This window comes from Ornithorhynchus anatinus, chromosome 1 (genome assembly GCF_004115215.2).
Source record: "Ornithorhynchus anatinus isolate Pmale09 chromosome 1, mOrnAna1.pri.v4, whole genome shotgun sequence".
Classification (NCBI taxonomy): domain Eukaryota; kingdom Metazoa; phylum Chordata; class Mammalia; order Monotremata; family Ornithorhynchidae; genus Ornithorhynchus; species Ornithorhynchus anatinus.
In genome coordinates this window covers 661995-946389 of record NC_041728.1, presented here as the reverse complement: position 1 = coordinate 946389, position 284395 = coordinate 661995, and the positions used below count along the sequence as shown (strand labels likewise).

At 54.8% G+C, this 284395-nt stretch overlaps 3 protein-coding genes, 1 long non-coding RNA gene and 1 other non-coding gene across 12 annotated transcripts; 1 reads left to right on the top strand and 4 right to left on the bottom strand.

Annotated features, from left to right (window-relative positions):
* Nucleotides 1-48582: 48582 nt before the first annotated feature.
* On the bottom strand, nucleotides 48583-191446 carry IPO11 (importin 11). 4 transcript variants are annotated; one of them, XM_029058977.2, is made up of 30 exons: nucleotides 191430-191446; nucleotides 184511-184654; nucleotides 181530-181630; nucleotides 175946-176018; nucleotides 174755-174958; nucleotides 165953-166085; nucleotides 164275-164333; nucleotides 160107-160155; nucleotides 158182-158252; nucleotides 154930-155122; nucleotides 153863-154015; nucleotides 152037-152080; nucleotides 149578-149668; nucleotides 148421-148468; nucleotides 146658-146763; nucleotides 143564-143690; nucleotides 140127-140160; nucleotides 139370-139410; nucleotides 134990-135106; nucleotides 134438-134551; nucleotides 126319-126434; nucleotides 113112-113188; nucleotides 104446-104525; nucleotides 102967-103047; nucleotides 98452-98547; nucleotides 97433-97546; nucleotides 90352-90473; nucleotides 68324-68419; nucleotides 65782-65872; nucleotides 48583-50109 (listed from the first exon to the last, which is right to left on the bottom strand). In XM_029058977.2, the coding sequence occupies exons 2-30, from the start codon at nucleotides 184646-184648 to the stop codon at nucleotides 49945-49947; spliced, it is 2934 nt and encodes a 977-aa protein (XP_028914810.1). In that variant the 5' UTR covers nucleotides 184649-184654; nucleotides 191430-191446; the 3' UTR covers nucleotides 48583-49944. The 4 variants fall into 4 exon arrangements, with proteins under 4 accessions (XP_028914810.1, XP_039766273.1, XP_028914814.1 ...); XM_039910339.1 differs by lacking the exon at nucleotides 191430-191446 and adding an exon at nucleotides 186426-186546; XM_029058981.2 differs by lacking the exons at nucleotides 97433-97546; nucleotides 191430-191446 and adding an exon at nucleotides 186426-186546.
* On the bottom strand, nucleotides 76215-76291 carry MIR1385 (microRNA mir-1385). Its single transcript, NR_034835.1, has one exon. It is a non-coding gene; the product is annotated as a microRNA mir-1385 (primary transcript).
* A 3196-nt stretch (nucleotides 191447-194642) lies between the features above and the next one.
* On the bottom strand, nucleotides 194643-196333 carry LOC114814539. The gene is made up of 2 exons (XR_003762329.1): nucleotides 196295-196333; nucleotides 194643-195033 (listed from the first exon to the last, which is right to left on the bottom strand). It is a non-coding gene; the product is annotated as an uncharacterized LOC114814539 (long non-coding RNA).
* Nucleotides 196334-200383: 4050 nt separating this feature from the next.
* On the top strand, nucleotides 200384-212927 carry DIMT1 (DIMT1 rRNA methyltransferase and ribosome maturation factor). The gene is made up of 12 exons (XM_029075976.2): nucleotides 200384-200508; nucleotides 204438-204511; nucleotides 205909-205995; nucleotides 206465-206526; nucleotides 206617-206710; nucleotides 206807-206856; nucleotides 208040-208163; nucleotides 208279-208371; nucleotides 208821-208885; nucleotides 210627-210690; nucleotides 211508-211614; nucleotides 212656-212927. Exons 1-12 carry the CDS (start codon nucleotides 200448-200450, stop codon nucleotides 212696-212698), a joined length of 924 nt encoding a protein of 307 aa, XP_028931809.1. The 5' UTR covers nucleotides 200384-200447; the 3' UTR covers nucleotides 212699-212927.
* Nucleotides 212928-213798: 871 nt separating this feature from the next.
* Nucleotides 213799-274851, bottom strand: KIF2A (kinesin family member 2A). Of its 5 annotated transcripts, none has more exons than XM_029064260.1 (21): nucleotides 274703-274851; nucleotides 242761-242855; nucleotides 241353-241472; nucleotides 238893-238947; nucleotides 236927-237049; nucleotides 235619-235719; nucleotides 233607-233702; nucleotides 232629-232683; nucleotides 231358-231520; nucleotides 229670-229760; nucleotides 229521-229584; nucleotides 228948-229039; nucleotides 228600-228742; nucleotides 226953-227157; nucleotides 224783-224893; nucleotides 223278-223345; nucleotides 221845-221958; nucleotides 220634-220784; nucleotides 216194-216295; nucleotides 215513-215648; nucleotides 213799-214306 (listed from the first exon to the last, which is right to left on the bottom strand). In XM_029064260.1, exons 1-21 carry the CDS (start codon nucleotides 274767-274769, stop codon nucleotides 214221-214223), a joined length of 2238 nt encoding a protein of 745 aa, XP_028920093.1. In that variant the 5' UTR covers nucleotides 274770-274851; the 3' UTR covers nucleotides 213799-214220. The 5 variants fall into 5 exon arrangements, with proteins under 5 accessions (XP_028920093.1, XP_028920095.1, XP_028920094.1 ...); XM_029064262.1 differs by having other exon boundaries at nucleotides 236984-237049; XM_029064261.1 differs by lacking the exon at nucleotides 274703-274851 and adding an exon at nucleotides 246797-246882.
* Between the last annotated feature and the right edge of the window lie 9544 nt (nucleotides 274852-284395).

Here is a 284395-nt window from a genome sequence, read left to right as displayed (position 1 = left end):
GGGCAGATTCAAGCTAATCAGGTTGGACACAATCCATATCTCACGTGGGACTCACAGTCTTAATCTCCCTTTTACGGATGAGGTAACTGAGGCCCAGAGACGTGAGTGGCTTTCCCAAGGTCACACAGCAGACAAATGACGGAGTCAAGATTAGAACCCAGCCCCATCTGACTCCCAGGCCCCTGCTCTATCCATTAGGCCGTGCTGCTTCTTGTTAAGTGCTTACTATGTATCAAGCACAGTTTTAAGCACTGTGGTAGGTACAAGTTAATCTGGTAGGATAGAGTCCCAGTCCCACATAGGGTTCGTAGTTTAAGCAGGAGGATGGACAGGTGGTGAATCCCCTTTTTACAGTTGAGGAAACTGAGGCACAGAGAAGTTAAGTGACTTGCCCAAGGTCACACAGCAATCAAATGGCAGAGCTGGGTTTAAAACCAGGTCCTCTGATTCCCAGGCCTGGCCTCTTTCCACTAGGCCATGCTGCTTCCGGGAATAAGATGAAGATGAGATCACTTGCCTCTCCCCCTCTTACGCTCTGAGCTCCAGGTAGGACAGGGACTGTGTCCAATCAGAGTACCTTTACCTGTCGGTGATCTTAACACACAGTACATGCTTAATAAATGCTGTTATTATTGCTACTAGCCACACAACCCCAATGCCTCCTTTATTGATTCTTGGAAGTACTCCCAAAACTATCTCTGGCTTTGAAGCTGTCTCTTACAATCCCCTCTAGAATGTAAGCGCATTGTGGGCAGGGAACGTGTCTGTTGTGTTGTTATATTGTACTCTCCCAAGGGCTTAGTACAGTGCTTTGCACACAGTAAGCACTCAATAAGTATGATTGCCTGACTGACTCTTTCCCAGGGAGCAGACCTTGGATGGCAGTGTTAGGAACTCTGGAAAAAGTGGCCAGACCAAAATGAAACCAAGCAGGCCACTAAGTTTAAGGAAATGCAAAAATTAAACACCCAGCACAAAGAGCCCACCGTTCTGTTTGGAACATTCTCCTACTTCTGATATATTATTAGTCTTTCCTTAATCCAGATACTATGACTATTATTTTCTCTGAGGAGTTAGAGAGGTTGGTGCATACTGTCTCATTAATTATCGCCGCACCCACCTTCTTCCCGGTTACACATCCTCACCTCCTTTTTCCCGGGGGACCCTCCGGCCTCCAGCCCTGGCAACTCTCCCCCTACCTTATCCAAAGCCTGGGCACAGAGGCCAGGCCTCCCAGTCCCCAGCAGCAGGAATGTCAGCGGGACTGTCCGGGCGTAAGAAGCGCATCTTGGCCCAGCTTGTGCCACCTCTCATGCCACTGTGCATGACGGGCTGGAGTAGGTGCTGGCCCAAGGGTCCCGGTAGAACAATTCTCACCAGTCAGTTGGCTTCCCCATCCCCACCTGGTTCAGTCGTCTCCAGTCAGCCTCCAGATGAGAGTTTGTCAGGGAGGGAACCACATACTCCTCCTGCTTCTTGAGTGGTTCTGCTCCCTCAGAAATCGCTAGTGTTTGGTTTATTGCACAATCCTGAAGCCCAAAAGGACTATTGACAACCCTCACCCCATGCCAATCCTTCCCATACATCACATACTCTGTTTTCCTCCCTAGTTTACCCACTTTTTCCTGCCCTCTGATGTGCTCCACTCTGGCCGTGGTCTTGGAGATGTAGTTTTTGGGGTGGGGGAAACCTGCATGATTTCAGAGAGGCAGCCAAAATCCAGGAGAAAATGGAAGGGTTAACCTGGAAGGTGTTCAGCCCTGCAATACAGGAAGGAGGGCCTGGGGCTGCTGATTACTGCGGGAGCTCAAAAGGAGAGATCCCCGAGGAAAAGGCCACGATACCTCAAGACTAGGTAAGTCTTCCCCTGCAGACTGTAAGCTTCTTGGGGGCAGGCCCGATCTTCCCAACTCTACTGTATCGTACTTTCCCACATGCTTAGTATTGAGCACTGTGAGTGCTCAATAAGTTGACTGACTGACACAGCAGTAGCTCAGTGGCAGAACTCTAAATAGGACCTAGGTCTCTTGACTGCCAGGTTAAGCTTTTATCTCTCGGCCATGAATTGACATGACTGCACTTTGGGAAATGAAAAAGCATCCCCTCGCACAGAGCACACTCACTTCGGTCCGGATCCAGCGCCCTGCGGTGACACAAGGCACCGTGATGTGCAGGGCCTTGGCGTCAGACCTGGAGTGAGTGCTGTAACACGAGTCTTTCTAACATGCAGGTCTGCTGGAACACAGCCCCTGTGCTCTTGAGGAACTAGGGATGACAGAGTGGCAAACCCAGGGCTCTCCTTTACCCCCTCAAAATATATTTCCCACCCGTGGTCTTTGTCCAGTTTACTCTGGGTTTGAAGGCACAGTCCAGAAGGAACAGGACCGGCCAGGAACAGACCAGGGATAAAGCCTTGGCTCGGGGAGAGGTTCCAACAGGAAGCCGTTGCACAGCCTGAAAATGATACCTTCTCGATGCAAGAAGCCGCCATCAGTTACGGCCTGGGGGTCCGCTGCTCTGTTCACTTTTCATTTTTCAATCATTTGGGGCTTTAAACACCTCCTCTTCACCTAGTCAAGATGTTTACTAGTTCCCTGGCGGAGTCTATTAGCTCTAGGGCTGGGGAAGGAGGAATCTTCAATATGTTTGGCTCTGAGATGCTAGAGGGAGCTGCATTTTATACCAAAGCTTGATCTTCTCAAGGGTTGACTGACATCCAACTTCCCAAGAGTCTGTGGCTAACTCTCGTCCCATAGACCCCTGTTGGCCCAGGAGATATCTGTGTTGGTGAGTTCTCCCATGATTCTGTGCATACTTTCTTGGAAAAAATAGGGACATTTTGGCCACGGGACTAAAGAAACGCCAACAAGAGAAGTGGGCAATCTCCCCCGGCTCTTCTTTTGCAAACGTCCCCGTCCCTGATTCGCACTCTTCAAGTCTAAAGTAGCCTTTAGGTGGTGTAGGGGGAAGGAAGGTCAAAGATGAATGGGTACATTTCCTGGGGCTCCATTCCAGCAGCACGGAACTCAGGGGGCTAAGTGTGTTCTATTCTCAGCAAGCTCCATCAGGACAGGGGCCTGGCTGTGACATCTACTCTTAGCATGTGGGCCCAGGGTGGCACTCAGTACTCTGTGGGCACCGATTCTATTCTGATGGTGCTGGATGGTCCATCCTTAACTCCGAGGGCACGTGTCCAGAGAGGCATCCCTCAGTCTGTTCCTCTAGGTTGTAGAGAGGGAGCCCTGGGCTGGGGGTGTTGGGAAGAAGCCCCGGAATGTGATCCGGGAAATCTCACCACCTATGGACTTCAATTCTCCAAGAAGGAGACTTGTCTTATGCCGTGGAGTCTTTTCCAACCTGTGGCGACGTCACAGACACATCTCTCCCAGAACGCCCCTCTCTCCATCTGCAATTGTTCTGGTAGTGAATCCATAGAATTTGCTTGGTAAAAATCCGTAAGTGGTTTACCATTGCCGCCTTCCACGCAGTAAACTCGAGGCTCTGGCCTCATCTCTCTCTCAAGCCGCTACTGCCCAGCAAGGATGAGTCTTGACTTGTAGCAGATTACCTTCCACTCGCTAGCCACTGGCTAAGCTAGGAATGGAATGGGTATGCCACTGCTTGACTCTCCCTCCCGTAGAGTACTGGAAACTCTCCAGGTGCAACCCTGAGAAGGGTAAGAAGGAGACAAGAGGAGCCCTATCCTGTTGGGTGCTGAATCTTGGCTGGGATCACTAGGTCCAGCTGAAATTCAAATCCATGTTGGATTCCATCCCTGCAAGCTTTCCAAAATGAAGAAACGGACCTTTTGGAAGTTGGGGAAGTTGAGATGCAACATGGAAGAAGAGGGGATTTCTCCCACAGATGACCTCTGGAAAATACTTCTCCCGGGCAGGTGGTCTCTGGACTCAGTTTCAGCTGCCCCTCATCTTCCCCCTCCATCAGGTGTAGGTCAGGCTTCTTTCTCTTCCTTGGGGCCTCTCTCTAACAAGCACAATGAGCACCCTCAGCATCGGCCTCACTCTTCGTCGTTGATGACTGGACATACTCTACAATGCTTAGAAGCCTTCTGGTGTAACCATGACAACTTTTTTTCTCTTTTTGATGAAGCTCAGCTGAGCAAGAGGGTGGTTTGAGCTGAACTGCAGAGGGTGACTCCAATAATAATAATAATGTTGGTATTCGTTAAGCGCTTACTATGTGCAGAGCACTATTCTAAGCGCTGGGGGAGATACAGGGTAATCAGGTTGTCCCACGTGAGGCTCACAGTTAATCCCCATTTTACAGATGAGGGAACTGAGGCACAGAGAATTTAAGTGACTTGCCCACAGTCACACAGCTGACAAGTGGCAGAGCCGGGATTCGAACCCATGACCTCTGACTCCCAAGCCCGGGCTCTTTCCACTGAGCCACGCTAACCTCCTGGGTTCGTTGATCTGACGTCCGGAAGGACCTAACCCCATCGGTTTTGCTGCTGACATCTGGGTCTCAGGTTCCCTGTCACAAAAAGGAATTCTTTAAAAACATTAGGAAAGTGGCGTGCACGGCCTAGTGGAAAGATGGCAGGATAGGGAAGCGCGAGACACAGATCCCAGTTCCAGTGCTGCCCCTGGCCTGTTGAGTGACCTCGGATAAGACTCATAACTTCTCTGGGCCTCACTTTCCTCCTCTGTATAATGGGAGAAGGTACCTGCTTTCCCTCCTTAGACTTTGAGGCCCATGTAGGATAGAGACTCTATCTAATCTGAGTGGGGAACCAACATTATTAGAGTCCATGGGGTCATTGGCGGAGGCCTGAGGCCTGACCTTCCCACTGCTTCCCCTTTGCCTTTCTCCTCAGCTGTCCCTCTGAGGAACCATGAGAGGTCACCAGCCCGGCAGGGGTCGGAGAGAGTTGTGGGGTAAGAGTGGGAAAAGTGCGTATAGCAGCCTTTGCTCCTGGATTGATGGGACAGGACAACAGTCATGCCTCAGAATTCCAGGCTTGGGGGTTTTCACGTCTTTGTTTGGCAATTAGCATTTTCTTCCAAATTCTCATGACCTCAAAGCCTATAATTTAGGGTGTGTGTATTACTGTTGTAAAATTATTATTATTATATACCACATGCGTGTTCCTGTTGTCACCCTGTAATAAATACTCTGACCTCCCAACCTCCTGCCTCTCCCCACTTCAGTCCACACTTCACTCCGCTGCCTGGATTATCTTTCTACAGAGACGCTCAGAGCACGTCACTCCCCTCCTCAAAAATCTCCAGTGGTTTCCTAACAGCCTTCTTATCGAACAAAAACTCCTCACTATTGGTTTTAAAGCTCTCCATCACCTTGCCCCTTCTTACCTCACCTCCCTTCTCTCCTTCTACATCCCAGCCCACACACTCCACTCCTCTGGTGCTAACCTTCTCACTGTGCCTCCATCTCGTCTCTCTCGCCGCCGACCCCTGCCCCACGTCCTACCTGTGGCCTGTAATGCCAAACCCTTCTCAAATCTGCCAAACAATCACTTTTCCCCTCTTCGAAGTCCTACTGAAGGCTCACCTCTTCCAAGAGGTCTTCCCAGAGTAAGCCCCCTTTCCTCAGCTCCCCCTCCCTTCTGTGTCACCTTGACTCGCTCCCTCTGCTCTTTTCCCCCTTTTCCCCCCACCTCGGAAGTTATGTATATACGTATATATCTATAATTCTATTTATGCAAGTTTATTTGTTTTGATATCTGGCTCCCCCACTCTTGACCGTAAGCCCGTTGTGGGCAGGGATTGTCTCCCTTTTATTGTTGTATTGTACTTTCCACGTGCTTAATACAGTGCTCCGCAGACGGTAAGCGCTCAATAAATACGATCGAATGAATAAAGTGGATAAGGGGCACGGACCCCAGGGCATAGGTGACGTAGAAGGGAGGGCCAATTAGGGGAGAAACGAAAGGTTGATCAGTAAAGGGTTTTTAGAGGTGATATGATCTGAATAGGGCTTTGAAGATGGGAGAATGTGATCTGTCAGATATGAAGGGGGAGGTTATTCCAGGCCAGAGTGAGGTTATAAGCAAGATATCAACAGAGAGGGAGACCAGATTGAGGTACGGTAAGCAAGCTGGTGTTAGAGAAGCGAAGAGCGCGGGCTGGATTGCATTTAAAGATGAGTGAATTTAGGTAGGAGAAGGAGAGCCTGATTGAGTGCCTTATAGCTGATGGTAAAGACGTTCCGTTTAAAGAGAGCCTGATTGAGCACCTTATAGCTGATGGTAAAGAGTTTCCATTTAAAGTAAAGATGGATAAGCAATCATTGGAGATATTTGAGGAGTGGGGAAATGTGGGCAGAGAGATTTTTTTAGAAGAATGATACAGGCAATATGGACTGGAGAGAGGAGAGACTGGAGACAAGGAGGTCAACAAGGAAGTTGATTCAGTAATCCAGGAGGGATATGATAAGTGCTTGGACCCGCAAGGTAGTAGTTTGGATAGAGAGGAGGGGGCAGATTCTAGACATGTCTGAGAAGCAGCGTGGCTCAGTGGAAAAGAGCCTGGGCTTCGGAGCCAGAGGTCATGAGTTCGACTCCCGGCTCTGCCACTTGTCAGCTGTGTGACTGTGGGCGAGTCGCTCAACTTCTCTGTGCCTCAGTTACCTCATCTGTAAAATGGGGATTAACTGTGAGCCTCACGTGGGACGACCTGATTCCCCTGTATCTACCCCAGCGCTTATAACAGTGCTCTGCACATAGTAAGCGCCTAACAAATACCAACATTATTATTAAGTACCATGGCCTAGCGGAGACAGCACAGGGCTGGAAGCCTGAGGACCTGGATTCTAATTCTGGCTTTGTCACTAGTTTGCTGTGTGACCTTGGGCAAGTCACTAAACTTCTCTGTGCCTCAGTTTCCTCATCTGTAAAAAGGGGATTAAATCCTATTACCTCCTACCTAGGTTGTGAGCCTTAAGTGAAAGAGGAACTGTGTCCGACCTGATTATCTTGGATATATTCCAGTACTTCGTTCAGTGCTTGGCACACAGTGAAAATTTAACAAATGTAATTATAATAATTATTATTAGTTTTCCCCTGGTGTTAACAACATCATCAAGATAAATAGAATCATAGAGATATACACGTTATTTTGTTAATCATGTCTATATCTCTATGATTCTATTTATCTTGATGATGTTGTTTTGTTTTGTTTTGTTCTGGTTTGCTTTGCTGTCTTCCCCCGTTTAGATTGTGACCCCTTTACTGGGCAGGGATTGTCTCTATCTGTTGCCAAATTGTACATTCCAAGCACTTAGTACAGTGCTCTGCACATAGTAAGCACTCAATAAATACTATTGAATGAATGAATGAATGAGGGCATTTTTCCATGCTTCCTTTGGACTCCTTTCCTATTATTTTTGGGGGAGTCCTTTAGTCATCCACCTGACTGAAGACTCCTGCATCTGAGCAGGATGGGGTACAGCGAAAGCAGGAGTACTCCTACCTATTGTGGGGTGAGATGAAACACGGTTGGGAAGGAAGGGAGTGGGCAGAGGTGAGAGTGTCTTCTCTGCAGAAAAAGAAGCAGCATGGCTCAGTGGAAAGAGCACGGGCTTGGGAGTCAGAGGTCATGGGTTCGAAGCCTGGCTCTACCACTTGTCAGCTGTGTGACTTTGGGCAAGTCACTTAACTTCTCTGTGCCTCAGTTACCTCATCTGTAAAATGGGGATTAAGACTGTGAGGCTCACATGGGACAATCTGATGACCCTGTATCTACCCCAGCGCTTAGAACAGTGCTCTGCACATAGTAAGAGCTTAACAAATACCAACATTATTATTATTATTATTATTAGAAAAGCAGGCCAATGTTGGCATGATCCTCTGTGAAAGACCACTCACTTTTTAACTCAGTGGCCAACTTCCTTTCGGAGGGCTTATGCCTCCAAAGTGGGAAGTGGGCTGTTATCTGACAGGTGCTCTGTTGACTGAGTTGCCCAGTGGGCTTTGCTCCAGGCTCAACTCTTCAATGTATTGTATTCATTCAATCATATTTATTGAGTGCTTACTCTGTGCAGAGCGCTGTTCTAAGAACTCACACTTTCTAGATACTATACTATGTTTGCATTTTCAACCTAATCATCTTAGAACAGTGTCTGGCAAATAGTAAGTGCTTAATAAAATCATTATTATTGTTATTATTTACCCAACACAGTTCTCTGCAAAAAGTAGCTACCCAAGAGATGATGCTGCTGCTGCTGCTGATGATGTAGACAGAATGTCCATCCCAAACCAATCAGCAGTGTTAATTGAGCATGCACTGTGGGTGGAGCACTGTATTAAGCCCTTGGGAGGATCCAGAAGGGGTAGAAGGCATGTTCCTTGCCCACGAGAAGTTTATAAAATCAACAGGGGAGTCAGGCACACAATTTACAGATAGGAAGATGAAGAGGGGTGTCCAGGAGGCTGAAGAGAATTTCATCCTCTTATTTATAAATTATTTCAGTTTCAGTCTTCCCCAGTAGATCACAAGTTCTTTGAGGCCAGGGATCCTGCCTACTAATTCTACTGTTCTCTCCCAATTGCTTAGTACAGTGCTCTGTACCCAGTACGTGCTCAATAAGTACATGGATGATGATACCGGGCCAGAGGGCTGTGAGACTGGATCAATAACAGGATTTACATTTTTATGGCCGCCTGGTTATTCTCCCCATCGATGTTGCAAGAAACGATCTGACTCTAAGGTCTCCAGCCTGGAGGACTTAGTAAACTAAAGTGGTCCCTTGGTCCACCTCTCCTGCCCTCTGTAAGAATGTGAAATGAACTTGCTGGCTGATGACGGGCGTCCTGATTTAGCAGGGAGAAAACCGGGTTCTGCCTGCCCCCTTCCCCCTCCGCTCGGGAATCAATGAAGACAACTTAGTGCTTGACCTCAGTGGGTCTCCACTGGAGGGAGGGGCTCAACTCCCCCCAACCGTGGAGACTGGCGGCTCTTTTCACCTGATCCAGTCCCCGCTCTTCCTAATGACTTCAAATGGCATGTCTGAAAAGCTATCAGTCTTCATTCTGTGGATCACCAGCCATTCCCAGGAGGCCGAAGGAACAATGTGCCGTAAAATTGAAAATGGTCCCGTCTGTTTCTGGAAAAATCAGTTTCAGATGCCTGCCAATGGTGTGGATGGGACCACCAACCCCACATTGGACTTATCAGTCACATTAATGCCCACAGACGTAATCTTATAATCGTGACTTGGTCTTTGACCCAAAAGACGGTGACGTATATCTGGGTGCATGGATGTGAGACTGAAAAATCCACTGTGGGACCTCTAGTCTCGGGTTCATTGTGTGTTTAGATTATCGAGATTGAAAAGATGGCAGCTCAAAGAGCGCAGTGCCCCTGTTGAGGATTTCAGACCGGCAGCAAACTTTATACCTGAGGACCAGTGGCAGAGAAGTGTTTTTGACAAAAGAGTGGCTCCTTGTCTTGCACAGTTTTCACTGTAAGCACTCATTGTCAACCCGCCGGCTTTGTATAAACCACGTCTGAAGAGCTTTTAACTTGTTACCGTTTTGGGTGCCAGCTTCCCTTGGTGGTTGATGGATGTGGACAGATTAGCCAGAAGAAGTTAAAGTCATGGGTGAGGAGAAAGGGCCCCTTGAGATCAGCCTGGATTCAGGGGCTGCAGGGGGTAGGAGGGGGTGAGGGGCGGGGGGAGTGAGAGGGAAGGAGAGAGAAGGAATTTGCCATTTCTGAAGTTGTCCAAGAGAATTACTGTCATGATCTTCTGAAAGAGCTGCAGGGTTCACCTCTCCTGGCTTAGCGATTCTAGAAACGGTCCCTGGAAAACAATGTTGGCTTTCAGCATTCAATCATTCAGAACCTGAGGATGATCTAAAGTCTTTGATTCAACCTCCCTTCTGGGGAATGACTAATGTCTTTATCCATGTCCACTACGCCAAAGTGCAAACGAGTTCCTGGGAAGCTATGCGCTCTCAATTATCTATGCTGAGGAAGGGGAGCTTCATGTAGATCGATCAGTCGGTGATATTGACTGAGCACTACCTTGTCGCAGAGCACTTTACTAAGCACTTGGGAGAGGTCAATACAACAGTAAAGAGAGACAGTCCTTGCCCTGGGCTTACAGTCTAGAAGGGGGGAGGCAGACATCAAAACAGGTACACAGGCGTAAATATAAATAAATAGAATTATAGATATTTACATATATACATAAGTGCTGTGGGGTAGGGAGGGGTGGAAGAGCAAAGGGAGCTAGTCGAGGTGACGTGGCAGGAAGGGGGAGCCAAGAAAAAAGGGGTTCGGTCTGGGAAGGCCTCTTGGAGGAGGTGAGCCTTCAGCTGGGCTTTGAAGTGGGGGGAGTGTGTTAGTTTGGTGGATGTGAGGAGGGAGGGCGTTCCAGGCCAGAGGTAGGACGTGGGCTGGGGTCGACGGCGGAGCAGGGGAGATCGAGGCACAGTGAGAAGGCTAGCACTAGAGGAGTGGAGTGTGCAGGCTGGGATGGAGGAGAGAAGGGAGGAGAGGTAAGACGGGGCAGGGGATGGAGAGCTTTGAAGCCAATAGTGAGGAGTTTTTGTTTGATATGGAGGTTGGTAGGCAACCATTGGAGATTTTTGAGGAGGTGGGGAGACACTCCCAGAATGTTTCTGTAGAAAGATAATCTTGGCAGCAGAGTGAAGTATGGACTGAAGTGGGGAGAGGCAAGAGGTTGGGAGGTCAGAAAGGAGGCTGATACGTAGATAGGTGCTGAGGAGCTGAAGGTGAGGTGAATATCAACTGCTTAAAGGGTGCCCTTCCTCCTTCAAGATTCTGACAGATCTTACTCTTCCCAGAAATTCATTTTGAATCCAGACTCTTTTGAGAATTTAAGCTGCTGGTTATCTTGTATTGCCTTTGGCTTCATGAATTCTGTGATATCGTAAGTAACCTCACCTAACCAGTCGAACTATGGGCAGCAATTGTAAATTTTGGCTTCTGTGGCTTTATTATCATTTCTGCAGTTGGAATTCACCCAGGAACCTTGAGGTCATTTTCAAATGTGTCTTTAAAATTTAATTTCCTTTCCTTTTAATTGTGCCATAAAAGCAAGACACCCAAAGGAAGATAAAGAAAGTGTGCATCGTGTCCCTGTGTTTTCTTCTTTCTCAAGTCGTCCTGGGTTGCTCTGAGACTCCCCGAAATGAGGGTGCCTGCCTAAGATCCTGTGAACTTAGTTATTCAAAGCCCCTCCGACCCCTATCAGAAGCTCTTTGAGAGGAGGGATTTTACTGCTTTAATAATATCAAAAAAATTGTGGTTTTTTTCTAAGCGTTTATCATTTACTAAGCAGTGAGATGATACGATTCCATCAGATCGGACACAGAGGCATCATGCTTATGCTTCTGGTGATCTCTCCCTAGGGGTCGTTCAGTTCACTGCTCTGCCCACAATAGGAACTCAATAAAGTCCACTGATGGATCAACTGCCAGTTGCTGTCACCCAGAAAGAGCTTAGAAAACAGGGCAAAGGGTATAGTTTTGCATCCCTGTTTGGCCACACCTGGAACGCTGTCCAGCTGTCTTCACCTTGTCTCAGGATGAACAGGGTAGAGCTAGAAAAAGGACAGGATTCTCCAGGGGGTGATTGAGGGGATTTCTCACTCTCCCTGTGCTAACTCTCTGGCTCACACCCTCCCCTCTTCCTGCAACTCCCTGTTCCCTCTTCATATCTGGCAGACTGCTGCTCTCCCCATCTTCAAAGCTCTTCTGAAATATTCCCTCCCCAAATAATCTCTCCTCCCTCCATAACTGCCCCTTCAGCACTTCAGCATCCCTCCTTGGAGTCTCACACCTGCCCTGTACCCTGTACGCATTTTTAGACTCTTACTGTTATTTTAGTGTTTACTGCCGTCATTCAATTGCAAGTTCCTTGAGGGCAAGAATTCTATCTTGGGCCAACATGTCTACCATGTCTGTTACGTTGTAATAGTAGTCATTTTATTATTGTGGTATTTGTTATAAGCTTATTATGTATCAAACGCTATTCTAGGCACTGGGTTAGATACAAGATAATCAGTTCTGACCACAGTCCCTGTCCCTCTTAGGGCTCACAATCTAAGTAGTATTGTATTACCTCACTAATTTGATTGTAAATAGTATTGAACTCTACCAAGAGCTTCATAGAGTGATTGATTCTACTTCTATCATCTCTCTCAAGTGCTCGGTTTTCTGTATATAGTAGGTACTCAATAAATAACACTATTTTTGGGGACGGTAGGTGTCCGCCACTAAGCTAAGGTGCCATCCCTGTTGAGGAAAGTTTTCTCTAAAGAAAATAGGAAAGCAACGAATCTCCCCTATTTTTTCTGGTAGCTGTCAGTGTATTTTCTCCTAGCCTTTGTCCAATCCTCTTCTCTCCTCCTCCCATCCCTCTTCTTCCCTCTCCCCCGGTCCAGCAAAGGAAGCAATAGAGTTTGCAAATGATTTCAGCCAGAGTGAAGAATGAGTGGTACAATAAAGAGAAAATTGTGTTAGAGCTGGAGGGTGAAAAGCTTCCTGAAAGCTGCTGTGAAGGAACCGAGAGTAACAGCTTTAATAAACCCACTCCAGTTTGAATTTTAAATCTGAATTCAAGCGGCGACTCTGCTCGGGCCGGGCCGAGGTCTTCCAGAAAAGTGGTGTTTCTACCCATTTGGCAGGTGGGGGTGTCGGAGTCTGTTTTGGGGGTGAGTGGAGAGCAGCCCCGGGTCCCTGGACTCCCTACACCCTCACGAGAGGCTTGCAGCCGCAGCCCACGTGCTTGTCCGGTTTCAGGCCTGCTCTGTCCTGGATCTGTCTGGAATGACCCGATTGGAGCCCAGAACTTGGCACCTGTGGGTCAGCGTTCCTGTTCTCAGAAACTCCCTAGACCAGGAGGGGACCCAACGTATCAAACATAATCCACTGGACATAGATTAGTTGTATTTCTTTGAGAAATTGGGGGACCTTTTGGATGAAGCATAGACCTGGGAGTCAGAAGATCATGGGTTCCAATTCCAGATCCACTACTTGTCTGCCGCGTGACTTCACTTCTCTGTGCCTCAGTTCCCTCATCTGTAAAATGGGGATTAAGACTGTGAGCCCTATGTGGAACAGGAACTATGTCCAGCCCTGTTTGCTTGTATTCGCCCCGACCCCTCAGCCCCCAAAGCAAACGCTTAGCAAGAGAAGGAGCATGGCACAGTGAATAGAGCATGGGTCTTGGAGTAAGGAGGTTGTGGGTTCTAATCCTGGTTCTGCCATTTGTCTGCTGTGTGACTTTGGGCAAGTCACTTAACTTCTCTGTTACTTCATCTGTAAAATGCAGATTGAGACTGTGAGGCCCCACATGGCACAGGGACTGTGTCCAGCTGGATTTGCCTGCATCCACCCCAGCACTTAGTTCAGTGCCTAGCACATAGTAAGCATTCAACAAATGCCACAATTATCATTGTTACTATTATAACTAATACCACGATTGTTATTAATAGTAATAATACTAATAACAAAGACCACAATTATTATTATTATTACTTTCCAGAAATTGGATTGTAAACCCCTCAAGGCCCGGTACCACAGCTTTTACTTTAGGCGGGTTTCCAAAATGCCATTCTGAAGTCCGACGAGGCGTCCGCCGACTCAACAGTCCCCCTCGACACTGTCTGACGGGGGCAAGGTGCCGGGGGTTACCTCCCACCCAGCCCCCTGCAGCTAGGCAGAATATTGGACTGACTGACCCCTGGTCCCTCCCCAGCCCAAGCACACAGTGGGTGGACAGAGCTCTGACCAGGTTTGAAAGGGCAACAACCTGTCTGAGAAATCGGACCTCGCAAACCAAAGTGGTCAAAACCCCAAGTGGTTACAACATTGGTTTCCGTGGCCTCTCCGCCGTGGCTGTCAGCGAGGCAGTGAGCAGAGAGAAGCTGTGGATGTTGAGAGCAGCATGGCATAGTAGATAGGGCATAGGCCTGGGAGTCAGAAAGACCTGGGTTCCAATCCCGGCTCAGCCACTCGTCTGCTGTGAGACCTTGGGCAAGTCACTTAACTTCTCTGTGCCCCAGTTACCTCATCCGTAATGTGGGGATTAACACTGTGAGCCCCATGTGCGACAGGGGTGGTTTCCAACCTGATTAGCTAGTATCTACCCCAGCGCTTAGAACAGTGCTTGACACATAGTGAGCGTTTAACGAGTACCATTATTATTATTCATTCATTCATTCAATAGTATTTATTGAGCGCTTACTAAGTGCACAACACTGTACTGGAATGGACAATTCGGCAACAGATAGAGACAATCCCTGCCCATTGACGGGCTTACAGTCTAATCGGGGGAGACAGACGGACAAAAACAAGACAACTTAATCAAGATAAATAGAATCAAGGGGATGTACATCTCATTAACCAAATAAATAGGGTAATAAAAATATATACAAATGAGCACAGTGCTGAGGGGAGGGGAAGAGAGAGGGGGAGGAGCAGAGAGAAAGGGGGAAAAGGGGGCTTAGCTGAGGGGAGGTGAAGGGGGGCAGAGAAGGAGCAGCGGGAACAGAGGGTAAAGGGGAAGCTCAGTCTGGGAAGGCCTCTTGGAGGAGGTGAGCTCTCAGAGGCAGCAACCAAGGAGCAGCAGGGGCACTGGCTAGCAGGGCTGGGATGAGAGGCGTTTCACCTCGACTGATGGTCAACATAGAGGTGCAGGGCCTGGCACTTGTCTGAACAAAGTCCCGCTTATTTGAGTAAAAGCGAAGAAAGAGACTGTGAACCCCATGTGGGACAGGGACTGTGTTCAACCTAATTAACTTGTATCTAGCCCAGCGCTTAGCAGAAAATTTGACTCAGAGTAAGTGCTTAACAAATACCATTTAAGAAAGGGTTCATCACCAGTCTGAGCTGCGATTCGTGGAATACAGGTTCGTTGCTTTCTACCTCTCCTTGGGCCCTAGGCCCTTGGGGGTGGAAAGTAAGCGAAAGTGGGGTAGAAGCGGGCCTTCGAGTGAGGAAGCGTAAGCTCCAATAAGCCAATGGGCCAGAAAGCCATTGTTGTGGATCCTTTCGGCTCAAGTGGAAAAGCCCGGGACTCGTCCGAGAGCTGGGATGGGCGAGGCTGGCAGAGCAGCACCCGCAGTCACTGGGGCTGTAGTCCCTTCACCCCCGTTGTGTAGCTGGGGCCTGGGGGGGGGGGTGGGTAGAACCTGCCCGATGGCTCCAGGAGAACCCCCTCAGAGGGGCAGAGAGAAGTACTCGATTGTAGCCTGGCCAGGAGGTGGAGGGTGGCACGGTCTCTCGGGAGGAGAAATGTTGACTGATTTTCTAGATGCGTTTGGGCCACCAAATCCTTCCCTGCAGGACTGGGCTACCCATGAGAATCCTGGAACAAGGGGTCCAACGGCTGAGCTCCGCTGACCGCGGCCAGGCCCATCGGGGGCTGGAGCGGGGTCCACTCGAGATGGAGTGAGGCTTACAATAATACAATAATTTATATTATTTGCACCTTATTTTTTACTTATACCTTTCATATTTATTGAGCTCTGGGAGTAGCTCAGAGAGGGCTAGGGAGGCTGTGTGACCTGGTAGAAAGAGCACTGGGCCAGGAATCAGGAGATGTTGATGATGATGATTTTAATGGTCGTCGTTAAGTACTTACTGTGTGTCAAGCTCTGTTCTAAGAGTCGGGGTAGAAACAAGTTAATCAGGTCAGACAGAGTCTAGGCGGGAGAATTCTGGTCCCAGCTCTGCCCCGGCCTGCTGATGGGTATGGGAGACTTCAGGCAAGTCATGCCTCCTTTTTGGGCCTCTATTTCTTCATCTGCACAATGGGGATAAGGAGTCAGGGCTCATGAGTTCGAATCCCAGCTCTGCCACTTGTCAGCTGTGTGACTGTGGGCAAGTCACTTAACTTCTCTGTGCCTCAGTTCCCTCATCTGTAAAATGGGGACTAAGACTGTGAGCCCCACGTGGGACAACCTGATTCCCCTGTGTCTACCCCAGCGCTTAGAACAGTGCTCGGCACATAGTAAGCGCTTAACAAATACCAACATTTTATATATACTTCCATTCCCTCCTCGACAGTAAGTCCCATATGATTATCTGATTCTCTTGGATCTACCGCAGGGCTTAGCACAGTGCTTGGCACCAAGTACATGCATAGCAAATACCATAACTAACTGGAGTTGGAGCCCCCTGGAGTCTTCCCCTCTCTATGGTGAGCAGCAAGAGGCAGGCAGTACACAGCATAGGGAAGGCACAAGGGACAACATCCCATAAAAACCATAATATTAATAATAATAAGTCTGATATTTAAGTACTTATTCTGTGCCAACCACAGTACTAAGCACTGGGGTATATCCAACTAATAAAGTCAAATTCAGATAATAATAATAGTAATAACAATAGCATTTGTTAAACACTACTATGTGCCAAGCACTGTACTCAATGTTAGGGTAGATATAAGTAATCAGGTTTGACATGGTCCTTAATAATAATAACTGTAATAATATTCATTGTGGTATTTATTAAGCACTATTATGTGCTAAGCACTGCAATAGATGCAAGTAATCAGGTCAGACTCAGTCCCTAATGATTATTATTATCATATTATAGACCATGAGCTTGTTGTGGGCAGGGATTGTCTCTCTTTATTGCTGTAGTGTACTTTCCCAAGCGCTAAGTACAGTGCTGTGCACACAGTAAGCGCTCAATAAATATGATTGAATGAATATAATAATAATTGTGGATTTTGTTAAGCTCTATGGGCCAATTGCTGTACTACGGGCTGGGGAAGATACAAGATAAGTAGATTAGATTCAGCTCCTGGGTCACCTGGGGCTCACAGTCTAAGTAGGAGGGAAAACAATATAGAAGTCCTATTTTACAGATGAGGCAGATGAGGCACTGAGAAGTTAACTGACTTGCCCCAGGTCACACAGCAGACAGGGCTCATCGCTAATCCAAGACCACATCCTTTCTCTCTCTTGCCGTCTCCCCCGCATCCTCCCGCACTGTCAGCTGGCCCTGGGCCCAGCTCCCCTCCGCTCAGTAGTTATGGCCCCGTGAGGTCGTCAGGCAAGTATGGAAATGGAGAAGGGAAATAAGGACAGAGAGGGGAGAGCCGTGGAGTGACTCACCCAGGGGGCCGGGGGCGAGAGCATTAAGAGAAAGACAGGTGGAGGAGAGGAAAATGGAGAGGAAGTGAGAACGAAGAGGTGGTGTCGGGCCGGGCCCGGGAAAGATTGAGCCGTGATGCCGGCATCTTGGTATCGCACTGTAGTCCGTGCCTGACGGAGCCCTGGGATTCACAGCAGATTGCGGCTTGGAGACAGAGTCCGGCTCTCCGTCCCTTGGGTGTGTGGCGGAATGGAATAGATGGTGTTAAATCAATGAGGCAGTCAACCAGCAGTACGTCTTTTAAGTGCCTACTTTTTGCCAAATGTTGCGCCCTCAGAGGTGTCAGTGGCCACAGAATACTTGGCCAGATGGGGCGTTTGGGAGAATAACATAAAAGTGAAGGATATGGCCCCTGCCCTTGGGGAATTTTCAATCCCCTTAATTCCTCTTCACACTTTGCTGCCCCCAGAGTAAAATGGGATTTTTTTGGTGTTGTTTTTTTTCCCCTCAAACTACAAAGGACTGGGGCAAGGGCCTGTTTGCCACTGTCTCCGTCTCTTGTCCCTCTCTTGCTCGGCTCCACCCTCCATTTTGGTTATTTTGGGGGAATTGTGGAGGCATCTGTGGATGCTCCTCATCTTTCCACCCAAACCCTGTCCTCTCCCTGACTTTCCCATCGCTATAGACGGCACCACCATCCTTCCTGTCTCACAAGCCCGTAACCTTGGACTTATCTTTTACTCCTCTTTCTCATTTGACCCACATATTCAATTCATCACTAAAACCCGTCGATCCCATCTTCACAACATCTCTAAAATCCACCCTTTCCTCCCCATCCAAACTGCTACCATGTTAATGCAGTCACTCATCCTGACCCACATAGATACTGCATCAGCCTCCTTGCTGACCTCCCAACCTCAGTCTCGCCCCACTCCAGTCCATACTTCACTCTGCTGCCCGGATGATTTTTCGACAAAACTTTCAGGACATGTCACCCCCACTCCTCAAGAAACTCCAGTGGCTGCCCATCTACCTCCACATCGAACAAAAACTCCTCACCTTTGGCTTTAAACCACTCCACCACCTTGCCCCCTCACCACTCACCACTCTCCTTTTACAACCCAGCCCTCCACGCTCCGCTCCTCTGCTGCTCACCTTCTCACCGTGCCTCCCTCTCACTTGTCTGGCTTCCAACCCCAACCCACGTCCTGCCTCTGGCCCGGAACGCCCTCCCTCTTCTGATCCGACAGGCAATTCCTCTGCCCTCTTCAAAGTCTTATTGAAAGAGTGAGTGAAAGAGGCAGAGGAGGGAATTTGGTAGGGAAAGAAACAGCTGCCATCTGGGGGAAGGGAGCCAGATTTCTAAAGGGGTTGAAGGGCAGGAGGGCTGGCAAGGGGGGAGCGGAGAGGAGGAGAAGCCCAAATGCCAGCTGGGCACAGGTGGCCTGGTGACAGCCACAGCTTGGGCTAGGCCCCCAGGGGCTGTTCCAGCCAGAGGCCGAGGCCAGCGCTGTTGCGACCCAAGCGTGGACGTTCAGTCAATTCTATTTATTCATTTATTCAATCGTATTTATTGAGCGCTTACTGTGTGCAGAGCACTGTACTAAGCGCTTGGGGGAATACAGTACCACAATAAACAGATACTTTCCCTGCCCACGACGAGCTTACTGTCCAGGCAGTCGACTGGACAAGACAAGAGGGAGCAGCGTGGCCTAGTGGAAAGAGCACAGACCTGGAAGTCAGAGAATGTGAGATCTAACCCCTGCACTGCCACTTGTCTGCTGTGTGACCTTGGGCAAGTCATTTCACTTCTCTGGACCTCAGTTACCTCATCTGTAAAATGGGGATTAAGACCGTGAGCCCCACATGATCAAGGACTGTGTCTAACCTGATTATCTTGTATCTACTCCCAGAGCTTAGAACAGCACTTGACACATAGTAAGCACTTACTGTTGCCAGGCTCTGCCCTAGTGCCTGTTCCCGCTTCTTGCTTAATTCCTTAGTCCTCGCATTACCCATCCCCAGTAATTTGCCCAAAATAACCAAATAGGGCAGTGGGGCCCAGAAAGACAAGGTCCCAGACACAGAGACAGGGGCAAATAGGCCCTGTCCCGGTCTTTTGCAGTTTGGGGAAAAAAACCACTCATTCTGGGAGGAGCAAAGTGTGGGGAGGAATTAAGGGGACTGAAAACTCCCCAAGGGCAGGGACCATATCTTTCAAATACCACAATTGTTATTACTACTATTAATTATTAAAAGAGGTTTAAAAATGATGGAGCTAAGGCTGCTGGCAGCATCATTAACTACCCTCGGGCTGAGAAGTTGACATTAGGCTTCCTGTGTTGGCGAACCTGGGCGATATCTAGAAGACTGAGGGCTGCTGGCCGCGACGATGTCAGGGAAGAGGGATGAGAGCCGGTTCCGGGGTGCCCTCGCCACCCCCCTGCCTCCCCTCTTCCCTTCGTGAAGATCGATGCTGTGGCCATGGACGGCACAGTCTGCGGTGACATTTATCGTGGCCAGATGGGTGAGTTCGCCAGCAGCCCAGCTCCGCCAACGTCATCGTCAGGCACGCCCAGAAGTCATAAAGACACCCACAGATCGGCCCCGGTTAGGCTTGTTTTATTTTCATTTTCTTCTCTGACGGGAATTTATTATTCTGCTCTTCTAAGAAGCAGGTGAAAAAAGGGTCCAGCATTTTAGATCTGCGGCAGCGCTGTTCTCGGCTTGGAAAGTTTGTTCAGGGGCTGAGGTGGTCAAACGGGGCTCCATGGGGCCCTTGCAGGAACTTGTACAGGGTCAGCCATTAAGGCGGACATTGGGGATGGGTAATGGGAAGACTAAAGATTTCAGCAAGAAGCAGGGACAGGCACTAGGGCAGAGCCTTGCCCCGGGTTTTGAATCACCCAGGGGAAGTAGCATGGCCTAATGGAAAGAGCACGAGCCTGAGAGTCAGAGGACCTGGGTTCTAATTCCGGCCCCACCACTTGCCTGCTGTGTGACCTTGGACATCTCTGTGCCTCAGTTTCCTCATCTGGAAATAGGGGTCCAATACCTGATCCGTCTCCTATCGAGACTGTGAGCTCCTTGTGGATCAGGGACTATGTCCTACCTGATTAGCCCCAGTGCTTAGGACAGTGCTTGATACATAGTAAGCACTTTAGCAGATACCATCATTATTATTACACAGGACCTGGTTTTTGGACATCTGCTTTTGAACAGTTGTTGCTCTTCTCTGATTCAGCAGAAGGATGATCCTGCTTGAGTCAGTGAGTGTGTGTGTGACTGTGGGGGTGTCTTTGTGGAAAGGGGCTGAGTGCGAAGTGGCGGGGGGAGCTCTGGGTGAGATAGGAAGGGGGGCAGGAAAGATTTCAGGGGAAATCTTGAGATTACAGGGTGCATTTTCTAAGATAGGTGGGAAGACCTGTTCCACAGTATTGGGAGGGAAGAAAAGGGAAGCCTATGTGCCCCAGCAGTGGGTCTTCCCCCTATCCCCCCTCCCTCAAGGGGCGCAAAGCCCTGAGCGGTTCCTGCCAGCTAGCGCTCAGACAGGCAATGGGTGCCGCACCCAAGGGTCCTGGCTTTTCCATCCCAGTTCTGCCGTTCACGGGGCAGCCCAATCAAGTAGAAACTCCCTGAGGGCAGGGATCATGTCCCCTAAGCTCTGTACCCTCCCAAGCCCTTAATAATAATAATAATAATGTTGGTATTTGTTAAGCGCTTACTATGTGCCGAGCACCGTTCTAAGCGCTGGGGTAGACACAGGGGAATCAGGTTGTCCCACGTGGGGCTCACAGTCTTAATCCTCATTTTACAGATGAGGTAACCGAGGCACCGAGAAGTTAAGTGACTTGCCCAAAGCCACACAGCTGACAAGTGGCCGAGCCGGGATTCGAACCCATGATCTCTGACTCCAAAGCCCGTGCTCTTTCCACTGAGCCACGCTGCTTCTTAATACAGTGGGGGTGATCAATGAATACCCTTCCTTGCTCGACCTGTATATGGACAGTTAGTCTAGTGGAGGTGGGTGGAGGAGTGCGTACACGGAGCAGTTCTTCCAGCAACTATGGTTCCATCTCTCTCACCGCCCGGCACGAGGGGGAAGGCTGGGAGACAGAGCCACAAGTCCCGGCGTATGTCCAGACCTTAAATGTCAGTCCGAACCCCAGGGCCGTGCCCTATCCACTAAGCTACCCTGCTTAGAGGCTGAGAGCCACGTCCAGGCGATGAGAAGGCCGTCACTGGTCCTGACCTTCACTGCCTTGCCAAAGTGCCCGATATCGTTTTCTCAGCTGCTCCGAGGTTGCTGCGTGGAGCCAAGTTAAACGTGGCTCCCTCATTAATAATGGAGGAAATAAACCCAGTTCCAGGTATAGTAATTTCTGCTCCTCCCAACCGCACGGGGAGGTTGTTAGGATGAAGTTAGATAACAGATATGTCAGTGTTTTAATGATAATAATAACAATGGTATTTGTTAAGCGCTTACTGTGTGCCAGGCACTACACTAAGCACTGGGGTGGATATAAGCTAATTGGGTTGGACACAGTCCCTGTCCCACTGGGGACTCACAGTCTCGATCCCCATTTTACAGATGAGGTAAATGAGGCACAGAGAAGTGAAGTGACTTGTCCAAGGTCACACAGCAGACAAATGGCAGAGTTGGGATTAGAACCCATGATTTTCTGACTCCCAGGCCCATGCTCTATCCTCTACACTATGTTTTAGAGAAATGGAAGTTCTATGCCACCTCAAAATATTCTTATTCCTACTTTTCTCCAAGAAGTTGATTTAATGCTCATTGAACACAGCCAACACTCAATAAATACTGCTGATTGACTGATTTTTCCGATTTCTCTACACTGTGAGCTTATTGTGGGCAGGGACTGTGTCTCTTGTTATATTGTACTCTCCGGAGTGCTTGGCACAGTGCTTAACACACAGTAAGTGCTCAATAAATGGAAGGAAGGAAGGAAGGAAGGAAGGAAGGAAGGAAGGAAGGAAGGAAGGAAGGAAGGAAGGAAGGAAGGAAGGAAGGAAGGAAGGAAGGAAGGAAGGAAGGAAGGGAGGGAGGGAGGGAGGGAGGGAGGGAGGGAGGGAGGGAGGGAGGGAGGGAGGGAGGGAGGGAGGGAGGGAGGGAGGGAGGGAGGGAGGGAGGGAGGAAAGATTGTGAGCCTCAAGTGGGACAACCTGATTACCCTGTATCTACCCCAGTGCTTAGAACAGTGCTCTGCACATAGTAAGTGCTTAACAAATACCAACATTATTATTATTATTATGATACAACCTGGAGGGTAAATGGGATCCCTGTCCACAAGGAGTCTACAGGCTAAAGGGGGAGACATGTTGAAACATATTAAGGACAGGGGAAATAGAATATAAAGCACATAGTAGGGCCTCAAATACAATTGCTTAGTTGTTGGAAGGATCGTTTTCTAGTAACCTTTGACTCATTGGGAATGAACGGAGCCCGAGGCAGACGATTTGAAAGAATGACAATTCTAGTATTACCGTCCTGCCACCACTGGCATATCCCTCCTCATATCTGACAGACAATAACTCTCCCCTACTTCGAAGCCTCATCGAAGGCCCATCTCCTCCAAGAGGCCTTCCCTGACTAAGCCTTCCGTTCCTCTTCTCCCACTGCCTCTTCTCACACTCCCTTCTGTGTCGCCCTGACTCGCTCCCTTTATTCATCCCCCCTCCCAGTCCCACAGCATTTCACATTTATTACATATCAATCGTATGCACATATCAGTAATTTATTCATTTATATTCATGTCTGTCTCCCCCTCTAGACTGTAAACTCATTGTGGACAGGGAATGTGCCTGTTTATTATTATATCGTGTGCTCCCAAGTGCCTGGTATAGTGCTCTGCACACAGTAAGCACTCAGTTAATACCACTGACTGACTAACTAGTAGAATGTTTTGCACCTAGTCCCTGTGGCAATTTTACTGGATTAACCATGGAACAGCAGAAGCTAGCTGAGACGAGGGCTAGAAAGCATAACAGCAACGACTCCCACCACCCCAGCTCACGACGGTGTCGTTCTACAGCAAGTCTACTTGCGCCAGTGTGGGGATCGTGTACTACCAGGACAGGCTTGTGCTGCTGCGGGGGAAGATATTGCATTCTAGTCACAATGAATCCTGAAAACTGAGTGTATTTTCCATCCATCTCTCCAGAAACAAGTAAATAATTCAGCTCCTTCCTGGGAAGAAACTGCCCATCGTATCCAGACCTTCAGGGAAGGCTGCAGCGGACAGGTGAGGAGCGAGGTGATAAACGCACACTTTTCTGCACGGTGAGTACTGCACACTTGTCCCTCAAACCCAGTGCCCTCCGGCTGGTGGGATAAATTGTTTTCAGGCACTGACTTTATGCCAGGCCACAGGAGAGCCATGGGCAACAATAATTAACCAGACCCGATGGCAGACTAATTCCTCCATGGCGACCTCAATTAATGGCCAAACGGAACATCCCTGCCAGGGTGGCCGGATTGCAATTTCCCAGACACAATTTCCTCTCTCTCACAGTTAAAGGGCAGTGGAGTATCTCTTGCTCCATGCCAAGTGGGCTGCGACCCACGATGGGAACCTCTTGGGAAGCAGCATGATTGGAATGGGCTTTGCACGGCAAGGAATGGGTGCTCCAACTGTAGGGACCACCAGAATGGGCTGAAGGTCAAAAATCGCTTCTGGACGTAATGATACTAATTATGGTATTCAGAAATTTCTCGGGGTCAAGCATGGTGCTAAGCACTGAGGCAGATAGAAGATAGCCCAATCAGACCCAGTGTCTGTCCCCCCGGGGGCTCACGGACAGAGGAGGGAAAGGAGGTGTCTTGTCCTTGCCTTACAGATGAGGAAACTGAGGCCTAAGATCACCCAGTAGGCCAGTGGCAGAGCAGGACTAGAACCTGGATCTTCTGACTCTCAATCTCGTGTCTTCCCACGAGACCACACAAACCCCACCCCCGATTTGTGGTCTAATTCAGGTTTCAGACTGGGAAGCCGGACGACAGAATCGACGGGAGCGCTGGTGGTTTCTGCAGCATCACTTGCACTTTCTAGTCCCTGCCAGTTGTGTTTCCTCTGGGTCACGGTGCAGCACGGAAGTAGGCGGCACACGGCGAAGGGCACACAGATGTTTTTGACATGCAGGACCCCTGGCCGGCCCAAGTGACCGCAGCACAATGTGGGAGTGGTGACGTAGTGCCATGATACGGCAGACGATTTCCGTGGCAGCCTCTTCAGCCCCCCATTTTAGCCAGTTATCTTTCAGGAGTCCCAACGGGGCCGCCCCCCTCCCTGAATGCTCCCGGTGGTTCTTCCACCAGAAACCGTCTCAACTGATAGCGCGGTCCTGGCAGGATTCTTGATTGCTCAACGTTTTCACTGTCAGCTTTAAAGCACTCAATCAGTTCACTTCTTCCTACCTTACTTCTCTGATCTCCTACTCCAGCCCAGTCCGCACACTTCACTCCTCTAGTGCCAACTTGCTCACTGTGCCCCGATCTTGTCTAACTTGCCACCGACCCCTAAACAGTGTGGTCTAATGGATAGAACTCGGGCTTGGGAGACAGAAGAACCTGGATTCTAAATCCAGCTTGCCACATGTCTCTTGGTCACTTCTCTGCTGGTCACTTCCCTTCTCTGAGCCTCAGTTCCCTCATCTGTAAAATGGGGATTAACACAATGAACCTCATGTGGACAGGAACTGTGTCCAAACTAATTTGCTTGTATCTCCCCAAGTGCTAATACAGTGCCTAGCACACAATAAACATTTAATAACATTATTATTATTATTATTATCTCCCTTTGACCTGGAACTCCCTCTGCTTCCATATATGCCAAACCACTACTCTGCCCACCTTCAAAGCCTTATTAAAGTCACTTCTCCTCCAAGTAGGCCTTCCCCGATTAAACTCTCTTTTCCCCATCTCCCTCTCCCTTCCGCATCACCTATGCACTTGGATCTCTACCCTTTAGGTACTTGATATTCACCCCACCCTCCATCCCACAGCACTTTTTCCCACTCTAGACTGCTAGGTCCCCGGGGACAGGAACTGTTTCTATCAACTCAGTTGTATTGTACTCTCCCAAGTGCTTGGAACAGTGCTCTGTACACAGTAAGTGCTCAGTAAATACCGTTGCTTGATTGATTCCCAATGCCAGACTCTCTCCATTAAACCCAACAGCATGGCACTCATCTGGATGCCAACTGTGAGCAGAGCAGAAGGCAGTTTCTAGTCTCTCTCTTCTTGTTGCACAATCACTTCCTCTTCTCCCCACGCTTGATGCTAGTTCATGTTTTGTTTATCTTTAGTACATTTCCTGAGAAATACGTCTATCTGGACTAAGGCATTGAAACTGCAGTTTGGTTATTAATTGGAAAAACGTGTCCTCTAGATTTCAAGCCAGGAATTCTGCCAGGTACATAGATAGGTGTTAATTGCTTCATCCTAATTGGCGATTAGACAAATTATGGGTGACAATTCCAGTTGTCTTCCTTGAATTTGGCACAAGGCAGGGCTTCGTGAATCATCCGAATCACTGTACTTTCCCAAGTGCTTTGTACTCTCCCAAGCACTTAATACAGTGCTTTGTACCCAGTAAGGGCTCAATAAATATGGTTTAATGAATGAATGGATTGTTTCTGTGTTAATTTAGTGCTAAGCATTATACATCACGAAGAGGGTCACAGACACATTTCCAGGAGGGGATTGAGTGAAGCCCGGCCGTGGGCCACCCTCCCTGTGGTGCTGTGGGGTTCGCTAAGTTCCCTCCCCGGATTCCCCTGGACCATCGTCCGGTCATGAAGACATTTCCCACCCACGCATGCACGCTCTCATTCATTCAATCGTATTTATTGAGCGCTTACTATGTGCAGAGCACTGTACTAAGCGCTTGGAATGTACAATTCGGCAACAGAGACAATTCCTGCCCACTGATGGGCTTACAGACTAATCGTTTTCTCCTGTCCGATAGATGGTGGACTGCGCTTATCATGGTGAACTAGGATGGGTGAAGAGAGGGTGAACCAGATTTAGACAGGCTGAAAGAGCCTGTTTATCTCATCTGAAAACTTTTGTTGTTCTCTGCTCTTGGCTAGGGACCCGATGCAACTGAATTATAAAGAATGAATCAATCAGTAATAATAATAATGTTGGTATTTGTTAAGCGCTTACTATGTGCAGAGCACTGTTCTAAGCGCTGGGGTAGACACAGGGGAATCAGGTTGTCCCACGTGGGGCTCACAGTCTTAATCCCCATTTTACAGATGAGGGAACTGAGGCACAGAGGAGTTAAGTGACTTGCCCACAGTCACACAGCTGACAAGTGGCAGATCCGGGATTCGAACCCATGACCTCTGACTCAAAAGCCCATGCTCTTTCCACTGAGCCACGCTGCTTCTCATAGTAGATTTAAAAATAAAAAATAAATCAGTAGATTTATTGAGCATGTACTGTGTGATAAGCACTATAGTAGGCGCTTGGGAGAGTACAATTTAGTGGGGGAGATAGCAGCGTGGCTGAGTGGAAAGAGCGCGGGCTTGGGAGTCAGAGGTCGTGGGTTCTAATCCCGGTTCCATCACTTGTCTGCTGTGTGACCTTGGGCAAGTCACTTCACTTCTCTGTGCCTCAGTTACCTCATCTGTAAAATGGTGTTAAAGACTGTGAGTCTCGGGTGGGACAGGGATTATGTCCAAGCCCGATTAACTTGTATTTATCCCAGTTCTTAGAACAGTGCTTGGCACATAGTAAGTGCCAAAATGATTAATAAATGCTTAATAAATATCAATGATGATTGTTTGATCAATACAACTCTTCTATGTTCCCAGTGTGATGTTGATTGATATGGACCCAGGAAAACCTGAGCAAGTAACAAAGAATGCATTCCTCCTTGCAATACGATTTTTTTTGAGTTCTTACTGAGGGCAGAGCACTGACCTGTTACCTACTATTTGCAGAGTGCCTTTCTGGGCATCGACCGTGTGCCGTGCACTGTGTCTGCTGTGGCCTCAGGACTGAACTAGATGCCTGCCTGCAGGTGAAGAGCACTATACTGGCCAATTGGGAGCATGTAGGCCTAGTCCGTATCTATAAGCAGGTCATTTCACTGGTCTCGAACCGGCGAGAGCAAGACCATAAAGACGGCTGTTTCTCTAAGAGCTGATCCACAAAAAGCAGCTCTGTGCCCTCGGATGGCAGCCAATGCTACTCTGGCCTGCCGATAGCCGGGGTGCCTCCCGCCAATTTCTGTAATCAGGGTTCGCGCCTTCATTAGCATTTTTTGCCATTATCGTTATTGTTATGAGGCCAATTAACACTTGTGCTCCTCGAGGCTGGAAGGGGCACTTCGGTACCCTAATTAAACAGCTCTAATGGCCAAGACGGCGATCAGAGCAAAATCTCATCAAATGTGCCTGACCTGGGCCTCACGGAATGATTCAGAGCAGGACGCGGCCGTCCCAAGCTTGAGGGATGTGAGGTGTAAAGGCACGAGGCGGTAGTATCTGTGGAACCTCTTCCTTGGGCAGGGTGCGGTGCCAGGCACACGCCGTGGGAAGGGCACCGTGCTGATCATCTACTGGGGGGCAGATTTGCATGTAGGCCCTTGGAAAAGCACAGTAGAAGTCACGGTCTCTTGTCCCAAGGATGTTACGTTCTAATTCCAGAGACAAGCAGATGCCAATCGTTTATGTTGTGTGGGAACAAGAGAAACATTTTTGTGAGAACTATTAAGAGGAAAAATCGCTAATGGAATGAGTGAACGGACGAATCCGTACATCCTAAGGGTGGCCAATGGGGCTACTGGTCTGGGGCGGTGGATATTCATGAGAAACGCCGGGGGATTAGTGGGTGACCTGTGATAATAACGAAGAAGGTCGAGGTCAGGGCCAGTTACGGAGCCTGGAGACTCTGGAGTCAAAGGCGAGTGGGAATCAATTTGCTTTCTGAAATCTGTTTGATCTGTGGCGTCTTCTGTCTTTCACGCCATCTGTCCAATGGGTGTTGAACCCCGGGTGTTTGCAAGAGGGCAAAAATATCCCATGTCAGAGGCCCAGAGCAGCACCGCTCGGCAAATCTCAAAGGAGCCGGCAGTATGCAATTCACGATGCTAAGGGTTCGACCTTGGAGCTTCCAGGGATAAAACAGACAGATGAGTGGCTGGCGGTTTCCACCTTAGATTTCTCTGCTGATGTGTCTGTCCCCAGTTGTCTCCCGCTTTAGACCCTGAACCCACCCCGTGGGCCCAGTAGTTTGTCTGGTTCAATAGACATTATAAGATCGATTCTGCACTTCCTATTAGCCATGCACTGAGCTGATGGCTGGAGTAGATCCACGTTAATCAGATTGGATACAATCCCCGAAAAACAGGGGGCTCACAGTCTAAGAGGAAGGGAGACCAGGTATCTGCTCTCCCGTTTTACAGATTAGGAAACGGGGGCCTCGAGAGGTGAAATCACTCGCCCAAAGTCACACGGCAGGTCGGTAACAGAACCAGGACTGGAACTCGGATCTACTGCCTTCCAGCCCTGGGTTTTTTCCCCAGCAGCCATGCCGATTCCTGACATTCATATTCTTTCCCCCCAGTACTCAGAGATAAGGGCTTGGCAAATGTAATTTATTTAAATGGCATCTGTTAAGCACTTACTCTGTGCCAGGCACTGTTCTAAAGTACTGGGGGTAGATACAAAGTAATCATGTCGAACACCGTCTAGATCCCACATGGGGCTCAAAATCTCAATTTCCCAATTTACAGATGAGGAAACTGAGGCACAGAGAAGTCAAGTAGGTTGTGCCCATGATCACGGAGCAGACAACCAGTGGAGCTGGGATTAGAAGGCAGGTCCTTCTAACTTCCATGCCCGTGCTCTATCCATTAGGCCATGCTGCTTCTCGTAATAAATAGAGGTAATGATGCTGCTAGTGATATTTTACCCCTGTGGCCAATTCCATCCCCGCATGGGCTAAAGCCCTTGGAGGTCCCTGCTCTGGAAATCTGGGGTTTTCTCTCCTCCGCTTCAATTTCACTCTTGACACTTTCCTTAGCAAATTTTATTTTGAAATCGTACCGTGTCCTCTTAAAGCCGTTTTCCAAGGGGAACAGTCACGTGGTCTAGAGCAAAGGGCAAGGAGCTGGAGTCGAGCCGCTGGCCTGCTGGGCGACTATGGACACGTCCCTTAACCTCTCTTGGGAGTCAGAGGTCGTGGGTTCGAATCCCGGCTCTGCCACTTGTCAGCTGGGTGGCTGTGGGCAAGTCACTTCACTTCTCTGTGCTTCATTTCCCTCATCTGTAAAATGGGGATTAAGACTGTGAGCTTCACGTGGGACAACCTGATTACCCTGTATCTCCCTCAGGGTTTAGAACAGTGCTCTGCACATAGTAAGCGCTTAACAAATACCAACATTATTATTATTATTCTCTCCTACTCCAGCCCAGCTTGCCCACTCTCTTCTCTCAAGCCAACTTCCTCACCGGGCCTCCTCTCACCTGCTTCCGACCACTGAGACTCAGGCTCGCTCGCGCTGTCTCTCTCTCTCCTGTCCCAGCCAACCGCAGCTCTCCCCGTCTGCAGTTCCCTTCTGAAGTCACATCTCATCCGAGAGGCCTTCCCTGATTAATCTCTAATCTTCCCACCTCACATCACCAGTGCCGCTTCGGCACTCGGCCATGTGCTTCCCCCGGGCCGCCGAGCACTTACCTAGCTATCTTTACATTCTATTATTTCCTCCTATCTGTAATGTATTTTGGTTTGTGTCTCCCCGGCTTAGATGGTAAACTTCTCGAGGGCAGCAATCAACGCCTACCGATGATACGGTCCTCTCCCGAGCACTTAGTTCGGTGATCTGCACACAGAAGGCCTTCAAAAAAATACTATCGTCTGGAAGTAGAGATTCCTTCCTATTCCCTAATCACCGGGTTGTTGCTGGGGCCCGATGAGATAAATGGAGTGAAAGGCCTCTGGGGAAATGAATACGCTCTGTGAATTCAAGATATTATTATTCTTATTTTATTCTGTCCCTGGAATGTCAAATGACGACTTCGGCTCCGCACGCTCCGGCCACGTGAACTGTTTAATGAGTTTACACCGGTCGCCGATGGACTGATAACGAGCAGGTCAATGGCTGTAACACTTAATTTAAATCAGTGCTGCAGAGCCACTGCTAGGAATGATTGAAAGATGCGGTGGGAGATAAGGGCTCCCAGAGTCCTTCGCGTTGTTGGCGGCCCAAGGAGGGAATGCATATTAGTAAAGCCGTAGATCATGAGGCCACTGCCTTCCAGACAGGAGAGGCTCCACGAGCGTCATGAGACGAAAAGCAAAGACCATAGCGGTGCCAGGCGCTAATAGCAAACGTGAGATTCAACGCGAAACAGTCTTTGGGTGGGCAGAACGCAGGGGGAACCGTGATCTTTCCGGACACGAACGCACACCCCTCAGAGGGGATCTTGACCTCTCGTGGTGCCTTCAAACATAGGAGACGCTACCACAGCCTAAGCCCAGCCTGCACATTTCACTCCTCTAACACCAGCTTACTCACTTTACCCCAATCTCTATCATCTCGCCGCCGACCCCTTTCCCACATCCTCTCCCTAGCCTTGACTCCCTCCACTCCACACACACGAAATCACCACTCTCCCCACCTTCAACGCCTTATTAAGGTCAAATCTCCTTCAAGAGGCCTTGGCCACTTAAGCCCTCTTTCCCCCCCGCGGCTCCCTCTCCCTTCTCTATCATCTTTTCACTTGGATCGGTGACCTTTGGGCATTTGATGGTCAACTTCCAGACTGTAGGCTCGTGTGGGCAGGGAACGTGACTGCACAACTCTGTTGTACTCTCCCAAGTGCTTAGTACATTGGTCTGCGCAGAGTAAGCCCAGAAGCAGCTTGGCTCAGTGGAAAGAGGGCGGGCTTAGGAGTCATGGGTTCTGATCCCGGCTCCGTCACCTGTCAGCTGTGTGACTTTGGGCAAGTCACTTACCTTCTCGGTGCCTCAGTTACCTCATCCATAAAACGGGGATTAAGACTGTGAGCCTCACGTGGGACGATCTGATTACCCTGTATCTACTGTGAGCCTCACGTGGAACAACCTGATCACCCTGTTTCTACCCCAGCGCTTAGAACGGTGCTCTGCACATAGTAAGCGCTTAACAAATACCAACATTAATTATTATTATTATTATTACGCCAGTGCTCAGAACAGTGCTTGGCACATGGTGAGTGCTTTACAAACATCATTATTATTAATTCATACCAGTAATGGACTGATAGATGTGTCCATTTTGTAGAAGAGTTCAAAATGTCATAGTGGGTGAATTGGCTGCTCTTTGAATGTTTTAAATCAACCTGCATTAGTAAGTTCATCAATGGATAGTATTTATTGAGTACTTACTGTATGCAGAGCACTCTATTAAGCACTTGGAACAGCATCCAGTGTTCACATGTAGAGGATATATGGACCTTTACTATAGTGTAAGCTCTCTGTGGGCCGGAGACATGTCTTTTGCTTTTGTTATGCTCTCCCAAGTGCTTAGTGCAGTGTGGCACCCTCACTGGATACTCACTATATACTATTTCTGCTGTTTCCACCTGTTCTTGGGTTCAGTGGGAATTTTATTAAGACCGCCTTGAGGGCTAACAGTGCTTGGCACATAGTAAGCGCTTAACAAATACCGTTATTATTAGTCTTTCTTACGCACTTATCTTTTCCCAGGGCTTAGTTTGGTGCTTTGCACAAAGAAGGTGCTTAATAACTACCGTGTCCAGTTCTATTCTATTCTATTCAGTCGCCACTGTTTTTACGAGATGTTCTTCCCCTTGCCTCTATTTATCGCCATCGTTCTCGTCTGTCCGTCTCCCCCGATTAGACCGTGAGCCCGTCGAACGGCAGGGACCGTCTCTATCTGTTGCCGACTCGTTCATTCCAAGCGCTTAGTACAGTGCTCTGCACATAGTAAGCGCTCAATAAATACTATTGAATGAATGACTAATACTTACAGGTGTCTATCTCTGGGCCGATGGCAGAACAGAGATGGAAACCAAGTGCCCGCGTCTCCCTAATAACCCATTCACAATGTAAATGGGAGGAGGGCCTCAAGACCCATCTCGCTGACTTGACTGGTCCTAGAAAGGGCAGCGTTAGTTATCCTTGCAGGCCTGGGGCATTCCCAGTTGAAGCCATGGGAGCTTCAGGGAATGTCTACCAACCCTGTGTGTTGTACCCTCCCAACCATTTAGTACAGTGCTCCACACTCATTAAGCGCTCAATAAATGCCACTGATGGATTCACCTGAAAGATGAGGAGAAGATCTCTGCTCTCCCATCCTCTTGTACCCAGAGCCCCAGGAGGATCGGGGACTTTGGCCAATCCGATGATCCTCTACTCTTCCCTCCCCTCGCAGGAAATTGACCCTTTCTTAGCACTCAATGCCAGCATTTTTATTAAGCAATAGTGGCCGATTCAAGCTGCTATAGTCAGAATGCCAGATCCCGGGTTTAACCAGAGTGGATGGAAGAAGAAAGGTTTAAGGATAATGAATTCATTGCGGGGACTCGGGGACTCCTACCTTGCATGGGGTGTCGGCAGATTGGGAAAGGAAGGGAATGGCATCATGCAACTCCCCTCCCCCGGACTCCCTTCCCCTTGCCTTCCCCCACCTCCCCATCTCCCACCCAGTCTTCCTTAGCCCGGCTTGGAGGGAGGAATCACTGGCAAAAAGACTCCAGAATATTTAATCAAGTGGGTAATGACGGCTCCAACTTGCTTTGTCTACAATCACTCTTGATTTTGCCTACACAAACAAATTAGCTTTAATAGCGCGTGTGCCCGATCCCCACGGGGTTTCTAATTTGCAGGCTCTGCGGTGGCTCATTAATCAAGGCGGCCCAGAAAGGGGCCCTCCACCTGGTCACCCATCCCATTGCCCATAGGAAACAGCGTGCCTTAGCGGAAAGAGCCCGGGCTTCGGAGTCAGGGGTTGTGCGTCCTGATCTCCCTTCTGCCACTTGTCAACTGTGTGACTTTGGGTAAGTCGCTTAACTTCTCTGTGCCTCAGTTACCTCATCTGTAAAACGGGGATTAAGACTAGGAGCCCCAAGTGGGACAACCTTATTACCTTGTATCTACCCCAGCACTTAGAACAGTACTTGACACATAGTAAGCGCTAAACAAATACTATAATTATTATTCTCTGTGCCTCAGTTACCTCATCTGTCAAATGGGGATTAACACTGTAAGCCCCACGTGGGACAACCTGATTACCTTGCATCTACCCCAGCACTTAGAACAGTGCTTGCCACATAGTAAGCGCTTAATAAATACCATTATTTTTATTATCCGATCGTCCATTCTCCTCTGGCTCCCCCCAGGCTGCCCAAGGCTTCCCTATCTCCCCCCCACCCCCGCTCCACCCCTGGCTGGAGAGCAGCTGCTTTTGCAGTCAAGTCATCAATAGTCTTTACTGAGCACCAGCTGTGGCCAGAGCACTGTGCTAACCACTCGAAGAGTATGGTAGAGTTAGTTGACACCATCCCTCCCTCAAGGAGCTTACAGTCCCTCAGGGGAGACAGACACCATTTGCAGAGAAACAGAAAGAGAAGTGGTTATGTAGGGCAAGGGTTCCAATCCCGGCTCTGCCACGCATCTGCTGTGTGACCCTGGGCAAGTCACTTCACTTCTCTGTGCCCCAGTTACCTCATCTGTAAAATGGGGATTGAGAATGTGAGGCCCATGTGGGACAGGGACTGTGTCCAACCTGATTTCCTTGTATCCACCCCAGTGCTTAGTACAGGCACATAGTAAGCATTTAAGAAATTCCACAATTACTATTATTATTATTATTATTACATGAGTTCAGATACATAAACCCAAGGTAGCCTAACCTGGTGGGAAGAGACCCAGGGCCAGGCTCAGGAAACCTGGGTTCTGATCTGACCTAACACAGACCTTCAATCCACATCATCATCCATCAGTGGTATTAGTTGAGAACGCAGGCGCTCAATAAATACCATTAATTGATAGAGGCCTGCTGTGGGATTTGGGGCAAATCCCTAGACATTTCCGGGCCTCGGCCTTCCCCTTTCTTTAAGGGAAAGAATGATCTCTTCCTCACCCTGCCTCCGGGATGTTGTGAGAGTAAGTGACAGTAATTGATGGTAAAGCACTTTGGGAAAATAAAGTTTGCACCCAAGCAATTCAAGCTCTTATTGTGGTGTTCAGTTCATTCATTCATTCACTCAGTAGTATTTATTGAGCGCTTACTAAGTGCAGAGCACTGTACTAAGTGCTTGGAATGTACAAATCGGTAACAGATACAGTCCCTGGCCTTTGACAGGCTTACAGTCTAATCGGGGAAGACGGACAGATAAGAACAATGGCAATAAATAGAATCAAGGGGAAGAACATCTCATTAAAACAGTAGCAAATAGCAAATAAATAGAATCAAGGTTCAATCTGGAAAGTTCCCCCAGAGGAAGAGGAATTCCAGAGAATCAAGCATGTCAACTCACCGCCTCAGCATCTCTTGCTCTCCACTCTACGACACCCTGGTCACTCCCCTCCTCCTGGCCGGGTCTGTCCTCTCTCCCCTTCCTTAAAGCCCTCTGAAAACCCACCCCCTCCAGGAAGTTGTCCCTGATTGATTCTCAACACCTGAGTCATATTGACCCAAGAGCTCCCTGCTAGAGCACCAATGAATATACACTCATCTTCAGCACACATATGTACTATATTTATTTGCATAATTGCCTTTGTTTCATCATTTTTGGACCCCCCCCCCCCCAATAGGGGAGGGGCTATGATGTGGGGTCATGTAAAAATTAAGCCTACCCGAAGGAAAAAAGAAGAAACAAAAGAGGAGGAAAGGAAGGGAGAAGGGAGAGAAAGGGGAGAGGACGCTTGGCTTGGCTCATGTATCACAGTGGGTTCACATTTTATTACCTAGACATTAGACTGCCCGAGGTAAGGAATAGTAATCATAATTGTGGTATTTATTAACAATAATAATAATGCTGGTATTGGTTAAGCACTTACTATGTGCTGAACACTGTTCTAAGCGCTGGGGTAGATACAGGCTAATCAGATTGTCCCATGTGGGGCTCACATTTCTTAATCCCCATTTTTACAGATGAGGTAACTGAGGCACAGAGAAGTGAAGTGACTTGCCCAAGGTCACACAGCAGACAAGTGGCGGAGACGGGATTAGAACCCACGACCTCTGACTCCCAAGCCCGGGCTCTTTCCACTAAGCCAGGGTATTTGTTAAGCACTCACTATGTGCCAAGCCCTGTACTAAGTTCTGGGGGTAGACCCAAGATTATCAGGTCCCACATGGGGCTCACAGTCAGGAGACGAGGTATTGAATCCTTATTTTTGCAGGTGAGGAAACTGAGGTGTCGAAAAGGGAAGCGACTTGTCCAAGGTCACAGAGCAGGGAGGTGGAAGACCCGGGATTAGAACACAGATCCTCTGATTCCCAAGCCACATTGCTTCCCTAAAGTCAGAGTGGAAGGGAATTATTCAGAGGAGGCATATATGTGAGTCGATAGGGTATAGACAGATATAGATGCATATCCAGTTGTTCAATTTTTTAGATTTCTTTATTCTGATAGTTTTGGTTCTATTCCCTAGATGAACTCTTTTCCTCCTACTGCTCCCACTGGTTGTGAATATTCCTTCTGCCTCGTGTAAGTTTCCTGTGAGCAGAGAATGTGGCTCTTTGTATCTCCCCCGCACTCGGTTCAGTGAGTTACCTTCAGAGAGGGCTCAGGTCAAAGCCCTCAGTGCTCCAAACCCAGAGGGGTCAGGTGTGGGTTCCAGAAGGGCGATCCACATCCCCGGCCTGATCTGAACCAAGACCCCTTGGCCGGGAAAAAGTGCAAAGGGCTGAGGGCGGACGGCCAGTGGGCTGGGTGCCAACTGTGTCCAGCTATGTGCCAAGCACTGTACTAAGTGCTGGGGCAGACACAAGATGATCAGGTCCAACACTGGGGAGGGAGGACATTCGGCGGAAGTAAAAGGGGAGTTCTTGTCCATGAGACAGCCTGCAGACTAACACATGTACTTTGTGCTTTAATAATAATAATGGTATTTGTCAAGCGCCAGACACCGTACTAAGCGCTGGGATGGATACAAGTACAAGCAAATGAGGTTGGACACGGTCCCTGTCCCTCATGGGGCTCATGGTCTCAATCCCCATTTTCCAGATGAGGGAACTGAGCCACAGAGAAGTGAAGTGCCTTGGCCAAGGTCACAGGGCAGGCAAGTGGCAGAGCTGGGATTAGAACCCATGACCTTCTGACTCCCAGGCCAGAGTTCTCTCCATTATGCCACTCTGCTTTTAATAATAATAATGTTGGTATTTGTTAAGCGCTTACTATGTGCCGAGCACTGTTCTAAGCGCTGGGGTAGATACAGAGTAATCGGGTCCCATGCGGGGCTCACGGTCTTAATCCCCATTTTCCAGATGAGGTAACTGAGGCACAGAGAAGTTAAGCGACTTGCCCAAAGTCACACAGCTGACAAGCGGCAGAGCCGGGAATAGAACCCATGACCTCTGACTCCTAAGCCACGCTGCTTCTCTGCTTTTCCCATCACCTCATGAGAGAGGAGCCCTGTTTTGCCCTGGATGGCTCCCTTCCAACCTTGGCCTGGTCTAGGGACCATCTCCTATAAACCAATCCAGCAGTGGTATCGACTGAGTGCTTGCTCTGTGCAGAACACTTATAATGTTGGTATTTATTAAGCGCTTACTATGCGCGGAACACCGCACTAAGCCCTCGGGACAGTTCACGGACTTGACCCCTCGCCTCCAGGAACCTACCCCGTGGCCGGGGGAGACAGTGATAAAAAAAAATTAATGTCGGGGAGGGGGAGCAATAGCTGAGGAGGGGAAGGAAGAGAGGTGAGCGTTGGATCAGGGAAAGCCTCCGGGAGAAGCTGTGATTTCCAAAGGGCCTTGGAGACGGAGGGGGCCACAGCACCGGCCCAGGCGGGGCTGCCTCTCTCCCTCCGTGTCCTCCGCTGGCAATCATTTCCAAACGATGAATAAAACATTTGAAATCACACTAATTTAAGTGTTACCAATCAAAGCTTAAACTGCTTTCTGTACAATCAGAATCTATGAAGGGTGAATTTCTCTCGCAAACACGGGAGAGCGTTAGGAGATAAGGTCACATTTAAATGCTAATAAAATTTTAGCTTTTCATATAGCAGATCTTTCAGGAGTTAACTTTATTCTGGAGTAATTTATACCCAAATAATGTCCTGGGTTTTCCATAAGCTTCAACTTCTGCATTTTTAAAAGATTAGAACAGTCTGCATTTCCTCCAGAGTACCATAATTTGATACTAGATCAGTTAATAAAAAGCAGGTTTTATCTAATTCTCACAAGTTCCACTCGCATCCTTTCTATGGGATAATCATTTACTCCTGGCAATATCTTTTATCTCTGGTTTTCTTAATCTACGCTGTAAGGAGATGGGAAGAAATGGAGAAAAATATGTTCTCCCTGAAGGAAGAAGAGATTTTTTTGATAAACTGACAGAATCCACCAATTCGTTCACATTAATTTTCCTCCGATCCATTTGTATCCATAGATTTCTCATTCCTTCGGTGGTATCTATCGAACATCTACCGTCTCTGGGGTAGTGTGATGAGTGTAGACTCATGTCCGGGGCCCTGTACTGGGTGCCTTTGGTGTGTCAGGAGCAGACTGGATGTAGGGCTCTGCACTGGTTGACTTGCATACATTAGACGTCCTGCTGCAAATGGTAGGTGCCCAGTACAGCTCTCTGCACACAGTTGTGAGGCGACTCTGTTAAGCGCCTACTATGTGCCGAGCACTGTTCTAAGCACTGGGGTGGATACAACTTCTCTGCGCCTCAGTTCCCTCATCTGTAAAATGGGGATTAAGATTGTGAGCCCCACGTGGGACAACCTGATTCCCCTATGTCTACCCCAGCGCTTAGAACAGTGCTCGGCACATAGTAAGCGCTTAACAAATACTAACATTATTATTATTATTATTACAGGGTCATCAGGTTGTCCCACGTGAGGCTCACAGTCTTAATCCCCATTTTACAGATGAAGTAACTGAGTCACAGAGAAGTGAAGTGACTTGCCCACAGTCACACAGCTGACAAGTGGCAGAGCCAGGATTCGAACCCATGACCTCTGACTCCCAAGCCCGGGCTCTTTCCATGGGGCTTGAAGTCTACGTGGGAGGCAGACCAACTATTAATCCCCATGTTACAGATGAGAAAACTGAGGCTCAGAGAAGTTCAGTGATTTGTTCTTCTTCAGAGGAGCCATGAGTGCACAATCTAGACCATTTAATGTTTTTAGAGATGTGCAGGGACCCAGTGAGCCTTGTTCCGGGGCGTTCAGAACACACTTTGCAGACATCACAGATTGATAACTCAGGCCCCAAACTGGGGGAAGGAAGCAGAGTCAGCTGGATTATCCCGCTTCCTCCATTATCCCGGTAAGGGCTCAGTTCTCCACTCGGTATGACCACGCTGACTTGGCTCGGAAGTTTGCTGGTCACCCGATGCTTCGTCACCGACGCGCTCAGCTGTTTGCCTTTTCGAAGGCTTCTCGTCTTTCCATAATATGAACTTGAACTTCAAAACAACAATTCATCAGTTAGAGGAAGCTCACTGGATGAATTCATAAACATCGAAGGGTGAAATACATATTGTACCTCGCCATCAATTTCCTCCTGACTTGGTGGTTCATCTGCTTCGAAGTCCAAATTTCCTCTTTCAAGCCTAATCTTTTGTCACATCATATTATATGGAGGAGGCGAAGGGGAAACGGATGGTCCAGGTGGACCAGATGTTCATTTTTTCCCTTCTCCCTCGTCGAGATCTTCCCCGCCTGCCTCTGCCAGACCTCACGGTTCCCACCGTCTGCCGGCGATTCCGCCCGGCTGCGACGCGGGCGGCATCGAGGCCAACCGGTGACGCCGTGGCCGAGTGCCGCCTCTAGAGCCGGAACAACGGGCCGGGAGCCGTTTGGAGCCAGGTGGCACCTAGTGAGTCCTCCAGGCTGGCTGTTTGAAGATCTCGCTGGCACTATGGCACCGGCTTCCTGGCACCGCCCCGTCCCCCATCCCTTCAAAAACCAGAAAGGAATCCTCTGGGAAGCAAAGAAAGCTAGCAACAAGGCCCCGGCCCGCTGGTTCCTTCTTCTTTCCTGTTTCTTTTCCCTCAACTCCCCACCTGGCACTCTTCCCTCCTCCCAACCCCTCTCTTGGCTCCCTACCTGCCGACCCATCGCACGTGCTCTCCCGCTGCCAAGGGAAGAGCCAACGGGGACCAGTCTTACGCCAAGTTCTCCGCTCCAGCAGCTCCGTTGTGGTGTGCAGAGCTCGGGGAGAGAGTGCAGCTGGGGAGGGACTGCTTATTGTTTTATTGTAGCCTCCCAAGCGCTTAGTACAATACTCTGCACACACAGTAAGCGCTCAGTAAGTACGATCGAATGAATGAACGACTTGCCGGGGCTGCTCCAGCATTCTCCCTTCCAGCCCTGGCTGGAACCCAGCTGGGGTGGAAAGAGAGCACAGGGGTTGGTAGAAGGGACTGTCAGGTTCCCGCCCCTTACGTAGGTGAGCGCTTGGAGTTCCCAGTGGTGCCAGCCAACCTAGGCGAGATACCCAGCCCACCTCCAGAACAGACGCACCGCTCTCGTGATGGACAGGGATCGTGGCCCTTCTTCCATCTAACCCTCTCTGGGCCTCCACGGGTCCCCCGCCCCACGACAGACTCCGGCGCAGGTAGACACTCCCGGTTACAAAGATGATCGTGACGCTTGTGCCAAGCACTGTTCTAAGCTCTGGGGTAGATAGAAATGAATCAAGATGGACGCAGTCCCCGTCCCACACGGGGCTCACACTCTTAATCCACATTTTAAAGATGAGGTAACGGAGACCCAGAGAAATAAGGTGGCTTGCCCAAGGTCACACAGCAGACAGGTGGTGGAACCTTCTGACTCCAAGGCCCACGCTTTATCCACTAAGCCATGCTTAGTGCCACGCATGCCACGCATGCTGTTGGTGCCAGTTGTACAGAACAATGGCGAGCCCAATAGACTGCTAAACCAGCAAGCTGTTCCGAGGAGCCCCGCCAAGTTGTCCCTTACCACTTCCGATGATTCTCGGCCTCAAAAAGGTGGCGGGGCCCAGGGGAAAGAGCACGGGACTGGAGGGAGGAGACCCGGGTCCTACCTAGTCTCAGCTTCACCAAAAGACTGCTCTGTGACTTTGGGAAAGTCACGCAGTCTCTCTGAGCCTCAGTTTCCTCATCTGTACAATGGGGTTGAAAGGCCAGTACTGCCTCCCTCTTTAGACTGGGAGCTCAAGGTGGGCCTTCATGGACAGTATCTGATAGAGAGGCAGCGTGGCGCAGTGGAAAGATCACGGGTTTAAGAGTCAAAGGTCATGGGTTCTAATCCTGGCTCCGCCGCCTGTCCTCTGTGTGACTTAGGGCCAGCCGCTTAACTTCTCGGTGCCTCAGTTCCCTCATCTGTAAAATAGGGATTAAGATTGTGAGCCTCACGTGGGACAACCTGATTATCTAGTATCTACCACAGCATTTAGAACGCTGCTCGGCACATAGTAAGTGCTTAACAAATACCAACATTATTATTATTATTATCTGATTACCTCATATCTACCCCGGCATTTTGCTCATACTTTTTTTAATGGTATTTATTAAGCGCTTACTATGTGCCAAGCACCGTTCTAAGTGCTAAAGTAGATACAAGGTAATAAGGCTGGACGCAGTAATAATAATGTTGGTATTTGTTAAGCGCTTACTATGTGCCGAGCACTGTTCTAAGCGCTGGGGTAGACATAGGGGAATCAGGTTGTCCCACATGGGGCTCACAGTCTTAATCCCCATTTTACAGATGAGGTAACTGAGGCCCAGAGAAGTTAAGTGACTTGCCCACAGACACACGGCTGACAAGTGGCTGAGCCGGGATTCGAACTCATGACCTCTGACTCCAAAGCCCGTGCTCTTTCCACTGAGCCACGCTGCTTCTCTTAAGTACCTGTCCCTGTCCCGCATGGGGCTCGGTCTTAATCCCCATTTTGCAGATAAGGTAACTGAGGCACAGAGAGGTTGTGTCTTGCCCGAGGTCACAGAGCAGACAAGTGGCATTCATTCACTCATTCAATAGTATTTATTGAGGGCTTACTATGTGCAGAGCACTGTACTAAGCGCTTGGATTGTGCAAATCGGTAACAGATAGTCCCTGCCCTTTGACGGGTTTACAGTCTAATTGGGGGAGATGGACAGACAAGAACAGTGGCAATAAATAGAATCAAGAAGGGATTAGAACCCATGTCCTTCTGACTCCCAGGCCCGTGCTCTAATAAATGCCATCATCAACAAAAGGTCTGGGGGCAATTAAAATATGCATTTTTTTGGACAAAAGAGCAATTTGCATTTCTGAAACATTCATAGCCTTTCGTGCCTCTATTTGAATGAACCTGCCCCAGTGGGAGGGTTCTCGCCGGCTCCGTCCAAAATCCCGGGTTGGATTTGAATTCCTTCTGTAGCTGGAGCAAACGCGCAGAGTTTCCTCGCTAGCTCCGGTTCCTGAACTCTGACCCTCGGGCGGTTCCACGTACAGCTCGGCTTGTGGTCTCCGAGAAACTCCTGATGTCCTTGCTGTGGCTCCACTGGTCCGGGCCAGAGCCTGCTAGGCTGGACTTGTCCCCTGGGGGGACTCAAAGTCTAAGGAGGAGGGAGAACGGATATCTAAACCCATTTTACAGATGAGGAAAACCGAGGGATAAAGAAGGTAAGTGATTTGCCCAACGTCACACACCCGTTAAGTGGTAGAGATGGGATTAGAAACCAGCTCTCCGGCTCCCAGTGCTGCGCCCTCTCCACTAGGCCACGGTGTTTCCCTCTTATCAACGCTTAGTCCTGCGCTCAAATGCTCCTGTGAGATTTCCAGAACCAGCAGAGAGGTTCTGGTGTCGAGTCCTGGTGGGGGTGGTCTGGTGGATGGCCACTCGGTGGTGTTCCAGAGAGGAAAACGTGCGCAGTGGGGTCTTCTCCTGCAGACTGGCTCCGGGAAGCTCTTGGACAGTTGGAGGTGTTGGTCTACTCCATTTCCGGAGGGTTTCGATACCCGCCGCCCTCTCTCTGCGCTCTGGCTCCGACCCATCCCATTCGTCCAGGCGGCCGGCCGTAGGAGGGGCCCGTGCGGCTCCGGTGTTCTCTCCATTTAACACTCCTCCTGCAGCCTTCATTCCTCCTGGGCCAGGGGAGACCATCAATATGGAGAGACATAATGGGTTTCTGCTTCGCGCTTCACTCCCTGAGAAATCACTGCCGGAACAGGAGCGACTCATCTCTTGCGGCTGGCTCGCAACTCCCGACAGTGAGTGAAAGGGCTGGGGCGGCCTGACCTTGGAGTTACCGGAGAGCCCAGATCCGGAGATGAAGGAGGAGGAGGAGGAGGAGGAGGAGGAGAAGAAGGAGGAGGAGGAGGAAGAGCTGAGGGAGGGAGGGCTTGTTCTCTGGATCAGAGAGAAGCAGAAATTCACTGGGGAAGAAGGAAGAGGCTCAGATTTCAACGGGGTAGGAATGGAGAAGGGAGAGTCGGGGAGGTTGGATGGACCATGCTGGGTCACCGGAGGAGAATCAGGGACGGAGAGGGGAGAGTCAGAGGAGTCCGGATGGGCCGTGCTGGGTCACTGTGGGGTGAGTAGGGGATGGAGAGGGGAGAGTGAGGGGTGTTGGATTGCCCGGGCTGGGTACCAGAGGAGGAATCGGGAGAGAGGAGAGTTAGAAGTGTTGGATGGTCAGCATGGGAGAGAACAGGAATGACGAGGCCAGAATCGTTGTTGATTCTGGCCCAGCTCTGTTGTGGATTATTCATCATGGTGGGATATTTAGTCTCTGTTTGCCCCTCTCTGGCTCCTACCTGGAGGTAAGATAGGAAGCCTTGCTGTCACGACACGAGAGTTCCATGCTGGGACGTGTCGGACCGGGAGCAAAAACGAAAAGAACACTGAGTGATCAATGAGTGCTCAAATGCCCCGAGAACATGTGACACTGGAAACGTTCTATTTGAGGAGATCGGTTAATGTTGCTGTAAGAGCATTATCCTTAATTAATTAGGTATAAAGTGAATTCTCAGAATAGATGCTTTCCCTTCTAAATTAGTATTGGGGAAATGAGCTTCGAATGCTACTCTGGGATGAAAAGCAGAGGATTTAAAAGATTTTGAAGCTGTGGTAGAGTGAGGAGACATACAATAAAGTTGTCTTTCTTAAATGTTGAGCCACAGTCCCAGAGTACCCGTTCCTAGCAAAGTTGATGTTTCCAAATCATTATCCTTGATTCCTCTCTCTCATTCAATAGAGAAGCAGTGTGGAATAGCGGATAGAGCACGGGCAAAGGAGTCGGGGTCATGGGTTCTAATCCCGGCTCTGCCCCTTGTCTGCTACGTGATCTTGGGCGAGTCACTTCACTTCTCTGTGCCTCAGTTCCCTCATCTGTAAAATGGGGATTTAAACTGTGAGCCTCATGCAAGACAGGGACTGTGTCCAACCTGATTAGCTTGTATCTACCCCAGCGCTTAGAACAGCGCTTGACACATAGTAAGAGTTCAACAAACACCATCATTATTATTCGACCCACATATTCGAGCCCTTAGTAAATCCGTCAGTTCTACCTTCACAACACTGCTCAAATCCACCCCTTCCTCCCCATCCAAACCGCTAGCGCATTAAGGCAAGCGCTTATCCTCTCCCGCCTCGATTACTGTATCAGCCTCCTTGCCGACCTCCCTGCCTCCTGTCTCTCCTCACTCTGCTCCATACTCCCACTCTGCTGCTCAGATCGTTTTTCTTCAAAAATGCTCAGACCATGTTGCCCCACTCCTCAAGAAACTCCAGTGCTTGCCCATCCACCTCTTCATCAAATGAAAACTATCACCATAACCTTTCATGCAATGACCTTGCCCCCTCCTACCTCACCTCACTACTCTCCTACTCCGTCCCAGCCAACACGCTTTGTTCCTCTAATACAAACCTTCTCACTGTCCCTTGACCTCACCTATCTCGCCACCAACCTCCTGCCCACATCCTACCTCCAGCCTGGAACATCCTTCCTCCTCATAACAGGCAGATAATTACTCTCCCCCCCTTCAAAGCCTTATTGAAAGCACATCTCCCCCTGAAGGGGGAGGGAGTTCCAGGCCAGAGAGAGGATGTTGGCAAGGGGTAGGCGGTGAGACAGTTGAGAATGAGGTACGGTGAGTAGATTGGTGTTAGAGGAGTGAACTGTGCAGGTTGGGTTGTAGTGAAGATCAACAAGGTTAAGTTGGAAGGAGAGAGCTGACTTAGTGCCTCAAAGCCCTGTGCTACTCGAAGAACACAGGTCTGATTCCGGCTCCGCCGCTTGTCTGCTCGTGACCTTGGGTAAGTCACTTAACTTCTCCGTGCCTCGGTTACCTCCTCTGTAAAATGGGGATTGAGACTGCGAATCCCATGTGGGACAGGCACCGTGTCCAACCTGACTACCTTATATCTACCACAGCGCCTCGTGCAGATCCTGGCACATAGTGAGCATTTAACAAACACCATTTAAAAAGTGGTAAGGAGTTTCATTTTGAGACGGAGGTTTTCGAAGGGGTGGCTAGATAGGGAATGAACATTTTTCCAGAAAAATGATTTAGGCGGCAGAATGCAGTAAGGGCCGGAGTGAGGACGCACAGGCCAGGGCGGTCAGCACGGAGGCCGGTGCCGTAGTCAAGACAGGATATGATAAATGTTTGCATCAGTTTGCTAACAGTCTGGATGGAGAGGAAGGGGCAGATTCTAGAGATATGAAGGTAGAACCGAATAGGATTTGGTGCCAGATTGAGTACGTGGGTTGAATGAGAGATGAGTCAAAGAGAACGCCAAGGTTATGGGCTCGTGAGCCAGGGAAGACGGTGGTGCCGTCTACAGTAATGGGAGTCAGGGGAGGACAGGGTTTGGGTGGGGAGATGAGAAGTTCTGTTTTGGAAATGTTAAGCTTGAGACGTCAGTGGGATATGCGAGTAGAGATGTCCCGAAGGCAGGAGGAAAGGAGAGACTGCAGAGAGGGAGAGAGATCGGGGCCGGAGAGGTAGATTTGGAAATCATCCGTGTAGAGATGGTAGCTGAAGTTGTCGATGAGTTTTCCAAGGGAGTGGGTGTAGCTAGAAAACAGAAGGGGACCCAGGATTGAGCTCTGAGGGACTCCCGCAGTTAGAGGGTGGGAGGCAGAGGAGGAGCCTGAAAAGAGGCTGAGAATGAGTGGGCAGAGAGAGATAAGAGAATCAGGAGAGGACAGTGTTGGTGAAGCCAAGATTAGATATTGCTTCTAGAGGGGGCTGGTCTACAGGGTCAAAGGCAGCTGAGCAGTCCAGGAAGATCAGGATGAAGTAGTGGCCACCGGATTTGGTAAACGGAGGTCGTCGGTGACCTTAAAGAGGGTCGTTTCATTGGAGTGGAGGAGGTGGAAGTCAGATTGGAGGGGGTCGAAGAGAAAATTGGAGAGGAAGTGGAGGTAATGGGTGTAGAAAACTTGCTCAAAGAATTTGGAGAGGAATTGTAGAATGGAGTTGGGGGCGATAATTGGAAGGAGCAAGGGAGGTTGGGCTTTTTCGGACAGGGGTGGCAAGGGCGTTCTTGAAAGCAGTGGGGAAGGAGTTGTCGGAAAGTGAACGGTTAAAGACGGCGGTCGGGGAGGGAGGGAGGGGGAAATTGCTTTGACGAGCTAAGGGTTGGGATCGGAGGCTCCGGTGGAGGGGGGGTAGATTTTGAGAGGAGGTGGGAGATCTCTATCTGAGATAATGCCGAGAAGGATGGAAAAGTAGAAGGGGGCCGGATGGAGGGAGGGACTGGAGAGGCGTCGGAGAGATTTTACCGAGGAAGTACGTGGCCAGGTCATTAGGGGCAAGAGATGCAAGGGGTGGGGTCGGGGGGCAGGGGATTTGTGGAGGGAGTTAAAAGCCTGAAGTATATTGCCGGGCAGAGGAGGGCAGAGGTAGTACAGGTGAGGATCATTTGAGATAGACGAAGTCGGCCTGATATACGGATTCCCATCAGTAGCGCTTCACAGCTCGTACGCAAGAGTAGAGGAAGTAGACCGTGGAGGTGATCCAGGGGTGTAGTTTGGTGGTCCGAGATCGGAGGAGGCCCAGGGGAGTGAGGAGATTGAGTTAAATTGAGGGGGGCAGTGGTAAGGGTGTGGATTTGTGTGTCCAGAGAAGGTAGGTTGGGTATGACTTCAGAAAATTGGAGGGGGTCAGAAGCTCAGAGGTCTGGGTTGGGGAACAGGGTAGATTTGTGAGGAAACGGCGTATAGGAGAGAAGACGAGGTCAGGGGGTTGTGGTTGGAGATTGGGATTTCAGAGTTGCTGAGATAGGAGATTGCGAGCGAGCGGCCGAGCCGGTGAGCGTCTGAGGAGAGGTGGAGCAGATCGGTGGCGTTGTGAGAGGGAGCGGGCAGCGGAATGGTCGTTGGGAACATTCGTGTGGACGTTGGAAGTCCCCGAGGAACAGAGTAGGGATGGAGAAAGGGAGAAGGAATGAGGGAGATCCGTGGGAGCATCTTAGTTCTCTGAGGGAGTGCGGCGAGTGAGAACCGGGGACTCAGAACAGGGCCTTGCAGAACACCCACCCCGTTCACACCTGTCCCGCCCTCGACCTCTGGCCCACGTCTTCCCGCCGTCCCGGAACGCCCTCCCTCCTCACCTCCGCCAAACTCTCTTCCCCTCGTCAAAGCCCTACTGAGAGCTCACCTCCTCCAAGAGGCCTTCCCACACTGAGCTTTCCCTTTTCCCTCTCCTCCTTCTCTGCTCCCCCACCGCCCTCTGCTCCCTCCCCTTTCCCCCCTTCACCTCCCCTCAGCTAAGCCCCCTTTCCCTCTGCTCCTCCACCTCTCCCTTCCCCTCAGTGTTCATTTGTATATATTTTTATTATCCTTTTTTTTAATGAGGTGTCCATCCCCTTGTTTCCATTTATCGTGATTATGTTGTCTTGTTTTTGTCGGTCTCCCCCACTCAGACTGTGATCCCATTATTGGGCAGGGATGGTCTCTATCTGTTGCCTGATTGTCCATTCCGAGCACTTAGTACAGTGCTCTGCACATAGTAAGCGCTCAGTAAATACTATGGAATGAATGAATGAATAAGTGGATGAGAGGCAGAAGAGCAGCGTGGCACAGTGAACAGAGCACAGGCCTGGGAATCGGGTTACGGGTTCTAATCCCGGCTCCGCCACTTGTCTACTGCGTGACCTTCGACAAGTCACAACTTCTCTGTGCCTCAGTTCCCTCATCTGTAAAATGGGGACTGAGACCGTGAGCACCACGTGGGACAGGGAGTGTGTCCAACCCGCTTTGCTTGTATCCACCCCAGAGCTCAGTACAGTGCTTGGCACATAGTAAGCGCTCATCAAATACTGCAATTATTATTACCAGAAGAGGAGCTGACGAATGAGAGTGAGAAGGAGCGGACAGAGAAGAGGGGAACAGGGTTCACGGGGTGTCGGCAAAACCAATAGGGTTTTGAAGAGGAGGGAACGGTCCACGGTGTCAAAGGCACCTGAGCGTTGGAGGGCTTCTCAGTTCGAGCAGAGCCCTTTGGATTTGGCTAGAAGGAGGCTCCTGATGACCACAAAAAGCACAGCCCTGATGGAGTAATAATAATGTTGGTATTTGTTAAGCGCTTACTATGTGCAGAGCACCGTTCTAAGAGCTGGGGTAGATTTACAGGGTAGTCGGGCTGTCCCACGTGAGGCTCAGTCTTCATCCCCATTTTACAGATGAGGTAACTGAGGCTCACCCAGCTGACAAGCGGCAGAGCCGGGATTCAAACCCATGACCTCCTACTCCCAAGCCCGGGCTCTTTCCACTGAGCCACGCTGCTTCAGGGAAGAAGCTGAAAACCAGTCGGTGTAGATGTGGAGGCAGCAGGTATAGATGACCCCGTTCCAGAATTTTAGGTAGGAATGGGAAGAGAGAGTTGGGGTGGGAGTTGGTGTGAGTTGGGCGGGGGAAGGTGCGGGGAGGGGAGGATGGGCGAAGGAGGGGTGTGGGAGTGAGACGAGCCCTGCCTACAGGAAGCGCCCTGTCTGTCACTTTGGCGGTGATGAGGAGGTTATAGTCTTCACCTCTGTACCAATCTAAAAGACTGAAACCTGGATCTTTCTCCAAAACCTCAACAAAAACGTTTCTCAGGCATCCTCCACAGCGTCAACTCCTCGGAGGCAGCGACTGTGTTTGATGCGTCCGTTGTGCGTCGCACGCCGAAGGGGCTCAGGTCACGCCGTTCCAAATGCCACCACCTTCCTAGAAACCAGTACGCTTGGCTCCAAATGACTCCAGGACCGTTGCCCGCTAAGGCTAGATCAGGGAAACCGAGCTCTAAGACCAAAGTCCGTCTCCGAACTATTACAGACTCACAGTACGTATATTTGGGAACGGCTGACCCCGGTGGAAGGAATAACTCACAACCATTCCTTTGAAAATTTAATTGAAATTTTAAATATTCCACTTGGATGAGTGAACGCGTTGGGAGATGGAGGAGACTCTCAGGTACGAAGCTCTCAGTCTTTCAGTGAGCGGAGAAGGTGATGGCGCGACTCCGATTTCTAAGTGGTGACGCCTGTCAGCCAACTGAGGAAGGAGGAAATGCACACCTCTGCTCCGCTCTCAACCTGGGCGTGGGAACTGCGAGGGGCCGTCGACCGGTCGGCCCGGCCCCGCTGTGCTGGATTCCAGGAAAGTTTCCCAGAGGCCGGCAAGCTCTATCCTCACAGACCCCCCTGGGCTTCAGAGCACCACACCGCACCACACTTTTCTAAGAAAATGCCGACAACATGACTCTCGTTTCCTGAAGAGTTTCTAAAAGCTCCCGAGGACCAGGGATGGGGGCGGGGGGGGAGAAGGCTGGAGGGGGACATAAGGCTTGTCCTTGGTTTTTGGTATCTCGTGTCTATCTCGCCGAGGGGCCAGGGGGGAAGGCGTCTCCCAGGCAGAGCCTGAGGCCCGACCAGCGCCCTCCCGCCCCGGCATTGGTCCGCCCACCCGGCTCGGAGGCTGACAGGCTGCCAGAGCTGCTGGGCGGACGGTCCCGAGAGTCCACGGGGCCCCCGTGCTGGGCGACTTACCCCCCCTCTCGGCCTCCGTGCTGGCCATCTAAAGATTAAGCATGTTTCCTGAAAATGAAATGAGAAGTTTCCCTCCTTTCCTGACCTGGCTTACACTCTGCATCTGGCCGAGGACCCCAGCAGTAAGAGTGTCTGGCACGGAACGGAGGGAAACGCTCCCCTCCCACCCCCGGAGCTCGGCACCAACCAGAACGCAAGCGTCCCGATTTGGGACGTTCCGCTGTTGCGACTCACTGGTTGTTTATCCGCTTAAGGGAGGGTGGGTGGGGGTGGAGGGGGAAGGGAAGCAGCCAAAATTGGCATCTTGTGACTGCAGAAACACATGCCAGACCATAACCATCGTGAATCTGGGATAATAAACTCATCATCGCATGAATTCTCACTCTCTCTTCTTAACAGAAAACTAAGTCCACCTCCACCAAACTCGGACCCCCCGGGGCCCCCGCCTCCTCCCTCGACTCTGAAATTACACTCTCGTGGGGAACAGCTGTGAAAATTCGCTCCCTATGGGGGCATTTTACATTGACCGCTTCGACTTTGCTTTGGAAAAAAACTAACCGGGTGGTCTCCTCATCCCGGTCTCCCTGACAGCGCGAGGTTTCTCTGGCTCCGCCGCCGGCTCCCGCAAACCGAGGAAGGGGCCGGGCCGGGGGGGGGGGGGGGGGGGGGGGCCGGGCCCGGGAGGGACGGCAGCGGGAGCCTCGGCCCTCAGAAGCCCTGCAGAAACTCTTGCAGCTGGGTGACGATCTCCGTGTCCACGGTCTCCATGAGGGCCTGGAAGCCCAGCTCCCCCAGTAGCTCCTGCTGGGCTTTGAGCTTCTCGTAGACGAACTGCTGCAGCGACACGGTGTGGACCGGGTCCTTCAGGGCCAACTGTGGGAGACAGAGAACACACAGAGTCCAGGTACGTGAGTGACGAAGACACAGCACCCGCTGCTGAGCCTGGGACCACCCGGACCCCGCGGCGGGGGGCGGCCGGAAACCCAGGCTCCCGGAGGGAAGCCCTTCCCCTTCCCGGGGGACCCCCGAGTGCAGGCCCCGCTGCCGGCACCTCCACACCCGCTTGGCGGATCCGGGCTTTCCCAGCCGGCCCTGACCGTGATGCCCAGGTGAGTCGAACCTCGGGCCAAGCCTGGAACCCTTCGAGGGTGAGGGCATCGCTTGGCACGGACCAGCCTCCGGCCGAGAGTGTGCGAGCAGCCGACTCGGTGGGGAGGACAGAGCTGTGGCTGAATCCCGAGGAAGCAAACAGCGTCCAGAAAGGCCGGGAGTGTACCCTTTCCTGCATCTTCGAGTGTAGGACCCCTACTTCACCCTGGCAGAGTGAGGTCCCGGGCCCAGCTTTCTCCCAGAAGGCGGCTATCAGCCGTGCTGGGCCTGTGCAAAATGGGGCAAATCTTGATATGCTGATATGCCGCCATCTCCAGACAGCAGAGCCTCCGCGGTAACGGCCTACTAGACCTGACAGTTATGGGAGAAAACACATGGAAGATTAACCCATCTAGGACCACGATGCACCCGCCTTCAGCGATCGACCCCACTCTCCGTATTTACCAACTCTAACTCGAGTTGGACTTTGCAAGAAAATGCATCAAATCCTGAGCGTGGGACGGTTGCCAGGTAGCTCCGCCCTTTCCTCTCCACCCAAACGGCTATCTCACTGATACAGGCTCTCCTAATATCCCGGCTGGATTATCGTGTCAGCCTTCTCTCTGATCTCCCTTCCTCCTGTCTCTCCCCGCTCCGGTCTATTCTTCATTCCGCTGTCCGGCTCATCTTCCTGCAGAAACTCTCTGGGCCTGTCACTCCCCTTCTTAAACACCTCCAGTGGTTGCCTATCAACCTCCTCACGAAACAAAAACCTCTCACTCGAGGCTTCACGGCTCTCCATCACCTTGCCCCCTCCCACCTCTCCTCCCTCCTCTTTCTACCGCCCATCCCGTAGGCTCCACTCCTCTGCCGCCCACCTCCTCACCGTCCCCCACTCTCGCCTATCCCGCCGTCGACCCCTGGGCCACGTCCTCCCGCCGTCCCGGAACGCCCTCCCTCCTCACCTCCGCCAAAGTAACTCTCTGCCCCTCTTCAAAGCCCTACTGAGAGCTCACCTCCTCCGAGAGGCCTTCCCAGACTGAGCTTCCCCTTTTCCCGCTGCTCCCTCTCTGCCCCCCGCTTCACCTCCCCTCAGCTAAGCCCCCTTTTCCCCCCTTCCCTCTGCTCCTCCCCCCCCTCCCTTCCCCTCAGCACTGTGCTCTTCTGCTCATTCGTATATATTTTTATTACCCCATTTATTCTGTTAATGAGATGTACATCCCCTTAATTCTATTTACTGCTGTTGTTTCTGTCTGTCTCGCCCGATTAGACCGTGAGCCCGTCAGTGGGCAGGGATTGTCTCTATCTGGTGCCGAACTGTACATTCCAAGTGCTTAGTACAGTGCTCTGCACATAGTAAGCGCTCAATAAAAACTACTGAATGAATGAATGAAACAAGCCTGATCCTTTACAGAAATCGGGGCGGCTACGTTGGGGCCTAAATTTTGTATAATTATGAGTGTAGAGCTACACATTTCTGGCCCGACCACTGCTAGGCCGGGTGATTTAGATGCTTTTCTCTCCTCCCTGTGCCCTCTCCCTTCTTCTCCAATCCTGGGTTATTTCAGCGTCCGTGTCGATGAGCTTGCCGCTCCCCGGCCACCTGCTTCCTTCGGCTCCTTGCCTCAGCTGACCTTTCGCCCGCTTCGGCTAACCACCGCCCCATCTCTCAGTTTTCCCCAACTTGGATTTACCCCTTTCGGACCAAGCCCTTCGGACCCGACCCGCCGCCATCTCCCAGCCCATCATCTTCACCCCCGGCCACGACTTTGGCAACCCTCGTCTGACGCCTCCTGGAGTGCCTGCTGGCTCGATTCCACCATCCACCCCCCTCACCCTTCTTATTTCCTTCTTGGTGCTCTGGCCCCACCAACCCCCACCCCTGGATCACCGTCACAGTCTGCTTCCCCAACCTGAAGTGAATCCACCTCCGCTGCAGAAATTCATCGGGTCTAGCTAAAGTCCGGCTCTCGATAGCTCTTTCGGACCTCCCTTCGCCTCCCACACCCACAGACCCCACCGACTTTTCTACATCTTTAACTCTTTCCTGTAGACCCCTCTTCTCCCACCACCTCCCTCCCTTGCTGATAGCCTTCTTGGAAAAATCAGATGCAAACTTCCCACGTCCCCCGAATGTCCGTTCTCCTAGTCCCTCCTGCTTGTCTTCCTCTTACTTCCCAGTGTTTTCTCAGGAATAGGTAGGCCGCTCTAAATCCACTCCACCTGTGCTTCTAAATCTATACGCCGTCACCTCTCCTCCTCCTTCCTCTCCTCTCTGCTCTTCTCCACCTCTCACCCAACTCTCCGCCAGGCCTTTCTCCCTCCACGCCTCCTCCGGGACTACCACCCCACCTTCCTGCTCCCTTTCCTAACCCGACCCATCAGCTCCTCGTGGGCCGGGACCGTGTCCGCCAGGGGCTCGGCACGGGGCCCGGCACTCAGTCGGCGATCGGGAAACACCATCCGTCGATCGATCGAGCTCCTGGAACGGGGTCGCCTACGGCCGCTACCTTCATTTCGTCTCCGCCAACTCGCCGCCATCGGCTGCCGTGGGGCCGTCGCCCCCTCGGCCCCAGTGAGATGGCACCCTCTGTGGCCAGCGCTGACGCCCTTGTAGCCGAGTCCCAAGGGTTTTCTCCATTCTCACCTTCCTCCACCTCTCGTCTACCTTGGACATTGGAGATTTCCTTCCTCCCGGAAACGCTATCAAGTCACGGTTCTACCGACGCGGAACTAACCCGGCCTCTCCTTGCTTCGGTCCTCTTGCCCGCTTCCTCCCTCCGTCCCTCTCCCTTGACAACTGGCATCCCACTCCTCTTCCCAACTTCTCCAGGAGGCCTTCCCTGATTGAATCTCCCTTCTCTCTACCTTATCCACCCCGCCCCCACCCATCCATCTCAACGGTAATTATGCTACACTCAGAATTTGGGAAAAGTACAATACGACAGTTAGCAGACATGACCGGGCCACGTACTTTACCTGAAACCATCCGCCGTGACCTCCCTAAAATCTCCCCTGTTCCTCTCCGGTCCCTCCCTCCTCCTGCCCCTTGCCTCGCCCAGCATTCTCAGCAGTTTCGCAGGAAGAGATCTCCCTCCTCCTCTCAAAATCCACCCCCTACACCTTTGCTTGTGGGCAGGGAATGTGTCTTAACCATTCGGTTACTCTCCCAAGTGCTTAGTGAAGTGCTCTGCACACAGTAAGATCTATCGATTGATGGATTATCAGCTTCCTTGCTAATCACCTACCTCCGGCCTCTCCCACCTCCCACCTATGCTCCACGGGGCACCTTTCTGACGCATCGCTCAGACGGGAGGAAGAAGGATAAGGTGATAAGTTTGTGAGGCAGTGCTTTTGTCCGCATCCTACATACCTCATTAACTGCTTAGATGGTGCCCAAGTGCGGAAGTCGTAATTGCCCTCACACAAATCATCTTTTTGAAACGCTGCTCGGCCCACAGTTCTCCGCTCTTCCCAACCCAAACGGCAGGGACTGTCTCTATCTGTTGCTGACTTGTTCATCCCAAGCGCTTAGTACAGTGCTCTGCACATAGTAAGCGCTCAATAAATACTATTGAATGAATGAATTAACCCTCCACTGGCTTCCCGTCTCCCTTCGCATCAGGCATAAACTCCTCACGATGGGCGGCAAGTGCTCCCTTTGCCAACTTGCCCCTCTATTTAGAGAAGCGGGGCACGGCAGAGTGGATAGAGCCCGGGCTTGGGAGTCAGGAGGTCGTGGGTTCTAATCCCGGCTCCGCCACTTGTCTGCTGTGTGACTTCGGGCAAGTCACTTTACACCTCTCTGCCTCAGTTTCCTCATCTGTAAAATGGGGATTGAGACTGTGAGCCCCATCTGGGACAAGGAGACTGTGTCCAACCCGATTTCTTGTATCCACCCCGGCATTTCGCTCCACAAATACTATGCATTCATTCATCCATTCAATAGTATTTATTGAGCGCTTACTATGTGCAGAGCTACCGCTTGGAATGAACAAGTCGGCAACAGATAGAGACGGGTCCCTGCCGTTTGACGGGCTCACGGTCTAATCGGGGGAGACGGACGGACGAGAACGATGGCGATAAACGGAGTCAAAGGGAAGAACATCTCGTAAACACAATGGCAACTAAATAGAATCGAGGCGATGTACATTTATTGAATGAATGAATTTATTACTGTGCCTGGCACAGAGTAAATGCTAAACAAACACCAAAATTATCAGTATTATCTACCTGCTCCCTTCCCCGGCCGCCCCCAATTCTGACAGACCTTCCCGAAGGCCCACCCTCCTCCATCAAACCTTCCCCGGGCCACATCGGCCCAGGTCCAGGGCTAAGGTGCTTTCATTTATTCAACTGACTATTCAGTGATGCATCCTGATTACTCTGTAAATGCTTTGGGGTTTCTCCCATTAGCCTGTAAGTTCCTTGTGGGCAGGGAACCTATTCTGCATGCTGTGCTGCCCAAGTGCTTAGCGTGATGCATAGCACCTAGTGGTCAGCATTGCTAGTGCTCGTTCCATTCTGCATTACCCTGATTCGCTCCCTTTACTCATCCCCCCTCTCAGCCCCACAGCACTTACGTACATGTCCTTAATTGTATTTATCTATATTAGTAACCGTCTCCCTCTCTAGACTGTAAGCTCGTTGCGGCAGGGAATGTGTCCATTATACGGTTACATTATACTCTCTTAGGCGCTCAGTACAGTGCTCTGCAAACCGTAAGCGCTCAATAAACACAGCTGACTGACTGCTGCTGGCTCCCCCACCCAGCCATTATCAGTGGGGTGGTTTCTGGTGTTCATTCATTCATCGATAACACGTGGGAAGATGGGAGTACTGAATGCTAGGCGAGTACGACAGAGTTAGGAGACACGATCCCCGGCCACGGGGAACTTAGAGTCCGGTGGCCCCGCAGGTCCAGGCGACACTCTAGTTGTTGCCCCAAGACAGGCAGGGGACACCGGTACGTGCCCTCCTCGCCCCACCCCGGTGGTCCCGGCTTCAGCCGGACGCTAAGCGTGGGAAAAGCTCAGGACGCTCCCCCTAACTTCACTCCCGAGGCAATACCGCTTTCCCCGGCACAATCCAGGCATTCCGGGATGTATTCCCCGGAAACCGTCACGGGTCCGGAGATGAGCGGGCTCTGGGCAGAGGGGACGGGGCCAGTTGCCGCTAGCCTCCCGTGGTGGGTGCCCAGTGCATACTAAGGGAGTGGGTGAACCCAGAGTTTCTGAATTGGCCCCACGTCGTGGCCCACCCTCCCCCCGCTCCCCAAGACGACACACCCTCATCCAGAGAGCTCAGGGTCTCCGGGGCGGAGTCCCCCGGGCATAGCTGGGAGAGGGTTCAAACTCTCCCGGGAAGGCTCAGGCCCGAGGCCACTGTGCAGGTGTGCACTGATATCTATGCCTTCACACTGGGCCACGACTCACTGCTCAGGTGCCTTTGCCTTTTTCAGGAAAACTAATTCTTTGTGGTTTCGGGGACACGGCCCCGCTCCCGTGCTCCGTCGACCGGGGAGGAAAGGACCGTCGGCGACGGACAGCTGTGCTCCCTGCCCGGCCGGGAGGACCCGCCGAGAGCCTCTGGCATCCTCTGCCACTTCATTTCACGGACCACTGGTTTCCCGACGAGCCGCCGGGCCCTCCCGACGCGGTGTCCCAGTGCCGGCGACCGTTCCGCCCATCCGGCAGAGCCCGCGGCGGTTTTCACCGCGGCCTTTCCCGTCTTCGCCTGAGTTGTCTCGGCGCTGTCGCTGCCGGCCCAGATCGGACCCGCCGCTGGCGGAGACTTGGAGACGCTTACAGACAGAAGCCTTCCTCCTGCCTCCCTGCAGCTTCCCAAAAGCAAGCTCTCTCAACCCGCTCTCTCAACCCGCCCCCCTCACCTCTAAAAACAACTCGTTCCGCTCCTCCGTCCTCAATCTCACCGGCCTTTCTCTGCTTCAACCCCCGACGGCTCCCTCCCCTCCCCGTGCCTTCGAACACGTTCAAGTCTCCCCCGGCCCGAAAGAGGCTTCTGTTGATCTCACGGTCCCCTCCGGTTACTGCACTCTCTCCCCGCCGAAGTCTTGGCAGCGCACGGTTGAGGTCCGCTCACGGCCTTCGTTCCTCGCTCCCTCGCAGTCAGGCTTTCGATCTTCTCGCTCACCCGAGAGCAGATTCTCGGAGGCCAAAAACGACCCGCTAAGAGCCGAGTCCAAGGTCCGGATCCTCCTCAGCCTCTCGGCCGCCTCCGAAAGCCAAGGTGTGCCCCCTGCTCCGAGAGACACCCTTGGCTCTCCCCCTAGTCGAGTTCCTTCCCGCACCCCGGCTCCCCCGAAGACCCCTCCTCCTCCGGCAAGGCTCACGTGTGAATTCTCAGCACCCCAAATCCCGCAAACCCCATCGGTCAACTCTAGTGCTAAAGCTCTCGCTTAACCCCCTTCTCCCTCTGCACTTAGGGAGAGATGTTATTTGGTTGTACAATGGACCGGTCTGTGAAGATATTTATGCCCGCCTCTCCCAATAATACCAATGATTGATCGACTGATTCAGAGGGTCAGCCAGGAGCGTGTCACTTCTTTGTGTGGCATTTCCCCAGTGCTTAGTACAATGCGATGCCCCCAGGAGGGGCTCCTTTAAGTGCTGCTGCTGCTGCCTATTAGTACTGTTCCCACTAAATGAGCGTTACCAGTATATTCCGTTTCCGCCGGCGTTCCTCTGATCTACAGCCACTGCTAAACCCTGGGACAGCTACAGGACGATCTAATAATGTTGGCATTTGTTAAGCGCTTACTATGTGCCGAGCACTGTTCTAAGCGCTGGGGTAGACATAGGGGAATCGGGTTGTCCCACGTGGGGCTCACAGTCTTAATCCCCATTTTACAGATGAGGGAACTGAGGCCCAGAGAAGTGAAGTGACTCGCCCACAGTCACACAGCCGACAAGTGGCAGAGCCGGGATTCGAACTCATGAGCCCTGACTCCAAAGCCCGTGCTCTTTCCACTGAGCCACGCCGCTTCTCAATCTGATCTGATCGGCCACACGTGAAAGCAAGAGGTCCCTGCGATTTCTGGATTCTCGGTTCACAGAATAGTCGCCTCAAAAGATTCTGAAGGGTTTTCATGACCCGAGTCCTCAGAGATACAGTCTAAGAGTAATAGGAGAGAATGGGTGGCTAATAGGCTAAGCGCCCTGCCTTTAACATCCATTCCACCCTGGCCGATCTGGAAGATTAAGATCCTTAACCAAGGATGATTTCCACTTGTCACCTCCTCCCGGCCATTTGTGAATTAGGAGCCCCACGCAAACAGCTCTGTGAAGTCTGTGTTAAAGACCCCACATTTGGACGACGCCTTGCGTGCTTAAATTCCGGCCCGGTACCGGTACCAACGAGCCGACCGGAAAGGGAAACCGGGCCGAGCCTGCAGCCCGCCTGCCGACGATACGACCGGGTCCCGGGACCTTTATCTGGAGGCCTACTAAGTGCCCCGGGGCAGCTGAAACCTAGGCGCTGCCACTGGGCTTTTCAGCACGGGCTCGGACCCGGAACCGGACCTTCCAGAGGACACCAAACAGCCTCGGCGCGCTCCGTTAACCCCCGCCCTCTCCCCATCCCCCCTACAACACTCTGGGCTACCCAGCCTAGGCCTGGGCAGGAGGGGGAGGGTGAACAGCTGTAACCAGGGCCTCGCTGCAGTCTGCCCTGGGCTAAAAGCGCAGGGGCGGGTGGGGGCCACCGGATCACTGGCATCAGATGCGCCAGCGGGGAAAGTAAAATCAACGCCAGAGTAGATTCCGTATTGCGAAACCAATGCGATCCGGTCGCTTGGCGGGACCTCGAGCTCGTCTGGTAACCCCCTGCCTCCAAGCGGGCAAACGACGGGCATCCACGACAGGAAGGAGGGGTTGTTCCCTGTGAGCTCTCGGCTGCAGCAGGGCGCTGTCTTCCATCCAACACACGCTCTCCTCCTCAACAGGGGGCCAGCTCCTCCTGGTCTACCAGGAGGGGATGGGGAAGGCAGCTGCTCGGCCTCCCTCCCAGCGGCAGCAGTCCAGGGGAAAGGGCACGGATGGCGCCGGCCCAAAAAGCCGGGGTCTAACCCCAGCTCGGCCACTGGCCTGGTGGGTGACTTCGGGGGAGTCACTTAGCCTCTCTGGGCCTCCGTTTCCCCATCCGTTCAATTGGGGACACTATTCCTTGCTTCTCCCTTCCTCCCAAAATGAGCAAGTGACGTGAAAGTGCTTCGGGAAAAACTAAAGTACTAAATGCACTCAGAGTGTGACGGATCGGCCGTCTCGTCCAACCCTCGCGATGGGGGCTCCGCCGCTGTGCCCAACCTGGGGGTACAGGTGAGACAATCATCTCAGACACTGGGGGGAGGAGGCTGAGGAGGAGGGAGGGAGGGAGGACAGGGATCCCATTCCCGTCTCCCAGAGCAGGCAACCGAAGCCCAGAGAGGTTAAGAAACCCTCCCCAAGGTCACCCAGCAGGCCGGGGGCAGAGTCGGAACTAGCAGCCGGGTCCCCCCATTCCCTGTCAATCGGATCGACCCATCAATCGATCCGTATCCGCTAGGCTGCACTGTCTCTGGCGCGGTTCTGACACCGCCTCTCCCCTGCCACAGTGGATCCTCGCCAGTTCAATTACCACTATGATGGCAGCTTCCTTCACAAAGGCACAACAACTCAGGCAATATCGATGGACACGGAAAGCGCGCGCCGCCTTATCGCTTAATAAAATCCGGCGGGGAGCTTTCTACGTCGCTGGATTAAAGAGAGGTTCGTCTGCCGCCGAAGAGGACCGCCGCCATACTTCGTCCCGGGGCATTCCACCTGCCCGGAGTCGCTTCCTCATTAAAGGGGAGCGCCGTCAGAACGCTCACGGACGAGCCGAGAGCGAGGGGCGGGGGAACGCCAACTCTCCTCTCTCCGGGGAAGCGGTCAGGGAGGGCTGGGTTTCCAAAAAGCCCATCGCCGGGGAGCCGCGGGGAACTTACTCATTTCACGTTTCCCTCCTCTCCGCTGTGCCGGGTGGCCCCCGACACCCCGAGTCCTCTATTTCCCTTACGGAAAGGAAATCGCACCCCTCTTGGCCTGAGAGAGGTGGCATAAGCCGACCTTCCCCAGGAGCCACCTGGCAGCCCGAGGCTCCCTCGGCGAGGTGGGCCGGGGGAGCGGGGAGGCTGTCTCTCTGCCAAGCTGATGCACGGTAGGAAAAGCTCATCCCGAAATGACGTTTGGGCCTTGGCGGTAACGCCCTGTCCCACGGACTCGTGTCCCCCAAGCCGCCGCCCTTCTAGGGCACCAGGGCCAGTGGTCCAGACACAGAGACCCCAAGCTGTGTCCGACGAAGACTTCTTTTCCTTCAGAGAGCAAAAATACAGTATAGAATTTTCTTTCCACAACAAAGGTTAGCGGTATTGCACCGAGGGTAGCTTTTGACTATTGGAAGGTCCGAAACGGAAAAATTCCAAAGATGGGAATCGCGGTCTCTTTCATGTTGGTATTTGTTAAGCGCTTAGTATGTGCACAGCACTGTTCTAAGCGCTGGGGTAGATACAGGGTAATCAGGTTGTCCCACGTGAGGCTCACATCAATCCCCATTTTACAAATGAGGGAACTGAGGCACAGAGAAGTTAACCGACTTGCCCACGGTCACACAGCTGACAGGTTTCCTCTGCTTGGTCTGAGTTACGACTGGAGGGGGATTGCGGCCGGCCTCTGACGGGGGCCTCGGGGAGAAAGGGGATCGGGGATGGGCAGCCTGGACACGTGGGGGCAGCAGGAGGGGAGGGTTGGGAGCAGTGGGGGTGTGGGGCAGGCAGGGGAAGGAAAAGAAGCAGGAGGGAACGTGGGGAGAGGGATGGGAACTACAGGGGAGCTGTGAGGGAGGGGAGTAACGGGGCGCAGGCGTGGGACGGAAAGGAAGGGGCCCTGGCCGATCCGACCAGAGGAGCCAGGACGCTCAGCCCATCTCCGCCGGGCCCTGCCATAGCACCATCCCAGGAGCTCATTTTTTCCTTCCCAAATAATAATAATAATAATAATAATAATGTTGGTATTTGTTTAGCGCTATGTGCCAAGCACTGTTCTAAGAGCTGGGGTAGATACAGGGTGACCAGGTTGTCCCACTTGAGGCTCACAGTCTTAATCCCCAATTTACAGATGAGGTAACTGAGGCACCGAGAAGTCAAGTGACTGGCCCAAAGTCACACAGCTGCCAAGTGGCGGAGCCGGGATTAGAACCCATGACCTCTGACTCCTAAGCCCGTGCTCTTTCCACTGAGCCACGCCGCAAATGCTCAGTACGTACCCTTAGCATTACTTCCACCGCTCCACGAAGAGACGGGAAGCCACCGGGGCAGCCTCCCCGCCCCCTGGCCGGCTTCTGGAGCTGCAGCGACCCCCCTCCGGCGTCCCAACGGCACCCGTGTGTCCCGAGGGCTCGGCTCCCACCCAAGCACCGGCGGCTGGACAACTCCTCTCTCCCCACCTTCCCTCGCCTTCCCAGGGCTCAGATGCCAGCGGGAGCTGAAATCTGCGGCATGGGGAGCTTCCGCCCCATCCCCTTCCCAGACGGGGGGACCAATGCCGGCCGGCCGCTACCGTGGCCACCGTTCCGGCCCTCGGGGCCCCGCACCCACTCTTGGGGGGTGCCTCCCTGTGGGCAGAGGGGCAGCTAGGCGATAAAGCGGTGGCTGCCCCCTCTCCTTTCGTGTAAGCCCAGCGGCGTGGGGCGGGGCGGGGGAGGCCCTGTGTCCCGGAGGAGCGGAGTGGAGCCGGGGCCCCGGCTCCGGGCGCCTCAGAGCCCGGGCCACGCGGCAGGCTCGGGGCCGCTGACACCCAGAGTCCCGGGACCAGTCCCCGCCACCCGCCACCGATCCCACCTGCCGGCGGGCCCGGGGGCATCTCGGTGGGGTGGCCGCCCCGGCTCAACCACGGCCAGCTTCGAACCGTGCTCACCCAGTCGACTCGCAAAACCATCCAGAGACGGCCTTTCGTGCTCTCTCCGCCGCTGTGTCTCCCTGCCGTGATTTTCGCAAGGGGGGAAACCCGCGATGGCCTCCTTATCCTACAGGAGAGTCTTTTCTGGCTAATTAGTTTTTAAAAGCGTGAGTGGCACGGCGCAATGGCTTTGGCTGCACATTTTAAGGCCAAAATGACAGCCGGCGGGCTGATTCCGCATTCTGCTAAATCTCTCGGCACTCTCTTCACCTCCTTTTTAATTGAATAGGTGCAAAAACTCCTTGCGGAGCGGATGCTCTGTTTTAAAGAGTAATTTATGACTTCCCGCTACGCGGGGCTGCTGCCGTTTTATTTTTACTTTGAAATGACAGCGAAAGGCACCTTTGGGAAGATTGGAAAAAAATGCTTCTATTACTGAACGTGTCACCTGGGAAGAGTGACACCGTGGATAGAATTACCGCTCGAATCACTACAATATTCTTATTGAAAGAACCGTACATAATGTACACACGCCTCCTCAAGGAGACGAACACGACGCAGCTCGTTTATGCCTTTCAACCTATATAAAGGGGCCAGCCATCCGTCTGTCTCCGTCCGTCCACCTAGCCGGCCTCAATCAAATCCACTCAGGCCACTGAGGCCCAGAGCCCGGAACCCAATTCCATCCTGAACTGCGGCTGGGGGGCTGGTGGGGGGGGGGGGGGGGGGGGGGGGAGAGGGAACCGACGTCCTCCGCGGGTCACGGCCCCAAACCGTGAGCAAGAATAATTTGAAGAAAAGCGTAACCCTTTGCCCTAGAGGGTGGATTCATTCATTCCATCACATTGATTAAGCGCTTACTGTGTGCAGAGCACCGTTCTAAGCTCCCGGGAAAGAACGATACAACACTAAGCAGTGACGGTCCCTGCCCACAGTGAGCTCACGGTCTGGGGCGGGGAGAAAGACATCAATACAAATAAATAAAATCTCAGATATATATACGTAAGCGGCGTGGGGCCGGGCAGGCCGGGGGGAGAGCAAAGGGAGCCGACTAGGGTGACGCAGAAGGGAGCGGGAGACGAGGAAAAGTGGGGCTCAGTCTGAGAAGGCCTCTTGGAGGAGACGGGCCTTCAAAAAGGCCCCGGGATCAAGGAAGCAGCTTTGAGCCCCCGAGCCGGCAGCCCTCCGCGGGGGAAGGGGCCGCGTCCACTCCGTCCCCGCCTTTCGACGGCGGGGGTGCCGTCGGGACCCACCCCCCCGGGGCCGTGCGAACGCCCGGGGGAGCCCCCCGACGGACTAAGTGGCGGCGGACGTGGTCGGGATGTAGCAGGCGCCCATTTCGTACACGGAACCGGGCGACCGCTCGGCAGGACGCCCGAGTAAAGCGAGCGAGGCGGCCACCCTGTCGGGTCAGGAGGCGACCCGGCACGGGTCGGCCGCGGAACCCGGCCTCGGCGCCCCTCCTCGGTGTTGTCGGGGAGCGGAACGGCCTGAGTGTCCCGGTCCCGCCGTCCCTGAACAGGCCAGAACGGTTGAGTCCGTACAGAGCCAGGGCCCCTAGCGTAGGCTCCGCCGCCGACCCGCCACGTGACCGTGGCCCAGCCCCCGCACCTCTCGGGCCCGTCGGCCTCTCCCGGGAGGATGCCGCGAGACCGACCGGAGATGTGTGACGGGGGAGGGCGGAGTGAGGGAGGGGGCGGGCTGCCGCCGTTCTGCACCATCTACCCGCCGCACTGGGAGCAGAACCAAATGCTAGGCGCCGGGCCGAACGGAAGCCGGGGGCCCGCCGGGCAGCTCCCCGGGGAGGCTCAGGCGCCCTCGGCTGGACGGGTCCGCGCCGCCGACAGTCGAGTCCCCGGGCTGAGGAAACGGAGGAGCGTCTGAGGAAGCCGGGGGCGGGACGGGGCAGAACGGCCAGGGTTCACGATTCTTCACCGGGGCCACCGCTTACTGGGACTCCTGCCCCGCTTACTCGCGGCTGCAAAGATCCAAGCAGCCGTTGGACCCGGATCCCGGGAGAAGTCACCGGGGCTGAGGGGCAGGAGAAAGCAGGCGGCCGGACCGGATCCGACCGGATCCGACGGATGGCGATTTTATTTCCAAACAAGGGCGATCATGTCCGCGCAAGCCACGTCAACGGTAGCGGGGCTGTTGAGCTGGATAGGTAGCCGCTGGGCGGCGCTGGGCTCTGGGGAATCATTTAGGAGAGTTGGGGGCAGAAGGGGCTTGGCCGGGGGGTAGGAAGGACACGACGGGGGCTAAGGGGGTGCAATGGGGGAGATGCGGCGCAATCAGAAAGACAGATGGGGTGGCAGTTGGATTTCCTCGGTCTAAGACCAGGGCCCGGATCCGGGCGACTCTGACCCGACTGAGCCAGATCTGATGCCTTAAAAACAGCTTGAATCTGGCCGGGATTTTCATTCTGCCAAAGCGCCTTCCCGTCAATCATCTCATTTTGTCCTCACAACCTCGCTGGGAGGGTACTGGCATCCTCGCTTTACACATTTATTTATTTATTATTTATTTATTTATTGCCATTGTTTTTGTCTGTCCGTCTCCCCCCATCAGACCGTGCGCCCGTCAAACGGCAGGGACCGTCTCTATCTGTTGCCGGCTTGTCCATTCCAAGCGCTTAGTACAGTGTTCTGCACATAGTAAGCGCTCAATAAATACTATTGAATGAATGAATGAATATGAAACCGAGGCCCTGGGAGGTTAAGTAGCTTGCCTGAGGTCACACAGCAAGCCGATGGCCTAGAACTAGACCTAGAACCTGGGGCTTCTGATCCCCGGCCCTCCGTCCTTTCCGTTATACGATGCTCCCTGCCCTACCTTCCTACCCCCCCGAATCATGTTTAAAAATCAGGATTAAACCCCCCCCCCAAATGAAATGAGACTGTGTTCTTTTTTTTTTTTTTTTTTTTTTAACATCTTAATGGCCACAGAGGGTTCGGGTTGATCTGCAAATCGCCCCCGCTCCGGCCGTGGCCGACGAGTGGGTTCCGTGGATCCGCGTGACGGAGCGCCAACCTCTCCACTTCCATCACCGGGGTGGCCGGGGTCGCAAGCGGGGGACGCTGGGACGGTACGGTCACAGTAGACCGTAAGCTCCTTGCGGGCAGGGATCGCGTCTACCAATTCTCCCGTGTTGTGCTTTGCTGAGCTCTCAGTACGGCGCTCTGCACCCGGCAAGCGCTCGACAGCGAAGCGGCATGGCCTAGAAAGAGCAGCGTGGCCTGGAAGTCAGAAAGCCCTGGGTTCTGACACCAGCTCCGTCACATATCCGCTGTGTGGCCGTAAGTCACTTAACTTCTCTGTGCCTCAGTTCCCTCATCTGTAAAACGGGAACACGACTGTGAGCCCCACACGGGACACGGACTGTGTCCCACCCGATCGGCTTGTATCTACCCCAGCGCTTACAGTGCCTGGCACAGAAGTAAGCGCTTAACGAATACTATTAAAAAAATAGGATTGATTGACTGATTGGAGCGGGGCTTCTCTCCCTTCCCCCTGGTCCTCCACCGCGGTAGAGCACTCAGGGGTCGCAGGATAAACAGCTCCGGGGCAATGCTGACCACCAGAGTCCAATGCCATGTACCAGAAAAGCACAGTCGGCTCTAGTCTCACGTCGGACAAGGAGGGACTCCTGCAGGGATGTCAACAGTTCAACTTTCTCCTCCACACGCCTTCAGCGCTATTGAATTGGAGGCCCTTCAAAATGTTCAGAACTTTCCGAAGGGCCAAGACACGGCCCCTGTCCAACTGGCACCCAGAGCCAGGAAACCAGAAAATCACTGGGCCCTGACAGCTCACGCAGCGTACCCGCGGACACCGGCGGGCGTGCCGGAGAAATCCGGCCCAGGCACGCTCACCGCCTCTTTCTCAACACAGAGACCGCTGAGGAAACTCCACAGGAGGTCAAACGTACCATCCTCACCGCTGCCATCTTGAACCAGAAAGGCGCCCGCCCGGAGAGCCGCCTTCGGTCAGGCATCTCGTCACCCGGCACTGCCCGCGGGACCCCGGCCAGAGTCCGGCCGAGTCGGCTGCCAAGGAGCGGCGGCACCCGGACGCTCCCGGGATCCCGGTGCGGCTTCGGGCCCCAGGGTGGCCCAGCGGGCTCGACCCCTGCCACGCGGCCACCGGGAGAGAAGCGCGGGGAGCGGCCCCGGGCCCTCTGCCCGGCCGCCGCGGATGCCGCCGGGTCCTCGGACTCCACCGGGTCCCCCACATCACCCGCCCTGGAGCTGCCCGGCCACATGCGGCTGCTCTGGAAACCTCCCGGAGAGTCAGAGAGACCACCCACCTCGCCGCGGCCCAGCGCAGCCGACGGGCGGCTGAGAGGTCGGGTGTCCTGCTACCCCGCGAGCCCCCGCCCCCGCGGCTTTCGGCCCTCGCGGCCTCCTCTCGGACCAGTTGAAGACCAGCGGAGCGCGGCTAGCCCCCGACCCCCCGTCCGCCCCCTCCCGAGCCCGCCGGCGCAGACCGACCACGATCCGGGAGAAGCCGCCCGCCGGCCACTCACCCTCTTCTTGCGCTTGTCCTGCTCCGTGGGCGGTTCCTCCTCCTCCTCCTCACTGGCTTTGGGCTCCTCGCAGGGGGACATGAGCATGCAGCTGAGGAGGACAGAACGTGGTCGTTGACGCGTCCTGGGGCATCCGGGACTCGGAGGAAGCTCCCCCCGACAGACACACTCGCTAACGAGGGAGGCCCGGAGGCTCATAACCTTCCCCGCCCCCGGCCTCGGCCTCCAGGGACGGCTGTGCCCTCCTGGTCCGACTCTGGCTCGGCCCCCTCCGTTCCATTCCAGTCCCGGGAGCAGCTGGCCATCCTGCGACCACAGAGCGCCGTACCTGCCGTGCAGGGTGCGGGGGCGGAAGGAATGGCCTTGGGGCACACGTCCGGCTCGGCCTTCCCCGACTAAAGCCTCCTCCCCTCTTCTCCCGCTCCCTTCCGCGTCGCTCTTACTTGCTCCTCCATTCGTCTTCCCTCCCATCCCCACAGCACATACGCACGTATCTCTAATTTATCGACTTCCTATTCATTTATAGATATGAATGTCTGAGCGTGAGCTCACTGCGGGCAGGAATGCCTGTGTCGTTATAGTGTACTCTCCCGAGCGCTTAGTACAGTGCTTTGCACTCAGTAAGCGCTCAATAAATACGATCGAATGAGCGACTGATGCTGAAAGCAGCTCTCTAGTGTAAATGCAACAGAGATCATCCCTCCAGGCGGCGGTAACCACCGTAGCCGAGCGGGTCGGTCCTCGCCACACCGCGGTAACTCCAACCTGGCCGAAACACCCGCTTGGAACTCACACGCTCGCTGTGACTTCCTGTTTGGCAAAGGGTGTTCCTGGAAAGGGCGTTCCTGGAGTCAGACGCCTTGGCTCGGTTGCAGGCAGCGTTATTTAACAACAGAAATCACAACCTTGACCGTTTTGGTTTCTTTCGAGGACCAATTTCTTCTTCTCCCACTCCCTTCTGCCTTGCCCCCGCACGTGGATTTGCACTCTTTATTCACCCTACCCGTGGCCTCCGAGCACTTCTGTACATAGCCATAATTTATTTCTATTAATGTCTGTCTCCCTCTCCTCTAGACTATAAGCTCCTTGTGAGCAAGGACTGTGACTACCAACTATTGTACTGCGCACACAGTAGGTGCTCAGTAAATACGACTGTTCGACTGATCCACCGACTGATTGAAATGGGAAGGATTAATGCTTTCGGTGGCTCCTATTACCGTCATTCGGCTGTCTGGGGACAGAGGGCGAAGCCCTCACCAAGTGCTAAGGGGTCAAAGGCCAGGGCCCCAGGCACTGGTCCACCGGGCCTCTCTTTCCTTGAGGCTTGACTGGGTGTCCGATTAACCCCGCCCGAGAACCCAGGTCCGGTTTCCTCGGGACCCATGACGGGGTGGCTACTGGGTCTCATCCACAGGCCCCAGTTCCTACCCAAGTGTTCCCCCGGTGGTATCTATTGAGCACTTACTATGAGCGGAGGACTGTACTATGTGCCTGGGCCAGAACAATGCAACAGATCTGGACATGGGACACGTTTCCTGCCCACAAGGAGCTTACAGTCTAGAGGGATGGCTCTCCTGAGCCCCAACCAGAGGGGACCAGCCCGGTGACTGGTTTCTCTTCGATCCGTACTCCACGCCGCTGCCCGGATCGCGTGACCGGGATCCGGGGGGGCCTGTTGCGCCCCGTCCCGGGGTGAAAAGGGGGGACGTCTCACTTTCACGCTCCCCCCACCCCACCCCCCCACCCCGGGGCTGGGACGAGATGGCTAACGGGACTGAGCGACCCTGGAGCCTTTCCCCCGGCTCTTTGGGGAATGGCAAGAGCTGGGTACAGGCAGGACTACAATCACTCCCCTCTCAGGCCGAAGAGGGGGAGATCCAGGAGCCAGAGACACCCTAGCCGCCCTCCTTCAGCGTGAGCACGGGCCTGCAGGCTGCCGGGACCACGGGCCCCGTGGCTCCTTGTCCTGGGGGCAGCCTCCCTCTCTAGATGGAAGCTCGTGGGCGGGGAAGGTGTCTGTTGTCCTCTCCCAAGCGCAGAGTACAGTAAGAGCTCGATAAATACAAGAGACTGACCGACTCCCTCCACCCCCCTCACACCCCATCCCAGTCAGGGAACGCTCGGTCCGGTGAACTAGAAGGAAAAGGGGCAGCCACAGGATCGGATTCCGTTTACGCCTGCCTTCACGCGACCCTGTTTTCCAACATACAAACCCACTCGTTTCACGGTAATGGAATTCAGGACGGCAAGGATCTAGAAATCAATCTTCTCGGTGACCAAATAGACCAATACCATTTTGTCCGACGACACAGACGAACCCCTCCTTCCTAGAGCCGCGCGGTTCCTGAGGCCCGTCTTACTCCGTTTAGAGACCGAGGCTCTAGAGAAACTCGGCAGACATCCCCCTTAGGCCTCAGACGGCTGGAAGAGAAGTAGCTCCTCCAGGAGTAGGGCGCTGGTGCCCAGTGGACACCCACTGGGGGGGGGGGGGGGGGACCACACCGGGGGAGGGGAAGAGGGAGGACGGTGGGCGGCCGCTTACTCTTTGTAAGTTCTTGTTTCGGGATCTTCGGTCATGACGTCATGCAGGCCCTCCACGGAGATGTTAACGATGCCACAGAACTTATCCTGGATGACGCTGAAACACACAAAAGAACCAAATCCAGTCATGTAGAGCACCTACGGAGGCCACGGGCTCAAAACCTTCTTCTCCGGAGAAACCAGGACCAGACTCAGTTCCGCAAATCTCCTCTTGAACATGGGGACGTGTGTCAGCAGCGGGGCTCCAGCGGAAAGAGCCCGGGCTTGGGAGGCAGAGGGCGTGGGTTCGAATCTACTCGTCAGCCGCGTGACCGTGGGCAAGTCGCTTCGCTCCTCTGCGCCTCAGTTACCTCATCTGTAAAATGGGGATTAAGACTGCGAGCCTCACGTGGGACAACCTGATTTCCCTGTGGAACCCAGCGCTTGGAACGGTGCTCTGCACATAATAAGCGCTTAACGAATACCAACGTTATCATCTAGGATCTTACGGTGAGAAAGGGCCTGCCCTTCCCCGAGCGCCACCGCTGAGCGGCGGACCACGGCCGCTTCCCGGCGGAGACCCTGGGACTCGACACCGGTGGGCAGCGGCGGGGATCGGAGGCAAGCCCCCGCTAGACTGTAAGCGCCTGGGACGGGGAGCGTGTCTACCAAACCACGCCCCCTCGCACTTGATTCAGAGCTCCGTACACAGTGCGCGCTCAATCGATACCATCCTTTCAAATGACCGGCTGAAGCCGAGGGAAATGGGGTACGCTAAACGGGCTCCCCACCCCAGCGGCAGGCCCGAACCCTCTCGCCGGCCTCGGACGAGGAAGGAGGAGAGGGAGGAGGTGGAAAGGCTCACACCCTCTCGCCCCAAGAGACCAGCAGAGCCGCCAGAGCGGCCCGCTCCTCCCAGGACCCCCGGGCCAGGGACGGGGCAGGGCGAGGCGGGGGGCCGAGATGGGACGATGGGCCTCTGGACTGTAAGCTCACTGTGGGCAGGCAACGCGTCTGCTATATTGTCAGACCGAACTCTACAGGTGTTTAATACGGCGCTCCGCACGCGGTAAGTGCTCCTTTATGGACACGACTGACCGGCTGTCTCCCGTGTCGGCCTCCTCACTGGTCTCCCCGCCTCCAGCCTCCCCTCTCGCAGGCTTCGGCCCGGATCACCCTTCCTCAACGCTGCCGGGCCCGTCTCTCTCCACTCCGCTCCCTCCTCCCCAAGACTCCAATGGCTTCCATTTCCCTCTGCATCAGAGACCATCTCCTGACGGCCGGAACCCCTCCTCCGGCTCCGTCCGTCTCTTCACCCACTCCGCACCCAGAGCCGCAAGTGGCGCTCAGCGCCACCAGTCTGCTGGGTGACCTCGGGGAAGCCGCGTAACCTCTCTGTCCCTCAGTTACCTCATCTGCAAATTGGGATTAAGGCCGGGAGCCCCATGGAGAACAGGACCCGGGTCCAACCCGATAAGCTTGGACCTACCCCCGGGTTTCGTACAGGGCGCGGCACGTAGTAGGCCCTTAACCAACACCGCTGAAAAAACAATCCTCCCAAGCTCACCTAAACGTACCGGGCTCACGGCTGTCCCGCATCTGGCTTCTTGTTCACGCCAATCCCCCCCGCCCAGGACCCCCTCCCTCTCCTCATCTTCCAGGCTGCCTGAAACCCCACCTCCTCCGGGAAGTCTTTGCTGATCAGCGGTCAACCCCCAAGCCTCGCCGACCCGGTCACCCTTGGGACTTGCGTGTGTCTGCGTGCGCCTGGGTGTGCGCCTCTCAGCTCAGCCCTTCTCCGCACACGCACGATCCATCGGTACAGTTCAGTCAGGCAGCCATCTCATCCTCACGGGTAGTCGTGCCCCTTACCTGATCCGCCCGTGACCTCCCTCCCGCCCCCATTACTGGTTTACAATTACCGCCTGTCCCTGCTCCGGGCCTGCGAGCTTCTCGAGGGCAGGGACCGTGTCTAGCTCGCCTCCTCCGGGAGGCCTGCCCAGACTGAGCCCCCCCCCGCCCCCCCTCCCCTCTCCCACGCTGCTCTTCCCCATTCCCCTCCCCTCGGCACCGTGCTCGTCTGTATATGTTGCTTCTAATAATAATAATGTTGGTATTTATTAAGCGCTTACTATGTGCAGAGCACTGCTCTAAGCGCTGGGGTATACAGGGTAAGTAGGTGGTCCTTTTAATCCCCAGTTTACAGATGAGGTAACTGAGGCACAGAGAAGCGAAGTGCCTTGCCCACAATCACACAGCTGACAAGTGGCAGAGCCGCGATTCGAACCCATGCCCTCTGACTCCCAATCCCGTGCCCTTTCCACTGAGCCACGCTGCCTCTCTACGATTACCTCATTTATTTTGTTAACGAGGTGTACATCTCCTTGACGCTACTTATCTTGGCGACGTTGTCTTCTCTTGTTCCATTCTGCTTCGCCGTCCGTCTCCCCGGCTTAGACCGCGAGCCCGTCACCGGGCGGGGACTGTCTCCACGTGTTGCCGGATCCTCCGTTCCGAGCGCTTAGTACAGTGCTCTGCACACGGTGAGCGCTCAGTAGACACTCCTGAACGAACACTAACACTACCATCCTCTCCCGAGTGCTCAGGGCAGCGCCCTACCTCCGGGAGAGGCCACCGGACTCTGTCCGGCTGAGCGGGGCGGGGCCGGACGGGGCAGGAGACCCACCCTCCCATCCCAGTACCAGGCACCTCAGATACAATCACGCTGGTATCTGTTAAGCGCCTACTACGTGCGGAGCGCTGTTCTAAGCGCTGGGGTAGATACAGGGCCATCGGGTCGTCCCACGCGACGCTCACGGTCTTCATCCCCGTTTTACAGATGAGGTAACTGAGGCCCAGAGAAGTGAAGCGACTCGCCCAAAGTCACCCGGCTGGTAACGGCAGAGCCGGGATCAGAACCCAGGAGCTCTGACTCCCAGGCCCGTGCTCTTGCCACTGAGCCACGCTGCCTCTCCAAGCCAGCCACACGGGCCAGCGGCAGAGAATTTCCAGAAGCCGGGAGAGAGCCAGGCGCGGCCAACCCCGCCGCCGCCCCGTCGGAAGCGCTGCCGCGGCCCGCCCCGTACAGCCGGCGCGGCGACCGCCGCCGGACAAGGTCCCGACCCCGAACCGATCCCAGGTGTTCGTATTTCGACGCGGCTCTTCGGCCCCAGCCTCTTCCCCCCCAGACCGGTCCCGCCCGCCGCGGTCGGCCCCGGCCCGGCTCCCCGTCGTCCAGACGACTCTGAGCCGGATCTCCACGGCTCGGGCCCCCCGGCCGCGGAGGCGGGGTCGCGGGGTGGGGCTCGGGGGGGGGCGGAGGATCGGGGCCCGCGGGGATTGGGACGGGAAGGAGGAGAGTCCGCCGGCTCGGTTCCCCCTCCGAAGCCGAGGGGCGGATGCTGCCGGGAGCGGCGGTGGGGGGGAGGGAGAAGGGAAGGAAGGAAGGGACGAGGGGGTGTGGCTAAAGTTCAAGTTCTCGGGGCCGTCCCTCAGGGATTTGCCCCTGGAGAAATCCAACTGGCGGCATTATCTTGGCCAGAGAGTTTGGAGCTGCTCCCCTTCCCCCACTGCCCCTCGGTTTGCTGGGGGGGGGGGGGGGGTTTTAGCGTGTGGGGAAGGTGGGCCGGACGGGCCCCTCCCCTCTCCCCACAGTTCCTTAGTTCGCCGGTGGCCGACGGAGGGCCGCCTGCCGCCTCCCGGGCCTCCGGCCGGGTCGGGAAGGGGTCGGCCAGGAAAACCGAGCGACCACCGGCCTCGTCCCTCCCCGGCTCTTCGGAGCGAAGTTTAAACCACTTCCTCTCCCGGAACCCTCGGGGCCGACGCTCACACCGTTCTGCCTTTTCCAACGGAAGCACTCCCTGGGGCGCACAGCGTTTCTCCATCTGGAACCCGGGGAACCGTACTGAGGAACGGAGAGTCTCCCGGGCACTAGACGCCCGAGGTACGGAAAGGGGGCTGCCGCGGAAGAGCCTGTGGACGACGAGGGGGACCACGGGTGTGGAAGATGGAGGCTGTACACGAGACGCTTCAGAGTCCAAATAAGGATAATAGTTTATGGAAAAATAGGAAAAACCCCCAAAGTCGCATTTCACAATGACGGCTTGTGAAAAATCAGAAAGCTTCTCGGTAGTTAAACGGTAATTCACGAGGACTCCACAGGCATTCGAAAGGCAGTACTCGGTATCGCACCCCTGTCCGCAGAGCACCGCGTTAGGCGCCTGCCGGGCCGTCAACGCCGGGGGAACGGGATGCGCGGCAGGAGACGTGACGCCTGCCCTCGGAGAGCCGACGGTCTAATGGAACGGCGGACAGAGGTAGATGAGGAGCCCGTAATTTGACGGACCGGAGGGATCCGACGTTCGGCCTCGGGGAGAAATCGATGATAAGCCCCGGCTACCTCGTCCCGGGCCGGCGGGATGGGGCACGGGACAGCGGCCGCGCCGTCCCGCTGTGCGGGGCGCCGGCGTGGCCGGATGGGCCGGGGGGACGACCCCCGCCCCGGCGTGAGAACTGGGGGGATGGGGAACGCAGGGAATAGGAACCAAGAGGAGCTGCCTGGCGGCGGTGACCCCAACACATCTCCTGGCTCCCGGGGGGCTGGACCTCGGCCGGGCCGGGCCCGGTCAGGTGACGGTAAGTCCTTCCCCGGTCCGACGGACAGAGGGGCGGAGGGCCGGTCAGCCGACCTGGGGCTCGGGGGTGAGGTGGGAGGACGCACGAGGCGGCTGCTGCCCGCCGCCAAGAACGCTTTTTCCCAGCCGTAGGAAATCAAAAGCACTGGCCGATCGGGTCCACTCTTTTACAGATGGAGCAAGAGTGGTAGAGAACGGGGGTCTCCGTGGGGGGGAGGTGGCGGCTTTCACACGGGAACGGCAGCCGGACGGCGCAGGGCAGCAGCCGCACACGTTCCCGGGCTGGACGGACACCACCCGCCACCGCGGGATTTCACGGCCGGCCGGCGGCCCCGGTCCCGGGACCGGCGGGGCTTGGGCGGGACCCCGGCTCGCACCGTCCGTCCCGCGAGCAGCCTCTCCAACAGCAGCCTTGCCAGAAAATGGATAAGTCCCCCCCCCCTCCCCGAAATACAGACAGGGCGTGCGTTTGGGGGGCAGGGCAAGGCGGAGGCTCGGTTCCGGAGGAGGGGGTGGGCCGGCTCCCCCGTGATACGTTAGAAAAGGAAATGGCTTCCAAGGGCCACCACTCGCTCTGCGTTTTTCGATGCGGCGACTCCCTTCCGCCGGACTGGGGGCCAGAGAATTGAGCCTCGGCAGAGAGAGCGTAGAGTTGCCTGGCACGAGCACCCGTTGTGCACACGCAACAGAGAAGCGGCGTGGCTCGGTGGAAAGAGCGAGTCACTTAACCTCTCGGTGCCTCGGTTACCTCATCTGGAAAACGGGGATTACGACCGCGAGCCCCACGTGGGACGACCCGATTCCCCCGTGTCTACCCCGGCGCTCGGAACGGCGCTCGGCACATAGCAAGCGCCTAACAAATACCAACACGCGAGCACACCCAAACACACGTACGCACGTACCTCCGGTGCAAAATAAAAACAGGCCGACACCTTAACAGGAACTGTGGCTCTCGGGGTCAGAGTCTACGGTCTACTGTCGGACGACGACACCTCCGGGCACTGTGAGAAAGTTCAGTCGGCACTCTCCTCTCCGAAAGGAACGCGCACGGGCGCGCTGACACGCCGTCGGACAGTACGGGCTTCGGTTGTCACCATCCCCAAGTTTCAGAGAACTCCGACGGGTTCTTCTTGGTCCCCCTTTAGCGGTAACGGTGCACGTACCGAGCGAGACCCACTGTAGCGAGCGCTCAGGAATACCTCCGAAGCGAGAGACTTCGGTGCCAAGTACGGCGCCCGGCAAATAGTTAAGCCCTTAACAAATACCATTAAAAAAAAAAGAGACACATTCCCTGCCCGCCGGGGCTTCCGCTCTAACGGAGGGCTGACGTCCCGCTCCGACGATTCCGCTGAAACACAAGGCCCCCGAGCCCCACGCGTAGTTCGTCTTCCCGGTGCCGTCGACAGTCACGCCCCACCCTCGCCCACCTCTCTCTCTCAGCGGGTTCACACAGCTCCTCCGAGAGTCTACACTCGAGGCGCGCGCACGGACGGGGACCTCCGTCGGCCGGTGTCCCCGTGGGGGCAGAGGGGAAGCGGGAGCCGGCGAAGGGAAGGTGACGGCACGACGTGACGACGCTGGCGTTGGTCGGCGGAGTGTTCGTGTGGGTCAAGACACGCTGCTGCCCCGCGGGAGCCCCCAGACCCACAGGGACACCGGGATGCCAGCAGGAGAAGCCGCCGGGGAGGGCTGTCTGCAGAGGGGGGTGGGTCGCGCTCACGGGTTGGGGGATGCAAGCCGACCTCGCCACGTGTCGGAGAGACCCGGAGTAGGGGATGGGGGGGGGGGGGGGGGTCCCACCGGCGAGCCCGCCATCCCGAGGTCCAGATCACCCCGAGGGTCTGCCAGCCGACACGCACCCGGGTCGGGCTCGCGGACCTGGGTACTCTCTCCCGCGTCGCCCCCTTCCGGGCAGAGCGCGCGGGGCGCTCTGACCTCCATCCCGGGGCATCCGTGTCGGAGGCCGCGGGACCGGAGGCGGCCGCCGTCACAACACTGAATGCTCACAAAGGATGACCTGCGCCAGGCTGCCGGGCGGCTCAGGGAGCGGACTCAGCTCGGGGCGGGGGGAGTCGCTCGGTCCCGGCCCACGGGGCCCGGACGCCTGGTACACGCTGTAGTACTCCAGCCGGTGTTCTGCCAGCCTCTCGGAACCGCGCGCCGCCCGCGCGAACCGAACGATCCGACAGAGCAGGCCGAGGATGGCCAGGCAGGCCGCGATGAAGAACGCGAGCAAAACGTCAAAGGCCCGACTCAGCCGCTCCACCTCCCGGGGGCAGAGCGGGGACGTCGGGCCTGGGGCGGAGGAGGGCGCGGATGTAGGGGCGGAGGTCTCCTCCGGAGGGGCCCTGACCTTCCGTGCGGCCGGGTCACCGGGGCCGTGCGGGGGTATCGGGGAGGACGGGGGCGGGATCTGCTTCACCCGCCCCGCCGGGGAGCCCCAGCAGCAGCCGCCGGCGGGGACGGCCGCGGCCGGCAGCCCCCGCCGCGGCCGGGGCGGCACACGGTCGCCGGGCCCCGGGCCGAACCCCGCCCGGCACAGAGCCAGTAGAACGACGGGGCCGAGCACACCGGCGTGTCGCGCGGCGAGCCCGTCGTAGGCCAGGTCGAGGAGCCGCGGGGGTACCCCCTCCCCGCCGGCGGCGCAGACGATCCCGTTCCCGCCCTTCCGCGGGTTCATCAGGAGGTGCGACCCGAGGAAGGGGCCCGGGTCCGGGGTCTCCACGCACACGCGGCTCAGCACCGACTGCCGGTGGCAGCTCCGCGCCACCCGGATCCTGGTGCCCGTCGACCCGAGGCGTCCCGGCCGGCCCGGCCCGCCCAGGGCCAAAGGGAGCGGAGCCCGGAGACGGGCCCGGGAGAGGCGACGTGGGCGCTCCCGTGCCCGGGGGGCGCCGGGGGCCGCCCGGGGTGAAGCACCGCCGGCCGGCGACGGGCCCCGGGGGCTCCGCGGGCGGCGGCCCGGTGCGCCCGACACCCTGGAGATCCCGTCGTCTGCCAGGCCGAAGGAGCGGAGGTGAGCCGGCCCCCGGCGGGCTCCGGCCCCGAGGACGGCGAGGAGATCACCCCGAAGCACCGGGCGCCGGAGTGAAACGACACCGCTGGATGACCTCTGGGGAACCAGCGCTCTCTGCTCAGAGCCCCGGGCCCCCGCCCGCGGCTCCGGGCGCCCCTCGGACGCCCCCGGCCCCAAGCGCCGTAGGTAGCTGACATCCAGATGCGGGCGGCTCGGGCGGCCGCCCGTCGCCCCGGTGCCGCCCGGGCCCAGCGCTGCCCAGACCACGAGGCCTCCCCGCCCGCCCGGGCTCCCGCGGCACAGGACGGGTCCCCTCAGGTGGACGCGGTAGGCCTCGCGGGGGACGGTCCCGGGGGCGCCGGGAGGGCTGGGGTCCCGGCAGCGGGGGCTTCTCCCCACGCAGGGCGGGCGGGCCGGCGGGGAGCCCAACGATCCCGGCCAATGCGCCGTTAAGAGTAAACAACTGATCCGCAGAACCGGCTGCAGGTGGGGCAGAGAAGGCAGCAGATCACGGACGGCCCCGGGTCCGCCCTTCGGGCGCCTCTCTGTCATGGCTAGCCGGGGCAGAGAGACGGGCACGGCGGTTAGCTCCCCTGCCCGAACATCCTCCAGGCACAGGCCCTCCGCGGGTCCGGGCTGACCGGCGGGGTCCGATCCGTACCCTCCTCCGACGCGACCCCCGGGGATACCAACTGAACTCCTCGAGAATTCTGCTCGCTCTAGCTCGGTCCCCAGCAGCCGGTGAGAGTCCTCTGGCCTCGCGCTTCACCACCGGCTGCACGCTCAGCTCCGGGCGAAGCGACCGCGGCGGAGGACGAGAGCGAGATAAAACCTCCAGTGACCACCGAGGGCGACCGATCTCACCTGGTCGGCGACGCAAAACCGGGCCTCGCCGGTCGTGGAAGGAAGGAAGGGAGGGAGGAAGGTACGGAGGTCCAGGGGGAGGCCAGCGACGTTAACGCGTAAAAATATCCCGGTTCGCCCCGTGGCCCAGCCGCGCCGCGGAACTCCGGCTCAGTCGAAGCCGGAAGTCCACAGTGCGTCTCTGGGGAAAACCTCCCTCCTAGCACTTGGAGGTCACCTCCCCCAGCCCGCCCGGCCCGCTCACGGGCTCGACGTAGGGGAGGGAGGCGGCCGGTCCTAAACTCCAGCCGTGGGCCCGGCCCGCCCGCAGTTCGCCACGCTGCCCGCGCCGTTTGCTCGGGAAACGCCGCTCTTCCCATCGCGTCCCAGGCCGGGGGGGGTGTGAGGGGAGGAGGGGGGCGGGGAGCAGACGTTGCCATGGATACAGGAAACTGAGGGGCAGGAAGGGAATTTATTTGCGTTCTAGAATTCTTGTTGGAAAGGAAATCCCAGCGACTTTTTCGAGAGATTGCAGAAATCATTCCAGAGGGCTTAATGGATGACCTTTAGATGTGTTTCACATTTGCTCCGAACCGCACTGGGATTCTTTCATTCATTCATTCATTCCATCGTCTTTATTAAGCACTTACTACGGGCAGAGCACTGTACTAAGCACTTGGAAAGCACAGCATACCAAGTTGAACTGTGGATCATTCTCCTATCGCAAAAGAGGAGGCTCAAAAGCAACCCATTATGAGCTACTGACAGGGTGAGTGTCAGTTAACAGTCGATTAGACCGTAAGCCCGTCAAACGGCAGGGACCGTCTCTGTCCGTTGCCGACTTGTTCACTCCAAGCGCCCAGTACGGTGCTCCGCACATAGTAAGCGCTCAATAGATATTACTGAATGAATGAACCCCCGCCTCAGAGCTGGCCATCAGTTCTACGACCTCCTACCCTAAGCAGGAAACCCCGGTGAAACGGTGTTCACAGAGAGCCCAGAGCCTACGGAGCCCAACTCCGGGCTACGGGCTCGCTAGCCACCGTCCCTCACGACGAGGGAACTGGCGGAGTGGGTCACGCGTGGGAGGGTCCCCTCGGCCACACAGAGGCCGGGGGAGGGCAGAGGGGAGAAGGCCCGGGCACCGCCAGCCTCCTCAGCTCACCCACCGTCTGTCCCCGGGGGGCAATAACCTGCCTTCCTGTCTCCTGGGCTCCAGAGGAGGTCACATGGCCCCACCTGGAACCAGTCGGGCAGTGGGCGCCGGGCAGCGTAGCCAGCCCTCTTTCATTCGATCGTATTTTGATTATTATTGATAAATGATAACAATGGCATTGGTTAAGTGCTCATTATGTGCCAAGTACCGGTCTAAGCGCTGGGATAGAGGAAAGGTCATCGGGTTGTCCCGGGTGGAGCACACAGTCTTAACCCCCCTTTTACAGATGAGGTGACTGAGACACAGAGAAGTTAAGCGATTTGCCCAAAGCCACACAGCTGACGGATGGTGGAGCCGGGATCAGAACCCACGACCTTCTGACTCCCAAGCCCGTGCTCTTTCCACTGAGCCACGCCGCTTCTCGTTTACTGAGCACTTACTGTGGGCAGAGCACTGTACTAAGCGCTTGGAAAGTACAATCCGGCAGTCAAGAGAGGCAATCCCGGCCCACAGCGGGTTTCCGGTCTCCACTCTTGACCTCTGCTCACATGCAAGAGCAGCCCTTGACTGCCGACGTCCACTGGAAAGTGAAACGGTTGAAGAGAGGGAGGGAAGAAGAAAGGGAAAAGCGTTTCGACGAGGTGCAGAGCAAAGGGATAGTAATAATAACGTTGGTACTTGTTAAGTGCTTATTACGTGCAGAGCACGATCCTCAGCGCTGGGGTAGATACAGGCTAATCAGGTCGTCCCCCGTGAGGCTCACAGTCTTCACCCCCATTTTGCAGATGAGGTAACTGAGGTCAAGGTATCCCGCCTGATCGAAAGCGCAGGTGGCCGGAGAGACGGGAGGGGAGCCGCCAGTTTTCCTCGGACGAGCGCTGGCCGACGAGGTTTAAGGGGAAGCGGCGATTCACAGCTAGTCGCACGATCCCGGCACCACAGCGGCCGGGGGACCCACTTCTGGGCCCTGCCCTGCCTTTGCCGCCGCCCGCCCTTCCCCTGCCCCCCTTTCGCGGGGTCTGGTCTTTCCGCCCGGTCTCCCGGGCCTCAGCCTAGCCCCGGCTCCCGCGACTGGGCTCCTCCCAACCGGCTCCCCCGTTGCCGCCTCCCGGGTCTCCCGCTGGCCGCCATCCCTCTTGCTCCCACCGAGCGAGATCCACACCGCCCCCGCCGTCCGTCCCGTCCGTCCCCTCCCACCACGTCGCCCGCTCTCCCGGGCCGTTTGGAAACCCACGCTTCCGCGTGGCTACAACCGGGCTCCTGAGGAGAGAGGCGGTTTCGCAAGCATCCCCGAACAAAACGGGGGAAAATAAACGCCTGTCGTCTGGGGTGGATAGTGGCCCGATTACTCATCTGTTAAATTATTTAACTGCAAGCACCGAAAGCCTCAGAGAAAAGGGAAGAAATCCATTCGTATCATTCCCAAAGCAGCCACTGTGGGAGAAGCGGAGTTCAGCAGCTCTTCTAGCGAGGAACACATCTCTTCCCACGCGGTACGGAAACCCGTGCCGATCGGGAACAGGTAGGGCACCCGAACAAGGCCTTCCCAGAGACAGAGAAGACCGAACGTATTCGGTCTCCGGACAGATAAAGATCGCAAAAGTAAATGGTGTCGTCTTCCCTATCGTAATCCGTTTCACCATTTCCCCAGCCATATCTTCCAACAACTTTCCATTTCCGTTCTATACGATCCCGATCGGCTTCCCGGAACAGCCGGGTCCGGGAAACGCTCAGTCGACCCCTCCCATAACCCCACACTGAGGCCGAAGCCCTGGGTTGGGCGGGGGCTTCTCCGCGCCGGCTCGACAACTCATCCCTAAGCGCTCTGGAAAAGACGTAGAGCTAAAATAATGATAACAACAATAATAATAATGTGCTATCTGCTAAACGCACACTACGTGCCAAGCACCGTGCTCAAGGCCGGAGAAAACGCAACATAATCAAGTCGGACAAAGTGCCCGTCCCACCTGGGGCTCACAGCCTAAGGCAGTGTTGTCTAGCGTAAAGAGCATGGGCCAGGGAATCAGAGGACCTGGGTTCTAATCCTGACTCTACAATTTCCCTAGGAAGTCAATTCACTTTTCTGGGCCTCAGTCTCCTCATCTGTCAAATGGGGATTCATTCATTCATTCAATAGTATTTACTGGGCGCTTCCTATGTGCAGAGCACTGGACTAAGCGCTTGGAATGGACAATTGGGCAACAGACAGAGACCGTTCCAGCCCAATGACGGGCTCACGGTCTAAACGGGGGAGACAGACAACAAAGCAAAACAGAACAAAATGAGACATCATCAAGGTAAATGATGTGGGCAAGCAGCGTGGCTCAGTGGAAAGAGCCTGGGCTTCGGAGTCAGGGGTCACGGGTTCGACTCCCGGCTCTGCCACTTGTCAGCTGTGTGACTGTGGGCGGGTCACTTAACTCCTCTGTGCCTCAGTTACCTCATCTGGAAAATGGGGATGAAGACTGTGAGCCTCACGTGGGACAACCTGATGACCCCGTATCTACCCCGGCGCTTAGAACAGCGCTCTGCGCATAGTGAGCGCTTCACGGATATCAACGTTGTTATTAAGGTAAATAGAATCACGGAGACATACGCCTCATTAACGAAATAAATAGGGTAATAAATAATATATACAAATATATATGCCAATTCAATACCTATTCTCCCTCCTCCATTGACTTTGAGCCCAGTGAGGGGCGGGGACTGCGTCTGACCTGATTATCTTGCATCTACCCCGGTGTTTAGTGCAATAATGGACATACTGTAAACACAGAGTAAACAAATACTGCCGCCTTTATTAAGAAAATGCTGGCTGAATGTTCAAGAGCTGCTGAGGAAAGGCACGGTACTGGGTCCGAGCTGCATCCTCCCCGCCAACTTCACCTTTGGCAGTACCAGTGGCATTTGGAGGCTAAAATCCAAGCAAGCAAGGAAATAGGTAAGACGGGGACGGACGGACGGACACAAACACACACACACACACACACACACCCCAAGCTCCCGATCCCAAACCCCAAACCTGTCTGCTGTGGGACCTTCGGCAAACCACTTAATTAATCTGACCCTCAGTTACCCCATCTGTAAAACGGTGATTAATAATAACAATGATGACGCTGGTGTTTGTTAAGCGCTTACGACGTCCCAAGCACTGTTCTAAGCGCTGGGGTAGATACAAGGCAATCAGGTTGTCCCACATAGGGCTCACAGTCTTCTTCCCCATTTTACAGATGAGGTAATGAGGCCCAGAGAAGTGAAGTGACTTGCCCAAGGTCACACAGCTGACAAGCGGCGGAGCCGGGATTAGAACCCACGACCTCCGACCGCAAGCCCGGGCTCTTTCCACTGAGCCACGCTGCTTCTCTGAGCCCCGTGTGGGACATGGACTGGGTCCAACCTGATTACCTTGCATCTACCCCAGCGCTTAGAACGGCACATAGTAAGCGCTGAACAACTACTACTAAAAAACAAAACGAAACAAAAAATCTCAAGTGTCACATCACCACCCAAGAAGAGGAGGTTAGTCAGGGAAGCCCTGCTGGAGGAGGTGGTTTTTACAGGAGAGGAGTAAGAGGGAGACACGCCCCAAGATCAGAGATCACATCATCTCCTTGCCCTGTGTGGTCCGAAGCAGCTGGACCGGTGCCTGGCCACTGCTCGGTCCCTATTGCTAAAATAATGATAGAAATAATACTTGTGGGCAGGGAATGTGTCTGTTTTATTGTACTCTCCCAAGTGCCAAGCACAATGCTCTGCACACAGTAAGTGCTCAATAAATACTACTGACTGAATCGAGGCCTCCTTTTTTGTTTTTGTTTTATTTTAACGGTATCTGTTAAGTGCTTGCAAGACACCAGCTAATCAAGTTGGCCACGGTCTACGTCCCACCTAGGGCCTCTAGTCCTTACCCCCATTTTAAAAATGAGGAAACCGAAGGAATTAAATGACTCCCCCAAGGCCACACTGCAGACAAGCGGCGGAGCTGGCATTCGAACCCAGGGCCTCCTAACTCCCAGGCTCACGCCCTATCCACTAGGCCACGCCGCTTCTCAGCCTTTCGGTTCACGGAACGCATCAAGGGGGACCCAGGGGACCCGGAGGACAGAATGGCACTCTCCCCGTCCTGCCTCACGGACATCTGCAGAGGTGATCGAGTGGAAACACCGCCCAGTGCTGCTGCATTCCTGATGCTGCCCGGTGGCTCGCGAGGGGAGACAAAATGAGAGTTTGAAGACTCCCGCGACCCAATCGATAGTAAACACATCCTACAAGCCATGTTGATCACGCACATTTCTCACCCTCGTGGGGTCTTTTAGGAGGCAGGAAACAAGGGACTGTGTAAGAAAGGGCAGGAGGAAGGGTGGAGAGCGGCCTCAGCGGCAGAACAGGTTACTCTATTCCCCACACTTCATTCAGCCGGGAGGAACGAGGGAAGAGGCGAGGAACTGTCTGATTCATTCTTTCAGAAAGCAACACCGCACGGGTGGCCGTGTTTAAAGTTGCTACCGAGGTAAAATTACCTGGCATACTTTTAGCATCATTTCCGCCCTAGAAACCCCCAACTCCAACTGAGGTTTGGTAAAACAACGCAGGGTCGACAGGAGAGATTTGTCAAATGGGCCGTTCGCTACGCAGTGGATCCCCGTGACTATTCGGAAAGACCCAGACTCCCGCTGCTGCCCCTGAAGACCTCACGCCTGCCACCTCTGCCCCGTGACGAGGACTGGCGACGAGTGACGGCCTGCCGGGCCATCCGGCCCTGCCCCGCCCGGCCCCGTGGCCAGAGAGACTGTGACGGGAACAAGGCCCGCGTGGCCCACCGGGGAAAAGGCAATGGCGTGGATTTTTTTTTTTATGGTATAACCTCTTGGCAGCCGGCACCGCCGGCATTTTCCGGGAACACTACACCACCTCACCCCAACTCCACACCCAGATTTCACCAGACCCAAGGACAGGGCAACCGGGGGTTCTGCTCGCCTCTCCGCCATACGGTAACCGTCCCTCCCCGCCCCCCTCTCTTCCGCCAAACTGGGCTGGGGCCCGACAGCAAGATGCCCGAGTCGACCGCCACCGTGGCCTCTGAGGCTCTACTTTCCCCCGGGAGCGAGTCTCCACGGACGCGAGCCCCCGCTTTATAGGGTTGGGGGGCCGGTGGGGGGGGGGGGGGACACACGACTGCTTGGGGCAAAAAGCGGAGGGTAGAAGACCCGCTGTTCCGGTCCAGAAAGAGGCTCGTTCATCCGAACCATAAACCGGATTTTCAAATCTGTTCAGCCCCTTAACTTCTTTCCCCGAACAAATCCAAGCCTCTGCACCATCCCCCAGCCCATCCTCCAGGAAATCAAAACAATAAAGATGTTCCAGAGTGGCCTTTCAAACGCGGGGCCAAACCGGTGACTGTGAAAAATGCTCCTAAATTACCCCCAGAGTGGGAGGGGAACGGAAGGCCCCGGCAGCCCCCGGGGATCAACCTTTCGGGCCTGTAGGAGTTCCCCTCCCCAGGCTTCGTAAAGACGATCCACAGTCCCAGAGCAGGCACCTACCACAGTCACAACTCAAACGAATTCACTTTTGTTATTTTCGGTCTTGACAGGAGGGAAAAAAGGAAACGCAACAGGAAAGCAACAAGAACAACAAATACGTTAACTGGGTCCGGAAAAATCATTCTTAAGAAGAACCCCGGCCCTCGACGGCCCCGCACAACCCTGCATTCCCTGCGTTTCGGGTGCGGATTTCCGAACGGTCGGCAACTGAGGGGTGCTCTGGGAAGCCCCACCTGGAGGCGGAGGGCAACTCACCGCTGTCCGCTCTCTCCCCCGGGGAGTCCCAGGCCTCCACCTCTCACACGACACGAGCGATGGGGCGCAGGTTCATTTTTCTAAGGCTACTTGAGAGAAAGGTCTGTTTCCCGGGCCGCCGCCGCCGCCGCCCTCGGGACCTTGCGGAACGTGGATCTTGGCTTTCCCGAGAGTTGCTGTGTTACGACCGCGTCCCGTTTCTTAAATTTGAGATTCTGCAACCCACGACACAAAATCCAAACTCTCCTGCTGACTAGCGTGCTATGGGGGCAGACTCGGATCTAAAATTCCTCATCTGTAAAACAGCACAGTCCACCGTGAGCTTGCCGGTTAGCCATCTACTCGGATCTAAAATTCCTCATCTGTAAAACCAGCACAGTCCACCGTGAGCTTGCCGGTTAGCCATCTCTCCAAAGCCAGGCGCTCGATCAGGGCGAAAATCAACAACGGGTTTTAGTCAAAAGCTCGCTCCTCAAACCTTCAACAGGTTTTTGGGGATGGCGCCGTGAGGTCCCGACTACTGTGAATCGCAGGAGCTGACCTCATGGCGAGTGTGGAGGAGGGAAACGGGTGAGGCTGGCAGGGCCCAGAGAGGCACCATTTGGGATCCTATCACCGTAAGGTGTGGTCAGAGAGCTGGAAGGGGTGTACCATATCCGAGTATTAACAAGCGGCCTGGCTGCGCATGAGGAGAGGGAAGAGAGAGCGCGCAGGGGGAGGAATGAAGCGAACTCATCACACCCGCTCCATTCACCCCTGGGGAAATGCAGGTGTGTGGCCGAGTGGCAGATGGCCCGAGTCAACCGATCACAGAGGTCCCGCTACTAGGAGATATACAGTGACTCCATTCCCTCTTTGCAGGGGCGGTGGGGTGTGCGTGTGGGGAGCCGACTACAGAGAGCCGAGCTCATAAAGCAACCGGAAAGCATTCTTTCCGTAAAATGGATAGTAAAATTTCGAGCCGGGCTCTGCTTATTAGCCTAGCTCTCCTCTACTTCTGTGCTACTGCCGCTCAAATGAGATTCGATTTTGTATTTCAACCCTGATAAGGCTTAAGGAGGGTCTTTCCCAACACTGTGTTCCAAATCATTCAAGTCACCTTCAAAATCCACACTGTGACGCTGCAATGAGCCCGTTTTTCAAAGAGCTTCTTAAGGAAGCAGCCTTGCCCCCACGAGGCCTGACTCCAGGCCACCCCCGGGGTCGCTGGCCGGATAGGAGAAAGAGGGCGGTGGCAGAAAGCCAAATGACGCCGCGGCCGAGCCACACGTCCGTGGGAGGGTCCCGTTGGGAGAAGCCTGGCCGACGGCCAAAGCTCTGACCGACCGACCCCAGCGAGCAGAGACGGGAGGTCCGGCTTGCCCGGGTCCTCCGTGCCCGTTGGACGGTCCCACGGGCGCAGCGTGGGCCTCAACGAACGAGGGAGGCCGGAGGAGAGCAACGGCGTTCCCGGCATTATCCCCAAGTCCTCTCCGGCGGGGGTGACGGCTGTGCCCGGGGACCCAGCAGTAGGGAGGGCGGAGGCTGCAGCACGCTAGCTGAAGGGAGGCAGAGCGGGATGGGCCAACGAGGGAGTCGAGGGACAGAGACCCTAGGGACATTCCCGCTGCCGGCCGGGAGCCAGGGATGGAGGAGGTTCGGGAAGGGGAGGGGAAGAAGGCAAGGGGACGGGAGGGGAAGCGGAGAGGGAAGGAAAGGGCAAAGGAGATGAAGGAGCAGGAGAGGCTGCCTCGGGGAGGACACGCAGGGAGAAGACCAGCAGATTTCTCATGCTGCAGGTTCTTCTCCCGTTGGCACCGCCCGCCAACAGCTCCCAGAAAACAGGTGTACACGCTCCTCCCACCCTCACCCCCCCGCCCTGTGATGGGGCTGTGCCCGGACCACACAGAAAACCATCAGCTACCGGCTTTGGGCCCCACGGGCAAAGACGGAGATTCCCGCTGGGGAGCAGGGGGAGAGCGAGAAGCGGAGCAACCGAAGGGAAGGTGCTCCTGGGGCCTCCTCGGACTTCTAGAGAAGCTGCTCCTTTCTACGACGTCTGCCCCAGATGCCCAGAAGCGCCAGCTCCAGCAGCCGCAGAGCCCTTTTCTCACTTGGTCTGGGCCGCTGCTCCACCCCCCCTTCTCTTCCGGTGGCACTGCCAGACCTCTGGACGCTTCCAAGCACTGCCCTGCCGGCGTTGGACGGGGCGGGGAGCAGAGCCCGGCAGGCAGCAGCCTCCTCCCGCCCGCCGCAGGAGCCGGCAAGGAGGGGCACCGCGGCTGCAGCCGGGAGCGGGAAGAACGGCAGGCCTCCCCCCTCCGAGTCCACCTTGCCCTTTATATTGGATTCTTCTATTTGTTCCAAACCTCTTCCTACCTGTAATGGAGAGAGAGGGAGAGCACGCATGAGGGAGACAGTGCTTTTGTGTGTGTGTGTGTCTGTCTGCCTGCCTGCTCTCCCAGGCCCGGAGTTTGAGCCCCGAGAGGGACAGGGGCTTGATCTGAACTCCTATGTTCACCCCAGTGTTCAGAACAGTGCTTGGCGCACGGCGCTCAATGAACACCATCCCTCTCTGGGGGTGAGAAACGGGTTCCCTTGCACACTTCCTCCACGGGAGAGGGTTGAGGCTCCCAGAGGGGGTCCAGCCCAATCTCCACGGCCCTGTCCCCCGGGTGCGCAGAGCCCCCCACGCACGGAGGTGAAAGGACGAGACCGTCCCCAACAAAGCAGAGAGCCCGGACCGGCCACAGGCCTCACCGTCAAGACTCCTAACCTGGCAGGGTTTTCGGGATGGCCGTGGAAAGCTTAGCAGAGTAGAAAGGAGAAGCGTCGGTCGGTTCAATCAGTGGCATTTAATGAGCGCTTACCGTGCGCGGAGGAGTGTACCGAGCGCTCGTTCACTCACAGTTCATAATACCTGGAGTTTGGAGAGCACTCTGCATTTTATCTCATTTTGGTCCTCCCACCATCTCTGTGAGGTGGGGAGAGACGAGTAGCATTCTCCCCATTTTCCGTATACGGAAACTGAGGGCCGGGGCGGTTAGGTGGGGTGCCTGGGGGTGACCCAGCAGGTGACCCGTGTCACCACGCGAGGCAGAAGGAAGGTCTGTGGAAGTGGAGGGGTCCCTTCTGTCCATCCTCAGGTCGTGGGCACCGAAGGCGTGGTCACCCAGAGACCAGACCCTCAACGGTCGAGCTCCCGAGGGCGGCCAGCCCCCTCCGGCCCCGGTGGTCGGAAGGCAAGGACCCGCCGTGTGGAGCTGCGTCCTCGGGGCCGGGGGGCTCCGGGATCCCGTGGGAGGGCGGCGGTCAGTGGCCGATCAGGAGCCCGACAGCCAAACCTTCTCCTCACTCTGGCACGTCCTGCTTGCTACGTTTCCTAAAGCCGAGCTAAGAGCCCGGGGTGAAATCTGAAACTAGTCGAGTCCAACCTCAAAAAGCACTTATAACTTGGTGAAATCCGCGCTTTCATCACGAGTTGAGTCTTTGAAGGCAGAGATGAATTGCTGTCTTCGAGAAATATTACCCAAAGAAAGCCTGATTATTTACAGTCTCATCCACAAGTGTGCTTTTACGTCTGTCGCTCTGTGGGCACAGATCTTTGAAGAGTCGAACCACGCGGATACGTAAGGAGACAAAAAGGACATCATTTCCACATAAAAGAAAGCATCCGGGAATTAAAAAAAACAAACCCTTTTCCCCTAAATACGGATTGTACCGCAGTGTATGAGGGGGGAAACTCGCCAACCATTTTCATCTAGGCACTATTCAGGATCTCTGAAATTGCTCTCAAAAGCACACACGAAACAACTGTCCAGAAGAAGAGCAAGCAATCAGCATAATCAGTTAAGAATGAAATCTCCGTTTCGCGTTTCTTGGTCAGTAAAAGCACGGTCCAATCCACGGGCCGCCCGCAAGAGGTGGGCTCGGTGGCTGCGGAATCATCTGACACCTGCTACTGTGGGGGACTTGACGCATTCACCCGGCCGCCGCTCCCCTGCCTCTCCTTCCCGCATCAACTACAGGGCGGTAGTTTATTCGGTGTCAGGTGCCCCTGTTAAAGTGAAAGGTCCTTGCGGGCACGGACCGGGTCCTTTAACTCTATTACACTCTCTCACGCCTCTCGGGGTCGCACCCTGAGAGTTCCCAGTATCCCACCGGTCTCGACTCCGGGAGGGAGAGTCAAGCCGAAGCATATTCGTTCCATTCCAGGCTTGGCCAGTGGCTAGCCAACGGAAGGCCACCTGCTACATGTCAAAACCCACCTCGGCTGGGCAGCGGCGGCACGGGAGAGAGTCGAGGGCGGAGACTCGAGTTTACTGCGCGGAAGAAGGCGATGGTCAACCCCTTCCGGATTTTTACAGAGAAAACTCTACGGATCCGCCACCGGAATGGCTGCGTATGGAAGGGGGGGCATTCCGGGAGAGAGACGTCCACGGCGTCGCGACGGGTCGGAGACGACTCGACAGCATAAAACAAGACATACTCTCTCAAGCTCCCAGTACGGTGTTCGACGCAGGATGGCGTGACGATTGCTTCTGCTTTCCAAAATGCCAATTTGGCCCCTTTTGGTCAATGGAAACGTGAGAATAGAAACGAGGTGCCCCGGCCAACGCCCCGCACACAGCAGACGCCCAGTTCAATGCCCCGTACACAGGTAGACAGGCGCCACTGGGCTCCGCACCCAACTAGCGTCTAGTACGGCACCCTGCTCTCCAGAGGCGCCAATTCCAAAAAAGCAAAGCAAAAACCCACTCGAAATCTCCACCTATCCCCTCCCTTACATTTTTCAACAAGCCCCAGCATTTCCCAAATTGTGGAAGATTTAAGGCACACTTCATCCATCACCAAGAACCAGTTTGGATTTAACTAGATTCTTTGAACGTACTACAGTCGTATTTTTAATCGCCATTTTGCTGAACCCAAATTACCGATGTTTTCCAGGAGAAGGATGATGAGTTATTCCAAGTTGCCAAAACAGTAACTGAACTGACGAGTCATTTGGGAAGTAAACCGGCACGCTTTTTCGGATCAGCGAAACGAAGAGGTCGTTCTATGAATTGAATAGTAATCTCTCTGGCCTTCCCTGGAGGTTCACAAGACCTTTCAGAAAGTATCAACGATTCAATAAACTCAGAGTCTTCAGGCTCTTAACGTGAAGGAGGAACTAGAAGTGGATCTAATTTGGGAGCGGGCAAACTACGAAAAAGCACCTGGGAAAAGCCAAAGCAAGCTTTATCCCTCAAGGACAGAGTGATTTTCAAAATCTGCAGGTAGGCATGCCTGCCCCAGGGCTCTAGAAGGGCCGGGATGGAGCAGCTGTCCCTGCGTTGCCACATTGGAACTTAGAGTTTTGGCCTTCCGCCTGCTTTCCTCCAGCCCAGAGTCCACCCACTCCCAGCCACGTCCCCAGAGCGAGAGGTAAGCCTGGGGTCTCCCCACGGACGTGAGAACCCTCGCTGTAAAAGGCGTCGAGTCTGATGTCACGGAGCCCTCGTGAGGATGTGCCCAGCTGAGTCGTGTCCCCACGAAAGCAGTGGGAACGGTGGGGATACCGTGGGCCCACGGGAAGCGCCCGTCAGCCTCGGGATCGAAGGCCGGGTCAATCGAGTCATAAGCGTCACGCTCAGAGCCGGGGGGACCTGCTCCCGCCACAGCCTTGGGACGTGGAGGCATCAGGTGGGCCTGGGCACCGTAGATGCTCTCTTGCCCCGGCCGGTGGCCTCCTAGCTTCCCCGGCCCCAGGGTCAAGGGCAGCACGGGAAAGCCCCGCGGCCGGTGGGGGAGCAGCCCAGCCTGCCCGACGGCCCCGGGAGACGAGCGACTTGCTCGGCCTTCGTCGGGGAGAAGCCGGGATGGCCGGGGGCGCGGAGGCAGCGAGGGGTCAGCCCTCCCCGAGGCAAACAGTCCCCCGCTGACGGAGGCGTCGGCACCAGGGCCGGGACGGAGTCCCGGGGACGCCGTGCAGCTCGAACTAGCCCAGCCGGAGCCCACGGCCCCTCCCTCTCCATGGGCCTCGCCCACGAAGATCAGGCTGTCGAGGCCTTCGGCGTGACTGCGCTCGGCACCCCCGGGGGAGGTTCCCAGCTCACCCACCCCAGAGATCTCCTACTAGAGTGCAAACTCCAGAGATTATGCCCACCTGGACCCATTTTCACGTGGTTCTAGCCGAGTGCCAGCTCCTGCCCCCATCTCTTACCCCTTCCCCATTTCAATGTTTACTAAACACTATCTGATTGACTGAAACGACATTTGCATTGAACGTACCAAATCGATCACGGCTGGGTCTGCTCTTGAATCACTCTCAGCCCGGGAGGGCTCGAAGAAACAACTCCCCTCAACTTCCCCTCTCCCTGGCCGACCTCTAAGCCAGGGATCGCCACCTCCCACACCCGCCACGTCCCTCGTACCTCTGGCTCCCGGGAGGGTGAGGGGCTCGGGGGAGAAGACGCAGTCTCCCCTCACCCCGGCGAACTGCAGCCCGTTCGCCACCGGTAAACACATACGACAACGTGACCGGCGCCGCGCGCTTGGGGGAAGCCTGGATCTCGGATCCAGCCCGGATCAAAACCATCCGGTCCACGTTTCCCCACTCCTCGGAGGTGGGCATCCTCCTCTCACCTGTTATCCGACGGAAGGAGCGACAGCAGCGCTAAGGCCGAAAGTTTCCTCCTTTCGGGCTGAGTGATGTTGTCCATGCGGTCGACCCACATTTCAATCATGTTCCCCAGGAGCTGGTCCATCTGAAAGACACGGAGGCCACCTCAGGGTAGCTGAAGAGCAATTCCCTCATCGTCGTCGTCGCGACGGGATCGACGATTGGGAAGCCGAATCTGCTGAGCCCGGTCCCAAGCTGTCCGTATCTTGGGAGGGGCAACACAGTCTCTTCCGGAAGACTGCACCCCCTCCACGCGACCTCGCGAGTGACAGCAATACAAAAGGGGTTCAGGTCCCTGGACGCCGGAAGGAACCGCGAAAGCCCATCTTACTGGATCCTGGAGGGGAAGCTCGACGGAGACACTTTTACGCTGGAAACCGGCCAAGGGCACTTCTCAATACAACTGGAGCCCCCGCCAATACGTCCCGGCCCGGCTCCGCCATTTGTCTGCTGAGTGACCTTGGGTGAGTCACTTCGCTTCTCTGCGCCTCGGTTACCCCGTTCGTAAATTGGGGATTAAGACTGTGATCCCCATGTAGGACATGGACCGCTTCCAACCTGATTGGCTTGTACGTACCCCAGCGCTTAGAACGGTGCTCAACACATAGTAAGCGCTTAACAAATACTGTTATTTCTGTCATTATCCCAGGGGAGCACCCCACTGGCTGGGGGTCTGCCGGAAGGACCCCATCTTGGCCCTCAGGCTGGGGGCGGGGGGAGGAAATGAACGGTCTCTTGAGGATCTAACCAGTTCCGCGATTTTATGGAGATGAGAGACGAAGCGCTCATAAAATAACTTCCAAATTCAAAAGCAAAGACAGGGAAAATCGCCAGTTGTTCGTAGCCATTAACACTGGAGGAAAAATCAATCTTTACTGCAGTAACCGCCAGCCCCTCCGCCACTGGGTGGGGGTCTGAGGTAGAGCTTCCTACAATTGAGGGGACACCCCCACTGCCTGTCACCACGTTGAGCCAAGCCCTCTAGACTGTACGCTCTTCGCGGGCAGGGAACGTGTCTACTAACACCGATGTACGGTACTCTCCCAAACGCTTAGTACGGTGCTCCACACACAAAAACTGCTCAATTCATTCCACCGCTGACCTTCCCGCCTCCTGCCTCTCCCCACTCCGGTCCATACTGCCCGGATGATTTTTCTACGAAACCATTCAGTTCCTGTTTCCCACCCCCTCAAGAACCTCCAGTATCTGCCCATCCATCTTCTCCACATCAAACAGAAACTCCTCACTAACGGCTTTAAAGCCCACAGTCACCTTGTTCCCTCCTACCTCACCCTCTCCGATTCCCTACAACCCAGCCCACACGCTTCAATCTTCTAATGCCGACCCGCCAACTGTACCTTGATCTCGTCGATCTTGCTGCCGACCTCTCACCCGTGTCCAGCCTCCGGCCTGGAACTCCCTCCCTCTTTATAATCGAGACAGGCTCCCCATCTTGTACGCCTTATTAAAAGCACATCTCCTCCAAAAGACCTTCCCTCACTAAGCCCTCATTTCCTCTCCTCCCCTCCCTTCTGCACTGCCCTCGTACTTGGATTTCTACCTTCATTCACTCTCCTCCACCCCCACGGCACTTATGTCCACGACCGTGATTTCTTTATATTAACGTCTGTCTCCCCCTCTAGTCCGTAAGCTCGTCGTGGGCAGGGAACACGTCCGCCGACTCTATTTCACTGGACTTCCCCAAGCGCTTACTGAAGTGCTCTGCACACAGTAAAAGCTCAATAAATTCATTCGATTGATTACGTGGCTTACTTGATCGTGAGCCTCATGGAGGACAAGGACTCTGGCCACCCTGATTAACTTGTATCTACCCCAGCGTACCCCAGAGCTTGACACAAAATAAGCTCTTAATAAATACCACTATCATCATCAGAGGAGAGAGCTGGGGGTGGGGGGTGGGGGGTGGAGGGGCGCAGGAAGAACCCCGCAGGTCGGGTGCTGGCTGGTGGGAGGGAGCACGGCGGCAGGGTTGGATTTCCAGCCCCAGAAAGTTGCAGAATCCCAAGTTGTTGCCGAGCATCTGGTGGTCCGGGACTCTCCTTTGGCCTGGGCTGTGGCTCGCAAGTCAGAGAGAATCTTTTGCGGCCCCCGAGGCGGGTTTTTTTGCAAACTGGCAGGGCCCACACAAGGGCACGATAACAAGTCGACGTTTTACGCGAATACCTACCGATGGACAGAGATCGAACGTCAACTGCGATCGAGTACCCCTCCTCCGACGGCACTGAAAACGACGTCTCTTTGAACCTCTGCGTCGATCACACCAAAAGAACCAGAATGGAAGCGGCCCCGCCTCTCGGCCTAGAAGGCCACCCTCACTCTTTCCCCCCGTCCCGGCCTCATCCCCGCATTTCCTCGGACAGCTTTCTGGGAAGGGGGCGGAAGCCACGTCACCCGCTGGGGGTGCCCTGCCGACTCGCACCCAGAACCTCCCTTCGGTATCGATGTCTCACACCGAGAACGCACGGATCCAAATGGCAGGAGGAGGTGGGTGTGGGGACGGCCATAACGGGCCCCCGGGACCGAGGGGCACCGACCCGCTGCTTCGGCCCGAGAGGGGGTTTTGCGGGGAATGGAGAGAGTGAACAAGCACCTGGCTGCATTTAAATGGGAAAGTGCTGGCTTTTTTTTTTGGTTTTCATGGTATCTGTTAAGCGCTTCCTACGTGCCAGGCACCGGGCAGATACAAGCTAATCGGGTTGGATGCAGTCCCTGCCCCACCCTGGGCTTCCAGTCTTAATCCCCGTTTTACAGATGAGGGAATTGAGACACAAAAAAGCAAAGTGACTTGCCCATAGTCACACAGCAGACAAGTGCAGCGTGGCTCGGTGGAAAGAGCCCGGGCTTGGGAGTCAGAGGTCGTGGGTTCTGATCCCGGCTCGGCCGCTTGTCGGCTGCGTGACTTTGGGCAAGTCACTTAACTTCTCTGTGCCTCAGTTTCCTCATCTGTAAAACGGGGATTAAGACTGTGAGCCCCACATGGGACAATCTGATCACTCTGTATCCTTCCCAGCGCTTAGAACAGTGCTCTGCACATAGTAAGCGCTTAACTAAATGCCATCATTTTTATTATTAAGTGGCAGAGCTGGGATTAGAACCTAGGCCCTTCTGAGTCCCAGGCCTGGGCTCTGTCTGCAAGGTCATGCTGCCGGAACAGCCTTCCCAAAGATTTCATCACTCGGTCCCGCTCTGTGACGAGGTGCTGCTCTGCAACCCTTGTCCACCCCGTGCCCCGAAAAGAGACACTCTACGGACTAGACGGCCTTTTTCGGGGGCTGACTGATTGGGATCGGGATGTCTCTGTGTGTCGCCGAAGTGTACAGTCCAAACGCTCAGCGCAGTGCTCTGCCCATAGTAAGCGCTCAATAAATACTACTGAATGAAAAAAGGAGTGCACTCAACCTCTCACCCTTCTCTTTCCTGACTTCAAAACGGCACCCCGCGGATTCCCTGCAGGAGAGCCCAGTGGCAGAGGGAGCAAGGCTTGCTGAGAGGGACGGGTGGGAGGGGCAGACGAGTAGCCCCCGCCATCACAAATGTCCAACTGCTTCCAGGTGGGCTACGGAGGAATCCAAAACCGGGACAGCGGCTGCCCGGTGAATCCTGAGCGGGCGACGGCCGATCAGATGTCCGTGGCGCCCAGATGGTAACGGAAATTCCAGACTTCCTACTGCATTCCAGACCGACCCGGTTCTGTGAGGCGGGAGAACGACTTTCCTCCTCCTTGCGGTTTTTTTCCCAATAGAGCCTAAAAGGGACCAATCTTCCCAGAGTAGGTGGCAGCTGATATTAGAGAAAATAAGAGCTTAAGGAAGGAAATGCCACGGAAATGGCTGCTGTGCCTGAAAATTAAGGGGGAAAGCTGGTGTAGGGAAGGACGGAGAGTTCTCCGAGGCCCTTCTAGCGTCACTCCATCCCCCCCGCTCCCGTCGGACACTCAGAGAACACCCCCGACGTACATAGATCGGGCTGCAAATGTGAGCTTTTCGGCTCTGTTTCTCCTACTACTAGGAAGTTCCAGGAAACGCTTCCCCTCCAACATTATTACTGGAATTACTTGGAGGCGTCTGCATTGGCATTCGGAAACTCAACGCCTGGTATTTCCTTATATAAACAAAAATCCAGAAGCGTGGTCTGTCTGAGTTTTGCTTGGCTGAAGATATTTAATTGAATACTCAATTTTCCACCAGTGTTAACAGCAACGACGTCTCGAAGGGCATTCTCAATTTTAGCCAGGCGATGCTTCCCGTGTGAAGCATCGCTCTTCCTGACGAGCTCTGGGGGCCACTGAGGCCGGATGCTTCTGTTGCTCCACTCAGAACACGGGCCGTGACCCGGGGGTTGGGGCTGGGGGCGGAGGGGTGCTCCGCGTTTCGCCCTCGGGAAAATCGTGCCGGCCAGCCGCTTCTCCCAGCCTCTGTTGACAGCGCGGTTGGGCAGGAGGGATGGGATGCGTGAATCGTTTAGACCGTGAGCCCGTCACTGGGCAGGGATTGTCTCTGTCTGTTGCCGAATTGTCCATTCCAAGCGCTTAGTACGGTGCTCTGCACATAGTAAGCGTTCAGTAAATACTACTGAATGAATGAATCGAGTCCTCACTGGACTAGCGGATCTTAGCAGCCGGCCTCCCCCCCCCACCCCCGAGGGACGTCTGCCAGGCGACTGAAAGGGGCCTGGCGGGCAGCGGCATTTAGGTTTAGGGCTCAGTGGGAAGAACCCGGGACCGGAGTTGGGAGACCCGGGTTCTCGTCCCAGCTCCACAGCCGGCCTGCTGGGTTACTCTGGACAAGTCGCTTAGCCTCTCTGGGCCTCAGTTTCCTCATCTGTCGAACGGGAGATCTTTACGTTTGCCTCAAGGGGCTGCGGTGAGGACGGATGAGATGATGAAAGGTCTCACTGTCATCGGACTTCCGCTTCCCACTCTCTGAGGTACTTAGTGATGACAGAGCCACAGATGAGGTAAACGGAGAGGATTTAAAAGAAAATTTATTCTGACATGAACCTTTCCCCGTGATATCTTCTCTACACCTGAAGGAACGGTTCAGAGGATTACATGCGCATGCTGGATTCTGCTCTTTTCACAATCTGACTAATTCAAACAGAGACGAGGAGACTCACTCCGAGCGGGAGCCAAATGCCGCTCCCGGCGATGCGGAGACTGACCCGGCGGGACTAACTCCCCAGGAGAGTTTGGGGGCAGAGGTGTCGATTCTCCATTGTGAGCTGGGGGGGGGGGGGGGGGGGGGGGGGGGGCGGGGGCAAGGTTTGGGGAGAGAGCAGGCTTCAGAAAGCTCACAGAACAGAAAGCCACCATTCTGTGCCTCTGCAGCCCTGACCGGAAGCTCTCGGGTCCCGGTCGGAGGGCTGGGATGTGTGAGTCTGGGGGTCCGGCCCAAACGGCTGTACTGTGAGGGGCATCGCTTCCGGTGATTGATTAATTAATGTTGGTATTTGTTAAGCGCTTACTATGTGCCGAGCACTGTTCTAAGCACTGGGGTAGACACAGGGGAATCGGGATGTCCCACGTGGGGCTCACAGTCTTAATTCCCATTTTACAGATGAGGGAACTGAGGCGCAGAGAAGTTAAGTGACTTGCCCACAGTCCCACGGCTGACAGGTGGCAGAGCTGGGATTCGAACTCATGACCTCTGACTCCAAAGCCCGGGCTCTTTCCACTGAGCCACGCTGCTTCTCCAGTAGCCCCCAAGAAGCCATCGCCTGGGTACTGGGCCCCCGGCCCCTCAGAGCCCAGAGGGCTAGGGCCGGTCAGCCCTCTCCTACCTGCTTGGCAAAGGAATACCGTACCCCTCTCCCCTCACTCCATCGATGCCCATAGTGTTTCCACACCAATGTGTCACTAATTCGACATTTCCCCATCACCAGACCAGCTTGGGGCTGTGGCCCAGAGACTCCGCCCTCCCCAGGGTGGGATCTGCCCTGGCCAGGGTCGGGGAGAGGGGCCAGGGAAGCTTTTTGCAGGGCTGGGGAAGGCAGGAGGAGGTCTGGCCCCCTAAAAGCTTGGCCTGTGGCCAAATAATAATAATAATTGTGGTATCTGTCAGGCACTGTACTAAGCGCTGGACAGATACACGCTGATCAGTTTGGACACAGCCCCTGTCCCCACAGCGGGCTCAGTGTTAATCCCTATTTTACAGATGAGGTAACTGAGGCACAGGGAAGTTATGTGGCTTGCCCTAGGTGACACAGCGGACAAGTGGTGGTGCTGGGATTAGAACCCAGATCCTCTGACTTCCAGGACCGGGCTCTTTCCACTAGGCCACGCTGCTTCCAAACTAAGGGAACGGGAGGTGCCCTCCGCCAAACGTTCAGGACAGCCCAGAAAGGACTTCACATAATCCCACTGACAACCCAGCAACCAAGTCAGCAAAACCCAAACCCTGCATCCCAAGAGATCAAACCCAAGAACAGGCAGCAACAGGGAGAAAGAATCACCGTCGGGCTTGAGATGGGGTAGATTTAAAATAATAGTAATGTTGGTATTTGTTAAGCGCTTACTATGTGCAGAGCACTGTTCTAAGCGCTGGGGTACACAGGATAATCGGGTTGTCCCACATGAGGCTCACGGTCTTCATCCCCATTTTCCAGATGAGGTCACTGAGGCCCAGAGAAGTGAAGTGACTCGCCCACAGTCACACAGCCGACAAGTGGCGGAGCCGGGATTCGAACCCATGAACTCTGACTCCCAAGCCCGGGCTCTTGCCACTTAGCCACGCTGCTCCTCCGAGGCCATCTGCAAATCAGAGCAGCCGAGGGTTTCCGCGGAGCGCCCTGTGGGACGGAGGCCTGGACGACTCAGGTCCAGTTAAAAAACCTCCTCCTCCGGGATCCGAGAGCTGAGACCACCTCAAAGAAGGGACGGCTCAAGCGGCGGTGGTCGGCAGCTGGCCTGAAAACCTGCAGCCCCATCTGACGTCTTCCCCACTTTCTGCCAGAGTGAAAAAAAATTTCAACAGGGAACAAAGCTCACTCTATTCGAAGGATTCCTTAGCGGACGTAAACTCTTACCTCTCGATTAACTTTAACTGCCATCTGGCTGAGAAGCGAGGAAAAAAAGCCGGTGTTTTGCAGAAGTACTCGGGCCATGACTCCAAGATACGTAGACATCACAACTGGATACCTCTGCCAGGTTCGAGAAAAATCCCAGTTGGTAAACTCCCCTGGTGGCCTATCAACACCGAGAACCAAATCCTCCTCAGCTCCGTACCCTGTCTGATCGATTGGCAGCGCTATTCATTCCCCAGACGGCCGTGTCAGACGTTGGTCGGGGGGCCGATCACGAGTGGGCAAGGAGTTCCTTTTCGAACGGACCCATTCCCCGTACTCCGCGTGGATCGTGTTTCCGAGCCTCCGGCACTTGAGCGGGCTGCCCCCGCCCCGGAAGGCTAATTCACGGAAATTCATACAGGCGACCGAAAACCAAACGGGCCTCCTAACAGACGGTGGGCGGGTGATTTTTAAAAATGAAAGGCATGCTTAGGTTGCAGCGGGTAAACCTCAGGAAGCGAAGCCACACCTCGTAATTCTGACCCCGCGACTACGCCGAGAGCGGGACCTGGCGTCCTTTCCGCGCTACCGCCGCCCAGGGAAGACAGCGGTCGGCGGCAACGAAGCCGGAAGCTCGGGGGCGTCCCATGAGAATGGGCCAGGGAAGGGGGTGGGGGCCGGACAGTCGGCAGGCCCGGCGGGTGCTCGGGGGGGTGGGTTGGCCGTGCAACTGTCCCCCCCAACCTGGGGCAGCAAGCCAGGGAGATCCTGGGTTGAGCAAGGGAGGCTCTGACTCGGTAGGACTCAGGAGACCCGAAGATATTTAAAGCGGGGAGGATTCACGACACAAAAACTACAGCTTTTCACACTACTTCTGCAGTTTCGGCTTCCCCGATCACTCCGACAGGGGTATTTCCCGAGCGCCTACTTGGTGCCCCGCACCGTAGTGAGCGCTCGGGAGAGTGCACCAGTGTTAGCGGACCCGACCCCGCCCTCGAGACGACCATTAAGAGGGACTTTAAGTCCGAGAGGCATCTCACCTCCCCGTCGATGATTCCTTTGAACACGCCCGGTAAGATCGGTTGGAACATCTGGGGCCCTAGTCCCGGGTTCACTTTGAGGACGTTTTCCACCACCTGAAAAACAAAACCAAAAATTAAAACGTTCCAATCCGATGGCTTAGGTGAATCGCCAGGGCGCGCTGTACGAAGTGAAGAGTCTAAGCAAAATGAGATGGAGAGTGGCTATATACTGGCGAATGAAATTAAATCAAACATAAGTGGATCGGTCAGGTCAAAACAGCCAGAGATGGGCACCCTGTGTCCCTTCTTACACAGGACTCCTCTTGATCCCATTAGAGGGGGTGGGAGGAGTAGGGAGAGGAAGCCGGGGGAGCGAGGCCCCCGGTCCCCACGGCCCCACATCCCCGAGCCCGTTTGGAGAGGGGTGATCTCACCATCGGCGGAGGGCCCGAATTGGCAGCGGACCCTTCTTCCGCTTCTACTCTGACAACTCTTCCCTGGGCAAGTTCAACTTCCCCGGTCGCCGAGGCCCACGTGATTCCTCGGCTCAGAGATGGTAGCCACGCGGTGCTCGCTCGTTCCTCTAGACTCGGCCACGCTGGTGCGCGCTGGCCCCATCGCCGAAGTGAACAGGTGGAGCCGGTCCACTTTGTGTGCCCCCAGCCTGCTGGCCCCATAGGGCAACCTGGTTCGGCTCCCAGATGGCCCCACGGAAGGGTGAGAAACCAGGCCTCTGGACACCAGGCTGGCCCGGGGGTGGGGCGAGAAGTCGAGGACTCCTTCGCCTCTCTCGGCATGCCCCCACCTAGACCGTCGGCCCCAGGCCGGGCACAAACGGCTCCCCAGAGAAGTCGGAAAACCATGATTATGCCTCCGATTATCACCGGTAGCTTCTGGGGATTCCCATCTGTGGAAATATCCAACACTTTTCTTCCAAATAATTGAAAAGAACGGGAGTCGTACAACACCGAAACGTAATTCGGTAATGCCCTCTCAAGGAGAGGACAAGAAAGAATCTCGGAATCCAGGAGAGGCCTCTGGCCAAAGCGTCCGATCCTTGGAGCTTAAAATGACCGACGCCGTCGGCTGGCCTGCTCCTTGCCCGCCGCCCACCTCGGATCCCTTCCCTCCTGGGACGCGAGAAGCTTGAAGAGCTCGGTGCCCGACGCCCTGCAAATCGAGCCCTCGGCTCTCGGGTTAGAAAGACTCTAGCGAGGAGGGAAATCAATTGATGGTCTCTGTCGGGCGCTTACACGGTCCTGACTGCCGGGAGAGTACAATACGGCCCTCCCGAGCCCCCCTCCAGTAGAGACTAAGCACCACCAGCCCGGGCCACGGACGATATGGCCAAACCCCAGGGAACAGGGCAGCAGGACCGATTCATGCTTCCCAAGTGCGCCAGAGAATTTGGCCCTCCTGCCTCGGGCCTCATAGGCACAGAAGCAGCGTGGCTTAGTGGAAAGAGCCCGGGCTTGGGAGTCAGAGGTCGTGGGTTCTGATCCCGACTCTGCCCCTTGTCTGCTGTGTGACCTTGGGCAAGTCATTTCACTTCTCTGGGCCTCAGTTACCTCATCTATAAAAATGGGAATTAAAAAACGTGAGCCCCACGAGGGACAATCTGATTACCCTGTATCTATCCCAGCGCTTAGAACGGTGCTCTGCACATAGTAAGCGCTTAACAAATACCATAATTGCTAATTATTATTATTAGAAGGGTCTGCGGTTCGGGTCCGGGAGATGGGCAAGGTGAAGAGGACTCGAAGCTGTCTCTGGCGCTTGGCAGCGGCTGCCCGTGCCCAGACCCCACGGCCCAGTTCAAGCTTCCCAGGAACAAAAAAACCCAAGGGTCCGATCGGGCTTCTAACCGCCAGCCTGGCACCCACGGGTGGCACCCAAATTCCTCTAAATCTGGATCACATCCTTCGGGCCCACTGAGTTGGCCAAATCCTTCCGGAACCTCCGGGTCACCCAACGACGGAGGACGGAGCCGGGGAATTACTTCTTTGGAAGCACCGACCACAGCTGGTGGCCCCTTCGGGCGAGAGAAATGGAAAATCTCACAAGCGCAAAAAGAACAAGGAATACCAGACAGGCACCAGAGTCTGTTCTACCATCAGAGACATCGACGGTCTCAAACCGTCACTGGGGACGTTCGTCTTTCAAGCGGGAGCTCAGAGAGACGCGCAGCTGGAGGAGTGGCAGACTGCCAGTTTCCTTGCCGGCAGGGAACGGGGCTTTCAACTCTGTTTTGTTGCAATCTCCCTAGTGCTCAGTACGGTTCTCTGCAAATAGTAAGCGCTCAACGAATGTGATTACTTGATTGACCGATCTGTGACATGGGGATGAAATACCCGTTCTGGAACGCGTCTACCAACCCTGTTATATTTTACTTTCCCGAGCTGCTTCGGACAGTGCTCCGCTAAGAGCTCAATAAATGCCACTGCTTGACGGCTGGGATCTCATTCTCACCTCCACTCGCCCACCGAGTGAAAATCAAGGCATTATTGTACTTTAAAGACCATCTTCGGGCGGCGCTTCTGTCCGGCCTGGGGCTGACAGTCTAGATAGGAGGAGTTGAGTCATTTTACCAACGAACAAAGACCTTAGCTCCCTCCACCCTCCGGCTAGTGAACGGAGGGAGGTTTGAAAGGCTGGAGTGTTGGGTGTCCCTGAGTCTTGAAAGGGAAAACAGAGCATCTCGTGAAGGAAAACTGTTTTTCAACCGGTGACAGCTATAACCCAAGATTAGCTCAACATCTGCACTGCAGTGCAAATCTCTCCGCTCTCCCGCCCCAGTGGACCCATTTCAAGTGTCAACGCTTCCCATTTTTACATCTCCCAAGGGAACTTGTGAATTTTATGAGTTTTCCGGCTGAACTGAGTCCCTTACAAGTCTTTTAGGCTGCCCTGAACTGGTAAGGCCTGCAAAAGCTCACAATTTACAAAGCAGGGTTCAGTCGTAACGCATTGGTTCCACTATATCTACTCTCGTCACCCTTAAATGAGGCGAATTGTTGGTTTGGACATAATTACCATTCTCTGGTCTGCACTCTTAACTGCTTCCATGATAATGGTGTGTTGAGAAAGCACGCTCAGCAAATCCTAATCTCCCACAGGGAATCATGTCAAGTGCCCGAACCCGCAGAATTGGCCGCGATCACACTGGTCAGAGTGCTTAAAAAGTGACCGAAAGGACCCTAAATATAGCTGGCTGATCCATCGGCAACAGATGTGAACCAGTAAATGAGAGATTTGGTGTCCCGGGTAATAAATACAAGGTTCAACCCTCCAAGGATTGTCTTTCGCATCCCAGTAGGCCAAAAGGCCCCCAGGCTGGCCGACAGAAAGAGATATAAACCCTAATCACTTTACATGACCCCTTCAAACTCCATGAGGGGAAAGGAGTTTAAACATCCACCTCAAGAAAGAGATAATAGCATTAAAGTCAACAACCCTACCAAGGAAGGGGCCCTGAGAGGGTTATAAAGGGACTTTATAGTCATTCAATCATATTTACTGAGTGCTTTTTGCGTGCAGAGCGAAAAATATACTACAACAATAAACAGAGGTATTCCCTGCCCACAAGGATTTTACAGTCTAGAAGGGAAAGACAGACGTCAACACAAATAAATAAATTACAGACACGTACATAATTGCCGTGCGGCTGGGAGGGGGGAAGAACAAAGGGAGCAAGTCAGGGTGACCCAGAACGGAGCAGGAGAAGAGGATAGGCGGGCTTATTCTGGGAAGGCCTCGTGGAGGAGATGTGCCTTCAATCAGGCTTTGAAGGAGGGGGAGAATAACTGTCTGTCAGATTTGAGGAGGGAGAGCGTCCCAGGCCAGAGGCGGGATGTGGGCCAGGGGGTTGGCGACGAGACAGGCGAGACCGAGGCACCGTGAAAAGGTTAGCACTAGAGGAACGGAGGTTGGGTTGTAGAAGGAGAGTAGCTCGATTAGACCGGGAGCCCGTCATTGGGCAGGGACTGTCTCTATCTGCTGCCGAACTGTCCATTCCAAGCGCTCAGTACAGTGCCCCGCACACAGTAAGCGCTCAAGCAGCGCGGCTCGGTGGAAAGAGCCCGGGCTTGGGAGTCAGAGGCCATGAGTTCGAATCCCAGCTCCGCCGCTTGCCAGCTGTGTGACTTTTTGGGCGAGTCACTTAACTTCTCTGCGCCTCAGTTACCTCGTCTGGGAAATGGGGATTAAAACTGTGAGCCCCACGTGGGACCACCTGATCACCTTGTATCCCCCCCCCCAGCGCTTAGAACAGTGCTTTGCACCTAGTAAGCGCTTACCAAAAACCCCCATTATCATTACTGAATGAATGAATGGGGAAGCTAGCTTGGTGAATTGTAAGGATCCATCAGGGGCTGGGATAAGCACCCTGAGACTCGGAGACCCAGCAGCTGCAGGGGCCGCCTGGTGTCCCGAACGGCAAGTCGACTAGAGCGGCAGCTGCCCCGTAAGGACCGCCCCCACCGCCCGCCTCCTTCCCGGACGTCAGGGAGATCCGTATTAAAGATGAGACGTTACCTTGAGCACTTGAACTTGTCCCTCGGTGGTAATTTCTTTCAGCAGCTCACAGAAGGACTGACACAGGCCTGCCGCATAGGTCTGAAAACCAAACGTCCCAGCGGATCTCGATTCAGTGTCAAACAGGGGTGGGGCGAAACTGCCCTGCCTTTTAAGACTGCCTTGACTCAGCCCTCACCCCACCTCCGCCAAACTCACGCTCTCGCCCTCTTCGAAGCCCTACTGAGAGCTCACCTCCTCCAAGAGGCCTTCCCACACTGAGCTTCCCCTTTTCCCCCTGCTCCCTCTCTGCCCCCCATTCACCTCCCCTCAGCTAAGCCCCCTTTCCCCCCACTTTCCCTCTGCTCCTCCCCCTCTCCCTTCCCCTCCCCTCAGCACTGTGCTCGTCTGCTCGTTTGAATATATTTTTATTACCCTATTTATTTTGTTAATGAGCTGTCCATCCCCTTGATTCTATTTATTGCTATTGTTTCCGTCTGTCTGTCTCCCCCCCGATCAGACCGTAAGCCCGTCAATGGGCAGGGACCGTCTCTATCTGTTGCCGATTTGTACATTCCAAGAGCTTAGTTCGGTGCTCTGCACGTAGTAAGCGCTCGATAAATACTACTGAAGGAATGAATGAGTGCTTCCTGCACAGACAGACAGTCCCCTTCCTTTCACAGGACGGTGTACTGAGCACTTAACTGTGTGAACAGGCAACTGGGAGGAGCCGAGAACGACTCCCGCCCTCGAGGAACGTATACAGTCTAATGGGGGAGACGGACATAAGAGACGACACAGTCTTTCTACTGTAATACCTATTCATGGATACCGTGTTTTAAAAAACCCAAAAGGCACTGCCGGAAAAACGATCACTGACGGGAGTCATCGCTTACTTTTAGGCATAGGGCATATCTTCTAAACTCAAACAACTTGATCGACGGATTCATTTCTCAATTATCCAGGACGGGTCGTCATCCCTAGCATCCCATCAAACTCAATAATATCGACCCCCCTACTCCCCCCCAACCAAATTTAAGTCTGTCTCAATAGAGAGCAGGGGCACAGCACTTGTGTATTTATGTACATATTTATAATTATGTTTATATTTATTTTTATTAATGGTGTATTTATGTCTATCATTCTTTTTAGTTATAATAATGCTACCGATGCCTGTTAACTTGTTTCGATGTCTGTCACCCCTCTTCCGGAACGTGAGCCCGTTGTGGGCAGGGATTGTCTCTATCTGTTGCCGAATCGTACTTCCCAAGCGCCCAGTACAGTGCTCTGCACACAGTAAGCGCTCAATAAATACGACCGAACGAATGAGGGGGTGCACCGAAAATCACTTCTAGACCTTAACGTACCTTGAAGGACATTATTTCCACTCTAAAGGCACCTTGTGCCTGGGATTTTAAAATGACTTACTGACTTGGGGAAAATTTAACCAGAAGGATTACGGTCCAGATTTGAGTCAAAGCAAACTTAATGGCTACATACCTGTAAAAATTCAGTCGATGACAAAAAGATATAGCCATTGATGATCTTAAAGCAGGTTCTGAGGTTTTCTGAACTTAGTTCTGCAAGAATAAATTAATTTCAAATGCGTTAGTCAACGGGCACGGGAACCCAGGCAGCATGGATGGGTATGGCATTTACCCCTGGAGAAAGAGCTGTTCCCTCCGGGCGCACGACCGATTCACTCAGATCTGTACCCCTTAAGCACTTGATACTCACCCCATGCCCAGCCCCGTAGCACTTATCTCCAGATCCTTAAACTCCGCCGCTTGCCCTTATTTATAATTAATTTCACTGTCTACCTCCCCCTCTAATAATAATAATAATAACGTTGGTATTTGTTAAGCGCTTACTACGTGCCGAGCACTGTTCTAAGCGCTGGGGTAGACACAGGGGAATCGGGTTGTCCCACGTGGGGCTCACAGTCTTAATCCCCATTTTACAGATGAGGTAACTGAGGCGCAGAGAGGTTAAGTGACTCGCCCAAAGTCACACAGCCGACAAGTGGCCGAGCCGGGATTCGAACCCACGAACTCTGACTCCAAAGCCCATGCTCTTTCCACTGAGCCACGCTGCTTCTCTAGACCGTAAGCTCCTTGCGGGCTACCAGATCTATTTTCTGTAGTCTCCCGAGCACTTACTACGGTGCTCTGCCCAGTGTGCGCAGTCAATCAATCAATCAAGCAATCGCATTTATTGAGCGCTTAAGTAGGAGAGGAGAAAGGTTAGGTAGGAAGGGGCAAGGTAATTGCGTGTTTTAAAGCCACCGGCAAGGAGTTTCTATTCGATGCAGAGATGGACCGGCAAGCACTGGAAGTTCTTGAGGAGTGGGGAAACACGGACTGAAGGCTTTTCTAGAAAAATGAGCCGAGCGGCAAGCTGAAGTACGGACTGGAGTGGGGAGAGACAAGAAGCAGGGAGGTCAGCGATGAATAAATGATATGATTGATGGCTCGAGTGTGGAGCCTGGATCATCCGTAGGCCGGTGGAGACCACGGAGCATATGGGGAAGGGAACCGCGCCCTTCTGGATGCTGGTGGGGTGGGGGGGGTGGGGGCCGCTCATCATTCGGCAACAGCAGTATCAGAGTTCTCCCAAGAGCGGCGGAAAGGATGGAGGAAATCTCCCTGCGGCTGCTGGGGTCGGTGGCCACGGCCTCCATCGGCTCCTTAACGCGAGGGCAGGGAGGGGAGGGGGGGGGGGTCCCGGTCTGTGCGGCGCACTCCGTGATGGGCGAGCAGAAGAGCGGGCGCTCGACGAGACGGATGCGGAGCGGAGGGGAGGGCACGAAACCGGAAGAGGAAAGCGGAAGATGGTGAAAGGAGGGACGGGGGAGGACAGTGAGCAGCGGTGAGTTGGGAAGGGGAAGAGGGGAGGCAGAGAGGAGGGGCCCTCACCCTCATTCTCCACTAACTCTCCAAGCTACGAACCCGGATTACCCCGACCCTGTGCCAGTGATTCCCCCACTGTCCTCTGTGGCCGTCCCGCCATTCTACGCCCCTCTGGGGGAGACTCCGTGTCCCCTCAACTCCATGTCTCCGCGCTCCAGTGGCTTTCTCTCCCTGCCCTTGGCCCAAACGGCCCCGGGGGCCGTGGGCAGGAGAGGGGCAGCACGTCAGGCCGCAAGTGCAGAGGGGGAGGAGGTGAGCACGGGGCAGCGGACGGGAGGGGCAGCGGGGTTCCCCGGTTCAGAGAAGAACGCGGCCGCCGCACGGCCGTGTCGCGAGCGAAGCACTGACCGTTGCCAGCCAGGGAGGGGCACGGCACTTGTGGGCCCGCTCAGCAGCCCGGGTCCACCCGGGTCCACAGGTGAAGACTGAGGGGGAGGGGGTGCCCTCGAGACCCGTCGGGATGCACCGTCTGTCGGAGCTGGGAACGGAGAGCGGCAGAGGACAGGGAGCGGCAGACACGCAGCAGAGCACGCTCTTTCCCAGCTCGGCAGGCGCGCTCCCTCGTGCCACCTGGCGCCGCCGAGGACCCCGCTCCCTCCGCCCGGTGCAATAGGCGAAAACCGGATGAGTCAGACCCATCTGGAGATGGGGCGGGGAGGGGAAGAGCACCGGCGGTTACCGGCACCAGATTCCCTAATGAAAATCACAGGGGTTTGCCCTTCTGAGCGACCGAGAGCCGGCCCGGTCTCATTTTAGATGCAATTCTTTATTTCCTTTCAGGCTCGGACACATTCGAACGAATATCTACTCGGCTGGAAACGGGGAATTTCTCCGACAGCGCCAAAAGGATCACTGACGTTCTCAAACACCACTGGTCACACACGGTCCGGTAAGTTTCCCTCAGAAACCCCACTCGGCTCGCAGCCGGAGATCACATCCTCGGGAGGGAGACGGAGAGGGAAGACGGGCTGCTGGTCGGGCCGGGAGCCGGGGGAGCAGAGCGGAGCCGCCCCCTGCCCCTGCCCCGGAACCCCCGGCCGCCTCTCCGTTCCTCCGTAAAGGGTGTCCCCAGACGGAGAGACCAGGCAACCGCCAGGGCCGGACAATCAGCCTCCAGGACCTCCTTCGAACCCGGGCGGAAAGGGCCGGGAAGGTGACGCGAGGGCCGGCGGTGCGGGCTGATGAGATGATGAGATGTGGGGGCGTGAGAGAGTGAGCGGGGTGGGGAGGGGCTCGGCACTGCAGCTTCCTGACCCCGCTCCACCAACGCCACTCCTCTGGCTGGCCACCTCGACGTCGGGCGGGACTCCCGCCCTGGCCCCCTCCCGCACGGTCGTGCCCATTTCCAGCACCCTCCCCGGGGCGTTGGGGGAATCCACCGAGTGCGAGCCCCAAGAACCGCAGAGTGGGGAAACTCATAACGGGGGCGGAGGACCCCACTTCCACACACAAACAACCGAGCCCCACTCCCAGGGAAACGCCGCCTGCCCCTGCACCCACAGGCAAGTGCTGCTCAGCCTCGGGCCTTCCCGAGGCACCCAGCCCGTGGGCAAAACTCAACCGTGACCCAAATGATAATATTATTAATGATAGCAGTATTTGTTAAGCGCTTACTACGTGCCAGGCACCGTACTTCAGCTCTGGGGTGGATGCGAGCGTATCAGGTTGGACACGGTCCCTGTTCCGGGAGGGGCTCACGGTTTCAATGCCCATTTTGCAGACGAGGTAACCGAGGCCCGGAGAAGCGGAGCGACTTGCCCACGGTCACACGGCCGACGGGTGACGGAGCCGGGGGGAGACCCACGACCCTCCGACTCCCAGCCCCGTGCTCCGTCCGCTACGCCACGCCGCTTCCCGTCTCAGGGCTGGCCCTCCCCCGCGGCCGAGGGCCGTCCCTTCCCGGAGAAACGTTCCCTCTCTGCCGTCGGCTCGCGCCGACGACTTTCTGTCTTGCTGTCTCCTTCGCTGAGCCGAAGAAAGACGCATAAAGGTCACTGGTGACTGACTGAATCTGACAGCCATATGACACTCAGATAATTGTTTTATAACAGCATGTGGAAAAACCCATGCGAACAGATGCCCGTTCTCTGCTCTCTCTTCTACAGCGGGAGGAGGAGCAGCCGAGTAGGAGTGAGGGGTCTTGAGGCCAATCCCTTCCTTTAAAGGACAATCGCAGGACACCCACGTCAACCTGGCTTTTAATCCCGGCTCGGCCACTTGCCTGCCGTACGACCTCGGGCCGGTCGCTCAACTCCCCCGACCCTCGGCTTCCTCTTCCGCAAAATACCGACCAGAACACCTGTCTTCCCTTCTGTTTGGACTGTGGGACGGGGACTGTGTCCGATCTGATTATCTCCTATCTACCCCAGCGGGTTACTGTAGCGTCTGGCACGCGGGAAGCGCTTAACAAATAACACGGGGACTATTATTATTACTTCGGCGAGCTGGCCGGGTTGGAGGTGGTCAGCTACTCCTCTGGGTTTGAATTCCTGTTTTCTGGCCAATCTGAAAGGGTGAGGAAACCCTGTCCTACCCCAAGAAGTAGCAGTGTGGTCGAGTGGAAAGAGTATGGGCCCGGGAGTCAGAGGATCCGGGTTCTAATCCCAGGTTCACCACCTACCTGCTGTGTGACCTTGGACAAGTCACTTGACTTCTCTGTGCCTCAGTTACCTCATCTGCAAAATGGGGATTAAGACCGTGAGCCCACGTGGGACAGGGACTCTGTCCAACCCAATTTGCTGGTATCTACCCCAGCGCTTGGTACAGTGCCTGGCACAGAGTAAGCGCCTGACAAATCCCACAATTATTAAGTAGCGTGGCCTAGTGGAGAGACCACGGGCCTGGGATTCAACGGAACCTGGGCTCTAATCCCGGTTCTTCCACTTGGCTGCTGTGTGACCCTGGGCAAGTCATTTCACTCTTCTGTGCCTCAGTGACCTCATCTGTAAAATGGGGGCCAAGACCGTGAGCCTTACGGGGGACAGGGACCGCGCTCGACCTGATTATCTCATATCTAACCCAGCACGTAGTACATGGCTTGGCGCAAAGTAAGCACTTAACAAATACTATTTAAAAAACAACAGCAACAAAAAACCTCATATCAATAGCATTTCTGGAAAGCGCCGTGTTATGGAAACCGCTAGGTCAGGGGAATTAGGGGGCATTTTTTTTCACAATTCCTTTAAAAAACTGGCGTTTGTCAAGCAATTAAGGGCAGTGCTTTCTAAAATTGACTCTCTTCATGGACCATATGTGTTTTTGCTTGTGTTCTCTCTCTCTCTAAACCCTGGCTCCCCACTTTGGGTACGGAGAAGAAGAGACAGATCACTACGTTTCCCTCCCAATCTTGTCCCAAGGGCCGCCAGAATGGAAGAGAAACCCAAAACTACAGGACGCTGCAAATCGGCGGCATCTCAAATCCCAAATCAGTCTAGTTTCTGTCGGTGTATGTCTAAGTGGATGTGTTGGGAGGGTGGAGGGGGGGGGGGGGGGCGGGGTGGAGGGGCGCATGCAGGAGGGAGGAACCTGCTGTTTCCAGCTGGGCTGTCTGACGAATGGTGTAGACGGTTTTCCTCACCACCGGCCGCCCGGAGCCGCAGGTAATCAGAATTAGGTAGGAGCATCTCCGTGCATATAACCTTCGCCTTACAATTCTGCACCTCTCCCACAGACCAAACCCGAGCTGAACTACGGAGAAAGGAAAACAGAGGCAACGCTCTTCTCCTCTGGTTCTCAGCGGCCACCTGCTCTGAGCCTATAATGCTATAAAGAACCACACACCCGCCCCAATTCCACGCATAAGAGAGCTGGAATAAATTGGCTGTGCCCTGGTGGAAGGCGGCAGACGGGAGTCTGCGCTCCTTGATGGACAGGGGCGCTGACCGCAGGGCATACAGAACGTACTTAAAACTGGGCTCGAGATCCAGGGTGCCCACTCTTTAGTGGGAGTGTGGGGTGGAAGGGAGTTAGGGGTCCGAGGAGGACTGGGGGTGGGGAAGAAGTAGGCTGCGAAGAATTAAGGTGCCAGAAGGCCACCGTTTTGGATCTTTCATTCATTCATTCATTCAATAGTATTTACTGAGCGCTTACTATGTGCAGAGCACTGTACTGAGCGCTTGGAATGCACAGTTCGGCAACGATTCGGCTTTCCCAGCCTGACCAGAAATGCTCCCAGTCTGGTCAGAGACCAGGGACGGGCAAGGCTGGAAGCCCAGCCCAGAGGGTGGGGTGGCCCCGTGGTGTGGACGTCTCCGCTCTGGGCTCGGGAAGACCGGGGCCGGTCAAGTTCTCCAGAAGAGGCATTTCTGTTCATTCATTTGCGATCTAGGGGCTTGATGATCAACTTAATTGCTTCTGCTTGATTTTTACCACTTGGGCCCGCTCTTACTCTTGAACCCATTATGTGACGCAGCAGCTTGTGTCTGCCCAGCCTCCCGAGTGGCCTGTACAGTCCTCGAAGGCAGGGATTTTGCCCCTCCTGGACGGTCCTCAAGGAGGAGTACCCTCAAGGCTCTGCACTCGGGAGGCTAGCTCCATAAGTGCCGGGGATGACCAGAGGATCCTATCAGTCCACGTCCCGGAGCCCTTCGTTACACTGTTCTGAACCAAGACTCGGATTAGGCAGAAACCTGCATCCAGTTCCCCGCCTGGGGAAAAATGCAGATTTGAATCAATCCATATTTGGATTGCCTTTTTTCATTCATTCATTCACTCGTATTTATTAAGTGCTTACTGTGTGCAGAGCACTGAACTAAGCGCTTGGGAAAGCACAATACAACCCTAAAGAGTGAAATTCCCTGCCCACAACGAGCTCACACGCTAGAGATTCAGCCTCTCGTGAGCCCGTTCGCCGACTTTTCTCAGTCAGCTCTACTCCCAGAGGTTGAGAGACGTCTCTGGGGGTACACGGTGTAACTGTCAGGATTATTACATCGGACTCTTCGTTCACCTCCCTGCCTCCTGTCTCCCCGGCCTCCAGTCCCTACTTCACTCTGCTGCCCCGATCGTTTTTCTACAAAAACTTTCAGTCCGCGTTCCCGGCTCCTCAAAAACCTCCAGGGGTTGCCCGTCCACCTCCGCGTCAAACCGAAACTTCTTATCCTCGGCTTTAAAGCGCTCAATCACCTTGCCCCCACCTACCTCACCTTGCTGCTTTCGTATTTAAATCCAGTCCACACTCTTCGCTCCTTTACACGTTGTATCTCGAGCTCCTGAATCTTGCTGCCTATTTGTCACCCGTGTCCTGCCTCCGGCCTGGAACGCTCTCCCACTTCATATCCCACAGGGGATCACTCCCCCACTCAAAGGCACATCTCCTCCAAGAGGCCTTCCCTGCCTAAGCCGTCATTTCCTCTTCTCCCACTCCCTTCTGTGTCACTCTCAGACTTGGATTTGCACTCTCTATTCACCCCTCCCACAGCACCTATGTCCATATCTGTAAATTTTTTTTTTTTTTATATTAACGTCCGTCTCCCCCAGTTGACCGCAAGCTCATCGTGGGCAGGGAATACGTCTACCAACTCCATTGTACTATACTCTCCCAAGTGCTTAGTACAGTGCTCTGCTCACAATAAGCACTCGATAAATATCACTGATTGACTGTGGGGAGTCTTTCTTCTTGTCTCCTGCAAACCAACAAGTACTTCTGAATGTGAGGTTCTCACATTACTCCGGACGACTACTATAATTATACAATATATGATTGTCATCTTATCTCGGAGTTGTGGACGAAATCTCCAAAGTCATCTAATCGTCATTCCCTGTTTCCTAAAAACTTTGCTCGCACAAGTCCTGGTCCATCAATCGGTCGATCAATCGATCAATGGCATTTATTGAGTGTTTACTGTGTGCAGGGCACCGGACTAAGCGCTTGATCCCAGATCTCATGACGCCTCTCGGGACAAAGACTCCGCAAGCCCCAGTGACACTTCGTTCTGGGCCTCCCCGCTTCACTGGGAAAGACTGAGGGTGGGGGAGACCGGCGGAAATTACCCATGCAACGTTTTCGGATCGGGGGCTGGCTCTGGTCTCTATCCCTAAGTTTTCACCCTTACTCCTTTCTCTACTGGAGGCTGTGTGGCCTAGTGGAAAGAACCCGAGCCTGGGAGTCAGAGGACCTGGGATCTAATCCCACTTTCGCCACGTACCAGTTGTGTGACCCTGAGCAAGTCATTTGACTTCCCCTTGCTTTGATTCCCTCATCTGTCGAAGACTCAATACCTGTGTTCCCTCCCGCTTAGATCGTCAGCCCCGTGTGGGACCTGATTATCCTGTATTCATTCAACAGTATTTATTGAGCGCTCACTATGTGCAGAGCACTGTACTAAGCACTGGGAATGTACAATTCGGCAACAGATAGAGACCATCCCTGCCCACTGACGGGCTTACGGTCTAATCTTGTACTTACTCTGGCACTCAGTAGGTTGCTTGGCACATAAGTGCTTAACAAACACCACGATTATTATCGCTATTACTAAACTTCTGGTATTCTGGGTCTGCTCCCCTCCCCCGGTCGACCGTCGGCTCTTCCAGGGCTGGACCCCTTTGTCTTTTTACTACTTTCTACTGAATGTGCCCGGTGCAGCCCGGCACACGGCAGGTGCTCAACAAATGCTACTGATGATGGTGATAAATTATTCCCTCAATAAGTCAGCAAAGTATTATTTCTGAACGGTGTGGAAATGTAGGGTGCTACTGCAATATTAAGACACAAACTGCTATTTTTTCTGGCCCGTTGCAGATGTGTTCTGGGCCAGATGCTTAAAGGGTTGGGTGCCATCTCCTTTCCGGTTTTGGCACGTCGTGCCGCTCTTAGGTGTTCCAGCAGACTGGGGTTTGGGCTCGCGCTCCAGGACAGAGTCGTCAGTCACTAGACAACACCAGGCCCGGCCCTGACCCTCAGCTTCCAGAGCCCTGAGCAGGCCCAAACATCTAAAATTCCCCATGAAAGAGAACCTTCCGGAAACCAAACGCACACCCTGTGGACACTGGGACAGCTGACGGCAGGCTGCCGAACCTCTTCAAACTTGGATAATGAAATAAATTGCACGAAAAGACCGTGGGGAGTCGAGCTACCACACAGAAGTAGAAAGAACTGGAGAGGAAATCCCTGAGGTTGTTGAAACACTGCTAACAGTTGCGGGGGCCAGCGAGGAGGAGGAGGGTGCACGGGGAGAAGCGACTCTCTAAGAAAGGAGTTTTCAGCCTGACGGATAGTTGCGGGAAGGGACGGCAAGAGGGTGAAATCCGAACACATACCCAGCAGCGGCGACATGTTCTGAAAGATCCGAAGGAGCTCCGGGGTGAGGCACGGGCTGTTCTCCAGTGTCACTACCCTGGAAGGAAACAGCAGAAGTCTACACTCATTTCCGGCCTTGCACGAGAAACACACCGGCCCTGGTGACAGGTGGAAAAATCTTTTCATCTCCTGCAATCGATGAACAGAAACTCCAACCAGGCAATAGCGCACGATGCATCAAAACAGGAGCGTTCGAGCAACGGCCTTCATGTTTTAAACAGTTCAAAGAAGTAGGGAAACCCTGACGTGTGTCTATTCATTGAGCCTCACGAATCTGACGAGCCCAGAAAAAGCTGGTAATCTGGAACTAATCAATAATTAATTTACAATGCCATTTCTCGGGAATTTACACTGCTCTGGCTTTTTCCCGCTACGTGAGCGACGCGTGCGACTCTTCCCATAACATTCCTCTTAGCCTTTTATGGCTTTCCCAAACAGCACCGAGAGAAACCCTCAGCCCCGTCGTCCTTCTCTTTCCCCGTGCTTCCTTAGCCCCGACTTTGAGGGAAACTGCCACCGAAACCGGACAGGCAGAGACCCTTTCTCAACACCTCTCGTGACATAGGGCCCAAGGACCCCAGAGATATTTTAATCAAATCCTCAAGGGGCGAGAGCAGGAGAAAGGGGAAGGAGAGGAGAGAGCAAGGGGTGGGGAATGGAAAAAAGGGGAGGGAAAGAAAGGGAGGCAGGAAAGGAGGAGACAATGGGAAAATACCACGGGGGGGGGGGGGGGGGAGAAAGAGATGGAGGAGAGGGAAAGAGAGAGAGATGCTTTAAAAGACTGGAGAAAGTGGAAATAGGAAGATCATCTCACCTGGCTAATGAGAGGGGGAGAGGGCAGGAAGGAGGGGAGGAGAAGATGGAAGAAAAAGAAGGAAGGTGGTGTCTACAGTAAAAGTGCCAGTCCCAGGAAGAAGGACCAGCCAAGTGAAGAAGGCAGCAACAGACCACGGAGAATCCCAGCTCCGCCACTTGCCTCTGCTGTGTGACCTTGGCCAATCGCTTAACTTCTCTGGACCTCGATTTCCTCACTGGTAAAATGGGGTTTCAATACCTGGACCCCTCCTACTTAGACTGTGAGCCCAACTAGGACAGGGATTGTGTCTGACCTGATTATCTTGTATCCACCCCAGCGCCTCGTACAGTACTTGGCACAGAGTAAAATAGCACGATGACGATGATGATGAACTGACAGGCTGCTGGCCATTATGAAGCATTTCCATGTTACAGGTGCAGTCTCACTATGGAATCACCCTTAGTTGTTCGGGTCAGCGGCAGAGGTTTCACAGGAACCACGCACCGACCAAACTTCTGAACCCAGCAGCCTGCTGGCTGAACCACCGTAACGTCTGTACCCTGGGACTCCACGCTAAGGTGAACTGGGGCCCGAATGCTCACCTGGGGCTGCCGACACACGGAAGCCCAGGAACCGTTCTTTCCGACAGCGCGGCGCATCGCGCCCCACACGGATGCCCGGGGGCAAGTGAAAAACTCCTCACCGTTGGCTTTAAAGCTCTCCACCGCCTTGCCGCCTCCTACCTCACCTCGCTACTCTCCTTCTACAACCCGGCCCGCACGCTTCGCTCCTCTAGTGCTAACCTTCTCCGTGCCTCACTCTCGCCTGTCGCTCCGCCGACGTCCACGCCCACGTCCTGCTTCTGGCCTGGAACAACCTCCCTCCTCAAATCCTGCAGACAATTACTCTCCTCTGCTTCAAAGCCTTACTGAAGGCACATCTCCTCCAAGAGGCCTTCCCAGACTAGGCCCCCACCGTTTCCTCTTCTCCCACTTCCTTCTGGGTCATCCTGACTTGCTCCCTTTATGCTTCCCCCTTCCCAGCCCCTCAGCACTGTATGTGTAATTTCTTGGTATCGATGTCTCTCTCCCCATCATAGACTGTAAGCTCGTAGCGGGCAGGGAATGTGTCCGTTTATTGTTGTACTTTCCCAAAAGTTTAGTACAGTGCTCTGCACACGAGCTCAATAAATACGAATGAATGAATTGATGAATGATGGAACGGACACTCCCTATCTTGCGTTCCGGCCAAGCGCACAGGTTAAATGTGTGCCGTGCGGGCAAAACTCAACGTGTGCGGAGGGAGCGTTTTCGTGCAGACGTCGCTGGACAGTCGCTTCCTGTGTCCAGTGAGGATCAAACGAGGGGAAGTGCCCTTTCGTTGAGGCAGGAGAGCCGTGGGCTGTACATCTAAGAAGGGTCCTAGGACTGTCAGGGTGATAAGAAACCCTAATGTGGGCTCGCAGAGAGAGCCCTCTCTCCCTTCGACCCTCCCCGCAGATGTCTACCTCCCTGGGAAGCGTGGGGGCAGGGAGCTGGGCTAAATGTTGTCCCTACAAGGTCTTCCCAACTCTCATTCTGCGACTCAACCGACTCCAACAGCGCCTTGTGCTAAGCAGTCAGCCAATCCGGTCCCTTACCACTGAACCATCCTCATCAGAGTGCTCAATGAGCCCCTACAGGGTACAGGACACTCCCCGAAGCACTTGACAGAGACTGCGACAGATACGAAAGATACGGTGCCTGCCCTCGCGGAGTTTACAATCTGATGGTAACAAATTCTCAAACAACCAGGAGAAACACGGACAGTCTGACATCTACACAACATGTAAGTAAAAGACACTTTAGCAATGATTACTCGTCCCCAAGATGGAAGGTTCCTCTGTTAGACTGTAAGCTCCTTGAGGGCAGGGATCAAGTCTAACTCTACTGTACAATCCCAAGTGCTCAGAACACATTTCTGTACACCGCTGGGGCTTAATAAACCTCACTGACTGGGCGGATGGTTTGAGGATTCGGGGTCGTCGACTCCCAGAAACTGCTTTTCAGAAAAAAAATTGGAAATGTGGTGGGGGGGGGGGGGACACGTCTCCTCTCTATTCAGACCAACGGACAAATAGGATGCAAAGATGGAGACGGGTTTCCGGGATCTAAACCCCACCACCTGATGACTATTGGAGAAATTTCACCCGCATCAAGCGGGGCCATTCGATGTTTCGTCCCAAACGAGGATATTTTGAGAAATACCTGAGCCTCGGTTTAAGGCTGGCTTTTCACTCCCTGTCCCCTCCTGAGAGCAGGGGAGGGGACATGTTGGTGCCAGGACTGAGCCCCGCCCACGCCACTTGATGGAGAGGCGTGCGACTCCGCCAGGGCTTTCTTTAGAGGAGACAGAGGAAGAAGAAAATAGAAAAACGAATCGTCCCCCAGTAGTTGAGAGTAAACAAGCTGCAATTACTTTTTGCAATTACTTTAGCAAAATTCCATTTTGCTAACGAGAATGAAAACCACATAATTTTCTTTTCTCTGGAGTGCAACCTAATGACAGGCCTTTGAACTTAATTCTGTAGCGACTTTGCTAAAAATACTGATGGAAGAAATATCACATATTAAAAGGAAGAGAATCACTGAACATTTTCCTGAAAGAAGACAACAGCCCCTGCTCATCCCAGTACAGCCGAATAGGCCAACAGCCAAAGAAGCGCAGGTCTGAGAAGCAGGCAAATCGAACTTCTCGACTCATAACTAACGTCAACCAGCTCGCGACACGAAGCGTTCATCGGTGGAGAGCAGAGATTGGTGCGGCCCTAGGAATGTCGGCACTAAATATTAAAGGCTAAGAATAGATTGGGACCACTTTTTCTCCAAACATAATTGAAGGTTCTGGGGGCACACTGAGAAACCTTTCGCCTGTTCAAATGGATGCTGATCCCAAACCTAAATGCCCTCCTCCCGCCCGGCTCCGCTAAAGAACCAGGAAAAAACCCCACCCTGCAGCTTGCCCACAAGCCCCCCCCTCCTCCCGGAAGCCACTGTTCTCTCATCCTCTGGGAGGCCCACCCCACAGCACTTGTGTATATTTCTCTAATTTATTTATCTGTATCGATGTCTGTCTTCCCACCCAAGACCGTAAGTTCTTGCGGGCAGGGGATATGTCTGTTTATTGTTGTACTGTACCCTCCCAAGTGCTCAGGACAGTGCTGTGCACTCAATAAACGCTCAATAAATACGACTGGATGAACGACTGACTCGGTTCGGTCCCATCTCGCCCAGCAGCCTGATTATAAATTACTTATATCGATGCCTGCCTCCCTTCTAGACTGTAAGCTCGTTGAGGCTGGGACCGTGTCGGCCGACTCTGCTGGATTATACTCCCCAGAGCACTTGGGTCAGTGCTCTGCACGTAGTAAACGCTCAGTGAATACCACTGGTTGATGAGCGGAGACCCTTTCAAGGGGGCAGAGTCGGTCAGCCCCCCTATTCTTGAAGATGGGAAGTGCCTTCCAAACTGCAAGTGATGGAAGATCGTCTTTAGCCAAGCACCTGGAGAGCAGTTTGGAGCCTGATGTCTTCAGCCCCCGTGGGCCCTGAGACCGCGAGACCCTGCTCACCCGAGCATCGCCCGTCACCAGGCCGCGTGTGGTGAGCACAGAGAGAGAAAACTGGCAAGCAGCGGGGGAGGAGTGCAGGGACAAAACAGCAGGACTGGGACTGGTGGAGGGTCACTTTTCTCCAAGGACCGGGAGATAACCGAGACAGAGACAGACAGACAGACAGGACACCCCACTGTCTCCTATCTTTGTGACAGGAGATCCTCTAGACTGTAAGATCACTGTGTTCAGGGAATATGTCTGTTATATTGTTATAGTATAATCTCTCAAGCGCTCAGAAATAATAATAATAATGTTGGCATCTGTTAAGTGCTTACCACGTGCACTGTTCTAAGCGCCGGGGTAGATACGGGGTCATCAGGTCGTCCCACGTGAGGCTCACAGTTAATCCCCATTTTACAGATGAGGGAACTGAGGCACAGAGAAGTGAAATGACTTGCCCACAGTCACACAGCTGACAAGGGGCAGGGCCAGTATCCGAGCCATGACCTCTGACTCACCTGGCTCTTTCCACTGAGCCACGCTGCCTCTCTCACTGCTCTGCACATAGTAAGTGCTCAGTAAATACGACTGACGGGGGAGCACTGGATGGAAAGGAAGGGACGTTTACACTCTGTGTGGGTAGTTCACTTCCCGGACAAAATGGGCCTCGATTAGCCAGTCGTGGGAAGCGGTAACTGGAGCGCCTTCAGGAGCTCTGTGGAGGCAGCTGCTAATTGCTTGCGGGGTGAAAGAGAGTCCTCCTCCCCACTCCGCAGCCTCGATTAAATCACGTTGAGACTTTGCGCATTTTGCAAGAAGCCAAATCCGATCATCTCTAGGAAATGAAATTCCCCAGAGATCCCACAGATCTCCCCGAAGAGCAGCTTCACTCCAGAAACGCTTCCTTAAATCGGGCCATGATCCCTCCGGCTGCCCTGTGAATCCGATTTCCTGTACTACTCCGGGTAAAACGTAGTGCCCCTCTCGTCGGACTCGAACCCTACCTCCGCCCGACACGCACTTGGCCTCTCACAGTGGAGGTTCACACACGCCCGCTCCACAGGACTGCTGTTCTTTGGCTTCTAGCTGCAACAGTTCCATTTCACGTTTCCATAAATTCCGTTAATTTTTTCTCTTGTGATGGTGAAGCTCCTAGTAGGCAGGGAGCGTGTCTACCATCTCGTTTGAATTGTGCTTAGTATAGGCGCTGCACAGGGTGAGCGCTCAGTAAATACCACTGATTGATCTTGACTGCTTGAAGAGAAGCTAGTGTCAGCCCCAATCTAGGCTGGGCAGGTGGAACGTAAGCCAATCCTCATGGCGGAGGGCAGGCGAAGTAGCCGATCAGGATGCCACGGGGTCAATGCTGGGGGCCAAGGTCAGCCTGCTGCTGCCCAGTCCCAGTGCACCGGGGCTGAAACTGCAATGGCACTTAGGACCCAGAGGGGTAACGGGGCTGTTCTCCCCAGGTGCCGGGGTGTCAGTCAGTCTGGGCCAAGGGCAGGCAAGAAAATGGCTTCAAGGAACCCTATTCATCCTCTACGGAAGCAGCATGGCCTACCGGAGGGAGCACGGGCCCGGGAGTCAGAAAACCCGGGTTCTGATCCTGGTTCTGCCACTTGACTGCTGGGCGAGCTTGGGCAGTTCGCTTAACTTCTGCTTCCTTAACTGTCAAATGGAGATTCAACATCCGTTCTCCCTCCTACTTAAACTCTAAGCTCCATGTGGGACAGGGACTGTGTCTGACTTGCTTATCTTCTCTCTACCACAGCCCTTTGTACAGTGCTTGACATAAATTAAGCATTTAACAAATACCGCTCCCGGTGGACCTGGAACCCCACACTTTCACACACATCCAGATCAGAAAAGGAATCCTCGAGGGGAGGCATTCCAAACACAGAGACACAGTGGCCCGGTCTCCATGGGTGTCAGCAAATATTACGGAAAAAAAAAATCTCTTAAATTCAGTACAGATGGGGTGTGGGAAGCACTGTACCTTGGTGACCTCCAATTCCCTTCCCCAAGAGGGAAAAAGTGAGAAATCCCTCAGCTCACAGCAACGGAATCAAAACTGCAGCCTCCGGAAGCCAAAACGATACGGTAAGCAGGTAAGCATCGTATTGGGGTACAGAAGAGGAACTGGAAAGAGCAGCCGGGAAGACTGATCAGTAATTCCTTGTCACGGGAAGGCAGTCATCAATCCCTCCGGCCCACCGCTCACCGCTGACTTCTGTCTACCCTCCTCCCCTCAACTTCCCTCCTCTGCCCTATCCCACACATGGATTGAAATCCCATCCATTCCCTAGTCATAAGAGGAAGGAGAAGAAGGAGAGGAAGGAGGGGGAGGAGGAGGAGGAAGAAGGAGAAGGAGGAAGAGGGAGGGAAGGAGGGAGGAAGGGAGGAAAGGAGGAAAGGAGGGAGAGAGGGAGGGAGGGAGGGAGGAAAGGAGGAAAGGAGGGAGGGAGGAAAGGAGGAAAGGAGGCAGGGAGGGAGGGAGGGAGGGAGGGAAGGAGGAAGAAGAATTATTATTATGGCAAGCACAATTCTAAGTGCTGGGGTATATACGAGTTAATCAGGGCGGACACAGTCCCTGTTCCACAGGGAGCTCACACTCTTATCCTCATTTTACAGCAGAGGTAACTGAGGTACAGAGTGTGACGTGCCCAAGGTCCCACAGCAGACATGTGGTGGAGCTGGAATCAGGTCCTTGTGACTCCCACGCCTGTGCTCTACCCACTAAAGCATGTTCCTTCCAGTCCCACTCCTACAGAACCATTTTGGGACGGGGGAGGTGTTTCACAGACTGGGGCAGTCACCCCAGCCCAGAAACATCAGTGGCAGGGCCAGTGGAATGAGTGGGCCACTGACCCAAACTGGCCCAGCCTCACTTAAACCTAAAATCAGGCCCCGCGATCCCTGGCCTCTGTTTGAGTGGGCTAGGCAGGGGCAGGCCGCAAAACTGCAAAGGATTGTCAGGGAGAGCGAGAGCAAGAGTGAGAGAGAGCGAGAGATAGAATTAAAAACACTCCCAGAGAAATGGAGAAAAAAGGACTTCCTCCTCCATCCATTTTCTGCATTCTAGCCCCATTTTTTTATTATTAAAAAACCAGGAGGAAAACAGAATTTTTAAACCGGGGCTGCGGGGGAAGGGGTCCAGCTACGGGACGCAGAAGTAGGCTCTACACCGGACCGGGACACGGAGAGGCGGCAAGGCTCTCTCGGGCTGGCCAGGGCTGCGCTTCTCCCTCGAGGAGTGGACGCAGCCCCCGGGGGGGGCAGCGCAGCTCGGCATGACACGCTGGAGCCTGCGCCTTTTCCAACTAGGCTGGAGGTGAGAGGCCCGGAGAAACCCGTGCCCCAGTTCCCTCCATGCTCGGAAATCCAGCCGGAACACTGTCACTGCGAAGAACGGGAGGGGGGTGAGTGGAAAAGCCTCCCACCCTTTAGGAAGTGGGGTTGGGTGGATCTGAGGGGGAAACCGTGGTTTCATCTGAGGCTCCTTGCCCCTGGGCGAGGGACGAGCACATGGCCCCAGGCCAGCAAGAGCGGGTCCCGCTATCGCCCCGGTCGCCCGATTTGGCCTTGATCGGATATCCCTCCCCTCTTATCCTGCCCTGGGGCCACCCTACCAGAGCGAGGGACTCATTATCCCCCCTAGACTCAAGGAGGCCTCGCCGGAAAGCCATGAACCTGGCAGATATCGATCCGCCGCCTGATGGAAGGGAGCAAGCTGACAGAACTTGCTTTTCGCCCAGGACCCCGACGGGACCACAGGTGCAGAAACCAGGGGTCAGCACGAGGTCCTGCCTCGCCCGCCACTCTGGGGAGAGAAAGGTCTGGGGCGAAGCAGCCAGGCCCAAGGGACTACTGGAAGAGGGTGGGGGGCTACCGCACACCCGAGCAGAAGCAGTGGGGTTTACTGAGTGCGCACTGGGTGGTAGGCACTGTACTGGGCTACCTCCTACTTTAGACTGCGAGCCCCGTGTGCGTCAGGGACGCTGTTGGACTGGATCGTCTTACATCCACCCCAGTGCTTAGTAGTGCGTTTGGCACATAGTGTTTAAAAAATGCCTTTCTCCCCAATCCCCTTAAAAAAAAAGTGATGTATTCCCTGCCCACAAGGAGCTTGTGATTCACCGGCCCGCCCCACGGACCCCTTCCCCGGCCCCAACCCCACCCCTAACCCACCATTGCTTTTTACCAATGAATGAGCCAACGGGAACTCGAGGGAACAGCCAGGTCTCTTTCAGAATTGCGGAACTGTCATGTCTGCCCCCAGTGAAGTCCAGAAACTTCTCTAACTAGTTTTTCTTTCGAGAGAACCGCTCGTCTTAAATATGGTAATTACGTTTGAATCGCTCCTCGCAAAAAATTAATTCCCCTTGTTGACAGCAGTTCCCGGGGAACCAAGAGAAAATTAATTTCCATACCAAACCTCGTTGTTATGACCCACTATTTAGTCGCTTCAATTATATTGAAAAATCCAGACGATATGAAACACAAAATTGAGATGAGTTGCTTCCCGTTATGAAATCTGGAATTACCAAGTAAACGGAGAGGTGTGACATTTTCCAAATTCACTTCTATGCTGTCAGTGAAAAATGTCTGCCCAGGCCCCCGGAGCCCTCGGCTACAGCTCCAACCTGGCAGCCAGTCCAGAGAGCAGGGTTTGCTTTCGCCGACCGGCAAGGAGCGGGGGCAGAGCCACCTCCAAAACGGAACTCCTCATCTTCCCTCCCAAACCCCAACCTTCCCATAACTTCCCTATCACTGTAGACAAGACCACCACCCTCCGTCTCCCAAGCCTATAACCTCGGCATCAACCGCGACTCATCTCTCAATCAACCCGCATATTCAATCTGTCAATAAATCCTGTCTATTCTACCTCCACATCTCCAGAATCAGCCCTTTCCTCTCCATCCAAACGCTTATATCCTGCCTTGACGGACTACTGCGTAGTCTCCTCAGTGACCTCCTTGACCACGGTTTCTCCTCCCTCCACTCTACATCACTCTACTGACCACATCACTGTTCTAAAAAACATTTAGACCATATCTCCCCACGCCTCAAAAAACCTCCAGTTGTTGCCCACCCACCTCTGCATGAAACAGAAACTCTTCATCATCGCCCTTAAGTCACTCAATGATATTTCCTGAGCACTTTACTGTACACGGAGCGCTTTACTAAACGCTTGAGAGACTACAATACAACAGAGTTTTAGACACGGTCCCTGCACATAAAGAACATACAATCTAGAAGGGGAGGCAGATGGGAAAATAAATTACAGCTAAGTACTTAAGTGCTGTGGGACTCAGGACAGGGTGAATATCAGTTGCTGAAACGATACAGATCCAAGAGCACAGCGACCCAGAAAGGGGAGGGAGAAGGAGAAATGAGGGCTTAGTTAGGGAAGGTCTCTTGGAGGAGATGCAACTTTAGTAAGGTTTGAAGATGGGGAGAGGGGTGGTCTGGCATATGTAGTTTTTGGAGGGAGGGGAGAGTGCAGGGGGAGGAGAGAGGGAAGGCTCCAGGCCAGAGGGAGGTCCTGGGCAAGAGGTCAGTGGCAAAATCGAAATACGGGGAGCGTGATGGCGTTGGAGGAGTGACAGGTTTGGGCACGGTACTGATGGGAAATCAGCAAGGTAAGAGAGGAGGGGGCGAGCTGATAAAGTGGTTTAAAACTGAGGGTAAGGTATTTCTGTTTGATGAGGAGAGGGATGAACAACCACTGAAAGTTCCTGGGGGAGACGTGGACTGATATTTTTTTTTTTAGATAAATGATCCGGGCAACAGAATGCGCTACGACCTGGAGTGGGGAAAGACAGGAGGCAGGGAGGTCAGCAAGGAGACTGATGCATTAGTCAAGGAGGGACAGAATAAGTGCTTGGATTCAATCAGAAGCAGTTTGGAAAGGGAAGGGCAGATTTTCACAATGTCGCGAAGGGTGAACCGACTGAATCTGCCGACACTGAATATGTGGGTTGAATGAGAGAGATGAGAAGACAGAGCTAAGGTTATAGGCCTGTGAGAGAGACAGGGAGGATGGCGGTGTCGTTTACAGTTATTGGAAAGTCATGGGGAGGATAAGGTTCCGGTGGGAACATGAGGACTTCTGTTTTGGTTATGTTTAGTTTGACATGCCACCGGGAAATCTAAGAAGAGATGTCCTGAAGGCAGGAGGAAATAGGTCAGAGATGGAGAGAGAGATCTGGGAATCATCCACAAAGAGACGGTAGCTGAAGCTGTGGGAGTGAATGAGTTCTCCCAAGGGAGTGGCTGAAGACGGACAATAGAAGCGCACCCAGAACCGAACCTTGAGGGAATCCCAGAGTTAGAGCGTGGGAGGTAGATGAGAAGCCTGAGACGGAGACTGAGAATGAGAGGCAGGGAGACATAAGGAGAAATAGGAGAGCAAAGTGTCAGAGTATCCAAGGCTAATCAATCAATCAATCAATCAATCAATGGTATTTATTGAGTGCTTACTATGTGCAGAGCGCTGTAGGAAGCTCTTGGGAGAGTAAAACATAAGAGAATTAGCAGATACACTACCCGCCCATAGCGAGCTTACAGTTCAGACGCTTCCAGGAAAAGGGGATGGTCTACAGTGTCCAAAGCAGCTGAGAGGTCCTAGAGGATTTAGAAAGGAGTAGAGGCCTCTGGATTTGGCAAGAAGGAGGTCATCGGTGACCTTACAGAGCGTGGTTTCCGTAGACTGAAGTGGGCAGAAGCCAGATCGGAGAGAGTCAAGGAAAGATATGGAGGTTAGGAAGCGGAAGCGGCAGGTGTGGACAGACGGCTCAAGGAGTTTGGAAAGGAATGGTAGGAAGGAGGTAGGGCGAGGACCGTCGGGAACGGCGGAGTCACGGGAGGGGTTTTCTTTAGGACAGAGGAGACATGAGCATGTTTGAAAGCGGTGGAGAAGCCAATGGAAAGTGAACAGTCGGAGACGGAGGTCACGGAAGGAAGAAGGGAGGGGACGAGTGTTTTGATCTGGTGTGAAGGGATGAGGTTGGAGGCGCATAGACGGAGGGGCTGGATTTTTGAGAGGAGGAAGGAGCTCTCTTCTGGAAATACTGCTAGGAAAGATGGGAGAGTCAAAGAGAGGCAGGAGGAGGGAGGGGCTGGAGAGGAGCAGGAGAAATTTTAGGGAGATCATGGCTGATGGTTTCAAAGTTCTCAATAAAGTATGTGCCCAGTCCATATGCGCGAGGCGGGGTGGACGGGCGTTTGAGGAAGGAGTAGGACATCTGAAACAGCCATCACGGGCACTGGGCAAGGACATCAGTGAATATAGAGGAGATAATGTTGCTGGGCGGAGGAGGGGGCAGAGTTCAAGTGGGTGAGGATGCATTTGAGAAGGATGACGTTGGCCAGGTGGCTGGATTTCCCCCAGCAAAACTGGCCTACCCTGACTAAACCTTCATTTCCCCTACCCGCCCTCCCCTCTGCAAGGTCCAGGCATTCCGACCTATACCACTGCAAGCACCCCACCTCAGCCCCACAACCCTTATGTCTAAATCCTTACTCTGTCATTTCCCCCTCTGTAACTTATCTGAATGTCTACTTTCCCCTCTGGACTATAAAGTCGCTTGTAAGCAGGGACTGCATATACCAACTCTATCGTGTTGTACTTTCCCAAGCACTTAGAAGAGGGCCCTGCACGTGGTAAGGGCTCAAGAAATGATAATAATAACAACTCTGGTATTTGTTAAGCGCTTATACCAAGCACTGTACTAAGCACTGGAGTAGATACGAGACAATTACGTTGCTACTGTCTACATCCCACATGAGGCTCACAGTCTAACGAATAAGGAAACGGAAGCCCAGAGAAGTGAAGCGATTAGCCCAGGGGCACAAAGCAGGCAGGCCAGGACTAGAACCTAAGTCCTCTGACTCCCAGGGCTGCGCTCTTTCCATTAGGCCCTACTCCATCTCATAAAAATCCACCGACTGGTTGGCAGGTTGAGAGGTGTAGTTCTGTCTGTCAAAACCCCAACTAGGAGGATTTCATTCTGCCCCCGCTGACGAGAAGGCAGGAGGACAATTGGCAGGCCCCTAAAATCAAACAGTCTAAGCGATCTGGGGAGTGCCGATCTCAGCCAAATGCAACGGATAAGCCGTAACCCGAAAGGGAGTCTTTATTCGGCAGTTGAACCCGTCCCCCCATCCCCACTTCAATTTCACAAATTCTCTCTCCATCCCTCAGGGAGACAGACCTCCCACTCCCTCCAGGCCCGTGCTCTACCCATTAAGCCACACTGCTTGCTTTTGAGGCACAGGGGCTTCTTCATTCCCAGGATAAGGCCGACAGCATCCAGTCCCTACCCGGTTGCTCCCCTTCCGTCCCAGCCGCCGATCTTCTTTACAGAGAGCAGCGGGGGCTGCACCCGAAGGCCGGGCTGCAGCCTGCGGGGACGGGGCAGGCGTCGAGCACCTCGGACCCGCCCTCGCCGCCGTCCCCCGTAAGGCCACCCCTCTCGGGGGTCTGCTATTTCTGTTAGCAGCAAGCCCGCCGATCGCCCGCCCCCAGCGCAACCTCCCCAGCAAACGCCTGGCACGCTCCGGCGGAATTTGCCGGTTCAACCGAGGCCGCGGCCCGACTCGGCACCCACCGCGGGACGGCTAAGCCCCCGGGAACGGCTCCTGAGGGCCCTGTGGCGGTAGCGCATTGCCCAGTGGGAGGGTGGGGGGCGGAGGGGGGGGATGGAGAAGGGAGGGGAAGGGAGGGAGGGGGAAGCAAGCAAAAATAAGGTCTGTGGTATCAGGTTCTTCCTCTTACCATAATTCTAAACCATCTTCCAGGAGATAAACATGTGGAGGCAGGGACACATCAGTACTCAGCTGAATAACTGGGAGCAGGAAGGGGTACAGGTTCTTGCTGTCTGCTCCTAAACCCTACAGGAAGTATAAATAAAACTCAACATAAGACAAAAAAAAAATAAAAAAAAATCAAGAAACAAAATCCTAAAGCCCCATAAACCAACAAAAATGTACCAAACGAAATCTGCCTGGAAGCCAACATATCATAATATTCTACACTCGCTTTGGGCCGATCCTAGCTCCCTCAGGCCCAGGGAGAATTTTTTTTTCCCCGCATGTTGGTTGCGGCGAACACTAACAAAGCAGCTCACCGATCTACCCCGTGGTGTAGCATAGTGCCTGCCCCCTAGTTTGGGCTTCAGAAATACAATCGTGTGAAGGAGGAACAACGGATGCTGAACGCTCATTGGGGTGGTGACCGAGAGCGGTGGTTGGCTGGTGGAGGGTGGGGGGACACTGGAGCCGTTTTAGGCCAGTAAAAGCTTTCCCTTTGGGTTTCCCTTGCCTCTAGATCTCCTTCTGAGGCTCTGGGACCCCAAGCGCCACCTAAGGCCGGTCCCTTGCAGGAATGGAGGATGGGAGAAAGTGGGAGAGCAGCAAGGGGCCCTTTGTTCCGGAAACTCAACGGTGGCCTAGACGCGATCCCGCTACGCTCCTGCTCTGCTCTAAGAGCCGGGAAGTTTCCGCGGGTTTTGAGCATTTTAAGTCTGCTGTATTTTATGTGCTGAGACAACTCCCGGCGCCAGGGACGGACACCAGTTCGGCAGAGTGACTCGGCACGGGCCACTGGATGTTCTTCGGAGGGTCCCACCGGGGGAAATGAGCAGAGAGAGCTCAGACACCGGTGCACCTGAGCCCACCTGGTTCAAAGTTCCTTGACCTTCCCGGACTTTCCTCATCCCTCCAAAATGGTTCCCTCCAACTCTTCCGATGCGGATGGAGGACTGGCAGTCTCCTCAGGACATGCGCTTGCTAGAATTCACTGTAATTTAACCAAGCTAAAATTATCTCCGTGTCTCCCGAGGGCCTCACGAGACGAAAACAACGTTCGTAAATCTGAGTTAGACCAATCTTCTTGGGCAACGGGCAGCACGACCTAAAACTACAGCACTGAGGATTCGCACGGGAAAGACCGAAACACAACTTGGATATACCTGTGCAGAGCGGACGATGGCCACGTCGACCCCAAAATGGCTCTATGAGGATGGGGTGGCAGGTTTGGAGAGACGCAATCAGTACAGGCCGAGACTCTCGCTATTCCACGGACCTCAGGCGGGGAGGGGGCCGCGATGAGATCTCTCTGTGACCGAACCGGCCCCCTCAGAGGTCAGCCAATTCTGCTGCCCTTTTGTTTGGCTGATCTTAATTTTCCCTCAAAATTCTGGACCAAGACTCCTTTTCCTCATGAACCTGTGTGTCGCGTTCCAGATAGCTCACGTTGCCCTGCCTAACTGCCTGAGCATCCTAGGTGACACCTCTGAGGGCCCAACTTCAGGCCCGTCAGAGGCCCGGCCCAGACCTGACCTTCCAGGCTGTGGCAGCCACCGGACGGATTTACCTCGTCCTCCAGTGTGGCTGTGGGATCCGGGTTCCCTTGCCCTCTGAGCCACTTCTGAAATCCTGAGGGGCAGATGAATACGTGCCCGGGCCCGGACCACCCCAGAGTCCGGTGGCACCGAGGCGGGGCCAGGAGAAAGAGAGAGGATGACGGGGAGCAGGGCATGTTTAAGTCTGCTGCATTTTATGTGCGGAAACTCAACTCCCGGCGCCAGGGACAGACACCGGTTCAGCAGACTGACTCGACACAGGCCACTGGAAGTTCTTCGGAGGGTCCCACAGGGGGAGACTGCACCGGCGGTCTGTGGGAAAGTCTGGAGGAGGGAGGTGGGGTTGGGTAAGGCATCTGTCACTTCGAGGCTGTCCTTAAGATGCCCCCGGATTGTGGGGCTTGGCATGCCACCGGGATTCTCTGCAGGGCCTGAGCAGCAGCATTGCTGCCAATAATCTGCCCTGACCAATCAATCGTACCGCATGGCAAAATCTGAATCGCAAGTATCCGTGGCCACGGCTCTGCGGCCTGACCTCCTCGCCCGTCGGCCACTTCCTCTGTCCTCCACTCGTCTCAGGGCAGCCCGCACGGCACTGACCTATTGGCTTCCAAGAGGTGAGTAAGGACCCACGCTGATGGGAAGTTAGGAACATGCGCTCCCGTAACTTATTCCCACCAGTCTTTTCCTCAGAAGTCCAATGCTCCCTGAGCCCAAAAGACACCATGCCAAGCAGAATTCACCCTTCTGGGGTCCCGCTCAGGGTGACAGTCTGGCCCCGGCAGGCCCCCGCGGCTTCCCGCCGGAAAGCCCAAACAAGCTCTGTTCCAGACGACGTCCAGAGCGTCCGCTGCAGAACTCTGACTCAGAAGAAAAGGGAGAAAGCTGCTTGGACTATCTCCCGCCCAGCTGACCTTCCCATCACTGGTAATCACACCGCTTCCCTCACAAGCCCACAACCATGGCAGTGTCCTTGACTCATCTCTCCACTTCAACAATCAGTTACCAAATCTCGTCACCTCATTCTTCACAACTCCAGAAACCGTCCCCTCCTCTCCAACCCAACTGCCGTCACTTTGGTCCAAATAACAACCGCAATAGATAATACTTATAATACTCGTTAAGCACTGGGGTGGGTACAATCAAATTGGGTTGGACACAGTCCCTCTCCCACATGGGGCTCACAGTCTCAATCCCCATTTTACAGACGAGGTAACAGAGGCACAAAGAAGTAGAGTGACTTGCCCAAGGTCACACAGCAGAGAAGTAGCGGAGTCGAGATCAGAACCCATGACTTTCCGACTCCCAGGCCTGTATTCTTGTCTCCACTACTGCATTAGCTTCCTTCCTCTTGGCTTCCAGCTTCCCCCCTCTCCAGGCCACATCATTTTTCAAAAAACGTGGTTCCGCGCACTTCTCAGAAACCTCAACTGGCTGCCCGTTCCTCTCCACCTCGAGCAGAAACTCTTCACCATTGGCTTTAGAGGCGATGAGCTCTCTCCTAGCTATTTATCCTCGTTCCCCTCCCACTACAACCAATCTGTACATTTCTCCACCAGGCGGCCTTCCCTGATTAACTTCTCATCACCGAGTCTTTACCCCCTAAGTACTCTTGTACAAACGGTTATACTTGGTTGCGTGCCCTACCTGGAATTTATTTTACTGTCCATCTCCCCAGCTAGACCGTAAGCTCCTTGAGGTCGAGAAAAGCGTCTACTCAGTCTACCGTACTCTCTCAATCGCTTAGTATGGTGCTCTGCGGAGAGCAGTTATTCAGTATATCCTCACTAGAGCCTACTCCAGCCAACTGTTCCTCTGGAAAGCCGGGAGCACCAGCCTGCAGCCCCGGGGACAAAGGATCCAGTTTGGGCCGGGTCCGTCCTGATTCTCCCAGGATCCTCTCTCCCGCAGTCCTGTAGAGGTCTTCGCTGGGAGAGACACCAGTACAGGGAGAAAGGAGTCAGGATGAGAGTGCTCAGCAGGAATCTGTTCTCTTCTTGAAGGCCTTCCTAAGCCTAGGCTGTAAGCCCGTCAATGGGCAGGGATTGTCTCTATCTGTTGCCCAATTGTCCATTCCAAGCGCTTAGTTCAGTGCTCTGCACATGCTCAATAAATACTACTGAATGAATGAATAAGCCCCTCCCGCACACCCCATACCGGCAGGTAGGTGTCTTGCATCGACCACCTCCTCCCATCTGCAATCCCCACGCCTCGAGAACGTGGATTCAGCCTACCGATCTGACCCTACTCCCCCAAGCCCTCGGGACAGCGCTCTGCCCACGGCAGGCACTCGGTCTGTTTGCCTGATCGGGTCGTGCATTGGCCCCCTGCCCCCTCAACCGGCTGTCAATTCAAAAGACTGAACCCCTATCTGCAACTGGCGGAATGAGGGTGGAAGAGGTACGACGAAGAATCCCACGACACAGGATTGGCGTCTTCAGAAGAAGAAAGAGAGGACCACCCGTCCCTCGGGCTCCCTGGCCCGTCAGAAACCCCACCGGTCACATCCCTTCCGACGGAGCCGCCCGCTCGGAGCCGGCAGCGGGCGTGCTCTTCCCAGGCCGTCAGAACCTCTGCTATCTACCACAGTGACGTGTCCTTATTGTTCCCAGGTCCGACAGACCCCACCGTTCATCCACGGATAAGGATGCCCGATTAGACCGTGAGCCCGTCATTGGGCACGGATTGTCTCTATCTGTTGCCGAACTGTACATTCCAAGCGCTTAGTACAGTGCTCTGCACATAGTAATAGACGCTCAATAGATACTACTGAATGAATGAATGAATGAATGAATCCCTCTTGAACCGACTGATATTTTCAACTCAGACCCCTCTGCTGGGAAGAATTCCCACAGGCTTCTCCCAGACCGGTTGAAGAAAGGCTTCCCTGTGTTTGATTTGAACCTGTCCCCTTCAAGCTCCACAGGCGGGGCCCTGGGGACTTGGAGAATGACCCTTCCAAGCCATCGCCGCTCAAATTCAACCCTGGTCACTCAGGTCCTTTTCCTGAGGGTGCCGAGTTTGGCTTCTCTGCGTGTTGGTGTGCACCCGACGGCTTTCCTCAAAACCCGCCTCTTGGAGCTGAGTTGACTGTGTGCACTCAGGAATCGAAATGGCGGTTGAGCTCGGCCTCCAGGGTGCTCTTTTGGGAACACCTCTGTGGTCAACTCCCCTGCAGAACACCCGTCTGAGCGAGAGAACAACAGGATTGTCCCCTTTTAAGCTGTAGGCATGGTATTGAGCTTACTTTTTCCCTTCAGGTACTTTTTAACCCTCAGGCCCAGGACATGGGGAGACGGCTGCAGCTGTTACATTTCAGAAGAGTAGAAAAGGGCAAAAGAGAACGCTCCAATAAATCAGAAAGGGAAATCTCAATGGCGGGAAATCAGAAAGGGAGATCTCGACGGCGGGGGAGAGAAGAAGACTAGAACTCGGAAAGCCCGCTAGAGGAAGTGACGTGGATCATCTGAACCGTTTCTACGTCCTCCCGGGCGGCTTCCCAAACCGACTGCCCTCCCGCCACCCCGCACTCAAAAAACAGCCAGTAAAGCTTCACCGGGCGACTAGGCTCCGCGGACACTATTCAACGCACAGCCGGGGTCGGGAGGCTAACTTTCAGAAATGGAGATCTGTTTATAGACTCCGGGAAACTCCACTGATTTAGAGGATTTTAAAGTTTGCCGCCACGAGTGGAGAGGGGAAAGACTGGGCCTCGGACTCTCTATGGAGAAACCTCCAGTTGGGAAATAGCATGAGAAGCAGCATGGCCTGGTGGCAGGAGGACGGGCTTGGGACTCAGAGGTCCTGGGTTCCGATCCAGGCTCTGCCCCTTGTCTGCTGTTTGACCTTGGGCAAGCCCTTAACTTCTCTGTGCCTCAGTCACCTCATCTGTAAAATGGGGATTAAGACTGTGAGCCCCATTTGGGACAACCTGATTACCTTATATCTATCCCAGCACTTAGAACAATGCTTGGATCACAGTGAGCGCTTAAACACTATTATTATTATTATTATTAATAAACTGCTTTCACTTCTCCAGAAACCCTGAGCTTCTCGTCTCCCAGGAGAGGGGATACATCCCGGATCCCCAAGGTTCCACCCGCCTCTCTACCAGGGGTTCTGTCAGACACTGCCTCAACTTCCGCCCACAGACCACAGGGTTTAAATCCATCCCCCAAAGGAATGAGTCCTAGAAACGCAATCTAAGATTGACTTCTGAGGAATAATCCCCTGTAAATTCCTTTTGATTAAAACCTCCATCCACCAGTGAGGACATACTAACGAACTGACAGGGGGAGGGATCAGTTGATGGCAAAACCCATATTCCGTTGCTCTCCGGGCCAGCCACCTCAAAGGCAGAAAGAAGCTCAGGACTCCGAGCCAGTGGGCCCTTGTGCCCCTGGAGGCCCCAATAACCCACACTGGGAGGGTACAGGCTTCCCTCCTGAAATGTAAATCTGGGCACACAATCTGCAAACACCTTTGCAGCTGACACCTTCACCAGAAGAAAGCTGCTAAGCCCTTAGGTTACAAAGAGTGCTTCCAGAGAATTACAAAGATTCCCAGGGAAAAGGCCCCATTAACTGACTGGAGGCATGGGGGGAGGGAGGAATCCCCCAGATAGGACAGAAGAGCAGTGGGGGGTGGCAAGGAGGGATGACAGCCCGAGGGCTCTCTTCGGGCACAGCTCTGAGTCCCGCCCGCCCCGCCGGAGGGGTGACTGCCCATTGGGCTGTTCAGAGGCTCCCATGCTCCATCCGGGGTTGTAACTGGGGCAGACTGTAGAACCACCTCCGCGGGGCCATGGGGCTAGGGCCTGCCCCGTCCACCCGTGCTCAGAAAAGGAAACGGGCAAAGCGCTCTAGGTTCTCCAAACTGGCGGGATGGGATCGCGGCAATCACACCCAACTTTGGCACGCTCCCCATCCTCCCAGGACGGCGCTCCACTCTAGCCATACGATGGCATGAATGAGCAACCGGCAAAGGGAGCTGGGAAACGCGGACCGGGAAACACAGACCTGAGGGGGCGGCCGGAGGAGCCCCCGATGCGGAGGGGGGATTGGGAAAAAACAAGAGCAGGGGGAGGAGGGAACTGAGTCCAGGCTGAGCTCCGAGTCCTCAGGCAAGAAGAGCGACGGATGGGCAGAGTTTTCTCTCCCTGACTTGTGGGTGCTCAGTTAGCTTGTTTCACCCCAAACCACGATGAGTGACCGCTCAGCATCGGCCCCTCATCCACCCAACAGCCATTTACTTCTTCCACCTCACACGACCTAGGACATCCCTCAGAGCGGGCGGAAAAGATTGTAAGCTATCCATCTGTTTGCAGTTTTCCATCTCCAGGACTGCACTCCCTAAGAACGTGTTCCCAGACTTCTCCCGGAAGGAGTATCGCCGGGTAGTTGAAAGGCCGAGCCCGGGAAGGGACTCATTTGAGGTCCGGAGCATTCCGGGTGGGGCCTCCGAGGCCAGAGGGGGTAGAGTCGACACGGAGCGGACACCATCCCTTCACCCCAAGGGTGACCGGCAAGCGGAGTCCATTAACCCCGGAGCCAATGAGGGTGAGAATCAGCCCTTCATCCGAGAAGGTTTTGGACCGATTCTTGGATGAGAAATCCTTAGCGGTAGGTCAGGAAAAGAGAGTCTCCAGAGGATCCATCCCAAACTCGACAGCCGGATGCTTATTTTTGGCAGGGGGAGGGTCGTTTAGCTCAAGAGATGGTAAGAGCAGTAAAGGAATCTTTCGAATCCCCCACAAGGAACTATGAAAACCCGTGGCACATTCTCTACCCACGAGGGGCTTCCACTCTAAAGGGATCTATGCAATTCCCTGCAAAGGCAACCTGTTGCGGTGTTGTAAGTGTGTGCAAGGGAGATGGGGTTGGGACAGGGTGGGAGTGGCTGCTGCAACTGGGGCTCTCAGTTGTGGGGGGGGGGGGGGGGGGCACGAAAGTAGCGCGGAAGAAGCAGGAGGCTGTGTAGACAGGAGACACACTGCGGGCACACACTGCAGGCATTCGCTGTGGGCACTCGGTAAACCCCACTTATGGAACGAATGAATCAGCCACCCGAGAAGGGTGTTGGGTAAAAAGAATCCAGATATAAATTATATCCGAAATGATTTCCCAGGAAAGAACTAGTCACTCCGGACAATCTCTTCCTTTTTCATTCGGTTATTTTATAACTCGGTATTTCTGGAAGCCCCAGGATTAACCGACATCTTAATAAGAGCGAATAAACTACGTCACTTTCGGCTGGTCTCTGCTGGCTGTTTAAAGAGAGGAGCGGAGAGACGCGATCGACTCCGATGACCCAAAAGCAATGGACGAGCTGCCTCCAAAAGCCACTGTCCCAATTTGTCCCCCGCAGTTCCGGGCCCCGAACCGCCAACACAAAAATGTTGCATCAATAGAAACTCTCCCGCAACGGTGGCGCCCCACCGAGCCCTTTCCCCACCCGGCAAAAATCAGAGTAGCTCCCGCCTCTCGAGCGTTGGGGAGGGAGGGCACTGTGCGGAAGAGGTGAGGGATTTACCTGGACCAGATGAATGAGGGTGGTCAAGATGGCACATCTCAGCATGTTATGCTCCTCGCTTTGCTTCCACAGCAGAGGCAAGTACTGAACCAGGCAGCCTACATAGGGCCGAATCTGCGTCGGAGGCAAAAACAGAAAAGGAATCTCAACTTGTCAGGCGGTGAGCGTGGCGCCTGGAGACTGATGACAACTCGAAGACGTTGAAGGAACCGTCTTCCTTTCTAAAGTCCCACAGTAGGAGACACCTTCGGGATTCTGCCACGTGGGCAAGAATTTTTAACGCTGCATTGGAAAAGAACTGTAACTGACAGGATCGCCCCGAGGTGCATCCATCAGGGGTGGCGAAGGAAACGTCCAATGTGAGAAACAGAGCACAGACCACAGAAACCTTACAGATTTTGGTGATCCCTGCCCACGGACAAAGGAAGACGGGAGAACCTTAAGCCGGGTGGGACTGCATCCCCCTCCCCAAGTAGGGCATGTTCAGTCAGCGATGACCAGGCCCTGGACTAGCCCGGGGGGCTAAGGGCCGGGGGCTGGCCTCGACGTTACCTGCACGCTAACTCTCTCGATCACACAGGACAGGACGTGGAGGACGTGCATCTTCGTATCACACTCCGTCACCTGCTGGAGCAGCTGGAAGAGGAGGGTGAACACGGTGTCCAGGTACTGCACGGAAGCAAAGGAAGACCAAGTCGGCGCGGGGAGATCGAGGACGCGGCAGGAAGGCAGGCCCAGTGAGCCGTCCACCCACCATCATCCGAGACGATCGGCAGGGAGCCCGTCTACCCAGGGGTGAAAGCGCTTCCAACACCGGTCAGACCCGTTCCACCCAAGAGGTGGTGGAAGCGCTTTCACCCCTGGGAAGACAGGCTCCATAATTTATGCCCCCGATTACCACCCTGGCGCTCGGGCCCAACCACACGCTTACATGCCCACAACCCCGACCCACACATTCCTTAAGAACTCGCTCACCTCTACTTCGCATCTGTTTCCACCCCAGCTGGCAATTATTTCAGCGCCTGTCCCCTCCCAGGAAGGACCTCAAGGGCTGGGATTGTGACTACTGGACTCTCCCAAGTGCTTAGGATAGTGTCCACGCTCAGGAGTCGCTCAGTAAATAACATCAATGGATCAAACGATTCGCGCCCACCACCTCCAGAGGATTGAGGGCTCGGGCCCGGTTACGGAACACTTCCGACTGCAAAGCGAAACTGAGGCGTTCGGTGGAAGCGCGGCTTCCTCGGTTCCCACCCGACCGATCCCTTCTCTGCCCAGTGCTATCCTTGTACTTGGTAACTCTCCAGCCCCTCTCCCGCTTCCTCCCCACTCTGCTCCTCCACAGGCTCGGGGTTCGGGTTTGAGGGGAGGCCGGAGAGGACCCGGTCGCCCCGGCTCAGCATCCGGGGGCTGGTCGGGGATGCACAGGCAGGCGAAGGTTGAAGAGCCGCACCGGGCCCGGTCCCAAGAAGCAGTGTGGCTCAGCGGAAGGATCACAGGCCTGGGAGTCAGAAGGACCTGGGTTCCAATCCCGGTTCCGCCACACCCCTGCGGTGTCACCTCGGGCAGCTCACTTCATTGGGCCTCAGTTCCCTTATCTGTAAAACGGGGACTAAGAGTCCGTGTGGGACCCGGACCGTGTCCAACCTGATCACCTTGTATCTAGCCCAGCGCTTAGAATACCACTTGGCACAGAGTAAGTGCTTAACAAATACCGTAATTGTTATCATTATCCACCCTGGGGACCAGAAAGCTGTCCAAAAAGTCAGTCCGGCCCTCCCGTCTTTCCCCGCCGGCGCCATCCATCCTCTGTCTTCCCCACCACTGCGATATTCATTCATTCGATAGTATTTATGGAGCGCTTACTATGTGTAGAGCACTGTACTAAGCGCTTGGAATGGACAATTCGGCCACAGATGGAGACAATCCCTGCCCGATGACAGGCTAACCCACCCCCAGTCCCTCGATCCAGCATCCCGCAAGAGCCGCCTGGGCGGGAAGACCTTTTCAGAGGGTCGAGGCACGGGTCCACACCCACCGGCGCCAAGGCTCCCCCGGAAAAAAGCAGACTCCTCTCCTCACCACCCCCCAAGCCCAGCTCCCCAGCCGTAGACCATGCGTCCTTTACAGAGTTGGGGTCTTTTAGATGAGTCGGCTGCTGGGTTCCCACGCGGCAGCCACCACGGTGGGCCTCTGCCCCGCAAGACTACAGCTCTCCCTGAAGACGTGCGTTCGTCCACCGGCCGACGGGCACCCTGGCCCTGCCCTGGCCCTCCTCCGCAAAGTCAGCTGTCTCTTGGGCCCTCCCTTGAGTGAACCCTTCCCCAGCCCTAGGGTAGAACGGCATCACCCCCCTCCTCTTCTCCCCTCAACACGCACCTCGCCCCGGGGAGTGCGGCCCCGCGCCGCCACGGGCGGGAGCCCGAAGAGCAGCGAACCAGAGAGGCCGGGGCGGGTCCCGATCTTGCCCCCGGTCGCCCCCGGGCCCCAGCGGGCGGGCACGCCAACGCCACCCGGGTCACTTGCAGACAAACGGGCCTCGGCTCTCCTCTCGGCCGGTGCTGAAGGGTCTCTGGAGGTGAGGGATTTCAGCTGGTTGTGGCGATGGAGATGGGCTGCCCATTCGGGCAGTGAGAGACGATTGCAGTTCTCATCTCTCTGCTCCTGCCGGGCTCCAGCCTCTTCGCCAGGGCCTATCTGTCTACGGCCACACGCACGAACGCACGAGCACACACGAACACGCACATCCGCCCCCCCCTCAAATGCACATAGGCCCACCCAACTCACACAAACACATCCACGCTCCAAGAAGCCATTTCCGACCGACTGGTACTCGAGCCGATTAGGTCTGTTTTTCGCCTTACTGGGTTGTGGCTCCAGAGCAAAAACTAGTGAATTGCCGACACCATCACACTCACATCGACGGTCTCACAGAGCCTCGAAACAACTGACTTCCACCAGGAGGACTTAATCTCCTCGGGTCACAGTGTCTGGTTAGGGTCGTCCGTTATGTGACCTTCATTTCAAGTCGCTTCCTTTCTCTGGGTCTCAGTTTCCTCCTCGGTAAAACAGATACTTGTCTTCCCTCCTACTTAGAACGTGGTCAAGGAACTGTATCAGATCTCAGTGCCATCTACCTACTTCAGTATTGAGCACAGAATAAATGCTTTACAAACACCACAATGACTGATCTTCCTTAAAAGGTGACTTGGGTTCCATCATTACGCCAAGGGGAAGAACGGGTCACCCTCGGGCCGTGATGGTCCCCGGGCGACGCTCCGGGCAGAAAAGGCCTCCCATTTGATATCCAGCCTCAACGCCCACAAAAGTGTTGCCCGCCCGTCCTGGGACAGACTCAATGGGAGGAACTTTCCACCAGGCAGGAGCCACACCAAAACCCCACTTCACAACAGGGGCCTGGGGACCATTACCCCAGCAGGTTGGGCAGCTGAGCAAATAATAACGATAAAAATGATGGCATTTGTTAAGCCCTTACTATGTGCCAAACGCTGTTCTAAGCACTGGGGTAGATACAAGGTGATGAGGTTGTCCCGCGTGGCGCTCACCGTCTTAATCCCCGTCTCACAGGTGAGCTGAGGCACGGAGGAGTTGAGTGACTTACCCGAAGTCATGCAGCTGATAAGTGGGGGTCCAGGATTAGAACCCACAATCTCTGACTCCCAAGCCCATGCTCCTCTCACTAAACTATGCCGTTTCTCTGAGCGGCCTGGCTGGCGGCTGGCCTGGGGTGGCGTGGACCTCACGCCGGGCATCCGAGGCGCTGAGCCTATCAAAGAGGGGCTCTCCTGCTGACGGGCCGCCTCGCGAGCCCAGTTCCACTCAGGACAACAGGCCAGGCGCTACCGCTCGACGTGGCCGCCCTCCGGCTCCCCGCGGTACACGCCCACCCCACACCCTGCTCTCTTATGGGCAAAACCACATAAGCTCGTTATGGGCAGGGGGCTCATTCTCTCGTGTTGTACTCTCCCAAGCACTTAGAACAGTGTTCTGCGCATAGTAAATGCTCAAAATACCACTGACTGCTCTGTCCTCATCTTTCATCAAAACATACCAAGTCTACTATTACTAACCAAACATGATGAATAATCTTTCTATGCCACCCCGCCGGCTGCCTCAAAACAGCCAGTGAGGCGGGAAGAGCCAGCTAACGCTGAGAGAGAAGCAGCGTGGTCTAGTGGAGAGACCACGGGCCCGGGAGTCAGAAGGTCGTGGGTTCCGATCCCGGCTCTGCCACTTGCCTGCTGTGGGACCACGGGCAAGTCACTTGAGTTCTCTGGGCCTCAGTCACCTCATCTGTAAAATGGGGATTTGAGACTGTGAGCCCCGCGTGGGACAGGGGCTGTGTCCAACCCGATTTGCTTGCATCCATCCCAGCGCTTAGCACGGTGCCTGGCACATGGTAAGTACTTAATAAATTCCATTATTAATACTAATGTTGGTATTCGTTAAGCGCTTACTATGTGCAGAGCACTGGTCTAAGCGCTGGGGTAGATACAGGGTCATCAGGTCGTCCCACGTGAGGCTCACAGTTAATCCCCATTTTCCAGATGAGGTAACTGAGGCCCAGAGAAGTTAAGTGACTTGCCCACAGTCACACAGCTAACAGGTGGCAGAGCCGGAATTCGAACCCATGACCTCTGACTCCCAAGCCCGGGCTCTTTCCACTGAGTCACACTGCTTCTGATCATTATCTCTTATCATTGTCATTATTATTATTATTATACCCACGCCGGTGCTCACAGGTCAAAGAGTAGCCAGCGGCTGTGGGCCTAACATCCGGGCAGATAAAATGTTCCGTTCGCCGTCGGCAACGTGAGCGTAAGAGATACGGAAGTTCATCAAACTACTGGCACAGAAAAGACCAACAGCTTCAGCAATATTATCTTAAAGCCTACAGGGGAATGCTCTTACCGGTAAGAACTGTTCCGTCCTAAACTCAAAATCATCCACGGGTAAATACGGGTTAAGGAAGACAGACGTGTGAACCTACTGTAAGACAACCGCTTCGAATCCATCACGCGAACTAGTCGGCTAAAATGTAAAGAAAACCGGCCCGGGAGAAGAATCGGAATTCAATGCAAAGCGTAAACGGTGGAAAGAATCGTTAGCAGGTCTAACGGGGGCCTTGTTCGGGGCAGGTGTGGGAGAATCGATGGAGTGTGATGTTCGAGGAGGAGGGCGGCGAGCGGCCCCACGTGAGCAAACGGGTCCACGGTGCAGAGGACGGAGAGCGGGGCAAGATGAAGGGAGGTAAAGCGGCAGGTCCGATCTCCTCACACCCCCATCCTTAGCCTCTCCCATGTACGGATGGCCCCATCTGTAAGACGTCGGGCTCCACGGGGGTGACGGAGGGCAGGAAGGGGAGAGGGAGCCTGGGGGGTAAGGGGAAGAGAGAGGTCACGCCACAGGTGGCTCAGTCGGTGACTCGTCCCCTTTCCACCTCCCCCCTGTCGTTCTCCCGCCGTCCCCCCTCATCCCGCTCCTCGTCGGGGCGGAGCTGAAAGACTCTCCTCGGGGCAAGATGGTGCCCGCTGGAGGAACTGCCCTGGACCGGCTGCCCCCGCCCCCGCCTCGGTCTGCACCCCTCCCCCCTCAGAGCAATCACCACCTGGGACCGGGGCCAAACCAAACCGGCCCCACTGCTGCACTGAATTTCCAGAAAGGATATTTAGCTTGAGAGTTGTAGCCGTCTCGATGCGGACCTGAAAAACACAACGCAAACCGTCAGAGGTAAGGGAGGGACAGCGACGGAGGAGATCTGGGGATCCTCGCTCCAGCTCCCCACACCGTGAGAAGCGTCGCTTCTGTTTCTCGTTGCCGCTCACCACGGCTGGCAAACGCCACCTGGCACCAGACCCAGCTCCTTCGGCCGGAGCCGGACGCCAGCGGGGCGTATCCGAGGTGGGCCCTCGGAGTGCGGTCGGGGAAGGCGGAACGAGACATCCCGAGCGCGTCGCCTGCATCTCCCGGTCTCCTCCCTCCCGTCTCCGTGCCTCCCGGGCCCGTCCTCAGACTGCCCCAAGGTCGAGGCTGGGTCTGTCCGCTGCTTGGGAGCGGAGGAGGCGGGTTAGTTCCAGCGCAACGTGGGTTCGCCCGCTCTACGTCGTCTGTAAACCACGCTTCGCTGCGATAGTACCGGAGCGGTCGGGCTCTCGCACAGGGAAGCTGGCGGCTACAAATCGGTCTCGCGTTAAAAGTATCATCTCGGGCCTTCCTTAGCCCGACGGGGCCGGGTGAGAAGAAGATAGGGAGATTTAATATAAAGCAGCGAGACTCCAAAGGAAAGGAGGCCCCGAGATAGTCACGCTGCTCCCACTCTCTTCTTTGTAGCTGATTCTTTTCGATTAAAACATTTGTTCCTTCTTCACCAAGCCCTTCTTGCTGCTCTGAGAAAACAGCTGCCCATCAGGGATATGAGTTAGCCTGGCCCGAGCCCTCTGTGAGCTCTTCTGGCTTCAGCTCTGCCTCTCCCAGGTGGGGCTGGGGGTGGGCGGGGGGGTCGACGGTAGCCAGAGAGGCGATGCGATGACTGGAGGGTATATAGCTTCTGCCGCTCTATCCCCAAGTCGGCACCCTCTCCTCGCCCCAAATCAGCGGAAGGAGGGTGCCCGCCGCGGAGAAGAGGAGACTCCCTACCGACCGTGGCCCGCCAACTTCCGAGTCCCAGTTCGGGGGAAGAGAGGACCCCGCTTCTGCCTCCGGTGAGCCAGGCACCGTAAATCCGCTTGGGTGAAGCTCCCCGTCAATCCATCGGTGGTGTCTCCTGGATGCTCGCGGGGCGGAGCTCTGTACTACGCGCCTGGGAGAGTACAGCCAGGACGCGAGGCACGTCTTCCGCCTAGACTATCCCATCGCCCCCTCTGGACTGTAAGCTCACTGTGGGCAGGGAATGTGTCTGTTTATTGTTATACTGTTCTTTCCCAAGCACTTAACGCAGTGCTCTGCACACAGTAAGTGAAGCAGCGTGGCTTAGTGGCAAGAGCCCGGGCTTGGGAGACAGAGGTCGTGGGTTCTAATCCCGGCTCCGCCACTTAGCTGTGTGACTCTGGGCAAGTCACTTCACTGTGCCTCAGTTACCTTATCTGGAAAATGGGGATTAAGACCGTGAGCCCCATGTGGGACAACCTAATTGCCTTGTATCCCACCCCAGCGCTTAGAACAGTGCTTGGTACACAGCGTTTAAGCCGTCGCGTCCCCGCCAGACCCTTCCCTTAGAGGCACCGAGCCCCGTTCCGCTGCGGGCGCAAGGCCCAGTCTAACGTAGGGCGGGCGGGGAAGCCCGTGCCAACGTCGGGCAGGGGTGGCGGGTGGGCGGCCAGCTGTCCCGCCCGAGAAGCCTCTCGCTCTAGTCGCGGTTCAGACGAGTTCTCCGCGGGCTCTCCCCTGTTGTCCGAATCGCCGTACTTGAGTTTGGGCCCCGGAGAGACACCTCTCCTTTGGCGTCTCTGTGGTCGGAGCGTTGCCAGTGCCCTCTGCGCTCTTCTTCCAGCACAGGCCTCGGAGAGCCGAGCTCCGGTATGGAACCGAAACAACCGCCGGTCGGCCGGTGCCCCCAGCCATGCCCAGCTCACTGGTTGTGGCCCAGCACCACTGCGGCCTTCTTTGAGTTCCTCCACCTCCCTCTTGGGTGTGGCCAGTACTGGCCACGCAGGCAACGGCCTCAACGTTTTTCTTAAAAAGCCCTGTACTTCCACTCTTGATTAATAATAATCGTGGCATTTCTTAAGCGCTTACTATGCGCCAAGCACTAAGCGCTGGGGTGGATACAAGGTAATCAGGTTATGCCACGTGGGGCTGGGACTTTTAATCCTCTTTTTACAGACGAGGTAACTGAGGCACAGAGAAGTTAAGTGACTTGCCCAAATTTCACACAGCAGACAAGTGGAGATGCCTTGCCCGGTAGCTGAGGTGGCCCCAACAGACTGCTCCTGCATCCCTGCCGGAAATCGGGCAGCCCACGGCTCTCCTAAAATCCCACCTCCTGCGGGAAGCCTTCCCCAATTAACTCTCCAACCCCCTAGCCGCCTGTCGTCGCTCTCCCGCGGCACTTCTACACCTCAGGCACAGCCTCGGCGCTCACCTACAGAGGGATGCTGGATTTATGAAACAGCCACACATTTATGTACACTCGATCGTTTTCTCGGCTGTTTCCTCCTGCTGTGCTCATCCTGCTTCTAATTGTCCTTCCACCATCTTGCGTTAGCTCTAGATCATTTCTGCCAGTCTCTCCCTTACCGTTGTATATTTGAGGCCAGGCAACACGTCCTGCTATTGTCGCCTGCTCCCAAGGACTCAGTTCAGCGATTACCACCCAACAAGCGTTCGGCAGTTAAAAGACAAGACTCCTGCCCGCCCCCCCCCCCCCCCCCCCCGGAGGGTCCGGTCCAGCGGGGGAGACGGAGACGAAATTAGAGAGGAAGAAAGAGAGGGTGGAAAGGTGGCTATGAGGACGAACAAGCACTCAAATAATACTGCCGAAGGATACGGACCAAAGGGCTTTAGGGGTTGTGCGTGCGTGCGTACGTGCAGAGGTGACACAGAAGTGCCAAGCTGCTGCTAGTTGGGAGGATGTGACCTGGAGAGACGACGAGCAAATGGGGGAGGCTCCTGGAGGAGGTGGGCTTCCGGTGAGCCTTGGAAGATAGGGAAAATGGCCACCCATATCGACCGTGGGGATCGTCTTCTGCAGAGAAACTCCAACGGTGGGGCTCTGCTTGATCGGGCCCGGGAGACGGGCCGTGGCTGAGAACCGTGCTCAGATTCCGTCCGGGGACGAGGCGGTGACCGACACACGGGCGGGGATGCGGAACTTTCCAACGACAGTCTGGCGGGGAGGCGAAAACACAACTTCCGTCCTGACCCACCGGCCCCTGAGAGGCAGATTTCCCTCTCTGGCTTCCCGAACCAGTCCTCTGGCTGAGTATGAATCTCCCCACTGCGGGGTCTGAGGCCCCCCACCAAGAGGAGGAGAACAAACACTCCCAAGCTCCTTGCTCGACCCCAAGCGCCTCCGCCTGGGGAATTCTAAGACAAGCGCCTCAGTCTCCTCTGAGCACCGGCAAGCACGAGCGTTAGGGCGAGAGAGCTGCGGCTCTGAGCACGTACCACTAAGTCTTGATCTTGCAGCAGGTTACAGATCGCCTCGTACAACATCGGTCTCAAGTCAGACTTGAATTTGACAGAAATCCACTGTCCAATCAGCCAAATCACCCGGCGTCGTAACGGCTTATACCTGCGGGAGGGAGAGGGGTGTGAGGATGAGGGCAGGGGTCGGCCACACTCAACAAGAGGAATCTGTATCACAGAACTATACGAGCAACTTGAAAACTCCATAATCCAAAAGGCAGTACGTACATTTTATATATTTTAGTAAAACACTGGGCCGCATTTGGTGGAATTGATTTTGGTAACATACATAAGCATCAGTACAGTGCTCTGCACACAGTGGGCGCTCGGTAAATAAGATCGAATGAGTGACATGGGAATTATCTAACAGGGGAAGCAGTGTAGCTTTGTGGAAAAAGCACGGGCCTGGAAGTCAGAGGAAGTACCAGAGTTCTCATCCCGGTTCTGCCACGTGGCCGCCGCGTAACCTCGGGCACGTCACTTCCCTTCTCTGGCCCTCGGTCTCCTCATCTGCACAACGGGGATTCAAAACCTGCTCCCCCGCCCCTCTGTCCATCCTATATCTATCCCGGCACTCGGTTCAGCGCCGGACACACAGTAAGCATTTTACAGACGCCATTATAACCGTCATTAACTGTCTAATTCCGACTGGTTTCTTCCCATCGGCGTCGATGAAAATACAACGGTTGGTGATTTGGGGTCAGTGTCCACCTGAATCTTGCTCCACATCCCCAACCAGAACCCGAGCCTGCAATGAACTTCTAGAAAAGGCCACGGCCGTACCCCTTCCACTCGCCCGGCTCCCGTCTGGGCTCTGCGGCGGGGTCCGGGCCGCTCCACTTTTCTTGTCGCTTCTTCTCTCCTCGTCCGCGGCCGGGTCCCCGACTCCAAACCCGGGGGCCTGCGACTGCCCGCGAGGCGGGACCTAAACGCTCGCGCCCCTTCCTCTTACCCTCCCCAACTCCCACCCGCTCAGTGCTCAAACCGTCCCCCGGCAGGGTGACGGAAGGCCGAAGCCCAGATCCTCAGGCCTGAGAAGGGGAAGGCGATATGACTGCACGCTGTGGATCCTGACAGCTGGCATCGGGATGGTGTCCCGGCTCCGCCGCTCCCAAGCCCGGAGCGGGACGGTAGCGGAGCGCATTCCGCGGATGGACTGCCCGGTTGGAGGGTGGTGGGGGTTGGGGTGTGGGGAGGGAGGAGCGGAATCCAGACGTAGGTCAAGGCCGGGAGGGTGAGGGGTGGACTCAGAAGCAGGTCCCGGGCCCGGCGCGTGAACTGGGCTCGTCCGGCAACCTGCCTCACGCACCAGCTGGGGACCGAGAGAACCGGGGGGATGAGTCCGCCGCCCCTCGGGTTCCTGGGACTTACGGACCAGGGAGGAGGACAACCCCTGTCCCATTCTCCAGGCCACAGATGCACGTAACAAGGTAGGACAGAGGAATCTAGAGGGCTACCCCCTCCCTAGGCCCGGCGGCACGCTTTGCGAGCCAAGACGACCCAGGCTCGGATCCTCCGGGCAAAGCCTGTGCCGGTCTGGACCGTGAGGACAGGGTGAGTTTCAACAGTCCAGCAGGCAAACGGGCCCGCCCGGGGACCAGCCGGCTGGAGCAGCAGTGAGCCAGCCCCTTTCCCGGTGGACACGGGCCACGGCCTGCAGTCCAGGAAAACGGTAGCCGCCTTGACCCAGACACTGGGTCGGGTCACGCTGCTGGAGAAGCAGCGTGGCTCCGTGGAAAGAGCCCGGGCTTTGGAGTCAGAGGTCATGAGTTCGACTCCCGGCTCTGCCACTCGTCAGCTGGGTGACCGTGGGCATGTCACTTAACTTCTCTGTGCCTCAGTTCCCTCATCTGTAAAATGGGGGTTAAAAGTGTGTGAGCCCCACGTGGGAGAACCTGATTCCCCTGTGTCTACCCCAGCGCTCAGAACGGTGCTCGGCAAGTAGTAAGCGCTTAACAAATACCAACGTTATTAACATTATTCTTCCCCATCAGGGGTCAGGCCCCCAGGAAACAGGAGTGGGAGGTGCCCCCGGCACCTAAAGGGCAGTCGAGCAGTTGGGCCGGTTGGGCTGAGACAAAACCGGGTGGGGGACTGCCCCTGTTGTCCCCCATCCATCTTCCCCCTCCGACACACAACCTTCCCGCAAGGAGTCTTCAGAGTTGCAGTTCCAAGGGGCACACAGGTGCCACTTTCAGATTGGGTGCCATCGGGGGCCGGGGGGATGCCTGCGGGGGTTTTAAATGGGTGGGGCTGAGAGCAGGGAGACTTCACAGTGAATGAAGCAGAAAGCCAGCGTTTCAGGTCTTCCTACGGTGGACGCAAACGTTCAGAGACCCGGCAGAGAGCTGGGATGAGCGAAGCTGGTAGTCCAACCTAGAAAGTCATGGGGGCCACCGGCCTCCACCAGCCCCTGCGGTGGGCGGCTGCTAAACTTTGCCGGCAGTGTTGGGTGTGGGAAGGTCGGGCTGAGGCAGAGCCGCAGCACCACCGCATCTCAAGCAACACCTCGCACACGACCCTGCCTTCCTACACCAAATCCACTTGTGTCAACGCGTGGATCGCGCCCTAAAAGAGCAGACGAGCCGGGGGATGGACATTCCCCAACTCACCCATCGCACAGGAGTCAAATCGCACTCTGAAAACACACACCAGAGCAGATGATGATAATAATTACGGCATTTGTTAAGCGCTTACTATGTGCCACGCACTGTGCTAAGTGCTACGGGGGATACAAGTAAATCGGGGTGGGTACAGTCCCCGCCCCACGTGGGGCTCGGAGTCTCAATCCCCATTTTACGGACGAGGTAACTGAGGCCCAGAGGAGCGAACTGACTTGCCCAAGGCCACACAGCTGACAAATGGTGACTCCCAGGTCCACGCTCTATCCACTACGCCTCTGGATTTACGATGAAACTGGATTTAAGATTCTTTCTTCTTTCGGTGCCCCCCTGCCCCCTTTGGGCTACTCGATTTAAACCGCGGCCGATTCAACGGAAGTCCCATCGGGGAGAGTTCATACTGCGATCACGCGTTTGTCATCGTTTTGGAAACGTAGTTAAAAGGTACTCGCCTATTATGGGTCACGTGTAGTTCCGGGAGCAGCTGGTTTTTAAACCACTGATCAAAATCCACGCTGTCGAAGAGCTCATAGGCTGCTAATCCAACGGCATTGTACACTGGGGAAGAAAGGTGAGAGGCACAGCCCATCAGCGACTACTCCACCTGATGTCACCAGCAGCGCGCCGCGTCTGTCCAGATCCAGGATGGACATCCCCGGGGCAGAGTCCCCACGGAAGCCACGAGGCACGTCGGCATGGCCCAGAGGAGCTCGGAAAATAACGCTCCGAGGGAACACCCCTTTGGCCACGAATCTGCGTAGGAGCTCTGGAGAACACAGCCTGCCCCGGCGGGGAGGACGGAGGCTGGCGCATGCGCGACATCTAGATGCCCGAGCAACAGACGGCATCCCACGGTGCTTCCCCTGGTCACGGACTCCCCTACCCGGTTCCCCCACCCCCCGGCCCTCCTCGGGACCCCGATGTCCAGGAAGGCTGGCAGTAAGGTGACAGACAAGGCCGAGCACGGTGCTGTCGGCCTCCCAGGCAGATGTCATTCAAGCAAAACTTCCCAGCCGAACAAGATACATTACTCAAAGACACATCCGGTCTGACTCAGTGCTTGGGAGTCCTGCTACCTAAACTGCAATGAATAATAATCCCAAACCCTACCTATCGTGCCCAAAACAGAGATCATCGGGCTCATCGGACTAGCACGGATGCTGTCAAAATGTCTCAACCTGAAATTGGGTTCCCTCCAAGACAACACGGGCAAACCACGGAAGTGCACAGATATGCCAGCGTTCTCGAAGGTTGCCCTTGATTTTACTAGTACTCTCAAACTCAAGTTTTAAGTGAATTTTTTTTTTTTAAAATATTTGCTACTATGCCCCGGGACTGATACAAGCTAATGAGGTTGGACACAGTCCGTGCCCCACACTGGGCTCACGGTCTTAATCCCCTTATTACAGACGATAATGAGGACCTCAGTCCTTATCTGAGGTCCAGAGAAGTCAAGTGACTTGCCCAAGATCCCGGCAGACGAGTGGCAGAGCCAGGATTAGAACCTTAGCATCTTAATCGGTGAACGGTCAAATACAAAATGTCTTTAAAAGAACATCTTTCCAAGGGGGCCAACGGATATAAGGTACTCGGCTCCACGTTTGTAAAGTCGGTTCGTGACCCAGTGGAAAGAGCCCGGGCCCGGGAGTCAGGGAATGTAGGTTCTAATCCTGGCTCCTCTACTTGCCTAGGGTGTAACTTTAGGCGGGTCACTTCACGTCTCCGTTTCTTCACCCGTAAAATGAGAATTCAATGTCTGTTCCTCCCTCCTCCTTTAGACTGTGAGCTCCGTGTCAGGCAGAGATCGGGTCCTACCTAATGTGTATCTAACACTGTGCTTGACCCAGAGTAAGTGCTTAAGAAACTCCACAGTTATTACTAATACTCGTTCTGCACATTTTCTGAGAGAAAATTAAAGATTTCTTGTTGCCCCCAAAATGGAAATAATCCTGAGTGTTAACTGGGGGGGACCTTTCATGAAAATTGGGAAATCAACTATTATCATTGATGTTCTCTTGTTTTTGTTTTGTCCTGTTTTGCTCCGCTGTCTCCTCCGTTTAGACTGTGAGCCCGTCACTGGGCAGGGATTGTTTCTACCTGTTGCCGAATTCTATATTCCAAGAGCTTAGCTCAGTGCTCTGCACATAATAAGCGCTCAATAAATACTACTGAATGAATGATTGAATCATTCTTTCGGGTCAAAAACTGTACTTACCGGCATCTTTAATCAGCAGGGCATTGGTATTGTCCACGTTGGTGGGTCCTGAAGTAAACACATTGTCAGCAGAGGCAGAGATATAGACTAATACGATCAACAAAAGGACTCCCTTCCTTCATTTGAAACCCTCCGAATGCAGCAATTTTCAGGGATTACAATATGCTTACAAAAACTGACGTGAACATTTATAGACACAGGAGAGGTAAAATGTGTAAAAGGGGGAAAAATGTGGAACACTGTCAAAAACAGAAATCCCACAAAAAATATAATGCATGAGAAACGATCAGACACGTGATCCACACCATCTCAAAAATCAAGAGAAAAATGTGATTCTTGGACAAATGGGGCGTTTTCTTCCTGGATTACGACTGACCGACTTTAAGTAAAAATATGTGTGGAAACTGATCTTTCGGGATGGCCCAGTGGGAAAAGCACGGTCCCGGGAGCCAGAGGACGAGTTACAAAGCATTAAATTGAAAAGCTCTGATCGAAGTTAGAGAAGGAGGTTTTCATTGTTCAGGTGACTCTTTCATACCGTGCTAGGTTTGGGCAGAGGGCAAATTCCATTTTTTAAAAAAGTTACTTGGGGTTTTACAGTCCAAAATGTCACCTTTTCCCCACCCTGGGGAAAAAATGCCTCGAGAGATTCACATCAACACAGAAAACACACGCCACTTAACAAGGGTCCCAGCTCAGCCCCGGACATGAACCAAAGCTAAAGACCTTCATTTCACTAGGCATACCTATAACCTCATGGGCACCATCAGAGCCGCAAACTTTTCACTGAGAACATGAGGATGATATGTGGCCAAAGATTTTAGGGGCAATTTGGCCTGGGAGGGGACAAGCTCCCAGGAGCTGACAGGTCAAAAGGGCACCATTCTGTGTCACCTCGGCTCTGGGTCCCGGGAGGAGCAAATCTGGGAGAGTAACTCACAAAGCTGAGGGGCAGGAGGGGAAGAACGAATGTCCTTGTCCCCGGTTGGAATGGGCACCCGTGGGTGGGACAGAACAGTGCGGTAACTTCCTAAAAGCCGGAGCCAAAAGCCAACGAGACCTGGGCCCCACACGGCCAAAAGACAAATCCCCATACGGTGTGAAGATCGTTCATAAAACTGATGCATTCAAAAAATCACCCTAAACCCCGATCTTACCTTGCAGCGTCTGAACCATCTCCAGCAGTACTGGAGTAAGAGTTTGATTATATTCATGGAATATGTCAATAAATAGAACTTCAGTGCAAGGCTGGAGAAAAAGGAGACAAAACTGGGAATGAAATTTGCCGGCCTTCTGACACTGTGGCCCGAGTGCAGACAGTTCCAGACAGGGAAGGAGGCTTGTCAGATTAGGACCATACACATTAAGAACATCAGCAATTTAAGAAAATTATTTGATTTTTTGATTTTGCTTTAGAGAAGAAAGTTGGCCTAGTGGATAGAGCACGGGACTGGGAGTCAGAAGGACCCTGGATCTAATCCCAGCTCTGCCACTTGTCTGCTGTGTGACCTTGGGCAAGTCACTCCATTTCTCCGTTACCTCACCTGTGAAATGCGGATTAAGACCATGAGCCCCACTTGGGCCAGAAACCGCAGCTAACCCGATAGCCTTGTTTCAACCCCAGTGCTTACGACGATGCCTGGCACGTCGTAAGCACTACGAAAAACCCACTATTACTATTATTATTAGGTCGATTACTTCTTTGCAAGAATTTCATGATGTATATCTGTGATAAAATTGCCACAGCGAGGAGGGGCTTTAATACGCACACAACACATTAGAGTTAAATGCCGCCTTCAGTAAAATAAGAAGCATCTTCTTTCCATGGATACCCTAGTAGTGCCCAATTGATCAGGATACCCTATTAAGGGTTGGGTAAGTTATCAATGCATTTTTGAAGTCAACAATCTAACATAAATCCTACACCAAACCCAAAGTATCATCTTCTTCAACACCGAGTAAAAATGATTTCTTCTGGCTTTCAAAAGTATTGAAATTTTGGATCAACTTCCTTCTTCAGAGAAGCAGCGTGGCTCGGTGGAAAGAGCCCGGATTGGGGGTCAGAGGTCATGGGTTCGAATCCCAGCTCTGCCGCTTGTCAGCTGTGTGAGTGGGGCAAGTCACTTCACTTCTCTGGGCCTCAGTTCCCTCATCTGTAAAATGGGGATGAAGACTGTGAGCCTCACGTGGGACGACCTGACTCCCCTGTATCTACCCCAGCGCGTAGAACATAGTAAGCGCTTCACAAATACCAACATTTCTTTAATGGATGAGTTCTAGTGTTTGTATTTAAATCCTCAAATAGCGGTTAAAATTTTTTACAGAGGAGTAGGCTCATAATTGACAAGGGGGCACAGGTAGATTAGCACATATCCGATTTTGGTCTAGAGGAGGTCTCGGGAAGACTGAGAAGGGTGCGAATGTGCCCAGTTGGGACCTTTTGAAGTGAGGGTCGTATTCCCTGGGGAAGGTCAATGACTCAATCCGTGGCATTTACTGAGCACTTACTATGTGCAGAGATCTCTACTATGCTCTTGGGAGAGTACAGTCCACTGGTCACAAAGAGGTCAGGCACCGAACATACACTGGGCAGGGATGGTTATCTGTTGCCGAACTGCATATTCCCAGCGCTTAGTACAGTAATCTGCCCATAGCAAGCGCTCAATAAATACTACTGAAAGAATGAACATGGAATGGCCAAAATCACCCTCCTCCACTGCTGCCCTCCAGGCCCTCCAGGCCCCAGAAATGCACGCTGAAGCTACTGTTTTCTTCTTTCACGGCCAGGGCACCGCCAAGCCCCCAGCCCCTCTGGCTGGACAAGTGCAGGGACATTAAGTGCAGTGAGACTGCAAACCCTATTAATAAGAAGAAGAAGAAGAAATGTGGTATTTGTTAAGCGCCTACTCTGTGCCAAACACTGTACTAAGCCCTGGGACGGATACAAGCATATTAGGTTGGACACAGTCCCTGTCCCACATGGGGTTCAGAATCTAAGTCCCCACGTTACAGATAACTGAGGCGCAGAAGTCGCTCGCCCAAGGTCACACAGCAGACGCATGGCCGAGCTGGGATTAGAACCCACGACCTTCTGGTTCCCGGGCCCGGACTCTATCCACTACGCCATGCTGCTTGTCCTAATGAACCCTAATGAACCACGGGTGGCTCGCTCATCGCTGCTCAGTAGAAGATGACCGTGAGCCTGCTGGAACATGAAACGATCGGCCGGAGCAGCCCAGACCCGAGACAGCCCCATACGGAAGTCCCGGAAACCGCCACGGGAGCCCTCACGCGTCCTCACTCGAAACGGTGAGGGAGACCAAAGTCGGCCGGGATCAAAGGGACGAGCACAATCATCTGATAGGCTACTTCCGCTTTACGAGGCGCGTTATTTTCCCCCTTCTCCCGGAAGAGCTGTGGAAAAACATACGGCTCTTGGGAAATGGGTGCGGTTCGATTACGGATCTCTCGCCAAAATGGATCCCAGCCTGGAACGCTGGTTCCCACCGGGTGGGTTCAGTGACGCCGGCGCACCCCTTCGAGTTGGGCTGCACCGCCCAACTCCATCCCGGCCTTCATCCCAATGAAGAGACGTCGCTCTAACTCGAGCACTTACCCGCAGGCTGTATTTCCAAGAATCTCCTCCCGTCTCTTCAGCAGCTACGAAGAAAGCAAAAGCCCATCATATTCGAGCGAGGAAAGCCAAGTCGGGTGAGGACCCACGAAGGCCCAGCTGCCTGAGGAGTGCAAGGGCCAGGGGAAGTCTCCCAGGGCACCTGGCTGGGCGCTCCCTGAAACGGAGGGCTTGACTCCCTCGTGGGCAGAGATCAATCTGTGAACCTGGATGGCAAGGGTCCCCGCGGGACTCTCCAGAGGGCTGTCGGTGACGCTCGTGTCTCGTGATCGTCAACCAACAGTTGAGAAAGGGCAACCGCTCTAGACTGGCAGCTCCTTGCGGGCAGGAATGTTGTCTACCGACTCTGCTGTCACGTACTCTCCTAAGTACCGGCACAGTGCTCTGTTCCCACTCAAGAAATACCACTGATTCTTTACAAAAGCGCCGGGAGGCCCGCCACTTCCCAGCCCAACGGGCATTTCTGGAGGGCTCCGCGGCAGCTCAGGGACAGAGGCTCACCATCCCTAAAATGCTACAAGCGATGGAATTTTTCTGACCTGGTAGTACCCAGAGCAGAGAGAAAGCCGGACCCAAGAGGGCCCTGGCTCTTGACAGAGGTCGGCGACGGAGTAGAGAACGAACCAGGCTGCTCGCCGAGCACTGGCCCTCAGCTGCCAGGAGGAGACGGAGAAGGCCCTGCAGAGGACACCCAGCACCAGGGAAAGAGGGAGGGAGAATGGGTCGCACCGGCTCACAGGCAGCACTGACAAGGAATTCCCCCCCGGGGAGAGGGAAAGAGGAGCTGTAGTGTATCGGGTGATGTGTGCACTTCGGGTAGAGATGGGGACACTGCCCCTGCCGATCCAAAAGCCCGGGCACACAACTGCTCTGACAAATCCCAGCCTCTTATCTGCTTCTTCTGGAGGGAACACGGGGACAGGAAGAACCCTAAGAAAGGAAAACCGCCCATTTCTCCACTCCCAAGTTACAAGGAATTGAGAAAGGAGACAGATTGATTTGTCCCTTCGACACATGCTCTATCTCCAAAGTGAGAGAATGACAAAATGTTTCCAGACACCAAAAAGCCCCAAGGCCAAAGAGAAAGCTTGTCCCAGTGCAGGAAAGCAGTAGAACACGGATGAGAACCCAAGTCCTCTGACTCCCAAGCCCGTGTCTGGTACAGGGCTCTGCACACAGGAGACACAATCAATTGGAAATCAGCAGGGCCCAGTGGATAGAGCACAGTCCTGGGACTCAAGGGGATCTGGGTTCGAATCCCAGATCTGCCACTTGCCTATGTGACCTGGGGCTAGTCACTTCATTCCTCTGTGCCTCAGTTTCCTCCACGGGAAGCAGCCTGGCAAAGTGGATAGAGCACGAGCCTGGGAATCAGAAGGTCAAGGGTTGTTTGTTCTGTGGACTTGGGCAAGTCACTCTGCGCCTTAGTTACCTGTAAACTGGGGATTAAAACTCTGAGCCTCATGAGGGACAGGGACTGTGTCCTTCCCTATCTGCTCATATCCACCCCAGGGATTAGTACAGTGCCTGGCACATAGTAAGCATTTAAAAATATCATAACAACAACAATAATAATAATATGTTACGGATTGATGGATCGGTCTCGGCTCTTCCTCTCTCAAAAATTGAGCTAATGTCCTCTGCAGAGGCCTGGGGCCAAACGAGCCTGCTCCAGACACTGGTTCTCAAGCAGAGATTCCATATAAAGCAGGAAAATTGAGCCTTTTTACTCCAATCTCACACAGGGACCCCACAGATCTCCTACGAAAGAGAAAGAAGGTTAGAGAGAACCAAATGCAAATCCTTACTAAATCCTTCTGGGTCTTCTTCCCACATGGTCAGTTCTTCCTCCGTTAGCAGGAAATAGTGAGTCACAAGACGTCGGCATATCTCCGTCAGGGTTGGGTATGTGAAGAAGGCCATCTTAATCTTGTGTGCTTCAAGAGTCTCCGGGCTGCTGTCTACAAAAAAAATTTCAAATGAATTACCTGACGGCCTAGTTGAATCGGATTTAGTTACTGTAAATGAACGAGCTGGCACCTTGGGCATAAGGCCGTGCCCTTAACAGGTTTCCCGCCTCAAGCTAGATGGCATTCTCCAAAAATTCTTAACAGAGGTCCTCCACTGCCGGCAGTGAGCACCGGCAACCAAAACAAGAACCAATCCACCAAGGATCAACCAATTTTCGGTCTCCATCTGATTTGGAAAATAATTCCAACTCCAGTTTCCCTCCCCCCTTCCTATTCCAACTACCAAAAAACTTCGCCCCGCAGCTCACACACCGTTCTCCACTTGTTCCCCAGACCTGCATCTCCAGGATCCGATTCCGAGGACCCTCAAGGAGGTTTTTTTATGCCTCTAAGACATATATATTTTCAGAATACCGTATCTATTGCAACCAGTCTATGAATTTCAACAGCAAAGTGTGTTTGTTTCCTTAACCCCACCTAAACTTGGCAGCTCTAGTGCTAGCCCGAGTGAAAAGGGAAGTGTGAGAAGTTGGGAGTGGGGGCAATAAGGGGTCCTGGCAGAGCTCTGAGGCCGAAATTAGAACGAGCAGACTAGAGAACCGAAACGATATCTCGGTACGTAAAGCTAGCAGCATGGCCTAATGGAAGGAGTATAGGCCTGGCAGTCAGAGGACTTGGGTTCTAATCCCAGCACCCCTACTCGTCTGCTGCGGTACCTCGGGCAAGTCGGTTAACTTCTCTGTGCCTCCATTTCCTCATCCGCAAAATGGAGATTCAAGCCGTGAGTCCCACGTGGGACATGAACCGTTTCCAATCTGATTATCTTGTATCTATTGGGAACTTCGTCTGATGTCCGACAAAGAGTGCTTAACAAATACCATTTCGAGAAAAAAGAAGAGTTTTACCTTCAAAATTTTTCGATGGCTTATAAGCGTAGTTTTTGACGATCATCTTAATAAGATTCATGCACTGGACTATGAATCTCTCAAAGGCAACTCCTTCCCCAGCCTCCGTGAAGACGTAGCCAACGGCAAACTCCAGGGACCTCTGAATTAGCTGAGTGAATGAGAAAGGATGCTGGTCCAGGAAGTCCAAGAGCTAGAGAGCGAGGGAGAGGGAGGAAGAGAGAGAAAGAGAGAGGATCACTTGTAAAGCAGGGGCGACTCCAAGCCCCGGACACAACAGGGAACCGCCCCAGGGATCATCCTGGGCTGGGCCTCGATCGGCGGAGACTCGAGGGTGAGAGTAGAGCAGCAGGAAGTCAGCCAGGGAGGGAGGCCGGCAAATGGTCGTGGGGTCTGGGTGGGGCCACTTTGCTCTCCACAGGTCTGCCGAACATCGGTGTCGTGCTCCTTTTCCACCTCTCGTCTCTGGGGTCCGGGGTGAGAGGGGTGGGTGCCAGCTGGAAGCAGACTCAAGAAGACCCTACTACATTTCTCTCGGCTGGCTCCGCGGAGCAGAGAATCCATCCATCGACATTAGCGTATTGTCCTTTCCCAAGAGCCTAGTAGAGCAGGATGTGCTCTATAAATACCATCGACTGACGATTATTATTATTTCTAGTAATAGTAATGATCCTATTTATTCATTCAATCATATTTATTGAGCGCTTACCGGTTGCAGAGCACCGTATTAAGCGCTTGGGAAGCACAATTCGGCAACGGAGACAATCCCTACCCAACAACTGTATATATTTTCATTACCCTATTTATTTTATTAATGAGATGGACATCACCTTGATTCTATTTATTTGCTTTTGTTTTAATGAGATGGTCATCCCCTTGATTCTATTTATTGCTATTGTTCTTGTCTGCCTGTCTCCCCCGATTAGACTGTCAAAGGGCAGGGACTGTATCTGTTACCGATTTGTACATTCCAAGCGCTTAGTACAGTGCTCCGCACATAGTAAGCGCTCAATAAATACTACTGAATGAATGAATGAATGAACAACGGCCTCGCAGTCTAGAATGGGGGAGACAGACATCAGAACAAGCAGACAGGCAGCACTTACTGTGTACAAAGCACTGTACTAAGCGCTTGGAAGAGTACAATATAACATCAAGCACATTCCCTGCCCACAGCGAGCTCACAGTCTTGAGGCGGACTGAATGATAGACTGTAAGTTCAGTCACTCCGTGCTTCAGGGCGGCAGGTGGGGCACGGAGGGCTCAGTGAGAAGACACAGGAAAGAGACACAGACACTCCACAACCATTTCCCAGGGCCCCTTGAGCTGGACACGGTCTGGAAAATTAATCCGCCTTGCCCTGGAAGCAAGCGCCGGCAGGCAGGTTGCTTGGAGAGGTCTGGGTTAATGAAGGAAAGCTTCCTCTGGGGTGAAGATATAAAGCAGATATAAGCTAGAGGGGGAAAAAAAACGGGTGGAAAGGGGGCCGAGGGGTAGAGGGAGTAAATAACTGAAGGTCGATGGCAAGAGTGGAAGAAAATCTGTCTTACGAATAAGGTGTCATTACTACGAGCCCAATATTGGAGCGAGACTTTGATTTTCAGGCCCGCTTGGCCACGGGGAACTAAACCAATTGTGAAAGATGAGCATCACCCTCAACTGCTCTGGAAATCCTTGAGGTTCCGGAAAAGGAGGGAACCCTAACTCAAAGGCAAAGGTGGTCGGGCCGGACAGGAAGAAAGCCAGAGAAACCGATAGCGGACTCTGCTGGCGTCCCCTCCCGCGACCCGAGGATCAGCGGACGAGGCGTGACAAGCACCCCACGTGATGAAAGTCTGGGCGCTGAGACCAATCGATCCATCAATCATTGGTATTTACTGAGGGCTTACTGTGTGCAGAACACTGTGGTAAGCCTTTCTGGCAGGGTGGGAAGGGGCAGAAGAACTACCATGGCAAATGGGAAATCCCAGCTTAACCACTGGCTTGGGGTGGGGCTTAAAACACACTCCCACTATATTCTATCTAGGTTCCACCACCTCAGAACGGTGGTTGGCCTATAATAAGACACGTTCCCGCGTCGTCATCGTCATCATCGATACCGGTATTTATGGAGCGCTCACTGCGTGCGGAGCACTGTACTAAGAGTTTAGGAGAGTACGGTACAACTGTTCGTAGACAGGATCTCAGCAACAGGATTGGCGAAGTCAGTCCCCACAGCTGGGAGCTTAAGCAGGAATTTGGACCTTCTGGGCCTTTTGGGGGCCGGGGGTGGGTCGGGAAAGTGCACAAGACGGGGTTGTTAAACATCTCCTACTTGCTTTTTACAACCGTAGAGAAGTAGCATGGCCTAATGGGTAAAGCAGAGGCCCCGAAGTCAGAGAACCTGGGTTTTAATCCCAGCTCTGCCACTTGCCTGCTGGGTGGCCCTGAGCAAATCACAACTTTTTTGTGCCTCAGTTTCCTCTATTACAACATGGGGATCCAATACCTTTCTTCCCTCCTAATCAGAATGGGAGCCCCAAGTGGGACAGGAACCGTGGCTGACCTGATTAACTTGTATCTACCCCAGTGCTTAGAACAGTGCTTGTCACTTAGTAAGCTCTTAACAACTATCATTAAACACCCCCCCCCCCCCAAAAAACTGTACGCCTCATTCACCCAGCCAAACCACCACTGACTAGAGATGGACAATGGAAAAGTAAAATGTTAACACAACCTGTCGAATGATTCCTACAGGACTAGGTGCCAAATAATAATAATAATGGTGGCAATTGTTAAGCGCTTACTATGTGCAAAGCACTGCTCTACGTGCTGGGGGATACGAGGTGAACACGTTGTCCCACGTGGGGCTCACAGTGTTTAATCCCCATTTTCCAGATGAGGTAACTGAGGCACAGAGAAGTTAAGTGACTTGCCCACAGTCACACAGCTGGCAAGCGGCGGAGCTGGGATTCAAACCCATGATCTCTGACTCCCAAACTCAGGCTCTTTCCCCTGAGCCACGCAAGGTATGCAAGCCTCTTGTTGACCTTTGAACACTGTTCCTTCTCTTGGATGGATTTCTGGAACCGAAATGAAAGTTTTCAAGAACGCAAACTGGGAAGACCACTTGGTTCCAGAACTTCCGTCATGGGATTTTTACATTAACGACTTTCAGAGAAGCCAACATTTAGTTTGCCTTGGCTGCCCTTTCCAAACAGCACTGCCATTAGAGAAATTACGAGCGCACAACAGAGTCCAACAACAACTTACCACTTTGGTGAAAAGAATGATGGTCTTCTCCAACCGGTCTCGACACGCATGATCTGAGCCTACACTTCTACCTGGTGAAACAGTTGGAGAAAAATCAGGACAGGTCGACGCACGCAGTCGTTTCAGCCGAGACATCAGCATTCCACAGCCCAAGAGGAATTTCAAGGATCGTGGAGGAAATCCAGACATCAGGTGGACCCCGTCCATTTCAAATTCATCCTAACCCGCGTTAACTCCGCCCTCTCCTCTGCCTGATGACATTATTTCCCTATCTTTCCTGATGCCCATTACCACAGCCCACACCGGCTATTTCCGATGTGTTAACTCCCTCCTCAAACCGCTTCCCTGCCCCGAAAATCTCTTGCCCCTAGTGACTTGGCTACATACTTAATTGATAATATTGAAATCATCAGGCATGATCTTAAAATTTTCCCTGCCCCTCTCCAGTCCCTCCCTCCTCCTGCCCCTTCACCTCTCCCACCTTTCCCAGCAGTGTCTCAAGATCTCCTGCCTTCTCTCAAAATCAACCTCTTCCACCTGCTCCTCCGACCCCTTACCTTCACATCTTATCAAAGCACTCGCCCGCTCCTTTCTTCCCTCCCTGACCACCATCTTCAGCCGTTCACTTTCCAATGGTTTCTTCCCCACTGCTTTCAAACATGCTCACATATCCCCTATCCTAACAAAAAACCTCCCTTGACCTCGCCTCCAGTTATCCCCCCCTCTCCCGCCCACCATTCCTCTTCAAATTTCTTCAGTGAGTTATCTACACCCGCAGCCTCCATCTTCTCTTTTCCAACTGTCACCCTGAACGCCCCACAGTCGGGCTTCCTTCCCCCGTCACTCCACAGAAACCGCCCTCTCAGAGGTCACCACCGACGATCTTCTTCTTGCCACATCCGGTGGCCTCTATGCCGTGCTCATCTTCTTCAACCTTTGAACTGCCTTCGGCACTGTGGACCGCTCCCTTCTCTTGGAAACGCTGTCCGACCTCGCCTTCACTGACAATGTCCTCTCCTGGTTCTTCTCCCACCTTTCTGCCCACTCGTTCTGCTTCTTTTGCCAACTCCTCTGCCTCCCACTCTCCGTTAGTCCCCTTCTACTCTCGACACCCACTCCTTTGGAGAACTCATTTGCTCCCAAAGCTTCAGCTACCATCTCTACACAGATGATTCCCAAATCTCTGCAATCTCACATTTCCTCCTGCCTTCAGGACATCTCCGCTAGAATGTCCTGCCGACACCTCAAACTAAACATGTCCAAAAGAGAACTCATTTTCCCACCCAAACCCTTTTCCTCCTGCTGTCCTTCCCAATCCTGTAGACACCACCACAGTTCTCCCCGTTTCACAAGCCCAGAACTTTGACGTTATCCTTTACCACTCAACTCCCACAGGAGTGACAGGTGAGCATGGGGAATCTATTCCCACAGGAATCTGGAAAGCCCAAATATCAGCAGGTTCCTGAAGGGTTTGAATAAATCACGCATGACCGGTACATAACGGATCGGGGCTGCGGAGGGGAGAGATAAGGATGGCAGATGATGCTAACCGGGAGGGCAGATGTCCAGGTCGGGGTCGGGAGGGCCTGCATTTCCTACAAGCATCTGGTGCCCGTCGGAGACAGACCCCCCGGGCTATTTGGGCAGAGGGACCAACCCGGTGACGGTGATGTCTACGGTCATATTCAGGGTTTGTTCAATCACTGGGTTCGCCGACCTGGGGACATATGGAATATATACGTAATTGATATATACCCTGTTCCGTGAGGAAGGAGGTGAACATTTCAAGCAGGGCCACATTCCCAGGTTTCTCAGGCTGCTGCTTTAAAGTCCTATCCCAGAGTTCAGCTAACTGGGCCCAGCCTGTCCCACTGGGCGCGGATGCGGTAGGTAGGCTATGGAGTAGACCACTCCAGGGTACTTACTGAATTCCAGAAATTGTTTCAGGCGCTCGAAAATAGCATGGAGGAAACCCTATGAGGGGGGAAAAAAAATTAAAAGAAATCAGGAAAGCTGCTTTAAACTTTCAGAGAACAGACAGCTCTGACGCTCACTGAAAGTCCAGCTGGCTGCTGGGGAAGCCAAGCACGGGGTCCACCTTGGGCCCCCCCGACCCCGGGGAGCTCTGACACCTTTCAGTTTGGCCTGGTGCCTGAGACTCCACGGCGTCGCTACCATCTGTCCGCCTGACGGCCTCCCAAAGGGGATGCCGGTGTCTTCTGTTCAGGTTCCTTACCCCTGGGCTGCAGGATGCCTAGGTAGCAGAATCCCAGGCCCGCTGTCCTTCCCGGGTTTCCAATAAAACTTTCACAAATGGGGTGCTGACCAACGGCGAGCAACTCTGACCCACCCGGCTGCTCAAACATCAGTGCTTAAGCCAAATGAGCAGAGGGACGCGTATCAACAGCCACTCCTCATGACCGGATAAGGAAAGGAAATCTTCCAAGTCTCACATTGCCCAGGAGGGCTTGCAGGGCGCCTTCGCCAGCCCCACCCACCAAACCTGTAATTTTTCTCAGCAGGCCAGCTGGGGTTCTAGAGCAACATCAACAAAACAAGTAAGAGAAAAGAGTGGGGTGGATGGAGGGGAAGAAGGGCGATGGCCTTTTCAGAGAACTTTCCACACTTCTCCCCTAAATCCAACAGCCTCCAACTATAGAGAATCAGCTATTCATCTCAATCCTCTTTTTTTTCCTTCCTCTTCAGATAATTCCCTCTCAAAAACACCAGGGAAAGCCTCCTAATCCTTAAGCAGCCATGTTTCACTTCACTGATTTTCTAAAAGCCGACAGTGGTAACTCATACGCTATTAACAGAAGACTTCATTTTTCTATTCCAGCAAGACGTCTTTATTAAAACGTCTCTTTGTGTGTTTTCTTGAACTTTCTTGAACTCACTCTCCCTGTAGGATTTTTGACTGACGAGAGCTAAATTAAATTTTATTGCACTTGCCGCTGGATCACGTTCTGTTTTTCAGGGAGTTCATTGGGCCGGTCTCCCATCTGCAAAATCCGAGGACTGAGGCGCTTTAACCTTCAGAAATGACTGCAAGAGATGTACTTGCTTTCCGAATTTCATGACTGAAGTGAGAAAGATTGAGTGCTGCCGCTTTTCCCACAATTTAAGTTGCAGGTTTTATGTATAAACTAAAAGCATTAACAATGAGAAATTTTCAGACCCGGGGAATACAACTCAGACACCCTGGCCCGGTTCCTGCAGTTACACCTGTGGGGGTAAAAGGCCCAGGTCCTGCCATGGGACATTTATTTAAAGAATTGCTACAAGAATGGAAGAGAGAGCGGCAGAAGCCGTAAAAGGAAGGGACACACGATACGACAGGAGCATCCCCTCTGAACATTCCCCCTCAGACGTGGTGCGGGCTCGGGGAAAAAAGTCCAAAGCTGGGAGTCGGGAGGCCCGGGGCCAAGTCCCAGCTCTGCCAGTGGCCTGCTGTATGTGACCTTGGGCAAGTCCCTCAACCTCTCTGGGCTTCAGATTCCTCACCCGCCAAGTGGGGATGCGATAGACCGGGAGCCCCGTGTCGGACGGGGACTGTGTCGCTCTTACCCCAGCACAGAGCACGTAGCAAGGGCTGAACGGACGCCATCGTTACGATCGTCGATCGTCACTGAGCTCAACCGGACGAAACACCGCAGCTCCCAAGAAGAGACAGAGACCTGACACTGGGGCCTGGGAGTCTCACTTCACGGCAAAGATGAAATGCACATCACCTCAGGAAGAAGTTGCCCAAAGAGATCGCAACTCCTCTTCTCTTCTCAGGGGGCCCCAACTTCTCTTCTCGGTCGACCCCAACCTCCTCGAACCAACCGGGTCGGGCTGAGAGATCACCGGGGGCCGATCTCTGTCCGCCTTCATGGGACAGACGAGAGGGGAGGTGTGTCTGGACCGGCCGATCGCTACCTAACTCGGTGCCGTAACGCCCTCACTGAGCCCAGGGTTTGGACCATCATGAAAATAAAGGAAATAATAAAAACCCAAGTCGAGAAGGCGAAAAGGAACCCGGTCCCGTCCGAGAGGCTCGATACACTCATACTTTCCTAGCGTGATTCCCCTGCAATTAGCTTTACTGCTCGGCTGGCAGGTTCTTATTTAAAAGTGGAGCGGGCTGAGGGGCTCAGTGGGGTTTTCGTTGGAAGTGTCCCGTAGCTCCCGCTAAACCCTTTAGCCCCCGAAGGCGCCCTGCCGGGCTAAGCTGACAGACCTTCCGTCTGCGTCTCGTCCCTCCACTTCAGCCCCCGTGAAGAGGCTTAATGATAACTGTGGCATTTGTTAAGTGCTGACTACGTGCCTGGTCCACGGGGGCTCACAGGATGTGCTTCATAAACGCTCGGTTCTTAGAGGAGGAACCGTTCGGCATGTAAACGGGGCACCGCTCCCATTCAGGGCATCAGAACCACAACGAAGACAGCTGTCTCACTTCGCCTCAGGTGTGCACCCTGGGGTCCGAAGCCCATAGCTGATGCTGCACTTCGAAGCCAAAATGAAAATCAAGTTAATTGACGAAGGTGATTAGCATTTTGTTCCCAGATGATGGAAAACTATCTCTGCCAAATCTCTTCCTCTGCATCCACGGTTCACCCTTTCCAAAATTATTTTTGGCCCAAAGCCAAAATTCTAGGATTTTTCTCCCCCCCCCCCCCATTCTGAACCAAAATTATGAAACCAAAATTTGGGGATTATTTTAAAAAGTCCTTTTTATCCAGGCCAAAGTTTGGCACAAATTACTAAACCTGATTCACCTTGAGGAAATGAGGGTGAAGACCCAATGACGTTGACCTACCTGTTCCAAATCTCAGAAATACGACAGACTTGCCGTATGCCACTTTGACTTCAAACCCGTCACACGACAAGCCGATGTTCATAGCCAGCAGCAGCACTCCTTGGCTACTGCTGCATGATAACTTCAAATATCCGAGAAGAAGGTGTTTGCGCTAGCTTGAGTGTGACAACCAAGAAGCCAACCCCTATGGGAAGCTTTCCTACCGCATCCCAGGGGGCTGGGTCTTGGGAGAGCCCCAGCCACCCAGAGTAGAGCACACACACACCTCCCTTTCCCTGCTGGGGACGCCACTCCAGGGCCGGGGGATCAGTCGGATGGGCGTCGCATCTGGGCAAGGGCTCCTCGGAGCAGGTGGGGAGCAGAAGAGAAAGAGAAACCCCACGTCTCAAGCAGGACTCAACCTAAGAGGCTCCTGCCCCTCGCCCCCACCTTCCCAGGACCCCCGCCCAGGCAAGGATTCTGGGGGAGGGGAAGATCCTCGGGACCTCACGGAACGGGGTGGGAAGAAGGAGAGCGATTTCCCATCTACACGCGAGACGCAACGCCCTTAAATCCCTGCACCGGCCCGCTGCAAGAAAAACAACAAATCACGATTTGCTACAATCTACTGGACTCCACAAATGCTTCCACCAAGTACTGGGAAACAGCCAAATCGGAAGGCACGCTGCAAAGGATGGAGATGGGCAATTTCCGGGAAGTATCCGGCCAGGTCAGTCGGAGTGTCAGTCGAGCGAGAGAAGGGAGTGGGATTTTCACTGGGCAGTTCAACTGGAGCAATGAGGATGAGTGGGGGTGGGGAGAAGAGGGGGAGAGATAACGGCTTCCCCCAAAGCAGTGGGAACAGTACCCAGTGGCAGTCGCGGGATGAACAGGTGGGGCACGGCCTGCTGGGAGCACGGTCAGCGCCCCCAGGGACACCGACCGGGCCTCGAAGGCCCTTTTCAATGGCCCATCAGTACCACCGTGGGCATCATCTGCACATCAGAGCGGGAGGCGGCGGGGAGAAAGGGCGGCCCCGCACCCATTATCAACGTTCCCACAGCGGCCTGGGTAACCCCGGGTGGGCCCTCAAAGCCGAGACTGCTCGGAACTCTGTCCAGATAGCCTCTCCGCGCAGTCAGCTGCGGAAACGGCCCAGCCCGCTACCGCTTCCCCGCATCAGCTGAACAGGTGGAGTCCCCTGTGGGAGGAGCTCTTTCGGGATGCCGAAAGGTTGCCCGGGAATCGCGAACACACGAAAGGATGTTCCAAATGCAACAGGTAGCTCAGAAGAAAGGTTTCGAATCGCTTACCATCACTTCCACGTTCTTGTGCGGCTCCACAAATCCGTGAACGGTTAATTTACGAAGCACTGAAAGGTACAAGCGGGCGTTATTGGCATCTTATCATTTCTTCGCGCCTCTTCGCTACAAAAAGCCACGCTCAATGCCCATCCCGGGCCCAAATAACCCAGCGGCAGGGGGACGGGTCCTAGGACGTCACCCCACGGCTAACTCGGCAGCAATAACGCCGCTCCCCACGACGACAGCGATTACGGTCCTAAATGTCGAGTTTTAGCGGGGGTGGCGGAGCACAGGGGTTTACTCGACTGCTCCCTATCTGCACAGGAAATGGAGCCGTAAACTCTACAGCTACTGCCAATCTCAGCCGGCGCCAGTTAATACAGACCGCAGGTTTCCACAGCAACACGTTCTGGATACTGAATGTTCTGGGAGTGGTTTCAGATCCCCGATCAAACAGCCGTTTTCACCCGGGGAAAAGTTCTTCACAACAACGATCCCGGGGACGGGCCTCCATTCACTCGTAATACAGAGCAACAGAAGCATTTGTACCGGCAGAGAGTCGTCCCGGTGGTAACTCTGAGCTGCCAACCGCCGCCCCGTTAATTCCCACTGCATCGACGGTTTCTAGAATGATGTCTTTCCCCACACACGGGTTTTCCGAGAGGAACTGGGGGCCCCGGAGCGGAACCGAGTACGTTAGCCATGGCACGACGTTGGCCCAAACCGAGAAGATGCTTCCAAGCCCGAAGGATCACGGGTCGAACCAAGACCCACACGCAAGGAGCCGGCTGGCCCCCCAGCCAGGCAGACCTTGCCGGGGGCAGCACCCCTCTGAACAGGGGCTGAAGCGGGGCTGCCATAAGCCTGTGCAGCAAGGGGCTCCAAGTACTTCCAATATTGGCCAGACAAAGGGCGTGGGCAGGTGGAGAAAGACACTTCTGAGGTCGGTCCGCAGGCAGGAACGGCCTCCAGCAGTCTGGAGATCTACGGCCAGACTTTGAGCATAAAAGCCATGAAACACACGCAGCTTATGACGGGATGAAGAGATGACCAGAAAAACCTGCTTGTTTTCAGAAAAGAGCCGTTGGGGGCAGTCCTTCAAATCAAAGGACCGTCCTCAGCGGCCCTCCCCCGCCACCAGGGTGGCCCGGCCAGCCGTCTCCCATTCAGAAAAAGGAACGGTTTAAAACGCTCAAAGTCACCGGAATGGCCTGATGAGCAGAACGGAAGCCTGAAATGGGTACTCTACCCCAAGCCAGAGAGGCCCTCGGGACCGAGGACCCCTTCCTCGGTTGGAGCGGCTTTCCCAAACGCCGGATCGCTCTACCACATGAATTTTACCGAGACGGCGTCTCCCACGGGTGGCGTGGACACAAGAGGTCACGTCCAGCCCTAATCTCGAGGGAGGCCATCCGGACCCGGCACGTAAAACGGGGGGGGCTCCCCCCGAGGGTCTCCCAGGCGAACACTCCTCCTTGGCACCCACCCCTCCTCCGCCCCCGCGGCCTCCCTCCCTCTTCCTTCTTTCCTCCTGTGACAACCGGACTCCCATCCTCGCTCACCCCAGGTCTCTGACCAGACCGGCGGGTTCCAGGCAGAGCTGGACACACCCGAAGTGGTGGCCTTCTGGCTTATCGCCTCTCCGGCCCACCCCCTCCCCAACGACGGAAAGTCCGGGCGACAGAACCTTTGAGGGAGAGCAGGGTCCTCTCCAGTGAATTCAGAAGAGCGGCTCCGTCTCTGGGAGAGTTCTGTTGCAGGAATGTATCAGTGTGATGATTCCACAGGGAGCAGGCGAAACTATAAATGCCAGATGCTAACTGCAAAGAAAAATCAAGGCTTTACTCACCGAACGTCAGACCGCGGAAATCAAACGATCAATCGGCGGTATCTACTGAGGCCTTACCGGGGGCACTGTACTAAACCCCTGAGAAGATACAATACGGTCGGGAGCTGGAATACACGACGCCCGTCGGCAGGGAGTGCGCCGTCTAGAGAAAGCGCACGGTATACCGAAAGCACGCTTCCGATAAGACGGGACACGGAACGTACCCTCGGTGAACAAGGACTGTCGGTCTCCTTCTCCGAGCGACGCCGTCGGTATGTTCAAAATAACCCGGTGCCAAACACGCAGCACGTTTCGGAGGTGACAACTTAACCTCGGCGACGCTCAGGTCAAAAATGAGGAGGTAACAAGGGATGATCACACTTGCGGGGCAGGTGCTTCAGCCCAGCCGGAAAGTCTCGCTCATCCCAGAGCCCGAGGCCCGGCCGCCCGAGGCCTGGGCCGGAAACCAATCCCGACGCCCGGAGGGGCCGGCCGAGGGTCTGGCGCCACCCCTGAATCAACTCCAATGAGCAGAGATGGGGACGGGACCAAACTACTTGGGTCATCTGGGCATCGACTGGAAACGGGGTCCCCAGCGGAGGTTCTAGCGGAAGCCTGACGGACAGAGACCAGGCTGTCCGAGACAGAAACGCAACAGCGCTCAGCCCTGCCGCTCCCCTGGGGCAATTCTAGAGCCTCCGGGGCGGTGAGGCGTCGGAAGTGGGACTCAGCTGGCGGTCCAGAAACACCCAGGCGAGTGGGCCGCGGCGGGACGAGCCGCCCCAGAGGCCGGGGATCTAATCCGCTCAGGATAGGGCAGTGATTTTCTTCACGGATTAAAATCCTCACAGAGGCACCATCACCCCGGCCACCGCCTCGAGCATCCAGAAGCCCTCGGGCCAGGCGCGGAGGACGTCGGCCAGGTTCGGCGGCTGGGCAGCCGACCTCTCCTCCATACCTCCAAATCTGAAACACCAGCCACGCCAAGCCCCCTCGGGAGCCCAGGCACCCCCAGAGGGCCAGCCCAGGGGTCCCGGCAGAGCCCGGCGGCATCGCCCTGCCCACCTGTTCTCCGCTGAGGACGATGAACTGAGAGGGGGACGGCCCTTGGGAGGGAGAGAAGGAAGGGCTACAGAAAGCAACAGACTGGCGGGTGAGAGCGCACGGCTGAGACACCTAAAACCACTGAGGCGACCAACGGGGATGTTGAGGAGCCCCAGTGGCCTCTGCCCGCCAGCAGCTCGGTGCTTCGACAGTGGAAAGAGATGAAGACCTTAAGGGAGTGAGTGTTGAGGAAGGGGCCGGCGCTGGGTGGGGGTGGGCAAGGAATTGGGAAAATACACCACGAACAGACCGACTCCAGAGAGGCAAGCGGGGAAACGGCTGCTCTCGATCGGGCAGCCTCAACCACCAGTGAAAGCTGACCCAGAGTCCTCAGCCTCCTGGAGGAACCTGAGCCCAAACAGCGGGGACCCTGCGCGAGCCGACGCGTGCCCCGAGGCCCCACTGGGCTAAAGGGCCTTGGACCCGGCCCTGCTTCTGTTTTCATCAGTCTCGTTACCCTCCGTGCACCCGAGATGGTCTGAGCGGCAATCGCTGGCGGGCAGCAGCGGGATTCTCAGGGCAATTCGGAAGTGCTCTTATGCTCTTTAGCCCTATATCTTCATCGTTGCCTCCCACGGCAGTAGCAGGCTAGAAGCTGAAATCTGGTGGAACCGGGGGCCTCGGGCCCTGCGGGGTACCGGCCGGCTCACTTCCCACCCCCACTTTCTGTGCCGCTCTCTCCTTCCCGCCCCCATCGCCGCTCACCCTCTTGCGGGCTCGGAGAGCCGAAATCTCCCGATTCTCTCCCAGCAGGGGCGAGCCCAGGCAGAGCCCACCGGTAGGAGCCAAAAGGCAACGGATCCCCTCCCCCGTCCGCCGTCACGCAGGAACCCATCATACCCGCCCCGGCAGAGCTCGTGCCCTGCCTGCTGGTGGCCCAGGCTCTTGGCCACCCTTTCACGCAACAGTCTGGGGCAAGAACTCTGCTCCTCCGGCAAGGGAAAGACCTTAAGAACAAAACCCTACCCCTCACAGCGCTTCCAGACAGAGAAAGGAATCTCCGAGGTGTCCGGGGGCAGAGTGGAAGCCTAGGAGACTTCATGCCCAGAACCCGGCCACCTGCCGAGGCAGGGAGAGGGCCTCGATCGGGCTCTTAGTTTCTGCGTCTCCCACAGAACTGGAGTACTCCACCCGCCAACTCGATGCCAACGTGGGGGGCAAAGAATCCGATAACGAAGGGATGGAGGGAGGGAGTCTGAGGTATTAAGGGTGAGCCGCGGGTAGGGAAAAAAACGAGGTCCCGGCTAGCTACATCTCAGAGGGGGGCTCCCGCTAGAGTCGGGAGACGCTTTCAGGCAGCCCTCGGATAGTACGGATGCCCGCTGGCCCCTGTGCCATGGCTCGGGCAGTGAAGTCCTGAGAAAAGGCCAGCAGCTGGGCATGCTCCTTTGGTCCCGAGGGGGTCAAACAGGTTGAAAAGCAAAATCTGACTGTTTGAAAAGCAAAATCTGACTGTTTGAAAAGCCGAATTCTTGCCCCAGACTGCCATTCGCCCGGGGACAAGGAATGGTCTTCCCCCATTCACATTAATGTCAGTCTCCCCTTCTACGCTAAGCTCATTATGGGTAGGGAACGTGTCCTCTAATTCTGTTGGACTGTACTCTCCCAAGTGCTTAGTAAAGTGCTCTGCACTCTGAAAGTGCTCAAAAATTACACCGATTGACGGATCCGGCGTAAGAGAGCTCCCGGAGAGCTGGCTTGCCTCTTCGGCTTCTCTCGGGGACTTCGGCTCCCTTCTCTCCCGCCAGCCTTCCTGTCCCAGCCCGGGAATGACGGCGCCACCGCCCCGCTGACGTTTCTCCGTCGATAACCGCCTGCTTTCTGATCTCTCTTTTCCCAAGGGGAGCTAACAATCGGACGGCAGGAGAGCCGCCTGACCCGCTCTGAAGCTAGCGAGTGGCCTGGGGAAGGGGCCGCGTCCGACAGCCGTCCGGGGCCGCCGCCGTAACCTCGAGGGCGGGCGACGCCGGGATCTCCGGGGCCCCGGAGCTGGCTCCTGGGCCTTGCCCATCCTGCAACTGATGGCTCGGAAGGGAGATGGTGCCTCCAGCTGGTTGCTTCTAGACTCCTCCGGGGACGGTCTCGTTAATCCTGCTGCTTGATATCGGGCTTGTCAGAGGGACCCTTGAAAAGCTCAGTGAAATAAGGTGTGATTTCTCCCAAGAAGAGATGCTGATTACAAGCCCCGTGGAAGTAAGGGGAAATCATCCGTTAAAAAAAGGCAGTTGAGAGTGCTCTAACTACCGCGGTCGGTCATTTTTGCCGATTCTCTCCAAGACTCGGGACGAAGACGCCGAAGGTGGGAATCGATCGATGGTATTTATTAAGCACCTGCCGTGGGCAGAGCACTGTAGACGCTGAAGGTTCCAATCGATCGATGGTATATATTAAGCACCTACTGGGTGAAGAGCGCTGCACTAAGCACTTGGGAGAACGCAATACGACAGAGGTGGTAGGCACATCCCCTGCCCACGACGAGTAGAAATTCACCCCCCTCTTAGCCGTGACGTTTGGCAGGAGGATTAGGTGAGAAAGAGGGTATCGGTCCCAAAACCTGCATCCAGTAAAACCTGCATCCGATACCGGGGATCCGAGGGAGGACTCAGATTGGAACGTGAAACCTCGGCCACCCGCTAATCCGTCCATTCCGATTTATTAAGCGCTCACTGTGTGCACAGCGCCGTACTAAGAGCTCGGGAAAGTACGACACAATAATAAAGAGTGACAATCCCCGCCCACGACGAGCTCACGGCCTGGGGAGGGAGACAGACGTCAATACAAACAGACCGACACAAATAAATAAAATTACAGATATATACGTAAGTGCTGTGGGGCTGAGAGCAAAGGGAGCGGGTCAGGGCGACGGAGAAGGGAGTGGGAGATGAGGAAAAGCGGGGCATGGTCTGGGAAGGCCTCTCGGAGGAGACGTGTCCGCAGTAACTGTCTGGCGGATTTGGGGGGGGGGGGGGGGGGGGGCGTTCCAAGCCGCGGGCAGACCGCGGGCCAGGGGTCGGCGTCGGGACGGGCGAGACGGACGCACGGTGAGAAGGTGAGCACCGGAGGAGCCAAGTACGTGGGCTGGGTTGTAGAAGGAGAGAAGCGAGGTGAGGTAGGAGGGGGCAAGGTGATGGAGGGCTTTAAAGCCAAAATCCGGCAAGCACGGTGGCCACTTGAAAGAACGGGTGTGCCCGGACAGAAACATACATACATACGCATAGAGCCCAGCATACAAACACAAACTCTGCAAATTACCTTTTGAGCTTTAAAGACTTTTACGCACTTCATATTGTTGGGCAGGGATTGTCTCTATCGGCGGCAGAATTGTACATTCCAAACGCTTAGTATAGTGCTCTGCACATAGTAAGCGCTCAATAAATACGGTTGAATGAATGAATGCTTTGCACACAGTACGTGCCCAATAAAGATGACTGAACGAAAAGACTAATTTCTACTTCTAGTTTCTCGACATGAAGTTTTTTTCACAGAAAGCAGCCAGCCTCCCTCGGCGGAGGAGGGAGAGTTCCAAGCCCTGAAAAGGCCTGGCCCTCTGCGTAGAGCTTTCGGCCTCGAATAGAATCAGATCTACTCCAGTTGTCGGCCTAGACTTAATATTTTCCAGCTGGGGTGGGACGAGATTCCGGATGGAACATCAGCACAGATTGGAGCATCTTAAGATCTGGGCGGAGACCGCCCGGCCGATTTGAATTCTCCTTTACGTCCACTCCAGGTCGCCCGCTGGGGAGTTTAGCACCCGTAGGGGAATTCACTGCGCAACTCGATTTTTACTGGGGAAACGCGTGTTAAAGAAAGAGACTCAGACTGAGAAAAACCCTGACGTGCTTTCGTCCCCGTGTCGGCTAACTGGACTCGGCCCGGGCGCTTTTAAAACAAAAAGCAACGTGGCGGATCCTTGGTTAGCATTAGCACTGATTGGTCGGTGGCATCAGCTGAAGGGAGAAAAGACAGACAGATGCATTCCCTCCCAACTGGAGGGAATCAGAGCAACGTTGGCTCAGCTGGCTCCTCCGAACGGTCTTCGCACACAGGCCTACGCTGGGCCGTTCTGGGAGTCGGAGAGTAGCCCCGGGCAGATGAGTGGGAAGAGCCAGGAGGTGAAAGAGATGGCGGGAGGCTCCCACGGCTCAAGGCTCCAAGCTGAGACACAAATCAAAGCTGAATACGGCGCCCTGAGCCATTGGCTTCTTCCCCTGGCCGTGCTCAAAAAAATAACCGCTCCGCCTACGACACACCCCAGCTCCCTACGGACAGAAGTCCGCCACCCCGTTCCGGAACCAGGGAACGGATCTCCTCCTCCGAGAGACGAGCAGCCGCCCGAGGAATAAATTGGCCCTCCTCAATAATAATGTTGGTATTGGTTAAGTGCTTACTATGTGCAGGGCACTGTTCTAAGCGCTGGGCGGGGTAATCAGGTTGTCCCACGTGAGGCTCACAGTTAACCCCATTTTACAAACGAGGTAACTGAGGCCCAGTGAAGTGACTTGCCTACAGTCACACAGCTGACAAGCGGCGGAGCCGGGACTCGAAGCCAGGACCTCTGATTCCCAAGTCTGGGCTCTTTCCACTGAGCCACGCTGCTTCTCTAACACCTTGCAAGGGACACATGCCACGTTTTCAAAAATGCACTTTGGAGGGTCCTCCGCTTGAGCCTCTTTCTCGCCGACGCCTGCTCTACAGAAACGGGCGCACTAGAATTTCTACTATCTCTAGAGCATCCGACGGCTGCAGGGCACCGTACTCAGCCCTCGGGAAGCTCAGAAGAAAGAAGTGACACGTTCCCTGCCCACCCGAGACCCTGCGCTCTAACGGGGGAGGCGAGCAGAAAAACACTGACCCGAGTAACCGGAACAAACAAATGATAGTGATCATAAGAACTACGACACCTGGTAGGTCCCTACTGTGTGCCAACCGCCGTGTCAAGCACGGGGGGAAGACACGATTTGATCTGGTTGAACACAGTCCTGGCCCCATATGGGGGCACCCAGTCCGAGGGGAAGGAGAAACAGATACCGAATCCCCATTCTACAGGCGAGGAAGCTGAGGGCGAAAGCGCAAAGAGGTCATGGGTTCGAATCCCGGCTCTGCCACTTGTCAGCTGTGTGACCTCGGGCAAGTCACTTCACTTCTCTGCGCCTCAGTGACCTCACCTGGAAAATGGGGATTAACTGTGAGCCTCACGTAGGACAACCTGACGACCCCGTATCTCCCCCGGCGCTTAGAACAGTGCTCTGCACGTAGTAAGCGCTTAACAAATCCCAACATTATTAATGACTCGTCCAAGGTCACATGGGCAGGCGAAACGAGGCCTGGGCTCTTTCCCACAGTGCTATGGATGGATATACGGTAGCTCACCGGTGCTACCATTTATCGATCGGTTCGTACGCGACAGGAGGTTGGGAAATCAACTGAGGAAGGCCTCCCGGCAGAGGTGGTCATTTTAGGAGGATCTGAACGAGGGGAGAGCTGGGGGGTCTGTCTGATCTGGGGGAAAGAAGGAGCGCCACGCCCGCGGAGCGGTGTGAGCGAGGGGTCGGGGGCGAGAGAGTCGACAGGGAGAAGCTGTCAAAGGGTTGCCCCGGGAGGAGCCGAGAGAGATGGGGAACAGCGGGCAGAGACGACAGGCCGGTAAGGTGAGGTGAGTCGGAGGGAACCTGGAAGCCGATCGCGAGCGAGGGGCGGATGGCTGATTGGGGCAGAGGGTGGCGGATCCGGAGACCCTTCAAAGGGAGGATCCAAAACGGTGCCGGAGCCGACCACGCACAACTCTCGACTATCCACAAACTGCTAGAGAAGCAGCGTGGCTCAGTGGAAGGAGCCCGGGCTCTGGAGTCAGAGGTCATGGGTTCGAATCCCAGCTCTGCCACTTGTCAGCTGTGGGACTGTGGGCGAGTCACTTCACTTCTCTGTGCCTCAGTGACCTCATCTGTAAAACGGGGATGAAGACTGGGAGCCTCACGTGGGACAACCTGATGACCCTGGATCTACCCCAGCGCTTAGAACAGCGCTCCGCACATAGTAAGCGCTTAACAAATACCAACATTATTACTATTACCCCCAAGGGACATCTAGGAACACAACAAAACCTTCTGAACAATCAGGTTGAGTGGCTTTTAAAAAGGACGTTAGCACAGAGAGACTACCTCCAAGCCAGAAATGCTTTCAGAGTTGGAAGACAGATCGAAACCCACCCTGAAGTGCTCCCTAAGCGGGCATGTCTTTGCTGCCCGTGGACATTTAAAACAGCGGGGAACTCGGGATGGAAATCACGGGTGTGTGGAAGGCGGCCGCTCTGACATCCAGCTCCATCGCACCCACGTCGGGTGGTGCTCAACTGAAGGTCAGGAGCAGGGCTTTCCACCACGCAGCGGGAAAAGCGGTGTCGCCCAGTCGACAGAGCACGGGCCCGAGCGTCAGAGGGGCCTAGGTTCTAATCCCGGATCCATCCGTCCGCTGCGTGACCTCGGACAAATCACTTGACTGCTCTGGGCCTCAGTTCCCTCATCTGTAAAATGGGGATTAAGACTGAGACCTCCACGTGGGACAGGGACCGTGTCCAACCTGATTAGCCTGTATCTAACCCAGCGCTTAACAGAGGGCCTGACGCAGAGTACGCGCTAAACGAATTCTATTAAGAAGTAATAACAGTATTTATTAAGTACTGGGTGCGAAGCACCGTACTGAGCGCTGGGAGAGAATACACACGGTTCCTGGCCTGCGGGAGGACTCACACGAGACTTTCTAGAGGCATTTTCTGAGGGTGGAGTTGGAGACAAGGGTTTTCCCAAGGATCACATTCTCTTTCTCTTTAGTCCAAATGAGGAATTTTGAAATAAAATGCGGCACCTCTCCTCACACGCACATTATTTATTTGTACAGGGGAAAGGGGCAAGAATTCCAGGGACGGAAACCCCACTGACAATCAATTCGGGAAAAATGGGCACGATCCAGCGAGGCCCGGCAATGGCAGATCGAAGCGCCCTGACTGCCGAGCTCTTGCGGTTCTTGAAACGGAGCTCTAAAACGCCACCGCGCACCGCCGATCTGGCCGGCTGGGCCTCGCTGACCCTGACCATCTACTTCAGAGGATCTGCCGGGATTCCCGGCAGCCACCTGGAGCCCAGAGTCACGCTCCAAAACTTCACGCCCAGATCGACCTAAACTCCGGGTCAGGGCTTTCCACGGCACGTCTGCGTCACGTACGCACCCGGGTACTCCCCGCGACCCACCGCTCTCCTGCACGTCGACTAACGCCGTCTATTGCCCGGCACTGGTTCCTGTACATTCCCACCTTTCCTTCGTCCCCGTTCTCTACGCTAGGTCAGCGTCCGTCCCCCCCCACTAGACGGTACGCTCCTCCGGGGCTAGGGATCGCGCTTACTAACTCTATCGCGCTCTCCCGAACGTCTGTACGGCGCTCCACCCTCGGGAAATACCAACGCTCCGTTAATGTTCTCGTCCCATCACGCATCTAGATGCAAACGTACCCACGCCACACCCGCAACCCCCCCCCCCGCCCCAGCACGTACGGGGGCCACTCACGTCATAAAACAATTTTCTATCTGCGGCGAGGCGTTTGGATGCCAGAGTCTTGGTAACGTGGTAGAACGTAAGCAAAGCCCTGTGCTGGCGGAGATCTTCTTGGACCTTCACGGATTCGATCAGCGTGGGTATCAGCTCGGGCCACTGCCGGGGGCAATCCAATCTGGCTACTTTGGCGATCAACACGGCAATCTGGGTAGCGATCTGCAGAGGAAACAGACGTCTGATGCTCGGGGGGAGTCCGACAGCGGGACGAAGCTTCGGCTTGGACGGCGCGTCCGGTACCCGCCCCGCCCTCACACCCACACCCCCTACGGACACGGCCGTACATTATCTGCGTTCGCGTCCGTCTCCCTCTCTAGGCCGTAAGCCCGCCGTGGGCAGGGAACGGGTCTGCCGGGTGCTCTCCCAGGTGCTCGGTACAGTAAGCGCTCAGTAAATCCCCCTGCCAGAGGGGATGAGTGCCGGACCCGGGTTCTAACCCTCCCCGGAGTTTTGGATCCCTGCCGGTTCAGCCTAAAGATCCGAATCGTCTCTCCCCGGTTCACGGCCGGAACGTCCCAGATCTCGCCACTCGCCCCAAGGACCGACTGAGGGACGTTAAGTTCCACGACGGCCAGGGGTGGGCACGCGTCTTCATCCTGCGAGCCTCCCTCGAGGGACCCCACGGCCCCCACGCTTCCGTGCCCCGATCCACAACCCCACCGGGTTCCCGGATCTCGGACCCTAAGGTGGGCGGGCAGATGGGTCCGCCAACACGGAAGCTCGAAAGTGACAACCGAACCGGAGAAATGAGCTTCGGTGCAAAACTCGGTCATCCGCGAGCCACCGAGAAAACTGCGCCTGAGGAGAAGCGAGGGCTTCAAAGCTGACTTGAGCCCCCAAGGTCAGCCGATAAGACCCCTCAACGCTCTATCTCTGACCGGACGTTTTCCGAGAATCAGATCGCTAGGATTCCAAAGGGACTGTCACTTCTGACACATCAACGCTGGACCTGGGTTACACTGTGTTTCTTTCTGATAAAATCTTAATACCTCTGCCGGCATGGGCAGAATAGACCCTTCAGAGCTCTTTTTAAGAGCGCCTCGTTTTGTAAAACCTTCATTCTGATGGAAGGACGCCGATTCCGCCCCCTTCGGAGCGCCTGCTGAGGGAGGAGGACGGCTCCCTCACAACCCTGTCCGCCCTCACCTGATTGACCGGCTCGTTGAAGTTGGTGATGAGCCCGGCTCGCAAGGTGGATTTCTCCTCCTCTGAGATGGCGCTAGAAAGAGGGGAGACACGGCTTTATCATTCACAAATCCATCCCGTTAATCAAATCCACAGATCAGTGATTATTATTGACGATCGCCGCAGTCTTCGCTGGGCACTGACCGTACGCCTCAAGCGCCGGGGTAGAAACAACACGATCACATCGGACGTAGTTCCTGCCCTGCGTGGGATCCTCAGTCTAAAGGGGAGGGAGAACAGGCACTTCATCCCCATTTTAGAGAGGAGGAAACTCAGGCGCTGAGTAGAGCGGGGTCACGTAGCAAGCAAGTGTGGAGCAGGGATCAGAACGCAGACCTCCTGACTCGCAGCCACGTACTCTTTCCACGGTGCTTCTCATTTAACTTACTTCTGCCGTCTTCACCGAGTGGGAAAACTCAAAAATGCAAAAACACGGAGAGAAAAAACCCCAGCGTGCCAAGAAAGCGGGGGTTCAGACGCCGGCAGGAAGGAAAACTAGCGCTGTAGCGCGTGTGCCACGTGTGGGCCCTCAACCGCTTTGGGTTTTTTTTAAAGCATTCGCTAGGCGCTTACTACGTGCCGGGCCCTGGGGTAGGTACAAACTAACCAGCTTGGACACGGTCCACGTCCCACCTAGGCCTCCCAGTCTTAATCCCCATTTTACGGATGAGGTAACTGGCAGAGAAGTGACTAGCCCAAGGTCACACGGCAGACGGGCGGCGGAGCCGGCATTAGAACCCAGGTCCCTCAGACTCCCAGGACTCCCTGCACCCGGCTGAGGTGTGCTGCCGGAAGAAAGCTCCTTCCACGATCCTGCCGACACGTTCCGGCCCAAACGCAGCGCGGCCGGCCCGAGGGCAGTCCCCGGCCTTCGCGGGGCAGTCCGGGCCCGCGGCCAGTGGGGCCGGTGAGATCACTAATTAATTAATTAATGTTGGTATCCGTTAAGCGCTTGCTATGTGCAGAGCACCGTTCCAAGCGCTGGGGTGGATACAGGGTAATCAGGTCGCCCCACGTGAGGCTCACAGTTAATCCCCGTTTTACAGATGAGGTAACTGAGGCACAGAGAAGTGAAGTGACTCGCCCACAGTCACACAGCTGACAAGTGGCGGAGCCGGGAGTCGAACCCATGACCTCTGACTCCGAAGCCCAGGCTCTTTTCCACTGAGCCACGCTGCGTCCCTGGGCTCTGGGCGGGCACGGAAACCCCCCCGGGCTCTTTCCTGGGCACATCCCCACCCTCAGTGGGTGGCGGGGAGCTCCAGGGCGGGGGAGGTGGGACCACGGGGGCTCGGAGAAATCGGGGATCTCATTCACCCAGCTTCCTCTCCCGGCGCCATCACCCCTGCTCCTCTCCTCCGTGATATTTCCCGGAAGGACGGCTGTGAATCTCTTCGAGGCCATGAAGCCGCATGGCGTAGCGGACAGAGCCCGGGCCTGGGAGTCGGAGGGTCATGGGTTCTGATCTTCACGGGTTCTAATCACGGCCCCGCCACCTGTCTCCTGCGTGACCCTGAGCAAGTCGCTTCACTTCTCTGGGCCTCAGTAGCCTCATATGTAAAATGGGGATCAAGGCCGTGAGCCCCACGTGGGACGGGGACTGTGTCCAACCTAATTACCTTGTATCTACCCCAGCATTTAGAACAGCGCCTGGTACATAGGAAGCGCTTAAGAAATATCATTATTATTCATTCATTCATTCAATAGTATTTACTGAGCGCTTACTGTGTGCGGAGCACTGGACCAAGCACTTGGAACGTACGATTCGACAACAGAGAGAGACGACCCCCGCCCGACGACGGGCTCACAGTCTAAACGGGGGAGGCGGACGGCACAGCAAAACAGAACGAAACACATTATTATTATTGTTATTGTTATTAAACCTCTCGGAGCCGCTGCTTGTGGAAACCCCTGCCCACCGTGCGTTTGGTTCCTGGGGTCTGCCAAAAACCCTACGAGGCGAGGACTTCACTGAGGGTGTCCCGCCACAACTCCACGGCTCAGGCTAACTGTCGGAGGCTTGCGGTGGGGCCGGGAGGCGAAGGTTTGGGGAGTAGCCAGGCTGCGCTGCTGACTGAGGCGACACTTCAAAAGGAGAGAGCCGCCGACGATCCAATTTCCTCGGAGCTCGGCGGCGTTGAAGCACGACGGTGTGTCTACTGATAAGATTCTCTTATTTTTTTTTTAAATGTAGTATTCTTAGATTTATGCCTCTGTGCTCCGGTGAAATAAATCCGCCGCTCTAACGGGGCTCATTTAAATGTCACCCGGAAAAAGGACTTAGCCTAACAGAGAAGCAGCGTGGGCCGGGGGAAAGAGCGTGGGCCTGGGGGGGGGGGACACGGACCTGGGTTCTAATCCCGAACTCTGCCACTTTGTCTGCTGGGTGAGCTTGGGCAAATCACTTCACTGATCTGTGACTCAGTTACCTCATCTGTCAAAGAGGGATCAGGACGGCGCACCCCCACGCGGGGCCCGGACTGTGTCCAACCTGATTATCTTATATCCACCCCAACACTGAGTACAGTCTTGAGAAGCAGCGTGGCTCGGTGGAAAGAGCCCGGGCTTGGGAGTCAGAGGTCACCGGTTCAAACCCCGGCTCAGCCACTTGTCAGCTGTGTGACGCTGGGCGGGTCACTTCACTTCTCTGGGCTTCAGTTGCCCCGTCTGTAAAACGGGGACGAAGAATGCGAGCCCCACGTGGGACAACCTGATCACCTTATATCCTCCCCAGCGCTTAGAAGAGTGCTTTGCACATAATAAGCGCTTAACAAATGCCATCATTATTATTGCTATTACAGTGCCTGGCACAAAATAAGCGCTTAACAAATATTGAATTATTAAACAAACTAAAAAAAAGCCCCACTACAGTGAACTGTGGCTGACCCTTTATGTTGGAAGAACTACAGAGGTAGAGGAAGAGTGACTTGAGGGGGTTTTTTGGTCCAGACTCAGGGAACCCCAGATACTAACGGCGGAGAGGCAATCCAGCCCCGAGGCTACTCTTAGGAGGTGAGAGGCGGACTGCTGGACGTGACAAGAGCAGACTTTACAATCCTGAGGTGTCACCGACCGGCTCTGAGCTCCCGTGGGCCCGTCCCATCCACTGGGTCAACGAATAATAATAATGATGATGGTATCTGTGAAGCGCCTGCTACGGTGCTCTAAGCGTTGAGGTAGATCCAAGGTGTGCAGGTTGTCCCCCGTGGGGCGCACGGTCTTCATCCCCATTTTACAGAGGAGGTCACCGAGGCCCAGAGAAGTGAAGTGATTGCCCAAGGGCACACAGCTGACAAGTGGCGGAGCTGGGACTGGAACCCACGACCTCCGACTCCCAAGCCCGCGCTCTTTCCACCGAGCCACGCTGCTTCTGAAGCTGACCCAGACGTGGCCCCAGAACTCCGGCTCGGGCCGGGAAGAGTTCTCCAGCCCGGGACAGCCCAAACCGGGGCCAGAGTGGAACCAGATGAGGCACCATAGCAAAACCAAGCAGCAGAGGGAGCGGCCCCGTGACGCTTTGGCGGAACCGCCCAGCTCTAATTTAGAACGGCACTTTCCATCCTTCGGGGGTGGGGGGGTCTGACTTTCACCCAGCGACGCTGAATCGCATCGGTGGGGCCTGAATGAATCTCACCGTTAAAAAAGGGCCCAGAAGACAGACGACGGACCAGCGCACGCTTCTAAAAAACGGGGACGGAGTGACATCCGCTGGGGCGGGGGAAAAAAACGGACACGCAGCCCGACTCGGCCTAACTCCCTGGTCCCACGGGGTGACCGTTACGCCGATCGGCCATACGGGCGGTCCCCAGGACCTCAGTTCTAATATTGAAGCACGAATCTATCCGGCTAAAGAGCGGAGGACGAGCATTCAAGCTGCCTGAGGTCTGGAAGCCGGGAGAGCAGAGCTTCGGGCCAGCCTCGGCCACTGGCTCCCTGGGTGACGTCGGGCAAGTCGCTCGCCGTTCCCGGGCCTCCGTTTCCTCGGCCGTCGACTGGGGGGAATACCCGCTCTTCCTCCTTCTTCGGACTGGGCTCCAGAAGAGTCAGAGGCAGGGATCGGGTCTGAAGCGGCGCGGCTCCGTGGAAAGAGCCCGGGCTTGGGAGTCGGAGGCCGGGGGTCCTAACCCCGACTCCGCCGCTTCTCAGCCGTGTGACTCTGGGCAAGTCGCTTCACTTCTCTGCGCCTCGGTTCCCTCATCTGTAAAATGGGGATTAAGACTGCGAGCCCCACGTGGGACGACCTGATCACCTTGTATCTACCCCAGCGCTTAGAACGGTCCTTGGCACGCAGGAAGCGCTTAACAAATGTCGTCATTATCACGATGATGGCGTTCGTTAAACTCTACGTGTCAAGCACTGTTATAAACGCTGGACTGGATACAAGATAATCAGGTGGGACACGGCCCCACAGGGCTCGCGGTCTTAATCCCCATCTTACGGACGGGTAACCGAGGCCCAGAGAAGTGGAGTGACTTGCCCAAGGCGACAGACCAGACTGGTGACGGAGCCGGGATTAGAACGGAGGTCCTTCTGACTCCTAGGCCCGTGCTCCATCCACCAGGCCAGGCTGCTTCCGCAGATCCCCTCCCGGTCCCCAGCTCCCTCCCGATGGCCTGGCCTCAACCCGCACAGTGTCTCCGGATGAGCCGGCAGCCCACGGGGGGGGGGGGGAGGGGTGGTCTCTCAAGTCCCTCGGGCGATATTCCGGCCCCCACCCCCTCCCTCGGTTTCACGGCGGCCTTGGGTGGCAGCTGCTCCTGCTCCCCACCTAGCCTCTCCCGGGCCACCGCAGGGGCCCTCCCGGCCGACCCACCGAGGGACGCTGCCCGCGGACCCTCGCTCCCCTGCCCGCCCGCTCCCCCGGCGAGCGGCCGGCCAAACCACTTCCGGAAACATCGGCGGGGCGCGGCGTCAGTTCCTGGGAAACTGATCGCTTGTACTTCTTCACCCCCAAAAAGAGGTCAGCCTGCACTACCTTTCATTTTCCATCTTTAAGCCAGTTTTCTATTCATGTCACGCCATCCTCTCCAACCCCACCGGAACACAATAAGCACTCGATAACTACGACCGAAAGAATGAACTCCACAACTCTTCTATTAAAAACCGGACTGGCACTTAATAACAACAGTAATAATGTTGGTATCTGCTAAGCGCTATGTGCCAAGCACTGTTCTAAGCGCTGGGGTAGATAACAGGTAATCAGGCTGTCCCACGTAGGGCTCACGGTCTTCACTGCCATTTTACAGATGAGGGAACTGAGGCACAGAGAAGTGACGTGACTTGCCCAAGGTCACGCAGCTGACAAGCGGCGGAGCCGGGATTAGAACCCATGACCTCCCCGAGCTGAGCCACGCTGCTTCTCTACTGCCCGCGGGGCACTGTTCTTAGACCTCGGGAGAGGATACTCCGATGTAGTCGGCAGACGGGATTCCTGCCTCCGAGGAGCTTCCGGGACAGACGGGGCGAGCCCTTCCAACCCACCTCTGCGAGCTGGGGAGGAGACCAGACGTCGGTCAAACTCCGAGTGGCGGAGTAGGATACTTACTGGGGTGCCACCCGTCGCCAGTAGCGATCGATCCCATTTTTAAAGTACAGCACAGCCAGCCACCTGACATTGATATCCAGAGCGTGGTTGGTGAAAATATTCTGCAAAGAAATCAAAAGACTTTCAAAATGGCAAAAAATGGGGACTAGTGGTACCACGACTGAATGAGTGAACACGCTTATAATAATCATCGTCGTCGTCGTCATTACGGCGTTTGTTAAGCGCTTACTAAGCGCCGAGGACTGGTCTGAGCGCTGGGGCAGATACAAGATGATCAGGTTGTCCCACGTGGGGCTCACAGTCTCAATCGTCATTTTATAGCTGAGGTAACTGAGGCACGGAAGAGTTGAGTGACTCGCCCACAGTCACACGGCAGACGAGCGGCAGAGTCGGGACCGGAACCCACGACCTCTGACTCCCAAGCCCGTGCTTTTGCCACTAGGCCATGCTGCCTCTATAAAGTATAATAATAACGCTTGTAAAAAAGTATTTGGGGTGGGGCGGGGGGCAAGTATAGTAAATAATTCTTAAAATAATAGCGCTTATAAAAAAGTATTTGGGGTGGGGCGGGGGGCAGAGGGGCGGGGGCAGAACGCCAACCCAAAATTAAAGTAGCATTCACCTACATAATAATGAACCTAACGTTCTGTTGGGTTTTTGGGGGTCATCATTCCGATGCTGAGAGGGTTTGATCTTTACCGGAAGGCTCCGTCTTTTATTCTCATTTTTTGTTGCTATAATTTTCAGACGGAATTCTCTAATTTTTGGCTCCTGGAGTACCTGTGTAGTCGGCAAAACCAAGTCCGACAATCTGGCTCCCAAAGCTCTGCTCGGACCACCTTTATCGTTCAACTGAAACCTCACATCATCACAGTCGATTCGGTTTCCCGATTAGCTGGAAGAATCAACTTCTGACCCACTCTTTCCCTCAGGGCACCTTGCAAGGAAGAGCAATTTAAATCAAACCAAGAGGGAAGGAAAATGCACGGAAAACTCCAGGAGAGCTACGCAAGACTACGTTTTACATTTCACACACCGCCTGAGCAGAGAGAGGCACTCGAGAACCTCCCTCCGATCCGACCGCGCTTCGGAATCGTCCTCGTCCACGATGACAAAGGAAAGGTGGCGGGTGCTGGAAGGTGGGAGCGGGGAGATGTCTCCTGAGACGCTTGGACCGATGGAAGAATACGGTGAGAGCCGTTCTTCTGAAGGGCAACTGAGCCAGGATGTCTCGTGCACATCAACCCGAGCGCCACCCGCCTCGTCAGAGAGGATCCTCCAAGTTCAGAACCAGAAAGGCACTGGAGGACCAACTTTCGTTCTCAAGAAAAAGAGAAACGTTCGGGCCCCCGAGACCGGTCTTCTCGTTGGAGAGGGACCAGTGAGCCCGCCCAAAGGAAGTGCTGGAAATAAAAGAAATTGGGAGTCAATCTTGGAGCAGCGTGGGCCTGGGGGTCAGAGGACCTGGGTTCTGACACCTCCCCGCCGTGCGACCTGGGCAAGTCACTTAATTTCTCCAGGCCTCAGTTTCCTCACTTGTAAAAAGGGGATTCAGTACCTGAACTCCCTCCTACTTAAGACAGCGGACCCACGGACGGGAACCGTGTCCAATCTGATTGTATTTCATCTGACCCAGAGCTTAGTACAGTGCTCGGCACAGAGTAAGAGCTTAACGGAGACCGCTACGACTGGAGTTATTCTCAGAGAGGTTCTAGAGTGAGCAACTCTTCCTTCCGGAGCGGTGGCCATGCCCTGCCCCTCCACAATGAGGTACACACTTTTCACTGTGAGCCCTGGGCACATTTTTTGGGGGGTGGTACCTGTTAAGCACCGTACTAAGTGCTGGGGTGGATGCGGGGTAATCGGCGTGTACACGGTCCCCGACCCACATTCGGCTCACAGTCTCAATCCCCATTTTACAGATAAGGTAACTGAGGCACTAAATTAAGTGACTCGTCCAAGGTCACACAACAGATGAGAGTCGCCGCTGGGATTAGAACCCGGGTCCTTCTGACTCCCGGGCCTGTGCTCTATCCACTAGGCCGAGTTGCTTCCGACTGAGTACGGGACTTGGAGTCTGCAAGACCTGGATTCTAATCCTGGTTCCGCCGCCTGTCTGCTGGGTGACCTCGCGCAAGGCACTTGCTTCACTGTGCCTCGGTTCCCGCATCTGTAAAATGGGGATGAGGACCGTGAGCCCCGTGCGGGTCAGGGCCCGTGTCCAACCCAATTATTCTGGATCTACCCCCGTGCTCAGTACGGTGCCGGGCACACAGAAAGTGCCTAACGCATACTATTCGAGAAGCAGCGTGGCTCGGTGGAAAGAGCCCGGCCTGGGGAGTCAGAGGTCGTGGGTTCTAATCCCGGCTCTGCCGCCTGTCTACTGCGTGACCTTGGGCAGGTCACTTCACTTCTCTGGGCCTCGGCTCCCTCATCTGCAAAAATGGGGATTAAAAAATGTGAGCCCCGAGTGGGACGATCTGAGTGTCCTGTATCTATCCCAGCGTGCAGAACGGCGCTCTGCACCTAGTAAGCGCTTAACAGATACCATTGCTATTATTCAAAAAAGAAGGGGAGGGGGCGACGAGGGGGCAAGATTTTAGTAGGGAGGAGATTGGACTTCGGAGAGGTAACGGGTCAGGGAGTCACCGATCTGGATCTCCGCTGCCCTGCCTGGAAAACTCTCAGGTCCGTTCAGGGGGCTTGGCCGAGCAGGTCCGAGACTCCGGCTCCGACGGCCGAGGCGGGGGGAGCGGGGCCCTCCGCCCCCGGGTCCCCAGGCCCGGACGCCGTCGCGCCGTCGCCCGGCTGGGCTCCTCGGCCGCAGACTGACGCCGGACACCCACCCCGGCGGCGCGTCGTCCACGCGGGCGGCCGGGCGGGCGCCCCCCGGGGTCCTCCCGGCGGGCCCAGCCCCCTCCCGCCCGTCACTACGGCCGGCACCCGTCGGCCGTCGCCCGGGCCGCCGCGCCGCGACTCACCAACAACACGGAGTAGAAGCCCGGCTGCGTCTCCCACTGCTTCAGCTGCTCCTCGGCCGGCTTCAGCACGGCGGTGTCCTGGCTGGTGGCTTGGGTGAGCACCCGAAGGACGACGCTGCTGGCGCTGTTGAGATCCATGGGAATCTGCCGGCGACGCGGGGGCGAGCGGGTTAGCGTGGGAACGCGCGAGAGCGGGCGGAGCGGGCACCGGCACGACGGCTCCGCCGCAGAGCTTAGCCGCGATGAGTCCCGGTAAAGTTAAAGGCCAGAGAGGGCTCCAACCTCGTCCGCTTCGGTAGAGAAGCCGAACTGGACGACAGCTCCGCGCCGCTGGCTTTAAAGCAGTCCGTCACCTTGGCCTCGCCCCCCTCACCTCCCCACTCTCCTATAACCCAGCCCGCGCTCTTCGCTCCTCTAGCGCTAACCTTCTCGCCGTGCCTCCGTCTCGTCTATCTCCTGGAAAGCCCTCCCTCCTCAAATCCGGCAGAAGACTACTCTCCCCTCCCCGTTCAAGGCCTTGCTGAAGGCACACCTCCTCCAGGAGGCCTTCCCTAAGCCCCCTCTCTTCGCTCCCACCCCCTTCTGCATCACCCTGACTTGCTCCCTCTGTTCTTCCCCCCTCCCAACCCCACGGCACTTGCGTACATATCTGCGACTTAATAACGCTGGTATTCGTTAAGCGCTTACTATGTGCAGAGCACTGCTCTAAGCGCCGGGGGAGACACGGGGGAATCGGGTTGTCCCACGTGGGGCTCACGGTCTCCATCCCCATTTATACAGCTGAGGTAACTGAGGCCCAGAGAAGTGAAGTGACTCGCCCACAGTCACACAGCTGGCAAGCGGCAGAGCCGGGATTCGAACCCATGACCTCTGACTCCAAAGCCCGTGCTCTCGCCACTGAGCCACGCCGCTTCTCTCATTTACATCAACCTCTGTCTCCCCTCCTCTGGGCTGTGAGCTCGTCTGGGGGCAGGGAATGCGTCTGTCCTTTGCCGGACTGAACTCTCCCAGGCGCTTGGTACCGTGCCCTGCACGCAGTAAGCACTCGATAAACCCGACGGTGAAAGTCACGAAGCCACCCCAGCCTCAACTTCACTCGTCGTCCTTACCCTCTTCCCAGCACGGTGCCACCAAGGCAGGGAGGGAGGGAGAAAAGGGAGGAAAGGGAGGGAGGAGAGGCGGAAGGGAGGGATCGGCACTCGGATTTTCACCCTTTATTCGCCTCCCCGCCCGGCCTCGCGGCGTTTATTTCCACAGCCGAAATAATGCCATTTCTTACGTGCCCGGCACCGCGCTGAGAGCTGGAGTGGATACAAGCAAATTGGGCTGGACACAGTCCCCGTCCAGCTTAGGGCTCCCAGTCTTGATTGCCACTGAGGTAACTGAGGCCCAGAGGAGCGAAGTGACTTATCCAAGGCCACGGAGCAGACGGGCGGAGTAGCCGGAATTAGAACCCGTGACCTTCCGACTCCCGGGCCCGGGCTCCGTCCGCTCCGCTACACAGCTTCTCTGTCTCCCTCTTGAGAGCGTAAACTCACTGAGGGCAGGGAACGCGTCTACCGTCCCTGTTAAACTGTACTCTCCCAAGTGCCTAGTACAGTCCTCCGCACACAGTAAGCACTTGATCAATCTGATTGATTGAGGGAGGGAAAGAAGGGAAGGGAGGGAAAGGAGGGAGGGAGACGGGGAAGGACGGGAGGGAGGAAAGCTGTGGAAAGGGCAGCAATCCCTGGGGTGTGACCACAGCGCCGGTCACCTCATCCGAGCCCCCAAATCCACTCACTCAGATGTCCAAGACGTCACGGGTCGCGCTCCCGGTGGATCCCCCGTTAAGGAAACTCACGCCGAAGGACTCGGGAACACGACCGTTCCCCCCCCACCCCCAAACAATCAACATCGTTTACAGAGTGCTTACTGTGGGCGGAACCTTGTGCTGAGCGCCCTGCGGAGAGTATACGCAGTAGAGGAGCAGCACGGCGTAGTGAATAAAGCCCGGGCCCGGGAGTCAGGAGGTCATGGGTTCTAATCCCGGCTCCGCCACCCGTCTGCCGTGGGACCTCGGGCGGGATGCTTCTCCGTACCTCAGTTACCGCGCCTGTTAAAAACGGAGATTGAGAGTGTGAGCCCAATCTGGGACAGGAACCGCGTTTAACCGGATAAACCCGTATCTACCTCAGCGCTTAGAACAGTGCTTGGGATACAGTGAGCACTTACAGAGAGAAGCAACGTGGCTCAGTGGAAAGAGCACGGGCTTAGGAGTCAGAGGTTATGGGTTCTAATCCCGGCCCCGCCGCCGCTCAGCAGCGTGACTTCGGGCAGGTCACCACTTCTCGGTGCCTCAGTTACCTCGTCGGTAAGACTGTGAGCCCCACTTGGGACAACCCGATTACCCTGTATCTACCCCAGCGCTTAGAACGGTGCTCGGCACATAGTAAGCGCTTAACAGATACCGACACTTAACCAGTACCATAATTATTATTATTATTGAGAGTTGGCAGGTTCGATCCCTGCCCTCAAGGAGCTCTGCCCGGGGGGGGCCCCAGCCTCCCGTTCCCTGGGCAATGTCGCGAGAGGGTTCCCCAGTCCCTCAGCAGCACTCTAATAATAATAATAATAATAATAATGTTGGTATTTGCTAAGCGCTTAGTATGTGCAGAGCACTGTTCTAAGCGCTGGGGTAGATACAGGGGAATCAGGTTGTCCCACATGAGGCCCACAGTTAATCCCCACTTTACGGATGAGGTAACCGAGGCCCAGAGAAGTGAAATGACTTGCCCGGAGTCACACAGCTGACAAGCGGCAGAGCCGGAATTCGAACCCAGGACCTCCGACTCCCGAGCCCGGGCTCTTCCCGCTGGGCCACGCCGCTTCCCTAGCCCACACGCACCGTGCCGAGGGCGAACGGGACCGCGGCGTGAACAACGCCGGCGGCTAAGGCGGGGGTCGGAGCCCCGACTTTCTTCAGAGCGCCACGTGGGCCCGCATTTCGGGGGAAGAAGTGGGTCGGCGGGCGTAAGAACGGCTCTCCGCACGGCAACGTCGGGCCCGGGGATGGAGGGGAAAACTCAAGGGGCCGGGAACTAGGGGCACCCGCCGCTCGAGGGAAATGACGCGTGGCGACACGGGTGAGGGGGCTGGAAAGGCCTGGCTCCCACAGAGTACACCTGGGCTCTAATCCCGGCTCTGCCGCTTGCCCGCCGTGTCTCTCTGAGCGAGTCAATTACCTGCTCTGAGGCTGTTTCCTCATCTGTAAAATGGGGATCCAGTTCCTGTTCTTGCCCCCACTTGGACTGCGTCCCATCTGGCCTACCCTGCATCTCCCTCAGTCCTTACTCCAATGCGTGACAGAGTAAGTGCTTCAAATACCATCGATATTACCATTATTACTACTACTAAAGTGGCCCCGGAGAAAGGGTCCGGGGCCAAAAGGCAAGAGATCCAGGTTCTAGGCCCAGTCACGCCACTGGCCTGCTGCTTGGCGGCAGCGGTATTTGTCGAGCGCTCACTAAGCCCGTGGGAAATACCAAACGGACAAATGACCTGTCGGGTGACCTCGGGCCCAGTGGTGGGCACAGAGCCGACGTTTAACCAATACCAGAATTACTAGCAGCTCCACTTTGCCGTTGAAGATGATGATGATGATGATGGGGATGATAAATGTGGCATTTTTTAAGCACTCACCGTGGGCCAGGGACCGTTATAAGCCGCGGGGTAGACGCGAGCTATTCAGGTTGGACACCGTCCCTGTCCTATGTGGGCTCACGGTCTTAATCCCCATTTTACGGATGAGGTAACTGAGGCACAGAGAAGTGAAGTGACTTGCCCACGGTCACGGGGCCGACGAGTGCGGAGCCGGGATTAGAACTCGGGTCTCTGTGACTCCCAGGCCCGTGCTCTGACTTAACTGCACCCTTACTCGCCCCTCCCTCAGCTCCACAGCACACGTCCATATTCGTAATTTATCTTAACATCCGTTAAATTGGAATGGACAATTCGGCGGCAGATAGAGACCGTCCCTGCCCATCGACGGGCTCACGGTCTAATCGTTCCGGGCAGGGAATGTCACTGTTGATTGTAGCGTACTTTCCCAAGCGCTTAGTACAGCTGAGCAGCGCAACGCGAAGCCGAGTGGCTCCGTGGAAGGAGGCCGGGCTTGGGAGTCAAATGTCAGGAGCAGCGTGGCGCAGTGGAAAGAGCACGGGCTTTGGAGTCAGGGCTCGTGAGTTCGAATCCCAGCTCTGCCACTTGTCGGCTGTGTGACTGTGGGCAAGTCACTTAACTTCTCTGTGCCTCACTTCCCTCATCTGTAAAATGGGGATTAAGACTGTGAGCCCCACGTGGGACGACCTGATTCCCCTGTGTTTACCCCAGCGCTTAGAACAGTGCTCTGCACATAGTAAGCGCTTAACAAATACCAACATTATGATTATTATTATGTCATGGGTTCTAATCCCGGCTCCGCCACTTGTCAGCTGTGTGACTCTGGGCAAGTCACTTCACTGGGCCTCAGTGACCTCATCAGGAAAATGGGGATTAAGACTGTGAGCCCCACAGGGGACTACCTGATCACCTTGTATCCCCCCCAGGGCTTAGAACGGTGCTTGGTACATAGTAAGCATTTAACAAATAACATCATCCCTCCGTGGGACAACCTGATCACCTTGCACCGCCCCCCCCCCCCCCGCCAGCGCTTAGAACAGTGCTCGGCACATAGTAAGCACTTAACAAATATCATCAGTCCCACGTGGGACAACTTGATCACCTTGCATCCCCCACCCCGGGGGTTAAAACAGCGCTCTGTACATAGAATACCATCAGCTCCACGAAGGTCAACCTGATCACCTTATATCCCCCCTCAGCACTTAGAAAAGTGCTTTGCGGATAGTAAGTGCTTAACAGATACCATCGTTATTATTATTAAAATGGGGGTGAAGACTGTGAACCCCACAGGGGACAACCTCATCGCCTTGTATCCCCACCCCCCGTGCTTAGAACAGTGTTTGGCACGTAATAAGCGCTTAACAAATACCATCAGCCCCACGTGGGGCAACCTGATCACCTTGCATCCCCCCCCAGCGCTGAGAACAGTGCTCGGCACATAGTAAGTGCTCAACAAATACCATCATCATCATTATTATTCCAATGCTCTGCACACAGTAAGGGCTCAATAAATGCGATCGGCGCTTAGAACGGTGCTTGGCACACAGCAAGCCCTTAACAAATAGCATCATTATTATTATTATTCCAGTGCTCTGCACACAGGACGGACTCAGTAAATGCAACTGAATGAATAGAAAGGACCGTCCTAAGCGCTGGGGAGAGGAGACTTTAGCGTGAGACACTTTGTGAGCCCGTTATTGGGCAGGGATGGTCTCTCTCTGCTGCCCAACTGTCCACTCCAAGCGCTTAGCCCAGGGCTCTGCACATAGTAAGCGCTCAATAAATACGATTGAATGAATGACTGGGCAGGGATGGTCTCTATCTGGTGCCCAGTTGTCCATTCCAAGCGCTTAGCACATAGTAAGCGCTCAATTACTGAATGAATGTGCAGGGATGGTCTCTCTCTGGTGCCCAATTGTACACTCCAAACACTCTGTCCAGTGCTCTGCACATAGTAAGCGCTCAACTATTGAATGAATGAATGGGCAGGGATGGTCTTTATCTGGTGCCCAATCGCAGACTCCAAACATTCATCCAGTGCTCTGCACATAGTAAGCGCTCAATAAATACGACTGCATGAATGAATGGGCAAGGATGGTCTCTGTTGCTCAACTGTTCAAGCGCTTAGCCCAGTGCTCTGCACATAGTAAGCGCTCAATAAATACGATTGCATGAATGTGCAGGGATGGTCCTGATATCCAATTGTCCATTCCAAGCGCTCAGCCCAGTGCTCTGCACATAGTAAGCGCTCAACTACTGAATGTAGGAATGGGCAGGGAAGGTCTCTCTGGTGCCCAATCGTCCGCTCCAAGAGCTTCGTCCAGCGCTCTGCACATAGTAAGCGCTCAATAAATACGATTGCACGAATGAATGTGTAGGGATGGTCTCTCTGGTGCCCAACTGTCCATTCCAAGCGCTCAGCCCAGTGCTCTGCACGTAGTAAGCGCTCAGCTACTAAATGTAGGAATGGGCAGGGAGGGTCTCCCTCTGGTGCCCAATCGCACACTCCAGGAGCTTCGTCCAGTGCTCTGCACGTAGTAAGCGCTCACTAAATACGATTGCATGAATGTATGTGCAGGGATGGTCCTGATATCCAATTGTCCATTCCAAGCGCTTAGCCCAGTGCTCTGCACATAGTAAGCGATGTGCGGGGAGGGTCTCTCTGGTGCCCAATCGTCCGCTCCAAGCGCTTCATCCAGCGCTCTGCACATAGTAAGCGCTCACTAAATACGATTGCATGAAGGAATGTGCAGGGATGGTCCTGATATCCAATTGTCCATTCCAAGCGCTTAGCCCAGTGCTCTGCACATAGTAAGCGATGTGCGGGGAGGGTCTCTCTGGTGCCCAATCGTCCGCTCCAAGCGCTTCATCCAGCGCTCTGCACATAGTAAGCGCTCAATAAATACGATTGCATGAAGGAATGTGCAGGGATGGTCCTGATACCCAATTGTCCATTCCCAGCGCTCAGCCCAGGGCTCTGCACATAGTAAGCGCTCGACTATTGAATGTAGGAATGGGCGGGGAGGGTCTCTCTGGTGCCCAACTGTCCGCTCCAAGCGCTTCGTCCAGCGCCCTGCACACAGTAAGCACAAATCCGATGGGATGAATGAATGAATCAATGAATGAATGAATGAGTGAATGAATGAGTGAGTGAGTGAATGAATGAATGAGTGGGCGGCCCCCTCCCCCCGCCCTGCCCCCTTCCGGCGCGGGGCGGTGCTCGATCCCGCCACGGCCGCGGATGTGGCGGAGGCCTCACCGTTGGGGGCGGCGTCCTCTGGGCTGCAGCGGCCCCGGTGCCCCCCCCCGGTGCCCCCCCCCGGTGCCCTCCGCCTCGCCCGCCGCCGCCTCCGCCGCTTCTAGGAGCGCGCCATGTTCCCCGCGCCTGCGCCGCCGCCGCCCTCCTCCCCCGGCGCGCGGAGATGACGTCACCGCCCGCGCGGCCCCCCACCCACCCCGCGCGCCGGAGCGCGCGCGCCGCCGCCGCGCGTGCCGCCGCGCCTGCGCGGAAGGGCGGGCGCTCCGCCAATCGGGGCCCAGGCGGGGAGTTGGCCCGGCCGGGCACGTGGCCGCCCGCCCGCCCCCCACGTGATGCCGAGGTGCGGTTTGGGGAAAATGGGGCGCGCCGTGAAAAAGCCCCATTCGCCCTTCGGGTTAGAAGAGGCACCCGGGGGCCGCTGAGGAAGCCGGACAGGAAGCCACATCGGGGGCACGCAAAGGCCCAACTGTGTTCATTTATTCATTCCCTCATTCATTCCCTCATTCATTCATTCATTCCCTCATTCATTCATTCAATCGTATTTATTGAGCGCTTACCCTGTGCAGAGCTCTGTAGTAAGCGCTTGGAATGGACAAATCGGCAACAGATAGAGACGGTCCCTGCCCAACGACGGGCTCACAGTCTAATCAGGGGAGATGGACAGACAAGAAAAATAGCAATAAAAGATGAGAACCATAGCAATAAAGACAAGAACAATAGCAATGAATGAATGAATGGGCCTCAGTGGCCTCCTCTATAAAATGGGGATGGAGACTGGGCGCCCCACGTGCGACCACCCGATCACCGTGTATCTCCCCCCTAACGCTTAGAACGGCGCTTTGCATAAATACCAACATTATTATAAACTCATTCACTCATTCACTCAATAGTATTTACTGAGCGCTTACTATGTGCAGAGCACTGGACTGAGCGCTTGGAATGGACAAGTCGGCAACAGCTAGAGACCGTCCCTGCCCATTGACGGGCTTACGGTCTGATCGGGGGGAGATGGACAGACGAGAACAGTGGCAATAAATAGAGTCGAGGGGAAGAACATCTCATTAAAACAGTGGCAGATAAATAGAATGAGGGTGACGGACACCTCATTAAACAAAATAAATAGGGTGATGAAGATATAGACGGTCGAGCGGACGAGTACAGTGCCGAGGGAGTGGGACGGGAGAGGGGGAGGAGGAGAGGGAAAAGGGGGAGAAGAGGGTTTAGCTGTGGAGAGGTGAAGGGGGGGTAGAGGGAGCAGAGGGAATAAGGGGGGAGCTCAGTCTGGGAAGGCCTCTTGGAGGAGGTGAGCTTTAAGTAGGGATTTGGAGAGGGGAAGAGAATTAATGATGTGGGTATTTGTTAAGCACTTACTACGTGCAGAACACTGTTCTAAGCGCTGGGGTAGACACAGGGGAATCAGGTTGTCCCACGTGGGGCTCACAGTCTTCATCCCCATTTTACAGAGGAAGGAACTGAGGCACCGAGAAGTTAAGTGACTCGCCCACAGTCACACAGCTGACAAGTGGCAGAGCTGGGTTTCGAACTCATGACCTCTGACTCCCAAGCCCGTGCTCTTTCCACTGAGCCATGCTGCTTCTCCCCGGTTAGTTTGGCGGAGGTGAGGAGGGAGGGCGTTCCGGGACACGGGGAGGACGCGGCCCGGGGGTCGACGGCGGGACGGGCGAGACCGGGGGACGGCGAGGAGGCGGACGGCGGAGGAGCGGAGCGTGCGGGGTGGGCGGTGGAAAGAGAGAAGGGAGGAGAGGTAGGAAGGGGCGAGGTGATGGACAGCCTCGAAGCCCAGGGTGAAGCCGAGAGTCTCCCCCGATTAGACCGTGAGCCCGTCAAAGGGCAGGGACCGTCTCTATCTGTTACCGATTTGTCCATTCCAAGCGCTTAGTCCAGTGCTCTGCACATAGTAAGCGCTCAATAAATACTATTGAATGAATGAATGACAGCCATAAACTGTGCTGATAGACAACAGAGGGGCCACGGCAGCAGCACGTTCATGTCATCATAATTCATTGTTCTAATTCGTAATTGAGCGTTGCTGCAATTCGTTATAATGGTGTTAAATAATAATAATGATAATGTTGGTATTTGTTAAGCGCTTACTACGTGCAGAGCACCGTTCTAAGGGCTCGGGTAGATACAGGGTGATCGGGTCGTCCCACGGGAGGCTCCCAGTTAATCCCCATTTTCCAGATGCCGTAACTGAGGCCCAGAGAAGTGAAGTGACTCGCCCGCAGTCACACAGCTGACAAGGGGCAGAGCCGGGAGTCGAACCCATGACCTCTGACTCCCAAGCCCGGGCTCTTTCCACTGAACCACGCTGCTTCTCAATTTGAGAAACAACTGAGATGGTTTTCTGGTTTGGATTTTGAATTTGAGGCATTTTACATGTCACACGTCAGAAAGGAAGTATCTACTCTGGGGGTCAATTCCCTCCATATTTACGAGGAACCCGATTATAATAACCTGATAAGAGTTGTGTCATTTTTCTGCTGCAAAAGGCATCTTTATTTAAGGTGCTTGGCTTCTTTTCGTCATTCCTAATTCATTTATTATGAAATAATAATAGTAATAACGGTATTTGTTAAGCTCTTACTATGTGTCCAGGACTGTTCTCAGCGCTGCGGTAGATACACGGTAATGAGGTGGTCGCACGTGGGGCTCACAGTCTCAATCCCCATTTTACAGAGGAAGTAACTGAGGCACAGAGAAGTCTGTGACTTACCCAAAGTCACACAGCAGACGAGCGGCGGAGCCGTGATTAGAACCCACGTCCTCTGACTCCCAAGGCCGTGGTCTTTTCCACTAAGCCAGGCTGCTTCCCACAAAGCCTGGATCTTCCAGTGGAGTCGGGGAGGCAGACACCAAAATAAATAGGAGGTATTAAATAGAGTATAAAGGTATGTTCTTGGGAATAACGTGAGAGTTTAGGTGGCGCGAAGGTGCTAAGATGGGAGCTGGGAAATATACAACAGATCCTCTGCACGGATAAGGTCATCATATAGTCGATTTTCACCCTACTGGTTGATTTTCAAGAAAATAGAAAGTGTAAATGAGAAAAGTCAAACAAATCTGACATCTACTTTTGTCAAAATGAGCTCATTTAAATGCACGCCGCGTCCTGAAAAACGTAGCCTTTAATTTTGACGGGAAGGCGTTCGGAACTGGGTTACGCCCGGATAAGATTTTTGGATCGCTTGGAGGGCGCAAATACAGTCACCTTCTATTTATTAACGCTCCATCAAAAAATAGCAAGAATTCTAAAACGATTTCTTTCCCATCAAATTGTAAATCCGTTACTTGGAACCATCGAGCTTTGATGAACAAGTGGGTGTACTGCAATTCAACTGGACAAGATAAAATGAAAACAGATTAAAAACCCAATTATTCTCAAGCTGTTGGGTTTGATTAAAACAATTAAACATCCTATCCACAGTGACAGTCTAAAAAAAAAAAAAAATGCATCCCATCTAAATGCTAAAACGGAGCTCCTATCTCCAACGTCGGCAAGGTTTCGGCGTACCTAGAGGCTTCGGCTTTCCGCTTCGCTGTCTCGCTGCTGTTCCCGGACAAATAGAGAGATGAAATCTGACTGGGATAAATAATGGATGGCAATTATTAGAAGCAATATTCTTCCGCAGACAGTTTAAGATTTGATTTAAGGTCCCAGAGCGCCGGAGTAGATCCAGGCTAATGAGCTCGGACCCGATCCCAGCCCCACCGAAAGGAGCGTGGCTCAGCGGAAAGAGCCCGGGCTTGGGAGTCGGAGGTCATGAGTTCGAATCCCGGCTCTGCCACGTGTCAGCCGGGTGACTGTGGGCGAGTCACTTCCCTTCTCCGGGCCTCAGCTCCCTCATCTGTCGAATGGGGATTAACTGTGAGCCTCACGTGGGACGACCCGATGACCCTGGATCTCCCCCGGCGCTTAGAACAGTGCTCGGCACAGCGTAAGCGCTTAATAAAACACCAACGCTATTTTCGGTCTGCGAGGGAGGGAGGGCAGGCAAACTCATCCCCATTTCCCCGGGGGAGAAACTGAAGCCTAAAGAGGTTCAGCGACTTGACCCAGGGTCACACAGTAAGCAGAGCTGCTGTTGATGGCATTCGTGATGCGCTCACTCTGTGCCAAGCACTGCGCTGGGACGGCGACAAGGTGGTTCCCTGTCCCACGCGAGGCTCAGTCTCAATCCCCATTTTACAGACGAGGTCACCGAGGCCCAGAGACTGTAAGCCCGTCAATGGGCAGGGATCGACGCTATCTGTTGCCGAACTGTACGGTCCGAGCGCTTAGGACAGTGCTCCGCACCTAGTAAGCGCTCAATAAATACTACTGAATGAATGAGAAGTGAAGTGACTTGCCCAAGGTCACACAGCAGACAAGTGGCAGAGGCGGCATTAGAACCCATGACCCCCTGACACCCAGGCCCGTGATCTATCCACGATGCCAAGCGGCTTCTACTAGAACTCGGGCCTCCCGACTCCAGCCCCTCGCTTAGAGAAGCGGCGTGGCTCAGTGGAAAGAGCCCGGGCCGGGGAGTCAGAGGTCATGGGTTCAAATCCCGGGTCAGCCGCTTGCCAGCTGGGTGACTCCGGGCGAGTGGCTTAACTTCTCTGTGCCTCAGTGACCTCATCTGTAAAATGGGGATGAAGACTGTGAGCCCCACGAGGGACAACCTGATCACCTTGTATCCTCCCCGGCGCTTAGAACAGTGCTCTGCACCTAGTAAGCGCTTAACAAATGCCACCATTTTTATTATTATTATTATTATTACTATTCTTCCGTTAAGCCACTCTGCCTCCAGACCTTCCGAACACGCCTCAGGTAACAGACCAGACAGCACGCCCCAACGCACACTCATCTTGGGAAGCAGCGCGGCTCAGCGGAAAGAGCCCGGGCTGGGGAGTCAGAGGTCGTGGGTTCGAATCCCGGCTCTGCCACTTGTCAGCTGAGTTGACTGTGGGCGAGTCACTTCACTTCTCTGGGCCTCAGTTACCTCATCTGTAAGATGGGGATGAAGACCGTGAACCCCACGTGAGACAACCCGATTACCCTGTATCCCCCCCCCCCATCGCTTAGAACGGTGCTTCGCACATAGTAAGCGCTTAACAAATACCAGCATTATTATTATTATTATTAAGAGGGTGAGCTCCAGGTGGGAGAGGAGCTGTGTCGGATCTGATTATCTCGTTTTTACCTCAGGGCTTTGTGGTACGGTGACGGCCACGGAGCAGTGGTCCGGTCGAGCTGAAAGGCCATCGTCCCTTTAGCGGGCGAGGACGGTGAACTGTGATAAAAATAATAATGATGGTATTTAAGTGCTTACTGTGTGCCAAGCACCGTTCTAAGCGCTGGAGTAGTTACAAGGTCATGCGGGTGTCCCACGTGGGGTTTACAGTCTTAATCCCCACCTTACAGACGAGGTCACTGAGACACAGAGAAGTCAAGTGGCTTGCCCAAGGTCACGCAGCAGACAAGTGGCGCTCAGTACGAGATTAAGCACAGGGAACGTGCCTGTTTATGGTGATATTGTACTCTCCTAAGCGCTCAGTACAGTGCTCTGCACCCAGTAAACGCTCAGTCGAGACGACTGAATGAAAGGGAAGCAGCGTGGCTTAATGGAAAGAGCCCGGGGTTTGGGAGTCAGAGGTCACGGGTTCTAATCCCGGCTCTGCCGTTCGTCAGCTGTGTGACTTTGGGCAAATCACTTCACTTCTCTGGGCCTCGGTGACCTCGCCTGGAAAATGGGGATGAAGACCGGGAGCCCCACGTGGGACGACCCGATTACCTTGTATCCACCCCGGAGCTGAGAACGGTGCTCGGCACATAGTAAGCATTTAACCCACACCAAAATTATTATTATTAAAATGGGGATTAACATTGTGAGCCCCACGAGGGACAACCTAATGACCTTGTATCCACCCCAGGGCTTGGAACACTGCTCGGCATATAGTGAGCGCTTAACAAAGACCATAGTGATAATAATGAATAATAATGCACTAAATAGATTTGAGTGGAGCATAGTAAGTGCTTAACAAATACCATATTCATTTTTATAATAATAATAATGATGTTGGTATTTGTTAAGCGCTTACTATGTGCCGAGCACCGTTCTAAGCGCTGGGGTAGACACGGGGGAATCGGGTTGTCCCACGTGGGGCTCACAGTCTTAATCCCCATTTTACAGATGAGGTCACTGAGGCACCGAGAAGTTAAGTGACTTGCCCAAAGTCGCACAGCTGACAAGCGGTAGAGCCGGGGTTCGAACCCATGACCTCTGACTCCAAAGCCCGTGCTCTTTCCAGTGAGCCACGCCGCTTCTCTATTCATTATTAATAATGAATGCACTACATCAATTCGAGCGGCACATAAATTTGAGTGGAACATAGTAACCGCTTAACGAATACCATAATAATAATAATTATTATTAATAATGAACGCACTACATAAATTCGAGCGAAACGTAGTAAGCGCTTAACAAATACCATATTAATCATTATCATCATTAATAATGAATGCACTACATCAATTGGAGCGGCACATAGTAAGCGCTTAACAAATACCATAGTAATAACAATTATTATTAATAATGAATGCACTACATAAATTTGAGTGGCACATAGTAAGCGCTTAACAAATACCATAATAATTACTATTATTATTATTATTAATAATGAATACACTAAATAAATTCGAGCGGCACATAGTAAGCGCTTAAAAACACCATAATAATTATTATTAATAATGAACGCACTAAATAAATTCGAGCGGAACATAGTAAGCGCTTAACAAATACCATAATAATCACTATTATTATTAATAATGAATGCACTACATAAATTCGAGGGGCACATAGTAAGCGCTTAACAAATACCATAATAATAATTATTATTATTATCCGCAATGAATGCACTACATAAATTCAAGCGGCACATAGTAAGCTTAACAAATACCATAATGATCATTATTATTATTAATGAATGCACTAAATAAATTCGAGTGGAACACAGTAAGTGCTTAGCAAATACCATATCAATTATTATTGTTATTATTAATAATGAGTGCACTACATAAATTCGAGCGGCACATAATAAGCTTAACAAATACCATAATTATCATTATTATCATTATTAGTAATGAATGCACTAAATAAATTCAAGCAGAACATAGTAAGCGCTTAACAAACACCATATTAATTATTATCATGAATAATGAGTGCACTACATCAATTCGAGCGGCACATCGTAAGTGCTTAACAAATATCATAATAATTATTATTATCATTATCAACAATGAATGCACTAAATAAATTCAAAAGGGCACATGGTAAGCTGAACAAATTCCATATTAATCATTATTAATGAATGCACTATTAATTATTATTAATGAATGCACTATTAATTATTAATTAAACCACTAATGAATGCAATAATAATATTATTATTAAAGAATGAATGAATACCAACACTACATAAATTCGAGCAGCACATAGTAAGCTCTTAACAAATACCATTACCATTATTATTATTAAATACAATTATCATTATCATTATTATTAAATACAATTATCACGATCATTATTAAATACAATCAGCCTTATTATTAAATACAATAATCATTATCATTATTGAATACAATCATCATTATCATTATTATCAAATACAATTATCATCATTATTAAATACAATGATCATGATCATTATTAAATACAATCATCCTTATTATTAAACACAATCATCATTCTCATTATTAAATACAATCATTATCATTATTATCAAATACAATTATCATCATTATTAAATACAATTATCATGATCATTATTAAATACAATGACCATTATTATGAAATGCAATGATCATGATCATTATGAAATACAATGATCATTATTATGAAATACAATGATCATTATCAATATTAAATACAATTCTCAGTATCATTATGATTAACTACACTTATCATGATCAAATACAATTATCATTATCATCATTATTAAATACAATTATCATGATCATTATTAAATACAATGACCATTATTATGAAATACAATGATCACGATCATTATTAAATACAATGATCATTGTTATTAAGAAATACAATGATCATGATCAATATTAAATACAATTCTCAGTATCATTATGATTAAATACACTTATCATGATCAAATACAATGATCATCACCATCATTATCAAATACAATGATCATGTTCATTATTAAATACAATCACCATTATTTTGAAAGACAATGATCATTATTAAATAGAGAAGCGGCGTTATCATTATTATTATCATTATTATTAAATACAATCATCATTATTATTAAGAAATACAATGTTCATTATCAATAGTAAATACAATTCTCAGTATCATTATGATTAAATACACTTATCATGACCAAATACAGTGATCATTATCATCATGATTAAATACAGTGATCATCATCACCATTAAATACAATCATCATTATCATTATTAAATACTGTTGCTATTGTTGTGGTGATGGTGGTGATGATGATGATGATGATGATGATGATGATGATGATGATTGGACGGAATTAAGGCGAGCGTCCGCCCGACTGGCATCAGGCCGCAGCCAAGGGCGGCAGACGAGGCGCGGGCGGGTTGTCCGCTAGGGGCGGCCTAGAGCCGCCCCGTCCTCCGCCTTAGCCCCGCCCCTCTCCTCGGCCGAGCCAATCGCGGCGCCCGAGGGAAACGGCCGCACGCGCCATCGGCGCCTGCGCCTTCCCCCGGGCGGGGTGGAAGACTACGAGACCCGGCGGCCTTTGCGAGTCCGGGCTCAGCCAATCCCAGCGGGCGGCGCGGGGGGTTGTGGGCAATGTAGTTCGGCGCCCCGCGGCCTGCGGGCGGCGCCCGGGGCCGGGAAACTCGGTTTCCCAGGGGGCCGCGCGAGGAGACGGTCCTTCTGCTCCCCCCCCCCCCCCCGCCCCGCCGGCCCGCGTGGCGCCCCGTCGCCTGTCGCCGACTCCTTCCTTCCCTCCTTTCTGTCGCGATGCCGAAGGCGAAGTCGGCGACGAGCGGCCGCCGGCGCGAGCGCCAAGAAGCGAGGAGCGGTAGGGGATCGGCCCCGCGGCGGGGATGAGGAGGAGGATGGCGTCTGTTGAGCGCTGGGGGAGACCCAGGGGCATCAGGTTGGCCCACGTGGGGCCCACGGTCTTCATCCCCATTTTACAGATGAGGGAACTGAGGCCCAGAGAGGACCCGGTGATGCTTAGAAGAAGAAGAATGATGTATTTGTCAAGCGCTTACTATGCGCAAAGCACTGTTCTAAGCGCTGGGGAGGATACGAGGTCATGGGGTGCAACCCACGTGGGGCTCACGGTCTTCATCCCCCTTTTGCAGAGGGGGACACTGAGGCCCAGAGAAGGCCCAGTGATGCTTAGAAGAAGAAGAAGAATGATGGTATTTGTTAAGCGCTTACTCTGTGCAAAGCACTGTTCTAAGCGCTGGGGGAGATCCAGGGGCATCAGGTGGTCCCACGTGGGGCTCACGGTCTTCATCCCCCTTTTGCAGAGGGGGACACTGAGGCCCTGAGAAGGCCCAGTGATGCTTAGAAGAAGAAGAAGAAGAAGAATGATGGTATTTGTTAAGCGCTTACTCTGTGCAAAGCACTGTTCTAAGCGCTGGGGGGGATACAGGGTGCTCAGGTTAATACTAATAATGATGATGGCATTATGGCATGGGAAGCAGTGTGGCTCCGTGGAAAGAGCCCGGGCTTGGGAGTCGGAGGTCATGGGTTCGAATCCAGGCTCCGCCACTCGTCAGCTGGGTGACTGTGGGCGAGTCACTTCACTTCCCTGGGCCTCAGTTCCCTCATCTGGAAAATAGGGATTAAGGCTGTGAGCTCCACGTGGGACAACCTGATTCCCCTGCGTCTACCCCAGCGCTTAGAACGGTGCTCGGCACATAGTAAGCGCTTCACGAATACCAACATTATTATTATGATGATGGCATTATTCTAAGACACTGTTCTAAGCGCTGGAGGGGGGGGGGGGGAATACAAAGTGAAGCAGTGTGGCTCAGTGACAAGAGTCCGGGCTGGGAAGTCAGAGGGCGTGGGTTCGAATCCTGGCTCCACACTGCTTGTCAGCTGGGCGACCTTGGGCCAGTCACTTCACTTCTCTGAGCCTCAGTTACCTCATCTGTAAAAGGGGGATGAAGACTGTGAGCCCCACGTGGGATAACCCGATTACCGTGTATCACCCCCAGCGCTTAGAACAGTGCCCGGCACATGGTAAGCGCTTAACAGATACCAACATTATTATTATTAAGTGGCGGAGGCAGGATTAGAACCCACGACCTCAGATTCCCAAGCCCGGGCTCTTTCCACTGAGCCACGGCGCTTCTCCATTCAATCCTATTTATTGAGCATTTACTCTATGTAGAGCACTGTACTAAGCGCCTGGAAAGTACAACACAACAATAAGGGGAAACAATCCCTGCCCACAACGGGCTTACCGTCTGTACAGACATCAAAACTAGTAAACAGGCATCAATATAACAATAAGACTTGTTCATCCCAAGCGCTTAGTACAGTGCTCTGCACATAGTAAGCGCTCAATAAATACTATTGAATGAATGAATGAATAATAATAATGTTGGTATTCGTTAAGCACTTACTATGTGCAGAGCACTGTTCTAAGCGCAGGGGTAGATACAGGGTCATCAGGCGCACAGTCTTCATCCCCATTTTACAGATGAGGGAACTGAGGCCCAGAGAAGTGAAGTGACTTGCCCACGGTCACCCAGCTGGCGAGTGGCAGAGCCGGGATTCGAACCCAGGACCTCCGACTCCCGAGCCCGGGCTCTTTCCGCTGAGCCGCGCCGCCCCTCTACATATAAATGAGTAGAATGATAGATTATATACCTAAGTGGTGAGGGGTCGGGGGGAAGAGCAAAGGGAGCGAGTCGAGGTGACGCGGAAGGGAGGGGGAGCTGGGGAAGGGGAGGTTCAATCTGGGAAGGCCTCTTGGAGGAGGTGTGCCTTCAGTCGGGCTTCGATGGCGGGGGGGGAAGGGTGATTTTCCGGTGGATTCGAGGCTGGGGGGCCTTCCCGGCCGGAGGCAGGACGCGGGCCGGGGGTCGGCGGAGGGACAGGCAGGATCGAGGCCCAGCGAGGCGGTCGGCAGCCGAGGAGCGGAGTGTGCCGGCTGGAGGGGGGGGAGGAGAGGAGAGAAGGGAGGTGAGGTAGTCGGATTGGTGCCCTTTATTGAGCGCCTTTCGCACGCGGGGCGCCGCACCAAGTGGTTTGGATCCATCGGTCGACAGTATCTACCGAACGGTGACTGCGTGCGGAGCACTGTACCGAGCCCGTGATGACGGTGGTATTTTTTGAAGCGCTTATCGGGTGCCAGGCGCCGTACTGAGCGCTGGGGGGGATACGAGCAGATCGGGTTGGATACGGGCCCCTCGCAGCGTGGCTCGGTGGAAAGAGCACGGGCTTTGGAGTCAGGGCTCGTGAGTTCGAATCCCAGCTCTGCCACTTGTCGGCTGGGTGACCGTGGGCGGGTCACTTCACTTCTCTGGGCCTCGGATCCCTCATCTGGAAAAGGGGGATGAAGACTGTGAGCCCCACGTGGGACCACCCGATTCCCCTGTGTCCACCCCGGCGCTCAGAACAGTGCTCGGCACATAGTAAGCGCTTAACAAATACCAACATCATTATTATTATTATTATTATTACGGTCCCTGCCTCGCGTCGCGGGGCTCCCGGTCTTAATCCCCATTTTACGGATGAGGGAACTGAGGTACGGAGAGGTGAAGTGACTCACCCGAGGCCACGTGGCAGACAGGCGGCGGAGCGGGGAATTAGAACCCAGGATCTGCCGACTCCCAGGCCCGTACTCCGTCGGCTACGCCGTGCTGCCTGATGAGAGAGAGGGGGAGAGTTTGGGAGGGGACAGTACAACAGAGTCGGTAGGAGCCGACAGTCTGGAGGGTGAAACAGACATTAATAATAATAATAATGTCGGTATTTGTTCAGCGCTTACCCCGTGCGGAGCACCGTTCTAAGCGCCGGGGGAGATACAGGGTCATCGGGTCGTCCCACGTGAGGCTCACAGTTAATCCCATTTTACAGAGGAGGTAACTGAGGCACGGAGAAGTTAAATGACTCGCCCACAGCCCCACAGCTGACAGGTGGCAGAGCCGGGAGTCGAACTCACGACCTCTGACTCCGAAGCCCAGGCTCTTTCCGCCGAGCCACGCTGCTTCCGTCCCTAGAATAGGATACGCACGTAAATGTTACAGCGCTAAGGGTGGGGCGGGTATCGAGTACTTGTTGCCGAATTGTACATTCCAAGCGCTTAGTACGGTGCTCTGCGCATAGTAAGCGCTCAGTAAATACTATTGAATGAATGGGTGAATAAAAGGCACGGATCCGAGAGCATAAGCGACCGTGACCAGTACCGTACCGTCTCCGAACCCCCCGGGGACCCGGTGTTCAGTCGTTCAGTCGTATTTATTAAGCGCGTACTGTGTGCGGAGCAGTATAGCAATGAAGAGCGACGATAAAATAATAACGTTAGTATTTGTTAAGCGCTTCCTACGTGCAGAGCACCGTTCTAGGCGCCGGGGCAGATAACGGGGTGATCAGGTTGTCCCACGTGAGGCTCACGGTCTTCGTCCCCGTTTACAGGCGAGGGAACCGAGGCCCAGAGAAGTGAAGTGACTCGCCCACGGTCACACAGCGGCCAAGCGGCAGGGCCGGGATTCGAACCCACGGCCCCCGACTCCCAAGCCCGGGTTCTTTCCACCGAGCCGCGCGGCTTCTCCATCCCTGCCCCCAGCCGGCTCACCGTCTAGAGGCGGGGAGACGGGCATCGGTACAGATAAACAGAGGCCAATATACGTAAATAAAATTACAGATCTGCGTTCCGTCCTCGGGACTGATCCTTTTCCCCGGGCCCGCCGGCGGCACGGGTCCGGAAGGTCAGGGCGATTGGATGCGTGTCGTCACGGGTCCGTATGTGCTTCCCCGCAGGACTGATGTTCAACACGGGGATCGGTCAGCACATCCTGAAGAACCCCTTGGTGGTGAACAGCATCGTCGAGAAGGTCGGTTCGGCCGTGGGGCTCGGGGCATCAGCCGAGGGCGGGGGGAGGGCCGATGGCTCGATCGATCAATAATTCCCCCTGCCGGCAGTGTGTAGTTGGGATGCGTCAAGCGCTGATGATGTGCGAACCGGGGACGACCGCGAGGGTGAGAACCGGACGCGGTTCCGGCCCCCTAAGAGGTTCACCGGAGAAGAACGAGGGGAAGCCGTCGGGGGCTGGCGGCGGGCACGTCAGAAATGGCGAAACAGTGATAAATACGAGAGCCGTGGGGCATTGCGGCTTGAGGGGCGGTTTGAAGCGCGGATATCGTCTCGGTGCCCGCAGACAGCCCAACGGGGTGAGAGGCCGGGCGATTCGGGGCAGAAGGAGAATAGTCAATCGAGCGGTCGGTCGAGGCCGAACGGTGTACGGAGTGCTCGGGAGAGTTCGACGGAGTCGGCGGCTGGGATTAAACCACCAGAATGATAACATGAGAATCGTAATTATGGCATTTAAGCGCCCGCTATGTGCCGAGCACCGTTCTAGGCACCGAGGTAGACGCACCGTCATCGGGTCGTCCCGTGCGGGGCTCACGGTCTTAATCCCCGTTTTACAAACGAGGTAACCGAGGCACAGAGAGGTTAAGTGGCCCGCCCGAGGTCTCGCGGCAGACCCGCGGCGGAGCCGGGATCAGACGCACGACCTCCGACTCTAAAGCCCCTGCTCTTTCCCTGAAGCCGCGCTGCTTCTCAGTAGCAGAAACGGCATCGGTCCCCGAGGAGAGCCCGTTCCTTGCCCCCGACCTCTCCGGGCCGAGCTGCCCCCGTCCAAGTGGCCTCGACCTCCCGGGTACTCGGGCAGGGACCGTCTCTGTCTGTTGCCGAGTTGCCCATTCCAAGCGCTTCGTACAGCGCTCTGCACGGAGGAAGCGCCCAATAAATGCCACCGAACGAACGGACGCCACCGCGAGCCTTTCCGGCAAACGCCGAGCACCCCCCCGGTTCCCCTAGAGTGGGGCGTGGGGGCTGCGCCCCAGCACCCGTGCCCATAGACGCACCTCCAGGAAAACTCGGCCCGGAGTCAGACGCCCCCCAGGTCCCACGCCGCCCGCAGGCACGCGCGCACGCCACTCCTCCCGACCCCGCGGTGAGCGGACCCCACCGGCCTCGTCCGACGGACGCGCCCCGATCCCCCTCCGGTACCTAGCCGGGAGCCACGCTCCAGCCCGCGGGCGGCACGGGCTCGGCGGTCCGGACCCCGGGGGGGGGGGGGGGGGGGTTTCCCGGCCGAGGGCCGTGCGGGAGCGCGCCCGGGCCCCCTCGGGGCCGTGGGGCCGCTCCGAGGGGGCGGCCGAGGTTCCCGGCCTCTCCCTCCGGCGCCGTCGAGCGTGCCGACTCTCGCCCTTGACCGGTCCCCAGGCGGCCCTCAGGCCTACGGACGTGGTCCTGGAAGTCGGCCCCGGCACCGGAAACATGACCGTGAAGCTGTTGGAGAAGGCCAAAAAGGTGGGTGCCCGGAGCGGAGGGCTCCCCGGCCGGTGGAACGTGGCGGCCCGGCGAGGCCCGGGTCTCGGCCGCCTGGCCCCGGGTCGTCTCGGCCGCCCGGCGACGGGACGCGGCGGCGCGCTTCCGCGCGCGAGCCCCGTGGGGTCGGGAAAGTCTCGGCCTTGGCCGAGGACCGGAGCCGAGATCGGTTCGACTCGAAATTCCCACCGCCGGATGCCTTTGAAAATAGACGTGGGAGAAGGGCCCACGTTCACACGAGGGAAAACGGCACCGTCGCGTGGTCGGCTTGGAGGTCGCCCGCTGCGCGCCCCGGGGGGGCCCCCGGGACCGGTCCCCGTCGCGTTCGGACGTTCGACGGCGGCTCCCGGCGGGAGGTGGTGCCGGGGGGATCCCCCCGACGGGTGGCCCGCTGCGGGGCCGAAGGGGCGTCCCCGGTGGCCTCTGGTCCGACGGGTGCGTCCCCCCCCAGGTCGTGGCCTGCGAACTGGACCCCAGGCTGGTGGCGGAGCTGCACAAGAGAGTCCAGGGCACGTGAGTGCAGCGGCGGCCGGGGGCGGGGGGCACCTCGTCTCCGACGGTCACCCCGGCCGGGGCTGACTCCCCCTCCCTCCGACACTACAGGCCGGTGGCCGGCAAGCTCCAGGTCCTGGTGGGCGACGTACTGAAGACGGAGCTGCCCTTCTTCGACGCGTGCGTGGCCAACTTGCCGTTTCAGGTGCGGGGGCCGGGAGGCGGGGGCCGGGGGACGCCCTCGCGGCGGGGCTCGGCCCCGGAGCCCCGGGCGGGAGTGACGCGCCGCCCCCTTTTGCAGATCTCCTCCCCGTTTGTCTTCAAGCTGCTGCTGCATCGACCTTTCTTCAGGTAGGCGCGCGTCCCGCGGTGCCCGTGGCGGCTGGGCGAAGGGCAGCGGGGCGCCTCGTCCCGTCTGACGGGGGCCTGGAAGTCGGTGCGTTCGGGGGACGGAGCGGAAGACGGTGGCCGTCGTCTGGCGACGCCCGTTCCGTCCGTCTCTCCGGCACTTCGGGGGGGAAGCCGGAGAGAGGGAGAAGAGAGACGGATCCTCCCACTCTCCTGGGACACTGGCACGCCTCCCAGCCCGTCTGATACATCCTAAATGGACGTGAAACGTTTTCACCGGCATTTCCGTTCGTTTCAGTCTGACAGCCCTCAGTAAGAGTGATAACCGAGGGACGCGGGAAGCGCTTACCATGTGCCAGGCACCGTACGAAAGGCCGGGGTCGATGTAAGCAGCGCGGCTCAGTGGAAGGAGCCCGGGTTTAGGAGTCAGAGGTGGTGGGTTCTAATCCCGGCTCCGCCACCTGTCAGCTGGGTGACTTCGGGCGAGGCGCTTCGCTTCACCGGGCCTCGTTTCCCTCCTCTGGAAAAAGGGGGTGAGGACTGTGAGCCTCCCGTGGGACGACCTCATCACCCTGTATCTCCCCCAGCGCTTAGAACAGCGCTCGGCACACAGTGGACGTTTAACGAATACCAGCGTTATTAATATTATAAGATCATCCAGTCGGGCTCAGTACTCCCGAGGCCCACAGCCTAAGGGGGAGGAACGAAGGACGGAGCTTTTTGTTGCCGGTTTATTTTCTGGTCGGCTCCGTTTCCCCCGCGCCCGGCCGCTTTCGCCGCCGGCCTCTCTTCCGCGCTCTCTCTCTCTCTCTCTCTCTCGGCCGGTCGCGCTCCCGGCGGCGGGGCCCGTTTGAAGAGGCCGTGGGACCGGGAGGCCGGAGACCCGGGTTCGAGTCCAAGCCGGGTGCGCCCGGCCCGCCGCCGCGCTCCGGCGAGCCTCCGGGCCTCTCCGGGCCTCCGTGTCCTCGCCCGGAAAGCGGGCGGAGTGCAGCCAGCCTCCGGCCCTCGTCCGGGAATGCCGGGAGGACGCGGCGAGACGAGCGGTCTCGGAAGCGATCCGCGGAGAGGGTCCGGCGGCCGGCTCCGGTGGGGGCCGCCCCTCGGCTCGGAGGGGCCGAGGGGGCTCGGGGGTTCGACGGTAGGAAGCAGCCGGCGGCCCCCTCTCCGTCTCACCCTCCGCCGCCAGGTGTGCGGTGCTCATGTTCCAGAGGGAGTTTGCCCTGCGCCTGGTGGCCAAGCCGGGAGAGAAGCTGTACTGCCGGCTGTCCGTCAACACGCAGCTGCTGGCCCGCGTCGACCACCTGATGAAGGTGGGTGCCGCTGCCGGCCGGGTCCCGGGAGGTGCTCCGGAGGGGTTCGCGGGGGTCCCGTAGGGGGGCCGCGCCCACGCCCCATTTAGGGGACGCCCCGTTTCCCGGCCGACAGGTCGGGAAGAACAATTTCAAGCCTCCCCCCAAAGTGGAATCCAGCGTCGTCCGGATCGAGCCCAAGAACCCGCCGCCTCCGATCAACTTCCGGGTAAGAGACCGCCCCCGACCCTCTCGGGGAGGGGCCGGCCCCAGCCGCCACGTAGCGCGCCGGCCGTCCCCGGAGGGGTCGGAGACCGGGGGCCGGCCGCGGCCGGGGATGGCGGGGAGAGCTGGGTGGCGTCGGGGCACCCCCGCCCCGCCCCCCCCGGTCCCGCTCCACCGGCCTCTTCCCTGGGAAGGTCAGGCGGGACCGGGCCCGTCCTTGACCTGGTGCCCGGGGGCCTGGCGTCTTGGGAATGCCCCCGGATGAGTGGCGGCAGCTCGGTCCCGAGCGGGAGCGGGGCCGGGGGCTCAGTCAGACCCTTTCCGTTCAGCCCCGAGCAGGCCGAAGGCCCCGAGCGGGAGGGAGACCCAGCCCCGTTCAGGCTCCGGGCGGGGGAACCGTCGGGACCTTAATGTCTCGGTGCCGCTGCGAAGAATTCCGGCCTTCTGTTCTAGGAGTGGGATGGCCTGGTAAGGATAACCTTCGTCAGGAAAAACAAAACGCTGTCCGCGGCGTTCAAGTAAGTGTTTTCCATCAAGTGGGGACACGAGGGCGCCCGTACAGGGAAGGCGCAGAGCTCCACTGGTCCGCCCCGTCCGTCCGTCCGCCCGCCCACCTGCCGGCTCCGCGGGCCGGCCCGGCTCGCGGCCCACCTGCCCTCGGTCTGGTCCAGCGGGGCCCCACTCGACTTCCAGGGTGAGAAGGAGCGAGGCCTAGTGGATAAAGCCCGGGCCCGGGAGTCAGAGTCCCCGCCTTGGAATCCCGGCTCCACCACCTGCCTGTTACGGGATCTCGGACGAGCCGCTTGGCTTCGTCTGGGTCTCGGTCTCCTGCACCGCGAAGGATTCGGTGCCTGCCCTCCCGCGTACTCGGACTGCGAGCCCCACGTGGGAGAGGGACTGCGTCAGAGAAGCAGCGCGGCTCAGTGGGAAGAGCACGGGCTTGGGAGTCGGAGGTCGTGAGTTCGAATCCCGGCTCCGCCGCCCGTCAGCCGCGTGACTGTGGACGAGTCACTTCGCTTCCCTGTGCCTCGGTTCCCTCATCTGTCAAATGGGGGTTAACCGCGAGCCTCACGTGGGACAGCCGGATGACCCCGCGTCCACCCCAGCGTTTAGAACGGTGCTCGGCGCGTAGTGAGCGCTTAACGGATACCAACCCTGTCGTCATTATTATTCGCTTTCATTCATTCCTTCAAGAGTATTTATCGAGCGCTTACTATGTGCAGAGCACCGGACCGAGCGCTTGGAACGGACAAACGGGTAACGGATAGAGACGGTCCCCGCCCTCTGACGGGCTCACGGTCTGATCGGGGGAGACGGACGGACGAGGGCGGTGGCGACGAATGGAATGGAGGGGAAGAACATCTCGTTAAAACGGCAGCAGATAAAGAGAACCTACCCCGGGGCTTAGAACAGTGGTTAACACCCAGTAAGCGCTTAACAGAAACCCAAAGAAAGGGGGGCGGGGGGCGGGAGGCGGCAGGAGGGCGCGCCGTGTAATCCCGCACGTGCTCAGTGCTCCCGCTATCCCACACCAGCCCCGCTGGGAATCGTAGTCGCCCCTTGGGTGAACCACTGAGGCTACCGCCGGCCACAGGGCAGTCGCCAGACCACAGCGGCGGTTGCGGGGGTGGAGAAGGGGAGCGGTCCGGCCCCCCGAGCGGACCGGCGGGCCTCTGCGGTCGGGCTGGCTCCTCGGGCCGGGCGAGCGGCCGTCCGGCTCCGGTCGAAGACGTCGGGCGGCTGCGGCCGCCCCCCCCCCGGCCCCACCGGCGTGGAAGTCGCGGGGAACCGAGGGGGCCGCGGGGAATGGACGCCGGTAGCCTCGGAACCCCGATTTCGCCGCCTCGGCGTGGGGGCGGGGTGCCGCGGCCGCAAGGGCGGCCTGCACGTTCCGAGCGGGGCCGTCGCCTCTCCGCGATCCGAGCCCGAGGTTGGAAGCTTGGAGAATCTTCCCTCTGTCTCCGGATGAAGCCTTTGGACCGAGGCGAGGCGCCCTCGGGCCCGCCACGCGTTAAAATTCAGGTTTCTCTCGAGACGGCCGGCTTTGGGGTTGTAACCCCTCGAGGGCGGCCGCCGGGTCCCCTTCCTCTCGCGGCCTCTACCCGCGGGCCCAGCCTTGCGCCCGGCGCCCGGCCGGCGCTCCGTGGAAACGGCCGATGGACCGACGGGTATCATTCTCTCAAACCCCCCGCTTTTTCCCAACGCGCGGCGGAGACGCAAAGCCGGCGCCAGTCCCTCTCCCCCGTTGGCTTCCGACAGGTCGAGCGCCGTGCAGCAGCTGCTGGAGAAGAACTACCGCGTTCACTGTTCGGTGAACGACATCGTAAGTCGAAAATCTCCATCTCCTTCGCGGCGGTCATTCCTTCGACCCGCCTCGCGGGTTTTCCCAAAGACACCGGGGGAAACGGAGCGAGGAGACGTCGGCCTTCCCACCCTCCCCCGAGCCGCTGCGCGGGCGGGACGGGGCCTCCCACGGGGCCGGACCCTCTGCTGCTCCGCCCCCGCCTCCGGAGCCCGAAGCAGGGGAAACACCCGACTGGGATGCGGCCCCCTCTGCCGACGGGGCGGACTCGGCGCGCGGGGGGAGGCCCGGGGTCGGCGGTCCCGGCCGGCTCCCCGGGCGGCGCCGGCGGCCCCGAGCCCGGCCCGACGACGGGAATGTTCACGTGCTCCTCCTCGCCGGGGCCCCGTCCCGACCGGCGGGCTTGGCACGCCCCCGTCTCTCTCGGGGGAAGGAAGCCACGGCGTCTTCCAACCCCTTTGTCCCTCCGCCCTGGCCGGCGTCCGTCGAGCCGGCCCCGCGCTTCACCGACGACGCCCCCACCCGCAGACTTCCTCCCGGAACGGGTCCGGGAGGCCAGACCTCCCTCCCGGGCCAGAGGCCGGATCTCAGTTTAGGTTAAAAGGGCGTCGGCGCCGGAAACCTCCGGCTTCTCCGGGACTTCCCCGTATCGGGTCTGAAACTTTCCGTACGTTCGGGGAGACCCCCGGGCTTCTGAGGCCTAAGAGTTGTAAAAGAAACCCGGTTGGCTCAACGGGACCGGGGACCCCGGCTTTCCGACGGCCGCGCCGGTCGGCCGGCACCGGGCCCCTAGCGGGGTTGCCCCGACCCACGCGCGCCGTTCCTTTCCTGTCGCTAGGCCATCCCGGATGACTTCCGCATCGCCGAGAAGATTCAGAAAATCCTCACCGACATCGACTTCGGCGACAAGCGGGCTCGCACGATGGATACCGACGACTTCATCAGGTGAGCCGGCCGCGCCCTCGGCCCCGGCCGGGCGCGGGCCGGGGATCCGGCCGCACCCGTCCCTTCTCGGACGGGGCCGCGGGAAACGGCGTCGGTCAGGAGAGTCTCCGGGACTCACCCGGCAGGAGAGGGCCCCGCGGCCTAGCCGCGGGCGCCTGGGTTTTCGGCTCTCCCTCCTCCGGCCGCCCGGCCCGGCCCGCCTCGGCGAGAGCGGGGCGGGCGACGCGCCGGAGCCGGACCGGCGCCGGAGCCGCCCTCCTAACCGCCCGGTACCCCGGGGCCCCTCTTGGGCTCTGCGGATCCGGCCTCCGGTAGAAGGTGCGGCGGAGGAACGTCACCGCCAACGCGGCCGAGGGCCCCGAGCTCCTTCGACCCCAGCGCGGGGGGCCGCCCCACTCCCCCGATGGGAGCAGCGGTGCCGGACCTCCCCGGCGCACGTACTTAGTCGGGAATCCTGGGAGCCGCCCGGGATTCCCAGCCGTGCGTCGGGGCAGAGGGACCCGCCCGCGGCCCGAGCCGTCGCCGTTTAGCACGAGGCGGCGCGGACCCTTCCGTCCTCCGAGCGAGCGGCCGCGGCTCTGTGCTTTAGACCCGGTCCCTACGTCAGCCGAAGGGCTCCGGAGGACAAGAAGGGTCCGAGGCAGGAGGGCGGGCCCGGGGGCCGTGGCGTCCGTCGAGCGGCCGGCCGACGGCCGGGGGCCCCGGTTGGACGGCCGGGGATAGGGGCCGTGCGTGCCCGGCGCCGAAGCCGGGGGCCAGAAAGGCGCCCGCGCGTCCCTCTCGGGCCCGGCCCCGTCGCCGGGGCGCGTGCGGTGCCGGTTCGGTTCCTCTGACCCGCTTGTTACCGCCGCCAGCCCTGGGGACGGAGGCCGGTTGGAAGAGATCCGTTAAGGCAGCGGGGCGGGGCCTCTGAGAGGCGGCAGGGAAGGGACCGGCTGCCGAGGTCTTGCCAAGCGGGCGGGCCCGGGCCCACGCCTCGCTCTGCTCTCCCTCAACCCTCCGACGCGGCTCGCCCGGCTTCTTCCTCCTCGCGTCTTTCAGGTTGCTGCACGGCTTCAACGCGGAAGGGATCCATTTCTCTTAGCCTTGCGGAACCCGCCCGGCCGGGGGGCCGTCGAGGACGCCGAGGGTCCGGCGCCCGGCCGAAGGCCTCCGCCCCGCGGCTCTGTCGACCGTGACCCGCTAAATGGTCGGGGCTGCCGCTTTTCCGGCCCCCCCCAGCCCCTCCCACGACCACCTTGTCAAGTAAAAGGAGATTCTCATCTGGAGTTACATTTCATTATTGTAATTTATTAAACACATTGCCAGATCTACAAGCGCGATGGCCATTTCCGTAATTACGGACCAGGAGCTCCAGACGGGCACTAGACCCCCCCGCCCCCCCCCCCGCCCCAGACCCACGCTCCCTCCTCCCTGCTCTCCCTCTGCCCGGCAGCGGCAGGCCGGGGCCCCCGGGGCTAAGTCCGTCCGTGCCCGGAATCGGCCCGGGGGGCGCTCCTGGGGGGCGGGGGGGGGGGGTCTCCCGTCGGCACGGGACTCCGGGCGAGCGGGCGCGACAGACCCCCCGCCGTCCCGAGCCCACGGCTTGCGATCGGATGCCGGCGGCGGTCCGGGAAACGAGCCGCGGGTCACGGTCGCCGCCCCGAGACCGTCGGGGCGACCGGAGCCGGTGCCCGGGCGGCCAGGGAGGGACGCTCGGGCGGGGCGTCGACCGGCCCCGGTCCCAACTCCACCCCCGCCCCCGCTCGCGGGGAGCCGCCGCGCGGTCCGTCAGTCTACGGCCGTAACGCCCGGCCGTCCGGCTTCGCCTCGCGTCACACGCCGACTAATTTGCATCTGTCCTTTACAGAGGAAAGTCTGAGAGATCATAATCACGCTCTGCGGGATTCGAAATCGTAACTCCGCGTTTTAGTCGGTTTGGTTTCGTCTCTCCCGTCCCAATCAGAACGATCCAGCGTCTCGTCCGCGATCACGGATCGTTAGTTCCGCTCGGTATGGCACATCCCGAAAAGATGGAGTCGTTTCGGACACGTTAAAAATATCTGCACGATAAAAGGAAATTTACATCGACAGATGAGGAATGTCGTTTTATTGAGGCCGCGCTTCCGGAAGAAAGGAGCGGTCCGGCTCGGGGGCCTCGGGCCGCGGCCGGAGCGGGAGCACAGCCGTGTCCCGGGGGGGGGGGGGGGGCGGGGAGGGGAGGGGGTATGTACAATCACAGATGAGGTACGCATGCATGCAAACACAGTTGAAAGCTGCCCGGCCAGTCGGTTGTATTACAAAGAATTAAAAGGAAATACCGTGGCTCCTCCTCCCCTTCCCTCCTCCCCGCCCCCCAAGTCCAGAGCCCGATCCGTTACTAAAAGAAGAAGAAGGAAAAAAAAACCCAAGGGATTCATCATCACTGAGCCCGGGCGCCGAGCCGCGTCGGCCGCGCGCCCCCGGCGGGCCGCGGGGACGGGCGTCGGAGGCCTTCCGCGCACGCGCCGACCGGGAGCGTCGACGGGGCCCACCGGGCCGCTTCCGCGGACGCTTTCGGGTCGTCCTTCCGGCCGGACCTCGGCGGGCTCCCCGCCGGGCCGGGGGCCTCCGGCAGCAAGCCCCCGTTAGAGAGCCCGGGGTCTTTTCGGGTTGATCTGCTTGCTGGCCTGTTCCTCCTCCTGGAGAGCTGCCCGGAATGACTTCACTTTATCTGAAATCGATCAAATCAGTCGGTCAGTTGTATCTCCCGAGCGCTTGCTGTGTGCGGAGCACTGTCCTGAGCGCTTGGGAGAGGACAACGTGAGAGGCGGTAGACACGTTCCCTGCTCACAAGGCGCCGAGAGTCCAGAGGGGAAGACGAACATCGAAACCTTACGCATCTGTAAGCGGCTGCTGTAGGGCGGAAGATGGGGAGTATCAAGGGCTTACAGGGTACGAATCCGAGTGTGAGGGTGATGCGGAAGGGAGAGGAAGCGGAGATTATGAAAGAGAAGAAGCAGGCACGGAGGCACCCCGTCGGGCGGGGGGGGGGGGTCCAAGCCCCGGAGCGGGAGGGAGGCGAGCCCACGACGGCTCGGGCGCTACGGCTCCGGGACTCGACGCGGGAACGGTCCGTCCCACCCCGCGAGGTGTCCGGGAGAGCCCAGTCGCCGTGGACCTGCGGCCCGCCCAGCCACGGGTGGGTCCGAGGACCGGAGTGGCCCGAAAGAACCTCTCCCCGTCTCAGCCCCGGGGTCAGAGGGGTGGGGCTTTGGGCTGTAGACGATGCTCCTGGTTTTTTGGTTTTTTTTTTTAATGGTACTCTGTGCCAGGCACCATACTAAGCACTGGAGTATATCAAACTAGTCAGGCTGGACACAGTCCATGACCCACATGGGGCTCGCAGTCTTAATTCCCATCTGACGGGGTAACTGACACAGAGGAGTTACGTGACTTGCCTGAGATCGCACGGCAGACAAGAGTGCAGGAAGGAAGGGAAGGAGGGAAGAAAGGAAAGGAAGGAGTTTTAGCCAGGGCTAAAAGTCAGGTAATAATGTTAATAACGATGTTGGTATTTGTTAAGCGCTTACTATGTGCCGAGCACCGTTCCAAGCGCCGGGGTGGACGTAGGGGAATCGGGTCGTCCCACGTGGGGCTCACGGTCTTAATCCCCCTTTTACAGATGAGGGAACTGAGGCGCCGAGAAGTTAAGGGACTCGCCCACAGTCACACGGCCGACAAGTGGCGGAGCTGGGATTCGAACTCATGAGCCCTGACTCCAAAGCCCGCGCTCTTTCCACTGAGCCACGCAGGTCTTGGATGACTCCTAGACCCGGGATCTTTCCATCAGACCAGGCCGTCTCCACGCCGCCGGTGGTTGAGACCGGGGCGGAGCAGCCCCCTCGGCCCACGCACCCACGGCCCAGGGCGGACGTACCTCGCAGTTCGGTCAGGATCTCGATCTTCTGTTCAAGGATGGCCTCCAGCTGGGTGGCGTACGAGTCCACGTCGTAGTCCACTTCCTCAGTCATCTCCAGCAGCGCTTTCTCATCTTCCAGCCACCGAATAGACTCCTGGGAGGATCCAGGGTGAAGGCGGAGGGGGGCGGTCAGGTGGGTTTAATTCCCGCCCGTCCCCCGACGTCCTCGGTGGTTAGGCGAGGGACAACTGACCGTGCAGCGACTGCCGGGGGCTGACGCCGGGGCCCGGCCTAACGGGCCAACGGCTCGCTCCCTTCGCTCCCAAGGCCCTCGGTGCGGTCGGGGGATGGACCCGTCCCACCGTCCGGGGCCGCGGCGGCGAGAGCGAGATACCTCATCTGCTAGGTCGTAGGCCCCCGCTGGGTAGGGATCCCACAGACTTGGGGCTGGGCTCTGCCCATGCTAAGCTCTCAATAAATACCACTGATCGATCCCTGGTTTTCGGAGGAACCACCTGGGGCCCGGCGAGGGGGACCCCGCCAAGGTCACGGGGCGGACGGGGGCGGCCCCCGATCAGAAGCTACGTCTCCAGCCTCCCGGTTCCGTGCTCTTCTACTAGGCCGCGCCGCCCCTCGGGAGAGACCCAATCTTACCTCAAGGTAAGGACCCCGGGAAGAGCACGCCGCTTCTGACTCTACCTGGAACACGGCCCTGTGATCTTCTACGACTTGCTCTTCCATCTCCACCATCTGAGACACCGCTTCGTGGAAGGTAAACAACTGAGGGGACACCTCTTCTTCCTTGAAGGAAAATCCCAAGGTTGTACCCCAGCGGAGAGGCCGCTGTTCTTCTACCTTAGTGCTCACCCTTCCGTCCGCCGTGGAAGCGCGTCTGTCCCGCCCGGCCCTTTCAACTCAAGCGATCCCACTCTGGGGGGGGGGGGGGGGGGGCGCGGTTACCGAGGCAAGCGCTTTACGACACTTTGTTCGCTGATCTTCATTCGATTCATTCAGTCGCATTTATTTAGCACTTACCGTGCGCGGGACAGTGTACCGAGCGCTTGGGAGAGTACGATGCAATAACAGTCACATTCCCTGCCTGTCTAGAGTGGGGGAGACAGACAATATAGATAAATTACAGATACGTACATAAGTGCTGTGGGGCTGGGGGAGGGCGGGGGGAGGAGAACAAAGGGAGCAAGTGAGGGGGTCGCAGACAGAAGAGGGTGGGAGAAGGGGAAAGGGGGCGCTTAGTCAGGGAAGACCCCCCTCGGAGATATTCCTTCAGTAAGGCTTTGAAGGTGGGGGAAGTAACTGTCTGTCGGATTTGAGGAGGGAGGACCTGCCAGGCCAGAGGGAGGACGTGAGCGAGGGGTCGGCGGCGAGACAGATGAGATCGAGGCAGCACAGGGGGAAGGTTTATCAGTAGAGAGCCAAGTGTGTGGGCTGGGTTGTAGTTGGAGAGTAGCGAGGCGAGGTAGGAGGGGGGCAAGGTGATCGACTGCTTTACACTCAACGGTGCGGAGTTTCTCTTTGATGTGGAGGCGGATGGGCAACGGCTGGAGTTTCGGGGGGGGGGGGGAGGGGGGGTGACGTGTCCTCCACGTTTTTGTAGAAAAATGATCCAGGCAGCAGAGTCAAGTGTGGACCGGAGTGGGGAACGGTAAGGAGGCTGGGAGGTCGGCAAGGAGGCTGATGCCATGATGCAGGCAGGACGGCAAGAGCGTACCGTTCGTTCATTCATTCAATTTATTCGATCGTATTTACTGAGCGCTTACTGCGTGCAGAGCACTGTACTAAGCCCTTGGAAAGTACAACACAGCAGTAGAGACACTCCCTGCCCACAACGGGCTCACTGTCTTGGAGGGGAGGGGGGGGCGGACAGACATCAATACAACAGGCATCAGTATAAATAAGTAGAATTAGAGAACTATACATATATACGTAAGTGCTGTGGGATGGGGAGCGGGGGGAGGGCAAAGGGAGTGAGTCGTGTTGCGGAAAGGGGGAGCCGAGGAAAAGCGGGGCTTAGTCTGGGAAGGCCTCTCGGAGGAAGTGCGCCTTCAGTAGGGCTCTGAAGTGGGGGAAGAGCGACTGGCAGATTTGAAGAGGGAGGGCCAGAGGCAGGACGTGGGCCAGGGGTCGGCGGCGAGACAGGCGAGATCGAGGCAGAGTGAGAAGGCTGGCCCCAGAGGAGCGGAGTCGGTGGCGGTGAAGCCAAGGTTGAATAATGTTTCCGGGAGAAGCGGGTGGTCGACAGTGCCGAAGGCAGCCGAGAGGTCAAGGGGGATCCGTGTGGAATAGAGGCCGTCTGATTGGGCAAAAAGGAGATCACTGGGGACCTCTGAGAGGGACGTTTCTGTGAAGTGAAGGGGACAGAAGCCAGATTGGGGCGGGGGGTGCGGGGAAATCAAGGGGAGAACTGGAAGAGAGGAACTTCAGACAGTGAGCGTAGGCGACTCGCTCAAGGAGCTTGGAAAGGAACGGTAGGAGGGAGATGGGGTGATAACTGGAGAGAACCCGGGGGTCAAGGGAGGGATTTTTTTAAGGATGGGCACGTTGGAAAGCGGAGGGGAAGAAGCCGCTGGAGAGTGAACAGTTGAAAATGGCTGTCAGGGAGGGGACGAGAGTTTTGATAAAGTGTGAAAGGATGGGGTCGGACGCACAGGCGGAGGGAGTGGATTTTGAGAGGAGGCAGGAGATCTCTAGAGATAGTGCTGGAAGGATGGGAGGGTTGAAGAGGGGGCCAGAAGGGGGAGGGACTGAGGGGGAGCAGGGGAGATTTTAGGGAGCTCACGCCTTCTGAAAAGAGTAGCTGAAAACAAGATGAAGCGACACCCCATCCCAAGGAGTTACCGCTGCTTATCCTCTTGGATTTATCCTGAATTGTGCTTTCTGATTGAACTAGACGCCGGATTGCTCAGAGTGGAGCCGGTCTTCACTAGCAAAGGTAATTATGCCAGTCAACCGCCTCGGTGAGGCCAATACGTGGAAGAAGCTCTCAAGCCTAGTATAAAGGCTGGGGGGGGGGGGGGGGGGGGAGAAACAGCTGCTTGCTGTTATCCAGAAGGACAACTGAGACAGCCCTGGCAGAGGGGACCTTCCGATGGGAGGACGGGCACTGGGATTCCCGATGCCGTCGGGACGGGAACGCCCGCGCTGGTCTCAGCCCACACTTGGCTGCTCGCTGTCCTCCAAAGGGAGGGCAGAGACAACCCGGGCAGAGGACCTTTTCGCTGAGGACCCTCGGACCGGTCTTTAGCCTGAACTCGGACTCCATACCAAATGGGACCGATCGTCCCTCAGAAGGAAATTCTAAATGCCCCTGGGTCGAGGGCTTAAATGGTGTCCGAGATCTCCTCGTCCCTGGGTTGAGGGCTTAACAGAAGCAGGATCCTCTACCATCGATGTTTTTTCTGTATGATGATAAATGTTTTCTCACTGTGAAGCCGAATATCGCGGTTTGTTCCGTCTGTAAAGATGAGTCACAAACCTCCCCGCCCCTATCTGACTCTGTTGGGATGCAACGCCGTTCTGATAAAACGTAGAGTCCACGAAGTTTGTCTTCGACGCTATAATAATAATTAATGATTTGTTAAGCGCTCACTGTGTACCAGGCACTACCTTGAGCACTGGGGTGGATACAAGGAAATCGGGTAGAAGGCTCCCTGCCCCGCACGGTCTTAATCCCCACTTTAAAGATGAGGTAACCGAGGCGCAGAAAAGTCAAGTCACCTGCCCCAGGTCACACGGCGGGCAAGTGGCAGGGCTGGAATCAGAATCCACGAACTTCTGATCCCCAGGCCCGTTCCCATCCACTCCTCCACGCTGCCAGGAAAAGGAAAGGTTTGCTCTCGGAGTCCTGACTCAAACTCACGGGGACGGGCAGAGACCAGTCGCTCGTTTCCCGTCGGAAGGTCGCCGACAGCTTGACCCCGCCGCGGCGGGATTCCCCCCCGCCCCTGCGGGCAGCTGCCAATGGGAGGCGGCATCGGAGACTCTCATTTTGGGTTCGCCCTCGACAGTTGCGACGCCTCACTGGGTCTCTGCTCTGCTACTCGAAACCAAGACCCGGCACTCGGCTCCTGCCGGGCTTTGGAAATATGAGCTCCTTTCGGCTCCCCGCATTTCTGTTTCTGTTAAACCCCACCCAACGGCAGGGCCAGGGCTCCTGATTAGATCGAGGAGTAGCTTCATCTTGTTTTCAGCTAAGTCTTTCAGAAGACCAGAGAACAAAGGCAAGATGTGTTGTGAAGCGCTGGCCTCGGTAACCGAGCCCACGCAGAGGCGATCAGGAAGGCCTAGAGCTGAAGCGGGGCGGGGGGTAAATGTAGGACTTTGACCCGTGCCCTTCCACAATCCCCGCTCTTGTGTTTTAGCACAACAAGGCACAGTCAAGGAGCCATGTCTCCAGGACTCATACTATTCCAGATACCATACACCCAGCTGGTTACCGCTCACCAGAGGGCTGTTTCAAGTTTCAATCTCGCACGCATCCCCCACCGCCCCTCGGCCAAACCCCACTCCTGAACCTAGAGCTGCGTAGGGGGTCCAGGTCTCGGGGGCATCCGGCTTCTTCTGGATAGGCAGGAAGGGGGACGGGGTGACGACAGGGCGGCAAAGGAGAGGCGGCGACGACGCAGAAGGCTTCTCGCCAGCCTCCTTCCCATCGGGGAAGCTCGTCTCTAGACTGGAAGGTCACCGTGGGCAGGGTGTGCGTCGGTTATATTGTTGTATGTAGTCCCCCAAAAGCGCAGTACAGTGCTCTGCACGCCGAAAGCGCTCAATAAATACGACTGACTGGCCCTAGGATAGAAAAGGCCGAGCATCTACAAAATCAGACGTCTCCACCAAAGAGAGAAGGAAGCTAGCAAGGGGCTGGCAAGGGGCGGCGGAGAGAAACCAAGCCCCCTCCTCGCTCTGCCCTGCTCCATCATCCCCCTAAACCAAGGCGCAGGCTCAGCTACTGGGAAGAATCACTGGCAACAGACTCGCCTCCCGAAACATCCTCCTCTTCCTCGGCGGTGGGAGCGGCCGTCTACCTGCCCGATCCCACGGCAGCCGGCTAAAGGCCCCCGGAGGCCCTGGCGAGGGAAGCCCACCCCGGCGCCCGCGGGCCCGCGACCCGACTCGACTCACGTTCTGCTCACACAGGAGTTTGAGGTCGTCTCTCTGAGGGGAACTCCCCACGCCCCACTGCGACTCCAGGTCGTCAATCTGATTGGGCGAATGGTGCAGAACCGGCCGCACGTCCCCAGCCGCCGTCGGGTCCACGGTCAGTTCTTTCACTCTACGAGTCAGAGAGGCCGGTCTCACCGTCGGTCTGGAGGGGCCGGCGAACCGGCGAGACGCGATCCGAGCGCCGTCGGCCACCGAGGGGAGTCGGTCCCCCCGGGGGGGAAGGGCGATGTCACCTCCTCCCGCTCCGGCTTCGGGGGCCCGGGAGAGCGGCACGGGACGCGGCCGGCCCGTCGGCTCTCGGAAAAGCCCAGACTCCCCGTAAGCCACCTGAACCGCAAGTGGATACTCGGCCGGAGACGATATCGTCTCCCCTAATTCCGCTCCCCTCAACGAAGTGATAATCAAAGAGCAGATGGACTCTTCCACTGGGAGAAAACCGGACCGGCTAAAACGAATCTGGGTGGGACCACCTGTCATCTGCAGGCCGGACACCCACTGTACAGGCTCATCTGGCCTAGCGATTATAACAGGTAGTCGGGACTTTTGGTAAGGAAAAATGTGCATTTAAAGCAACGGGATGATGATATTTTGCCAGTGAATGGGCACGAGAGGGAACCGCAAAAAAAAAAAAAGTTTGGAAATCTTTTTTTTTTTTTAGGTATTATCTTGAAAATATCCACTTTGTGAGACTGTCAGACCACTGGTATTTTTCTTGCCAAGGGTAAAGTTATACTATCATGAGGAGAAATTGGGCCTCCACACCCCAAGAACGTTCGTGCACAATAAGAGCGGATGGCTTTCGGTCACCACTTGGCCTCTGGTCGCAGATGAGCCGGACCCAGCCTAGTTAACAGAGGTGACATCACCCATTTCCCCGACGGGACGGACGGAGGGCGGGGACCGGGGACCGCACGGGAGGGGAGACGGATGGATGGAGGGATCGAGCAAGCCAGACTCTGGAGCCAGGGGTTAAGGAAATGAACGAGCGTCACATTCTGGGAGAGGAGGCCCATGCAGCGCCACGGCCTCTGCTGCGGGGGTGGGGGAGAGACAGGGAAGGGGCGGGGGGGACCGCAGAGGCCGGGGGGGAGTCGATGAGCGCGTCTGAGACGGTGCAGTCCGACGAACAAACAGAAAGGAGCACGTGAACAGAGAGAACGGAGGAGGACCTGGCCATCGAAGGAGGAAAGTCGTCACATTCATAGGAGGGAGAGAGGTCGGAGCGGCTGCCGCCCCCCTGGGAGAAGGGAATGTCGGAAGGACTAATTCCAAACTCCTTTACTCTGCAGCACCGAGACGGCAGCAAATTAAAAGAAAATGCTCTTGTAAAGGCAGTAGTGCAAACAGCATTCACCACAGCGAGGTTTTTATAACGGAGAAGGTAGGAAACCCGAGGCTTGTCCCTTTCAATTCCTCAATGCTGCCCAGCCCGAGGGAGGGGAGGGGAAGGGGAAGGAGGAGGAGGGGCAGCCCAGGAGGAGCGGCACCGCCCCCGGGCGACTGGCTCCAGGCCAGCCGTCCACTCCGGACGTCTCCACAGGGCCCATCTGCCACTCGGTCGCTCGATCCCCTGCCCCGCTTGGGCCGGGCAGACCCGGCCGGGGCCGCACAACACGACAGCCTGGCCAAAAGGGCCGGGGTGCCCGGTACCCACCGCCAAATCCACGAGCCTACACGACCCCAATACTTGCAATTCTGAAGCCTGACCAAGCCCGTCTATCAATCCGCCGGCCCGGGGCCCCACCTCCACCGGGATGGATAATGATAACAACAACAATAATGTTCTCTGTTAAACGCTTCCTAGGTGACAGGCACCGTTCTGAGCGCTGGGGTAGGTGCAAGGTTGGACAGTCCCTGTCCCACATGGGCTTACAGTCTTAATCCTTATCTGAAGTAACTGAGGCACAGAGAAGTGAAGTGACTCGCCCAAGGTCACACAGCGGCAGAGCGGGGATCAGAACCCACGTCCTCTGACTCCCAAGCCTGTGCTCTCGCCCCTAGGCCACGCTGCTTCTCCGGGCACTGAGAGTCTGAGAGCGCCTCCCCGGGCGCTTCCCGGCTGGGCCGTGGCGGAGCTGCCCTGTGAGCGCCGACAGTGGAAATGGAAGGAGGGAAGACCAAGCTCCTCCTAGTGCAGTAATCCCAGCATCACCGCCACCATCACCCGGGGGCTCATCACAGACCATGCCCGCGGGACAGAGCAAACCCTGGTGGCTGGCGTCATCTGGACGCCCCACACCGAGACCTCGGACCCGAGGGTCCGGGAGGCCCAGTGCTCGGGGTTTTTGATGAGGGGCTCTGGTAGCCTGGACTGGCTCCGACCTCCCCCTCCAGAATCCAGGTGAGGGAAGCAGGAGCCGAAGCTTGGGGGGGCTTGGACGGACACCTCCAAACCCCGGCCCGACCCGGGATCCGCAACCCGGCTCGCGCCCCCGCTCCAGGCCGGGCTCTTCACCGCTCGGTCCAAGTGATTTTTAGAGACCTGGAAACGGGGGCCTGTCAACCCTGAGGAGGAACGGCAAGGGTGTGTACGGCCAACTCCTCCACGGACCGGTCCCGCCCCAAGCCTCAAAATGAAAAAGGAAAAAGCCCCGTGCAGTACCTATTTGCGTATCTTAGGGTATTTAGAGTATTTTCACATGATGCCATTCCAGGAGAGATGGTAGCGATCTGGAGGAAAACAGAGCGGGAGAATCAGGAAAGCCAGGCCCGCCTGCCGCAAGCCTAATGACAGGTGAGTAATGGGAGATGTGGTTAAAACGTGAAGAGCGACGAATCGAGTCCAACGAATGCGGGGCCTACCCACCCCAAGCCATCCCCCGCTCCCACACTCGGTGCTGTCACAGGGCTTCCTGTTTCCCCGTTCTGGGAGCGCCAACTTGAAAAAGCCATAACAAGTGGCGAATGTAAGGAGGCGGCGGCCCCGGGGCCAGTTTGAGACGAAGTGAATCCATCAAATCACTCGTACCTATCGAGAGCTTACTGTGTGCAGGGCACCGTACTGAGGGCTTGGGAGAGGACGACACAACAATTTAACAGACACGTACCCTGCCCCCAATAAGCTTACGGTCTAGAGATGAGCTTAACTGAACTGCCGCGTTACTAGCCGCTCCGTTATTTCCGAGGAATGCGATCGGATAATCGAAGGATGGTATTTATCGGGCGTTTAATGGGTGCCCGGAAGGGCACTGGGCTAAGCACTTAGGAGCACAGAGCAGAGTAAGCCGCCACGATCCCCGCTATTAACAGAGCCTCAGTATCCCCGCTGTTGGACGGCTGGCCATTCGAGATCCCGACGCGCTCCGAGAAGAGCGGGGGCTAGCCGACCGCAGGGCGGCAACCAGCCGAGGGCCTCGCCGCTTCAGAGGGTGAAGGGAGGGCCGGGCCGGCGGGAATTCGGGCTGCCTGCGAGGAGCTCACAACCCAGTCCATCCACTGCTCCTTCCCAAGGAGTCTCTGGTATTTTCAGTCAAAACGAGAGAGCGCTTCTGGGCGCCGCCTGACTCTGAACACCCCCGGTCGTTCCGGCCTCTCCTCTGTCGGCTTTCTTCTCCTTCCCTCTTCCCTCCCCTGCTCCATTCCAGCACGAACTCCCTGCTCCTCCAAAGCGTAGTCCGTACTCAACGGTCAGGCCGCCGGCCCGCTGGGGCCGCCTTGCCCTCCGCTCCCCGCTCAAGTCTGCCAGACCGTGGTCCCCCCACTTTGGAGGCCCGCCTAGAAACGGCTCCTCTGGAGGGTCTCCCCCGACTAAGGCTCACTTCCTAAGCGGGTCACCCCAGCCCCGGCCACCCCGCACCGGTCGCGGGCCACCCGCCGGCCCTTCACTCATAGGCGTCTCTGACTTCTGCCATTACCGGCGTAGGGTCTGTTTTCTTTCTTGCTCCCCTGTAGGTCTTCCATCTGTGCCGGCCCCCCTCCCCTATCAGACGGCACGAACCCCGTCTGCTTCTGCCCTCTACCGTCGGGTCCCTGAGAATCCAGTCTACCAGGGACTAGATAAACCCGGGCGAAGACGGCGATGCCGTCCAAAGGACGGATCGGGTCTGACAGGCCCGCGCCTGGCGAGGCAGCACCCCGATGTGAGCGGCCCCAAGACCGACCACTTACCATGCACGTGCGGGAGTTTTCACCTATGAAGGAATCTCGTAGCACCTGAGTGAGCTTGCTCGCTCTGAAGGGAGTGTGAGGTTTGTTTCGGCCCAAGGCTCTGATGCACTCCTGAAAACCGAGAAGGCAAGACACAAGTCGAGAGCAGGCAAGAGCTTCGGCCAAGGCCTCGGCCAAGCGGGGAACCGTCACCGGGGGCGAGGACGGGTCCCTTGGCGCTGACGGCCGAGTCCCACCGGCAGAGTCCCACCGTAGTCGCGGAAGCAGGCGACGGCACCGGACAGCGGAGCCGAGGCCTCAGGCGGACGATGGACACGACGCCCCAGCGTCAGGCCGGAGAGGACCCGGCTGGCTCTGCTAGCCCCGGCCAGCCTACCCGACCTCGAATCGCCGGGCCCAAGGCAATCGGGAACTCTCAGATACCGGCAACCTCTAAGCCTGGAAGTTTGGAACAGACGTCACCCTCGGGCTTTCTGGTCCATCCGCCCATCTGCCCCACTGGGTAAGCCAAAGCCGCCTCTGCCATGTTCCCGGAGGCACGCCCGCTTCTGGCCCGCCGGGGGGAGAGAGCCGGCTGGGGGGTTTCTGGAGGGGACGCACCTGGGGGTTTCTGTCCCATCCCCACCAGTATCGTGTGCCGAAGGGCCAAGGAGCGCCCACCCGGAGTTCTGCCCCGCATCTCCGCGTCGAGGCCCGACACGCTAGAGGCTCTATCTACTTCAATTCCCCGGGGATGCCGACGGCTGGCCTGCGCCGGGAGCCCCAGCAGCTGCCCCGGCGTCTGCAGAGGTTACCTGGCGCCTCACGGGGTCTTTCAGACCACGGGTCAGCCACCTCTTGGCGGAAGCCAAGCTTCCTCAGGCACCAGACTGACCCCGTGCTGGACTGCAGGCACCGTCCAGGGGCTTCTGCGGGGTTCGCTCTCTCTGGCGAGTGTTCCGTCGTTACACTTCCCCCTCAGAGACCGTGATCGCCAACGGCTGAGACTAGGATTAGGCTCGGGTTGCCTATCTGCGGAGACCCCAGGGGACAAGTGCAGTTCATAAACATAAGGCCACGGTGTTACCGTACCTGACTCTGTCCTCCTGCCCCAGGACTCCGTCTCTGAGAGTGGCACCTGGACACTTGCGAGGAACCATGCGCTGCCTGCCTGCCTTCCTACATAGCCATCCTCCAGGTCAGGGTTGGACCGCTCAACACCCTGACCCTCCCCAAGTGACCCAGCTAGTATGGACCCTCCAACACCTCCGACTCCCCTTCTAGTAACCCATTATGACCTACTCACACGCGCTTTTCCCCAAATCTCCTTCGAGCCTATCGCTGAGTTTCTGTCCCCGCCGGGCCCCACTCCCTACCTTCCTGAGGGAGCCGATTCCACACACATAACTTACTTTTATGCCAAAGTGTGTCTTTCGATGTTCTGAACCCGCTACCCTGACGCTTCAGTGGACCCTCCTCATTCTGCTTTTGGGGGACTGGGGAAGAAGAACAAATCGGCGCTCTCCCCTAGATCCTTTTTTAAACGGTACTTAATGATTATGATATTTGTTAAGCTCCTACGACGTGCCAGCCACTGTTCTAAACACTGGGGTAGAGACAGGCTAACCAGGCTGGACACAGTCCACGTATCCCACGTAAGGCTCACGGTCTTTAGCCCTATTTTGTAGATGAGGGAACTGAGGCCCAGAGAAGTGACCTGCCCAAGGTGACGCAGGAGCTGGAATTAGAACCCAGATCCTTCTGAATCCCACCCCAGTGCTCTTTCCAGTAAGCAAGCTGCTTCTCACATACGCTTCAATCCCGGCTTTTCCGCACCTTGTGCTCTCCACCATCAAGTGTCCCGATGCGTTCGGTCTCTCTCTTCCGGGAGGCCACTCCCCGGCTGGGCACCGCAGGACGGCCCTGCCCTGGGCTACCCTTACCCTGAAGAGCTCTGCTCTGCCCTTCCTGACGTGCGGTGCCAGGCAGACCCGCCCACACCCAGTGTTCCCGGCTCAGGAGCACCACGGTCACACCCAGTGGCCCCGGACTGAGCCCTCAGTTTGGCTTCCCATTCCCGCCGCCCATCTGGGGGTCCGGAGGCTCCGAGACGGTTCTCCCGGGACGTCGCTGGGAGCTCAGGCCCGCTGCCGGGTCGGGCCAAGAACAGGGCGCTCTCCCCTCCGCTCACCTTGAGTGCCAAGAGGCTCTTGTTGATTTCGGCACCTTCGAGCCGCGTTTGCCTGTCTGCGCTGGATGTGTCGGCTCCCCTCTCGTTCCCGGCCAGGTCGATGAGGGAAAACTTGCCGTGCAGCTTTCCTTTCCGTCGGAGGATGATCTGGAACACCGCGTGGCTCCGAGACGAGTGCGCGTTGGCAGAGGTCTGCCCAGACGTCCTAAAACGGGAGGAGTAGCCCCAGCGTCCATCACGACAGACCGTACCAAGTGCCAGTAGACCCGCCACCATCCCGGGGCGGTTCCAGCCCCATTCCCACCCCTCCAGGGAGCTGACAATCTGATGGGGAGAGCGGGCAGAGAAGGGACCATTAAGCCCCAGGGAAAAGCTAGAAAGGGCAACAACGAAAAGAGGAAAACGCACAAACGTGTGGGCAGGGAATAGGTCTGTTGTTACATTGGATTCCCCCAAGCGCTCAGTATGGTGTTTCGCTTACAGAAAGCGCTCAATAAATACGACCGAACGAATGAATTTATCGGCAGGCGGAGGTGCCCAGCAAGGTATCGCTCCAGGGAAGGTCTTCGGGACCAAGTGGCTCTCCGGGGGGCTGCGGTTTGGTACGGCGGAGTGAGGAAGGCCTCCCGGCCCGGTCTCCTCAGCAAGCGCTCCATAACCCCCAGTGACAATGTCGGCCGGAGGCAGGAAAGGGTCGTGAGCAAAGCGCGGGGGAGCCGACTGAACGAAAGCCAGGGCGTGGCCGGAGGGCAGGCCGGGCAGGGGAGTCAGCTGAGGCCCCGGAGCGGTCATTTATAGAGAAGCAGCTGAAGAGGAAGCTGCCGGAGACGTCGCCCTCGAGTCTGCCGAGCAATGCTTTCGTCTCCCTCCTGGGACTTACTCATATTTCAGGATTTGCCCATTTCCATCCTCGAGTCAGAAAGGAAAAAAAAAAAAAAATCCAAGCAGGGAATGGGATGGCTTTCCCACTTAGAAACGGAAGCTCTTCCTGAAATCGCTACCCTAGGCTCTCTGAGCAGTGTTTAAAATCGTCTTTCCCTGGTACTCTCTCAAGAGCCTGATCTGAACCGCAAGAGAAATCTTTCCAAAACCTGCTTGAGTTCCCGACCGCTCTACAACGCTACACAGTCAGGATTGCAATCACCCCCTGGAAACGGTTCAGAGAGCCCAGAGGCACGATACCGACACCAAGAGAGCCACACAGAAAACCACCTCAACGGTAACCTGGTTGACTGGGGAGAAAGGGGAGCAGGGTCCGGGTAGGGTGAATTAGCATCTTCTCTCCCTGCCGCCTAGCGCCCGGTTGTCTTTCTTGGTGCCCGAGAACTTCCTCTGGACAACGTGCACCCGTCGGGGGTGACACGAAACGGAGTCGGAAGAAATACAGTGCTCTGCACACGGTGAGCGCTCAATAAAGAGGACTGAATGAAGGAAAGTCCCGCAAGCACAGTGTGGGGACTAAGGTGTGAGATTCTTAATACGCTCCGGGAGAGCTGAGTTCTTCTCCAGTGACCCGCCCCTAAAAGCCCAAGAAACCAAACCCTCCGGCTGAATCCGGGTTGCCACGTCCCGGTACGGCACCTTCGGACCGGTCCCTGAGAAGGCGCCCGGTGGCCCCGACTTGGCTCACAGGGAGTAAGGAGATACCTGCAGCTGTTGCCTATCTCAATGAGCTTCAGAACATCTTCAACGCATCTGACCTCCCGCTCCTGCAAGCCCACCACCTGGACTTGCTGCTTGCCATCCTCCAACACTCGTAGTTTGGTCTTCCTGTTTAGCAAGTCAAACACCTGAGACAGAGCAGATCGCACCGACTTAGCAACCGAGCTGCCAGCGAGAAGGTGGCGGAAAAGGGAAAGGGAAGTGGAGGCAGCGGGCGTCAACTGGCTCGGTCGCAAAGGCACCGACGGGCTCTGCGGGTCTGAGAGGCGGCTCGCGTCTCCCGTTCCGACGTCCGCCAGGCGGTTCCCGGATAACTACCAAGTCTGCCCTTACCTTACCGCTATAAATTTCAAAAAATGTCGCGTAAACTTGAAGTTCCAGCTTCTTGTAGTTTGGCTTCTTTAACATTAAAAAGACATCACGAGCTGTGAACCAAATTTCAAATGAAGTCAATATTCGTTCTTTAACCAGCAGAAACCTCCCGAAGGTGGCCGACAAGTGCCATCCTCCCTAACGCAGATCATCCAACCCTCTCTTTCCCCCTCCCAGAACTCGGCACTGGCCACGGCACCCGTAGTGAGGTGGACTCAGCCGGCCCGGAGGGGAGCGAGGAGGCCTGCCCGCTGTTCCCCCGGGAGGAGGTCCCGGCCTTTGCGTCAGAGGCACGTGTCGCTTTTCCCACCACCTGTCCGCTAATTCTGCTGCACTGTACCCTCCCAAACACTCAGTAAGCGCTCAGGAAGTACCACTGATTGACTGAGCGAATACACGGGTGGGAATCGGACAAGCCACAGAAATGGCTAACGCGCTGCGGTGCTCCCCCGGGCCTCTAAACCCCCCCGCCGGAAAACCCTCCGCCCAAACAGAAAAAGGTATCGAAAGGGGAGAGGGCCTCCGAGGAGTTACCTGCTAGGGCGTAAATTCCTTTAGAACAATCCTGGTTCTTGCCAGAAAAGTCACCACCCATGGTCTACGTGAAAAAGAATGGAGAAGGTTGTGAGGATGGTGTCTGGAAAGGAGCAACTGGAATAGCTTTAGGCTGCAGTGCAACTTACATGGGTTTTTCCACTGCCCGTTTGCCCATAAGCAAAACAAGTGGCCATTCCCCTCTCAAATATAGTTTCCACCAGTGGCCTGGCTGTAAACCTTAAAAACAAAACACAGAACTTTCAGAACGCCACTCTCCACACTTGGGTCTTCAGGAAAATGAGCGTTAAATACAAAGATGACGATTCACCCTCTCGGTCGAGAGGATCTGAGCGTGGGCCGCCTGCCGACGAGGACGACGAGACTCTCTCGTCGGGTCCGACAGCCGGGCCTCGGTCTGCCACTTCGGGTCCCCGAGCCCGCACGGAGTCACTGACAGTAGGGCCGATGATAATTATCGTGCTCGTTAAGCACTATGTGCCGAGCGCTGTTCTAAGCACTTGGGTAGACACGAGCTAATCAGTCTCTGCCCCACAGGCGGGTCACGCTCTTAATTCTCATTTTACAGATAAGGTAGCTGAGGCCCATAGAAGTGAAGTGACTTGTCCAAAGTCACACTGCAGACGTGGCAGAGCTGAGAACAGAATCCAGATCCTTCTGACTCCCGGGCTCATGCTCTAACTACTAAAGCCACGCTGCTTCACGGGGCTACTGCTCGCCCCATGTCAATGGCACTCTGGCGCCCGCCATCTTGGGCAACGGGAGTAACGAGCTAACAGGTGGGCAGATAGGCAGCGGGTGTGCAACTCCTGGGCGGTCTTGGTCTACGTTAGCCAGCTTCAGGCCCGGCCGGGACGGCAGGGACCCAGGCCTCCCACGCTCTCTGCCGGCCCGCAAGCAGGGCTTAAAGTTATCTGAAACTAGACTGCGAGCTATGTTACAAAAGGAAAGACACGATCGTTATTTCCGGGGAACTCAGATGTATTAAACTTGATCATGATTTTGGCCAAAGGGGTTGTAGCCCGGATCAAGGCCAGGAATGCCTTTAGAAATGTGAGCCGGGCCACTTAGGAATCCCAGAAGCGCCGCTCCCGAGGTGGCAGAGACCAGAGGGCAGGGTCTCTGCCCTCGGTTCCCACTCCTTGAGCGAGCCCGCCGGCCCGGCTAACCCAGCTTCCCGAGACTTTGAACCCGACCCAAACGTTGCCAAAAAATGACAAGCATCAGGGTCCGTTCGGGGAGGAAGCTGCCCTAATTCCAATCGGCGGTCCACCCGGAGGGCAGGAAGCCGGAGGGATATCAGTGTCGTCGTCGGGGGCCAGGGGACGGTTCCGGTGGGCCGGGGGCCAAGGAAGCCCAGTGGGTCCCGGGCAAACCCAAGTGTGCTCTCTGCCCGGGTCTTACCGGCCCAGAGGTCTCCATTTCGCCTCTGCCTCTCCCTACTTCGGGTGGCTACTGGAACAAAATGAGGTAAAAGGATGGGAAACGGCATTCTACAGATTCAAGGGATTATTTCTGGGACTCTTCCTTTTGCCACAGAAGCTTTCCTTCCACCACGTCCTTTCCGCTAATACCAAAGGTGGTCTGATTTTGCTGCCTTCTTCCCTTCCTCCCTCCCTCCCTCCCTCGCTCCCACGGATCCCTTCAGCCGACAAAGGGCCGGGGAGCCAGATGAATGGGGTTTCCGGAGGCTTCCACGGGAGGAGAAAAGAAAAAGAGACTGAAAATAGAGAGGGGTGAGGGTCGTTGGGCGGTAGGAGACAAGGCCAGATCTCTCGGTCCCCAAAATTCTTTGAGAGGAGCAGCTCACACATACCTGTACACCATCTCATTGGGAGCAGAATCATCGAAGGCGTAGTCAAAGCGAAAGGTTTGGTTTTCTAGGTACCGGGTCAAATCTACTTTTTGTTTGGGCTCATGTACCATCACGACATCTTTACTGGGAATTGTGATCACATCGAGGTCTTTCATTACCGTTTCTAAAACATAAATTGAAGCATCCATCAATGCTCGGCATAAGATTCTGGACCAAAATCCCCTCGAACGCAGGGAACGTGTCTACTAACTCTTTTATAGCGTACTCGCCCAAGGACTTAATACACTGCTCTGCACACAATGAGAGCTCAGTAAACACAACTGATCGATTGACTGACTGATAAGACTGTTCCTGGACCATATCTCCCCCACGGCATGCCCGGCTCCAGGGGATGCACCAATTCAATCCTTAGGATGGCAGAACGGAGACCAGCCCCTACCCCAATTCTCTGCTCCAATTGGGCCGATGGCCCCTGAGAGCCCAGGGCCCTTCCCTGGGGCGAGGCTGAATGCGCGGCCCGCCCCAACACATCTCCCTTAGGCCCCATTTTCCGACACGGGCATAGGAAGTGGACTTCTGAGGCTATCCTGCCAGCTGCAGCCCCATTCCCCCAGACCTCAGGCCTCAGTCCCGCCCAGCCGAGGCAACAACCATCCCCGCCGGGATGCCCCTGCAAGGACGTGCCAACCCGGGGTAAGGTGCCCAGGTGCCCCCTCGGCCCCTCCCCGGGTTCAGAAACAGGACACTGACCTTCCCTGTCCCGAGCAGCCACAGACCCCGGGGACGGGGAGGAAGGGAAGGAGGAACAAAATAACCCCTTCATCCCACGCCCCGGCCCACGGCTCAGAAGACCCGGCAGGGTGCCAGGGTCCCACTTCCAACCCCGGGGAAGGGAATGCCCCGGCAGGCTTGGGACCCAATCTGAGTCAGAAACGGAATTCAGGACTCTGGGCCCCAGAACTTCACCCGGCGCTAACACAAGGTGAAGCTTCGCCCCGGCCCCGGGCAGACGGGTCGGGCCCTCTCGGGGGCTGGAGGGCTGCGGGCCGCAGCAGGCGTGGGAGGAGCTGGATGCCCACCGGCGGGCAGGAGGGTCGATGGGGTCGCGAGACTCGGTGGGATCGGCATCACAGCGTCCGCCTCCCCTGGGTGTCTGACCCTCGAGAGCTTGCTCAATCCCGCGGTCCCAAGTGACCTCGGATCAGATTCCTGCCCAAACCGCACGGGTCTCCCAGCCGAGCACCAACAGCCAGGCCGCCGGCCCGCCGTACCTTTCTTGTTGAGCGGCCGTTTTCTTACGCAAACGCATATCCTGTGTTCATCGATCTAGAAGAGAAAAAAAATCCAATTCTGAGACGTCTCTTTTTAAGACTTCACTTTCTGCATAAAGAAACTCCAAGATGTCTCTCTTACATTTCACCGGATGAAAGAGGCACAGACAAGAGACAGATGTCCTGGCCCCCATCCCACACGTTTAACAGGACAGTGGAGCAGATTCCTGACCTCCCACAAGTCGACTCATGCAGCCCCGTTCCCAGCCAAGCCCCACAGATCCAATCTGAGAACTCTCAATGGTCCCGGAGGGGTCACTGCACCACCGGAAATTGCCCCAAACTCTTGAGCTGCCTTTAGGTGAAGAAGGCTCATGCCTCCCCCTACACTACTCCCAGAGGGACCCTCGCCCACCGGGCCCCCACAGCCACAGTTCACTCCTCGGTTCGGTGACCGGGGGGAGCTGAGCCTCGGCTCCTGGCCTGACCCAGCCGCGGCCCGAACCACTGCCCCGTCCTCAGGGTCTGAGTGTCGGAGTGACATCCGCGTGAGCGAGGGGACTCCAGGCTCCTATCTTGAAGGTGCTCCGGGCCTGGTGGTGAGGGTGGGTGTTCCCGTTGCTGCATGTGGCTCCCCAGCCTGATACCCTGCATAACAGGGGAGAGGCAGAGCTGGGGGACTCGCGGAGTCATCTCTGCCTGCCCGAACACGGCTGGTGGGGTCCAGCACGGTTCCGACGACGCCGGGGCTTCTACCGGACTGGCCCGGGCCCGGCTGACCAGGCCCGGCCACGGGAGGGGGGATCCTTCGACGTCCCACACGGGACGGTCTCCCAGAGCCAGGGACCGAGCTGGAAAATCCAGGTTTTACCGCCCGCGGCAAGAGGACGGTAACATTTGCTTCCATAAAACAGACATATCTGCATTGAATCAAAGAACTCCTGGCCAAAATGGAGGGAAAAGAGAGCAGCTACTTACAGGATCTGCTGTGGTCAGGGGTCTGTAGTCCAAACTTCCTCTAAAGTCTCTGATCATACACATAATTTCATAATTCGGGTTGGTGGCATCAACATCCTACAACAAGACAGCGGTGGGCGGTCACCAGGGCGCAAGATACTGGCAGGAAGCAAGGGGTCAAAGCAACACTTCTGCTCTGACTTCAACCGATCAATGGGGGTTCCTGAATATTCATTCAGTCGTATTTACTGAGCGCTTACTACGTGCAGAGCACCGTACCGAGCCCTCGGGAAGAGTTCAACCGAAGCAAGTTCCCTACTTCCTGACCTCAAGGGGCTCACAATCTCAAGTGGGTGAACTGAAGGTTGCCTGCAGGCAAGTCCCAGGATCGGGGAGAATCCCGGCTTTCTTCGTGGGTGGGACATGGGGGACGAGGCAGGGGTGGCTCCCGGGAACCATCCCCAGACCCTTCCAAGGAGCAGCCGCTTCCTGCTTTCTCTGAAGGACGACCGTCCACCTTGCACAGTCACCTCCCCATCCCTCGCTCCTCCGGCCAGCTCCATCCCTCCTCCCCTCTCGTGGTGGAAGATGTCCTGGGCCGGAGACAGGAAGAGTCATGAAGGAAGAGGGAAACCATGGGGCTTCCAACGTCTGCGGGGGCCGACGCAGGGAACCCAACGGCACGATCCGAAGCCTCGATACCCTTCCGGCTCCACCCAGCACCGGACTCTTTCAGGAGGCCCCTTGCCAGATGGGAAGTGAAATAAGAAGAGCTGGTGAGGGAGGGCTCGGACTGCTTGCCCGGGAATCGATCCAAGCCACTCTGGAACGTCTGGTTGGCCCAATGGATCACGGCTACCAAACCCAATCGGGCGGCACCTACTGTGTGGAGGATCTGCTTGGAACCTACCACGCGCAAGCCTCAAAGCGGGGCGATGGGGTCCGATGGGATCTCCTAAACCGGTGGGGTCTGATGAACAATTCTGTCATTGCCTGGTACCCACTTTTGGTGACTCCGGAGACTTCAATCCCTTCTCCTCTGGTTTTTGTCCTTCCAGACTGACAAGTCCCAACCCCGTTGGTCTCTCTCCTCCCCGACTCCACCCTCCGATCCCCTTGGCAGTCTTCACTGTCCTTCTCCTGCTCCAACTTGTCCTTTCTGAGGCCCAGTGAGCCGCAGCACCCCAAACCACGCACGGGCCTGGGCGCTTCGGCTTTAACGCTGAGGCCGAGTCCCGATTCTGTTTGCTCTCCCCATCCTGGTGATGGCCAGCATGCTGTCGCCTTCCTGGTTATCGCCACGCAACGGCCCAGCGAGTCAAGGGAGCAGTCAACCAAGGGGCTTCGTAGCCCCATTCCCAAGGAGAGACCGAAGGAACCCTCGGTCGCCCTGGATTCTGCTTCTCGAATGTAGTGAAACCCACAGGATGGTGCCGGAGGGACTAGGACCCACAAATCCCTCCCCATCCTCGGAGTGTCTGCACGGAGATCCCAGGGAGCAGAAACAGGAGGTCTCCATGGGGGTCGGCTCGACAGAGGGACCAAGATCACTCTGCAGGTGCAGTATGGCAGTTATCGGCCTCGCTCGTCCCCCTCAGAAGGAACCCTCCGCTCGGCTTGCCCCCTCCACCACTGAGTTTTGTTGGCAGGGCAGAGAGAGGAGCAACCGGAAAGGGTGGGGATTTTAGTGTCCGTGTGAAAAGATACTGTACTCTCCCAAGCGCTTAGTACGGTGCTCTGTACATTGGTGGGAGTACTCAATAAATACCACTGACGATGATGATGAAGGTGACAACTTCATCTATTTGTCACCGCTTGATAAACTGAACAATGACCTTTTTCTTTGGATCTCCATGGTGGGTCAGGACAACTAAGGAGTTTTGAAAATGGAATATTCATTAATCGGTTTATCTATTTTTTTTTTTTCAAACAAGGTAGCTACCTAAGTTTGTTGACGTCCCCCGCCATCAGACTCCCTCCCCTCATTCTGCCAGTGCCAAAGCGGTGCCTAACATCAAATGAAAAATGCACACCTGGGCTCTTTTTTCTCTAAGCTCTTGCTGCTGCAGCCTTCTTTTTTCACGTTTTTCTTGTAACTTCTCGACCTCTTTCACACAGTTGGATTTTCTACGTGCTGCAAAGAAAAACAAAGCCATGCACGCTTGAATTAAAGGGATCCCTTCCTCTGGTCAAAGCACGCACCGGTGGATCATGCACAGAGATCCCAGGGTGAGAATTTATACAAATGAAAAGAATGACGAGGTCATGAACAGGGCAGAGCACAGGCATCAAGGGTGAGCATGGGAGGAATCAAGCATCCTGTCTACAGTCTAAGGGCAAGGGGGAGACCTTAGAGAGTCAAGGAAATGAGGAAGAAAGCACGGGGTGCAGGTCAGTGCTTCCTGCCTCAAGCCACTGGCAGGAAGGAAAGCCAAGGAGGCCAGGAGGAGACAATGGGCAGCTTGTTAGGAGAGACGGACAGTACGGAAGGACTCCGACGGGGTTCTTCTGGATCCAGCTAGGGAACTTGAATATCCAGGCCCACCGACGTCTAGCCTCCCGGGTATCTCCGGAGTTAGAAATCAGACCCGGGTACCGGGTGTTTTCACAAGCCGGCCTGTTCTCTGGGCACGAATGCCAGGGCTGGTGGCATTTCAGAGCCCTGGGGCCGACCGGCAGGCTCGTCAGGAAGACAAATTAGCTTTGTCGGGAGCCGAGTTTCACCCCAGGCCCTCCGAGCGGGCCCTGCCGCGTGGGCCGCTGGCAGCCACGGGGGTCCCAGACAAGCACCGCCAAGACCCACCACCTCCTGGGACCTCTAGCCCCGATGACACGCCACGTTCTCATTCTGACTTAAAACTACAAAGGAAGAGTGTGCACTCAACCTCCCACCAAAACTGGTATATTTCAAGACGGGATCCCCGGGACAGGCCGGGACTACTGCAACTAGCTGACTCCTAGCTAAAAGCTACTACAAAAAAAAAAAAAAAAAAAAATCGCTTAAGGATGGGAAAATGAATATGCAAATAAGAGTCGGGACAATGACCCAAACGGCATGATACATGTGATCTCTTGGTGTGAATTCCAAGGATGGGGTAGTCAGACATAATCTGCCGTCTAGATCGGCCTCGTTTCGTGCAAGTTCAAAAAGAACTAATTTAGGCTCCTCGGAGCCCGAGAATCCAGAGTTGGGTTCACCACAGTGACCAGACAATCTAGTTTTTTGTTTTTTTTTTTGGCCAGGCAGATAAAGTGTAGCCATCTTGGGATTTATCTGGTTGACCAAGAGTGAGAACATGTATGCCTCAAATGAACGAATCCTTGATACGCGGTTTACATACAAGGGGGTCCAAATTCCTTTTTTGCAGCTTGAACTGGAGATATATCTGAAACACTACCATTCTGTTGTGCAGAGGCAGACTGGTCAGGAAGTTGACTAGGCCGGGCACGGGCAGAACCAACCACTGTAAATAACACACACAGTATCAGAGGAGAGCACAAAAATCAACATTAAAATACATTCCTCACAACTATCGCGCTCCTCAAAAGATTGCAATAACCCTGTTAGGAGCCATTTAATCATTTGATTTTACACTACGAAGGAGATTTCTGTTAGAAAAATGAGCCCTTCTGAAATCCCATCTCCTTCGAGGGGCTTTCCCTCATGAAAACACTCATCTCCCCACCCCTCTCTGCCTTAACTTTGGAATCATCTACACACTTGGGATCATAATCCCTCCGTAAAGGACGTTTGGAAACGCTTCGGCTGGAAATATTTCCTTTCCTCTTCCTTTATTAAAGCTACAACATTAAGCTCACGGAAGTCTGTATCTAATTTAATCAATCATTCCACAACATTTATTGAGGGCTCACTCTGCCTGGGCAGAGCACTGCTCTTGGGAGAGGACAACATATTTCGTAAACACCATCCCTGCCCTCCGGGAGTTTACACTCTAGAAGGGGAGAAAGACACTGAAAAAAAAATTACGGGTAGAAGGAAGTATCAGAATTTAAAGGTAAAGTACACGAGTGCTGTGGGAGAGGGGCTGGGTTGAGTCGCTAACTGCATGGGGGGGGGGCTCTTCAAGTGCAGAGGGGAAGAGGAAGTTCTCAAGTAGCAGTTGGGTGGAGAAGTAGAGTGGAACCCCTGAGCACTTGTGCACTTTAATTCTAGAAACTGTTACTTCGACCTATCCCAAATTAATTTCAGTGGCTGTCTCCCCTCACTAAACTCGAGCCCCCTGAGAGCAGGGATTGTGTCCATGAACTCTATTGTGCTCTCCCAAGCGCTTAATACAGCATTCTACCCATAGGAGCCACTCAATAAATTCTGGTAGACGGGTAAAATATAACCCCATATCCAAACCTGGCATAAATAAATACGGGATTACTGAGGGGCTCGAGGAAGCAGTCGATCGATGGTATTTATTGTGTGTTTCCTGTGTGCGGAGCACTGCACGAAGCACTCGGGAGAGTACCAGAGGGTTTGTAGATACGATCCCTGACCTTGAGGAGTTTAAGGCCTAGCGATATGGACAGGAGGGTAGGAAAACATCCCCACGGACAATTTCCCCTAAATGAGTTGCACGCCTGATTCTGAATAATTGATCTATTAAAGTTTCTCTTTCCTCCTGTGAATATCTTAAAAATGCCAAGGACTCGGGGAAAAAAGCAGAATTTCATTTAAGTCTGCATTTCTTGCCTTTTTAAACAGTCACCAGTCCAAACAAAACTTTGATGGGCCCAAAATAAATAAATGCATTTAATCTGCCTGAACATGAAGCACCTCAAATCATTACACAATTTCGAGGGAACTATTTTAAAACACTGGGCCGAGAATTACTCGAAAGTTTTTAACTCAGAAGTGGCTGTTTTGAGATTTAAACTTGCATTTACCTGAAATGAGTCACGGTAGCAACTGAGAATATCTACGGTTTATTACCCTGGCCATCCCGCTTTCCCAAATGGCTTCGGTGCCATCGCTGGCAAAGACACAGAAAAATCCTAACGAATTCTAACAAAATGGAAAATAAAGCTGAAGCCCGTTTACTTATTTTAGGGAACTGAAAGGAATCTCTGGATTATATTTATGAAACTCGTGGTTTAAAAGAACATTTTAGACCTAATCAGAACATAAATGGATAGGTGATAAGTCGTATTTCTGCTGCTCCAAACGGATCAAAATCCCTCTGTAAAGGGTGTTTGGAAACGACTCGGCTGGAAATATTTCCTTTCCTCTTACTTCATTAAAGCTACAACCTAAGCTGATGGAAGCTGAAATAACTAATGGTCTAATTTGTATCTTACCTCTATTATCTCTTGCAGGAGTGTCATTCTTAATTGGAGCCACAGTCCGCCGATTCTAGAGAAGGAAAAAATGGATTTCTCTCAGATTTTCCCCATTACCAATCCCGACTGGCAAGCTCTCCTTCCTTGAACGAAAGTGAGTAGTTATCATCTACAAAAGCAGCAAAAAGGACTCTGGAGTTTCACATCCTTTTCACATCCAAAACGTGCGCTCAACAGAGCGGTTCCTGCCACCTGTAAGTCTCGAAGACAGTCTGCATTGCAGCTTTTAAAACAGAAGGTATGCTGCTGGCCGCCAGCCCAGGGGCGACCCTTGGGCCGCTCAGGACGTGGAATTCCTCAGAGGGAGCTGCCCCGTTCTGCTTCCGTCCAGGGCGTGTGTACCCAAGAGGCTGCAGTCGTCCAGGCCACGCCGGCGTAAGGCAGGACGCTCACACTGACCTAGTGGGACCCCAGTGAGCCGGCGGGGCTGGGCTGCAGCCAGTGTCCTCTAGGAAATCCCTGACAAAATGTTTAGAGAGTGTGCGGGGGGTGTTGAGGGTAAGGCACGGAGACGACGGACGGGACGCGGCCAAGGGAGGGCTGGAGGAAGCGGGGGAGAAAGGTAAGAATACAGGTTCCCCGGTCCTGCTAGTTTCTGAGCTACTCTTACTTGCTCTGAGCAAACAGGAGCTGCTCAGAGTCCCCCGCAACCCAGGGCAGACCACTAGGACCTCGGCCCTCTTCCGGTTCCCCGGGCCTCAGATAACCACACGTGACGACCCAGGGCCGGCTGCAAAAATCCTCAGGTTTCAAGCGTTCCGATTCTTCCATTATTATTATTATGATATCTGTTTAGCGCTTACTAGGTGCCAAGCACTGCTCTAGGCACTGAGGTGGATACAAGTTAATTAGGTCGGACACCGTCCCTGTCCCACGTGCGGCTGATAGCTACAGTGTGGTCCTTCTGGCGGAGCACCCAACTGCCGCTCCCAATAAGCTCTGAGCAGGAATTCTCGCCATTTTTCAGACAACGGTGTTAATGCTCTGCAGACGGTTTGGGAATGTGGAGAGGAGAGACAGGTGGCTGATCCAAAAACAGACCGGGAGAGCCAAAGCCAGGATACTTTCCCAAAAAGGGCGAGCCAGTGTGAGCGCCTCGATTTGTTAGGAACAGCCAAAGAAGCAAACAGAAGAGCAGCCCACGGACATATACGCACACATGACAGCCTGGAGCCAGCTGCATACCCTTCACACTGACTCCGGGTTACCTGTCAATCATATTATGGCTGGCACTTATCCTATCCTGCCTTGATTATTCCATCGGCCTCCTCGCTGACGTCCCTGCCTCCGGTCTCTCCCCACACCAGTCCATATTCCATTCTGCTGCTCGAATCATTTTTCTTCAAAAACGTTCAGAACACGTGTCCCCACTCCTCAAGAAACTCCAGCGGTTGCCCATCCACCTCCACATCAGACAAAAACTCCTCACCACTGGCTTTAAAGCACTTTAGCCCTTTGCTCCCTCCTACCCCACCTCGCTACTCTCTTACAACCACCCAGCCTGCACACTTCTTTCCTCTAATGCTCACCTTCTCACTGTACCTCGATGTCGTCTGTCTCGCCGCCGGCCTCTCTCCCACCTCCTCCATCTGGCCGGGAACGCCCTCCCTCCTCATATCAGATAATTGCTCTCCCCCACTTCCATCCCTTATCGAGGGCACATCGCCCCCGAGAAGCCTTCCCTGACTAAGCCCTCCTCCTCTCCTCCCACTTCCTTCCGCTCCGCTCTTATTTGCTCCTCCATTCATCCTCCCTCCCATCCCCACAGCGCGTATGTATCTGTGTGTAATTTATTTATCGATATGAATGTCTGTCTCCCCCTCTAGACTCTGAGCTCGCTGTGGTCAGGGATGTGTTTACTTGTTGTTATACTGTACTCTCCACCACTCTGCACACAGTAAGCATTCACTAAACGCAACTGAATGAATGAGAAGCAGCGTGGCTCAGTGGAAAGAGCACGGGCTTGGGAATCGGAGGGCGTGGGTTCGAATTCCAGCTCTGCCACCTGTCAGCTGTGTGACTTTGGGCAAGTCACTTGACTTCTCGGTGCCTCAGTTCCCTCATCTGTAAAATGGGGACTAAGACCGTGAGCCCCACGTGGGACAACCTGATTACCCTGTATACCCCAGCGCTTAGAACAGTCCGTGGCACATAATAAGCGCTTAAACAAATACCATAATCGCTATTTGCCTCCCCCCGCCCGTCAGCTTCCTCCGTGGCGCTCCGTGCCCCAGCAGGCACATGGCCGGCAGGGTCCAGAGGCAGGAGGGACGAGCCACAGGCCCTGACACCTGGTCCCCCGCGCGGGGTCCCGGTCCCGCAGTCTTCACGACCGGCCCGAGGCTCGCCCGGCGTCCCCGGCCCAAGCCTCCGCCAACAGTTCCAACCAACTTGGCCTGGGCTGCCATCGTCACTAACCTTCACAATCTTATTTACTTTGGCAGAAGGAGTGGGAGGTGGGAGTGTTTCTGGGCTGGGTTCAATGTCCTCATCAGGGGCCAGGTCGGGGTTAAGTGAAAATATGCTCTCCAGGTCAATCTGTAGAAATAAAAGACAGAACTCCACTTGAGTATATTCAGTCATCATTCATTCAATAACATTTATTGAGCGCTTACTACGCACAGAGTACTGTACTAAGCGCTTGGAATGTACAATTTGGCAACAAATAGAAACATATATGGGGGGGGGGGGCAGAAATCGAATCTCCCTACTTTCCTCTCCCTGTTAGACTGTGAACCCGTCGCTGGGCAGGGATTGTCTCTAACTCAAGTGCCCAATTGTACATTCCAAGCACTTAGTACAGTGCTCTGCACATAGTAAGCGCTCAATAAATGCGGCTGAATAAACGAACATACTCTCCCCATCTTCAAAGCCCTTCCCCAAGACCTCCTTTCCTCTTCTCCCACTCCCTTCTGGGTCACCCTGACTTGCTCTCTTTATTCATACCCTCTCCCAGCCCCAGAGTACTCATGTATATATTTGTAATTTCATTTATATTAATATCGGTCTCCCCCTCTAGACTATAAGCTCGCTGTGGGCAGGGAATGTGTCTGTTATATTGTTACATTGTACTCTCCCAACTGCTTAGTACAGTGCTCGGCACTCAGTAAGCGCTCGATAAATACGACCGACTGACTGACACACAAACACACGTACACACAAAGTGATTTCAGTCCAAGGTTGCCAGGGTCACGAATACCAGGACAGCTAAATTATCCCGAATCCACTGGAGAAGCCCCATTTGAGGGTTTAACAACAACTCAATCCTTCCACTCCCCCAACGGTCTGAAGATGCCCACGGAGTACAGGGAAGAGGAGACTGCGGTTATAAAAGGAACCGTGACAGATTCTATTACACTTTGGTGAGCTGGGTTAGCACAAAAGCGGTGTTTCCATCGTACGGTCAACGCGGTTGATGACGCGTCCGACGGCAGATGAGAAAAAGGGCATCCTATTTTCCAAATAGAAACAATTCTCTGGAATTTGAAATCAATTTGTAGGCCAAGGTTGGGAATAAATACCTTTTCAGAGGTATGCATTTTCTTACAGTCAAAACCACTCTCTTAGGACAACCAGAGGCGGGGAAACAGCCGTTAAAAAAATCAGTGAAAACAAGGACAGCACCAATTCACCGAACTCACTGTTTCAAACCACTTTTCTATGAGAACGCACACTCGGGAAATCCCACATCATACAGTAAATAAAATCCAGAACCTACAGTCGAAGGAAGAATCATAGAAAAGATTACGGTTGAACTCGGACCCAAAATGCTCGCAGCGGTATAAAACGTTGGAATCACCCAAGGGGGTGAGGGGAATCTGCATACCTCTTTGCCCTTTGTATCTCCATTCTCGATCCACTCCACGGTTATACTTTCGTTATCTTCGTTCAGAGACGTTACCATGGCTTGGTGTATCCGGCCTAAACGGGAACAGGAGGCATCGGGAGGTCAGGTCTTTGGAGATCACTCACCAGCCATTCTCCACATGGAACACTGCACCCAGGGCGGAGGGAGATTCGCCAGGGTCGGGCCCCGCGGATCAGGCCAAGAGGGAAGCCCACTCCCCGGTCCCGCAGCCGGCGGGCTTCGGTAACGCGAGATCCCTCCGTCCCGGTAGCCGGAGGGGCCCTCCCGGCCGGAGCCTGGCCTGGGTCACCCACTCCCCGCCGACAAGGTATCCCCCTGCTCCCCCCCAAAGGAGTCCGGTCAGGGGACCGTAACTTTTGGAGCCACTAAATGAACTCGTCATCGTAGGGAGCCCAAGTGGGTCTTTTGGAAAGACAGAAAATCCCGTAAAGAGCTGGCCAGGAAAGGCTCAGCTACCCAAGTAACGCATGCCCCCTTTCCTGGCCAAGGGAAGAACCGCTGGAAACCAAAACCGCCACCCGGCACCCGCTCTAGGTCTACTCTTGCCCACAAGCAAGGCCTATCCTCCTCTCTCCCGACACACACTCATACCATGGCTCAGCCCAGCAGGAAGCACTCCATGAATACACTCATCACCAGGCTCAGCAAATGTCAGTTTTATCTGAGTCAAATAAAAGCCACGACCGGGCAGATCAGAGGTTCCAAAGTAGCCGATTACCCGAGTGGCCCTTGCGGGCAGGCACCTCAGGTGGAGAGGTCCAGCTCGGCACAGAGGTGGCAGCAGGAGGCCAGGCCCACGCCTCCTCCCGCCCCTCTGCCCGACAGCCCGGGGCGTTGATTTCCGGTGCCCAGCCTCCCTCCGCCTCGGCTCCGGCCGAGTCCCGCGTCTCGGAAGCGGCATCCGCGTCCATCGGGATCCGGGAGGGGACGCGAAGGCCTGGGAAACACAGGGGGTGGGGGGACCCCAGGGGACTTCCTGGGTTTCCTCGGCAGCCTTATGGATTCTGTCAACTTCTACAGAGCATCTTTCCGTGCGGGTCCCTAAGACAACCTGACGTATTTACACGGGTCCCGTTCAGGGTGGGCAAGTGTGTGTGTCCCTGGGCCACCGTCAACCAGCTTTCCTTTTCATTTCTCCTCACCTTCAGAAAAGGCTCAGGCTGAACAGGGGCAAAAAAAATCAACATTCTCCATCTCTCTGGGCATTTACGAATGTGGCTTTTTAATTTTACATACACACACACACACACCCGTACCCCCACCTTACTCTTGCGGTTCAAAAGGTGACCCTCCAGCCCACGTGATTTTTATCGCTGTGCGGGACTGGGGCCGGAGCAGCGTTGGCCGCGCCTCGGCACCGGTTACAGGCAGGGCCGTGGTTCCACTCAGCTTCCCGATTTCCCCCAGCCGGCATGTCTGTGTGTTACGGCTGACTCCCGGGAGTCTCCAAAACCGGGTGCGCTGTTGTGGTTGTGTTGCCTGGCAGCTCTCCCTCTGCCTAAGATACCCCGCTCCCGGCAGGCCACCCAGCAGCTGCTCGGGCATTCTGTTCGCGGGCAGCCATTCTCCTCCCGGATCTCAGCCGGCCGGCACCTCTGGGAGCCCGTGCCCTCTGCCCTCGGGCCGAGTCTCGGGTGGGATTTCCCTCGGAGGGAAGGACGGGACGGCCCCGGCCGCTCCGGCTATTCCATAAAGTCGGGCCGTTCCTCAGGTGGGTGGACTTGAAAGAAGGGACGCGTCTCGTCTCACTCCCAGCAGTTGCTAAGGGAGGGAAGGTGAGCGCAGTCGGTTCACGCTGGAGCACGGGATATTTCGGGACACCTGAGGCTCGCTCACTTCTGGAGAAAAACCTAGTCTTTAATAATAATGTTGGTATTTGTTAAGCGCTTACTATGTGCCGAGCACTGTTCTAAACGCTGAGTTAGATACAGATAATCAGGTTGTCCCACGTGAGGCTCACGGTCTTAATCCCCATTTTACAGATGAGGTAACTGAGGCACCGAGAAGTGAAGTGGCCTGCCCGAAGTCACATAGCTGACAAGTGGAGGACCCGGGATTAGAATTCACGACCTCTGATTCCCAAGCCTGAGCTCTCTCCACTAAGCCACGCTGCTTCTCAGTGTTGGTATTTGTTAAGCGCTTACTATGTGCAGGGCACTGTTCTAAGCGCTGGGGTACATACAGGGTAATCAGGTCGCCCCACGTGAGGCTCACCGTCTTCATCCCCATTTTACAGATGAAGTCATTGAGGCACCGAAGTTAAGTGATTTGCCTATAGCCACACAGCTGACAAGCAGTGGAGCCAGAATTCGAACCCATGACCTCCGACTCCCAAGCCTGGGCTCTTTCCACTGAGCCACGGAGTCTGGCTTTTTTAAGGCAAGAGGGTTGCGGAACGCAGACGGGCTCAGGACCGAGATCGCTGCGTCGGTCCTGAATAAGCCTGCTCTGCTTATCGTCATAGCAACACAACTCGCTTTATGGAATCAATTTTCTGTCGCCACCCAATACTGTTTATAAGGGCCAGGCACCTCCCTTCTTTAAAAATGATTTCTAGGGAACTCAAGCAATGAAACAAGCACAATTTTTTTTCCAAAATGAAGCACACAACATAAAATCTGGTTTCAAGTGAGACTAAAAGGTGAGGGACTCGCCACGCAATACTGACTGTCAGGTTAATTTCCTTCAAACACGGAAAAGAAAACACTCATGAGAAACCTGTTTTGAAACAACTCTAAAATCAGGACAATTAAAAAACCCAGCAAATTCATCCTTCTGCCTCCAAAAACCAGTTTACTTCTACCTACAGTAAAATGTAAAATTATTCTGATGCACAAGAATGTTGGTGGAAGTAAAATCAATCCCACAAATCTTTTCTCTATTTGAAGGGCATAATGATCTGGAATTCCAAATCTGAATCAATCGATCAAGCAATGGCATTTACTGAGAAGCAGCGTGGCTCAGTGGAAAGAGGGTTTGGGAGTCATGGGTTCTAATCCCGGCTCCGCTGCTTGTCAGCTGTGTGACCATGGGCAAGTCACTTCACTTCTCTGTGCCTCAGTTACCTCATCTGTAAAATGGGAGTGAAAACTGTGAGCCCCACCTGGGACAACCTGATCACCTTCTATCTACCCCAGCACTTAGAACAGTGTTTGGCACATAGTAAGCGCTTAATACCAACATTATTATTATTATTACTGAGTTCTTAGTGTGTGCAGAGTGCAGAGTACTCAGAGCTTGGGAGAGTGCAATACAAAAGAGTTGGTAGACATGTTCCCTGCCCACAGTGAGCTTGCGGTCTGGAAGCAGCGTGATTTAGTGGCAAGAGCGTTATCCTGGGAGTCAGAGGATCCGGGTTCTAATCCGGTTCTGCGCACCTGTCTACCATGGGACTTGGGCAAGTCAGTTCACTTCTCTGTGCCTCAGTTACCTCATCTATAAAATGGGGATTAAGGCTGTGAGTTCTATGTGGGACAGGGACTGTGCCCAACCTGATTACCTCGAATCTACCCCAGCACCTAGTACGGTGCCTGACACATAGTAAGTGCTGAACAAGTACCATTTAAATACATAAAACACACACGTATAATTTTTTCTGTTGCAACACAGACACACCATCCCTTGAGAAACAATCTGGGGAAGGCTGCTACAAGCAGCCAGACCAATATCACTCTCCTCCCTCGTTCCTACTCTAGAAAAAAAATTCCTTCTTGGTTTACGAAGCCATGGGAGAAACGACAGAGTGGCAGACCAAGGAAAACAGGGCAGGAAGGAAACCACCACCTCCGCCAAAGCCTTCGGCAGCTCCCGAACAGCCCGTGGGCTCAGCCGCTCAGAGCTTCGGACCTCTGGGGTCGGACACCAGCCGGCTCCTTGACCCCCCGGTCCGCCTCTTCCCCTCACCTCCATTTACGCCCTTAACTCTGCCCAATTACCCTACCCACTGTCCTTCCACTCTGCTTTGCCGCCGCTCGGCTCCTCCTCCCCCACTTACACTTATTTATCTCCATCACTTGAGTCTTCAATTTCTCCTACGTTTGCGGATCCGGGTCTGCCCTCTTTCCAAACGAGACCGAAGCTTCTTCAAGGCAGGGCCCCGATCTCACTCTTCCTTCGTAATTCCCCGGAGCACCTAACTTCAGGGAACGCTTGATCGACGTCACCCAACAGACCTGTATTCCTGAATTCTTTGTTCCGAGCTGTGGCTCTGTTGCGATACCCGAGGGCTCTGACGGTAGGCAAGCCGATAACATTATGACTACGCAGAACGATCTTTCCCTTGTCGGGACTCAAAAGCAAAAAAAAAGAAGAGGAAGCGATACTGGGGTAATGCCCCGTTAGAGGTTGCCCATGGCGGGCACCAGCACTGATATAAGGGCATATATTCGAACTCGGATCTTTCAGTAAATTGGATCTCCCCCATCCTAAAGTGGTAGGTCTGAACTGGGGTTAGAATGAAACTCTCTCTAATGTACTTTCACTAAATTGAATCGTCATCTGGACCAAGTACCCTTGAGTAAAATCATCAATAATAAATGACCTTAACCCTACAACTGCAAAGAAGTGAAGCCATGGCAGTTACCGATGTAAAATAAATTTCAACTGCAACATTCAACGTGGGAAATCCTTAAATCTGCTAATAAAAGCAATCGATCCGTGGTATCAATAGAGCGCTTACTGCGTGCACGGCACTGTCCTGAGCGCTTGTAAAATGCAATAGAGTCAGCCGCCAAACGTCCCGACTTTAGGGGAATCGTTAGGATGCATTTGAAAATACTGATCTTTTATAACAACTAACGAAACAGCAATTCGATCACGATTTAATTCCCATTTTCTTTCTCCAACTGAAACGGGTAAAGAAGGACGAGGAAGCCAATGAAGTTATCTTGCCCACAGCCTCTCAGCACATGGCTACTCTCAGACTGAGAGAACAACCAGCAGTGATATAGTGGATAGAGCTCGGAACCGGGAGTCAAGGAGGTCACAGGTTTTAATCCCGGTTCCTCCATTTGTCCGCTGTTTGACCTTGGGCAAGTCACTTCACTTCTCTATGCCTCAGTTACCTCATCTGTGAGCCCCACATGGGACAGGGACTGTGTCCAACCCGATTTGCTTGTATCCACCCTAGCACTTACTACAGTGCCTGGCATATAGTAGGCACTGAACAAACACCATCACTGTTTTTATCATTACGATTATTAGCTAGGTGGTCCTATCCATCATGGAGGGCAGAACGGACCTGCCTCCCTCTGGGAATCACAAATAAAGCACAAGAATGAACTGCCTGAGAGGGAAAAATCGGTGGGTCCCAGCCACCGTTGACAGACTTACTAGCAAGCACGATCCTTCTGTTCCACACTCCACACTAAGGGTCGGAGATCGGCTGGAAGGGGTCTGTGCCACTGACAGCAATGCAAAAATCAGTGGAAGGGTACACCACACCCTCCCCCTTCCTTTGCACCCGTCCCCCCTGAAAAAAACACCCTGTAGCCAAGGAGTCTTTACCCTCTTTTGTTTCCACCCTGAAAATGCACGCCTGGTGAAAAGATTTCGAGTGAATCATGTCCGTGCCCACATGAAACCGTAAGGAGCCTTCTTGCCCAACAAATCTGTGTCCCCTCCGTGACCGAACACATCTCGGTGCTCCATGCGTGCCCAGATTTCCTCCTGGCCTCCCGGCTCCATTTCTTTTATAATCAAATGAACTTAGGGAGTGCACCTAGCGGGGTGGAATCAACTACTCAAGTACATACTGGTAAAAGCCCAATTAGGGAAAGGTTCCAGAGAAAACACCTTAGGGAGTCCTAAGTGACCAAGTGAGCAATACAGGGCTGTCTTAGAGGGGCAGCAGTGTGATCCTCGGGGAACGACTTTTTGGGGATTCATGAAGGCAATTCTCCCACTGATGAACAAAGGGCTGATCTATGGCCCGTCAACTGACAGATCAATCACAGGTACTGAGCACTTACTGCGTACAGAGCACCGTACTAAGTGCTTGGGAGAGTACAATATAACAGTTGGGATACATATTCCTGGCCCACAACAAGCTTACAGTCTAGAGGGGGAGAGAGACATTAATCTACATAAATTACGGAGACGTACATAAGTGCTGTGGACCAGAGGGAGGGGTGAATAAAGGGTGCAAATCCAAGTACAAGGGTGATGCAGAAGGGAGTGGGAGAAGAGGAAATGAGGGCCGAGTTGGGGAAGGCCTTTTGGAGGAGTTGTGCCTTCAGTAAGGCCCTGAAGGGGAGAGAGTGATCATCTGTGGCCTATGAAGAGGGAGGACGTTCCAGGCCAGAAAGGGGTTGGCAGTGAGACGGACGAGATCGAGGTACAGTGAGTAGGTTGGCAGACTCTATTACTCCGATTGCGTACCGGGACCCAGTTCATTGCCCAGACCTTTTAGAGTGCTGTTCAAATCCAGAACCTCGAGGAAAGGTTTGAACGGGCATTATTTAACCCGGAGAAGAGGAGAGGTATGACGGACCCTTCCATCCGTTGCCCACGGGTCTCGTTATCTCCCTCAAATCTCCCAGCTGCAGAGAACACTCTGCACATAATGACTACTCCACAAATACCAATAAGGGAAGAAAAGAGGAGGAGAGGAAATTGGCATAAACTGCCCTGAGTCCAGACGGTCAGCAGTATTCCTCGAGCAAAGAAATCGGTCAGATGGACCAACTCTGTAATGCAACAGAATGGTTATGAGGCAATAAGGCAAGGGGCTGATTAGAAATATAGATTAGGTATACAACCTCAAAACCTCCTGTCCCGTAACTCAAAAGAACGAGGTAACACGCCCACACGCTCTACACCCGGGCCCTCGGGGTGCGGGGCAGATGGCTGTGCCACCCTGGCGGGTAACCCAGCCAGCCACCGGTGAGAAGTTCCGAGTGTGGTCCGGTGATTCTGCTCTCTTTCAAGGTGTCCTGGCTGAACGGGGTCCACCGCTGATAGCCAAAAGCCCCCGGGGATACCTGCTCCGTCCGGCAGATGGAGAAAAATGACGGAAATCAAATGGGTACAGAGAGACCGTTTGTCTGTACAAGAAGAGATGCCCTCTGTGTCCAAACTCTAGAAAGAAGAATCTTGGAAAAGCCAGGCCTCTCTTCTCCCAACTTCAACGTTTTCCAAGACTTTGGCATCTTCCTCCGCCTCCGGGACCCAGATTGCCTGCAGGCGGCCACGTCCCCTCCTGCTCTCCAGCCCACGGACGGGGACAGAGGAACCTGAGGAGCGGGGCACTGGGCCCCGGGGAATGTCCCTCTTTCAGTCCAAGCCGATCTGGGGCGGGGAATCAAGTCCTCAGCTCAAACTCGGTTTCTACTCACTCGGTAGACGCATCTCCCTGCTGCGCCGACATCCGAGAGCAGAAAGGGGAAAAACAAAACCTAGGAGGGGAGGGAGACTCCGGGCAGAGACAGGACGACTCGATGACGGCTTGCAAGTATCGACTGGACCATTCTCCCGTCCGTCATCTCGTCTTTTCCTAAAGCAGAATGGGACGGTGGGGGAAGCGAGTCTGACCCAGCCCACCTCGCTGGGAGAATGCCGCCATTCGCAGAGCCTCCGTCGGGAAAGAGCGCTTTCCGTCTCGGTCTCGGGGGAGCCACCGAAGGGGAGAGGCTTCAGACGAGACTGAAGGGCATCCTTGCAGGAGAGGATTCTGAATGCTTTCAGTGCACCTCCTGCACTCCTCTGCTTCGCACTAAAATTCTCACTCCCCCACACCCACGTTTCTTGAGAGAGATGCAGCCAAGATAACCCAGCTATAAATTCTGAAGGTGGCATTTGTTAAAATGCATTTATTCATCTCCTCGGGGAAATGGGGTCACTTTGTTCTGATAGCATCACCACAGGGACGCCAATTTGCGTCATTTTACTCTACTGTTTTTGCCGGATGCCTTCTATCGTAGCGATTTCTAAGGGTTGAGACAGCTCGAACCACGTCGTCTCAGTTGGTTTAGCCAGGAGGACCGCCCCGGGTTTTTTATAGGCTGAAGCGGGCGATACGACAAAAACATTCACTGTTCCAGAAGTGGAGCTGCCCCGGCGGACCCCGCTGGCGTCCCTCCTCTCCTCCTTCTCTCTCTGTTCTTCTTTGACCCATCTCAAGTTTGCCCCTGGGTCCAAAATGAAAAGCTGGTCCCTCTCCAACACAGCTTGAGAATTCAAGAGAGGCCATCTTTGATGTCAATGAGCCCAACCCTTCCTCACTCACACTCCTTGCCAAATCCAACAGGGTGACCCGGTGATAAGGCACTTAACCTTGGAGAATATTCCCCTCCAAACGCCTGACATCCCTACTAGCCGAAATGTTTCCTCCAAAAATGGACCCGCCCACGCATCCACTTTCAGAATCACCGATCAAAGGTATTTTTTGAGCGCTTATTGCGTGCAGACCAATTTACTAAACGCTTGGGAGAGTACAACAGAATAGAGTCGGTAGAACGTTTCCCGCCTACGAGGAGCTCAGAGTCTCGAGGGAAATATTAATTAGCGCATTGCTTAACACTACTCTGACTGCACGGTTTCAGTACTGAGGAGTTTCAAAGGAAATCGGAGCTTCCAATGTATGGGCAGGGAGGCCACGCTGAAAGAAACACTTCAATTAAAAAATAAAAAACAAACAAGCAAATGAAAAAACTTAGGAGAACTTAAAGATTCAAAATATTATTTAAACTATTTGAAGTCTCAGGTCTAAATATTATTCAAGGCATGGCTTGTAGGGCCACTAAAACCCAGTGGGAGATAACCCAACTTAGAAGAGAATGGAGAATTTCTGGGGCAAATAGAGTAAAAATTAAAATGTCGAAGAAAAATTATGGATGTAGAAATCGGTGTTCGCTACAGGAGTCGGCTGGAATCTAAAAATTGCATCCGAGTGCCTTTAAAAAGTAGAAACTTTCACTCTAGTACAAAGAGGTAGTTTCCATTAAGATCACATTTAACGCCTCAAGAAACGTAAAAACTTTCATTTACTCCCTCAGGTTTGGAGGGTCAGATAATTTATTAAAAAAGAACATATCGATGAACTGCAAGGATAAAATTATTGCTCTCTAATAGAATTTAATGAATGATTATCCCTTCATTTTCAAAGTATTTTAGATTTAGTTGAATGTCATTTAAGTCTCCATGATTTGTAACCTTAAAAGTACGGGGAAATCATCATCTGTGTGCTGACTTGGAAACCTTTGGACAAAACTGTTGGTTGAAAGTCTGAAGGTAATTTAAAGAGACAGACGAAAACTCTCCCCAATTCAGAAAGCAAGCCCCTAAAAAAAAAAAAAGGCAAACTTTGTGCCAACAAGGAAAGGGTATTGGAAGTGTCCAACTTTTCCAAGGTCTACATCAATTCATTATCATTGAAATGTTCCACCCCCGACCAAGAAAAAAGGGGTCTCTGGGTAGCCTCTATAATACATTCAATGAATGTCCAAGTTACTTTTCAAGCGTCAAATGACCCCCCCGATGAAACGAAGTATATTTAAAATAGATAACCGCAATTCAATTTGCAACTCAAAGCTTATATACTATTGAACTGTCAAAAACTAGCTGTACATGTTGACAATTGCCTTTCGCTCTCCGAAAACAGTATCCCATTATACTGTTTCTAGCACACAGCTGAATCCACAGCTGTGCAGCTCAGAAATGCCAGCAACCAATTAGGCTGGCGTAAACCTTGTCTAGCATATAAAGTAAGATTCCATTTCAAATGTGAGAGCTCCAAAGCCAAGGACTCAGCAGGGAACACCAGCGAAGCCTCATTATTCGATCCTCGGCCCCCGAGAGCCCGGTTATTTCAAATCTCAACAACTCGGAGATTTGAACGGAAAAGGTGATCTGGCTGAGGACCGAGGGAAGATAGTTCATTCAATCGTATTTACTGAGCGCTTACTATGTGCAGAGCGCCGTCTAAGAGGAAGATAGTCTCACGAAGAACTCTCTGACTTGATCAAACGTTGATCCGGGCTCCTAAAAATAGGGAGCAGCTGCTTTTGACAAGTTAGGGATGCACCCTGCCCTGCAGTTCTGCCCGGCCACTCCCCGTGGCATTGGGATGCCCACCGTTACAGTTGGCGACCTTCCGAAAGAGTCACATTTTTCCCATCCACCGCCCTCTTTATTGGCAAGTCTCTTTTTCTCCTCGTTGAATTCAGCCTCCGCGGATCCTTCGGCCTCCCGGGCTCTTAATAAGTATACTTTAAAAGCTTAAACGTGCAAGGCCACTGAAATCAACGTTTAGGCAGGCTGCTGCTTTCTGGCTCAGAGTCGAACAAAAACCAACAAACAAAAGCACTGGGTTCCGAGTTACCTAGTGATAAAGCTGAGGTGGAGTTCCCCCACAGATCCGTGCCATTGCCCATTCCGGCCGGGAGCCCCTTGGGGATTTGAATCCCACAAGGACGTTACCTCAAAACCTCCAGAGTAACAACAGCGTCCCTCCCCTCAACAACAGAGGTCGGCCAAAAGACGGAGGCCCTTCACGCCTTAAATCGGGACGGGGAGGGGGCAAATGCTACCTTTAAAGAGAACCTGTTTGGGGAAAGCTCAGCAGCAGAATCTAATTTGATTTTCACTTCCTGGAAACTACTCCCCAAAGCATTCATTCATTCAACAGTATTTACTGAGCGCTTACTATGTGCAGAGCACTGTACTAAGCACTTGGAATGTACAAATCGGTAACAGGGGTAGAAGGAAGATGGTTACTTCAGGAGGAGAGAGAGGGAGGGGTAAAAAGATCCCACTGGCTCCAAGAGAGGACCATGACTAGACAGGGGAAAAAATCTCCCCTGGAAGCTTTTGCAAAGAATGCTTGTCTCCTGGGAAGCCCCAAGGGGAAGAACTAATTAAAGCGGAGAAAGATGCCTCAAAACCTCTGGCTCCAAAATTCCTGCCACCTCAAATGAGGCTCCCTCACAGACAGAGAACCCGAGCTGCAACTGAAATAAGCTTGTGCTTGGACTCCTCCCTGGGGATCACCAAGGTGCACAAGAGCCTAAGCAAGGCCTGTCCTGAGCCAAAGTCGACTGTTCAGGCTGCCCACAACCGGGTCTCCCTCACTGGTACCGAGGGGAACCCTGGCAGAGCGGGGAAAGGCCCGTGTCTGGGAGTCAGCATATCTAGGCTCCAGTCCCACCTCGGCCACCTGCCCGCCACGTGATCCTGGGGAAGCCGCTTCACTTCTCTGGGCCTCAGTTTCCTCAGCAGGAAGGAACGGGGATAAGCTACCTGTTCCCTTTCCCACCATGGACCGTGAACCCCACCCAAAAGGGACGGTGACTGTGTCTGATCTATCCGACTGTATTTCCGCCAGCACTCGGTAGACTGCCGGGTGCCCAGTAAGCACTGATCGAATAATGCAATCATCATCATAATAATAACTGCGGTATTTGTTAAGCACCCACTATGTGCCAGGCATTGTACTAAGGGCTGGGGTGGATACCAGCAAATCGGGTTGGACACAGTCCCTTGTCCCACGAGGGGCTCAGTCTCAATCCCCATTTTACAGTTGAGGTAACTGAGACCTAGAAGAGTGAAGTGACTTGCCCAAGGTCACAAAGCACACAAACGGTGGAGCCGCGATTAGAAATAATGACGGCATTTGTTAAGCGCTTACTATGTGCGAAGCACTCTTCTAAGGGCTGGGGAGGATGCAAGGTGATCAGGTTGTCCCACGTGGGCCTCCCAGTCTTACTGCCCATTTTACAGATGAGGTCACTGAGGCCCAGAGAAGTGATTTGCCCAAAGTCACACAGCTGACAAGCGGAGGAGCCGGGATTTGAACCCATGATCTCTGACTCCCCAGCCCGGGTTCTTTCCACTGGGCCACGCTGCTTCTCTTACCAGTGGCCTTCTGACTCCCGGGGCCGGGCTCTATCCATGACGCCACGCTGCTTCTCCATCATCATCATCATCAGGTACTGTGTGTGGGCCGGCCTTCAGACTCAAGGCCCAACCTAATCTTTGGGGACAGCCAATTCCCCATACCTAACTTTTCTTACGGGCCTCTCCGCTCCTCCCTTGAATCGAATGATACTTTTAGCCCGCACAACTTGCTGGATAACAAATCCCACATGCTTACCGATCACCCTCCGGATGATGGCTAAAAGCTCACTGATGCTCGTCAGATTTAGTGTCCACACAGTATCCACGTACGAGGGGCAGCAGCTGGCAGAGAAGCCTTTTCCAAAAGGTGACGTTGTCCTGCTAAAAACTATGCCAATGAACAACTTCTGACGCAGTTCCACATTGCCACTTACTACCATTTGAAACATGAGTAATAATAATGATAATAATGTTGGTATCTGTTAAGCGCTTACTATGTGCAGAGCGCTGTTCTAAGCGCTGGGGTAGATACAGGGTAGTCAGGTTGTCCCACATGAGGCTCACAGTTAATCCCCATTTTACTGATGAGGTCGCTGAGGCACAGAGAATTCGCTTCCGGGTTTCAATTCACTATGAGATTCCTTAAGAAAGAGGCCCAGAACGGGGGGGGGGGGGCAGAAAGAAAAAGACTTCTCCCCATCACTCGCAGCCTCGGTGACCCCGGGGCCAAGCCCGGTCCTACTTTTTAAATACCTGAACAAACGGGAGGTGGGATAATGTCAAGCGAGGTGCTCGAGTTCCCAAAGCAGATCAGTGGCCCACCCCAAAGCAGAACTCCAGCTCTGATCAACGAACCCCCATTCCAACCAAAGGGGCGGCACGGAAAACAATTTGTCCTGAGCACTTGGGGGGGCCCAGGGACGGTCTTCCCGTGCAGCGGGGGGACCCAGAGCCTCCTAAAAGAGCACACCCGGCTGAACGCCAGCCAACGATCCTGCTGTCATTAGCAAACCCTTAGGGCCAGGCAGGACCAAACCAAAACGCTTATCCGGTTTTGAACGAAACCACCTAAGAGTATGAATTTACCACGCCAAATGAACTCCGGCATTCTCCCCTTGGATTTCGAGGTAGGAAATCGGAGTTTCTTAAACAAAAGTGCTCGTTATTTGGCTGCAGATCAGAGAAAGGAGACTTGCATTTATTTATTTATTTATTTATTTTTTACAAATGGAGGGTCTGCTGAAATTGAACTCGATGACTAAGACTGCTATTAAGACTTTCATTCAGTCGTATTTACTGTGCGCTTACTGTGTGCAGAGCACTGTACTAAGCGTTTGGAAAGTCCAATTCGGCAACAGATAAAGACAATCCCTACCCAACAACGGGCTCACAGTCTAGAAGGGGGACACAGAACGAAACAAGTAGGCAGGCATCAATAGCATCAAAACACTGCTCTGAGATGTGACAAGGAAATTTAAATCTGACATCTTTTTTGGGGTGGTGTTGGGCGGGGGGGGGGGGGGGGAGGGTGCGGCAGGGCAGTGGCCGAGGAACTTCTTTAGGTGTTTCATCCTTTGGTAAGCCAACCAACAAGCTAAGTACAAGCTAGAGAACCACGGTTAGGTCCGGCGGTACAAATCTAACAGCATTCTGTTGTGAATGAGCGGGAGGCGAAGGAGAGACAGCTGGTAGAGCCAGGAGGGGAGCCTGGAAAAGGACCTACCCCTAAAACAACAGTTTGGGCCACAATCACTGCCAAGCAGAGCACAATTAACAAATCTGAACCCGTTAGAAGCAGTCCTGCTGAGATCAGGAGGCTGGATGAAAAAAATGTTTACAGTGCAACCTGCAGACATTAAAAGGCAAGGTTTTTGAACTGTTCAACCCGACAAGATGCTACGTTCAAGCCTCTGCTGTAAGATACACGCCCCTCCCGCCTGGTAAAACCTGGCCAAGACTCTCACCCCTTAGAGCCGCTTCCTGGCTCACGTGCTATTTAACATAGGCTTGGAGTCAGGCCACTGAGTATCATAAATAAGTCATCGGCATGACTGCAAAGGGAAAACATGAGGACTGCAAACTGACAGAGTGGTGAACGGAGAGCGATGAGTGTGAGTAAGAGGTAGGAGCAACAGGGCTGGGCTGAGGACCAGCTGGACGCCGTGCGCTGTACCGGACGCCTGCGAAGTACAGCATAATGATGGAACATATTCCCTGCTCGCAAGGTGCTTACTCTCTAGAGGGAGAGGCAAACCAAAAAATATTTACAACTAGTGTGGTCACAACAAACGAAGGGAGCCGGTAGAGACACCTGAGTGCTAAGGGGAAGGGGAGGAAGGGGTAAATCTGGAAAATGTTTGGGTGTCTAGAACCTTGATAAATTACCCACGGGAAGCCATTCTATTCCTACCATTCTTTACTTTCCTTTATATGATTATGGGATGGATAATCCAAAAAAATAATTTTAGCCAATAGCTTTACACTCCCATTCATTCAGTCGTATTTAGTGAGCAGTTACTGTGTGCAAAGCACACACAAAACTTTCCATCAGGGAGGCTCATCAGAACAAAACTGATTCTGAGCTTCATTCCCCGGTAGGATATTCATGTGAAGTAAAATGGGGAAAAAATTGAGAAGTGGGACAAAAGTAACCAGTCAATCAACAGGAGAGATTGTGGAACTGTGTGCAGAGCTCTGTACTAAGCACTTGGGAGAGAACAATAAAATTAGCAGACCCGATCCCTCTCCACAAGAAGACTACATTTTAACGGGAGACAGACACTGAAACAGAGCTTGGAACTTGCTTATCCCTCCTTAAATAAAGAGCTGGAGGTACCTGAGACGGCCTGAACTCAAATAAAATAGGAAGCAGCAAGGCCTAGTGGATAAAGCATAAGCCTGGGAGTCAGAAGAACCTGGGATGCCTGCTGTGTGACCTTAGGCAAGTCACTTCTTTGTGCCTTAGTTACCTCATTGGTAAAATGGGGATTAAGACTTGGGACAGGGACTGTGTCCAACCTGATCAGCTTGTGTCTACCCCAGCGCTTAAAACAGTCCTCGACACATAATAAGCACTTAGATATTATTACTACTACTATAAAATAGAAAACTAGTTTTCTGTCCTATGTACATATAGCACTAGAAATTTGGGAATTATCACCGCGAATGCAATTCCTCCTCACTCGAAAACTGTGTTATAAAGTCATGAAAGCAAGAAGGCCCTAAAAACTACCGCGACATTCTTTGCCGGGTTTTCACAGTGCAATCCGAGTACCTGTTCCTAAGTGATCTCAGGATCACAGCACAGCACGGCTTGAGGCAAGAAAACTAAAGAAACACAAATGGTGGAATACTAAGGGCAAGTGGATGGAGGAGGGGAAAGACCCAAGAAGACACACAACACAGTTTTGCTGTTCTACCCCAAAGTCAGATTGGCTAAACCAAGGTGATGGAATACACTGCCCAAAACAGTCGACTGCCTCTCTTGGACTAGCGATGCCAGAAACCAAACCCAATGAAAAACAGACGATTTGCTCTCCTCTGATTTCCTCCGGTGCAGGGCCGATAGCCTCTTCTGCGTAGAATCTGAGAACCCAAGACAGATGGGCAACAGATTTCTTCTTAGAGATCTCTCGGTAAGGGGATTACAGTAGAAGGTTTCTTTCTCTCCCGCACCAGTTCCAGTGCAAACAGCCCTTTCATGAGCTAGGCTGGGAGTGAGGATCCCGGGGAAGAGTCCATCTTCAAAACCTGTCCCCCACCCCTACTTATACTGGGAGCCCCAGGTGGGTCAGGGACCTTGTCCGAGCTATTACCCCAGCGCTTAGAACGGTACTTTGACACACACCAAGTACTTAAATATCCCAATTATTACTATTTTCCACCACAATCGTTCCCACGAGAATGACCGACCTCCCTCCCTTCCTCCGACCCCCGGCCGCAGCCCTGGAGCAATCCCTCTCCCTCTGCCCTTGAAAGAGTTGAAGAACCCATCCAGTCACCGTCCCCTCCATCCCCCGCCACAGGACCAGTAGGTTTCCAAAAGTCGGGCTACCAGGTCAAGGCAACTGTGTTCTGTGGCGTTCCGATTTTCCCCGACGGAAAGAGGAAGAGCACCTAAAATGATGTCCACCAGGTCGTGTTGGTGACCGAAGAGGCAGAAAACCGGGACTCCACCCCCTGGATCAGCTCGCCGTCATCGGCCCGGCCGAGCGCGGCCACGGCCGTATCGAATCTTTACGAACGATCGTGTCCTTAGGTGTTTCCACCGGATTCTCTCACGGAGGAAGCTGGAGTCCCGCTCGGCAGCAGCAGCTCGCCCTCCTAAGTTCAGGCCAGTAGCTAATCAATCGATGGCATTTATGCAGCACTTTCTTTATGCAGAACGCTTGGGAGAGTACAAATCCAATAGAGTTTTCAGACAGGCTGCTCCCCACCCACAACAAATTTACAATCTAGAAGGGGAGCTAAGCCCCATCCACCGCCTAATTAATTCACAGACAGGGCCTCGACCTCTGCTTTTCCTCCAGCCAAGCTCCAGGTCCCCAAATGAGGGAAAGCAGGAAAACCTGACCGGCACATTGAGCTGCATGTCCTATAAGCTTCTGTAGGGCGGGTGTGGTGGGGGGAAGAGGCGTCCGCCACGCTCTGCATCAATCCGGAAACTCCAGAACCTGGGAAGTCAGACGTAGTTCCAGGCCGGCACGCGGGCCGGCTCGGCCGCAGAAACTGCCCACGTAGCGGCCTCTGAGCAAAGTAGGTCTCTTGGCCAATCAGACCACCTACAAAATGCCGATGCTGTTAATGGGCTAAACTCTGAGCCGAAAACGACATCTGAAACTAACAAATTGATCCATCGGGAATACTCGAGTGCCTACTGGGTGCACAGCACAGAGGACCATATAGATAAAAGATGCAATCCCTGACCGCAAGGAGCTTGCAGTCTAATGGGGGAGACAGTCATAAAATAATGTACTGCGAGGAGAAAGCAGAGAAGGAAAAGATGGACTATGAATTAAAAAGAACATGAGTGGTGGAGAATCTAAATCACTACGTTCAAGCGAAGAATTGTGGTATTCGTTAAGGACTTCCCAGTGCCCGAGTGCTGAGGAGGCGGAGAGAAAACAAGTTGTCAGGGAAGGCCTCCTGGAGGAGATGGGATTTCCGGAGGCTTGTGGAGATGAGGAAAGCTGAGGGGGAGGGAGCTCCAGGCAGTGGGCAGAGAGCATGAGACAGGGTTTAGAGGTAGGACACTTGAGAATTAGGTATGTTAAAAAAGTGAGCTCAGGAGTGAAAAGACAGAGTCTTAAAAAATTTAAGTTACTTTCATTCATTCATTCAATCGCATTTATTGAGCTCTTCCTGTGTGCAGAGCACTGTACTAAGCGCTTGGAAAGCCCAATTCGGCAACAGATAGAGAAAATCCCTACCCAACAACGGGCTTGATCAATGGGATGGCGATTTATGAATTTGGTCAGGTGGGCGGTGCACTAAAAGGAAGCGGCGTTACCTAGTGAAAGAGTACAGGCCTGGGAGTCAGAGCAACTGGGTTCTGATCTCGGCTCCGCCGCTGGTCTGCTGTGGGATTTGGGGCAGGTCTGTTCACTTCTCTGTTCCTCAGTTTCTTCATTTGTAAAGTGGGATTAAATCCCACTTCCTCCTACTTAGACTGTGAACGCCATGTGAGACCGAGACTGCGTCCAACCCGATTATCCACCCCAGACTTCACCCGGTGCTTGACGCACAGTAATGCTTAACAAGTGCCATTATCATTAACAGGCCCGGAGCACTCGGTATCAATATGTGGAGGGATGTGCGGGAAAAGGTCCCTTTAAAGGGCTGTTTCTTCACCCTTCCATAAAGCGCTCTATGAGTCAAGAGTATTTATTGAGTGATTACTCTGTACACTGCTTGGAACTAAGTGCTTGGGAGAATGTAGTAAGTTTAGAGACCCAACCCCTGCCCTAAAGGAGTTTGCAATCAAGTGGGGGGGAGATATTCACTCATTTAATCATAATTATTGAGTGCTTACTGTGTGCAGAGCACTGTACTAAGCACTTGGCCCAGGACAATACAACAGACACATTCCCTGCCCAAAGCGAGCTTACAGTCGAGACTAAGTCCCACTTTTCCTCATCTCCCACTCCCTTCTACGTCACCCTGACTTGGTCTCTTTGCTCTTCCCCTCCACCCCAAGCCCCACAGCACTCATGAATCTATCTGTAGTTTTATTTAATTACATTGATGTCCGTCTCCCCCCGACCCCGCTAGACTGTGAGCTCCCTGTGGGCAGGGAATGTCACTGTTTATGGTTGTATCGTACTTTCCCGAGCACTTACCTCAGTGCTCTGCACACAATAAGCGCTTAATAAATATAACTGAATGAATGAATGACAAGATAGTAATATAAATGACAGATATGCACATAAGTGCTGTGGGCCTGGGAGCGGGGAAGAACAGAGGGAGAAAGTCAGGGTGACCCAGAAGGGAGTGGGAGGAGAGGAAAAGAGGAGGTTTATGCAGGGAAGGCCTCCTGGAGGAGATGAAGTCTTTGAAGGAGGGAAGAGTAATAGACCCTAGAGTGAATTACAAGTAGCAGGGAGCGACAGAGTTTACAGACAACCGCGCACTGTTTCCTAGACTCTCTAGCGACACAGATCACTCGGTTACATTTTGGGGGACGACGACCTCCAAAATGGGGTTCGCTTCAATATCTTCTAGGGCAGAAAGAACTTAGCCCGCCCATTCGTGGAGATCTGCACTGACCGCAATCCTGACCAACCCAATGTCCCGCCCAGCCCGGCATCAAGGAAGGACTTGAGAGTCAACCTCAGTGCCTCTCGACCAGGCCCGTCCGGACAGAGCAGCTCCCGGTCGTCCGCTTAACCTGACCTGTTTGTCCCTTGTCCTGCCCCCAGACGACTGATTTAATGAGGGTCCCTGAGCCGTGCGAGGGAGTCACCGCCCCTCCTTCCCCACAGACCCCTTACCTAACCGGGAGCCAGCCGGGCCGATCGGCAGCAAACCGCTCCTGCCGCTCCGGTGTCGGGCAGCCAGGCCCCTGCCCGCTTCCACATCGAGAAGGGGGATGCCGGCCGATCAAAACGGCCACCCACCCTGGCCCCCGTCTGCTCCCCCAGAGTTACTTCCCTAGTAAAAAGAACGGACATTGCAGAGAGAGAAAGAGAGAGAAGCACGCGCGCCGCACGCGAATAAGCACAAGTGAACTGAGCGGCCCCGAGTCGACCAGCCTAGACACGGGCAGCACACACCGCATCCGCCTCGAGGATCGTCGGCATTGGACCTCGGCCCTCACCTCTCCCCGGGGGTGGCCAGACGGACTGGAACCGTTTGAATATTGGAATTTGTTAAGTGCTTACTATGTGCAGAGCACTGATCATTCATTCAAAAGTATTTATTGAGCGCTTACTATGTGCAGAGCACTGTACTAAGCGCTTGGAATGTACAAATCGGCCACGGATAGGGACAGTCCCTGCCCATTGAAGGGCTTACGGTCTAATCGGGGGAGAAAGGCAGACAAAAACAATAGCAATAAATGGAACCAAGGTGATGTACATCTCATTAACAAAATAAATAGGATAACAAAAATATATTCTGTTCTAAGCGCTGGGGTAGGTACAGGGTCATCAGGTTGTCCCACGTGAGGCTCACAGTCTTAATCCCCATTTTACAGGTGAGGGAACTGAGGCCCAGAGAAGTAAGTGACTTGCCCAAAGTCACACACCTGAGCAGTGGCAGAGCCAGAATTCGAACCCATGACCTCTGACTCCCAAGCCCGGGCTCTTTCCACTGAGCCACGCTGCTTCTCCTCCTGCTGCTGTTTGAAGCAGCGTGGCCTAGTGGAGAGAGTAGGGGCCTGGGAGTCAGGACCTGGGTTCTAATCCAGGCTCTGCCACTTGTCTGCTGTGTGACCTTGGACAAGTCACTTTCCTTCTCTGGGTCTCAGTTCCCTCATCTGAAAATGGGGATTAGGAGCCGGGGAGTCCCGTGTGGGAAAGGGACTGTGTCCGACCCAAATTGCTTGTATCTACCCCAGTGCTTAGTGCACTGCTTGGGACAGAGTAAGTGCTTAAATACCACAACTATTATTATATTATTATTATTAGGTCATTTCCTCCAGGGATCTCTGAGCATTTTCTTGCTGGAAACACTCAGGCTCTTGGGATCGGAAGAGACCGGCCTCAAAGGAGCAGGTAGAGACTAAATTCGACCCAATCGGTGACAGGCAGCCAAGTTTTACGCCGTGAACCAAGCTACTTTGCTCAGTCCTAGCCTCTGTGAATACCCCAAGTCCATCAAGGGCCCAAACTGCCAATCTTGCTGCAGTGAGCCTAAGACCCCTCAAATAAATCATTTAGGGAGCACAGGGATAAGAGGTGGGGGTGGGAGAAGGGCTAGTAAGGGTCAGTCCAGCAGAATTTAGGGCAAGAGAGGTTGAAGGGCTGGCGAGAGAGAGAGCAGAGTCATGGCCAGCCCCCAAGACTCTCCGCAAAAACTCCTCGCGCTGGCAGAATGGGTGTGAATTGGTCGGAAAGCCCAGATCCATTCCCAGAAGACGTTACATCCGACCGATATCCTGCCCTTGTCAAGGGAGGGGCTGTGATAGGCTCCGCCCTCTCCCCCCGGGGATGTGTCCTTCACTAAGTAAATAGCTCCGCGAGGGACCTGGAGTCATCAAGGAGGGTCTGCCTGGGGGACACAATCCTCCTAAACTGCCGTTCTGCCTTGGACTTATTCTACTCAAGAAAGGGGACTGCTAATGTGGCTCAGTGGAAAGAGCCCGGGCTTAGGAGTCAGAGGTCATGGGTTCTAATCCCAGGTCCCCCACCTGTCAGCTGGGGCAAGTCACTTAACTTCTCTGTCCCTCAGTTACCTCATCTGTAAAATGGAGATGAAGACTGTGAGCTCTACATGGGACGACCTACCTTGTATCTACCCCAGTGCTTAGAACAGTGTTTGGCACATAGCAAGCGCTTAAATACCAATATTATTATTATTATTGTCTAAAATAAACAGTTATTTCCCACCCATCCTTTCAGGAATTTATTAATATGGCCTTACCCAGTGTGTAAGCGCATTGTAAGCGCAGCTCTTATACTGTACTCTCCCAAGTGCTTAGTACAGTGCCCTGTACACAAAAACCACTCAAAAACCACTGATTGAGAGATTGATTGAGTGTACTCCAGGCAGGGTTAGTTTCAGTCTAGCCAGGTAGGGGTAAACATGGAATTTATTACCACAGGAAGTCGTGCAGGCCAAAAATATCGGTCAATCAAGAAGGGTCTGGATCAATATATGGATGAAAGATCCATAACGTTTTACTAGAGGGAAAGTCAGGAATGGAGAGGTCACATAGGGGTAAATGAAGAGCTAGATCGATCACAGGCCTGAGAGCCAGAGGAACCTGGCTTTCAACCCCAGCTGCGCAACTTGTCTGCCGTATGACCTTGGGCAAGCCCCTTCACTGCTCTGTGTCTCAAGTACCTCAACTGTAAAATGGGGATTAAGTCCGCGAGCCCCAAGTGGGACAGGGACTGTGTCCAACTTGATTAGACCGTATCTGATTAGCCCCCCATTTCCTCTGCTCCCTCCCCATCGCCCCGACTCACTCCCTTTGTTCTACCCCCTTCCTCGCCACAGCACTTGCGTATATATGGACATATTTATAATTCCATTTATTTTTACTGATTATGTGTATATAGCTATAATTCTATTAATTTATATTGATGCTATTGATGCCTGTTTACTTGTTTTGATGCCTGTCTCCCCCTTTCTAGGCTGTGAGCCCGTAGTGGGCAGGGATGGTCTCTAACTGTTGCTGAAATGTACTTTCCAAGCGCTTAGTACAGTGCTCTGCACATAGCAGGCGCTTAAAAAACACGATTGAATCAATCTACCCCAGTGCTTTGTATATTGCCTGGGACATCCTAATTGCTTAACAAATACCATTAAAAAAGAGAGCTCCTGGGGGACGTCCCACGAAAGCTCAAGTGGGTTGGAGGGCAAAGGCAGACGGGGAGAAAGAGAAGGAACTCCAGGGTGAAGGGATGGCAGAGAGGAGAAAAAACTCCAGGGTGTGGGGATGGCAGAGAACTAAGGAGTCACAGACTTGTCGGTTCTCAAGCTGAGGGGAAACGGGAGAGGCCGGGGGCTCTGGTTCCCGGTTTCTTTCTATAAATTTCACTGCTGCTGCTCCAGGACCTCTGACGACGGAGCCCCACGCCGTCCCCGGGGCAAGAGGGTGTCGACAGCTCCCCGTTTGCTTCCTCCGGCACTGGCGAAGACGGCAAATAGGGAAACGGAGACGGCACCCGCTACTTCCTTCCTATCACAACTCTGCCAGGAGCTGAGCAGGAATGAAGTCATTGGGAAAACAAAGAGGGGCATTTGGCTTCTGCTGGCACTTCTGACAGCAACCACCGACCAGGGCTGAAAGGGCTTTGAGACCGCTCAAGTTAGGTGGAGGGGAGATGTCAGAATTCAGTCTATTCCCATCAAAGGCAACGCTTGGAATTCAGACCTAGCGTCGATTAGAAGTTTTCGAGCCTTCTTCGAAGTTCGGACAGCAGAAGACGAAATCCCACTGGTAATAACAATAACGTATGGTCTTCGTTAAGTGCTTACAGTGCCAGGTACTGTTCTAAATGCTGTGGTAGATACAAGGTAATCCCCTCGTACACAGTCTCTGTTCCTCACAGGGCTCACAGTCTTAGTCCTCATTCCACAGATGAGGGAACTGAGGCCCAGAGACGTGACTTGCCCAAGGTCACCTAGCAATCAGTCGGCAGGGCTAGGATCAGAACCCGGGTCCTCTGACTCCTAGGCCCATGCTCTATCCACTAAGCCAAGCGGCAGAGACGCGAGCTTTTCACTTGGCCTGGAGGAATCCTCAAGCCAACTGCCACTGGGAAAATGTTCTGGGGGGGGGCCACCCTTCCTCTAGCAAAGAGAAACAGCAGTTAGGGCAGAAAAGTCACCAGCCCACTACCATTCTCACTTTATTGTGGCTAACTTGCCCAGTCTCTCTCAGTGGCCTTCACAAAAATGAAGGGGCAAAAAAATCCATCTGGATATGATGCGTCCCTGCTGATGGAGTAAATTGAGAGGCCCCTTCCAACTCAGACCGTGAGCCTTTTGTGAACAGGGACCCTGCCCAATACACCTGTGGCTAGAATATACGCACAGGGCTCCGCACACAGTGAACACTCATCAAATACCACCAGCACCATTATCATCATCGGGCAGCCAACCCCCACCTCCGCACCCCATAAAACCGACTTCAGGAGTCCAAGATCCAAGGCGGGGGCGGGGAAGTGGAGTTTTCAGAGCGGGAGCCCAATATGCCACCGTCCTCCACTGCGTGGACCTCCCACGGGGCAAAGCCAAGTTCTGAGCTTTCTGCACAGCCAACAGCCACCGGGTTTGGACCGAGGGGATCATCTGTGCTGGTGGGTAGGATGAAACTTGTCCAAGATTCCCCAGGTTAAGGGGCGGAGATCCAACCCAGCCATACATTCGACTTCCAATGGCTTGTTGGCTTGGTCGCCCTTGGATTAGGGGAATTCTGCTAACTTTCCCCTAATGGGGATTACACCGTTTTAAGATAATGCTTGCAAGAAGTGAAAGAGTCCTTGTGGATTTTTCTCAGAAGGTCTGGCAAGTGCTCATTTCCCCCCGTCTAGCAATGCTTTGCCGCCACTCCAAATCCCGACACCGTGACATCTTTCTGTCAAAAGACGTGCCCTGGGCCCCTTGCTGATCCCCCGGTGAGCCATTTCGGGCCATCCTGTGTACACGGGGCGAGCGCTGAGCTTCTGCCCGGCACAGACCGCATGCTGCGGTGGGGCTCCAGATCCCCAGGGGGCCCAAACCGACAGGCCACGTGCCAGCTGATGTGCCTGGGGCAGAGTATCTGAGAGAAATCACGATATGAATTTTATCGAAGTCTGAATATTTGTATTACTGGGTCTTGAACAGTAGACAGACAGTTCTAGCGGTCTCCGCTTCACCTCCCTAGGGAGGATGCATCTTTTTGCAAACACAAATACCATAAAAAAGTGGGGGGGGGAGGGGGGGGAAGGACCTACCTGACCACCTGCCCAGCTCCACTGGGCTCTGCTCTCTGTGGCTAGGGCTAGCAAGGGAAGGCCACCATCCCCCAAGGAGCACTCCTGTTTGGAGACGGGAGGCCACGGACATTACCGCCTCATCACAAACCTGCTTCCCCCTCCTCCTGGGTGGTACCATCCCCTCTCCCCTCCTCGCCCCCCGCTGCTAGTCATCATTAGCCCTCGTGCAGATCTGCTTATTTCTTCTGATTAATCTCTCCCCGGCTTACTTCTTACTCTTCTCCATATTAGATCATTTCAGTTGGGTCTACCACTCTCTCCCATGAGAATGCAAATTCCTCTGAGACAGGGACAGAAGTAATTCCTACTTCTACGGCATCCTCCCAAAAGCTCTGTAAAGTGCTCTGTCTGCGGTGACCACTCAGGTACTGATAATAATAATAATTATGGTAATGTTTAAGTGCTTACTATGGGGTGGATATGAACGAATAGGGTTGGACACAGTCCCTGTCCCACTTTGGGTTCACAGTCTCAATCCCCACAATACAGATGAGGTAACTGAGACCCAGAGACGTGAAGTCACTTGCCCAAGGTACAGCACCCACGTGTCAGCGCTGGGATTAGAACCCATGACCTTCGGACTCCCGGGTCCATGCTCTACCCGCTACGCCATGCTGCTTCTCGGAGACAATGCACTGCAGTCCGTCGACTGTATTTACTGAGCACTTACCATGTGCAGAGCACTGTACTAAACGCTTGGGAGAGAACAGTGTAACAATAACAGACGCAATCCCTGTCCACCACGATCTTACAGTCTAGAGGGGGAGATAAACGTTAAATAAAATTACAGCTGTGTACTGTACTGTAGGGCTGGGGCGGGGGAGGAGATGAATAAAGGGAGCCCGTCAAGGCGACGCAGAAGGGAGTGGGACAAGAGGAAAGGAGGGCTTAGTCGGGTAAGGTCTCTCGAAGGAGCGGGGCCTTCCATAAGGCTTTGAAGGAGGGGAGAGTGTCTGTCTGATATGGAGAGAGAGGGCATTCCACGCCAGAGGCAGGATGTGGGCAAGAGGTCGGCGGTGAGACAGATGAAATCAAGATTCAGCGAGAAGGTTGGCATTGGAGGAGCAAAGTGTGCAGGCTGGGTTGTAGTCGGAGAGTATGAGGTGAGGAGATAATCAATGGTATTTACCGAGCACTGTTCTAAGCACTTGGAAGAATACATCATAATATATTTGGCAGACACAATTGCTGCCCTTAAGGAATTTACAGTATGGGGGGTAAAGAGACACTCAAATAATTAACAAATAAGTGAAACAGCAGAATAGGAGGATTTGGATAGCAGAGGTGCCGTAGGGCAAGGTGAGTAACAAAGCGCCTAAGAGGTATAGACCCAGGCAATGCGGAAGGGAGGGTGCATAGGTGGGGAAGTGAGGGAAGGCCTCTCGGAGAGGATGTCGTTTTAGATGGCACTGAGGATGGGGAGAGAAGTGTTCCGAAGGAGATGAAGGGGAAGAGAGTTCACGTGAGCAAGGGGACGACGGCAGCGAGATGGATGAGATCGAGGTAGAGCGAGCGGGTTGGCAGTAGAGGAGGGAGGTGTGTGGGGTGGGTTGGAGTAGGACATCAGTGAGGTTAGATAAGAGGAAGAGAGCTGATTGGTAAAGAGGTTTCTGTTTGATATGGAGATGGTGGGCAATCGCTGGAGGTTTCTAAGCACTGGAAAGGTGTGGATGGAATTTTTTAAATTGATTTTATTTTATTTTTTTTTAGAAAAATCATCTGTGCAACAGAGTGAAGTCAGGACCGGAGGAGGGAGAGACTACAGACCAGGCCGTCAGGGAGGAGGTCGACGGCAGTAGTCAAGGAGAGATTTGTGGACCGGTGAACAGGTCCTCCCAAGCTCTTCAGCCCAGTGCTCTGCACACCGTAAGCGTGCAAAAAATACCACCGATCATGATATGATTGACAAGTGCTTGGATCAGCACAGCAGCAGTTTGGTTGGAGAGGAAGGGGCAGAGTCTAGAGATGTAATGAAGGAAGGCCTGACAATTTCAGGAGACTGAATATGTGGGTTGAAAGAGAGAGGGATGAGTCAAGGATGATGCCAAGGTTAAGGGTTTGTGAGACAGGGAGGATGGTGGAGCTGTCGACAGTTACGGGGAAGTTGATGGGAGGGTCAGGGTCTGGATGAGAAAATGAGGAATTCTGTTTCGGACACGTTAAGCTTGAGGTATGACTTGAAGGCGGGGGAAATACGAGACTGCACAGGAGAAAGATCAGGGCTGGAGAGGTAGATCTGGGAGTCACGCGTACACAGCTGGTACTTATAGGTATGGGAGCAAACGAGTTCTCCGAGAAAGAGGGCATAAAGGGAGAAGAGAAGGGGAGCAAGAACTGAGGCCCGAGGGGCTCCCAGAGTAAGGAGTTGGGAGGTGGAGGAGGAGCCCACAAAAGAGTCGGAGAAGGAGAAGCCAGAGAGGTAAGAGAGCCAGGTGAGGACAGTGTCAGTGACGTCAAGAGAGGTCAAGTTTCCAGGAGAAAGGGGTGGCCCACAGTGTCAGAGACAGTGGAGAGATCAAGGAGGATTAGGATGGGGTAGAGAAGGCAGTTTCCATGGAGCGAAGGGGAAGACGCCAGTCTGCAGAGGGCCACGGAGCAAAATGGAGGAGAGAGGAAGGGGAGGCAGCAAATCAAGCTGCCCTATCACTTCAGGGTGGATCACCCCCGTCCTTCACCAGTTTCCGGGGCTTGCGAAGGACTCCAAGGAGCCGGCAGACAGACTGTCGCCACTTGTGCTTTCACAGGATTCGACCTCTTGCTTTCAGCCCCTTCCCCAGGAGCGCGCGTGCCGCACGTTGCTTCCGGCACTATTTCGGGCCCAGGACCCCTCTTGCCTTGCCCTCCGGTCTAAGAACGGCAGTTGGTGAAGCAGCTGGGAGCCACACAGCCCAATCCCCCTCTCCCCAGGGGCGAGAGTCCCCAGGAACAGAGATCCCGTTTCTCTTCCCCTCTGCGGGAAATGTGGCCCAACTGGAGGGGGAAACCTAGACATCTAAAACCCCCGGGGAACCGCTCTTCTCCAGAGGCGAACGGAGGGACGGGGACGGGGTCTCGGCCGGCCCCGAGGGCCAAGAGGCAGGCGGGCAGATGCGGGGGGCCCCAGTTTGCCCAGTCTGGGTCGGAACAGCCCAAAAAGGGCACTTTAGGCGAGGCCTGGGGAATCTGGACGAAACCGGATCCCGGGACCCATCCCGGAACAGAACCAAACCGGCCCAGACCAGAGCGCAAACCCAGTTCGGCCTGTCCGGCCCGGTTCTGAGGTCTTGGGGAGAACATTATCATCCTGATAATGTTGTCTTGTTTTTGTTTCGTTCTGTTTTGCTCTGTCTCCCCCGATTAGACCGTGAGCCCGTCACTGGGCAGGGACTGCCTCTATATGTGGCCGAATTGTCCGTTCCAAGCGTTTAGTACAGTGCTCTGCACATAGTAAGCGCTCAATAAATACCACTGAATAAATGAATGAATGAACAAAAGCCTGTCTACCTCTCTATATTAATGCCACCGACTGACTGATTCGATTACAGTCTCCGCCAGCTCCTACTGGTGGGTGCACGGCCTACTCTGTCCACACCTCCAGAAACAGATCTGTGCTAATAAGAGGGTTTTTTTCAAAACAAATATATAAAGGTTACTCTGAAATCAGTGGTATTTCTTGAGCACTTACTGTTCGCAGAGTGCTGGGCTAAGCGCTTGGAAAGTACAACGGAGCCGGCAGACTCCGTCTCTCCCCTCATGGGCTCTGGACACACCCATTAAAACATGAAATACACAAAAACCTTTCCCTCCGATTTCACTTTGAAACTTCGGCCAGAAGGCTCTTATCTGACTCTCTCCTCAACTTAATAAACGGAAGATTGTTACTGCATATTCTGGGGAGGGGGTGTCCAATAAACAGTTTGCAAGCACACCACTGCGGCATATTTTGCGGCCCCCATTAATCCAAAGGCACAGGTGAGGCCACTCTGACTTCAATTTTAACTTGTGATAAACACTTCTGGTATTTTTGGTACTGTACTGAGAGAAGAGAAATCGAGGGTGCGTGAACTCACACAGAGATCACCCCGAGAAACTGCCCCTCCCACAGAAGCTCTGGGGTCATTCATTCAATCGCGTCTACTGAGCGCTTACTGTGTGCACAGCACTGTACTAAGCGCTTGGAAAGCACAATGGGGCAACAGATAGAGACAATCCCTATCCAACAACGGGCTTCCAGTCTAGAAGGGGGAGACAGACAACCAAACAGACAGGCATCACTACCATCAAAATAGATAAACAGAACTATAGATATCTACACACCATTAATAAAATACAGCAATTAATATGTATAAATATACACAAGTGCTGTGGGGAGGGGAAGGGGGAAGAGGGGAGGGAGGAGGGGCGATGGGGAGGGGAGGAGGAGCGGAGGAAAAGGGAGGGCTCAGTGTGGGAAGGCCTCCTGGAGGAGGTGAGCTCGCAGTAGGGCTTTGAAGAGGGGAAGGGAGTGAGTTTGGGGGAGGTGAGGAGGGAGGGCGTTCCGGGTCAGCGACGGGACGCGGGCCGGGGGTCGCCGGCGGGACGGGCGAGAACGGGGCACCGTGAGGAGGCGAGCGGCGGCAGAGGAGCGGAGTGTGCGGGCTGGGCCGGAGAACATCAGGCTACCGTATAGACAATAATAATAACGGTATTTGTTAAGCGCTTACTATGTTCCAGGCACCGTATTAAGCGGCGGGTGGGACACGAGCATATCAGGTTGGACACAGTCCCCGTCCCACACGGTGCTCACGGTCTCCACCCCCATTTTACAGATGAGGGAACTGAAGTCCAGAGAAGTGAAGCATTTTGCCCAAGTTCACACAGCAGCCCAGGGCGGCAGAGCTCTCCAGGGCTACCACAGCTCTACTCTGGACTATACGCTTGTTGCGGGCACCCAATGTGTTGCTTACTCTTCCGAGCGCTCAGTACAGTGCTCTGCACACGGTAAGCACTCGATAAATACGACCGACTGATTTCACACACGGTAAGCACTCAATGAAGAGGACTGAATGAACGGACTAAGCCCGAAGCCAAACGCTGGAACCAAACCGCTAACGCGGGCAGGGCTGCTTAGAGCAGCAGCGTGGCTCAGTGGAAAGAGCCCGGGCTTGGGAGTCGGAGGTCACGGGTTCGAATCGCGGCCCTGCCGCTTGCCAGCTGGGTGACTTTGGGCAAGTCACTTCACTTCTCTGTGCCTCGGTTACCTCATCTGTAAATGGGGACTGAAACTGGGAGGGCCATGTGGGACAACCCGATTACCCTGTATCTCCCCGGCGCTTAGAACAGTGCTTTGCACATAGTAAGCGCTTAACAAATACCACCATCATTATTATTAGGCTAGGGTGGTCCCGGCAGCCGGTCGGTTGCGAGGCGGCGCGTAACACATTCACGTTCCCACGTGGAGCCGGGTAATTAACACTTAACAGTTTGGGGGGGCGGAGGGGGGACACCGGGGGCGACCTCCACCACGTCCACGCTTGCCCTAGAGGCGGGTGACGCAGTTGGGCACCCGGCTGCGAGGGGTGGGGATGGGGGGGTGGTCTGTGTCGTCTCTCCTCCCCCCCAGCCGGCACACTCCGCTCCTCCGCTGCCGACCGTCTCGCTGGGCCTCGATCCTGCCTGTCCCTCCGCCGACCCCCGGCCCGCGTCCTGCCTCCGGCCTGGAAGGCCCCCCCAGCCTCGAATCCACCGGAAAATCACCCTTCCCCCCCTGCCATCGAAGCCCGACTGAAGGCACACCTCCTCCAAGAGGCCTTCCCAGATTGAACCCCCCCCTTCCTCAGCTCCCCCTCCCTTCCGCTTCACCTCGACTCGCTCCCTTCGCTCCCCCCACCACCCCACCGCACTTATGCCCCACGTGGGACAACCTGATGATCTTGCATCCCCTCCGGCGCTTAGAACAGTGCTCGGCACAGAGTAACGCTTAACCAACACCACCGGGAAGCAACGTGGTTCCGTGGAAAGAGCCCCGGCTTGGGAGTCAGAGGTCGTGGGTTCTAATCCCGGCTTTGCCGCTTGTCAGCTGGGTGACCGTGGGCCAGTGACTTCTCAGGGCCTCGGTTCCCTCCTCTGTCAAATGGGGATGAAGACGGCGAGCCCCCCCGGGTGGGGACCACCTCATGACCCTGTATCCCCTCCCCAGCGCTTAGAACAGTGCTTGGCACAGAGTAAGCACTTAAACACCACAGAGAAGCAGCGTGGCTCAGTAGCAAGAGCCCGGGCTCCGGAGTCAGAGGTCGTGGGTTCTAAACCCGGCTCCGCCGCTTATCAGCCGGGTGACCATGGGCCAGTCACTTCATAATAATAATAATAACAATAATTTGGTATTTGTTAAGTGCTTACTATATGCCAAGCACTGTTTTAAGCGCTGGGGGGGATATATGGTCATCAGGTGGTCCCACGTGGGGCTCCCAGTCTTCATCCCCATTCGACAGAGGAGGAAACTGAGGCTCTGAGGAGCGACTTGCCCGACGTCACCCAGCTGACAAGCGGCGGGGCCGGGATTCGAACCCCCTTCACTTCTCTGGGCCTCAGTTCTCTCCTCTGTCAAATGGGGATGAAGACGGGGAGCCCCCCGCGGGGACCACCTGATGACCTTGTACCCCCCCCAACCCCAGTGTTTAGAACAGTGCTCGGCCTAGATTAGGCGCTTACCAAACACCACAGAGAAGCAACGTGGCTCCGTGGCAAGAGCCCGGGCTGGGGAGTCCGAGGTCGTGGGTTCTAATCCCGGCTCCGCCGCTGGTCAGCTGGGTGACCATGGACCAGTCACCTCTCAGGGCCTCAGTCCCCTCCTCCGTCAAATGGGGATGAAGGCGGGCAGCCCCCCGTGGGGACCACCTCATGACCTTGCATAATAATTACGGCATTCGTTAAGCCCTTACTATGTGCAGAGCACTGTCCTAAGCGCTGGGGGAGACACGGGGTCATCAGCTTGTCCCACGTGAGGCTCCCAGTTAATCCCCATTTTCCAGAAGAGGTCACTGAGGCCCCGAGAAGCGAAGTGACTGGCGCACAGTCACCCAGCTGCCAAGTGGCAGAGGCGGGGATTCGAACCCGTGACCTCCCTCCCCGGCGCTCAGAACAGCGCTAAAGAAATACTATCATTAATAATAATAACCTTGGTATCTGTTAAGCGCTTCCTATGTGCAGAGCACTGTTCTTAGCGCCGGGGGAGATCCAGGGTCATCAGGTTGTCCCACGTGAGGCTCCCAGTTAATCCCCATTTTCCAGATGAGGTCACTGAGGCCCAGAGAAGCGAAGTGACTTGCCCACAGTCACCCAGCCGACAAAGGGCAGGGCTGGGAGTCGAACCCATGACCTCTGACTCCGAAGCCCAGGCTCTTTCCACTGAGCCAGGCTGCCTCCCATCATTATTATTATTATCATTCTCATTATTATTATTCTCATTACTATAAAGACCCCCGGCCACCCGTGCGGCTGTGGGCGAGTCACTTCTCTGGGCCTCAGTGGCCTCATCTGTCAAATGGGGAGGCAGCCTGGGAGCCTCCCGTGGGACCACCTGATGACCCTGGGTCTCCCCCAGCGCTTAGCACAGTGCTCTGCACAGAGGAAGCGCTTAATAAATATCCACATGATGATGATGATGATGATGCAGGGCCTCGTTGTCGGGTGGGCGACGCCCCCCCCCTTCTGCCCACGGTGGGGGGGGTCCGGTCCTGCGCGTGCACGCGCCCCCCCCCCCCCGGCCGGTCCCGGCGCGCGCCCGCTCGCCGCGCAGGCGCCCGGGCGGCGTCAGGTCCCGGAGGAGGAGGAGGAGGATGAGGAGGAAGGGCGGCCATCGGGGGTCCCCGCCCCCGGCACTGCAGCAGCGGCGGCGGCGGCGGCGGCCCCCTCCCTTCCCCTCCTTTCCCCTCCCCTCCCCCCGTCCCCGCCCCGCTCACCATCGCTCCGCTTAATCTCCACATAGATCCCGATCTGGATCTTGCCGAAGTTGGCGGCCGCCGCCATGCCCGTCCCGGGGGGAAAGGCCGGGGAAAGGCGGGAGGGAAGAAGAAGAAGAAGAAGAAGGAGGAGGAGAAGAAGGAGGAGGAGGAGGAGGAGGAGGAGGAAGAGGAGGAGGGCGGTCCGGCCGGCGCCGTCGCCCAGGCCAGGCGGGCGGGAGGGAGGGAGCCTGTCCTCACTGCGCCTGCGCCGCAGGCCCCGCCCTCCCCTCGGCCCTCCCCTCGCCCCTCCCCTCCCCTCCCCTCCCCGCCGCGGGGCGCATGCGCGCCAGCCGCCCGGGCGCGCGCCGGGGCCCAAGGCGGCCTCCCGGGCGACGCCGCTGACTAAGCAGGGGCAGGGGCCGGGGCCGGGGCAGAGGCAGGGGCCGGGACGCCGGAAGTGGGCCCGCCCCCCCCCCCGCTTCCGGTCGGGCCCTCGCGCCGCACCCCTCCCCCCCGCCCGCCCGCCCGCCGGCCCCGAGCCTGGCTCAGCGGAAAGAGGCCGGGCTGGGGAGGCGGAGGTCACGGGTTCGAATCCCGCCTCCGCCACCTGTCAGCTGGGTGACTGGGCCTCAGTTCCCGCATCTGGAAAATGGGGTTTATCTGTGAGCCTCACGTGGGGCAAACTGATGACCCTGTATCTGCCCCAGCGCTTAGAACAGTGCCCTGCACATAGGAAGCGCTTAACAGATACCAACATTATTATTATTAACTGGGCCTCAGTGGCCTCATCTGGAAAATGGGGATGAAGGCTGGGAGCCCCACGTGGGACGACCTGATGACCCCGTATCTCTCCCAGCGCTTAGAACAGCATGGCTCAGTGGAAAGAGCCCGAGCTTGGGAGTCCGAGGTCGTGGGTTCGAATCCCGCCTCCGCCACCTGTCAGCTGGGTGACTGTGGGCCAGTCACTTCTCTGGGCCTCAGTGACCTCATCTGGAAAATGGGGATAATAATAATAATAATAATGATGATGTTGGTATTTGTTAAGCGCTTACTATGTGCAGAGCACTGTTCTAAGCGCTGGAGTAATACTATTAGATTTGTTAAGAGCTTACTATGTGCAGAGCACTGTTCTAAGCGCTGGGGTAGACACAGGGGAATCAGGATGTCCCACGTGGGGCTCACGGTCGTCATCCCCATTTTACAGATGAGGGAACTGAGGCCAAGTGAAGTGACTCGCCCACAGTCACACAGCCGACAAGTGGCAGAGCTGGGATTCGAACTCATGATCCCTGACTCCAAAGCCCATGCTCTTTCCACTGAGCCACGAGCGGGGATGAAGACCGTGAGCCTCACGTGGGGCAACCTGATGACCCTGGATCTCCCCCAGCGCTTAGAACAGTGCTCTGCACACAGTACGCGCTTAACAAATACCAACGTCATTGTTATCATTCCACTCTGCTGAGGTTGGGGGTGGCTCGGTGGAGAGAGCCCGGGCTGGGGAGTCTGAGGCCGTGGGTTCGAATCCCGGCTCCATCACCTGTCGGCTGTCCAGCTGTCCAATGCCCAATTGTCCATTCCAAGAACTTAGTCCAGGGCTCTGCACATAGTAAGCACTCAATAAATACGAATGAATGAATGAATGAATGAATGAATGAATGAATGAATGAATGAATGGGCAGGGATGGTCTCTAACTGCTGCCCAATTGTCCAGTCCAAGCGCTTAGTCCAGTGCTCTGCACAGAGGAAACGCTCAATAAATATGACAATGAATGAATGAATGGGCAGGGGCGGTCTCTATCTGTTGCCCAATTGTCCATTCCAAGCGCTTAGTCCAGTGCTCTGCACAGAGGAAACGCTCAATAAATACGATTGAGTGAATTGAACGAATGAGTGAAAACAAAATAATTGAGGTGTCTGTCAGGCGTTCACTAAACCCCGTACTGAACATGTGGGAGAAATCGAGGGAATTAAGAAACACCATCTCTGACCTCAAATTGCTCACACTGTCAGGGGAGAGAGACGATAAAATTAATTTTAGTTGGGAGGAACTAAGGGAGGAGAAAGATAGGTACGCATGCTCTGTGGCGGTGGGGCGATGAGGAAATGCCGCAGGGGCACTGGTGGGAGATATGGGGAGGGGAGATGAGAGATTAATCAGGGGAGACCCCTGGGGGGAGGCGGCCAGTGGGTTCAGCAAGAAATGGGGGCGGCCAAGGAGCTGGTCAGGACAGTGGCTCGCTCAGTGATGGTATTTGTTAAGCGCTTACTATGTACCGAGCACTGTTCTAAGCGCTGGGGTAGCTACAGAGTAATCAGGTTGTCCCACGTGAGGCTCCCAGTCTTCATCCCCATTTTACAGATGAGGGAACTGAGGCACCGAGAAGTGAAGCGACTTGCCCAAAGTCACACAGCTGACAAGTGGCGGAGCTGGGATTAGAACCCATGACCCCTGACTCCTAAGCCCGGGGTCTATCCACAGAGCCACGCTGCTTCTCTAAGACTGTGAGCCCGTTATTGGGCAGGGATGGTCTCTCTCCGGTGCCCAACTGTACATTCCGAGAGCTTAGTCCAGCGCTCCGCACAGAGTAAGCGCTCAATAAATACTCTTGAATGAATGAATGAGTCGGGGGTCATGGATTCATTCATTCATTCAAGAGTATTTATTGAGCGCTTACTATGTGCGGAGCGCCGGACTAAGGGCTCGGAATGTACGATTCATCCCTGCCCAACGACGGGCTCACAGACGGAACGGGGGAGACAGCAGAGCAAAAGAGAACAAAAGAAAAACAAGACAACATCGCCGAGACACATAGAAGCAAGGCATTATACACCTCTTTAACAAAATAAATAGGGTAATAAATAATATATGGCAATATACACACCTGCCGTAGGGAGGGGAAGGGGGAAGAGAAGAGGGTGGGAGGAGGGGGAATGGGGGAGGGGAGGAAGAGCAGAGGGAAAGGGAGGGCTCAGTCTGGGAAGGCCTCCTGGAGGAGGTGAGTAGGGCTTTGAAGAGGGGAAGAGAGTTACCAACATCCTTTCCCCTCAGCACCGTGCACATTTGCATATGTTATTTATTACTCTATTTATTTGGTCCGTGATGTGTATCTATCTGTGATTCTATTTATCTTGATGATATTGTTGCCTGTCTCCCCCCATTTAGACTGCGAGCCCGGTATCGGGCAGGGATGGGCTCTATCTGTTGCCCAACTGTACCGTTCCAAGCGCTTAGTCCAGTGCTCTGCACATAATAAGCGCTCAATAAATACTGTCGAATGAATGAATGAATGAATGAAAGTCCCCCAGGACCGGCCCAATTTCCACATGGCCGCCTAGTGAGGGGCCCCGGCGGGAGGCGTGTGGCCCCGTGGGTGCACCCTCCAACCACCGGGAGAATAATAACGATAAACAATAATAATGTCATGATAATAATGTTGGTATTCGGTAAGCGCTTACTCTGCGCCAAGCACCGTTCTAAGCACCGGGTTAGATAGAAGGCGATCAGGTTGTCCCACGTGGGGCTCACGATCTTCATCCCTATTTTCCAGATGAGGGAAATGAGGTCCAGAGAAGTGAAGTCACTTGCCCAAAGTCACACGGCTGATAAGGGGCAGAGCCGGGATTAGAACCCAAGACCTCCGACTCCCAAGCCCGGGCTCTTTCCACGGAGCCACGCTAAGGGTATTGGTTAAGTGCCTACTGTGTGTCGAGCACTGTTCTAAACGCTGGAGTATGCATTCATTCAATCGTCTGTATTGAGCACTTAATGTGTGCAGAGCACTGTACTAAGCGCTGGATAGACACAAGGTAATAATAATAATAATAATGTTGGTATTTGTTAAGCGCTTACTAGGTGCCGAGCACTGTTCTAAGCACTGGGGGAGATGCAGGGTCATCAGGTTGTCCCACGTGGGGCTCACACACTTTTAATCCCTATTTTACAGATGAGGGAACTGAGGCCCAGAGAAGTGAAGTGACTCGCCCACAGTCACACAGCTGACAAGTGGCCGAGCCGGGCGTCGAACTCATGACCTCTGACTCCGAAGCCCAGGCTCTTTCCTCTGAGCCACGCTGCTTCTCCGCTGGGGGAGAGAGGGGAAGTGGCCTGCCCAAGGTCACACAGCAGACGGGTGGCCGAGCCGGGATTAGAATCCACATCCTCGGGCTTCATTCAGTCTCCATTCACTCTGAAGTGACTCTGAAGTCATTCATTGATTCCATCGTCTGTATCGAGGGTACAACAACGCAACATTCGACAGAAACATTCCCTGCCCACAACGAGGCAGGGGTGGGGGAGGCAGACTGTGGCTCAGGGGAAAGAGCCCGGGCTTGGGAGCCAGAGGTCATGGGTTCGAATCCCCGCTCTGCCACTTGTCAGCTGTGTGACTGCGGGCAAGTCACTTCACTTCTCTGGGCCTCGGTTCCCTCATCTGCAAAATGGGGTTGAAGACTGTGAGCCCCACGTGGGACCACCTGATGACCCTGTATCTCCCCCAGCGCTTAGAACGGTGCTCTACACAGAGTAAGCGTTTAACAAATACCAACATTATTATTACCCCCACGCACAGCGCAGTGCTCGGCACTGTGTCGGTGCTTCATAGAGAAGCAGCGTGGCTCAGTGGAAAGAGCCCGGGCTTGGGAGCCAGAGGTCGTGGGTTCAAATCCCCGCTCTGCCACTTGGCAGCTGGGTGACTGTGGGCAAGTCACTTCACTTCTCTGTGCCTCAGTTCCCTCATCTGTAAAATGGGGATGAAGACTGGGAGCCTCACGTGGGACAACCTGATGACCCTGCATCTCCCCCAGCGCTTAGAACGGTGCTCTGCACATAGTAAGCGCTTAACGAATACCAACATTAACATTATTAATCCCGTCCCCGCCACTTTGCTGTGTGACCTCAGGCAAGCCACTTAACTTCTCTGTGCCTCGGTCACCTCATCTGTAGAAATGGGGATTAAAAAACGTGAGCCCCACGTGGGACAATCTGATGACCCTGTATCTGCCCCAGCGCTAAGAGCAGCGCTCAGCACATAGTAAGCACTGAACAAATACCATCATCATTATTATTATTATAATAAATACCCCCGTTACCGCAATTGTGGAAACAGAGAAATTTTACATTCCGTTATTTCTTCAGTTATCTCACCCTGACTTATCTGGGTGACCAGGTTCTTCCCTCAGCACTCCCTGTTCGTAGTTTTCCTATCTCAGTCGATGGTTAAGCAATCTCTTCCCCCCCCCAGATCGTAAATTTCTTGAGAGTAGGAGAGGTCGCCTCTTTGGTTTCTGGGGTCCTCTCCCAGACTCTGTGGGCAGTGCTCAGCCCCTCGCTGAGCGCTCAGGAAACTCCACTGATGAAAATAACGCTCCCAACCCGTTCCGTCAGGATCAGTCAGGACTGAGCCCCGGTCCTGCCTTCCGAGAGACTCTGGCACCTTTTCTTCCTATGCGCTTCCAAATAAAATTGAGGAGGTGAAGAGTTTCTCCAGGATTCAAGGCATTCCAGATTAGAAGAGAGGAAATGCTTTCTGAATTTAAGAATCTGTTATCGTGTCTGCTACAGCCAAGGAACTATCTCCCCAGTAATTGGCTGTGCCCTTTTTGGGGGGAAGCAGTATTGTCTAGGGGAAAGAGCCTGGGAATCGGGGGACCTGAGTTCTAATCCGGTTCTGCCACTTTTCTGCCATATTTTAGGCGAGTCCTTGAATTTCTCTGCGCCTCAGTTTCCTCATCTCTAAAACGGGGATTCGGTACCCGTTCTCGCTCCTACTTAAACCGTGAGCCTGTATGGGACAGGGACTGTGTATGGGACAGGGACTGTGTCCGATCTGATGATCTGAAATCATGATTACCGTATGATTATACGATATCGTATCACTGTAATTATTATAATACGACCCAGCGCCGAGTGCAGTCCTTGGCACGCAGCATGCGATTAATATATACTCTGATCACCTTCACTATTATCATATCCTTCCCATCATCTACACCCATCTTCAGGGATGCCAACATTGAGGGGATTGTTCCGTTGACCGCCCACGCCAGCTGCCCCTTCTCGACCCCGCTGACCTCTTACTCCACCCCACCGCCGCCATCCCGGCCGGACACACGCCCGACCCCGTTCCCCCCGAGGCCCCGCGCCAGCTCCAAACTGGCCCTGACCTTAGGCACAGGACAGAGCCGGGCGGAGAGCACCCTTGCCCCCGTCCAGCGGAGCAGCGCGGCTCCCACTCTGGGCGGGGGTGATGCGGCTGCCGCCGTTCACGGGGTTTCTGGTGCCGGCGGGGCGGGGGGTGCCTCCCGGCGGGGTGACCCCGACCCGGGAAACACCAGAGAACCGGCGAAGGCGGCAGGGCCTAGCGGAAAGGACCTGTTCACCTGGAACAGGATGCTAGAGCGGTACACAGGCCCCACCTGAGCGGCCGGGGGACACCGACCGCATTGCCCGGGTTGTGGCCTGCTAGAATTCGTGGGGCCGGTTGGGGTGGCCGTGAAGGAGAGACTCACCGCACCCGGAGAGACGGGTCGGGCCCAGGCTGACTCACGTGGGCCCCCGAATCATCCCGCTCACCTTCTCCTCACTCACCACCGGTGACCTTCCCGCCTCCCGGCTCAGGCGTTCGCTGCTCCTTCCGCCGCCAGGCCCCGAGTCAGGGCCCCGCGGTCACGCCCCGTCCGGGACCCTCATCCTGGCCCCCCTCGCTTCTATCCACTATCCCTCTCCGGGAACGGCTCCTCATTTACTCCCGGAGGCCGCACGGCCAAGGGAGGAGAGCCCAGGGCTTGGAGTCTGGAGTCCCGGAGGTTCTAGCGCCAGCTTTCCCACCGGCATGCCGCCTGACCTCGGGCAGGTCACGTAACCTCTCCGTGCCTCCGTTTCTTTCGTCTGTAAAATGGGGCTAGAGAAGCAGCATGGCGCAGTGGAGGGAGCCCGGGCCTGGGAATCAGAAGGTCATGGGTTCTAACCCCGGCTCCTCTATTAGTCGGATATGTGACCTTGAGCGAGTCACTTCACTTCTCTGTGCCCCGATTACCTCATCTGTTAAATGGGGATTGAGACCGTGAGCCCCGTGTGGGGCAGGGACTGTGTCCAACCTGATTTGGTGTATCCACCCCAGGGCTTAGTATAGTGCCTGGCACACAGTAAGTGCTTAACAAATACCACAGCTGTTATCATTATTATCCTGGCTCTCCCTCCCTCTCAGACTGTGAGCCCCGTTCGGGTCCGATTTGATTATCCGGGATCTCTCCCGGTGCCTGGCTACCGCAGTGGGCGCCTCGCCGTCGGGAAGGGGGCCGCTCCCCTCGGGAAGGGGCTCTGCGAAGCCCAAGGGAGCCAGGAGCCAGGCTGAAAAGAGAGGCCGGGATGGGGCAAGCCACCAGCGATGCGAGGATCCATCCTTGCAGACACGGGGTGTGCCGGGCGGCGGGAGGAAGGGGGCCTGTCCAGCCACAGGCGTGTGTACAGCTAGGTCCCACGTGAAGACCGTGCTGCCCGCTTCAAACAGAGGCATAAACCCCCCGCAGATCAACACTGCTCCATGGTGGGCCAGCTCGAAGGCCTTCTGTAGGAATGCTCGCATGTGCGTGTGGGTGTGCTAACCGTCTGTGTCTGAGAGGCTTTGGGAGCCTCAGTGATGGGCCCCGCCCACCCAACACAAAAACACTTCCACTGTCAGGGATCGGCTAGCGTCAGCCGTCCCCGTCCTGAAGCGACGAGGTTCCCTCCGAGCTCCGGTTCAGGAGAACATCCGAGGACCAATAGGGAACAGGGTCGTTATAGCAACCGGAACACCAGCCGACCTAACTTCCCGGCAATTAGCATCATCCAAGCGTTATTCATCTTTCAACATCTCTCCGGCCCTCGTTAGAAATAAGAGCGCCCGGCCTCTCGGGACTTTCCCACTCGCCGAAACCTTGCCGCCCGGGCCCTGTTGGGGTTGCTCTCCGGCTTGGCCCTTCTGTTTCCGACTCGCCTCTGCGAACTGTCGGTTGGGGGCCTAGTGCTTTCCGTTTCCTGTCCCTCGCTCCGATTCCCTCCCGGTGTGGTGAGCCGGAAATATCTTGGAAACAAGCGTACCTGGAAAGGATTTGGGAATGTATCTGAACTCTCCCAAGTGCTTAATACAGTGCTCTATAAATACGAAGGAATGAATGATTTTTTTCTACGGGGAAGAGGACAGATTTATCCCCCTCTCTCTTGGGGTACGGTCCCCCAGATTTGAGAAGCAGCGTGGCTCTGTGGAAAGAGCCCGGGCTTGAGAGTCAGAGCTCCTGGGTTCGAATCGCAGCTCTGCCACTTGTCAGCTGTGTGACTGTGGGCAAGTCACTGAACTTCTCGCTGCCTCAGTTACCTCATCTGTAAAATGGGGATGAAGACTGGGAGCCTCAAGTGGGACAACCTGATGACCCTGTATCTACCCTAGGGCTTAGAACAGTGCTCGGCACATAGTAAGCGCTTAACAAATACCAACATCATTATTATTAATCCTGGCTCTGCCACTAATCGGCTGTGTGACTTGGTCCTCGTCTGTAAAATGGAGATTAAGACTGTGAGCCCTGCATGGGGCAACCCGATTACCTTGTATCTACCCCAACGCTTAGAACAGTGCTTGGCACGTAGTCAGCGCTTAACAAATGCCATCATCATTATTATTATTGCAGTACTCTGCATTCAGTAGGTGCTCAGTAAATTCCACCGATTGACGGGAAGTGCTGGAAGTGTCCCCGCTCGACAGGGAGCCTCAGCAGCTATTGGCAGGAAGGCAGGCAGAGTCCAGATGACACGAGACAAGAGGAGAGCTGGGGTTTAGAACCCAAAACAAGGGACGGTGGAAAGTCCACCGAGGGTGAGAGTCACGGGACTGTGGATCAGATCTGGCGCCTGGTGGGGAATGAAAAGTTAATTACTGCTTTCCTCTCTTTCAAAGAAAAACATCCCTCTCCCGCCCCCAGCCCCGATATTTTCCATCCAGATGTCACACGGTATTTGTGGGATCCGCAGGAGAATGGAAGCAGAGTTGACAACGGAGCAGCGCCGCGACAACTGTTACCTTGGAAACCCTTGCGAGCAATCCTAATGACAATTAGCAGGACTCAGACCAGGCTGTGTCGACAGGCCGGCCGTAAAGAGGGAGTCGGGGATCACGCACGGGGCAGGGGACTGACGGAACGGCGGCTTCTTCCTCTTTGTGGGTCCTTGGCGAAATTAAGGTTGGCTCAAGCTATTGTGGCGGCTGAGGAAGTGGTTTCCCCCAATGTGCCTCCCCCAGGTACCACCAGGCCTTGGAACGTAATGAAATCTGACTCCCTGGAAGTTGGGTGGTCCCCAAACACCCTGGAACAAAACCTCATCTAGAAAGAAAATGGAGGAATTGTGAATTTTCTCTTCGTTAGTTCGATGGCATTTTTTGAGCACCTACTGGTTGGAAGGCTGTGTGTCCCTGCTGTATCTGGGGGAGGACTGGAGGAGAGGAGGCATGGACCATAGAAATAATAATAATAATAATAATGATGATGGCCTTTGTTAAGCGCTTACCATGTGCCAAGCACTGTTCTAAGCACTGAGGTAGATACAAGGTAATCAGGGTGTCCCACATAAGGCTCACAGACTTCATCCCCATTTTACAGTTGAGGGAACTGAGGCCTAGGAAACTTAAGCGACTTGCCCAAAATCACACAGCTGACAAGTGGCAGAAACGGAATTAGAACCCA

What these genes read in the sequence shown, in the direction of transcription:
- KIF2A (XM_029064260.1), bottom strand. Translation starts at nt 274,769, where the DNA reads ATGGCGGCGGCCGCCAACTTCGGCAAGATCCAGATCGGGATCTATGTG. An exon ending in TCCTGCAAGAGATAATAGAG is followed by an intron (nt 237,050 to 238,892) that starts GTAAGATACAAA and finishes TGTTATTTACAG; the next exon opens with TGGTTGGTTCTGCCCGTGCC. An exon ending in TTTCCTCCTTCGATGGCCAG is followed by an intron (nt 220,785 to 221,844) that starts GTCCTCCTCCGT and finishes TCTGACTCGTAG; the next exon opens with AGTGAAAGAACTGACCGTGG.
- IPO11 (XM_029058977.2), bottom strand. Translation starts at nt 184,648, where the DNA reads ATGGATCTCAACAGCGCCAGCAGCGTCGTCCTTCGGGTGCTCACCCAA. An exon ending in AGAAGACCCAGAAGGATTTA is followed by an intron (nt 152,081 to 153,862) that starts GTAAGGATTTGC and finishes CTTTCTTCGTAG; the next exon opens with CTGCTGAAGAGACGGGAGGA. An exon ending in GATGGTTCAGACGCTGCAAG is followed by an intron (nt 148,469 to 149,577) that starts GTAAGATCGGGG and finishes TGTTTACTTCAG; the next exon opens with GACCCACCAACGTGGACAAT.
- DIMT1 (XM_029075976.2), top strand. Translation starts at nt 200,448, where the DNA reads ATGCCGAAGGCGAAGTCGGCGACGAGCGGCCGCCGGCGCGAGCGCCAA. An exon ending in TGGCCAACTTGCCGTTTCAG is followed by an intron (nt 206,711 to 206,806) that starts GTGCGGGGGCCG and finishes CCCCTTTTGCAG; the next exon opens with ATCTCCTCCCCGTTTGTCTT. An exon ending in GCGTCGACCACCTGATGAAG is followed by an intron (nt 208,164 to 208,278) that starts GTGGGTGCCGCT and finishes CCCGGCCGACAG; the next exon opens with GTCGGGAAGAACAATTTCAA.